General features: G+C 40.1%; 2 protein-coding genes and 2 long non-coding RNA genes across 11 annotated transcripts; 2 read left to right on the forward strand and 2 right to left on the reverse strand.

Moving 5' to 3' along the window:
* Positions 1 to 7,544: 7,544 nt before the first annotated feature.
* LOC114218214 (cyclin-dependent kinase inhibitor 2A-like) lies at positions 7,545 to 34,528 on the reverse strand. Of its 2 annotated transcripts, XM_028115192.2 has the most exons (3): positions 13,498 to 13,638; positions 9,915 to 10,222; positions 7,545 to 7,738 (listed from the first exon to the last, which is right to left on the reverse strand). In XM_028115192.2, exons 1-3 carry the CDS (start codon positions 13,621 to 13,623, stop codon positions 7,717 to 7,719), a joined length of 456 nt encoding a protein of 151 aa, XP_027970993.1. In that variant the 5' UTR covers positions 13,624 to 13,638; the 3' UTR covers positions 7,545 to 7,716. The 2 variants fall into 2 exon arrangements, with proteins under 2 accessions (XP_027970993.1, XP_027970991.1); XM_028115190.2 differs by lacking the exons at positions 7,545 to 7,738; positions 13,498 to 13,638 and adding an exon at positions 34,245 to 34,528 and having other exon boundaries at positions 9,923 to 10,222.
* Positions 34,529 to 34,901: 373 nt separating this feature from the next.
* Positions 34,902 to 238,025, forward strand: LOC114218208 (uncharacterized). Of its 5 annotated transcripts, XR_015766813.1 has the most exons (8): positions 34,902 to 35,219; positions 37,100 to 37,238; positions 44,181 to 44,875; positions 47,782 to 48,216; positions 61,686 to 61,755; positions 63,377 to 63,426; positions 98,405 to 98,531; positions 237,917 to 238,025. It is a non-coding gene; the product is annotated as an uncharacterized LOC114218208 (long non-coding RNA). The 5 variants fall into 5 exon arrangements; XR_003611148.2 differs by lacking the exon at positions 37,100 to 37,238; XR_003611152.2 differs by lacking the exons at positions 37,100 to 37,238; positions 44,181 to 44,875 and having other exon boundaries at positions 47,782 to 47,845.
* On the reverse strand, positions 38,408 to 48,445 carry CDKN2B (cyclin dependent kinase inhibitor 2B). 3 transcript variants are annotated; one of them, XR_015766812.1, is made up of 4 exons: positions 47,944 to 48,445; positions 44,146 to 45,267; positions 41,308 to 41,378; positions 38,408 to 38,704 (listed from the first exon to the last, which is right to left on the reverse strand). XR_015766812.1 is itself a non-coding variant. In XM_028115184.2 (2 exons), the coding sequence occupies exons 1-2, from the start codon at positions 48,097 to 48,099 to the stop codon at positions 45,007 to 45,009; spliced, it is 417 nt and encodes a 138-aa protein (XP_027970985.1). In that variant the 5' UTR covers positions 48,100 to 48,445; the 3' UTR covers positions 44,100 to 45,006. The 3 variants fall into 3 exon arrangements, 2 of the variants coding, with proteins under 2 accessions (XP_027970985.1, XP_027970986.1); XM_028115184.2 differs by lacking the exons at positions 38,408 to 38,704; positions 41,308 to 41,378 and having other exon boundaries at positions 44,100 to 45,267; XM_028115185.2 differs by lacking the exons at positions 38,408 to 38,704; positions 41,308 to 41,378; positions 47,944 to 48,445 and adding an exon at positions 47,826 to 47,919 and having other exon boundaries at positions 44,100 to 45,267.
* Positions 238,026 to 238,588: 563 nt separating the features above from the next.
* Positions 238,589 to 269,833, forward strand: LOC148162415 (uncharacterized). Its single transcript, XR_015766814.1, has 3 exons — positions 238,589 to 239,341; positions 240,323 to 240,485; positions 269,523 to 269,833. It is a non-coding gene; the product is annotated as an uncharacterized LOC148162415 (long non-coding RNA).
* Positions 269,834 to 288,358: the final 18,525 nt, after the last annotated feature.

A 288,358-nucleotide genomic window follows, 5' to 3' on the forward strand; every position in this document is an offset into this window, starting at 1 on the left:
ATATTATTAATTTTAGGGAAGCCTCATAATTTCATTAATCTCTCCTCATTTATGGCCAATGAAATGTTCTTATATCTTTTGTTATTACAAAACTACAGTTACTATTCTTACACATGGGCCATTTTGCACATATGTAAATGTGTCTGCAGAATAATTTCTAGAGGTGGAATTACTGAACCAAAGGGATGTCCCTTTAAATTTTTCATCAATACTGCTAATTTTTCTCTCTGGATGTTATATAAATTTATCCCCCTCAGCAATATTATCCACACTATATCTGACACTATGAAAACACTTTGCACAAGAGGAAAAGAATGAAAAGGAAAAGAAAAATTGATCTTATTTGTGTATAGACACACTTAGTTATTTTTAACCTTGCCCAGGGGTTGGTAACACAGTTGCATCAACGACCCATTTCCTGGAACCTTTCTAACTGAAACTGTGAAATCGAGTCCCTTTTCTTTAACTTTATACATGATTGATATACTTCATTTAGGATGGGCATGGAAATTATTAATTCTATTCTTCCATATAGCAGAAAACTCTGCTTTGGGGCTGACTGGCCCCTCACAACCCTGGATCACTTTCTGATTGCACTTTGCAGAAGTATCCATCTTTGGTTCAATGGTGGACCAAGGGACACCTGCCCCTTTCTGAGAGCTATTTATCTGAGGTACTTTCCCTGGCAAAAAGAGATACACTGTCTCCCCATTTCTCTCTTCCCTCCTTTCATCAATCTCATTTCAAGGATCCTTAGGAAAACATTTTATTTGATTATTGTTCAGCTTTATGCAAAGTAGTTTTCTCAGTGTCCCATCTATATAGATTCCTTGATGTGTAAGGCCAAATTTTATTTTGCCTTGCGGCTCCTATCTAAAGCTTGAGAGTATGACAACTAATAAAAACATTTTACATGTTAAAATAGTTTTAAAATCGTATAGCAATTTATCAGACTTGATTACTTAGAAATTGGTAGTTAGAAGGATCCTGAGATTTACTTCCTGGGTTGCTAACTTCATATTTCACCTGTAACAACAGTTTTCACACCCCACATCAGTCCATTAAATGATTTATAATGACAGGAACACGATTTCTCTCTTTCTCTTTTCTCATCTCCAGTAAAGAAAAAATACTGGGTGCTTGGGTGGCTCAGCCAGTTAAGTGTCTGCTTTGGGCTCAGGTCCTGATCCCAGGGGCCTGGGATCAAGTCCACATAGGGCTCCTTGCTCAGCAGGGAGCCTGCTTCTCCCTCTGCCTTCTACTCCTCCTACTTGTGCTCTTTCTCTCTCCCTGACAAATAAATAAATAAAATCTTTAAAAAAGAAAGAAAAAAAAATACTATCACTAGCTTCTTCTGGGTAGAACATGCTGATTTGTTCTCTTACTCATTAAAAATTATCTTTGGTAATCTTTACCAAATCAAGAAGGCTCGGCTTGGTTGGGGAACAGGTTATGGTTTTAGTCTGTTAATAATTTTCTCCCCTGCGATGGGGAGGAAGGACTCTTTCAGGAGGGAACTAGAACAGAACATGGGAAGAATTATGACCACCACACATATCTCCTGTTTTGGTTTTAATCTTTCTTTTGAGATGATGAGCCTTCTACTCCTATTTCCTAACACCGCGCATGGCATACAAGAAGTGTTCAATGATTATTTCTGGAATGAATCAGTGAGTGGGAAATTTACTCACAGAACTCCTCACTCTATCTCTCCTTCAGATCTCACATACATTTTTCCTAGTAAACAAGAGTGCAAGTACGATCTGGAGCAGCTACATTATCCATCTAAATGGAGACAGAAGTTAGGGATTGATTATTCTCAATATGTTCAGAAAAACTGTAAAGAAATCTCAAAGAGTAGTCCATAGACAGAAAACATGTAAGAGCGATTTTCTTTTCCTTTTTAAGATTTTATTTTATTTTATTTTTTATTTATTTGACAGAGAGAGACACAGTGAGAGAGGGAACACAAGCAGGGGGAGTGGGAGAGGGAGAAGCAGGCTTCCCGCAGAGCAGGGAGCCCGATGCGGGGCTGATCCCATGACCTGAGCCGAAGGCAGACACTTCACCGACTGAGCCACCCAGGCGCCCCAAGAGCGATTTTCTTAGACTTGTCCTTTGGCCGCAATCTCTCAAGAGAAACAGTTTTCTAAGACCAAACTATCTACAGATAGGACTGGCAACACCAAAGTATTACGTACGCTATTTGATGAAAAGACAACTGAGAATTCAGAAAACCGTTGCAGGACAATTCACTCACAGAAAAGTTTGAGTCGGAAAAAAGGTGGCTTATAATAATGTAGTCATTTAAAAATAGGTTTATTTGCTTATTTACTTGAGTGTTACTGCTTAAACCAGCTCTGTGAGACCTGAAAGGAGGTGCAAGAGCTGGGGAGCCAGCCCTTCCCACCCGGCCGCCTGGGGGTGCGCGGGGCCCAGGGAAGCTCACGGCCGCTTTAGGTCGCAGAGGCGTGGCCGCGTCCAGGACCGTTTCCCGGTTCTCAGTTTGCCTGAGCCAGGCTGCGCTCCAACCCAAGCTTTAAAACGCTGCAGTCCATCATTGCCTTTTCTATGTTTTATCTTTATTCCCTCCCACCTGCCCACTCCCCCCAGCCGTACATACCCCACGGCTTGTTGGTTCGGACATTTGGTCGGTTACCACGGGAAAGCCCCTGTCTCAGAGCTGAGCTGCGGTCCTGCAGCCGCGCCTCTCTCTCTCTTCTTCTTCTCCCTTTCTCGCACCCTCCTCTCTTTCTCCCTCTCTTCCTTTCTTAACCATGGAAGTCGACCTCGCGTTTCTCAGGCGCACCTGTGCGACCTAGGCCCACCTGCGCGACCCAGGCCCAGCCCCACGTTTCACTCCCAGGTCCCTCCGCGAAGGCGCGGGCGTGGGCGCGCGGGCGTGCGCGCGCTCGGCGTGCGGGGAGACGCGCACGTGGAGCCATCGCGAGCTCCCGGCAGCGTCGGGCCTCGGAGGGAAGCGCCGCCTGGCCTGAGGCCCCGGGGCTTCCGAGCAGGCGCCAATGCTGTTCCGGAGGCGCCCACGCTACAGCGGAGCCTGCTGGCCAAGGGTATGAGAGTGACTCTGGGGGGGAGGAGGGGGTGCGCGCGCGCTCAGGAAAGTTGAGCAAAGAAGAGTGAGCTCCTACAAACCGGAGGAGCGGGAGGAGGAGGAGGGAAGGTGGAAAACATTTGAAGGGACATAGCTTAGTATCAGAGCTAGATAAATTCAGAGAAATGGTGGGGGACAGATACCTAGATGGTGGGAAGGCCAGTAGTGGGGCACTGAATCCCAGTCAGGCGGGATGTATGGGGGAAGGAACTTGGCGCATCAGAGGCGGTTGGCCATTATACCCTAATAGAAAACAAAAAAACAGAAGTGACATCAGTGCAAATAGCAGGGTTGGAAGCTCCAAGAGCCCATCCCTAAACAGAAACACCAAAAAGATTAGCGTCAGAATTGACTTTGTGGGAACTCTAGAAAGTAGTCACAGGTTTACAGCAACCGAGTGAACTCTTGATCAAGAAAAAGATGACTTAAACACAGCATAATGGGGACATCACTAGCAACCTTAAAGGAATAAAAGGGATCGTAAGAGAAAACTATGAACAATGTATGCTAACAAACCTAAATAAAATAGACAAATTCCTTAGAAACATACAAACTACCAAAACTGACTCAAGGAAAAAAAAAAAAGGAAATGTGAACAGACTTATAACAAGTAAAGAGATTCAATCAGTCGTCAAAAACCTCCTGACAAAGTCCAGGACCAAATGGCTTCACTAGTGACTTGTATCAAATGTTTAAAAAAAATTAACACCAGTCCTTCTCTAGCTCTCCTAAGAAATAGAATATTGAACACTTCCTAACTCATTTGATGGGGCCAACATTACCCTGATACCAAAACCGGGCAAAGACATTACCAGAAAAGAAAACTATGGACCAATACCCTTGTGAATATAGATGAAAAAAAAAATCCTCAACAAAGTCTTTGCAAACCAAACCCAACAGAATGTTAAAATAATTACACACCATGATCAAATGAAATTTATCCCAGGAATGCAAGGGGTTTGACATATAAAAGTCAATCAATGTAATATATTAATAGAATGAAGGAAAAAACATACCATCATGTCAATGCAGAAAAAGAATTTGAGGAAATCCAACACTCTTTCATGATAAAAAGAAAAATCAACAAAGTAGGAATGAACAGAATTTCTTCAATCTGATTAAGGGCACTTTTGAAAAAACTATAGGCTAACATCATAATCAATGGTGAAAGAGATTTCCTGCTAATATCAGGCAGAAGAAAAGAATGCCTGCTTTTGTTTCTTCTATTCAAAGTTTTACAAGCAACATTGTCCTGAAAGTTTTAACCTGAGAAATTAGGCAAGAAAAAAAGAAATGAGACATTCAAATTGGAAAGAAATAAGTAAAACTATCCTTCTCTGCAGATATCATGATCTTATATGTAGACAATCCTAAAGAATCCACTAAAAAACAATTAGGGTTAATAAACAATTTTAGTGAAGCTGCAGGATAAAAGAACAACACTCCAAAATCAGTTGTATTTTTATACATTAACGATGAACAGTCCAAAAAAAATAAAACAATTCAGTTTTCAGTAGCATCAAAAAGAATAAAATAGGAATAAATTTAACCAAATATGTGCAATACTTGTGTGCTGAAAATATGAAACATTGCTGGAATTAAAGACTAAATGAATGGAAAGACATCCTGTGTTCATGAATTGGAAGACTTAAGGTGGCAGTAGGGCCCAAAATGATCTACATATACAATGCAGTCCCCATGAAAATCCCAGTGGCCCTTTTTTTTTTTTTTTGGTAGAAATGGGAAAGCTAATCCATAAATGCATATGGAATTGCAAGCGACCCCAGATAAAAGTTTAAAACAGATTAAAATAATTTTGAAAAAGAACAAAGTTGGAGTACTCACAGTTCTCATTTTCACAGAACATACTACAAAGCTACAGTAATCAAATAGTGTAGAACTGATGTAAAGACAGACATATATTTCATGGAATAGAACTGAGAGTCTAGAAATAAACCAGTACCTCTATAGTCAATTGATTTTTGACAAGGATCCTAGACCATTCAATTGGCAAAGAATAGCCTCTTTAACAAATGGTGCTAGGACAACTGGATATCCACATGAAAAAGAATGAAGTTAGAGTCCTACCTTATACAATAGGGTAAAACAAACTCAACCAAAATTAAAGTCTTGTGCATCAAAGGACACCATCAAGAAAGTGAAATGACAGCACATAGAATGAGAGAAAATATTTATAAATCAGATGTTTGATAAAGGTCTAATATCCATAATATACAAAGAACTCTTACAACTTAACAACAAAAAGAAAAACAACTCAATTTAAAAATGGGCAAAGGACTTGAATAGACATTTCTCCTAAGAAAATATGTAAATGACCAATAAACACATGAAAAGATGCTCAACATCTGTAGTCATTAAGAAAATGCAAAGCAAACCCACAATTAGATACTACTTTATACCCACTAGGATAGCTTCTAAAAAAAAAAAAACAAAAACAAAATAACAAGTGTTACTGAGGATGTGGAGATATTGGAACCCTTGTATATTGTTGTGGGAATATTGAATGGTGCAGCTACTGTGGAAAATAGTTTGACAGTTCCTCAAAAAGTTAAACAGAGTACTATAATATGACCCAGCTATTCCACTCTTGCATATTACAAGGACAATTGGATATCCACATGGAAAAGAATGAAGTTAGAGTCCTACCTTATACGATAGGGAAAAACAAACTCAACCAAAATTAAAGTCTTGTGCATCAAAGGACACCATCAAGAAAGTGAAATGATGGCACATAGAATGAGAGAAAATATTTATAAATCAGATGTTTGATAAAGGTCTAATATCCATAATATACAAAGAACTCTTACAACTTAACAAAAAGAAAAACAACTCAATTTAAAAATGGGCAAAGGATTTGAATGACATTTCTCCTAAGAAAATATGTGAATGACCAATAAACACACAAAAAGATGCTCAACATTTGTAGTCTTGTATAAAACAGTTTGACAGTTCCTCAAAAAGTTAGAGTACTATTACATGACCCAGCCATTCCACTCCTAGGTATATACCCCAAAGAACTGAAAACAAGTATTCAAACAAATGCTTGTATGCGAATATAGCCCTGGTCATAATACCTAAAAGGTGGAAACAACCCAAATATTCATTATGAGATGGAGTAAGTAATGGAATACTACTCAGCTATAAAAAGGAATGAAGTCCTGGTACATGCTACAACATGGATGAACAGCAAACACATTATGCTAAATGAAAGAAGCCAGACACAAAAGGCAACATATTGTCTGCATCCCCTTATATGGAATGTCCAGAGTAGGTAAATCCATAGACAAAAGAAGATTAGTGGTGGCCAGGGCCTGGGGACAGGGAGGATTTAATGGGTATGCTTACTAGGTGTAGGGTCTCCTTTGGTGGTGATCGAAATGTTTTGGAACTAAATAAATGGTGATGGCTGCACAACATTGTGAGTTTATTAAATGCCACCAAATTGTGCAGTTCAAAATTGTTAATTTTATGTTGTATGAATTGCACCTCAAAAAAAAAGTCATGAAGGTATGGTACCCATACTGCAGAGGAGGCAGCATGGCCTCTGTGTCTGCTGAAGTTGGAACCATGTTCCTCCCCCTGCTGTGGTAGAGAGGCTGGTACTGTTTTTGGTTTGGGTGGTGGTCAGTAGCTACTTCACAGCCCTCTGGAGCCACTGTGGGGGAGTTTCAGAAAGCTGGGTGGGGTGTAGTTGGGGGGTAGCTCAGTCAGGACCCCCCCAGGCTGGCTCTGTGGTTGTGGACCACGCTCTGCTGGCCCTCTCACATGCTTGCTGCGGAGCTTAGGGCAAAATATCTGAAACCTTGAGAGGCTCAGCTCCTGCCGCCAGATGAGTAATGGAAGGCCAAGCGTGAGTCTGTCAATCTGAGGTCTCCATGGAGTTTCTCTTCACCACTTTTTACCCCATTTCATCCATCTGAAGACCCAGGTCTTGACATTTTATCATCTGAAATCCATGCTGTGTACTCTTACTATGGCATGCATTTATCTTTTGGAAAAAAATACTACCTTCTTCTAGTCAATGAAATCGGTGTTAAAATTTCTAGTCATGTGTTTGTGTGTTCATGAGTTGATGTCTTTCTCCTCCCTCCCCCTGGCAAGGTGCCATAATAGGTGCTCAATAAATGTTGACTGAACAAATGAGTAAACAAAAGAACATTTTTTTTAACTGAACCTTGGCACTACCACTTGATGGCCGTATGACACAGGAAAGGCCATGTAACCCATTTAAGTTTCGTATCCTTAGTTCATTAAATGTCTGTCACAACAACAGCACTCTGGGGGGGGTGTGAGGCTGAAAAGAGGAAGTGCCCACATAGGCCTAAAGTTCCAGAAAACTCCAACCCAATAATAAAAAGGCAGAAACAGTGTTTTTTTTTTTTACCTTTTATAACAATGTATAAATGGACATACAAATGGAAATTTAGGGGAAGGTGAAGGCAGATTTATATAAAGCAGTCTACAGTGTTAAAAAGCGCTATTTGATAAATGGCAACTTAGAAGGCAGGCAAGAGTTGGGTGGGGTGGGGTAATTCACTTGTTGACTGAAGATCAAACTAGTTTGAGGTGTCTTTAGATCTCAGTCATTCTTTAAGTCCGGGCTGTCTGCAGAGGGCAGAAAGAAAAAACACATTAGCAACTAGCAATGAAGGGTGTGCGACCCATCCCTCCTTCCCCTCATAGTCTCCCACTCGGTATTCAGACACTTACGAGCAAGGTTCTCAGACGGCTTCGCTGGCCTCTTATCAATACCCCCACCCCTCAGCACAGGGTCTCTCCGTCAAGGCTGGACCCTGTCAGCAGCCCGACTCCCCAATCCCGCAGATACCGCCTGCACTACGCGGCTGGCTGCTCGGGCTCGCCGAGCTCCAGGCCCGCCAGGCGAGGGCAGGGAGGGCGCAGGCATGCCGCCGGCGGGCTTGCGACAGGAAAACCCGGGTATATAATGCGTGCTGAGGGCATGCCACACACAACGCCAGGCTCTTCGCGTATCTGCAGGCGTCTCTTGCACCTGACGCAGAGCGACTGGGTGACGCGCGTAAGCTGAGGGCACCTGAGGCGCTGGAGCGGCTGGGCGTATAGGAACGTTCGGTTCTAGGCTGTGCTGTTTCTCCCTAGGCTCTCTCTCCCAAACCCGCTAATGGCTTTCGAAAGTTTCTCGAACAAAACCCACGTTTCGACCTAGCATCCTTTCTTTGACCTTCCTCTCTGATCTCGCTGTGTGCATGCTCCAGCCGGCCTTTCTGTCCTAAACCGCCACAGTCTTTGCACTTGTACAAAGTGTACAGAGTGTTTCTGCCTCCAGTAGCTAATCTCTTTTCATCGGTCAGGCTCTCTGATCACTCTAAGCCCCTCTTCCCATTCAGACTTCACTCTTATCCTTCACATCGGTTTCACAAACTGTCTGAAAATACGCTGTTTATTGCTTAAAGTCTGTTTCCCAGAATGTAAGCTCTATGAGGGCAGGACTCCTGTTTTCTCTCATTCACTTTAAGTCCCATGTACAATGGAGCTGATTATGTAGGAGGATAAAGGGAAAGAAGGAGGGAGGGATGGAGGGGAGGAAGAAAGGAGTGGACGGACTTGTGTGCTTGGGTCAAATCTCGTAGTTTTGCTTATAAAGGGTTACTCTATTTATTTGCGGGTGGCCGGATTCAGTCATCTAATCCTTCTCTTCAGCTCCTCCCCGTTTTTGCTCCGCGCAACCCGCCGTATGATTGGTCCCTCGCCCTGCGCTGTGTCCGGATGCGAACGTCAGTTCGTGGAGAGAGAGAGGGTGGGCAGGCTAAAGGAGATCTTCGAACTTCCCACGCCGAAGGCTCAAAACTCGCTGCATCTCTGGTCTAGGGCTCAGAGCAAGCCTCTCCCCTCTGTCCTCTCATCCCCCATTAAATCCCAGAGGGTCTAGTGCCCCAATTCTGAGCCAAAATGGGATAGATCTTAGTATCTTCGAAGTCATGGTTTACCTGAAATATTCGTGTTAATTTCATATATATATATATAGTTCTCCCTTCAGAAAAAATCAGTAAAGTTGGCAGGCAGGAGTGGAAGTGGAGAAAGGGGACCGCAAGAGAAGAAGGCTTTGTGGTTGCAGAAGGAGAAGGCAAGGAGGATCACATGGCCATCTCCCTCTCTCAGCGATCTCTCTCGCAGAGAAGAAAAAGCGTAAGAGAGGGTCTCCGTTTCTCAGAGAGTGTAGTAAATCTCTGGGTGCGGACTGCCAGCGTTGGAGAGACCTCTCTCCCTTGAGCAGCTCTGGAAAACAACACCTCATAGAGCAGAGGGTCGGATTTAGTCAAAATTTGCAGTAGAGTTGGGGGTGACAGATTTCTTCCAGACGATGCCATGCTCAAATGCTTTTGGAAATAGCCGGGTTGGTCCAGCTACCTATGTATGCTAATGTGGAAACTGAGGGTAGCTGAATGGATGCTGCTGCCAGCTAGTTTGGAGGAAAGGGGCCACTAGACCTCTAGCCTCCAGGAGTCTTCGCTGTTCCACAGTCTAGGGCTTGAGCTCTGGGGAGGGTGAGTGTTTGCGGGAATAGGGGTATGGTTTGTGGGATGGGCTTTAATGTGTGGAAATCCATCTAGGCTATTTCCTGTCCGCAGCCCGAGCGAGGCGGTGCGATTGGGACAATGGGGTTGTCCTACAGGGTGGCAGTGCGAGAGCTGAGGCAAGACCCAAGACCCTGCTCTCCTGGAGCCAGCGTTCTCTTCTGAAAAAGAGTGCACTGGGCTGCAGAAGCTCTCTTGAGTTTCAACTCTTAAATCTGCCACCTCACCTGCCGGGACCTTCCGCAACTTCCGTAAGGGTGTGGCTACCACCTTCGGTGCCCCCTGAGGCTGCGCGCAGGTACCCGGCGACAGCGCGGTGGCCCCGCTCCTCAGCCAGGTCCACGGGCAGGCGGCCCCAGGCATCGCGCACGTCCAGCCGCGCGCCGGCTCGGTGCAGCACCACGAGCGTGTCCAGGAAACCCTCCCGGGCCGCGTCGTGCACAGGTCGGGTGAGGGTGGTAGGGTCGGCGCAGTTGGGCTCCGCGCCGTGGCACAGCAGCAGCTCGGCCACCCGGGTGCTGCCCATCATCATGACCTGCCGGAGAGAGCAGAGTGGTCAGGGCAGGGACGGTGGCAGGGGCAAGACTAAAGAAACTCTTTGTGAAGCCCCCACCCCGTGCAGATGCTGGTGCAAGCCACAGGTGTCTAGTTATTCTCTGTTTTCAGTTACCAACTCCCTTAGCCAGTTCTCCTATTCATTTCATTTTTCTGTACACACTGAATTCCATTATATTCTCCAAACTTTTGCGGAGTTCCAGCCACACACAGAACACTGCCAGAGGCACAGACAATAGCAAAAGGGTGAGGGACAAAATGGCTTGAACTACAGCCTGACCTCCTGTATTTCCCCCCTCATTTTGATGCAAAATTATGTAAGGCCCAGAGATTTTGTATGGTTTTCTTCTGTATATCCAAGCCCAGGAGGAGGTAATTGTTAAAAAGTGAAAATGAAAACAGCAAACCTTTAATTTTTGTAAAACTTTTAATCTACACTTAGCCTCCCAGAATGTTAAAATTCGCTTTAAGTATAAAATGAGCTTTGTCTAACCAGCCCCTAAATTCCTTCTTGTGGTAAACTAAATAATGCTCCCAAAGATGTCTACTACCTCACACTTGAAAGCTGTGAATATATTACCTTACATGGGAGGAGAGATTTGGCAGATGTGATTAAATTATTTTGAGGGAGATTAACGGGAATTGTCAGGAGGAGTCCAATGTAATCACAAGTTTCCTTATAAGAAGGTTACAGAGGAAAGATCTAAGAATGGAGGTCAGAGAGAAGATGCAGGGGCCATGAGCCAAGGAATGTTGATGGTCATTAGAAGTTGGAAAAGACAGGGAAACAGATTTTCCTCTAAAACTTCCAAAAGAAATGCAGCCCTGTGGACTCATTTTAGACTGCTGACCTCCAGAACTACAAGATAATGAATTTAGGTTGGTTTGAGACACGAAAGTTATGGTAATTTGTTACAGCAGAAATAGGAAACTAAGAAACTTCCCAAGTTTACACTCTGAGAGTTCATTAAACAGGAGATGCTCCCCTCATTTGTTTCATAAATATCTTTGAAACAAAGTCATTACCAAAGAGGAATCTTTAAATAGTATCCACAGTTACAGCAACCTTAAAATTGGAGTGTTGCATGGTGGATAGTGAAGGCAGACAATTCTTTTTTAGGGTAACCATTATTTCATTATATTAGCTAGACAACAGTGACTGTATAAGAGAAATTCCTTATTTTTCATTTCATTCTGTATTGAAGATGAATTTTTTAATTTCTCGAAACCAAGGAAACAGTAAGTTATACTATAGTGGTTGGTTCTTGTCTGGAGAAAGTGAAACTGATTTATTTTTCAAAGAGAGAGAGACTATCAGTGAACCAAATTACAGCTACAAAAATAAAAACTACTGCAGTGGATTAGAACAATTCACTGTTTTAAAAGAAAAACTGGGAAGGCTCTCCCACCTTTACTTAATTATGCAAGACTTCTAACAGAATATGGTGTCAATTTCTAGAACAAAGGGGCCACACCCAAGGATACCATAATCTTTTGGGAGCTCTACTGCAAAAGTGCCAGAGCTAGAAAACACATGTCTAAAACCCGTTCTTAGAAGAAGTCACCTTCCACATATATATATAATACAGGTGAAAATATAATAGATGAAACATTGTATTTATCCAATGAAGTACTTCATCATTTAACTGGTTTTTAAAGGTTTTCATTACATTTTGCAGTATTAAAGTATGGAAGGAAACCTAACATTTAAATATTTAATAAATATTTAAATAAATTAAATAGCAGTCCAAAGCAAAAAGAAAAAATCCATTAAATGAATATTTGTAGAGTGCTTAAATCCATTCGATAACACATTATCTTTAATTAAAATTTTCTATAAACTAGTTTTATATTAAACACAAGTTTGGTTAGGATTCTAAACCAAAATCATGCCCCCCTTTCTCTATGGTCTTACTTCCCTATTAAAAAAAAAATTGTTAAAACTAATTATTCAACTTTCTTTTTTCTTTTTGTATTTAAACAAATAAAGCCTCTTCTAACATACTCCAGAATTTCAAGGTCAAACTCACAGTCTCCGAGCAAAATTTTAGAGAAATTAGGAATCATGCATGCATTCTTTTTAAAGGACTCATGCTTTTCTTCTACCATCACACAGCCTCTCTCCTCTCAAAATCTCTTCGCACTTCAAATCCCAAATAATCTTGTTTTAAGGCATTTTTGGTTTTACTTTTATATCTGTATTTTAAAGTGTATAAAATTTATCCTATGTAGCATAGTTTCAAGAAAGGAAGACTGACTTGTGAAATCTGTGAAATGGCAGGTACAGTTACTTTCCTTTGTCTTGTTATGCTGGAATTTGTGCAGTAAGCTTTTGTTTCACATAGATTTTATTTTTCAGAATCAGAAATCACTGTGGACATTGGGAATAAAACTAGGGTGGTGACTGCCAGGAAGAAATCGTTTTTTTTAGCCTGGATTTAGGAAGTTAGTGAAGGCAAACAACAACCACAAATGCCGAACACCCCCCCACCCCCACCCCTACACACAACTGGAGTGAGGAGGGGAGAAACGACATTTTTCAACAGTGAGGAATTGAAAACTCTGCCCCAAATAAATCTATAGCAAGCAAGTTAAAAATAACAAAAATTATAAGAGATACCTTCAAAATGGTAACTAAACTGACGACATTATTTCAGGCAAGATCACACAAAATGTTTTTCTTCATATGTCTGTATTACCTAAATTCTTAGAACAAGCATATATTTTCTTTACTCGGTTAAAGTAAAAATAAACACAATATATAGTTGCTTCTGAATAATTTCAAGTGATATTTATTCAATTTACACAGACGGTTTCCACTGCAATCCCCCCCCCCCACGCCCCAGAAAGGAAGATGATCAGCTCCCTTCGGGGATCTGAGTTCCCGGCTAGTGGACCCAACAAACCTCCCATTTCTTTAAAATCTTGCTTTTTACCGCAAACTTTCGCAACCGTGTATCAGATAAAGAACATACCTCGAACTGTATGAACACGAATAGGTTCACCCCCCCCGCCCGATCTCCAACACCACTCTAGGGCTCTGCACCCCACGTGCCTCCTCATTCCTCGTGGCTTCCTAAGCCCCCAGGACGTGGACACGGGGAGGTCTCGGCTCCAAACTCCACCTGAGAACTCGCCAAGAAGTCTCCCCTTTACCGAGAATCGAAACGCTGGCCTGGTTCCGACTCCCTTACAAAGCTTGTGCTCCAAAGTCGCCCGCCACCCCCTCCTCCCGCGGCAGGCCGGCTCACCCACCTGAATCGGGCTCCGACCTTGGCGGTTCCGCGCGTTGGGCGGCACCCCAGCCGCGAGCAGCGCCCGCACCTCGTCCGCCAAGCCCTGGGCGGCTGCGGTGGCCAGCCTGTCTGCGGAGGGCTCCATGCTGCTCCCCAGCGCTTGCCCCCTGGCTCCCTCCCTCCCAACCTCCGCCGAGGTCGGGCGCCAGTGGCCCGCCCCAGCCTCTCGTGACCAGCCCGCCCCTCCTCTCTCCTCCTCCGGGGCCGGCGGAAGCCACCCCCCGACTCTGCCCCTCGACTCCTCCTGCGGGAGTCTTTCCATCCAGGAGAGCGCCGTTCTGCTGTCTTCCCGAGGAGGCGCCCTTTGCTCTGAACTCGCTGTGAACGTGACACCCCCTGAAGTCGCCCCACGCGGGGCCTCTGCTCTCACGGTTCCGCGGCTCGGGGAGCCTAACGAAGCCGTGGCAGGGAGGGAGCCCTGAGCCCCTCCGCAGCCGCCGCTCCCCCCTCCCTCCGCCTTCCTCCCGCCGCTGCGCTCCCCCCGCCCCCAACGGAGACGCTCGCGGTCTCAGAGCGAGTTCACTCGGTTGAAGCGACTTTGCTCTCCTGTTTCCTGCCTCTCCGGTACAAACCCTCGCATTTGAAAGCCGCACAGGATTCCTAACCGCCAATTTCGAACCAGGGTGTTTGATGTCGTAGGCAAAGTATTGCTTCCTCTTTTAATCAGAAGAAACAGCTAACTCTTCCTCGCAGTCAGAGCCCTGACGAGGATCGGTGTCACCTGTGCCACCACGAGGCTTACCTACTTTTAGATAACTCTCCCTCTTCCACCATTCAACACCTGGGTTCGCGTGCTGGGTCCACCATGCCAGAAATCCTTGCTCAAACATTAGTTTTGGAGAGTCTGCCCACCCGCCAGCAGTCTGTACACACACACACACACACACACACACACACACACACACACACACACACTGCCCACCCGCCAGCAGCCTGTACACACACACACACACACACACACACACAATCTGTAAAATGGATGACGAGGGCGAAGCTTTCCCAAACTTGTGCAAAGCCTGAGTGCCCTGATAAGGGCTGGCTCCGAGAAGATGAGGTCTATTTAACAGGGATGATGGAGATTTCTGCCAACGAGCAGATAGGAAACTGGCAAGAGAATCATTGGGCTGATAGACTTTGCTCTTAATAAATAATTACTCCTAGGGGCGCCTGGGTGGCTCAGTCGTTAAGCGTCTGCCTTCGGTTCAGGTCATGATTCCAGCGTCCTGGGATCGAGCGCCTCATCCGACTCCCTGCTCCTCAGGAGGCCTGCTTCCCCCTCCCACTCCCCCTGCTTGTGTTCCCTCTCTTGCTGTGTGTGTCAAACAAATAAAATCTTAAAAAAAAAATAATTACTCCTAGACTAGAAAAAAAGTGCTTAGAGCTCTAGAAAGAGTTGCTTAGTGATTCAGAGTCTATCACATTCACAGCGAGTTCAGAGCGAAGGGCGCCTCCTTGGGAAGACAGCAGAACAGCGCTCTCCTGGATGGAAAGACTCCCGCTCCTCTCCTGTCCCCATCTCTTCTTCCTACTGGAAAAGCCTCACAATTATCTTAGTTACAAAATGGGAGGCTAAGAGTGGTCCCTACTTAATAGGACTGTTGTGAGTTTTAAATGAATTGATGAACATAAGTTCATTTAGAACAGTGTGGCTCATCTTAAGCTAATACCTTAGCTCTTAAATTTTCTATTTTGAGGATTCTCTTAAAATCTTGCTGTGAGTCACAGAGAATAAAAGGCTTTGGATAGAATTATGAATATTATATGAAAGGGAAGGCCAAGAAGACCTTAATCACTGAAAAGATAAAGGACACCCTCCACCGCCCTCATATTTAATGAAAAGTTAAACAGAACTAAGGGTATAACAAGGAAAAGAAAATCCAGCATGGTTCTAATTTTACCTGTGGTTATTACTTTTTTCCTGTGGCTAATATATTTTAAAATATGTATTATTTTCAAAAAATGGATCGTTCAGGCTTTGCTCATGCCTTAAAGGACATGCTTAATCTGCCTACTAGATAATACAGCTCTACTCAAAAGTTACATTTCAATCCCTAGTTGACTTCTCTTCAAGCCCCCCAAATACTTTCAGTTGCTGTTAGTTCAGGCAAAACATGTAGTTTTAAAATGATGCCAGTTGGGGCACCTGGGTGGCTCAGTTAAGTGTCTGCCTTCAGCTCAGATCATGATCCCAGGCTCCTGGGATTGAGCCCCAAGTCCAGTCCAGTTGGGCTCCCTGCTCAGCAAGGGGTCTGCCTGTTCAGTGGGGAGTCTGCCTCTCCCTCTGCCCCTCACCCTGCTCGCTCATGCTCTCTCTCTCTTTCAAACAAATAAATAAAATCTTAAAAAAATAAAATGATGCCAGTTAAGGGCATGTAGAGCATGTGAGTGTTGATCTCTGGGTCATGAGTTTGAGCCCCACATTGGGCTTAGAGATTACTTAAAAATTAAAAAAAAAACTAAAATGATGCCAGTTAAAACTCTTATGGGATGTAAAATCTGTTGTAAAAAATGAATTGCTGTGCTTTCTATATTTTCTTCCAGGCACCTCTCTATTATCTGGGCAACAATGGTGTGGAAAATTCAAACTGTGGTTGAGAACATAAAATTCTTTAATGTAGGTATGATAGGGAAGGGGAAAATAGTGGTTGTAGTATTGGGAAGGAGGTAATAGAGTTTCTTTATAATGTGTCTTGGTTTTAGAGCAGTATCAAAATTAGCTTCCATCACTAAAATAATGGCTCTTAATCTTGGAGCAGGGGGAGTAGGGCTTTGATAATCTATTGAAAGCTATAGACCCTCTCCCCCCAAAATAAAGTATGTGATAATTTTTTAAACTAGTGTGTTCATTTGCATGTGTATTTTTTAAAAAAGATTTATATATTTATTTTAGAGAGAAAGAGCTCACTCCCTCTCCCACACAGGCAAGCGAGGGGTGGGGAGGAGCACAGGGAGAGGGAGAGAGGGAGAATCTCAAGCAGACTCCTTGCTGAGCTGCGGCGGGGAGAGGGTTGATCTCCTGAGATCATGATTTGAGCTGAAATCAAGAGTCAGATGCTTAACTGACTGAGGCACCCAGGCACCCCTATTTGCACATGTATTTCTGAATATAACTTTTAGGGAATTCAGAAATTCTTCTAAAACCAACTACGGATTCCTACTCAAGAGCTCATTAAACTCTTAGGCAATATATTGGACTACTGTTGAAGGAAATGCATGAGGGAACCATATAAAAACAACCTCTGGATGAATTACATACAGACACGGAGGTTGACTTTTTCCAAGAAGAGGTTTTAGACAGGTATATCCTAGCTCTGGCACTTTTGCAGTAGAGCTCCCAAGAGATTATGGCATCCTTGGGTGTGGCTCCTCAGGTCTAGAAATTGATCCCATACTCTATTAGAAATCTTGTATAAATAAGTAGTTAATAATAGTGTAAAACTTTCCTAGTTTTTCTTTTAAAGAAGCTACCATACTCCCGATTTACTCTTCCATATCAGATCAGACCTGAGGGCCAGTACCAAGAAGAAATAGAATATAAAGCCCAGGATCCTGGTTACTCCAGCCTCAGTTTGCCCATGTGTAAAATGGAATCATAATATATTTCACAGGTTGATTAAATAAGATGATGAAGCCAAAGAGCTCTCTGAATCCTAAACTTTGTTACATATTGTTATTATCATTCTCCAACTTAATTTTCTTCTTCCTTGAGAATGTCATGGCCTTATTTAGGTTCGTGCTGCCGTGGCAGTTTTGAAAATCTCTGCTATGAAATTTAAACTTGTCTCAATTTTGATCCATTTTTTAAGAAAAAGACTAACACTCCTTCATTCATTCGACAAACTCAGAGGCTAAGGGTGGAGCATGGTGGTGGTGGAATGTTAAACATGTGGGTTCTAGAGTAAGACTGCCTGAGTTCAAAGCTGTACTTTTCACTTAATGCTCTATAACTTTGAACAAAGTTACTTACTGCATCTAGGTTTGTTTTCCCATCTGTATATGTGAGATAATAATAGTACTTGCCTCAAAGAGTTGTTGTAGGTGTTAAACTGGCATTACATGTAACGTGTGTTGAAGAGCAAACAGAAGTAGAGGATGACACAAGAAAATGAAAAGGGAACCAAACTTCTGGTGGCTCCGGCAGAGGCTGCACGGATGCTGAAAACTGACCCAAGCCTTGGAGAGAGATGTAGGAGTATAAAGACATAAAAGGAGGAGAAAGATGTTCCAAGCAGAGGTGAGAGCAGGTGAAAAGGCAAAGAAGTTTGGGACCACTGAAAATCATTCACTGGGATGTATGGTAATAAGCTGGAGAAATAAACTCCTGGAAAAAGAGCCTTCAGAGGAGCCTGGGAAGGGCTGCTCAGATGGTCAGAAGGAAAAGCAGGCATGTATGGGATGGCAAGGACGTGGGGACACTATGTGGACTATTTTTTCCCACCTTAGCTGTGACGGTTCACAGCAATGTCGGTGATGGGAGGTAGAGGGAAGGGTGAGGAGGCCTGAGCACACACAAGGAAAGGTCCCAGGCCAAGAGAAGGACAGCTAGAAGAGAAAAAAGGGAAGTTGAGGACTCAGGCAAGGTAAGGTATTTCTAGGACCTGAGGTCCCTAAAAAGTCAGGAAAAAATGGAATACAAGGCACAGAGAGTGGTTATAAATTTGGACACAGAGATATAGCTAGATTTGAGAAAGGCGAAAAGGTCAGGGCAGGGAGGAAGTTAAAGCACTTCCTCTCATGAAGGAAGAGGCTGGCTTGTTTGCAGTGAGGATAAGATGGTGGGTTAGGAAGTGAGAGTGAATGGCACGTCTGATAAAGGGCTAGGATCCAAAATATATAAAGAATTTATCAAACTCAATACCCCCCCAAAATAATCCACTTTAAAAATGGGCAGAAGACACGAATAATAGACATTTCTCCAAAGAAGATATCCAGATGGCCAACAGACACATGAAAAGATGCTCAACATCACTCATCATCAGGGATATGCAGATCAAAACAATGAGATATCATTTCACACCTGTCAGAATGGCTAAAAATTTTTTTAAAGATTTTATTTATTTATTTGACAGAAAGGGAGCAGCAGAGGAAGAGAGAGAAGCAGACTCCCTGCTGAGCAGGGAGCCCGATGCAGGGCTCAATCCCAGGACCCCAGGATCATGAACAGACGCTTAACTGACTTGAGCCACCCAGGCACCCCAGAATGGCTAAAATTAACACAAGAAACAACATGTGTTGGTGAGGATGTGGAGAAAGGGGAACCCTCTCACACTTGGTGGGAATGCAAACTGATGTAGCTACTCTGGAAAACAGTATGGAGGTTCCTCAAAAAGTTAAAAATAGAACTACCCTGGGGTGCCTGGGTAACTCAGCTGGTTCAGTGTTGGACTCTTGATTTCAGCTCAGGTCATGATCTCAGTGTTGTGAGATTGAGCCCTACATGGGGCTCCAGAGTCTGCTTTAAGATTCTCTCTCTCCCTCTGCCTCTGCCCCTCCCCACCTCTCTCAAAAAAAAAAAAAGAAGAAAAAAAAATTACCTTATGATCCAGCAATCATACTACTAGGTATTTACCCAAAGAACACAAAAATACTAATTCGAAGGGATACAGGCACCCTCATGTTTATAGCAGTATTATCTACAATAGCCAATTATGGAAAGAGCTGAAGTGTCCAGCAACTGATGAATGGATAAAAAAGATGTGGTATACACACACATACACACACAGAGACACACACACACACACACACAGGAATATTACTCAGCCATCAAAAAGAATGAAATCTTGCCATTTGTAATGAGGTGGATGGAATTTGAGAGGATAATGCTAAGGGAAATAAGTTGGTCAGAGAAAGACAAATACCATATGATTTCACTCATATGTAGAATTTAAGAAACAAAACAAATGATCATAGGGGAAATGAAGGAGAGTCAAACCAAGAAACAGACTCAACTATAGAGAACAAACTGACGGTTACCAGGGGGAGGTGGTTGGGGAGAGGGGTGAAATGGGTGATGGGGATTAAGGAGGGCACTTGTTGTGATGAGCACCAGGTATTGTATGTAAGCAGTCATACAATTACTCAATGTACACCCAAAACTAATATTAGTGAACCACTAAATTGTACACCTGCAACTAATATTACACTGTATGTAAACTAATTGGAATTTAATAAAAATTATGTTTAAAAAGGGAAGTGAGATGGGGGGATGGGTTAGCCTGGTGATGGGTATTAAAGAGGGCACGTTCTGCGTGGAGCACTGGGTGTTATGCACAAACAATGAATCATGGAACACTACATTAAAAACTAATGATGTAATGTATGGTGATTAACATAACAATAAAAAATTTTAAAAAATAAAAATAAAAAGAAGTGAGAGTGGTGAAGATTTAGAATATGTTATGAGGAGAGAGGGATGGGCTGAGTAGGACTTAGAGAAATATTTCATCAGCCTGGAGAACCCAGCTGAGGGTAGAGATCATGACACTACAGGAGAATCTATTTTACTTAAAGAAAGCCTTACAATGGTGCTACCCTAGTAACACTACAAATCAAAGAATTTGGTGGAAAGGGTGGGGAAGTTTGGGAACACTGAAAATAATTCACTGGGATGTATGGCGAGAAGTTGGAAAATGAAATGGAAAAAGAGCCTTCAGAGGAGCCTGGGAAGGGCTGCTCAGATTGTCATTCTAGATGTGACTATTAATTTAACACATCACCAGAAAGAGATAAAAAGATATTTGAGAAGGTAGTATCTTGAAATTAGGTTCTGGTTCTGACAAGGCATTGCAGGATTGGCAAGGTATGATATGCATTGTGTGCACACATATCATATGATAATATTACTTTATTGGGAAAATAAAAGGTGTTGGAGAAGTAGCTCTGAATTGGGACCAAGTGACAGTCCTGATGTATCTAGTGAACTGCTTTTTTGAATATGAACTCCTTTGAGACTGTTTTTAGCTTCAATGTCCATATCTTTAAAGTGAGATCTATCTTGTTCTATTCTTTCTACTTCATGAGGTTATTATATCAAGTGAAAAACACACAAAAGCTGTGTTTAAAAGCATATATCTCTTTGCCATATCCAATATTAGCATTGTTACTAAACAGTTGTTCAAAATATAGTTCGAGGTTAAAAATAAAATATACATAGAATATCTCTGGAAAGATACAGAAAAGTCTGTTAACTGTGGGGGAAGGAAATGAAGAACTGGGACAGACAGGAGACTTTCTTTTTCATGTTTGAATTTTGTACTATGTGTATACATTAGCCATTCTAATTAATTAAGTGAACATGATACATTTATTAGAAAAGTAAGAGTTGCCTTTCTGAAAACCATCATTCATAACTTTGACAAAGAGTAACTGAAGACATATACTGTATGTCAGGTGCTTGGCTTTAAGCTATGGGTACAGAAAAAGAAGGGTCCTTAGTCAAGAGGGTATATTGGTAACAACCATCAACATGTTTGCTTCTCTGGAGGGGGAAGGTGGTTTTGAAATGGGATGAGCCCTTGAGGGGAGTCTACATTAACAGTACAGGAGCAGGAAAATGAATTCTGATAACTGACACTTCAGACCTGTGTTAGCAGGGAAAAGATGTTGTATTTCAGGTTCTCGAGAGGATCCCATAATTAAGAAGAGCTTCTTAGGATATAGCTTATCAGAGCAAGGTATTCTCCATGAAAGAGCTTCTGGACACAGCTGGGTTAAGTCTGAATAGAATTAAGTCTGAATAGTTAAGTCTAGGATTGAATGCTGGGTGCAACAGAATTACTTGAAGACTAAGGCAATAGGAGAATAATTTCATGCACCCCTTTAATATAGAAGAAGTTAATAATGTAAGGAAAAGAGAGCCCCAGGCCTAGCTCTACCGCTTATAACCTTGAGCAGGTCATACATTATTCTGGCTTCAATATCCCCATTTACAAAACAAGTATATTGATGACTGTGCCTCAAAATATTGTTCAGCCAAGAAACATGTTCCCCCCTTGAAGTGCCCTTGGGTAAGAATTCTGAAGGTTCAGTGTCCAATCTGGGTATTTTAAATGGGAAACAAGGACTTCCTTACATGAAAAATGGCAAAGAAAGAGTAGGTTTTCCTTTATTTATTTTTCCACAAGAAGAAAAGATACCTTTAACATGAAAGGGAGACCCCTGAGAAAACAGCAGACCTCCAACAAGTTTGCTGAGAAAAGAGGATCCCGGATTAGCTCTATGGAAAATTCAAGATGGAGGATGTTTCCTTCTCTCTTGTAATATTCTCTAATTAAATTCAATATAGCACAATTATTGAATATTTGCTATAAGTAAGGCACTCTTTAGGGACTCCATGACATCTTCGTTCACTCAGAATTACTATAATTTTTCTCTTCCTGCTCAGACAGGACTTTGGCAAGGAACACAAAACTCAAAATGACTTCACTTATTATAAACATGATGCATAATTATAGGTAGGTCACAACTTTTCAACTTTAGTTTCCAAAGTATTAACTGAGCATAGAATCTGCAGTACCTGTCATCTTCCCAAAATCATTCTGAGGACAATTTAGAAATGTATTACATGTTATATAGCAGATGTCTTTTCTAAATTGTGTGCAAAACAAATGTGATTTTAAATCTATGAAGGAGTTTTATTAAAAGTATCTATAGAGTGGGTTCTTATGAAATGAGGAATCTTTGCAGGTCATGAAAACAATCATTTCAGAATTCCCCTGTTTTGTAAATGTCTGCTTTTGCATATTGAGAAGTTTCTGAGGTGAATTACTTATGTCTATCTGTTGCTATTTGGCCAGTTGAGAAAACTAAAATATTAGCATAGTTTGTGTGTCTACGTACATCTATCTAAATATCTATCTGTAGTATGTATTTGTGTGTATGTGTATAATTTGTTTACCTGCACGGATATTGAGAATTAGCCTCATCCCGAGGAACAAAATAAGTAATAAGGCATATAATTAAAGGAGAGACAGACAGAAATAGAGACAACAGGAAGTTCATTCAAAATTGCCAAGAAAATTAGGGCGCCTGGATGGCTCAGTTGTTAAGTGTCTGCCTTCGGCTCAGGTCATGATCCCAGGGTCCTGGGATCCAGCCCCACATTGGGCTTCCTGCTTGGCAGGAAGTCGGCTTCTCCCTCTCCCACTCCCTCTGCTTGTGTTCCTTCTCTCGCTGTGTCTCTGCCAAATAAATAAAATCTTTAAAAAAAATTGCCAAGAAAATCATAATGGCTACCGTTTATTGAACTCCAACTATGTGACAAGCATTAAACAGCTTTACCTATATCATTTCTAACCCCACAGCTCAGCTGTCCTGTGGGATAGAATTATCCTTTCTTCATAGATCAGAAAAGAAGCAGCCCAGAGTGCTTAAGGAACAATGCACAAGGAGATGGAATTCGAACTCAAGGTTAACAGTTCTATCTGAGAGGTCAACACTCTCCCTGGTGTGTCTCCCTGTTGATTGATTTGTACAGTACATGGTGGACAACACTCAGCAATGCTTTCTTTTCTTTGAGAACTGTGCCCGTGAGCAGGTGGCAAATCCTGGACTAAGATGACAGGATCTCCACTTTCAGAAACTACTGTGTTTCTGAGTGATGTACTGGTGGTTAATAATACACATAATGACAGAAATTTGAATCTTCATGTCCTTTCAAAGTCACTTAACTCTATCATTTTTGAATAATGTTTTCCTGATTATAGTTCACAGGTGTAAACATTTTTTAAGAAATGAGATACATAAAGAAAATGAAAAATTACAATGCACAGAAGCAGTGACTGTTAACATTTTGAAATATTTTTTTCCTTGCTTAGTTTTTGTAGATATAGTACAATTCTGAAGTAAGCTTTTCCTCTCACTTATCATTAAAACATTTCCCTAAATTCTCTAAAATATCACTTTATAAACACCACTTTTATTTATTTATTTATTTGACAGAGAGAGAGAGACAGCGAGAGAGGGAACACAAACAGGGGGAGTGGGAGAGGGAGAAGCAGGCTCCCCGCTGAACAGGGAGCCCGATGCAGGGCTCAATCCCAGGACCCTGGGATCATCACCTGAGCCGAAGGCAGATGCTTAACCCACTGAGCCACCCAGGCGGCCCTATAAACACCACTTTTAACAGTTGCAACACATTCCACTGAGACAGTGTTATAGTTTACTTAGTGATACCCCTGTTGTCAGATATTTTAGGGGTTTCTAATTGCTACAATAAATAGTACTGCAGTTTTTCGAAAAGTATAAGGCTCTGCCACATATTGCAATTTACTTTTCAAAAAGCTACCCTCTTGATTTATAGATAAGAAAATGGAGGGGTGGTACATTGCCATGGTTGCACAGTTAATAAATATTTGTTGCAGGTCTTGAAATCAATCCTCTCTCCATAATCTTTCTGTGGCTACAGCTACTTACTCTGACTTGGAGAGATGTGGTTGGTGAGAATGTCAACCATATCCTTAACAGTCTTGGAGGAGACACAAATAAAGCATGGTAATGAGACAATCCCAGTCTCTATACCCTCATAGACCTGATCCCTCCTTTACTAGCTCTGTGGGCTTGAATAGTTATGGGAACTTTTTTAAAATTTCAATTCAATTAATAAACACAGTGTATTAGTATTTTCAGAGGTAGAGTTCAGTGATTCATCAGTTGTATATAACACCCACTGCTCATTATATCAAGAGCCTCCATCTTCCCACCTCTCAAAAGTGGGGAAAATAAAGCTTACCTCATAGGTTATTATAAAGAATAAAGAATGTCAGATATATAAAATCTAAGCACACAGTAGGCTCTTAATAAATAGAACTTCCTTTTTTTGGAGAATAGATATGACATTTACTATCATGTTGCTCATTTAGGCCATCAAAGTCAATTTCCTCTGGGGTATTTTTGTTGTTGTTGTTACTATACATTCTGGTGGGTACCTGGGGTTTGAACAAGCCAACTCCCTTCCAAAAGGTGTGATTATCTTCTTTGAATTTTAACCCCCTGAAAACAGAGCTTCTTTGTAATAAAGTTGGCTGTGTTAAAACAAAAGAACTTGCACAAAAAGCTTCATTAAATCATGGGAAGTAACAATGAAGCAAGTGAGTGTTCAGTGTTTTCTGGGCATTCTTTGCCACCCACCACCATTACTTGGTGTACAGGTCATATATCAGGTACAATGGGGAAACTATAGGCAAAATTGAGGGATTATAAAGTTTACCTTCTTTAAACCTCTATTCCCAACCTCCCTCTTTTTCCCACTCATGGAATAGATTTTCTCCTTTCAAACACATGTTGCCCTCTTAATTGCTAAGCATGAACACATAAACTATTCTATTTTTGCTTATGCTGCTGATGTATGTATGTGCTACTAGAATGCAAAGAAACTACTGAAACTCACAGAGAAAATATTCTTTTAAGTCTTCACTCTTGGGGGTGGGAGTTGACTGTTCATGGTTGATTGGATTTAACAGTGACTTAGGATATTCTAATTTCAGGGGGAATCATTTAAGTTGAAGATTTCCTCTTCAAATGGAGAACTGGTTGCCCTCTTTAAGAGTAGCCTGCCTTCTCGGGGCTCTATAGTCCTACTGTTATGTTCAAAACATTTTTTTTTTCCTGGACTTCTGAAGCCAAAATGTCACCTGATACTATAAAATATTATAAGAAATAATTCTTGTTTTGGATCGCTCTTCCTCAAGTGACATTCATCACCTAATTTGTGATTAAACTCCTCTGGAAGGAATCAATTTCATGATGATATGTATCAACTCTGAATAAATCAGGAAATGCTTCCTATTCATGTTTAGCACATTTTACTTACAGATGTAACATCTCCACTCATGTTTTCGTTTGAGTCTCTGGGTTGAAAGTACAGCTTTGGGGCACCTGGGTGGCTCAGTCGGTTGAGTGTCTGCCTTTGGCTCAGGTCATGATCCCAGGGTCCTGGGATGGAGCCCCACATCGAGCTCCCTGCTGAGCAGGGAGTCTGCTTCTCCCCCGCCTGCCCTTCCCCCTGCTTGTGCCCTCTCTCTCCCTGTGTGTGTGTGTTAAATAAATAAATAAAATCTTAAAAAAAGAGAAAGTACAGCTTTATATTTTTCTTTCTTCTGGTTAAGATGATAACTTCCATACTTCATTTTTAAAAAGGCAATGATAACAGAATACAATTTATGTTTACTCTGCACCAATTTTATACACCTAAGTCAATTTTGCCTTAAGGAAGTTTACATAATATATCTCATCTTTTTGATATCCTCCTAAATGTAAATAATAGCATGCTACCTTCCAAGGCAGAGATTCTGAAGGTTCTGGGGATGACTTTAATCTTTCTACTCCTCTTTCCTTGCATTCTCTCTCTCACACAGAATTTTTTATACTATTTTTTTTTTTTTTACAAAATTCTGTGCCAACACTATTGATTCAGATGTTTAGACTGGTGGCAACCTTCTGGAGGAATTAAGAGTCTACTACCTCAGTGCTCCCTCCAGAAATTATTATTATATTGAGTTTTTTGATAATTGAAGGCAGGTCAATAACTTTTTTCAGCTTTCTAAAAATAATTTGATTTCTTCATCTTAGAAAGCAGAGGTTCATGAATATTGTTTAATATCTACTTAATGATTAGGAATACTACAGTTCAGAGTCATACTGTAAAGACCATCATATAGGGTTTCTGTACAGGTATGGGTTAAAAAAAGTAGGCAAATTTACATTGATTTCACATGACACCTTGGAATGTGGCAGGGATTTGAATTGATAAATATATTTTTATTATGATATGTACATTTTTAAAAGTGGAGTTCAGGAATTTCCTGCTAATCTGAATAATTAAAGTTGAATTAAGTAGGCACTTACTGTAAAAGTAAACTAATGTGCTTTTAAGGACATAGTTTCATTTGGCATTTTAACAACAACTGACAAATGTATGCTAACTATAAGTTCCTAATGTATCTTTACATATACTATTATATCTAGTTTTTATTAGATGAATACTATAGGCTACTGTCTCAGGTTTACAGATGAGAAAATGGAAACACTGTGTGCTTTAAGTACTTAGTCCTAATAGTACACAACTAGTAAGTAAAGGAAACAATCTAATCCCAGGTCATGTATTTCAAGAAAGTGACTTTTCACTTCATGCTTAAGTGATTCTTATGCTTGTACATAGATTTCCCATTGATTGCTCTTAAAGTGGGGAATAAGTAATTTATACTATATATAATACTTATATTTACATAATAAAATATATATATAAATAAATATAAAAAATATTTATATAATAAAATTATAAGGTGGTAAGTGTGGGCACTTGGGGCAAGAAACACACCAGTTCAACTGTACATGAATTACTGGTGAATGACTTTTGGCAGACCATACAACGACTTATCTGAACCCCAGTCTCCAGTCTATAAAATGAGAAAATAAAATCTCTAAAACAGAAGGATAATGTGACAATTGCATGAGATGATGTGAGTTGATGTGTTCTATTACTGTTAGGCCTCTCATAATTATTTTGAAAGAATAGAGAAAGCAAACTTGATTGTAGGCTTTTGGAAGAAAGTTTCAATAAAGCTTCTTTTAAAAATCGTATGTTCCTTGAAATAGAATCAGCTTCAATTATTCAGCATGTAAACTGAACCAAGTAAAATTCCAAGTGTCCCATGTTATATGGACATTTAGCAATCATTCTGAAGTTAAAATACACTATTTGTTCTACAGGTGAGAAAGATTTGCTAGGGGGGAGTCATCGTTCTTTGGATGGCTGTTGTTTCTTTAAATTGGGTGAAAGAGTTGTACAGTTGCTGAGTCAGAGGATCTGGCAGCCTCAGAGATTCAGAGCAAGAAAATGGTGGCACTCAAAAAAAAAAAAGAAAGAAAGAAAGAAAGCAAAACATAAGCTTCCCTAATACACCAGCAAAGTAGGTATAACATGAGACAAATTGCACTTTAAAGGCAGAAAAATGATAATTTGGAAGGCATAATATTTTAGTTTTTCTTAGAATGGCTAATTATTTTTTAGCTTACACTAGTTACATATATTTCCTCTCTGGTCGTTGGGCTTTTGCAGAGACACAGAGACCTCATAATTTTTTCCACAAGTGCTTTATGCTCTTATGGCGACATTTTACGGCAATTTTGCCTTGATTAATAAATACCATTTAAACCTGTGAAACATTTCTCTGTTTTGTTTTTCCTCTCTTACATCATTTTAGATTGTCATGTTTACCAGCCTGGTTTCTGTTTGGATAATAAAATGAACTGAAAGAAACCCCTTATTATCTATCTATCTATCTGGAACTATTCATCGTATGTAAGCGGGGGTAAGTACGTATAGTGTTTTGAAAAGATAAAATTTCTAAAATATCATAAATGTTTTATGTGGAAATTTTCTGTCTGGTGCTACAAGTTTTAACAATGTAAGTATATCCTGTTACATCCTTCCCCCTCCCCAAAGTATGTTCTGATAGTAAAAATCTGGCATCTAAGAGATAATCTTCCAATTCAGATGAAGGATCACATAATAATAAAGAGTCTCCCTTATTTAGTAAAATAGCTCCTTCATTGATTACTCAGACTCTCAGTATCCTTTCTGGGACCCAAAGTGTGACTGACTGATTCTAAAATTTAAATCTTATCTAAAAGGCCAAGGCCTTGATTTAAAAATAAATAAGCAAAAATAAGGTTTTAAAAAGCAACACTGTCCATATTTGCCAAATGGTGTTGCAGAAAGGCCACCTGTAACAGAATCCCCCTCAAGCGCTTTTTAAAATGCAGATTCTTGGGACTCACAGCAAATATGCTGAATTAGATTTTCTGTGAATGGGCCCCAGAAATGTATATTCTAAACAGCAGTTCAGGTAATGATGCTGCTGATAAGCCTTGCCTTAGTTCTTCGACTTCTCACTAACCTCATGCTTAGATTGAGAAAGTAAAGGCATATTTATTTACACCACTCTGGTTGCACAATTTTATTAGTTTCAGTTTAAGAGATTACATATCTTTGTTCATATAGTTCTGAACCTCTACAAAACCTTTCTTCCTACTGGCTTTGAAACAATTTAAATTATTCTGAGCCCCCCCTTTTTTGAGGTGAAGGGAAAAACTGAGATCTTGTCAAACAAGAATTAAAAAGTCATTTGTGATAACATTTTTATATTTTCATGAACAGAGCCATTATATGACTTACAATATAAAAAATAAGGATCAACTTATTTTTTGAAGGACCTCTGAGGCACTGGAATTTTAAGTCTTGTGGTGGATGGTTTTAATTTTTTTCCCTTTTATTACTTCTTTCTGATTATGGAGGTCTGCCCTATTGCAGCAATCATTCTAGGGCTCATGAAATAAATAACTGCACTGAGAAGCAGAGATTTTCTTCAATTTTCCTTTCTCTAAAAAACAAATGCTACTGACCTTTAGTAAGTTCAACAACTGTCAATGTACGTACACATTGAAATAGCATGAATTAGGATATGGTGAATCTGTGCAGGTCCCAAGTTGGCGGGCATTTTCTAGGATGGAGGAGAGCCTTATAGAGAGGCCTTCTTTCCCCTACTGAACAAAGCCTTTATTTATTCCCAAGGTTTTCTCCATTGGTTGGCTTACTGTCATAGAAGTTGATCTTGTTTTAATACTTACTGACTTTTTTTTTTTTTAAACTGGGGAAGTTCTCAAACCTGAGGAAAGCTGCAGTATGAGAAGAAAACAGTTGAGAGAAGAATTTCAGGCAAATTCTTCATCACTGGAAATACTACGGGTCATTCTCCTTACGGTCTTGTACCGCAGACAGAGGAACGAAGAGGAGGAGGTCTTTTCAATACTCTTTGGTCACCACCTTGCTTGGAAGGGATAAGCTGCCAAGTTTTGGACACTTTCCCCACGGTGTCTCGAGTCAACCCGATCCATTCACTGATCCTCCCCTCTAGAAAAAAGGGCTAGCTAGTTCCAAGCTGGGGAGGTGACCAAGAGACGTCCTTGGTCCTACCTTGCACCTCTCTTGAATCCACGAGGCCACCTCAGCCTCTGCCTGCCCCCACTTCCTCCTCCATCTAGTGAAGCCCCATTCCCGCTCTACGTGTAACCCCTGGTCTGTTACTCTGATCAACTCTTACTTGAAGAAATAGTTGGGGTGTGGGGCGAGGCCCAGGGGCCCGCTAAAAGCTGAAGGGGTGCATTCGCGGAGTGGGGTGATCGGTGGGCCATGCCTCTCAACTCTTGCTAGAGAGTCCTACCCCAGCTGCCAATTAAATTTCCGGGATCCGCAGAGTCTCTAGGAATTGAGAGGGTGGGGAGGAGGTAGGGTCCTGGAGGCTGGCTGCAGCCGGGAGGTGGGGGAGGCGAGGTCCGAAAAGCTTCGAGTCTCGCTTCCTGCGGGGCGGGCTCTTTCTGGGGTTCTGGGGAAGCCCGTTGCAACCCTCGCCCGGCTCTGGGAGGCGGTGAGCCCCAGCTTGAAGTGGTCCGGAAAGGACTCGTGAGAGGGATTCCTAGAACGGGGCAGATTTTGTGACAGGAGGCCTAACGCCCAGGCACTTGGGGGAATTAGCACAGCTATGCATTTACCGTAAAAACGAAGTAGGTTGTGAATAGGCACGGCGTGCGTTAGTCTTAAGTCACAACTCTCTTGTGCTTTCTCCAGACTTTACAAGAACCTTCTTATATATGATACTTGCACAACTCAGTGTCCTCACTGCCTCTCCCAATCTAACGCTAAGCAGGTTCTAGTTCATCCGTAACGTAGGATCATTTCAGTCTTCGAAAATGACCTGTTTTTTACTGCTGATGGTCATCACACTTTTGGAAAACTCGAAAGTATAACGAAGAAATTAAAGATTACCAATCCCAGTCCCCCCATCCTAAGGAAAGCACTATAGATATTTTGGTACATAAACAGGGTGTGTATGTGTGTGTGTGTCCAGAGAGAGGAAAAGAGGAAAAGCAAAAATAAGAATTGTTTACTGTTTTCAATCTTGAAAAATCACCTAACTTTAATGTAATCATTTCACATTCTATTAAATATTCTTCAAAAATGATTGTCTATAATATTCCAGAGTCCAGAATATTCCAGACCATTATTCCAGAGTATAGTTTCACGTCATAATTTAACATCTTATTGCTAGAATTCAAGGCAATTTTCAATTTCTTGCTACTATTTATCTGTCTATTGATCTTTGTCATAATCTTTCTTTCGTTGAATGATGCCTACACAGAGAATAGTTGAATAAAATGTATGAATATTTTTTTCTGATTAAAAAAAATTTAAAGTAAACACTATACCCTACATGGGGCTTGAACTCAGGACCCCAAGATCAAGAGTCATGTGCTTTAGGGATTGAGTCAGCCAGGTGCCTCCAAAAATGTATGGATATTTTAAAAGTTCTTCATACCTACAATAAAAATGTCCTTGCCAGTGGCGTGTTTAAAAAGTGCATTAATCTCATTGGTCAATAAACAGACACAATATTAGTGATCATTATGTGAGAACAAGAATTTTGATATCTGTAGCTTTTTAAAAAAGCTATTCAATACAATAATTTTATATTTAGAAAGTGAAAGAATATCCATTGTTTACATAACTTAAACTGTAGAAATAAAGCACCACAAAAATTTTTTCTCAAGTTAGATTTTGCAGCAGACAGAAGGATTCTCTGGCCTAAGGTATTTAGGTATGGAGGGGGCAAGTGGGATTGTTATGTTTCTCAAAAAGGATTAAAAATTAAAAAGAATAAAAATCCTGGGTCAAATGTTTAGCCTTCCTTTAAGAAAGTATTTTTGAGATGATTTGGATCACTTTACTAATAGGAGTCATTCACATGTTGGAAAAATGGTTTAGCTTAACTCTACCATGGTAGTTACTAGTGATGAACTACCATGTAATCAAAGAGACTTATAAAATATTATGAACATAGACAAGGTTATGTCCTTCCTACCTTAGGATGACAATGGACTTTTTAAAATTCAAGAGTCCCCAAAGAAGTAAATGAATATTATGTTTTGGTTAGTGAAAGTGTCACTGTTTCTGTAGAACATAATACAACCTGGGGATCATGTACACGTTGGGAATAATGGTTTATGCTAACGTACAGTGCTTACCTTGAGAGAACGCTATGCTGTTAAAGGTGATAAAAAAACCCTAAGGGTTCCCAAATAGGAGTAAACAAATAAATACTTCATGTCATAAAAATACAACTGTTTTGTAAACACACCAAGGTAGAAGTAACAAATCAATTAATGTAATTCATCAGGCATGTGTGAAAAAGAAACTAGTAACATGGAATTTTATTATATACATTTTCCAGTCATATAAAAATAAAAAGTCATAATGCACATAGTTGTAGAAACCTTAAAAATAAAAAATAATTACATCTTATATATTTGTATTAATATTAAGTAATTCATACAAATAATTTTTTAGCATTGTGGTTAAGAAATTGAATGAGTCCCAATATAATTACCATCCTATATATTCTTAAGTCAGTATAACCATAGGCATAATATATATTTATGTGAAATATATAATCAAACATCACTTATAATTAATACTTCCATATGTCACATATGTGTATAATTTCACAAATAAAGGATAATTGCACAACTTTTTAAGACATAGTCTATTCTACTTAAGTTGTGTGTCCTGTCTTCAGATATTTACTAAAAATTGGGCCAGATATTTACTAAAAATTGGGCTTTTCAAATAGTCAATACATTTTTTTTAAAGATTTTATTTATTTATTTATTTGACAGAGAGATAGAGAGAGAGAGCACAAGTAGGCAGAGTGGCAGGCAGAGGGCGAGGGAGAAGCAGGCTCTCCACTGAGCAGGGAGCTGGACGTGGGGCTTGATCCCAGGACCCCAGGATCATGACCTGAGCCCAAGGCAGCCGCTTAACCGACTGAGCCACCCAGGCGCCCCTAGTCAATACATTTTTAAATAACTTTACATATTAGTCCTGAAAATTGATTTATACTTAAATAACAAAAAATAAATGGCTACTTTCCATGAGTCTATTATTTTTATATTTTTAACATTTCATAAAAATATAAAAACACTGTATCTAACTTAAAGTAATTACATTGTGTAGTCCTAAAATAGAAAACACATAATTATATTTACATAGATTAAAATTTTCTACTTTGTTATTAGAGATTTCCAGAAGCAACCTAATACTTTAAGTAAAATAGCTTTAAGTAGAGAGTAATAGTAACAACTCTGATATTCAAAAACATATGGTGGCTAAACATTTGCTGGTCAGAATAAAGCACCATAAAAGAAACAAACAAACACACAGGGTCTTGTTAATGTTTAAAATGAACTGAAGTTAAGTCCAGCAACATAGCATGAAATCCTTTACAAGCTCTTACTAATTCTTTTAAAAAACGGAACTTTCATAATAATATGAAAAAGAAAATGTGTATTTACCCTATAAGTTGTTTGTAAATTTTTAAAAAGATTTTATTTTTAAGTAATCTCTACACAAACGGGCTCGAACTTACAACCACGAGATCAAGAGTTGTCGGCTCTACGGACTGAGCAAGCCAGGCGCCCCTGCTTGTAAATTTTTGTAAATTGAGGCACCTAACTAAACACCCGTAGTTTTAACAGTTTACATTTACATGACAAAGGCCTATTAACGTTACAATAAAAAAATAATTCCCCTTCCCCTGGCCTTTGCTTTTTCAAAACAGCTATACCTGGGGAAAATGGATGCCCCAAGTAAGGTCACAAAAATGAAGCTTCATGAAATTGCTTTTAGATTTATATCCAAATTCTAACTAGGATTCTGCATATTGTAGCAATATATATTTTCAATTATTCTGGTCATAGGAAATTACACCGAGTAAAGATTTGTCTGATGTGAGGACAAAACTACCTAGGATTTTGTTTTTCAAGTAGGCCTCATTTTTTAGAAAGTGTTAATTGTGGCCTGAGATGATTAAAATATGATCCGTTGTGATTTCTCAGACTCATCACTGTAGTTCTGTTTTTTGCTAAACATTTTGCTAAGCATCATCCCGAGCAGTTTGAATCTGTTAGGGCTCCAAATATGAGATCTCCATCTTATTACCAAAACCCAACTCTACTGACCCGCAGAAGCAAGTGTTTGCTCCTTCGACCAGTGTTACTATTTCGGGAAGCCAAACCGTGTGTGAGCACCCACCCTGGAACATCCTCCACCTACAGAGAGGGTTGACCTGGCAGGGGAGAAAACAGGTGGCCCCCATAAAACCAAGACCGTTAGTAATACTTTCCTCCAGGGCGAAATAAAGTGCCCTAGAAATACACCTTCAGTGTGTGTGTGTGTGTGTGTGTGTGTGTGTGTGTGTGTGTGTGTGTGTGTATGTGTTGTGTGCTATGTGGGGTGTGTGTGTTATGTGGTATGTGGTGTGTGTGTGTGTGTGTGTGTGTGTGTGTGTATTTACTGACTCCTACCCAGGAAATTCAGGAGTGACTGACTTCTAAGGTGGGTTAGAATCTCCCGCTTCTCCCCGGAGTTTCACGGGACTGAGGAGGTGTGTGAAGGGGGCTCTGGGCTCAAGATATTGGGAGCACCGCACCTCTAAGTAACTGTAACCCGAATGGGGAAAGAGGGAAGAAGCTTCCACCCCTAGAAACCTCCTCCTCCTATCCTGGTCCGGAAGATGGTTTATCTGTATTAAATCATACCAAACAAAATCTTCCAAGGGCCGGACTGCGCCCGGGACTTTTCGAGGCCTTTCTTACCTGCTCTTCTAGGATGCGGCTGCTGCGGTCTGCGACGGCTCTTCACTAGCTTTAACACCAGGGCCGCAGCGGCCCGCACACCCGGCTCTGCCCACTCACCCGCGGGCCGCGTGATCCGCACCACAAAAGCCTTCACTCGCGGCGGGCCACCAGCGCGCCGAATCCGCACTGTGATCAAAAACGCGCGCACCATACTCTCGCCGCCGCCACCTCCTCTGTGCTCCGCGACCGCTGCGCCGCCTTTTGGCATCAGAGGTAGGCAGCGCCGCGCCCGCCCCCCGATCGCCGACTGGGACCCACGCACCGCCCCCCGCCCATCCCCGCCCCGCAGGCGCGCCCCCGCGTTCCCTGCGCGCGCTCGCGCGCCCCCCGACCTCCCCCCGATCTCAGAACCGTTCTGCGCCCCGCGCGCGCGGGAAAGGCCGGCGGTGAAGCCCGAGGGCTGCGCGCGCGCGGGCGGCAAGCACCCAAGGTTCCCCTCCCTCCCCCCGCCTCCTCTTTCCCGCCCGATCCGCGCTCTCCCCCACCTTCCCACCCTCCGCCCCGGCGCCCCACGCGGTGACAGCTCAAGGGCCTGTCGCCAGAAAGCATCTCCAGGCCCCCGCCCCCTCGCAACATTTGTCACCTGACACGGCCGTAAGCAGGAACCACCGCGTTGCGGCGGCTTCCAGTCCTGCTCGCGCCCCGGTTCCCCAACCCCCCTTCTTTTATTCCTCGCGCCACTTGCTAAGGGTCTTCCATCGCTCCAAACCGGATTATTTAAAAGAGAAAAAGAAAGGAAAAGCAAGGCCATCACAGCGCTGCATCAGCCATTCAGGAGGCTGGATGTCGGTTTTGAAAGAAATGGCGCTAAGCTCCACTGTTAGATTTGGGAAACGAGCGAAATTAAAGGAAACCGCTGCCTGCAGCCGACGCGACATCTGGACACTGAGTGGCGCTGGCGCCGCCGCAGCGGCGGGCCGGGCGCCCCACCAGGTAGGTGGAGCCGAACCCCAATCCCGGGGTCCCTGCTGGGTCGGGGGCACCTCTTCCACTCTCTGCTCCCCGCGTCGCCGAGGGCGCGGGGCTGGGCGGAGAAGCCGGGCAGTTTTTATTTTCGGTTTTAACCTCGGAGAAGCAGCGCAACATCTGAACGCTTCTTCCTCTTTCCTCCGCCCGCGGCACTCCCCTCCCCCATGGGCTGCTCCCCGCTTTTCCCGGTTTCCCCGCGGCAGCCTGATTCCCGGCCGGTAGCCCTCCTCCTCCTTCACCCTCCCGGCGCCCCGACACCCTTCGCTTTCGCCGCCGGACTCCTCCGCGTGGTCGCTCTCCCCGCGCCTCCCTTCCTCCTCCTGCCCCTCTTCTCTTCCACACCACTGATTCTTTATTGCTCGGCCATCCTCCCTCCTCCTCCCCCTTCCCCGCTGCGATCCACTCAGCACAGGAAAAGCGGGGGAAGGAAAGGAAGCAGCGGCATAAAGGAGGGGTGAGTCGAGGATACAGGGGCGGCCTGAGGACAAGGAGCTCAGTTCCCAGAGCGCAGCCTGGCAGGTCCCCGGCTGCGGGGCTGGATGGAGCTCGGACGCGGGCTCGCTGGCTCCACGGAGGCGGGGAGTCGAGCCCAGGACGCCGCTTTCCGGCCGGCGGCGCTGACCCGGTGCCCCAGCCTCCCCCGCCTGCAGTCAGTCGCGATCGATCTAGAGCCTCGCCGGGTGCACGCGCGGCCTGGGCCGGCCGTAGGGCAGAGGATGTGGAACTAGCTAGGCCCAGCCTTCGCGGAACCTTAAAGGTGGCCCGCCGCGCTGTGGCTTCTACTTATGCCCGGGCCTGGTGGTTTAGCTAAGGAAGAGGACCCTCAGCATGAGAGCCGACGGGGCCTTATACATCAGGTGCCAAGCTCCGCGGTACGTGGAGACAGTGAGGTTTGCGTTGCCCAAGCCACCGTACACTACCGAGAGGCCAGGTCTGGCGGCAGGCTTCTGCCGGTTCTCCATCCCTACCCTCATCGCACGACTTAGACGCGGACCAGGCCGGTGGCATGAAGTGAGGCTTATGTACCAGTCTTAAATAGCTACTCTAAATATCTAGATCTTCACAAACGCGCTTCTCCCCTCTCCTGTGGGATTCACTCAGAATTTCCCGAACACCGTGTTCCCTACTGGGGCTACTTGCCACCCCTCCGTCCAGAGTGAATCCCCTTTCTCGGTCTTCATAGGCCAGCTCTTTCTCCTTCAGATGCTTCTCAAGTTTCCCTGCTCAGAGACTCTCCCTCTTTCAGGCCGCATCTTATCACCATGGTGGGTTGTTTTTTTTTTTTCCCCCTTTCAGTATAGAATTTAGCGAACAAAGTTTTCGTATGTAATTGTTTACTTGTTTGTGGTTTGTCTCTTACAGTAGTCTGTAAACTCCATGGGAGGCAGATCCTGCTCTCTTGCATTACAGCGATGACCCTCTTCCCCCCCACCCCTCCCAAAAAAACTTCATAGAGGGGATGGATTAGTAAAAATACACACAATTATAATGAGGGGATTTCATTTTATGGCCCAGAGGAGGGGCACTTTAGGGGGTGGGTAGTTCAGAGAAAGCATCCTGGAGGAAAAAGGGAGCTGCCCGATTCCAGCATGGTATTATTGAAGGAACCTGGAGAAGTGGAAGAGTGAGGGTTTCCAGGCAGGCGATTAGCTGTGGCAGTAAACCATGGAAGAATACGTGTGTTGCACATCTCCTGAAATTATTAGTTTCCAGAGAAAAATTGGAAAATTTTTATATAAAATTTCCAGAGAAATTCTGTTTCCAAAGAAACAGAGCCAATAGGATGGGTGTGCGTGTGCCTGTGTGTATGATTTATTCTAAGGAACTAGCTTATCTGATTATAGGGGCTGGCAAGTCTGAAATCTGCAAGACAGATAGTTGAGGCTGGAGACCCAGGGAGGAGCTGATGCTGCAGTTTTGAGTCAAGCAGCCTGGAGAAAGAATTGCTTCTTTGGAAAAACTGTCTTTTCACTTAAGGCCTTGGTGAGTTCTGCACACATTATGGAGGGTAATCTGCTTTATTCAAAGTCTATGGATTTAAATGTTAATTATACTGAAAAGTACCTTCCCAGCAACATCTTGACTGGTATTTGACAAAACAGCTGGTACTGTAACCTAGGCAAGGTGACACCTAATATTAAATATCATATTATCCCATTATGTCTGGGGTCTGCTGAGTTTTCTCAGTTTTCCAGACAAGTTTAAATTCAGGAATCTGTCTGTATTGATTGGGCCCATACAACCTAACCTGTAGCCCTTTCATCTTCACCCAGACTTGTTCAGGGGATAAGGGAAGTTGCCCACTTCAGAGGAATGCCATTTGAGTAAGAGCATTAAGGTCATTATACAATAAGCTCTGTGTTCAATGAATATAAGTTTTAAAATTTAAACTTAAATTCCATCTTGGTTTTCCCCTGCTGCCCAATACCTGTGTTTTGTAAGTTGTGGCATGCAGGGGAATTCTATGCAATTTTAATAGTAGACTAAGCAAAATACAATTATGTAGATGAATCTTTAGCAAAACAACCAATTTGTGGCATTACAAAGACTTTTGGAATTCCAAATGACTTTTGGCTGTGTGCTCTTCAAAAATGTAGGATCAAGGACTGAGCATTAGTAATGTGTACACCCGTTTACTTGTATTACTTATTGTATTGTACAGTGGCCCTTTGAATTTGGGATAACTGCTTCTATTTTACGGGTGAGAAAACTGAAGCCGCAGGGGCTCAAGTCTTGGACAGTCTATGACCAGCAAGTGCTAGGGCTGGAATCATCAAGAAGGTTTTTGGACTATAAGCCTTGTGCTCTTTTTGTCGTACTAAAGGATGGAGTCAATAGGGAATGAGCCATCAGTGGGTCATTTGTGCAATTAGAGAATCATTGAATGTGATTTCTTTTCTTTGCTCTTTTCCTTTGGCCTAAAAAATTGATCTCTTAGATCTTAGTTTTTTTTTTTTACTCATAAGTTTTAAGGCATAGATCTCTCTTAGATTTTTTTTTAAAGATGTTATTTATTTATTTGACAGAGAAGGACACAGCAAGAAAGGGAACATAAGCAGGGGGAGTGGGAGAGGGAGAAGCAGGCTCCTGGCTGAGCAGGGAGCCCGATGTGGGGCTCGATCCCAGGACCCTGGGATCATGACCTGAGCTGAAGGCAGACGCTTAATGACTGAGCCACCCAGGCGCCCCCAAAAATATACTTTTTTTTTTTTAAAGAGCAGTTATGTTCACAGCCAAAGTGAGCTCTTGGCTTTTTAATGGAGGAAAATTATTTTCTATTTTGGATCAGCAAATTCATCCCACAGGCAGAGATAGAAGAGGATATTTTACTTGCTTTGTGCCACTGTCCCCCCACTCCCATAATGTCCAGGATATTAGTTCCTTCTCTCAGGTAACTCTTGATGATCAGAATTCCATGAGAAACTTCCATAATACTGCACATGTTCAAGCTGAAAACCCCAAAAGTATAAGACAAAAGTCACCATAAGCAAGATTTTAAAACTATCGTTTGAACATACAACAAAAGATTAACTTTTAAAATATATAAATACATATATGAACAAAAAGGTAAACCAGTAGAAATATGAGCAAAGAATACAACGGGTAGCTTATAGTAGAGCATATACAAATGGTCAGAAAAATATATGAAAAGATACTCAGTTTTACTCATTAGTAAAGAAAGGTAACAGAAACAATGACATATCTATGGGTGTGGCAAAAATTAAAAAAGGAGCGATAATGTTGGTAAAGTCAGGAAACACACACACTATTGTAATTTGGTGTGATTGTTTTGGAAGGCAACTTTAGAGTATTTATAAAAATTGAACATGCATATGTGTCCCTTTGACTTAGCAATTCCTCTCCTATAGCTCATATAAGTATGCAAAGATACACATACATAAATATATGCGTGGAAATATATATACCATACATGTACTGTGTGTGTATATATATATGTATGGAAAGAGATATATGCTATGCATGCATGTATTTGTGTTTATGATATTTGTATTTTTATATATACAGATATATGTTTATACACATATGTAAAGATATATGTCCCTTTAACTCAGCATTTCCACTCAATAACTCATACCAGTATGAAAAGTGTATATATATATATATATTTATGTGCATATATACACACACTCATATGTAATATTGAAGATATACAGACACACACATATATACACATGCACAAATAAGTTTGGAAAGATTTTACACAGAGACACACATATGCACACACACTTTGTGTGCATGGGTGTGTGACAGAGAGATGTATTCTTTTTTTTTGAGAGAGAGAGATATTCTTAACCCTTGAAGTTTCTCTCCTATAAATTTCTGCAGATAGTTCATATAAGAATGCAAAAAAGATTCTTTATAGCATCATATATAGTAGCAAAAAAAAAGCAAGAAAGGAAAAAGGAGATAATTTATGTGTTTGCCAATAGATTTCTTTTTTAAACTGGGTTTCATCCATAAAATACAAAATTATATAGCCATAAAAAAATGAAGTGCATCTATCTGTCCTGCTAATGGAAGTTGTCTAAGATCTATTACTAATCAAAGAAAACAAATAGTTGTGGAATAGTATGATCCCATTTATGTTTTCCAAATGTGTGTACTGTGGGAGAGGTGTTTACAATTATATGTACCTATATTTCTGGAAGGTTAGTTAAAAAAATTTAAAAAGAGTGGTTACCCCTGGGTAGTGAGAATGGGGAGGGGTAGTGAGGTTTTAGGAGATTTTTACTTAATTTTGTTTATTTTTTGTACTGCTTGAAAGTTTACCGTGAACGAAAATTCTAAAGTAACCACCACAGACATCTCAAATCTAGAGATACTAATTCTGTAGACCTGATGGTCAGTAAATCTAAATTTTAGAACATCTCTGTATGTAGGTGATTCTAATATGGAGCCAAGATTGAGAACCATGTCCCTATCTGTTGGTCTCCAATGACTGGCGGGGACAGCACTATCTTTGTAAAGATATAATAAATACCTGAGGTGAATGTAAAATGAAATGTCATTTAATTTTTCTCTAGAGAGAGGATGACATTACATTTTGTTTGTTTGTTTATGGTGATATTTAAGCAGATCAAAAGGCTCCTGCAATTCTGGATAGATCTGTATGTGATAACTCTATCGAAGGCAGTCCAGAGATTGGAGAGTAGTAGAAGATGCCCGAAAATTTTAGGCAAGGTTAATGTTTAAAACTCTAGGTGGCATGTTGGGAGGAGATACAGGGGACGACAGAGGTTTCTTCTATGCCCTAGGAGAGGTGGTAGAACCCAGCAACTCAGACCCACAGGTACTGGTACTCTAATGCCTGGGGCTTCTGAGTGGGAAAGGGATTAGCAGGTGTTTGGGGGGTCCTTTGTAAACTTCCACTATAATGTAGATGGCTGTGAGTCAGCATGTCACCTTCACACATCTCTCAGGGTTTTTTCCCCTGGCAAAACCTTTCAAACTTCAAATTAGTGAATCAGAGTTGGATGCTCAGTTTTGATGTACATGCTGATTTATATTAGTGTGCTTGGTATGTAATCCATGCTAGTTACATATTATTTCATTAGCAGCACTTGTTTCAAAGCAAATTTGTGGCAAAATTAATAAAGAAATTATAAATATATAAAATTTAAACATTTAAATTAAATTAAATTAAAACAAAAATTTAATAAATAAATATACTTAATTTGTATACATTTATAATTATGTTATACATTATACATATTATACATAGTTATCTAATTAAATATAAATGATAAATATAAATGACCTACAAAAGTTACCATTTCTAAAAGTAAAGTAATTCTTCTCCTTATGCAAGGAATGATATTAAAATCTTCTGAGGGGGGAGTCGAGAGGCAAGAAAGGAGCCATCCTATTTGTTGTAGCTGAACTTGAGAAAAGTTTTATAGAAAACCAAGGCAGTAGGGAATGAGCAGATTCTGATTATTTTAGGTCTGGGAACATTTCGCAAATCCCGTCAGTATGTAGACCATATAAGTTTGTTTTGGTTTGATTTGATTAATTCTGTTGAATTACTGACCTTGCACAAAACACCACCAAGCTGTTCCTCCTTGTATTCCTTCTGTTGCTTTCATCTCCTTCTCTGCCCTCCTGAATAGCGACAGGTACACATTTAGGTGATACAGAAGTCTTCCCTAACCAGCTGGTTTCTACTATCCCCCAGGCAAAATTTAAGGACCTAAAGTTTCAAGGAATCCAATAGAAACAAACGAGAAAGTACAGACCCCTAGAAATGGGTCTGTAAGATCCATGACTGCTGTTTACCGAGTTACTTACCTTTGAATGACTATGTATTTTAGCATTTTCTCACCTTCACACTTTGTTCTTCTGATATCCCAACCTTCTCTCTCTCTCTGTCTCTCTCCCTCCCTCCCTCTTTTTAAGTAAGCTCTACAACCCAGCGTGGGGCTTGAACTCACCACCCCAAATCAAGACTCAGAAATCAAGAATCACATGCTCTACCAACTGAGCCAGCTAGGTGCCCCAGCCCAAGCTTTTCTCTTGGTTCTAACTCCTAAACCAACCCATTCTAGGTCAGAATCCCTTGTTATATGCTCATTTTAAAACCACTTTTTCTTTCAGAACATTTATATTAGTTTGCAATGCCTACTTCAGCATTACTTTATAAATCTATTTGGTCTACTTGCTTATCTCACTTTAAGAAACTAATTCCTCTAGTGGCTTTGAGTGGCATTAAGAGAAATGCAAAAAGCAACAGGGAAAATGAGAGGTAAAACAAAATGAGAAAGACCTGAACATTTAAACTATTAATTTGCAAAGCATACTTTCTGCTCCTAGTTTTCGCAAATTTGTCTTGCAAATTTGTCTGTAATTTTTCAACTAACTGGTGGAGGTGGTGCTTAATAAAGATTTTTTTTTTCCCTTCCAGGGCTCCAGAATTTTAAAATATATCTTTCCTCTCTATTCTTCTATGTATCTTTCCTTGACTCTTAGCATGGCACAATTATTACTAATAAAATATAAGACCCCACTACATTCATATATGCCACAAATTCATAAAGGGATAAAGCTTTAGTGATGGTAGGGAACTTTGGAGTTATCTAGTCTAATTCCCACCTTTTATAGATGAGGGAAATTGAGGCTAATCAAAGTCACAGGACTCAGGTCATGTAGTTAGAGAACCAGTCCTGGGACCCAGGTCTTCCATTTTTCCAGTCAGGTCCTACCTTCTCTTTCCTTCCTTCCCTCTTTCCTTCCTTCCTTTCCTTCCCTTCCCTGGCATTATAAATAGGACAGGAGAAGATCATGGAAAGTATTATGACACAACTATTGTTGCTCCTTCAACTAATTTTTAAACTTAAAATTGTATTTTCTTACATATGTTCTACCATCTATCATCTCTATGTTCATACCTATTTGTAGTTTAGTTAAGTGAACACTGTGAAATTATACCAACCCCCAAATTATTCAAGTTTTCACAGAATGACTCAATAGGTTGTTAGTAATGAAAAACTTAGGATGTCAGAATTAGCTGCTAACATATACGTGAAAGCAGATCTTTTTTATTTTATTTTTACAATTTTATTTATTTCTTTAATCTCTGCACCCAATGTGGGGCTTGAACTCATGACCCAAGATCAAGAGTCACATGCTCTATCTACCAACTGAGCCAGTCAGGCGCCCCAGACCTCTTGTATTTAAAGTGACACTGACTTTTGCATTTTCTACATAAGGTAGTCCACAGAAGTGCTTCTCAGATGACTTCTATCATTTTTCCAGATCACTGATTCTACTTGCTCTTCTGGTAGAATCTTGAACCATGTCTTGAACATTGGAAGAATTATACCCTATTATAAAAAATAATCAACTAATATTTCTCTATCTTGTTCTCATCTGGGAAATGATGCCTATCTCTCAGGTTTAAGTATTAAATGAACAAATATATTTTAATGTATGTCCAGCACAAGTTATGTGTCAATAAGTGCTTACATATTTTTCGCAATAAGAAATGCTCTGATTCTCAACAAACTTTCCCCAGTAATGTTTTCATTTGGGTATAAAGAATTGATGGGGAAGTAAAGATTTTTTTTAATTCAATTTAAAGAAACCCCTTCTTTTGGTCTCTCAAGTTAGTTTTTTTTATGTTTCTCTCACTCTCTCACACACACCCCATAAATCTTTTCCTAGTATGTGTAGCAGTTTTTTTTTATAAATTGTTGTTGATATCATTTATCAATAATTATTATAAAGAGTGAGAGAAGTGAACCTCTTTGAGTCTTTAACATTTCTCAGGAGTTAGTGGTAAATCCATGATCATACATTTTTAAACCAAAATATCCACATCTTTGAGTCCAATCTATTGTTTTTTCTTTATTAAAGCATTGAAGTATCAGTTGTTCCAATGCTGTAAGGAATCAAGCAATGCTGGACATTAAATCCTAAAGCAGTACACCTTTAGTTTGTTCAGCAGATATGAAGACATTCCATGAGCCATCATCATATATTTTCAACAGTTTTATATTCAATTTACTCTTTCAGCAACCCTTTGGGAAATACCCCGAAATAATTTACTGGGCAAGTGCATCGGTTTTCTAAAAGATATTTGGAATATTTCATAGTTTGACCCCCTGAGACACTCTAGTGAAGGAAACGGTCAGAAAATTTAACAAAGAAATAAATAGGTTAGGGATGAATGGGTCTAAGCTTTAGCACTGTGACAGAGCTTCATTTAAAAGCTGTACTTCTTCCTCACCGAGGAGCACGAGTTACTTTGTTATTTAAAGCCAGTAAGAGTGTTACCGAAAAACAACTGAAAAGTACAAAATATCACAAAATCTTTTCACGGGGGGGGGGGTGGTTCTTTATCCTCTCGTATATAGATGAAGCAAGTCCTTACAGTTAATCGCGACAGTTGCTCTCCCTACAATCCAGCACGTCATCCTGTGCGCTGACTTCTGGAACTCCCCAAGAATCTCCTCTCGACTGAATAACAAACAGCAAGCACCTGCCCCTCTCCGGGAGCGGTTCTGTGTCATCTTGACCCAGGGATGGTAGAACCTGTGGGAAGATTCAAGGTGGCTCTCACATCCTCCTTTCCCGTCACTATCCGGTGGAAATGGGCGCAAGTCCCCAGGGCTTCGCAGGTGACTTGGGTGGCAACACACAACCTATAAAGCCTTGGGCACCTGCTGATGGCGTCTACTGTTGAACTAGTCTTCGGCATTGTGGTTGTCGTCTCCTCAGTCTTCAGAGGTTTCCTTCTAGCCTCCAGCGCCTCAAACCCAATGTAGGGGCTTCTGATGCGCTCCTTCGAGGTCAGAGGGCAAATGTGCCATCTGCCTCCTGCTCAAATGCCAATCATCGCCGCCTCCCACTCTGCTGCCAGCTTGCTTCCAGTGAAGTTTGGCAGACACCTGGGGTCGTTAGGGACTTTATAGGCCGCTTTTTGCCAGAAAACCCTGAAAAGTGAACGACACTCGGGAGCTTCACGTTCAGCTCCTAAATCTCTCTGGAAATCCATTTGTACCACCTCTGCGTTTGGCTGCACTGTGAGTGTGAGGGCGGGATCCAGGGGAAAAGAAGAAAGAAAAAAAAATGTGTTCACGGTCTGCTTCTCCTCCCCCACGGTGAGTCAAGTCTCCTGGAAGGCTTTCAGGCTTTCCGCCGCTCCACATTTGTAGCCTCCCTTGAACTAAGTTGGGGGTGGGGAACAGGGGAGAAAAGAAATGTCGTTGTGGGCGGCTGGGGGTACCTGCCATCAGTCTCCTGCAGCTGCGCGCAGGTACCCGGCGACAGCGCGGTGGCCCCGCTCCTCAGCCAGGTCCACGGGCAGGCGGCCCCAGGCATCGCGCACGTCCAGCCGCGCGCCGGCTCGGTGCAGCACCACGAGCGTGTCCAGGAAACCCTCCCGGGCCGCGTCGTGCACAGGTCGGGTGAGGGTGGTAGGGTCGGCGCAGTTGGGCTCCGCGCCATGGCACAGCAGCAGCTCGGCCACCCGGGTGCTGCCCATCATCATGACCTGCCGGAGAGAGCAGAGTGGTCAGGGCAGGGACGGTGGTCAGGGCAGCAAGATTCAGGCCTGGACCGGGACAGGTAGAACCGTTTCAAAGAAATACCTATTCATGAAGTATCCACTTAACGCAGGGGCACTTACAAGTCTCAGGAGTCTGGTTATGCTTCGTTTGCTGATGCAATCCCAACACCCTCCCCCCTCTCCCCTGTTATAACTCTTTACTCAGTCCTAACTGAGTTGCATCTTATTCTCCAAACATGCGGAGACAAGAAAGAGCTGATAATAAAGCTCTAATAGTCGTTGTGCGAAAAGGAAAATTTTGATTTCTTTTGGAACATGGGAATCTATTTCGTTAAATGATTTATGGGCAGAGTTACGTCTAAAAGCTTTTAAAGTCTTAGATTATTTCCCTTGATGTCTCTCCCATCTCAGCCATAATCCGGATCTAAAAATATTTATTAGGCAGTCAGCTGATATTTTACAGAGAGAAATGCTTTAGAGGAGAAATAATGTTTTATTTATTTATTTTTTAAGAGTTTATTTATTTGACAGAGAGAGACAGCCAGAGAGGGAACACAAGCAGGGGGAGTGGGAGAGGGAGAAGCAGGCTCCCCAAGGAGCAATCCCAGGACCCTGGGATCAAGACCTGAGGTGAAGGCAGACACTTAATGACTGAGCCACCCAGGCACCCCTGAAATAATGTTTTAAGTTGTTTAGTTTTCCTCTTAAATCCGCTGTGGGAGGCTTTTATGTTTCATTGTCGTATATGTTTGCACTCATAAACTGAATATAGTCTGACAGTTTGAGCCAAAATTGGAGATAGAGGGGAAAAAGTAATGTCACGTCTAGTCTTATAAGATGATGAAAATGAGTTATTTTTTTAACAGATGATTTACCATTTTTAGTATTTTAAGTTTACATTATAGGTAAGGGATAAAGTTTAAAGGGTAATATATTTAATGTAACATAAACACTATATTTACATTGTACAGGATTTTATAATGTAACAGGATTTTATAATGTTAGATAGTAAATTGCTATGTAAAATAGAGCTCAGATGTTAGTCACATCAGAGCAATGAATAATTTAGAAAAAAGATGTTTTGGAGCTGTAAGCCTGTAGCATCCACTTGTGTATATGTACATTATACAAACATTTACTTTCTTATTTTAACAATAAAACAGTTTTTGATAACTAAATATCCAAAATGGACTTCTTTATTCTTGTGAGTTTATGTATTTTAAAATGTACCATGTAATTGAAAGACAGTACTTTTTGTTTCATGAATATTAGAAACGTCCATTTCCTCCCTTAAAAACCATGATATGTTATCATTTCCACTAGTGATGTATGTCAGATATTTCATATATAGAGGGAAAAAAAGTGGTTCTTAGTATCTCAGAAAATGATGAATTAAAACTATAATTAAAATCTATTTTAAAAATTATTAATATCATTTGAAGTCTTTAATAACTACAATATTTTTGCAGCTTTAAACTATTCCTCATTTCTTTTTCTTTTTTTTAAAAAAGATTTTATCCCCTTATTTGAGAGCGCACGCACACATGGTGCGTGCACACACACAAGCAGGAGAGGCAGAAGAGGCAGAGGGAGAGGCAGAGGGAGAGGAAGAAGCAGACTCCCCACTGAGCAGGGAGCTGGAGGCAGGGCTTGATCTCAGGACCCTAAGATCATGACCCCAGGGGAGGGCAGATGCTTAACCGACTGAGCCGCAAGCTATCCCTCACTTCTTATAACACTTTTCTAAGAATGCAAAAGGAATGAACATATATTTCTTTAAAAATCTACACAATGAATAAGATTCCTTAATAACAGCTTGGATCTAGAACGTGACACTGAGATGAATACTAACCATTATAGTCAACAATAAAGCACAAAACATTACCTTGGATTTTAAAGGAATTTAAAAAAATCAGTACTAATTAAAGGGATTCATAAACATATTGAATAAAGGATTTTAACAATGAAGAGGCGAATTATTTATGTAGACCCTCTGCCATTTAAAAAGGACCTAAAAATTGCTGCAAGCATGCTTTTGTAATCACTGTATAATTAAACAAAAATATATGGAAGCATATTTTTTCTTATGTAACACTCAAGAGACACTGCTAATGTAAAAGGAATTAAGTTCTGTGGTCGAGGAATCCTGGCTTATCTCTTTGTATTCAGTTTGCCTCTACGAGAAAGGAACAAGAGAATTTTATATTGCAGCCTAGAAGTGCATGGTAATTTTTTTCATGCGCTATGATTCTGCATCATTCCTCAAATCTAATCCAGATTGTGTAATTTGTCATTTAATTATCTCTATCAATGAAAGTTGATCGATATTTATTGAGAGACAGACAAAAGTTTTCCTCCCCAAATAACCTCTCCTTTTCTCCCCAATTGAATTTATCCCTTCCATCTGTGATCACGAGACGGGAGAGAGTATTGACATTTTTTCCACTACTAAAAAGAAAACCAACTGAAGTAGTGGTTTCTTTCAATCCCTCTCTTTAGGATCCTTGGTGGGGGAGAACCTGCTTTACACCTGGGCTCCACACCTCAAGGAAGAGAGACACAGGTACGTTGGTGAAGATCTCGGTCCCAGCCGCGTCCCACGGAGGCCGCTCCCCTTTGTTCATGCGCCCCCTGCCGGCGAGGGCCCAGGGCCCCAGCTACCTGGATCGGCCGCCTCCCGAAGCGGTTGACTCCGTTGGGATCCGCACCGGTTTCCAGGAGCTGCCGCACGGTCTCCACTTGCCCCTGCGCCGAGGCGTTGGCCAGACCCGCGTCGTCGCCACCACCACCGAGCATGCCCTTGTCCTCCTCGCGCATTTCGCAGGCCGCAGACGCAGACTGACCGGGATAATCCACCGCTGGCCGTGAGCGTCGCCACACTCCCTTGTTCCCCACCTCGCCCTGGCGCCGTCTCCCCTCCGTGGGAAAGCTCAGGTCAGCTTCAGCCCTCTTTCGCCGTCCTTCTGTCGCCTTGGAGGTCCTTGCAATGGCCGTGCCACTCGTGGTTAAGCCGGGCTTTTCCCGGCTCGCTCCCGGGAAAAAGCGCCTCGCGTGGCCGCAGCCGAGCGCAGGGTGCCTCCGGCCGCCGAGCGCGGGCGCGTCGCAGCGTTCACTGCCAAGCCTCGCTCCGGCTAGATGGAGAGCCGGCTGGGAATGAATCCGTTTCACGCTGGGCTGCCGGGCAGGGCATTCCCCACCCCCTTAGGCTCCGCCCCCTGTCCGGCCGGCCGGCGCTGGCACTTCCCACTCCGCTGGCCCGGAGGCCTGGCCCGCAGATGACGTTACAGCCGACGAGGTAGGGGCGGGCGGGAGGGAAGCCATCCCGGAGTGCGCTGGGACGCATGCGCCAGACACTGGGCGTGCGGAGCTTGCTGTCCTGCTGGCCCAGTGTCCTGCAAGGCCTTAGCTAAGGTTTTGGAAAAGTTGAATTAAAGCACTCAGCTCCTAATCCCCTCCCTCCAGCAGGCGGAGCAGAGGATTTCTATTCCTTCAGTCCTATGCCAGCTGGTTTCGCTCTGGAGACGTTAGTCGTTCCTTGTGCAATTGAACGACTAAGAGAAAGGCATTCAAAATAACTTCGTCTCCCCTAAGATTTCTGAAAGTGACAGTTTTGCACCTGTCACGCGGGTTAAATTCATCCCCAGGGAGTACTTGAACTTCACTAGCTTCACATCTTGCATCAACCTTAGCAATTTTCTTTTGGGTGTGTCTTCTTAGTTGAATTAGTCAAAAATCAGTCACAGTGAAAAATCCTGAGAATCCTGTTTTGAATGTGTTTTTTATTCTTTTCATCTTTGAATAATGGATACACACACACACACACACACACACACCTCAAAAAAACAAACCTAGTTTGGAAATGACAGTGGCAACCTGGTATATGTGAGACTTTTAAAAAATATATATTTTAAGAATCTGAGATTCCAGTTTCATGATATTTGAATAGTATTATTTTTGTTTGCACTCTTACCTGTTTAAACCCACTTCACAAGTATTTGATTTTTATTTATCATGAGTAATAAAGGAAATTTATGCAGTAATAATGAAGCATAATAAAACAGGGGTGTGGTGCTGGGCCTGTCATTAAACAGGCTGAACCTGTCATTAAATCCTCTTCTGAAGATTTAAAGGCCAATTGCCTTTCTTCCCAATCTTCCTAGGTGAGTTTGAACTAACATATGTATTGCTTTAAAGATTTAAAAAATTGCAGCTGATGTTCGATGAAAATAGGAAGAGAACCACAAGTTATGTATCTGTTGTCTGAAAGCTTTGATGAGGAACTACATTAGATTGAGCTGCTTCTAACACGGAACAGTTATTTACAAATTAATTTCGGTTCAGAGTGCAGAGGAAGAGTGCCTAAGGAAGGGCAATTGCTTGCTTACTCATAAATGGGAGTTTGTTTCACATATTTCTTTTTTTAAAAAAATTTTTAAAGATTTTATTGATTTATTTGACAGAGAGAGACACAGCGAGAGAGGGAACACAAGCAGGGGGAGTGGGAGAGGGAGAAGCAGGCTTCCCGCCGAGCAGGGAGCCTAATGTGGGACTCGATCCCAGGACCCTGGGATCATGACCTGAGCCAAAGGCAGACACTTAATGACAGCCACCCAGGCGCCCCTCACGTGTTTCTTCTAGCATACCTTAGCTTGGACTCCCCTCCCCAATCCATTGAAGAATAAGGAAGAATTCTTCAAAGACAGGGGAACCCATAGAAGTGGTGGTTAGGGATGAAGATCTACTGACTGAGACAGAGTTGAAATCCACCTGGATAGGGAAGGGAAGGAGGCAGCATTGATAACCTTTTTTTTTTTTCGTCTCTCTTCCCCACCTCATTTCTTAGTTTTCAGCTTCTTTTTTCTTTAAAGATTTTATGTATTTATTTGACAGAGAGAGAGAGAGAGAGAGCACAAGTAGGCAGAGTGGCAGGCAGAGGGAGAGGGAGAAGCAGGCTCTCTGCTGAGCAGGGAGCCAGACGCGGGGCTCGATCCCAGGACCCCAGGATCATGACCTGAGCCGAAGGCAGTTGCTTAACCGACTGAGCCACCCAGGTGCCCCTAGTTTTCAGCTTCTTAATTTCTCTATTTTTCCCTCTTATTTGAACCTCCACTCTTATCTGAAAAAGAAAAGTCCTTTTATTTGTCGATGGTGGCTCCGTTTCTTGGTCTGGCCAGAGGAATAGAAGTCTACTTCTGGTTGAAAAGCATAGATGAGCTGTTTTTGACCAGTCTTTGGAGCTAGTCCCCACCCATGGTATACTGGAGATTACAGGTGTGTAGGCAGAATGGGAGAAGGAAGAGGAAATATAGACAGTGGGAAGCCAGAGTTTTGAAATGGATGGCATTGTTTCTTTGGCGGTCACTCTGAGGGGCTGAGTCATCAGACTGATAGTGGCGGATGTGGTGGCAAATGGACTCAGTCCAGAGTATCTTCATCAGAACAACATAGCTACCCTGAAATTTAGTGCACAGCCAAATGTAAAAAGTCAGGTTGCCTTTTAAAGGAGTATTGTTGGGATCTTTCTTCTAATGGATCCAGTAATTAAATTAGTTCAACAAAATTTAGCTCAGTATGTCCTATATTCCAGGAGTCCACAATTGAATAAGATATGGGTGCTAGCTTTTAAGAAAGTTTCCCTGGTGGCACTCAAAACTAATAAATAGAGAGTTTCAATTTAATGCAATAACTTTACTGAGGATGTATCTATAGGCTATTTTGGGAGTAAGAAGAGGGGAACTTAAATCAAGATGGAGATGCAGAGGAGTTACCAGATGAAGAGTCTCTAAAGAATGCATCAGAAAATTTTTCCTGTATTCTAGATTTGAGCTTTGGATTTCTCTGAAACTTAACAAAAAGGTCAGAAAAAGATAGCATGAACCAATTTTTGAGCTACCTTCTTAAGTGGTAAGCATGGCCAAAGTGTCTGAAAAAATGAAAACTATTTGGAGTTGATAAGGAGATGGAAGAAAATTGTTTTTAGTTGAAGGGAACATAGACAAAGAGTGGTAAGATAGAGAAAAAGCCAATTAGCCAAATGTGTGAGAATCTTCCACGAGGCAGATATGTGAGCTTCACTAAGTAAGTTGACTGGAAAAGAATTTTGGGCGGGGGAAATGTTGCTAGCGGTACGTGCGATTACTAGCACCACGGACAGCGCCTTCCTAGGAAGCGCATCTAGGTGGTCCTAACCCACTCCAGACTGAGAATTCCTGAGAAAGCTTCACACTTGATCTTCCAAACCCGCTTTCTCCCCTGAAATTCAAAGAATCACATGGAAACTCGATGGACTAATTTACAAAACATCTTTACAATGGACTGCTCAATCTGATTTCCAAATATTACTGGATTATCTAATATTCTCTGTGTAAAGAACATGAAATAGTCTCTATATTTAAGAGAGGAGAAAAACACTTAATGTCTACCCTGTTCCAAGTGATTTACAAGTATTTCATTTAACTCTCATAAAACTCCAATGCAAAATGTATCAGTTTCTCAATTTTACAGACAAGACAAAAGGATCAAGGAAATTAAGTAACTTGCATACTAGTTAAGCATTGTTGGAGGTAGGGTCTAACCTGTGTGTCTTCAGAGCCTCTACCCCTAACATTACATAGTGTTTTTAGCGGCTGTCATGGTAGGCTTCACTGGAAAAAAAAGTGCAATGAACTGGCTTATAATTATTTTCCAGCCTACATTGTGTTTTCCAGATGGTTCACCTCACAGCACATCCTTAATAGACTTCAAAGTTGACATTTCACATGTAATACAATAGCACATTTGTCTTGGACAATAGGGTGAGATAATGAAACATTTTACCTCTCCCTGAAACCCAACTGTCTCTAGGATGAAACACAACCTATTGTTAATGCTTTAAACACATTTAAGAGATGAAGTGGATGGGAACATAGCGGGCAGCTGAAACTTAGAATTGTCACAGCTATGCCATTTAATAGGGTGGATAATTTATAAGTGAGAAAAGAGAGAAAATAAATAGTAAATTGGCATAGAATTTTGGAGGTAAATAGAAGGGAATGAGTAGAGGGGTGGCTGGGTGGCTCAGTCAGTTAAGTGTCTGCCTTTGGCTCAGGTCATTATTCCAGTGTCCTGGGACTGAGCCCTATGTTGGGCTCCTTGCTTAGCAGGGAGCCTGCTTCTCCCTCTGCCTGCCATTCCCTCTGTTCATGCTCTCCCTCCCTCCCTCTCTTTCTCTCTGAAAAACAAACAAATAAATCTTAAAAAAAAAAGAAGGGAATGAGTAGAATCAGTTTCAATATTATAAATAATGCAGATTTCCAGTGATAATGTTCATATTCTAGTTGGTGAAACTATATATGAACTCACTATCAAAGTGTGAATACAAATCAATTTGTATTTGTATGACCCACCTCCCACCAGGAGACTTGATTCTCTCCATTTCATCAGTTGAGATTTATGCTTCAGGATTCATAGTATATCTCTTTCTATATTCCCATATTTATTTCTTTCCTTTTTTTAAAAGAAGATTTTATTTATTTATTTGAGAGAGCGAGGGTGCACAGCAGGGGTTAGGGGCAGAGGGAGAGGGAGAAGCAGACTCCCTGTTCAGCAGGGGAGTCCCAGGGAGGGCTTGATCCCAGGATCCCAAGATCACGACCTGAGCTGAAGGCAGATGCTCAACCAACTGAGCCACCCAGGTGCCCCTCCCATATTTATTTAAGTTTAATTGAACAGTGGACATTTTAGCATCTGTATTAGTTTTCCAAGGCTTCCATAAAACAATACCATAGACTAGTTGGCTTAAACAATAGAAATTTATTTTCTCAGCTTGGTTTCTCCTGAGGTCTCTCTCCTTGGTTTGCAGGTGGTCACATTCCTGCTGCTGCTTCTCATATTCATTCTGTGTGCATGTAAGTCCCTGGTAATCTCTTTTGTGTGTCCAAATTCCCTCTTCTCATAAGGACACTAGTCAGATTGAATTAGGACCCACTCCAACAGCCTCATTTTAACTTAATCCCTTCTCTACGTGCCCTATCTTCAAATACAGTCACATTCTGAGATACTGAAGGTCAAAGATTTAACATAGGAATTTTGGGGGGACACAATTCAGTCTATAATGGAGTCTTTCCCAATTTCTACACATATCATTTTTATTAATTTATTTATTTGAATAAGGGTGAAAATAATGTCAACACATTGAAATTTGTTGATATTGATACCAGTCTCTTGTGTCTCTTTTATATTTTATTTATTTATTTTTTAAAGATTTTATTTTTAAGTAATCTCTATACCCAATGTGGGGCTCAAACTCACAACCATGAGATCAAGACTCACTTGCTCTACTGACTGAGCCAGCCAGGCACCCCAATTTGTGTCTCTTCTAATCTATAGATTCCCTTTCCTTCCTTCCTTCTTTCTTTTTTTCTTTCTTTCTTTCTTTCTTTCTTTCTTTCTTTCTTTCTCTTTCTTTCTCTTTTTCTTTCTTTCTTTCTTTTTCTTTCTTTCTCTTTCTTTCTTTCTTTCTTTCTTTCTTTCTTTCTTTCTTTCTTTCTTTCTTTCTTTCTTTCTTTCTTCTTTCTTTCTTTCTCTTTTCAATTTATTCGTTGCAGGAATGGGATTGTTAGTTCTGGAGTTTTCTGAAGTCTGAACTTTGCAGAATGCTTCTTCATGATGACATTTAACATTTTTCTCTGTCACCTGTATTTCTTGTAATTTATTATTTAGATCTAGAGTCTGGATGTGATTCAAGTTTGATATTTTGGCAAAAATACTTTATAAGTAGTATAAACTTCTACCAAAAGGCACATAATCTGGTTGCTTCTCCATGATTATAGCAGCCATTGATAATTATTTCTTAAATCTATTATTTCCTTAGGGGTCACAAAATGGTGGCATTCTAATTCTACCATCCCTGCTTCATTTAACAGCTGAAATACTTCTATAAAGAGAAAGCTTCCTTTGCTATCTACTTGTTTGCCCTCAAGTATATGTAAGAAAGACAGGGTAAGTACTTTATTTTCAAATTTATTTATAGGTTTTAAAACTAATGACTTGAGCTTCCAGCATCTTTCAGAGGTGACTAATGATTTTTGAATTATTGTGAACTTGTGGATTTGAACATAATTGATGTGTTTTCATCCACTATAATTATCATTCCTATTGATGTTCAAGGCCTGTCTTTGGCCAGTGAGAGCCTCTGCAGGTTGGTTCCTGAGACTTTTAATGTGACTCCAGTAGTCTTTGACAGAATCCTTGATTTTTGGTATGGCAATGTATTCCAGTTTTATCTTGTATTTTTCATGTACTATATATAGAATCACCTATTTCTCCAAGGAGCATTGATTCTTTTTAGTGGAGAATGGTATTTAAAAAGTACATCGTCAGTGCTGAGGACCTTATTGCTACCCAGCAGGCCATGATATTTCAAGGCCTTTATGTTTACATATAAAACATAAATTTAGCTTCTTAGCTCAGAATATTTACACATATTTTCACTTACATGAATGTCAAGGGAATTGTTGAAAATTCAATGGTGTGGGTCTTTGGGCCTATCTTTGAGCCCAGAGGGCCCCCAAGTCATTGTTACAACAAGAAATGCCACCAAAAAATATCCAAAATACCCCATAGGGTGGCTCCCTTAGAAAAATCACTGATTTAAATGACACATGGATAGAGGGAGATGAGATCAAAGGGATGATTTCATTATAAAATAAAAAATCTTCTGCTTTATGATTTGTCTACCTCCCTTGCACACACCCCCAACTGAATCCAGACTTTGTGTGTGCTAGGAAAGTTTGAACTTCTTCAGGTGTATTCATGGAAGTATACTGCACTCAGTTCAGGCATAAAATCATTTATTTTTTCATTTTATCAAATTTTAACTTCCCATTGAAGCTTGTTCTTGAATAAAGTTTTCCTTTATTGTTTAATCATGGCAGAGACCCCACTTGAAAACATTAGGCCAATCTTGACTTGCGTACCTTATAATACCAGTAATGTACAGTTCTTGTTTGCCAGAAATTTGATGATGAAAGAGCCTTCTCAAGTTGAAGAGAACTCAGTAGGCCATCACATGCCAAGGGAGAGAGCATCAGTATCCAAGCATTACTTACTACTGAAGTGACTTTATGCTAAAGTTTGACATGTTGAATAACACAGTGATATAGGAGTCAGTAATTATTTGTGAAACTAAGTTGTGTGTATCCAGACTTCTCTCTCTCTTATTTTGGAGGTCTAGCATTAATATTAGGATCAAGGGCATCTCACAACTGTTACTATTGTAAATTGAATATTGAAGGGGGAGTGAGAGATTGAGTTAGTGGAAAACATTTTCTCAAAGTAGAGAGAGACTCTGTTAGCTTAATATCTTGAAAATATGCTGAGGGGAACCTGGGTGGCTCAATCGGTTAAGCGTCTGCCTTTGGCTCAGGTCATGATCTGGGGTCCTGGGATCTAGCCCTGTGTGTGGCTCTCTGCTCAGCAGGGAGTCAGCTTCTCCCTCTCCCTTTGCCCTTCCCCTCTGCTCATGCTCTTTCTCAAATAAAATCTTAAAAAAAGAAAATATGCTGAAAAGATCAACAAATTGAGAATTTTGCTTTATCTTAATTTTCTTGTGAAGATTGTTATTTAGCATAAGTTACACATTTAATTTGCTTTTTTTCCCCTCAGAAATGTGTTACTTCTGAACTATGTTGAGTAATCTTTTTTTTTTAAAGATTTATTTATTTATTTGAGAGAGAGAGAGAGAGCCCATGTGCGTGTGCACGTGAGTGGGAGCAGGAGGGGCAGAGGGAGAGGGAAGAAGAGAAACCTCAAGAAGACTCCCTGCTGAGAACAGAGCCAGACATGGGGCTCTATCCCAGGACCCCAAGATCGTGACCTGAACTGAAATCAAGAGTCAGCTGCTCAACCAACTGAGCCACCCAGGCACTCCTATGTTGAGTACTCTTTCATTAGAGATAATTGATACATTTCTGATAAAGTATATTTTCTTTCCAGGGCTCTTGCGTAAAACCCATCCTAAAAAATGTAGTGATTTTTTGAAACTTTTTTTTTATTTTAGGAGGCTTCTTTGTTAAGAAAAAAAAGGCACGCGCGCGCGCACACACACGCACCTATACACATATCTCAGCAGAATCAATTGGCTTGAAGATTTGGTAATCTGATATGCTATGGATCCAGTCCTGCATTCAAGCTTTCATCTTTATGAGTCATTGTGAATTGGAACCTGAATTTTTTTCTCATCTGAAATTGTTGCTTTTGTGTAGATCCAATCACACAGCACAGATCCAATAAGAAATTATCTTCTGCATGGCCCAAGAAACTGCATAATCAGATGTTAAGATCCTTGGAAGAAGAATGTTATCTCTATTTCCATTCACTCCTGAACCTTCCGTAATCTGGCTTTCACACAGAATTAGTAACCAATTTCACACAAAATCAAGTAACTAATTGCCAAGGTAACCAATGGCTTTCTTGTTGCTAGATCCAGTAATCCCAGCCTTCATCTCTTGCAGTTTCTTCTGTACAGCTTTGGATCCTGATGAACCTTTTTTTCTTGCTGTTCTTAACTTTCTTGCTTCTGATGAAGCTGTTCTCTCGTATATTACTGATCACATATGTCATGTATGTGATGTAAATAATACTAACACGTTTACATCCTTCTAAAAATATATTCTTAATCTACATTCAGTTCATCCATGTTTTTAGTAACAATGCTAAAATAAAATCTTGAATAATTAGCTAGTAAAATATTTACTTATCCATTAAAAATTGGATATTGAACCTCTCCTAAGTATCAGATATTGTCTGCTAGGTACAAATAATGAGCAAGTCAGAAACTATTAGTTACAAAACATGGTTAACTTCCATGAAATAAAAACCCTGGATGCTACTTAAATGCATAATGAGGGTCTGGTGGTCAAAGAGATGGAGGGTGTTGAGATCTGCAGGATTATATTGGTATTAACTAATCAAAGGTGTGGGTCAGTAGTTGCAAGGAGGAACATTCCAGGTTGAAGGAATTGCATGTGGCAACCTCTGGGGTGGGACAAAGCATGCGCATATTGAAGGAACTGTGGTTGGAGCACAGGGATGGAGGAGGAGAATATGGCCGGCTATAGTTGGAGACATAAGCACTGCAAAATCCTGTAGGGCTGTATAGGCCATCGGAAGCATTTTTATCTTTATCTTGCAAAAAGAAGCCTGGGGCACCTGGGTGACTCAGTCAGTTAAGCAGCCAACTCTTGATTTCAGTTCAGGTCATGATCTCAGGGTCCTGGGATCGAGTCCCTCATCTGGCTCTGCACTCAGTGGGGAGTCTGCTTGAGGATTCTCTCTCTTCCTCTCCCTTTGCCCTTACCCCACTGGCACATGTGCCCATGTGCACGTGTTCTCTCTCTCTCTCTCACTCAAATAAATAGATCTTAAAAAGAAAGAGAGAAGCCATTTATGGGTTTGAGCAGAGAAGTGATATGATCAGATTTTTAGTTAAATTAAAAAAATCACTTTCCATGCACTTTGGAGAATGGTTTGGAGGAGAAGCTAGAATGGATACTGGTGGACCAGTAGTTCAGAGGATAGATTATGGTAGTTTGGACTAAACTGTTTGCACCTAAGATGGAAAGAAGGGGAATCCTTTAAGATATATTTAAGAAATAATTTCAACAGAGTTTAGCAATAAACTTGAGATACAGATGAGGAAGAAGGTGTTAGGCAGGTTTGTACAACTGGTGAGGTTGGTAATTATGGTCACCAAAATAGGGAACACTGGATGAGAATGCAGTTTGAGGTGAAGAGGATGGGTTCAGGATCAGAGAGCTTGAACTTGAGACATGGTGATATATCCAGATGGAAATGTTTATTGTTAGAAAGATGGGTCTGTAGCTCAGAGAGGAGTGCATATTCCTAATATGGACTAATTTATACTAATAAATGAAGAAATGAAAATTTCTGGCACAAATTTTAGTATAGAAGATTAGTTTACTTTTCAATTAATTCTGAACATATTCTACCAAAAAATTTGATAATATATGATTGATATTGATATATATGATAATATATGATTGATATATTGATCCCACCTCTTCTGTCTCTCAGTTTTCTCATTCTGAAGACATTTTTCATAATCCTTTACGTTGTTAATCCTGTTTTATTTAAAAAATTGCACATTCAACATTTTCTTTGATTACTTGTATATAAGGACCAGTTCCCAGGACATAAACATAATTCAAATTCAAACTTAGAATAATCTACTGAAAAAAATTCAGAAAACTAAATGAAAGAAAAAAAAAGCCAGGAGAAAGCATTTACTACATAATGTTCCTGATAAGAGTTTCTTCTAAAATTTATCTCTCTATATTCATTCTTACCAAATGAGAGAAAAATGAGCAAAATGATATTATTAGAAAATCATCTAAAAATAACACCCTTTCTGAGTGAAGAATTTTTTCATGGTTGTTCTTTCCTATGTACAGGCTGTGTTGATTATTCCATTCATCTGTTAGCTAGTCAGCAAATATTTATTGAGCATCTGTTATGTACCAGGCATCTTCTAGACCCTTAAGATACATCAGTGACAAAACAGTAAAAGATGCCTGCAGGATCCTGGGGTGACTCATTCTCTGACCTTGTTTTGAATGCTCTGGTGTTGGTGTATTTTCCTACATTCCAGAGGAAAAAAAAATTGCAATGCGAAAATATAAAAGTGTTATTTACCAGCTGAGTGATTTTGGTCAAGTGATTTAACCTCTTTAGGCTTCAGTTTCCTTATTCATAAGCTATGATAACACAACCTTTCTCCTAGGAGATGTATTCATTGAAATAGTATATGTACATTTTAGCACACGGTAAACCCCTAATAAATTCAAATTATTATTAAAATATTGTTAGGAAAGAAAGTGCATCAGGGAACAAATGATACAAATTTTTTAAAATAATAGAGCTTAAATGCCCACCAACTGGTGAATGGATAAAGAAGATAAAGAAGCTGTGGTATGAATATATATATATGCATGCACGCGCACACACACACACACACACACACACACACACACACACACACACACAGAGGAATACTACTCAGCCATCAAAAAGAAAGAGATCATGCCATTTGCAATGATAATGTGGATGGGAGCTAGAGTGTATTATGCTAAATGAAAGAAGTCAATCAGAGAAAGACAAATACCATATGATTTCACTTATGTGGAATTTAAGAAACAAAATGATGAACATTCGGGAGGGGGAAAAGAGAGGGGGGAAACAAATCATGAGAGACTCTTAACTATGGAGAACAAATTGAGGGTTGATGGAGGGAGCTGGGTGGGGGATGGGGTAGATGGGTGATGGATATTAAGGAGGGCACTTGTTAGGAAGAGCAGTGGTATTATATGTAAATGACTAACCACTGAACTCTACTCCTGAAACCATATTGAACTGTATGTCAACTAACCAGAATTTAAATAAAAATAAATAAATGAAATAAAAAAATACAATCAAGTCAGTAAACTTTCAAAGCTTGATTAATATGTTCAAGGCACTCTGTAGGGGCACTTTAAACAATAAAATGATAAATGAGACACAGGAAAAGAAATACTAGTGGAAGGATTCTTTGTGGGCAAAACATTTAGAACTGGATTTTCAAGTGGCCATCTCTTTTACCATTGTAGTTAGATTTGCTCTGTTGGTAGCAAAGAATGTATCTAGTTTCCTTCTTAAACCAGAGTCATGGAGCATGAGTCAACGAATAAGATTGGATGTATTTGTGGAGCATTTTACATTTTATGCCATCATTTGTATATCACCATCATAATGTTTGCCCCATTCTTAGACTTATCATTACTTTCTTAATAGTTTTCGTCACATTGACTCACCTTTTTTCCAACTTGATTTAAGTCTCATTTGAGCAACATTAGCTATAAAATCATGGATTTGTTGTGCAAGTTATATTTTTCTAATGCACTCTAAAAACAAATACTTCAAAAAAGTTCCACCTGTAGTCCATATACCACCTATAGTCATCGGAAGTACCTCCAGTGCTATATTACTGTGTTTTGGAAAACATTGCCACGCATGATAGTCCTTGGTCCTTGTAATTGTTATGTGAGGTAAAACAGAGAAAACATAATTATCCCCATTTCAAAGATGAGGAAATCAGGCTCATGGATAAAATCTTATAGCCGGTAAATTTCCAGAACTGGGCCTGGTACTCATGCCTTCTTATTAACCCGCTTATCTTATTGCTTCTGCTATACTAATAACTCTTCTAAGGAGTGCAAACTTAGACCTAAAAGTAAACTTTTGTCTATTTAGACCTGACTATTTTGGAATTTTGTGGTAATCTGAATAGAGATGAGACGGGAAAAGGTTAGCAAAGAAAAAGAGAGTAGATTGCCAAGTTGTGGTAGGCAGCCTCTAAGATAGCCCCTGATTATCTCACCATCTAGTATTCATGCCTATGTAATCCCCTCCGCTTGAGAAACTGTTTTCTAGCCCAATAGAATATGGCAACTTAGAGGAGGTGTCACTTCCCTGCTTAGTTTGTAAAAGATTGTGACTTCTATCTTGCTAGAAGTCTCTCTCTCTCTGTCTCTCTCTTGCACTGATTTTGATGAAGCAAGGAATGGTGCCATAGGAATGGTGACCCAAGCACAGCAGGGAACTGAAGCCCTCAGTTCAACATTCCTCAAGGAAATGAATCCTGCCAACAATTCCATGTGATTAGTTGGGACCCAGATCCTTCCCTAGATGAGCCTTCAGATGAGACCCAGCTTTGATGGACACCTTGCCTGCAGCCTTGTGGGAGACTGTGAAGAAGAAGACCCAGTAAAGCCATCTCCAGAGCCTTGACCACAGGCATTTTAAACTCTTCATTTTTGGATATTGGGTTGGGAGAATTAATCTGTTATTCAGCAATATATAACACAAGTCTATGGGACTCATTTCCAGAAGTGATTCGGTGGAGGTAGAGCCAAGTTATCACCATTGGGCCTGGGCCCCAAGTGTTGGCAGTTCTGTTGAACTGTGATTTCTAACATTGGACACTTTTTCTTTCTCATTTTCCGATTCTTTCCTCCCTACCCTCTCTCTTTCACTCCTTCCCTTTATTCCTCCTACTCTTTCATACTTCTAATTAATGGAACAGTTGGAAACTTAAAGTCAATAGCAGCGCAAAAGAAAACTCCTCCATCTGCAAAATGTTATCATCTATACCTTTCCCCAGTGCCCTGTGCCAGGCTTTGTATGTTGGCTTCATAGTACTCATGTAGTATACACATCTAACAAAAGTTTGGCTGTTGGTGTTATTGAATCACCATGGGAGTTGAATCAATGCTATCCATTCTGTTTTGTTTTCATTTTTCTACTTATGGAAATATCTTTATTCTTCTATGGGCTTTGTGTACTCATGTTCCCTCTCTTTTTCTTTGTAGGCAATTTATAGCACTGATCTATCAGTATCTCTTGTGGACTTCATCAATGTGAAGGCGATTTTTCCTGCAGGTACTCTTTCTACGAAATTAAAAACATTAAGGGGTGCCTGGGTGGCTCAGTTGGTTAAGCATCTACTTTCGGCTCAGGTCATGGTCCCGGGTCCTGGGATGGAGTCCCGATCAGACTCCATGCTCAGCGGAGAGTCTGCTTCTCCCTCTGCCCTTCGCCCCTGCTCATGCTGTCTCTCTTTCTCTCTCACGTTCTCTCTCTCAAACAAGTAAATAAAAAATCTTAAAAAAAATGAAAAACATTGAGCATAAAGAAATGGCATTCATGCTTTTTAAATTTCCTCTAGTTTTTCCATCTACCACATTACCTGAAATATTTTTGCTTTTGAGCAGTGTTTTCTTCTATTTCACATGCAGAGAGAGAGCTAAAGGGAACTAGGCAAGGACCATTCCAAGTGAGTTTATCTGTAGAAAACCTTGAAAACAATCTGAAGCTAGCCTTGATGGATGGGGGAGGGATGAGGTATGGGAAAGGATAGAGTAGGCGGTGGGGAGGTAAATATATGGACAAATTTGAATCACAAATTTATCACTATATGCCAGGAATGTTTAATAATAGCACTCCTAAACACACACACACACACGTAAATGAGTCACACTATAAAAACTTTTAACAAGTGCTGGCAAGTCCGATGGCAGACTCACCCCGAAACCTGTCTCTCCAATAAAAACCTCATAATTAAAAACAAGGCTGTCCATAAATCATAGCATATAATAACAATTATATGCAACTGGTACAAGACTTGATTAGAAAATTAACATTTAGCTTTCTCAGGTGAAAATTCTAAATTTCCCTCAGAGTGGAAATACCTCTATAATATGTGGCCAGCATGTTATCCTCTATCCCTGAACCGGGAGATGCTTCTTTGTCCAACTGTTAATACCCATTGATCTTGGCCCAATAAAAGACTAAGGTGATGCAGTTTTACTTGTCCCTTAAGAGTAATACGAGAGTCTGCCATGTGTTGAGAAAGTGCCTACAACATGCTAGGGGTACTTTGTTTGGCACTGAATGTTTTATTTTCTCTTCTTTCCATGCAGGGAACAGTTAACTATGTTTTACTTCTATAAAACTGAGGCTTCCACTGGTTTACTGACTTTCCTAAGTTTGCACAAATAGTAAGGGACCAAAACAGGGTTTGAACCTCAACTGGCTTGATTCCCCAAAGGTGCTCTTTCAACCAAAGCTGTGGCCTTGAGAAAGGACATGAAAATAATGTATATATGGAAGCTGGTGAATAGGATACAGTTGTGGCCTTAAACCGGATCCTGCTGAATATGTGGTAGAATGGATGAGAAGCCTCTTCTCTGTTGCTAACCTGGGAGAAGTCAGTCACCCAGCTTTGCTGGATTCTTTTTTTTTTTTTTTATAAACTGAATCATCTCAATTGGTTATTATCTGATGTGCCTTCCATATTAAAATTATATTATTCTAGTCTATCAATTTATCCACTCAGGCTTTCATCGATCTGACAAGCCTAAACCAAGTAAACCCTGATATTTGTCATGTTTCCTTCAAATTTTACCTCTGACATGGGAGCAGGGTCTGAAAATGGAATGGAAGTTCCATGAAGCTATAGCAACACTTTTTCACTGTGTTCATCTCTCTCCTTTTCTCTTAGGGAGAAGCTGGAGCTGTCCTATGAGAAGCTGAGGCAAGGAGAAGCTGGAGGTAGAACTGGGGAGGGCTTGAATGAGTTGGTCCGTTAAATTTAGATCCTTGTTTTCTTTCTGTTTTCCCTTTAAATTTTTTTGTTATGTTAATCACCATACATTACATCATTAGTTTTTTTTTTTTAAAGATTTTATTTATTTATTCGACAGAGAGAGTGAGAGAGTACAAGCAGGGAGGAGTAGTAGAGGGAGAGAGAGAAGCAGGCTTCCCGCTGAGTAGGGAGCCTGACGCGGGGCTCGATCCCAAGACCCTGAGATCATGACCTGAGCCGAAGGCAGACGCTTAACCATCTGAGCCACCCAGGCGCCCCTACATCATTAGTTTTTGATGTAGTGTTCCATGATTCATTGTTTGTGCATAACATCCAGTGCTCCCCGCAGAACGTGCCCCCTTTAATACCCATCACCAGGCTAACCCATCCCCCCACCCCCATCCCTCTAGAACCCTCAGTTTGTCTTTCAGAGTCCATCGTCTCTCATGGTTCATCTCCCCCTCCGATTTCCCCCCCTTCATTCTTCCCCTCCTGCTATCTTCTTCTTCTTTTTTTTTTCTTAACATATATTGCATTATTTGTTTCAGAGGTACAGATCTGTGATTCAACAGTCTTGCACAATTCACAGCGCTCACCATAGCACATACCCTCCCCAATGTCTGTCACCCAGCCACCCCCTCCCTCCCGCCCCCCACCACTCCAGCAACCCTCAGTTTGTTTCCTGAGATTAAGAATTCCTCATATCAGTGAGGTCATATGATACATGTCTTTCTCTGATTGACTTATTTCACTCAGCATAACGCCCTCCAGTTCCATCCATGTCGTTGCAAATGGCAAGATCTCATTCCTTTTGATGGCTGCATAATATTCCATTGTGTATATATGCCACATCTTCTTTATCCATTCCTCTGTCGATGGACATCTTGGCTCTTTCCACAGTTTGGCTATTGTGGACATTGCTGCTATAAACATCGGGGTGCACGTACCCCTTCGGTAGATCCTTGTTTTCTAAAACACTCTTTCCCTGAGGTTTGAGGGGCTGGAAGAAAGCTCTACGCATGGGTAGAATGTACTAGTGTAGCTGTTCACAAAGAAATTGATTGTGGCAAACTCCCATTTGTTAGAATTTCCTAATCCTCTGATAATATTCTTTATACTCAACCTTCTAAAATTCTTAATGGCACATGGAAGAGCAGAGGTTGACAAAGTTTTTCTCTAAAGGGCCTGATAGGAAATTGTTTAGCTTCTGTGAGCCCATATGGTTTCTTTCATGGGGCTATTCAACTCTGCTGTCCGTAGCACCAAAGTTGCCACAGATAATATAGAAATGAATGAGAATGTCTGAACGCCGATGCGACTTTATTTGCGAAGACAGTCAGTGGGACAGATAAGATGCCAGGGTTCTAGTCTGCTGACCCCTGGTATGGTGGAAAAAATTCACTTGGAGCTTGATGATGGCTTTTTCACTCTAGCTGGGTATTTTGGGAGAAGATACTTATTTTAAGATTTATACAGCTTCATTATCTGTAAAATGGGAATAAAAAAACCTACTTCACGAGGCTGTTATGAAGACGAAGTTAAGGCTAACTATAGCAAACTGGCCTGCTTTTTTAAAAAGTAGATTTGTTTTTTATTGTAGAGCACACATATCACGGCAAAGTGCCGCACATACAACTGCAAATCATTTTTGGGAAAAAAGCTGTAAAAAAAAAACAAAAACAAAACAAATACCGCAACTGCTTTGGTTATGTAGCCCTGACCTGAATCCATGCTGGTAAAGGAATTCTGGCCCCTGAGAGGGGCCTCTTATGGTGGCTGCCCCAGATTTCTGCAGCCTCAGACCTGGGCCTCCGTAAGACAAGGGCCCCTGGGCTGGTGGCAGCCTGCGGACTGGGAGGACCTCTGCCCTCCGCAGGCTGGGGGTCTTGGCCCTGGCTGGCTGGCAAGGAGACATTCCTAATGAATCTAGATCATCAAAACCTTGCAGCCTTCAAGGACCTGAGTAGGTGGCAACTGCCAAAGACTTAATTGTTTTGTTCCTTTTATTATCTCTTAAAAGCCCCTTCCCCAGCTCCCATGCCCCTGAGGCAGAGAAGGCCCCAACCAAGTCTGTGGTCCTGAGCTCTGGCCTTGGATGCATGCTCCAGGCAGACAGAGGGGGTGGGTGGGTGCCTTCTTATGGGGATGACCTGGACAGAAGCTGGCCAATGTAGGAGAAAGGAAAGGGTAAGGAAAAAGCCAGGAGACCTGTAATTATTATTATCATCATTATAACATTATTACTTTAATTTCTTTTAGGGTTTTTTGGTGGTGGTGGTGGTTATTTAGTCTAGCTTATGTATTTACAGTAAACAGTAAGTGCTGTGGAGGGCAGCTGAAACTGGGTTTTGCTGTTTCACCATTGGAGATTCTTCTGCTGGAATTAGAAAATTGTTTTAGAGAGGGTTGGTGCTTATTTCATACTAATTGAGCTAATACCTTTCTCTCTTAGGCTTTGGTTTTGTACTTCAAGCCCTTTTTAAAAGAATTGTGCAGACATGGGCGCATCTGTTTGCTTTACTTCTTTATTTTCCTTGTTGGGTAATCACGCCTATGTTGGTTGGCATCAAACACAGATCTCACCTATCCCCATGGCAGTAAGCTTCCACTGACTTGAATTGAGACCAGCCCTGGTGGCCCTGTGAGTGGGAGAGTCTGGGTGTGTCTAGCTGGGCTGTGGCACCAGGAGAGGGTGGATGCACCTGTTCTACTTGAGTAAATTGGCACCAATAAAGTGGTGCTTCTCTGTGTATTTGCCTTGGTAAAAGGTCACTGGCTGATTTGAGCTGTTGGGTTGCGCCCCACATCCTCTGCGTATCACACTGACTTTTGGTGGCAATTCTGCCTCATTTCTAGAGGTGAGTTTGACTCACAGAAGGAACACTCTGGCTTTTTGTATTTCTAAATTTCCCTAGAAGTAGACAAGGCTATCACATCTGAGGGTCTTGAGTCATTGTAGAGAGCTTACCTAAAGAGAATTTTTCACTGAGGGAGAAAATTATACAATCACAATAAAGCAGAAGCCACAGGGCCTGGGTTGTTGACTTACCATAAATGTAAGGGCTACAGTTAACAGGCACCTTTCAGTTTCTGCTATTGGAAGGGGTGGTCAGTCCCTTTCTTTTATTAAGCCCCCTTTCCCTCTTCTCCTTTTCTTTTCTTTTTTTGTCCTTGTAATGAAGAGTAACGACAAATGACAACAGATCTGCCTTGGGCTGGTATGAGGATAGGATATCAACTTAATAATAGAACTTGGGTCAAAATGTACTTTTATCTCTTTGAACTGAAATTAGAGTGTGCATGGGCTAATTGGATTGAAGGCTTTAAACATGTGTTAGCTTGCAAAAGTGGCTACAGAGAAAGGGCCTAAAACAATCTAATAATATTTAGGGAAAATATTAAAAATCTTCGCACCGCGCACTTCAAGATAAAATGTGTTTTTTTGTAGGTAAAATAACAATCCAAACACCCCAAAAATTTTAAATAAAAAATCCACTTTAAATCATTATAATTCTGGGCGCCTGGGTGGCTCAGTTGGTTAAGCGACTGCCTTTGGCTCAGGTCATGATCCTGGAGTGTCTGGATCGAGTCCCGCATCGGGCTCCCTGCTCAGCAGGGAGTCTGTTTCTCCCTCTGACCCTTCCCCCCCTCATGTGCTTTCTCTCTCTCTCATTCTCTCTCTCTCAAATAAATAAATAAAATCTTTAAAAAAATAAATCATTATAATTCTGGAGGTATAACATAATAGTGATAAAGAGTGCATCAGATCTCATACTTTATTAACATATTTGTGCCATTTTCTGCTTTTACTTAACCTTTAGAAAAAGTCTTTAAATTGTATCCAATACCAAGGCAAGTTTAGAGCCTAAATTCTTTCCTCCTAGCTGTTTTCTTTCACTTCTATATGTATGGAGATGTTTCTCTCCTAGAGCTACATCATTCTTTTAAAATTGCTATCTGAGAGAGTCTATGGTTTATTTATACTTCTCTATTAATGATTATTTAGCTGGTTAAATTAGTTTACTTAGGAAGGTTTGGGGTTGCATGCTCATGACAAAGTTAGGAGTAATACGTTGATTTAATGGAGGGTGTTTTCTTCTGTAACTCCTCTGGCTTCTTGCATACTTTTGGCAATGACCTAATGAAACAAGCCCAAAATGCCATTGGAAAGGTATTTTAGGTGCTTATACCTTCCTTTCCAGGTCTATTTCCATGGCTTTAGCTGCATCAGAGACCCAGCAGTATAGGTTCAATTTGACATTCAGCAGAAACTACTGTTATGGCTGGATTCTGGTCAGACAAGTTGCCAGGAACCCAACTGTGGGATGGGATCACCCACACTCTCGCATCAACATACCCAGTTGGCCTTAACTCCTTTTTTTCTCTCCCTCTCCCTTGATTAATCTCATATAATTATGTGTGTACATGTCTGAGGGCAGGGACCATGCCTTATTCATCTTTGTATTATTCAAGGGCCTGGCCCACAGTGGTTGCTTAAGAAATGGGTGTTAGAGAAATATTTACACGTATGCTGGAAATTCTCATTCAGATTCCGGTATCTTGACAACTGGCCTTCAGCTTTCTGGATAGGATAAAACAGAATCTTTGGGCTTTAGGTACATACTATCTTTTGAGAACTGCCCTGTGAGTTCAGAATCCCCCACGATTGTCCAGTATTAACCTCACTTCTGTCAGTAGCCATGTCTCAATGCTAAGTGACTCTTAGCCTGGCATGTTTTGGCAAGAAAGAACTCTCTACCTGGTTTGCCTAATCTACACTGGCTTCTAGTTTCAACAAGAATTATTTACATGCATTTAATTTTAGCTCTTGGGCTATAACATGTCATTGTTCTAAAAACTTACCTCCTCCCCTTGCTTTTGGAATCAGGACAGGAATCTTCAATTCTTGTTGTTCCTGTTTGGTGTGCTTGTAGATGGAGTTTAGCTTTGTCCTTCAGCTCTCATGGCACTCCAAGATATTTTTGAGTCATGTTTCCTGTATAAGAAAATATAGACTATGTCATCACAAAAGGGAAATGGAGATTGGGGGGCATTATTTAAATCATTCAGGGACCTCATATCCTGGCCTGAAGGAAAATTAAAGGAATGTATTTGGATTAATTTATCTCCTTGGATTGTTCTTCTCTAGTCAACTGACAGGGTAATGCATTCAGCTCTTATTCAATTTTATCTGTCACTGTCACAGTGAATCTAGAAGAAAAAAATGTAGTTGAGACTCAGTTTTTATAAAAAGTCATTGTTAGCAGAATTACTTTTATTTTTTCCCGTATTTAGAAGAGAATGAACACCCTAGGAAAATAATAACGAGCTTTGGGCGAAACAATGTTTTGCTGAGTACACCATGAAATGGAAAGTCCTCACAGCAAGCTTGCAGAAGTGCTCTGAAAAGTCTCTTGCACAATTCTGTTTCTTTATAGTACTTACACAATCATATTTCTTAATGACTTTCTATAAACAGTTTTTTTTGACAAGAAGCATACAGTCATAAAAATCGATAACTTTGGCAGAAAAGACATTAATGATTTCTTAGTTCTAGACTGTGACAGACATAAAGTTACAGATTTCTTTAGCAGTTTTCCTGTCAATTGTGGAGAACACAGGAAATGCAACACAGGGTAGGAGGTATCAGTTCGCCACCTAGAGGAGATATGTGGAATTCCACATTTCTCCAAACAGCTTCCCTGGGATTCATTCATTCGTTTATTCATTCATTCATTCACTCATTCATTCATTCAATTATTTACTTATTTAAAAATAGTTAAGTACTTATTAGGCTTTGTTGTACCAGTGCAGACTTGATAATCTAACCAAGAGCTATGAGCTCAAAAAAGCATTAAGTGTATCTTATTTTGATTGCACAGCTGCCTTATTTATTTATTTGTAGATTTATTTATCTATTTTAGAGAGAGCAGAGTGGGAGGAGGGAGGAGAAGGAGAGGGAGAGAGAATCTTAAGCAGACTCCCCGCTGAATGTGGAGCCACACGCGGGGCTCCATCTCACAGCCCCAAGATCATAACCAGAGCCGAAATCAAGAGTCAGATGCTTAACTGACTGAGCCACCCAGGTGCCCCACAGCTGCCTCTCTTTAAAATCTTCTATTTTTAGGGCGCCTGGATGGCTCAGTCATTAAGCGTTTGCCTTTGGCTCAGGTCATGATCCCAGGGTCCTGGGATCGAGTCCCACATCTGGCTCCCTGCTCAGCGGGAAGCCTGCTTCTCCCTCTCCCACTCCCCCTGCTTGTGTTCCTTCTCTCGCTGTGTCTCTCTCTGTCAAATAAATAAATAAAATCTTTTTTAAAAAATAAAATCTCTTATTTTTAAAAGACTGTAGCTCAAATATCTGGACAATTCTAAATATCCATATTTGTGATGTCTATTACTTTTAGCTCTTGGGCTATAATAAAGCCTTATTGCTTTTTATTTGTTCCATCCCTTTGCAGTGTAGCTATTAGGGTCTTCTCTATACAAATTGGAAAATGGAGTCTCAGAGAAATTAAATAACAAGTTTCAGGTGTCACAGCTACTTCATAATAGTGCCACTGTCTGAACCCATGCCGGTCTAATACCAGAGCCATCACCCTGCTCAGTTCTGCTCTAGTCCAGATGCTCACAAACAGCCAGACTGCAGCTGGGGGTGTGGACAGTGCTTACAGGTTGAAAGGAGATCATGGCCAGTAGCAAGTTCATAAAGCAGGCTTGGGAGGAGCTTGATGAAGCCGACCAACTGGACAGTGTCTACTAAAGATGGTAGGATTGTTCATGGGTATGAATTCCTTGTACCCAGAGGAATGAATTCCACAATTTCCCTGAGTTAGTCCAGTCCTGGCAAGAATAGACAGAGGGCTGGGGGCAGTTGGTGTGCGTGAGTGCCTCCTCCTGACATCATCAACCACCACATCTCATGGGATACAGAGACGTACAATTTATAAATTAGTGCAACACAAAACTCCTGTGGTCTGATTCAGTTCGATTGTCATTTCTGTCAAGCACACAGGGCCATGAGCATGCTCCTTAGGTAGAGGAGGAAACTGAACTACTCAAGAGGTTCCCTGAATTCCAAGACCACCAGGTAATCCTTGGTGCCAGGACCAATCCCTAGATTTTCTGATTTCAATCCAGCATTGTCTCTATCATTTCTCACTGCCAGTAAGATCAGCTTTGCTTGCCGTGACATTTCTTGTCAGTCCTGTGGTTTTATACACCCCCCCAACCGTTAAGTAACTGTCTGTCAAAGCAGAAATAGCCATGAAAACAGAAAACAACTGTACCAGAGACGTTGATGGTATAGGAGATAAAAAAGAGATAAGAAGGCATGTTGCAAAGTGGTATCCTTCAATGCAAGAAAGAAGGGCTATATTTGGGGGAAAGGAAATGAGAGAAAATTAAAGGCAATCAGTCAGTGCTGAGATGGTGAGGAGAATAATTCTTACACATGTATCTGAGCTTCTTCACAAGGTGTGATCCTGAAGATTTGTCACTATGGTGGACAAAAGTGGAATGCACTGTGGAAATTGTCTAGCTGTTGGGTTCCTACTGTAAACCATTTTTTTAAAGTGAAGAAAACTCTGATCAGCCTCTAGTTTGTTTATGGAGAGGACTTTTCCCAGCTGCACCCAGAAAGCTTGAGAATTCCAGACAAGCATAACCCTGAGACAATTTTTCTCTGCCAGGAAAATTTGCTGAAAAAGGAACATTAAAATCTGTTTAATTCTACTGCATGGACATGTGATAATGTGCATGGTGACCTTCTATTGTAAACTTGAAAGACTTAACCTTTCTGCATCTATTACTGAGGGACAAAGGAGAACATTTTCTTAGAGCTTTGAACTACTTCAGTGGAAATCTGACCGAAAAAGGCAGCACCAGGGACTGTATCTTACTTATTTTGTATCTTTCTCTGCATCTATTTTTTTCGAGGATTAATAAAGGGTGCTGCTTTTTATTTAGATTCCAGATATTCAATAGATTTTAATTATTTTAAAGACATTTGGAAGAGTTTACATTACAACATTGAATCAATTTGACTTATATTTCCCCCTTGTTGAAAACTCACAGACTCCTGGGGTGCCTGCGCGGTGACTGTCAGTTAAGCATACGGCTCTTGATTTCAGCTCAGGTCATGATCTCGGGGTCGTGAGATCGAGCCCTGAGTTCAGCTCCATGCTCAGTGGGGAGTCTGCTAGAGATTCTCTCTCCTTCTCCCTCTGACTCTCCCTGCTGCTCACACAACTCTCTCTCTAAAATAAATAAATAAAATCTTTTAAAAACAAACAAAAAAAAGCTCACCGACTCCTAAGCAACTGTTTTCTTTTTGAAAAAAAAAATTCAAAAATCACCCAGAAGTAAGAGGGAGTGGCCCTGATCCTTGTGCTTTTATTTATGTGTGGTTAAAGTTCAAATTTCTCAACATACCATAATCTCAGTGTACTGGCCAAATTCCATGGTGGTTAATTAGATCGAGTTTACCGGGGCAGATTTGGATGTAGAGAGAGAGCGGTCACACTGTACTTTTGGGAATCTATGAGCCAAGTTGACTGTGTTTGACACCTGAGTGGTGGGACTCACCTCACTTGCTGACTGGCCTTGCCCAGCAGGTTCTACAGGTGAAATCACTGCTTGGCTGGCTCCTTGCTGGACCTGGTTGGCACAAGAGGCCATGAAATAAATGGCTTGATTTTGGGTCTCGAAAGTTCTCTTTCCTATTTCCTCTCCCAAAGCCCTTCTCCTGCCAACTCTCTAGGGACCAAAGCCTTCATTTATAAATTCATTCATTCAACAAATATTTACTGAAAACCTATAATGTGTCAGGCACTGACCTGGGCTCTAGAAATATAATAGTGAACTTGATGTTTTCTGCCTTCAGGGACTTATAAATGAATAATTGTAATACTCAGTGGGAAATTTTGCTATTGACAGAACTCAGTAACCCAGATCGTTATTATTTCTGTCTTTAAAGAGCAGGAAGTACAAAAATGCTCTTTGGGAAGGTATGGCATAGAAATCTATTTGTAGATTTCAACACGTAAAATGAATGAGTGAAGACCGGTGCATTTGTCATCGTGAGTTCAGAGTTAACCCCACCCTCCCTTCTGTACCTTGACCCCACCTTGTCCAATGCATTACATGCCATTACATGCACACACTACACACACACACACACACACACACACACACACACACACACACACACACACAACTTCAGTTGTCTTCAAATCTATGCAGCATTCAGTTGTCAAGCGCATATTAATATACTCACCTAGGTGGAGAAAGAATTTCCTCTCAAGGAACTTATAATTTAGAAAGTAAGACATTTGCCTCTTTCAAAATGTGACACTACTTCCCCACTCCTTAGATTGTGAAAACAGCCATTGGTGCTTTAGCTAATTGTTTCCCAAACTTCAGTTGTTCATGGACCATCTTCATAATTTTTGCTATAGTCACATACCACCTGCTGTTATGCCTCTGTAAATATACTGCAATTTTAACTTAATTAAGTCTATTTACTAGTAATATCTTTTAAATCACTAGGTTGATGTGCTAGGTATAACATTTTCAAATATACTTTAATATAACTATATGACTACTAAATTAAATATGGATCATATATTTTTAATATATATTAAATATATAAATAAAGCAAATTAATTACATAAAATAAATATAAATAATAAATGATATGATATATAATACATATAAATAAGTATAAAATAAATTAAATATATAAAATATGTGTTAATATATTCAATATACATATTTAATTTAATAGTCATATATTAGTACAAATAAGTACAAATCAGTACATATTTGGGCTAAATTAGTCATTTAGTAATACAAATATAATTATATATATGTATACACACACACACACACACACATACACACACATATATTTGTCTGTATGCATCCCCAGATCTTCCCAAGTGCTCTCAAGTATGACACATATCATATTTTGGGAGGCTTTACAAAAGTAGGGCCCACCTTTGGGCACCTGGGTGGTTAAGCGACTGCCTTCGGCTCAGGTCATGATCCTGGAGTCCCAGGATCAAGTCCCACCTCAGGGTCCCTGCTCAGCGGGACAATAGAAGGTCACCATGCACATTATCACATGTCCATGCAGTAGAATTAAACAGATTTTAATGTTCCTTTTTCAGCAAATTTTCCTGGCAAAGAAAAATTGTCTCAGGGTTATGCGTGTCTGGCATTCTCAAGCTTTCTGGGTGCAAAAAGCAGAGGATTTTATGACATGCACTTGTTTGTTTGTTTTTTTTTTTTTTTGCATGCCAGAATTTTGCTTCCAACAAATGGTGAGCTCCAAGTACAAACCATGCCTTATTTGTTTCTCACTCTGAGTTTTTAGCAGAGTGCTGTGTACTTGGTGCTGAATAATCATTTTTCAACTAACTAAATGGTACGATATACCCCATAAAACCTGCCTTTTAATGCTTCTTTGACATGAACTTTCTAGATACTTACACCTCATTTAGCATTCCATTGTTTATCTTCCCTGTAAAAATGTCGACGACAGAGTATCTGAGAGATACTTCGGTGAATAATAAAGACTTAAATAGCTGGAAGAGTATACTGTCCATTGTCCTGTTTATGTATTCTGGCCATAGATAATATATTTCAGGCCAAAACTAGAAAGATGAAACATCTAAAGGTGCTTGGACTATGTTGATTAAATATTTTCATTGGACATTTACATAAATGGTGGGAGCTGTAAGAAATAATGAATTTATCTTCAGCAATTATTATGGAACAAATTAGCTAAAGATTATAAGGTACTTCGAAAAAGATCAAAATACACTAGTTATTTCACGTAATTAAACTATCAGACAGCTACTCTGATTGTTTTTCTTTTTCCCTCATGCTTTATTGAAATATAGGTGTACAAAAACTGCACATAATTAATGCGTATAATTTGATGATTTTGGACATATGTGTTCACTTGTGTAACCATACTCTGATTATTTTTCACAATAGTCTAATTAAAGTAAAACTTTGGATTTGTTAGTATATTTGAACATGAATGTTTTAGAGGTTTTACCCCTGGCTTTCCCATGAAGGCTCATACATATTTTTTTGTTATTATCTTGTAGATAACTGAATTACAGCATAGTAATTCATTAAAAAACCACTTTGATTGTTAACACTCTTTGGTGTGAAGTATACTTTAAGAATTGTTCTATTTCCAGGGCCCTGCTTTTACTTGTGAAGGTCAGTGCTTCTTCCTTTTTAATCCTCAAGATTGGATTTTTATAGCTTGATGAGATATGACATGCTTCTCCTACCTCCCCCTCCTTCCGGGACCTTTTTCCTCCACCAGTTTTTTTTTGTTTTTTCTCTTCCGATTCCTCCTGGCATCTGGACTTCTTTTTCTGCCAGATGAGTCAGTTAGAGTGGAAATGTTGAACCCACATTTTTTCTTTATCTTGGCTGGGAAAAGAGGTTGAAGGCAAAATGTGCCTGATTATGTTTCATGAGGATTCTCACACAGCCTTCCTGACCTTCTCCTGAGAACACCACTCTGGATTCAAGGTAGAAAATGCCAAACGAGCCTCCACTGCATGTACATTTCACAAACTCAATGCTCAGAAAGTTGTTCTTTGAAGAAAGAAATAGAAAAATATTATCTATTTGTGTGTGCTTTTTTCTTAATACCTCATCTCCCTCCACAAAGGATTTAAGTGAGTTTTACAAAACAAATAATATAGTAGGGTTAAGAGTGAAAGGAAAAATATATATAGATTTTTCAAAAGGGGGAAAGAAACATGGGCGGATTTATAAAGTGAAAATGAATTGTTTGTATTCTAGCATACAGTAGTAGCTACTGTACTGAGTGTTTCTTATATACTAGGTAAAACACTAATCAAAATATCTAACCTAATTGAATGACATAAACACTGTTTGTTAGATTTTGTAGGTGTAGAAATTGAGGCTTAGAGAGTTTAATTCATTCAACTCCACTGCTAAATTAGTGGTGGGGTGGGATTTGAACCCTCTGGTAGTCTCACTGAGTCACTGCTATAAACCTCTGTAGCTTGCTTTTTGACACAAGTATTTATTATTAATGGTAATTCATAGAACTGTCTCAAAAATGTACAAATAACTTAGCTTCATTAAGTTAGTCAATTTTTTTTTCAACTGTTAATGCTTAATAAGTGGAATAGGTTTGGGGAGTGGTAGTTGTTGGATGCTGGTATGGTTTTCATGGAGGAAGTAGTAAAATACATTGGCTGTCCCTGGTCTTTGTCATAGTGCAGGTCAAAAAGTAGTTCATTTAAAGTCGCAAGTTATTCTTGGAGGTTGTATTCTATACCAAGATCTTGGTGTTAGGGGATGCCTGGGTGGCGCAGTCCGTTAAGGGTCTACCTTTGGCTCAGGTCATGATCCCACCTCCCGCTCCTTGCTCAGCAGGGGCCCTGCTTCTCCCTCTGCCTGCCACTCCCCCAGCTTGTGCTCTCTCTCAGACAAATAAATAAATAAAATATTTTTTAAAAAGATCTTGGTGTTAGATAAGCCATATAGACTTAACAATATGTTATAAAAATGAAGATACAACAGTATAAAGTTCTATCATGATGTAAATTCCTCAAAATTGTGGTTCGAGCTCTTTAAAATCTTCATAAATCATCATGCACATTCATTTAACAATATTTTATATATACATACAATAATACAATACTGTATTGTAGTATCACAAATTGGACCTAAAATGAATTTATTGGCTGTATTAAATATTTAATAGGCTGAAATTTTGTTTGCCGTGGGCTGAGAATATAAGGAAACAAATTTGGGACAACTGAAATAGCCCAGCTCTCTTGAGAAAGTTGTCAGCTTCTTTGAAGAGCGTCTTTTCTTCCAGATAAATTTCCTTGTAGCAAATAGGAGCCATCAGAATCATTCCCTAGACCTTAGAGCAACCTCAAAGTACAGTTTATTGAGCTAGATCAGAGCAATAATTCGAGAAAAATGTACTGACTCTATTATGTCTTAAGGACCATGGTAGGAACTTTATGCACATCATCTTGTTTAATTTTTTCTATTTTTTAAAATTTTAATAGCAGCTCCATGAGATATTATTCTCCCCATTTTAGGGATTGAGGAACCACAGAAAGATCAGGGGAGTAAAATAATATGCGCTTCCAAGGCCACATCAATGATGGACCTGGAATTTAAACCCAGATAGGATGTGAAAGCCCTTGTACTTAAACCCCTAGACTGCCTGCCCCCTCAAGGAACCACTAAGGTTGTCAAGGAGATTTGACTCTGTCTGGATAGTTGCTGCAAGAGGAGGAAAAATGCAGGAGGATCTGGTGCATAGGTTTCAACTAGACATCTGTGCTCAGTTAAAAGGTAGAACTATTGTATTCTATTTATCAAGTAGACGTGTATAATATTCCATGTATTTTTCCACTCCATACACTGTCCAAGGTGATAAAGGTATCTAGGAAGGGGGATTAGGATATATCTGCTGTGTTTAGGTCAAAGCCAAATCACAGGATTAACATCTGCCTCTTCTTTCTCCTACATCCAGTCTCTAATTTGATGAGAAGAATAAACCTTATTCTTGTTCAGTCATATTGACCAACGAAAAGACTTCTGTCTTCTTGGCACCAGATATATGTTATCTACACTTACAGAATTGAAAACACACATCAAAGGAGGCTTCTCTTGGGAAGAGGGCTAATGAGATACAATGAAAGAGATCGGGTATTTTTAAAATTCTAGGAACCTGGGATTAAATTCTGGGGTTGACACTTTTTATTTTATTTATTTATTTATTTATGTATGCATGTATGTATGTATGTATGTATGTATGTATGTATGTATTTATTTATTTTATGTTAGTCACCATACCTTACATCATTTGTTTTTGTTTTTTACATCATTGGTTTTTGATGTAGTGTTCCATGATTCATTGTTTGTGCATAACGCCCAGTGCTCCACGCAGAACATGCCCTCTTTAATACCCATCACCAGGCTAACCCATCCCCCCACCCCCCTCCCCTCTAGAACCCCCAGTTTGTTTCTCAGAGTCCATCATCTCTCATGGTTCGTCTCGCCTTCTGATTTCCCCCCCTTCATTTTTCCGCTCCTGCTATCTTCTTCTTCTTTTAAGATATAATATATTATTTGTTTCAGAGGTACAGGCCTGTGATTCATCAATCTTACACAATTCACAGCACTCACCATAGCACATACCCTCCCCAATGTCTATCACCCAGCCACCCCATCCCTCCCACCCCCCACCACTCCAGCAACCCTCAGTTTGTTTCCTGAGATTAAGAATTCCTTATATCACTGAGATCATATGATACTCATCTTTCTCTGATTGACTTATTTCGCTTAGCATAATACCCTCTAGTTCTATCCATGTCATTGCAAATGGCAAGATTTCATTTTTTTTGATGGCTGCTTAATATTCCATTGTATATATACACCACATCTTCTTTATCCATTCATCAGTTGATGGACATCTTGGCTCTTTCCATAGTTTGGCTATTGTGGACATTGCTGCTATAAACATTGGGGTGCATGTACCCCTTTGGATGACTACATTTGTATCTTTGGGGTAAATACCCAGTAGTGCAATTGCTGGATCGTAGGGTAGCTCTATTTTCAACTGTTTGAGGAACCTCCATACTGTTTTCCAGAGTGGTGCACCAGCTTGCATTCCCACCAACAGTGTAGGAGGGTTCTCCTTTCTCTGCATCCTTGCCAACATCTGTCATTTCCTGACTTGTTAATTTTAGCCATTCTGACTGGTGTGAGATGGTATCTCACTGAGGTTTTGATTCGGATTTCCCTGATGCCGAGTGATGTTGAGCGCTTTTTCATGTGTCTTGGTTATTTGGATGTCTTCTTTGCAGAAATGTCTGTTCATGTCTTCTGCCCATTTCTTGATTGGATTATTGGTTCTTTGGGTATTGAGTTTGATAAGTTCTTTATAGATTTTGGATACTAGCCCTTTATCTGATATGTCATTTGCAAATATCTTCTCCCATTCTGTCAGTTGTCCTTCGGTTTTGTTGACTGTTTCCTTTGCTGTGCAAAAGCTTTTTATCTTGATGAAATCCCAATAGTTCATTTTTGCCCTGGCTTCCCTTGCCTTTGGCGATGTTTCTAGGAAGAAGTTGCTGCGGCTGAGGTTGAAGAGGTTGCTGCCTGTGTTCTCCTCTAGGATTTTGATGGATTCCTGTCTCACATTTAGGTCTTTCATCCATTTTGAGTCTATTTTTGTGTGTGGTGTAAGGAAATGGTCCAGTTTCATTCTTCTGCATGTGGCCGTCCAATTTTCTCAGCACCATTTATTGAAGAGACTGTCTTTTTTTCCATTGCATATTTTTTCCTGCTTTGTCGAAGATTAGTTGACCATAGAGTTGAGGGTCCATTTCTGGGCTCTCTATTCTATTCCATTGGTTTATGTGTCTGCTTTTGTGCCAGTACCATGCTGTCTTGATGATTACAGCTTTGTAATAGAGCTGGAAGTCCGGAATTATGATGCCACCAGCTTTGCTTTTCTTTTTCAACATGGGATTGGCACTTTTTAGTAGTGTGGCCTACTCTACTATTTTGAGCACCAGTTTCTTTTTCAGGAAAATGAGGGGGATTCAGATTACCTCCAGAGTTATCATAAAGGTAAAATGCAAGTAATGCAGGTAAATTTATGACACTGATAGACAGAAAACAAACTGGACAGGAAAAGAGTCTTTTTATCTCCTGTCCTTGCCGGAGCCCCTATACCCTCCCCTTCATCTTCTCCCCTCCCCTCTCCCCCCTTCTCTTCTCTTTTCTTCTCTTTTCCTTATTTTTTTTTCCTGTACCCAGTTTTGCACAAGCTCTACTGTTATGTATATGTGTCTTATTGTAGCCACTGTGTATAAAGGAGAAACTGAGTGTTTGCTTTCATTTATATGCTGATAGAAGTATTTTATCCTCACAAGTTTTAGAAGGAAAATCTGGATGCTGGTGAACGGGTGAGAAAGAAGCAGTTATTTCTGAGATTTAACTTTGACTCAGGCATCAGAGAGACACTCTTTCACCGCTGTTGCAACTTCATGCTTCCAAGAACTGCTGAGCTGAAGCCCTTAGCACTTGTGATCGATTAGCCAAGCAGCAAGTCTGAACCCAGCAGAGCAGCCTATAATTCTGCACTGCATTACACATGCTAAAATGTATCATAACTATTATTTAATCTGATTCTTATAGCTCAAGTTCAATTGTACAAAATTCCTTATATCATTTTATGATTCTAAAGAAAATATATTGCAAAAGAGAGCTAATTTATAACAACAACAGCAATGACAAAGACACAAGGACCTACTATATAACTTCCTCCTAAATTTTTCCCTTTAAGGGGATTTTGAGATCCAGCTTTTCCGTGGTTAGATACTAGATGAACAAATATTAAATTGGAAACCCAAGGTCGATGTATACTGTCGGGTATATTTTGGATTTCATCAACAACTAGCTTGTCACTATCATCCTGCCAATGTCTTTCTGTACTAACCTCGCTGCCCCAGGTCATGGGCCTCTAAGGTTGAGGCTGGTGGGAAATCTCCCAGCGGGGGCAGGCTGTAGGAGTGAGGGAGTTGGCCAAAGGACACAACATACCAACAAAAGCTCCTCATCATATTGGCCTACCTCTTCTGATCTTGCATTTCTCAACAAAATCTCTTGTTTGCCTTCTCTGTTGTATAATTCCAGTGGAATACCTTCATTGAATTGCATGGAAAAGACTATTTATGGGGCTAGTCTGGCAGTTAGGGTTCTCCATTGGATTATTAGGTTTCACAATCCCTTGCATAATTGCATGTAGCCTTTTCTTGGAGTCAGAGTTCATTCTCAAGGCCTTTTAAGTTAAATGTCTTTAATTGCTTCTCTTAAGGTTTTACTGTTTTGGGAGGAGGCAGAGATAATGTCATGGAATATACTGAGTCAGCAATCCCTTTCAGCGAAGCAATAGGACAAATGAATGGATTTTTGGACTGCCTTGGGTGAGGAAGAAGATATTTGGGAGGACACTGGAGAAGTGGGGAGGCAGGACGGGGTGGATATGTGAAAATGTTCCATGATTCTAGCCTCCACTCTACCCTCCTTTGTCATTTTTGTGGCCATTTTGACAATGAGAAATACTGATGACAAACTTTGTCTTCTCATTTGAAAATGAGAATCATAACAGTGCTTGCCTCAGAGGGATATTGCAAAATCCAAATGAAATAACTTGCATAAGAGGGCTAGCGCTATGCTTTCCATTGTGTAAGGGCTCAACAAATGTCAGCCATTCAGATGTTATTATTACTTCCACTTTAAAAATGCTATTGTTTAAACCTTCCCAGTTGGTGTTTCTAGAAAATTTCTAATAACTAAGCTAATATGCTCTGACATTCTTCTAGGGTTAAAGCATTCTGGTGAAGCATATTGATACCTTTCCTGAGTCAGTACTGCTTTTTAGAACCAAATTTGAATGCCTATTTGGAATGTATCTAACTCCAAAGCAACCACCTGAGGTAGCAGGTGGGGATAGGAAATGTCCCCAGGAAACTGGGTCCTGTAGGTGCTTTACTTAGGAACCTTCTTTGTCTGCTTCTTTGGGAACTCTTCACGCCTCACCCCCATGTCACCCTCCAGTAACTGTCTGCTCCTACATGAGGGGCCACAGAGGGACTGACCCACCGACCAACCAGAGCACTTGGCCCAACTTGTAATGGCAAGGCAAAATGCCCAAGCCTCAAGCAGGGGAAAAAAGAGAAGCTCAGTTTCCTTCACAGAGCTAGAATGGCTCTAATTAAGATTGAGGGCCCCAAAGCCAGACAGATTTGAATTTCAATATCAGTTCAGACAATGCATTTGTTCAGAAACTTAGGCATACTGTTTAATGTTATTAAATAATACACACGTCACGGGATTGTAATTGTAATGAAGAGAAAGTGAAATAATATCTGTAAAGTGCTTCATAAATTGGCCGGTGTAAACATTAATCAGTTGCTCTTCCTGCTTTTCCCTCAAAATACTTTGTTTCTGGCCTCCTGCCGTCAGGAAAGCCAGTCTTCTGTAGATTCCATGACAGAGACTTGGAGAGAAAAATGGTCTGAAGAATTTAGACAACTGTCTTTTCCCCTAAAACTAAGGGTGGCGATTTTGTTCCAAAATATCTAGATCATCTTTATCACTTAACTTACTCAGGTACTTGGTCAATCGACACTTCTCTTTTATGCAGTTGGAAAACATTAAAAGAGTTGTATGGAAAACATTAAAAGTGTGTATGCACACACTTAAGTATTTATATATGAATATACCTTCAGTAACCTTTTGCTCATCTGCTCTCTCCTATAGCTTCAGAAGCATGTGAGGTAGGTTTTATATTTCCGATTTTATAATTAAAGGAAAAGGGACCACAGAGAAGTAATCTGGCTGAGCCAAAAAGCCTTGCAGCTGATTAGGGATAGGGCCGGGGCGTTCTGAGCCCTGGGCAGTTTTTCTTCCTCCCTACCGCTCAGATGACTGTGGAAGTGAACTGCACTAGAACTTGGCTGCCAAAGAAGTCCCAGCGGAGAGGTAACCAAAGGAAACAGCGTGGCCGGCATCCATTTAAAAGTTAAAAGCCCACCGGGCAATCTCTCCTTAATTGACGACAGGAATTGCTGTCACTGCGCAGTCTAGCCACTTTGCAAGCTGCAGGGATGTTAGCAAGCGCTCCCAGTGAACGGTGAAGGGCGCCTGCTTCCCAAGGAAGCGCTGATTGCGTTGGCCCTATTCTGCCGTGGTTGTTTTCTGAGGATGAATTGGCTGTAGTCAGACGATCAGGGGCGGTAAGCTTTTCTAATAACCACCTCAGGCTTTTGGCACCTAACGCCCTGGCACTGTCTAGGGAACCTCTTTATGCTCCTTCATGCTACTTGTCAAGTCAAGCTGCTTGTCTCGTTTTGCTGGGACATCGGCCCCTGCCCGTCAAGTCGCTCACCCCCGTGGGATCCCGCGCGTGCCCTGCAGAATGCTCAGAGAGGGTTCTGCTCATGTCTGACACGTCTGAAAAAAACGACCCCTATCCGTGGTTCCCTGTTGTTTGAAATCAGGATGTGGTCCCACGTTAATGACATAAGGAAACACTTTGATGCTTGGATTGCCTGCTTGGTTTTCTTGAACCTCACATGGACTGGCTTCATCCTGCCCCGGACTCCATAGCCCCGCATGCTGCTCTCCGCTTCCTGTGCAGGCCTTCCTCTGGTTTGTGGGCTGTGCCCGGGGTCTCATTCCTTCCAGGCGCTCGCTGAGCCGCTGCTCCGAGTGGCTTCTGCTGCTTGCTCATCATCCAGCCCCAGGCTCAGGCTCCGGGCTCTTTTCCTAGTTTTAAAACCTGAAATAGCTCTCTCCCAGTTTGTCTGTAGCTTTCCCTTTCAACTCTCCCTCCCGCCTTCATAGTGAGTAAGCAGGAACTAGGCTCCTTTTCCAAACCTTGATTTTATAATACCTACATTTCTGCGGAATGATGTTTAGAAGGCTAACAGAAGTATGTTAAATTTGGTATTGATTTGATGACTTCCTCAAGATTCCTTGCCAGGTTTTTGTTGTTGTTGTTGTTGTTTGTTTTTTTGTTGTTTGTTTTTTGTTTTCCGAAAGAGCCCGCTTAAAATCTTTGCTCATCTACTTGAATTTCCTCCTAAATGCAGTTACATATAATGCCTCTTAAAACTAATTCTCCTCATTTGCCATTTGGCAGCCTCCTCTGGCACTCTGGAGGGCTAATAAGTCCTGAAGATTAGCTCTTCCTAAGGGAAGTAAGAAAGTCCTGAAGGAGGTAAATACCACTTAAGACTCTAAATTTTGAGGAAGGTTGGAGATTTTTGTGGAGATCCTTAAAGTGCTCTCTGTTTGTCAGTTGCTACCATGAACTTTCTTCCTCTAGTTTATATTATGTTCATATTGAATCATTCCATGCATGTACCATATATGTTTCTTTTTTTTTTAAGATTTTATTTATTTGAGAGAGAGAGCATGCAAGAGTGGGGGAAGGGCAGAAGGAAAGGGAGAAGCAGACTCCCTGCTGAGCAGGGAGCCCCACGCCCAGCTGGGTCCCAGGACCCTGGGATCATGACCCGAGCTGAAGGCAGACACTTAGCTGACTGAGCCGCCCAAGTGCTCCTATATGTTTCTGATCTGGGTAGATAAGCCACATTTATAGATTTAAAGAAGATTGTATCAGCTGCTGCCAGGAAGTTTTTCCTGAGTTACTTAAGAACCTGTGAAACTTAACTCTTAAATTTCACTAGCTGCAATTTGTAATAAAATCAACTTTCATCTAGACCATGGTTATATGGTCCTATTAGCATGGTAGAAAGAAAGGGCAAGCCTTTATTCTTATTTCTGACATCCCTACGCATTTATGTTGTGACCTTAATTGAAGGACTTCTTGCCTTGCCCAAGGAAAATCATTGCAAATTTTAACACTTGCCTCCGACGAGAAATAAAATTATAGGGCTTTATTATTTTTCCAGTGCTCTTAAAGATTTCAAGTTTGGTCTGGGGCCTTCCCAAGGGCATGGACTGTGTCTGATTCATTTTATCCACAGACACTTACATGGTGCCTGGAGCACCATTCATTCATTGAACGAATGAAATTAATGAATGAATGGAAAGATAGAACCAGAGTCACATTTTAGTGGCCTACCTGTATATTTTCAGGGTAATGTAGTATTTAAAAAGGGACAGAGATAACACATTTCTAAAAGGAGATGAATGGCATATTTAACACTTCCCAAGAAGATGGAATCCAGCTTCTATCATTTAATCTAGGTCTTCGATTACAGAGGCATTGAGAATTCCCCGTGGCTGAATATGGGATGAAACTTTAAGGCAAGCTGAAGGCCCGCTTGCCCTGTGGACATTAATACTCCCATGGAGCACTTTCCAAGAAGAAAGTGTGGGCTTGCTGGTCTTTTCATCAAAACTCCTAGAATTTGGCTGAATGCCTGGTTTATCCCAGGACATTAGTCAGCCCACAAATCCCACATTTGTTTATTCAGTCCAGAGCAAGTGAATACTGCCATTCTCCCATCTCCTTTGTTAGCAAATGCTTTGTTAACCTGAATTGAGCTCTGCAACACAAAATGAAGTGACTAATCTTTCGGGGGTTTCCCTCTCCCAGATTCTTGTATGAGCAACTGAATCCATAGGCCACAAAGCCCCATACTGTCGTTTTCTCTCATGCTGCCCTTTTATTCTGATGGTTCTACATTGTATTTAAGGAAACCAATACCTTCCAGAGTGTGGTTGAAGTGGCGCCACCATTAAGAAAAGGAGGTTACGGGACTTTCTAGTCTTGTGAGAAAATGTTAGCAAGCAAAGAGAGTTTAAGTTGATTATTTATACTTAAGCAGTCTACTCCTGGGCATTGGCAATAGGTGTCACCTTGCTCACCTCACATTCTCTGAAGTTTTCCTGATTCTGAATATGTGGGTCTGAAAATGTAGGAAGTAGGAATCCTAACACAAACATCCAGTTTGGATGATCACACAGTTAATATGTGGTGGGTCTGGAATATAAACTTAAAAAGGAGGTATATCCTTAATCACTGGGCTATTTGTCTATCTGCAAAGATCTGTAAAGACCTGGGCTTTTTAGCAAAAGTATAAGGATCTGTGTTTCTGAATTGCCATTGACCATGAAAGAGTGATTAGGTTAGAAGATAGTTGAGGGGCAACATAGTGCACAATAGAAGAGGAGATAAAGGAAATCATAAGACTTGATATTCTTGCCATAAACCCCAGCCATTTCTATAGCATGTTGCACATAGCAGCTTGGCAGGTAATTCTCATTAATCATTAGGCCTGTGGAAATTCTATTTGGTTCATGAAGCTTTGACTCTGTGTTTCACATTGATAACCTGTTTTTCTCTCTCCTCTTCTTCCAACTCTTGGCCGGAGCTCCCTTCCAAATGGCTTCTTTCTACCACACTCTTCCTCCCCCATGTAAGAGAATGCAAGTACATGCTGATGTTTGAAGCAAGAACACTCAAGAATCATTGCCTGATTTCTAACCCAAGGCTTGGATTGGTATAGTCTTTTTAGCTTTTTAGTGTTAGGTTCAGGGATCACAAAGGTTGTTTCATCCATGAGACTTTTGCAAATTGTTATTTTCATACCTGAGATCTGGAGGAAACTTCAGTCAAAATGGTTTTTAAAAGTGGCACCTGCATGACTCAGTTGGTGAAGTGTCTGCCTTCGGCTTGGGTCATGATCTCGTGGTCCTGGAATCGAGCCCTACATTAGGCTCCCTGCTCAGAGGGGAGTCTGCTTCTCCCTCTCCCTCTGTTCCTCCCCCCTGCTCAGTGCCTGCTCGCTCTCTTTCTCTATCTTGTTCTCTCTCTCAAATAGATAAATAAATTAAAAAAATTTTTTTTAATAGCCATTAGCTCAGGAGATACGTTGCCAAGGACTGTGGCAAGAGCTTTGCCTGCATTACCCTGTGTTTTGGTCATACGGTCTTTTAAAAAAAGATATTTTAAATTTGTTTTTTGGGAATGATCACTCCCACTATTTTGCTATAAAGGGTCAGGAAAATGTGTAAAAAAATCCCTGGGCTTGGGTGCAGATGACACATGTGCTGGCAAACAGAAGTCTAAAGTAATAAAAGATTTTTGTCCTTTGTAGATACTTCTCCAGACTTGAGTTCTGTATTTTTGGATTTGACTCATTGAAAATCTTCATTGAGCACCTAGTGCATGCCAAACCTTCTGCTACATTATGAGGGGTTGGGGGCCTCACTATAGTCCAGTTGGGATACAGGAAGGATGAAGAGAGAATACACATACTTATAGCAGAAGGCAAAATAAAATTCAGTGTACAACGGGCTATGGGAGATTATGGTGGAAGAGGGCATATTTTATTAGTGGAGTCAGGAAATGCATTGCCAAGGTCATGGCATTCTTTTATTTCTTTAAATTTTTTATTGAAGGTCATGGCATTCTTGATGGGTCATAAGGCTAGGATCTTGGCAGGTGAGGAGGCATCCCGGTGCAAGAGAATAAGAGCAAAATCACACGGTTGTGAGAAAGGGGAAGGGAACTGCGAGTATTGCCATGCACAGTGGAGGCAGGGAAATGAAGCCCGGCTGGCTTTATATTGTGAGTACTGAGCCTCATGTGCATAGTTGACCATGCGGCCTTCCTTGAACCCTTGTTTGCTCTAGAATCATGGCACCTCCTGGCTCTTCACCAGTCTTAGCTGGCCAATGTTTCTCGGTCACCTTACCTGAGCTCTCCGTGTTGAAGGGCTTCAGCATCCAATTGTTCCTAAATTGCTATCATCTAAATATTCAGTATTTAACAGCTACATGCCTGTGGTCTCTAAATCGGTTAAGTCTCCCCATGCCCCATGCCCTGACCTCTAGGCTGTACATCATGTTTTCTACTGAACATCTCCACTTTGATGTCTAAATTTCTAGGCCCAAATTAGAACTCTTGATTCTCTGCTTCCACCAACCCCCCTCAACTTTGCTGCTGGAAATCCTCCTCTTCCACCAGTCTTCCCCATCTTAGTTAATGGGCCCGCCACCCACTTAGTTGCTTAGGCCCCCCAAACTTGGAGTTAGTCTTGACATGGCCTTTCTTTCACCCTTACCATTTAATAACAGATATTTTGAGTTCCCCTCTACCCCACCCTGAACACGCAGCTGTTGTTTTTTGTTATAAGCCTTATGGTAGTACGACTTGCCTCCAAATGCACATGAATCACTCTGATAACAATAAATATTAAGTTAAAAAAGATTAATTTTACAGAGATTGTCTCTTGATTCCTTTCCAGAAATTAACTCCTCAGTTGTCCACAAGAACCATGGGTTCCTCAGTTTGCATCTATGTTGGAATTTATTTCTCCCATGTTTCAAAAGAATCTTCGCCTTCTCTCGCCTTTCAGGCCCAGTGGTGATGGATTAGATACACAAATACATGTCCCCATGTATCTGTTATATAAGGAAAATAACAATAGTGATGCAAATGATAGTAGTACTCTTACTAGTAGTACTCATTAGCACATGTTATAAGCCCTGCCATGCCCTGCAGTAAGCACTGTCCATTCACTGATGTTTTAAACCTCACAGTGACCCTCCGGGATGGATACGTCATTGCCTTCATTTTAGACCTGCCTGAAGTCACATCGCTGGGAAGTGGCAGAGAATCAAGACATGAACTTATTCCTGCTAGACCCCAAAGCCCATGCTTTTTACCAAATGTAATTTAGAATTCTGAATCACTGAATAAAGGTAGATGCAGCTTCTAGTGCAAAGAATATTTTGGCTGACCACACTCAGAAAGACATAATGATACGGCTCTAGAAAGATGGTGTAGTAGAAAGAATAGATCCTAGTTACATCACCTTGCATAGGCTTCAGGGGGTATTCTTTATGTAATTTTCTTTTTTTAAAAGTTTTTGTTTATTTATTTGTCAAACAGAGAGAGAGAGCACCCAAGCAGGGAGAGCTGCAGGCAGGGGGAGAAGCAGGCTCCCCGCTGAGCAGGGAGTCCAGTATGGGACTTGATTCCAGGACCCTATGATCATGACCTGAGCCGAAGGCAGACACTTAATCGACTGAGCCACCCAAGCATCCCTCTTTATGTAATTTCAAGATAATTTTATTTTGGGGGCTGCCAAAAAATGGCCATTCATTTAGTTTTTTTGCCCTAATATTCATTTCTTCTGTCTCTCCAATGGATACCTTCACTGACATCAGAAGTATAAAAAGAGAAATCAGGGAGAAACATGAACCTCATAAGAAAATAAATGGAATTATTAGAAAAAATTTCCAGGAGAGAACAATACTTTGCAGCCCTTTCAATATTTCTTTCTTTTTTTAAAAGATTTTATTTATCTATTTGACAGAGAAAGACACAGCAAGAGAGGGAACACAAACAGGAGGAGTGGGAGAGGGAGAAGCAGGCCTCCTGCTGAGCAGGGAGCCCGATGCGGGGCTCGATCCCAGGACTCTGGGATCACGACCTGAGCCGAAGGCAGACGCTCAATGACTGAGCCACCCAGGTGCCCCTTTATTTCTTCTTTTTTTTTTTTTTAAGATTTTGTTTATTTATTTGAGAGAGAGAGAGAGAGAGTGTGAACAAGCACGAGCAGAGAGGGTCAGAGGCAGAGGGAGAAGCAGACTCCCTGCTGAGCAGGGAGCCCAATGTGGGACTCGATCCTATGGGATCATTACCTGAGCCAAAGGTAGACACTTAACTGACTGAGCCACCCAGGTGCCCTCAATATTTATTTCTTGTTGGATTTGATAGTGAGAGCACCACATAAGCCTGAATGAAAACAGAAAGAAAGAGATTGAATCAGTCAGGATAAGCCAGGTTATGCTATGGTAACTAGAACCTCAAAATCTCTGTGGCTTAAAAAGCAAAGGATTATTCTCATTCATGCTCATCAATGGTCACATCAATGGCTTCTTTTATTCAGCATCAATTTGTACCTCTATCTCTTCATTCTGGTCATAGGCCCATTTTTTTTGGTCTTTATGTAGAATCCTCAGGAGAACCTCTTGAACATAGAAGTTCTTTGAACTATTACTGATTTTGTTTGGGGTTTTCAGTGCTTCCCTGGACAGCTGATTACCCCTGGTGCCTTCTTTGCTTGGGTTTTGGAACATCCTGCTGTTGAAATAGTCTAATATGTATTTCTTGGAGATAGCTTTGGCTGTGAGAGTTCCTTCAAGTGAGACAGTATTCTCTAATTTCAAGCACGGCTTTGGAAGCAGATGGGAGTCTGAGGTGGCTTTACCACCTCCTAGTTGTGTGACATTGTGCAATGTCTTAAGCTCTCTCTCAGTTCTAGTTTCCTTGTTTGAACTAGGTTGTTGTTCATTATTTGAACAGGAAAAAGTGGTTGGATTTGAGGAAAGGCAGGAGATAATATTAGTAGAAATTGTTGATGAATTGGGTGAGGCAGAGGGAGGAGGCAAGGATGACTACCAGGTTTTTATCTCAAGCAACTGGGTAGTGATACTTTTTACTGAGGAGGAGATAAGAGAATCGATTTGTGTGTGGGGGGGGTGTGGGTGACAGAGAGAGAGAGAGAGAGAGCCTGCATGCATGAACGTACCATGGAGAGAGAGACACTTACAGAGAAAGAGTTGTCAATTTTGGACATGAGGATTTGAGGGGCTTTGTTGATATGTAGATAAGTGGAAATGTTGAGTTGGAGTTTTAATGGTGCATAGGAGAGAGGTCTAGACTGATAATAGAGACTAAAAAGTTCTTTGCATAAAGAAGATAACTGAAGTATAGGAGTAGATGAGATCTACTTCTGAAAATGAGAAGACAAGAGAGCCGAAGGTGAAGCTTGAGAAATTTTCTCTTTAATAGTGTCACAGAGAGGGTAGAAGATTCTTAAAAAAAAAAAAAAAAGTGTGCTCTTATGAAACGACAATTTTCCTCTTACATTTCTGGACATCATTTTTTTTTTTTTTTCAGTTAGGAAAAGATGATGTCTGCTTAGAGTAGAGGAGTGGGCTCTGGTAGGGTTCCTCAGTAGAGATGTTGAAGTTTAAAATAATGACCAAGGAAAGTAGGAAAGAGAGTTGATCAAGTGAAAGGATTGAGGAGATGTACTGAAGTCCCAAAATTAGAGACCATATGTTTGTTATGACAATAATCTGAATGGTTATAACATTTTCCTTAAGGAGTGTTCAACTTTTAGGTACCAAGATGACATTGACCCTATACTGGGAGTTTGCCTGATGAATGTAGTGTAGGAAGAGACATGCATGGATTTGAGTGTGCTGGTCGTGAGTAGTTCAGATACTCTACTACTTGTAGCTTGTTTAGAGGAAGGCTGATGTACTGTGGGGAAATGAAGAACCAGGAGCTATAGGACTCAGTGAGTTTGAGGAGCTGGTATATGTAAGGGAAGATCCTGAGAACACAGGAGGAAAGGCATCTGGGTCAGAGGACGCAATGTTTGCTGTTAAGATTTTGGGTGTGGACATGAAAAAGTACTCAACATCACTCAGCATCAGGGAAATCCAAATCAAAACCTCAATGAGATACCACCTCACACCAGTCAGAATGGCTAAAATTAACAAGTCAGGAAACGACAGATGTTGGCGGGGATGCGGAGAAAGGGGAACCCTCCTACACTGTTGGTGGGAATGCAAGCTGGTGCAACCACTCTGGAAAACAGTATGGAGGTTCCTCAAACAGTTGAAAATAGAGCTACCCTACGATCCAGCAATTGCACTACTGGGTATTTACCCCAAAGATACAAATGTAGGGATCTGAAGGGGTACGTGCAGCCCAATGTTTATAGCAGCAATGTCCACAATAGCCAAACTGTGGAAAGAGTCAAGATGTCTATCGACAGATGAATGGATAAAGAATATGTGTATATAGAATGGATAAAGAATATGTGTATATAAACACAATGGAATATTATGCAGCCATCAAAAGGAATGAGATCTTGCCATTTGCAATGACGTGGATGGAACTGGAGGGTGTTATGCTGAGTGAAATAAGTCAATCAGAGAAAGACATGTATCATATGACCTCACTGATATGAGGAATTCTTAATCTCAGGAAACAAACTGAGGGTTGCTGGAGTGGTGGGGGGTGGGTGGGATGGGGTGGCTGGGTGATAGACATTGGGGAGGGTATGTGCTATGGTGAGCACTGTGAATTGTGCAAGACTGTTGAATCACAGATCTGTACCTCTGAAACAAATAATGCAATATATGTTAAGAAAAAAAAAGAAGAAGATAGCAGGAGGGGAAGAATGAAGGGGAGTAAGTCGGAGGGGGAGACGAACCATGAGAGACGATGGACTCTGAAAAGCAAACTGAGGGTTCTAGAGGGGAGGGGGGTGGGGGGATGGGTTAGCCTGGTGATGGGTATTAAAGAGGGCACATTCTGCGTGGAGCACTGAGTGTTATGCACAAACAATGAATCATGGAATACTACATCAAAAGCTAATGATGTAATATATGGTGATTAACATAACAATAAAAAATTAAAAAAAAAGATTTTGGGTGTGGAACTGTTCTTGGTAATGACAAAGTTCAGGATGTTTTCCTTGGCAGTGTGGGGGAGTCTAAGTTGAGTGAAGGTGAGATTTCTTATTGTGTATTTGAGGTCAAGGAACAGTAGATTGAAGGTGTTGGGTGGATTGCCCACAAAGATACCAAAGTTTTCTAGATGTGGGCAGAAGTGGGGTTGAGGAGGAAAGAGGAGTGTCATGTCCTGAAGAATGTGACTGGGAGGTCAGTAGATGATAGAAACATAGAACTGTACATGGTAGGTATGACCTAATGGCATGGGTACCAGGGTGGAAGTGTGATGGTTCTAAAGTGTCATTAAGGAGCTCATGGATTGTCACCCCTACCCTTAGTTCTATGGTAGGTGAAATACACAGCATAATGCGGGGAGATGCTTATTGGTTTTTTGTTTTGTTTTGTTTACATAAAGGAAGGAGATTCCAGAAGGCTTAGTGTTTTGAAGAGAGAAGCCAGAGAGGAAGTATAGAGCATTAAGGGGTTAAGGACAGGGGACATAAATTGGCTTTCTTTTGACATTTGAGGATTATAGGAATGGAAACCTTAATTGAAATTAATTGACCACAGATATTCCAAAGATGGAGTGAGTCATTTGGTGACAAAGATGTCTGAAGATCTGAGGTGGGATCTGGCCCAGTCATGTGTGGGTGGGCTCACTGTGTGGGAACTGGGGTCATGAAGGATCTGAGCATGGGCTGTCTCCTGTGTGAAGGGTGGAGGGATCAGGCCTCTTATCCCTGGGGTGGTCTCGTGATGTGATGAGTGGCACATGCAAGATAGTTTTCATTAACATCTCACTTCTAGCCTCTCGATAAAGCTGAAAGGCGGTCACAGCAATCATGATAATAAAATATCTGCCTTTCTTCCATCCCCGAAGTTGTGAAGATTCAATGAGGTCATTTGTGGAAAAGCACTTTAAAAACTATAATCGCTGTATGTATGCTAAGTTTTGTTGTTATCCACACCTTTGATGTATTTCTCTGTGTGCTCATCTGTGTATGTGCAATGTATTCCCTAGGATAATAAGGGCTTCCCGCTGACAAAGCCAAGATTCTGTATTTATAGCACGAGGCTGGCACCTGGGCTAATTCTCTTTGGTGATTATGTAGTCTTGATGTGGACTGGCATTTTTCCCTGGAGTTTCAATATCTCCCTTAGTAGCTTCTCATGGCCAGGAGCTCCATCTCTATATCTTTCTGTTACAAAGCCCAGATTCCCTTCTAGACCACCCACCAAGTTCCTCGCTCCAGGCTTAAGGACGCCTCCAGCTCCTGGCTCACTTGCAGAGCTGAGCCGATTGGCACGCCTTAAGCCAAGATTGCCAGGTTCCCCTGGATGATCTGACAGAAGATATCCACAGGAAAGTGGTACTAGACTCTGAGAATTGCAGTTTTAAACTGTCTAAAACCTTTCAGCTTGTCGTGGAGAGAGGCAGAAATGATTCTAACCAAAAAAAAAAAAAAAAAAAAAAGACATTCCTTTATTAATACTGCCTACCTCCCTTTAAAATTTAACTGAGACTGTACTTGAGTTTTGAGATGTTAGATATTCCTGGAAGGGGAACGGAGGCTTCTGTGATGGAATAAACTTTTTTAAAGGGTAATTCCCAAGCAGGTTCATTAGCTTTGTTCTATCATCACCTTTCTACCGACAGTGATTTGTTTCCTTTCATGGCTTGGGACATGGAGACTGTTTTTCTGCAGAAACCACATGCCTCGGAGTAATGGGGTGCACCTATCTCAGTTGCTTAGTGCAATACAACACATTTGGTAAACAATTAAGAAGTGCACAGATTATTGGTAGCAAAATGTGATTTCGCCTTGGGAGAAAAAACGAGGCTGTATGTTCCCTTTACTGTCTTAGCTTACAACATCATGCGATGTATTCTGTTCAGTGTCATTTTGTACCCCTGCCTCTTCATTCTGGGCATAAGGGCCATTTTGAGTCTTCATGTAGAAATCGCCTTGGAGAATCGCCTAGAGACAGAAGTTCTTTGAACTGTCATTGATTTTGTTTGAGGCTTTGAATGCCCGCCTGTAAGGCTGATTACCTCCCAGGGCCTTCTTTGTTAGATCACTCATGTTGAATTCTCTCCAGCTCTCTCATTTTGTCCATTTGGATCTCCCCCACCCGATCTCCTTTACATCTCTAGAATTAGCACCATCTGGGTGACAAAGGTTGACATTTACTAGGTAAACATTAATTTGAGTAAGAAAATTCTTACTCAACTTACATTTTCTACCTTGGTAATGTTGCTTTCCTGGTTTCTTGAGAATTTCCAATACTCTGTGCTTATCCTTTATCACGTCACTCCAAACTCCATGGGGTGTCCCTCTCAAAGCATAGGGGTTTGGGAGAGGAAGGTTTTTGTTATAGTCTCCCTCTCCAGAATCAGCTTCTGGAAGAAAGGCCCCAGTTGCCAAGGACAAACACATTTTTTGATGAGCCTCCTTTTCTTTTTTGTAGACCAGTGAACATTTAACATGACTGTTCTTTGTAGAACTGCACAGGCTCTAAAATGCAGACAGAGACTAGCATGATTTTTCTTACCGCAAGCAAACAGATCTATAACGCATCTTTTATTTAGGACACTGGACTTAATCATTGCCATCTTCAGGACTTAGTGGTGCTGCCAAGGCTGTGTGGTCAGAATGGGGTGGGATGTCAAATAAATGATGCCCTGGAGAAACCATGAGCTGCGTTGAGTCATGTAAGCAACCATCTCAGCTTTCTCACCTAACACAGCACTGAAGTGTGGTACTGCGATCACAGAGTGCCGATTTAAAAGGAAATTGAAATGGGTAAACACACACACACAAGCATCTGTGTGTCTAGGAAGGATGTGGAGAGGTGAGATATGAAGGCAGGACAAAGCATCTGTCTCTTTTAATGTGCACAGCCTACAGTGATAGGAAGAGTGCTGGCCACATAACAAGAGTTCCGTAATGTTTGTTCATTGAATTGTTTTTTGAAAGACTACAATGATATACAGAGCAAGGAGCCTAAAATCTTAAGAAGCGGGCTTTTAGGGGCCCCTGGGTGGCTCAGTTGGTTAAGTCTCTGACTCTTGATTTCAGCTCAGGTCATGATCCCAGGGTTGTGAGATTGATTCCGACATCGAGCTCCATGCTCGGTGTGGAGTCTCCTTGAGATTCTCTCTCTCTTTCTCCTTTAACCCTTCCCCCTGCTCTCTCTCTGTCAAATAAGTAAATAAAATCTTAAAAAAAAGGAATCAGGCTTTTATATTTCATATTCGGCTATAAAACACAAGTCCAAAAGCAGGCTGTACGCTGGGGTGCAGGTGAAGAAGGTAAAAGGAGCCAATGAGGTTGGCAAGTGTTCAAAATCTGTGTTTCTGGGGCACCTGGGTGGCTCAGGCAGTTAAGTGTCCAATTCCTGGTTTCTGCTCAGGTCACGATCTCAGCGTCATGAGATGGAGTGGCTGGGCGGGCTCTGTGCTCAGCGGGGAGTGTCCTTGAGTTTCTCTCTCCCTCTGCCCCCCTTCTAAAATAAATAAATAAATCTTAAAAAAAAAAAAGAAAACAAAATCTATGTTTCCATCCTCCATTTCTTCATTCTCCCCAGATTTAATCAGACTACTCTACAGTTCTCTTTTCCCATTCACAGTTGTGACGACAGCAGGGTCCTGGCCCTTAGGACCTCACAACAGTCAGGGAAGGCAAACACTGAACAAATAATTAGAGGTGTGATAAGGATTAGGAAGGAAACATTAAGGATGCAAGAGGGTGTAGTTGAATTCAGGAGAGCACAGGAGGTATTCCTGAGGAACTGTAAGCTGAAGGAAAGTAAAATTTGATTAGATGAAATTGGGGGATCAGACGGGCAGTGGGAGAAGTGTATTCTAGGCAGATGGGACAGTATGCACAAGCCTGGATTTGAGAGTGTGGTTCATTCAAGAACCTGAAAGATGGGGTTTCCATAGCATAATTGTATGTTTTAGGGGCAAAATGGGAGTCAATAATGTTCTAGTTTGGAGGAACTGAAGTTCATTGATTCATTGATTCATTAAAATTTATCGAGCGATTGAATGATTGCTATGTTTCAGGCATTGTATTTGGCCCTGGGGATGCAATGTTGAATAAGGCATGGTTCCTGCCTTCCCAATGCCATTAATCCTCAGAGAAAAGATATGCAAACATATGAGCACTATTAAATATAACATGTATGCCGGTCGAGGTAGGCAAAAGAAGGTTTAAGTACAATCGAATGGTTAATTTCACCTAAGGGGAGGGCTGTAATCGGGGAAGATTTCCCAAGGAAAGTGATGTTCCGTTCAGTGAGTAGACATTTTTCAGAGAGATAAGGAAAAATAAAGGCATCTAAGACAGAGGGAAGAGTGTATACAAAGGTAGAGTGACACATGACAAGAGAGTACCCAGAGGAAACTGCCATGAGGCAGGACTGAAGCATGGAGTGCATGACGAAGTGACAGTTATGTGTTGTGGCAATGGGCAGAGGAATTCTAACAAATGCCCGCCTCTGGGGCACAGAGAGCTACTGAGTTTCCTCAAAACAGTTCATTTATTCTTATAACTTAGGAGAGACATTAATAGAAGCTCATGGAACCAGAAGTCAACACCTTTGTAAGTGATCTAAAAGGTATTTTGTTGAGTGTCGTTGTTGATTTTATCTGACCTAAAAGACTTGAATTTGGTAGCATATAGGTCTAGAGTAGCTGGCAGCCATCTTGTGACACATGGGGCCTGAAAGCAGAGCCAATGTATAGGAATGTAACAGAGAGATAGGAGAATATTAGATCCCACTGACATTATTCAAGCCCCTGGAATAAGCCACACCTCAGGGGCGCCTGGGTGGCTCAGTCAGTTAAGCATCTGTCTTTGGCTCACGTCATGATCTCAGGGTCATAGGATGGAGCCCTGCATCAGGCTCCCTGCTCAGCAGGGAACCTGCTTCTCCCTTTCCCTCTGCCCCTGCTCATGCTCTCGCTCTTTCAAATAAATAAATAAATAAAATCTTAAAAAAAAAAGCCACATCTGAAACGTGTATATTTCTGAATGCTTATAAGAGATAAATCAGTTTAGGGCGTCTGGGTGGCTCAGTTGGTTAAGCCACTGCCTTCGGCTCAGGTCATGATCCTGGAGTCCCGGGATCGAGTCCCGCATCGGGCTCCCTGCTCGGCAGGGAGTCTGCTTCTCCCTCTGACCTTCTCCCCTCTCATGTGCTCTCTCTCTCTCTCTCATTCTTTCTCTCAAATAAATAAAATCTTTAAAAGAAAATAAAAAAGAGATAAATCAGTTTACATTTTTTTGCTTAAGTCAGTTTGAGATACATATATTATAAAATATATGAAAATTATGTATAACATATCTAAATATATAATTTATATATAAATATATACCCTATATATAATATATATGTAATATATATTTTATTTTTTATTTTTTTTGTTGATTGTAACCTAAGAGATACCCCTGGCCTCCTCATTTACAGTTCAGGAGACTAATATCCAGTATGCCAGATAGACTCACTATCAAGTGATTCATTAAAAACTGAGACTAAAATTCAGGTCTCTTGACTCAGGGAGCAGGTTTAGGAATATCCAGAATTCTAAAAGCATCTGTATGTGAGGGCCTCAATATACATGTATCTAGAAATCTGTTTTGCGGGGACAACCTATTTGAGAGTGTGACTGAGTTTAGTTTAAAAATGACACTTCTAAGTGACAATATTGTAGAAAGAGCATTCAACCAATAATCTGTTGTTATTGGGTCTGGGCCCACTTGCCACTAATTATCATTGTGACCTTGGGTGCATCTCTCTGGGACTGAGTTGCTCATGGGATGTGATTATCTCTAATTCCTCTTCCATTTCTGTGATTTGCAGGAAAAGTACACTCAATTTTCAGTTATCCATTGTGGATCTTCCGTACTCCTACATACCCTGGGGAAATCTTCCTTTTGAATTGTTTTTTGATATTATTGGGTTCGATGCCACAAGTATTTCCTGAACAGCGATTATGGGTTAGGGGTGCAAAAGCGAATAGTTATTTCTAGTCAGTATTACTTACTCACTTTTGTATTCACAGGTGCAGTTTGATATGGTTTGTAGCCCTAAAGTATTAAACAATGCCTTCTAATCCAGGGAACGTGTGATCCCAAATAAGAGCAGGGTTAGAGAGAGGGCTAGGCTGTCACCATGCATCAGTAGGAGAAGTGAGGCTTTAGTGTCCAGCGGTCAGAGGGAGGCCCAGGGCAGAGTCCTGAGAAATGCAGGCAGATTGGGAACCAAATATGTGTACAAAAACAAATTTCTGCCCACATAGAATTGGTTTTGAATCATAAGTCTTCAGAAGATCGGCACCACAGTCGTCACTGTGGATACCTATGGGTCCTTTTGGAGCGGTTGCCTTCCTTTCGGGACAACTTGCTAACATTTTTCTTTGTATGATATTATAAGCACTTAATTGCTTGATGTACTCTTTTGGATAATTTTTTTTTTGTAATATAGCAATTAATATGATTCACCAAAGTAATTTTCTAGCTTGGATGAAGACCAGCTTTGGTCTGTTTCTTAGCCTGTCCTCAAATAGTTGTATTGGCTGGAAAGTGACCCTGGAGCTCTACCACCTCACCTGAGTCTTGAGAAGGGGGCAAAGATGCTGGCTCTGCATTTGCTAGCACCAGATTCTGTCTCCTCCCTCACCATTTTGGCCTGTGTGACTGCGTACATGACATAAGTTCTTTAAGCCTCAGCTTTATTGTCAGGAGAATGGGAATCATGCTATCTTTTGCATGGGATTGCCCAACACAGTGATTATTTAGAGCATCAACTGAATAAGTGTTACTCGACAACAGGGCTTTAGTGAGGTTTTATTTGAACAGTGTTCAATTGATGTATTAGGTTCCAAAGAAGGAAGAGGACAGGAGCAGGAGACGGTGTCACTTGTAAGGTCGCTGTGCAGAAGGCAGACCCACCACGCTTTGATCATTTCATTTGACCGGAGGAGACAAGTCCCAGGCTGTTCCAGGTAACTTACCACTTTGCTTTGTGAGCTTTGGGAGTATTCTTTAACCTCTCTAGACTTCGATATCTTCATAGCTAAATTGAGCATAATACTGCGATCTTACAGGAGATAAGGAACCTGAAAGTCTTTGTGATAGAAAACACGAGTGTGAAAGTACATGTTAATATAGTACAATTAACCTTAAAAATTAATATGATTATAGACCATTCCTTTTTTTGCACAGTCCACATTATTTTATATCCATGTGGCCTCTGCCATTTATTAAAATATTATTTTCTCTGTTCATTAATTTCTGTGCGGCTAACTAATACTGCCTTCGTACTTTATAAAGGGTCCTAGAAAAGCAATATTTTCCAGATGTTTCAGGCAAAAGAGTTAGAAGAGAACTGCTATACCACTGAAAATAGGTAACTGTTTTCAATATATTTTCCTACTAAGAAAATAATCGCTTCCTTCTAAAGAACTATTATTTTTTAGGGCAATGTTTTCACTATTTGAAAAGATTATCTGGAACATATCTCAAACCTCTACTTTCTTCTGCTAAATATTTCTAATAGCATTTGTGCAGCTAGGCTGGGAAAGTATGCAAAAATCCCCTAGCATTTTCAGATCAAGCCACGTGAATTTAATACATACCACCTCAAAGAGGAACATTACCACCCTAGCACTATGTAGTGAGGTGAAAACTGAGAGATTTCTTAGAATATATGGGTTTAATTTTCTGTTAACTGAGAGTGATTGACAGTTCGTGGAAATCTGCCTCTAAAATAACCTGTTTGCACCACCCTTAGTTTTATTTGGTATAAAGGAAATTGCTTGTTGCTTACTCCTCCAGCTATCAGAAATTCTCTTTCCTTACTATCCTAACTGCCTAAATCCCTATGGATCTATCATACAAAATCTATGTTAATCTACTTTAGTTTTTTTTTTAGCCCATTCTTTCCGTTTCAACTTGAGAATTGATTGAAATAAGATGATGTGTGTAAACCTACAATGTAGTCTAGATCTAAAGTCATTATATGCACCTAGGGGATTTTAATAAAATTTGAGGTTTTAGAATTTTAAGATCCTATTTCCAAAAGGAGAAGTTTTGTTTCATTTCACATGCATGGCCAAAGAGCAGCTATACTGTACTCTGTACTGGTAAAAATAGTAGTCCCAAGTAAGAAAGAGGACTTAGAAGAAAAAGCCAAGCCAAATTTATTTTATCTGCAGAACTTGGCTTAAGGGGGATTTTGAAACAATCGCTAAATACAGTCTTTGATGAAGGAGAGGGGGAGGGGAAAAGCACTTGAGAGACTCGTCTGGTCACTTGGGGATACACGGCACACTCTAAGGAAACTTCAGACTTCAAATACTTGTTTCTTTTTGCTCCCCTCTAAAGTTTTCACCCATCCCAAGACTCTCAACATGTTGCTCATTCAGAGGTCATTGCTGGAAGCTGGAAGCTGAGAATGAGGTGGGGTTGGGGAATGAGTTTTGGGAATTGTTTTTCTTTTCTTGGACTTGACTGAATTTCTATGCTTCCCTACTCCCCACCCCATCCTGGGCTCTGAGTCCAGAGAGGGGATCTGCATATCTGTGGACCGTGGTTCAGAGAAAGTCTTTGTCCTGAAGAAACTCTATCTGGTCTCCTAAACCATATGGATCGGTTCACCGTGAAATCTTCATAGGCTTGTGTCCACACTTTAGACTTTCATCTGGTCTGCCACTGACATTCTAGAACATCGTTCCTCCATTTCACGGGCACACTGTTGGTGGTAAAAGAGAGGATGTTAGGTGCTACATGGGTAAATATTTTATTTTGATTGTTATGTACTTTTAATGCATGTGAAAAACATTAGTTCTCCATTTCTAACAGTGATGTAAAGTTTCTTTAATTTCTTTACTTCTTCTTTACATGCATTTATTTACATTAAAAGTGTGAGTTGATTTAAAGGCAAATATTTAAAAAGTTCTGGAGGATCTCAGGTATGGCAGCAAACATGAAGGTGATGTGTGAATAGTTGAGGTTAGGGAAGTGCTGTGATAACTCTAGGCTAGCTCCTTCCTTATTCCCAGACCCACAAACTAGTTAGATTCAAGAGTCAGGATGCCTCTGCATGCTGGCCTTTGCTTGCATGTTGGCAATGATGGGGGAAAGACACCTCAGGAGGTGCTAGGAGATCTTTAACCTAGAGAGGGGTGATGAATAGGAAAGAAGGAGGCACAGGGAATGACACAAATAGAGAAAAGGACATTGTGAATTAACAGTTGGTATTTGTGAAGATTTCCCGAAAGAAAGAAGCCTTAATTGGCAGTAGCAAGAGCTCCCCGGGTGGAGAAGAGGAAAGAAATGATGCATTCTACTCTCATTTCTTAAACCACAACCCCAAGTTTTGAGCTTTTGGTTAATTTGGGGGAGGTGGGGAGAGGCCAGGCTGTAATTTCATTCCTGACACAGGCTTTCAAGTGTATGCAGCTTGGTAGTCACGGCTTCTCCGGTGAAGGACAGAAGGAACAGGGTAGTATTCTCTGTGACCAGTCCAGCCCAAGGGCAAATAGGGCAACAGCCAAATGGGGCAACCACCTGAGGGACCACCACCGGCCGGAGCAGAAAGGAGAAGGAGTTCCTTCTTGTATTTAATACGTTCCAGAAATGTCCCATTTCATTTTTTGGGAGTGTCTTTGAGCAGGGAAACTGTTTCTAAGAAAGAGGGTCTGCTTAAACCTCTGCAGTCCTTGGAGGGGTCTGGGGAGGGAGCAATGCTGGAGATCTTGCTCTTCTTGGCGGTTTTTTCCTTTCCTTCTTAAATCAGGCATGCTTGATAGAAAAGTCAACTACTGGCAGCCTCAGCTTGGAGAGGCTTGAGTTCTTTTTTGAACATGAACAAACAAAAATAATTTGCTCTTTCAGAATAACACAGAACAGGGATGTCTAATAGAAATATAAAGTGAGCCACATTTATCATTTTTAATAGACATATTACAAAAATAAAAATTAATGGGAAATTAATTTTAATGGTATATTTTAACTGATGTATAAAATATTTTAGTTAATATACAAAACACTGAAATATTTTTCATTTTTTTAATGTAAATATTTGCTATCTGGGGCATATTTTCCACTTAGAGCATGTGCTAATTAAGATGTTTAATTGTCACTGGAAATAATGTTCAGATTTTATAATATATGCAGTAGAAAAAGTAGATTCATATATCCCAAATGTTTCAAACATGCTTAAAGTTTCCAATAACCAAATTGAATGTCAGTGTATATAATTATATTTATTATTTCAATTAAGTTAGATGAAAATTAAATTTTATTTCTTCAGTTCTGCTAGCCATGTTTCAGGTGCACAGTATCATATGAGGCTAAGTGGAAAATGTATTGGATCATTAGGATAGAAGAAAAACAATAAAAATAATTTTGGGGGGGTCACTTTTAGCCCCCTTTCTTCTGTAATGATTACCAAAGTAGGAATTTCATAGGAAACTGGGTGATAAAAGCTAAGAAAACCTCATTCCAGACCGAGATCCATCATTGATCAGGTTTTCCTCTCCTGTAATTCAAGGAGAATGGTACTTGCTCCTCTACCTTGTTGGTTTTTGCAGAAGACACTTTGAAGATTCATTGTGGCCCAAGAGTAATGGACGTATGGGGTTTGAATGGTCCTCAAATACCTTAACCAATGGTTCTCAAGTGCTTGTCCACAGACCCAGCATGTGTGCTTCCCACATGACATTCCTTTATACTTTTAAGCTTTTTTCACAAAATCTTTTTGTAACTGGGTTTAACGGCTCCAATTCCTCCAAAAAAATCTGACCCCCTCCCTCACCCCAGGTCATGACTTCAATTTCACTGTCCTGGGCCCTCTTTCCTGAACATGTTCTTGTTTGTCTGTATCCTTAATTATGGTGGCTTGAACCGAACGTACTTAAGATAAGATTAAGATTAATGTACTTAATGAGCAGTGTGAGGTAGGGTAGCACAGTCATCTTCCCAATCTAGATACAGTACTTCTATGAATGTAGTCTCTAGCTTTTGTATTTGCTTGCTTTTCAGTTTTTTTTTGTAGCCACAGTCACTTGACTCATATCAAGCTTATCAGTAACTGAAACCCCCATTTTTTCTCTTCTTGTACTTGTTTAATTTGGTTGTAGTTTTTGAAATGCCTCACTTTCTTTTTTTTTTTTTTAATAAAAAAGAAAGTTGATCTAGCCTCTACACTATTTGGGGCAGTTAGACATCTTTTTACCCCATCCAACATTTTAAACCATATTGTATGCAATCGGAACAGAGGGTGTAAGGGGGTTAAGGAGTCTTAGGTATGTGCCTCTCAAACTTTAATGAACACTTTCTGCACTGTAGCTCTTGTTAAAATGCAAATTCTACCCCAGTAGATCTGGGGTAGTGTCCATGATTTTACATTTTTAGCAAGCTTCCATGGATTACATTTTGAGTAACAAATTCTTAGGGTATCTGAAAGTTTTTTTTTAAACAACCAATCCTCCTTCCACATTTTCTTCATTATCAGATGAATATACATTTTCTCACTGTAAAACAACTCTCTGGGATCCTTTTAGAATTTTGAAATTCTCAGCTCCTTAAGGGAAGAGATGCCACGTATACTCTTCTTTTGGGTTTCCTCACAGTCTGATAAAATGAAGACTGTTGATAAATAGTGTTAATTTTTACTGAGTTTGTTTGGCTTCTCCATGAGAGCTAGGGAAGGCCATAATCATGGAGGCCTCACCAAGGAGGCCATGGCAACTAACGCCAAAACAGTTGTCAATCTCTGGGAAATATTTCTTTTAAAGATTTTATTTCTTTGAGAGCGAGAGTGATTGAGAGAGAAAGAGAGAGAGAGAGAGAACACAAGCAGGGAGGGGCAGAGGGAGAGGGAGAAGCAGAATCCCCACTGAGCAGGGAGCCAGACATCATGACCTGAGCCAAAGGCAAATGCTTAACTGACTAAGCCCCCCAGGTGCCCCTGGAAAATATTTTTCCAATTGGTTTTGTATCATATTTTAACTTTATTGTCCTCAGTTCTGATTCATTTTGTTAGAATTAAAAAGAAATCAATGTAAAACATGAATACCGGAGGTTGTTTAATTTCACTGAAGGGTGGAGAGAGGAAGGCGAAGAGAGGGTGTGGTGGTATGTGTTGTAGGTGAGGAAAACAATTTGTGGAAAAGTGAATTTAGTCCTGTCGGAAGATTTGGGGCCCCTCAATGTCACTTACACCCCCGGATGCAGACCCAAAGTGAGGAAAAATTGAGGGTTTTTTTGTTTTTTTTTTTTCCCAGAATAGAAATTTGCTCCAGGTTTTTGTTTCGTTTTGTTTTTTGTTTCTAATCTAAGAATGATTTCTTTATCATTCTTAGATCTATATTCCCCTTAGATGCCCCTATCCCTCTCCACCGTTAGAGCTTTTTTTCTTCTTAAACTTCTTGGGTTCATCTGGCTTCATATTGCTGTTGGCACACTTTTTTGAAAGCCTTGTTTGTCAAAGTGTCTTTCTAGTAATGCAGATAGCCCTCAGTTGATACCTTTAATGTGGTTTTGGTATCGTCGTTGCTCTACAGAAATGAATTTGACTGAATCTGTCTATTCACCAAAGCAGGGCTGACAGAAGGTGGAAAAAACCAGGTGTGTCTCACACTTACAGGTCTGAAAGGGGCACCGTTGGAGTGTTCTGTGCTCTCCACGAAATCTCCGAGGCCGTGCTGAGTGACTAGCCACAGAAGGCAGGAGATGTGAAGGAGTCCCAGTTTGGCTGGCATTGTGCAGTCAAATGCAGCCAGCCCTGTTTGTGTGTGAAGGGACTGGGCTTTCCCCAAGCCGTTGGTCATGATGCAAGAACAGACTTTCCCCTCTCTGGATTCCTGGCATAAAATGGCTGCCAAGATATTTTAGAACAGAACTTGGAAAGTATGTTCCGACCACTGGAACACGGTAACAAGAGCCCTTTGATATTTTTGTGTTCGCTGTGATGGGGCTGGCACCTGTTTCCTCTTAGGTGAGGATTCTGAGGTAGCAGTAGTTGATGCAAGCTTATGACCCGGCTACTTCTGTTCGGAATACACTGTGTTGGCAGGGGTGGTGGGGCTATGTGAATTGGGAATCCTTCAGGAACAGCAGTTTACAGATGAGTTCTAGTGGAGCCCATCAGGGAGAAAAAGAAACCAAACACAACGGGGAATGTTTAACAATTGAAACCAGTCCTTGCTTGTGTGGTCCTGTGTTTCACCACATCACTGTGAAAACGGACTGCTGGGAGGAAAACTGAAGTGCTGATCGTTTGTGAAGCCAAAAACCTGTTGATGGCTCTTTATAAGGTATAGGAGAAAATGGCAAAACTCTCAAAACTTCAGGGAAGTTACTTCATCGGTCTGATAACCACAGGCCACCAGGCTGTTGGGTCACGGGATCACAGCTGCATGAGGACGAAAATAGGAGGGTGGGCTGATCCAGACTCAGAAACAATTCCAAAGTGCTCTAGGACTTCCCAGGAGTTCTGGAAAGTCTTTTTATATTTATTTTTAAATAAAGTGTTTTTTTTTTTTGCATTGAGAATTAACCTATGCTCATTAAAAATATAATATGCCAACAAGCAGAAAAATAAACAGTATAACCTCTGCTCCCACTGCCTAGGGTCAACCCCCCACCCCCACCGACTGTGATGCATTCTTTTTGTTGTTGTTTTGTTTCCTAAGCTTTGGACAAAAACGTAATTATATCCATATGGTAGATACAATGTTGACTCCTTTTTAAAACTTCAGCTTATACCATCAGTCTGTTTCAAAGTTGTCATGAACATTTTGTCATGTAAGTCTTAATGGCTATTTTGTAGGTTTATGCCAAAAATTACTTATTTGTCCCTGTGCTGTTGGGCTTGCTTTCTTTCTTTCTTTCTTTCTTCTTCTTCTTCTTTTGGGCTTTTTTCTTTCTTTTCTTTCTTTCTTTCTTTCTTTCTTTCTTTCTTTCTTTCTTTCTTTCTTTCTTTCTTTCTTTCTTTCTTTCTCTCTTTCTTTCTTCCTTCCTTTCTTTCTTTCTTTCTTCTTTTGGGCTTTCTTTCTTTCTTTCTTTCTTCTTCTTCTTCTTTTGGGCTGGCTTGCTGCTTCTTCTTCTTCTTCTTCTTCTTCTTCTTCTTCTTCTTCTTTTGGATTATAACTAATGAGGCCATGTTTGAATATTTTCGATTAATTCTCCAGAATTGATTCTCAAGATTATTTACTTTTATGTGATGGGCAGTCTAGTGGATTTATGAGTGAACTCTTACATGCTTTCAAAGGACAGTGTTGTCTAAACCAGTGTCTGTAACAGTTTTGCCAACTTAGAGGTGGGACCAGAGACACCCAAGTCATTCTCTGCCAGTCTCACCTGCAACCCGCAGGCTCAACCCTGTCTGGCTTGAACCAAACTCATAAGTGGAATTTAAGAAACAGAACAGACGAACACGGGGTTGGGGGAAGAGAGAGAGAGAGGGAAGCAAACCAAAAGAGACTTAACTATAAGAGAACAAACTGAGGGTTGATGGAGGAGGGGTGGGGGATGGGCTAAATGGGTGATGGGGAGTAAGAAGACTACTTGTGATGAACACTGGGTGTTATATTTCAGTGATGAATCACTGAACTGTACACTGGAAACCAATTTTACCATATGTGTTAACTAACTAGAATTTAAATAAAAACCTGAAATTAAAAAAAAGGGGGGGAATCCTAGAGATTAAAGAAACAAGCACTAATTGCTCTTCTGAGCACCGTATGCAAATTGTTTCAAAAGTGCCCCTGGGACATGCCTGTGCTCAGTGAGCTAAAGTGTCTCATTCAAGTGTTTTTATGACTGGGTTCCTGTGGGAGGTGGGGTGGGGTTGGGGGTGGGCTGTTTTACTAGTCGTGTAATCTTGGACAAGTCACTTAACTCCTCCTCTGAGGCTCAGTTTCTCCATCTGGCACTCAACCTCTCATAGGGTTGTTGTGACAGAGAAAATGTTTGTAAAAGAATTAACATAGCACCCAATCCATAGTGGATACTCAGTAAAAGTTAGCCATCATCATCACTGTTGTGTGTGTTCTACTAATCTTTCTTCCCAAGGCTTCACTCTGCCTGCCCCCTGTGCTTCAGATACCCCCAGCCACAGGCGGGGGTACTGCTTCAACCACAATGTACCTTTCTGAAATCAAGATGTTTCACCGTCGATAAAGAATGAGAGCATTCTTGCTGATCTGAGCACCAGACTCACCCATCCCCAGAAAAGGACATCTGTCCAGACTGTTCCCCTTTACCTGAGCTTTGCCTGAGCTTTTACCTTCTTTCCTTGGACCTGATCTTAAACTTTAGGTATTAGCTAAGGCAAGGATCCCCCAGAACCTTATGTTTGGAGAGGAGTGTATAATTATGTATACCATATATCTGTGGTAAATTGAGTGCTGTACAAAACATATAGAGGATTGTGCTCATGAACTTCATTTAGAGTCAGGACACTTTGCTCTGGTTAGTTGGTAGTTGGGCAAGTCAGACCTGATTAGGGGAAGACCCAAACCACACAGACTAGATATTCCCATGTGGGGGCAGGCCTCAGGTGTGAGCCATGGGAAGAAATCTGGAAAGACCCATGCAATATCATGGGATGCTCTGTGACTGGTTATAATTAGAGGCCCAGGTTGGAGAAAGGCAATTGGAATCAAGAAGTTCTAACTGTGGGATTTGCTCACTGAAAAAGAGGCTAGAAGCAGGAGGAAGGCACGAAACAGCAATTGCAGGATTAGATTTCTGTCTTGATAACAAAGACAATAATGATGATGATTCTAACAGCCCACTGTATGCCTGTACTAAGAGCTTTACAAATGATATCCCATCCAAATCTCATTTAATAGGTATTAGTGTCATCCTCATTTTCCTGGTGAGAAAATTGAATCTTAGAGAGATGAATTACTTGCTCAAGATTATAGGCTTGTTAATTAGTAATGCAAGGATTTGAATTTAGATCTGTTCTTCTCTGAAGCTTAGGTTCAGATAAATAAATCTGGCAGCACTGAGAAGGATAGATTAAATGTGGTGGGGGCCAGGAGTACTGGATGTAGGGTGACCACCAATGGAGTGATTTCAGTATTCAAGAGAGACCTGAGGGTCTGAAGTAGGAGAATTGCAGTAGGGAAATGAGGAAGGTACAGATATGAGATCTGGTGAGCATGTGCACTATAATAGTGGCTCCTAAATCTCAATGAATATCAGATTCCCTGTTCATTCATTCATTCATTCATTCATTCATTCAAGTAAACTGTACTCCGATGTGGGGCTTGAACTCACAACCCTGAGATCCAGAGTCATATGCTCTACTGACTGAGCCAGCTAGGCACCCCTGTTTATTTATTTTTGAATGCAGATTCCCACGGCATACCTCAGGCCTTCTGAATCAGAATCTCTGGGGTAAGCTTGGTATTTTTATAAAACACCCTCGTTCAGAACCCTCGTTCTCATTCAAGAACCACAGCTCTGTTGACCTTGATCTAGATGTTTGGGGTGGAACATGAGAGAGGGAGGATTTTAGGATGACAGCCAGGTTTCTGAATTTTGTGACTGAGTGAATTATGGGTACCCTTGTCTAAGTTAAGGAATAACAATAGTTTTGAAGCTCCTGTGGGGAGCTGAATATCAGAATCTATAGCTTGGAGTAGAGGTCAAAGCTGAAGATTAAGATGTGGAGATCATTTGGTATTTGGAGAGTGGTTGCTCTGTATTTTTCATGGAATTTTTAAAATACCCAAACCTTCAATTTTCTCTCAATAGTCAAATAATCACTCTATATCGTAAATGCATTTCCTTTCTGCCCCTTGACTGAGTCTATTGCTTTTTAAATTTGTTACCGTTTCTTTATAGTTCCTTAAGAATCATGAACTCTTATAACTACCTATTTGTACCATCTCATTTGAGTCAAACCAACAACTTTTTAAAATAAAATTTATTATCTTTATGTTTTAGATGAAAAGATTTAGGGAGGTTTTGTAACTTGCCCAAGGTAATGGGGAATCAAATGGTTGAGCCAGGACCTGAACCCAAGACTCTTTCTGACTCCAGGCTCAGGGTTTTTGGTCAGGCTGACAATCTTCATATCATCTTTGTATAAGAAACAATACAATCTTGTATTGTATCACGAGTAACTTTTGCATGCTAATTCCAAAGTCTGTTTAAATACTGAAAAATTCATTTAGAAAAATGAGTTCAATGCTTTTTGAGAAATGGGATGATATTTAATAAAATGAATTTATGTACACTCTCTAGACATTAGTAGGATTAGACTGATCAGAGTGTCTTTTGACCTTTGACCAATAGTGTGTGGAGTAGACTATATTTTTTTGTACTCTCCAAGAAAGGTAGGGGGAAGGGGTGTGGCCTTGGTTTTCTGTCTCTGTGAAATTCTGTTGCATGGTTTGGCCTCCTGAACTTGCTTTTCAGGGTATATCCAGCTTTGGGTTGAAATTAAATGGACTCCTGGTAAGCCCACATTGAAAATATGTCCTAGCACCAACATTGTTTTTCCTTAGGTTTGGATAAATACAGACATCTGCCAAGTCTTCTTGGTAGCACTGATAAGTATGAAAAGGGCTAATGAAAAATATGCAGGCCATTATGAAGATTGGCAGGTTAAAATTGATACACTAAAAGAAATTGTATTCTTTTCTACAGATGAGTCATACAGCTGAAACTGCATGGTATTATTTGGGCTGACAACCGTAATAAAGGTATTTAGTCTCTTTAAGTGACAGATATCTAGATAACACTGACACTCAGATGACATCTCAGGCAACAGTAGCCCCACTTTTTGTTATGTGAACAGAAGCAATGCTAAAATCTTTTTTCCAGAGGGATCTCAGATATGGTAACACTATCATAGCTTCAATAATTCCTGATAAATTTTGGTTACTAAAATTTATGATAAAAATAATTTCAACCAGTGTATAAAACATGTGAATATTTGGGCTGTGATCAAGGAGAAAAAGTGTCAGTTGATTTAAGAGTTAGGTAGCTAGACCGTGCTGCCAGATCCATAGAAGTGTAAAGTAAGGGAAATCTTACCTAGCGGTGAAAAGGCAACCTCACCATAAAGTATGTTTCCCCCAACCCCACCCTGTAAAGTACATTCCTTGTTTCCCAGGTGTGCCTGTTTAGCCCTACGTCCCAGCCACACCTACTCCCTGCTCTGGCTCCACACCAACGAACTTATAAAGAGCCCCTCCCTTTAGATCTCAGAGTATCTTGGAGTCACTGTGGGTTCTTGAGGTCCTTCCTTTCCCCCACCACATCTAGACAGGTTTTCCAGTCTCTCTTCTGTTCCATGCTTGGGACGCAGTTGGTGTTAAATATCTATTTGTTGCTTAGATTTGTTTTTGACTTTTGGTTTTCTGTTTCTCCACATCTCTTAACCTGTTCTTTTGATCCCATTTTATAACATCTTGATTTTGTCCTTTGGTATTTGGCTGCACAAGCCCTCAGGAGGCAGGATAGTTCAATGGAAAGAATATGGGATTTGGGTTCAGAAAGACCCGGGTTCAAATCTTTGTTCCACTATTTACTAGCTTTGTAAACTCCAGCAAATCACTCTCCCCTTCTTTGGTCATCAGTTTTACATCTTTAAAATTGGACAAAAGTGTCTGTATTGTGGAGTTATTGAGTCAGAATAAACACAAGGAACTTGACATCCCTTAGGTGCTCAACCAATATCTCAGTATTTGTCGAACGGTCTTTCCTGTCTCCATCCAGATCCTAATTCAACCATTTATTTGATTCCATTCATTCTGGAGTGGGAAATAAAGCCAAGAATTAAGCTTAGGAAGAATTTACAACACAAATAACCTGAAGGAGGTGAGTTGGAGGCTTATATCCTATTTCATTTACTGTCACTAAAGTTACCTGTCAGAGCAGATTAAAACATTTACGAGCTCTATGCACAGGTTAGATAAGGATACCTATTGACATATTCCACAAGTAAGTGAAATTTTTTTAAAAAATGAAAGTGTCCAACGAAGTCCAGTAATGTTCTTATTTTCCCCCATAGTAACCTATTATGAAGCTTTAAAAAAATAGATCAAATTCTTAAGAATAACAGCAATAACCACTTTATTTATTTATTTATTTTTTTTACTGCTGTGGGATTGCCCTTGCATATCTTTATCCTGTTCATAAGATCTGAGGGGCGAGGTGGGATTGGGGAGAAGAATTATCAGCCAATTAATGTTTTTTAAATCCCCGAGAGTAATATTTTCTTGAGAGTTTACTCTATCTGGACCCTGAAAAAAACTACCATATTCTGTGTGTATTTTGATGGCCCGAGTTTCTATTACTTCTTTGTGGTGCTGAAATAAGATTTTTCTCCAATGTTAATTTTTAGCCTTTTTGCACCCCTCAGACTTGTTCAAATCTTGTGTTTATGCAAGCTCATGGCAAACCATGTGGATTGTCTGCCCAACAGCCATTCCCTTCATATGTGCTGCCAACAGAACCCCAATATTGGTGCGCCTGGGTGGTTCAGTTGGTTAAGCGTCTGCCTTCGGCTCAGGTCATGATCCCAGGGTCGTGGGATCGAGCCCCGCATCGGGCTCCCTGCTCGGCGGGGAGCCTGCTTCTCCCTCTCCCACTCCCCCTGCTTGTGTTCCTGCTCTCGTTGTGTCTCTCATCAAACAAATAAATAAAATCTTAAAAAAATTAAAAAAAAGAACCCCAATATTGTTCTGTTATTAGGCCTGGTAGCTTCATTAGTCCCTCCGGTGGGTAAATGGGGATTAGGCTAAAGCAATCCTGGTAATTACTTTTTCTTGGCAATGTTTTATTTTGATACAGGCACAGGGTGGAAACTTGCTTATGAAATGTGAAAGCAAATAGGGGAAATTTTGGGGTAAGTCTCCTTTGCGCTTGAAAGGTCCAAAGGACAATGGTTCTCACTTTTCTGAATCTGGTCATTGTTGGACGAGGGGGTTGGTGTCATGGAAGCTATCTGGAGATCACGAGGGAATAAATCTGAAGACAACACTGACATTCTAAGAATGGCAGAGGAAAGTATGGCAAGAGCCTGGGTCTTTGATGATGTCACCAAGTCAGGGACTGAATCTGCTCTAAAACTACCAGGAGATAGTCCTTATTGCTTAAGGTAACTTTTAGTTGTGTTTTCTATTACAAGCATCTGAAAACATCCTAACTAACTAACTAATGTTAAAGGCATCCCTCAGATGCCTTTTTTTCAGAAATGCTTAATAGAAATTTCTGTTGTTGGTTAAAAGATTTGTCCTAACTAGACTGAATTTTCCAAAAGACAGTCAATCTAATTAAAAGCATGACTTGATTAGCAGTTGTTTAGCATTTTCCAAATTTCTATCATTTACTTTTATGTTTCTAAGTTGTCTCACCTTTTTAAAATTGAAATACATTCACTTAAAAAAATTTTCTCACTAGCTATACATTGAAAGCCAATATTATTTGCCTTAAAGAGAAGCTAATTATAAAAAGAAGTACCCTGAACAAAGAAATGTTATTAAATTCTTGCCAGATAGAGTAGCCTGTGAAGACTGAGCTTGAGGCTTGCTCTCTCTGTTGAAAAGAGAGACTAGGGAGTGCTACAGAAGTGGTAAAATAATCCTAATACCAACTGGGCCTATTTCTTTGCCATAAGCAGAAGAACTAAAGAGAAGGTGAAGGAAGACATCTGTTAACTACCTGAATTTATCTAAGTGTCATGCCTGTGCCAGCTAAAATCATCTGGTATCCCACCAGTGCTCTGATGGCCCCTGGAACCCTCCAGAGGCCCTGGCACCCTGAGCAATACATACTGGAGTGAGGCTCAAGGTAACCCTAAGGAGAGGAGAAAGGCCCAAGAATCAGCCTTTGATGTGATTATGAAGGTTCATAAGAAGCCAATATTGCAATGTTTCATTATACTTGATACTAAAGCAAAGACAAGTAATCATGTATTCTTCTCTCCATGTCAGTGTTTAACTTTTTGTAGTTATGTGCCCTATTGAGAATTCTGGAAAACTATGGGTTCTTCTACTCAGGAAAATGCATGATTACACACACACACACACACACACACACACACACACACACACAGAATTTTCACACAGGATCAGAGGGCCCAGGGAACCTAGGCTAAGAACCAGCGTTCTTTATATTTTATGTGTGTCCTCCTATAGCTTACCATGGGATTCAGTTGAGTGCAAACTGTGGTTGAGTGCAAAACATGGTTTTTTGAATATGTCTATAAATGAGTAAGAGTAGTAGGTTAATTTAAATGCACTAAACTGGAGACTTACTTTCCCCTCAACATCTACTTTGAATAGACATAGGTTACACTGATACTGCCTTCCAGGAGGCTTCAAGAGATGAAGTCAGACTCTATAAAAAGAAAATCAGCCAACCCTATAAATTCATCCTTGTAAACTTTGAAACACCACTGAATGTACCCAGTAAAATTGTCCCTGAGCAAGCAGGCTCCCAGGACTGGATGGAGTTCACAAGCGTTCCTTAGTTAGAATAAACAAAAATGACTAGGAACTTTGGATTGCCTTTGTCTGAACTTGAGTGTCTGGCTGGATCAGCAACAGCAGCCTACCACACACCTGTTTGTCAAACCAAAGAGAAACCCGATAGGCACCTGTTTTTTACATTGTCGACTGAGCAAAGATATCATGTGATTCTAATTTATGATGGCCCATTAGTCTTTAGAAACGCCCTCCAACTTTTTTACAAATAACTCTTCCCTTAAAAGGGGTAGGATAAATAGCAAGTCGAAATAGACCGTTTTAATCTCTAATTTTAAAAGATAATATTAAAAGCACTCAACTGCAGGGCTAAGACATTAAATATGCAATAAGACCCAAAATAGTTTTTGGAACAAATGTTCATGGGCTATAAAATTTTAGAAAATCATAAACAAAGGGTTTAAAAATTTTTCCTTAAATTTGGCATGAAATTGAGTCAATGGTTAATTTCAAACATGTGCAAATGGCTAAATTAAAACATTTTACTCCCAAATATTACAAGAAATGTTTGGATTAAAAGTGCTTGATCAAAATAATGTTGAAGAGGAGATCTGGAATTGGTGATATTCACCTGATATAATTCTTTGCATAACAAATGTTTGAAAAATACTGGAAAAACCTAATAAAAGGTGAGATGTTCATTATCTCCGAGTGAAGTTACTTGGTTTATATTAAGAACCACCTCTCAATTTTCTTTAGTTTTTCAGTTTACTCAAGGTTTGGCCAGAAACAACTAAAAATTACTGAATGCCTCAAAATTTGTTTTACGATCAGTAAAGATGAATTTATCTGCTTCACTGGGTTGTGAGCTTAAATTTGTCTCTGGAAGGACTTTAGATTTAACTTCTTAATAATACCATGGAAGCCATAATAATGCCCAAAAGTGAAATATGAAAATTTCATTTGTTTATCTTTAAGAGTTCTTTTTCTTTAAAGCAAACAAAGATTGGCTAAAGTCTAGCGATTTGGGCACAGAATTAGTTTGATGACAGTTCATCATGTTGACTTTGTTTGTGGCCTGTGGATATGTAAACTCTTCCCCTCAACTTCTTAATCTAGAAAGTGACACTATCCATGAGTAAATTGTCTTTACTGATACTGGAACTGTTCACTGGGTGAACTTTGTGAAATGCATTGAAACATTCTTGATGAATGTATGAGGAATAAAGTTTGAATAAAACAAAGTCGAATAAAACAAAGTTTGACAAAGACAATAAAACCCCTTCCGAGTTACAGAAAACACAAATTCATTATCCTTCTTGTAACAGTAGGTAAATATTGGACAAAACCATTCATAGGCTAGTAGGGACTGAAATTTAAGACTAGGTTGTATGAGATAATGAAAATAGACTGGAAGTTTTTTTTTTTTAAGGTTTATTTATTTCAGAGAGAGAGAGAGAGAGAATGCATGATCAGGGGAGGAGCAGGGCAGAGGGAGAGGAAGAGAGAGAATCCCGAGCAGACTCCCCACTGAGTGGGGGGCTCCACACGCGGCTTGATCTCACAATCCTGAGATCATGACCTGATCCATAATCAGGAGTTGGATGCTTAACCGACTGAGCCACCCAGGCGGACCCTACACTGGAAGTTTTTTTAAGGATACTTCAAACTGCTGAGATTAATACTCACATGTATTTAAGTACATATATATTTGTGAAAGGGATGTCTATTTATTTATTTATTTTCAAAAATTAAACCATGCCATGGTTGAACAAATTCTTTGCGTTGGTAAGCAGTGATAAATATTTCCTAATAAATAATCCCCTTAAAGCCACATGACTGTGGCTTTCTCACTAAAAGTCCCATTTAGATTCTTAGAAATAATCTTGGCTCAAGGCAATAAATATGCTGATTTAATCCCAGGGCAGTGTTTTTTAGTGTAATCCCAGGGCTACCAACACGATCACCTCAGTGAGAGCTGAGCCACATCCCTTTCCTATTGACCAGGACTTGTGGGTAGTTCCCTGTTATCTGCAATTTCAATAAATGTCCCAGATGATTTTATACACTAGAAGTTGAGACTATTGTGTTTGAGTGTAGCGACGGGGTTGGCGGGGGGGCAATTCAAATAATTTCCCTCCCTTTAGGAAGTAACAGTGACAAAATTTTCTATTTCTTACAGCCCTGGAGGGCAGATGGCAGGTTTTTTTTAGGTGGGAAGGGAGAATCAAGCTGAAAACATCATCGCCTTAATTCCTCATAATCCCCTCTCCCTTATTCCCGTCATCATTATAGATGCTGTCACTTACTGAGCACTTACCATATGCCAGGCGTTGTGCTAGTAGCCTTTCAGACATGATCCCACTTAATCTTACAATGGGTTTTATGATTGCTAGGTTACAGTAGAGGAAACAGGGGCTTCAGTTCACACAGCTGACAGCTGGTTTAGGACAGGGCTGGGAAGTAAACCGTGTGGTTCCTGAGGGCAGCTCTCAAAGGGTTGTGACAATCTAAAAATAGATAACTACTTGGGTGAAGGAGAGAAATGATTTTAAGTCAAACCAGATATTTTACATGCAGGTTTATATTTAGTACTCTCAACAAACTGTGAAGTATCTATTTCTGTCTTCACGTTATAGATATCAACACTGAGCCTCAGCAAGTTTACATATTTACCCACAGTCACTGTTAATAGTGGGAAGGCTCAGATAAATTGTCTGCTTCCCCCCTGCTTTCTGTCCAGCAAACCCCAGCTGTAGGCTGAGAGTCAGACTGCATAGGTTAAAATCTCCACTCTGCCGCATATTAGTTTAGGAATATGTGTGATGGACAAATGACTCAATTCCCTGTGCCTCTGTTTCTTCATTTATAAAATAGAGATAATAATGGTATGAATTTCATCTGGGTTTCATGGGGATTAAATGACTATATGTATGTAATATAAATCACTTAGGATAGTGCCTGACATAAATCTAGCATTCTATAAGTATTAGCTACAATACTGATAATTATTAAACCTTGAAAGCAGCAATTAGATGGCAAAATGGAAAGTGATTATTGTTAGAGAAAACTGCCAGAATCAGTTGTTTCTAGTTTTTTTTTTTTTCCATCTCTTCTAGTTGGCAGGAGTAAGTTGTACACCCTATCTTGTTGCACACAATGCTGGTAGCCAGGCTTGGAAGAAATCCTTGTGTGTAGTGGTTGGTGGCCATGATCGTAATCAGGGAAAAAGACACATGGGTGGGGGGACAACGCTGGGCTCTGAGCTCTTGCTTATGAAAAGGAGACAGAGGTTATTGCAACGTTTCTGATTTTGATTCTGATACATTTTTATTGTTATAGGATCACAAGTCTTAGGGAACATTGGGAGAGAAGTCTGGAAAAAGAGGCAGAAGTTCATGTTTATTCATTTATTCATCAGGCCTTTATCAACTACCTCCATTGTGCTAAGCGCTGCATAAGCATCAGGGACAGAAAGATGAATGACACTGGATCCCACCATCCATCAATCCATTCATTAATTCATGACTAACTGTGTGCTAGGCATTGTACCAGGATCGGGAGATATAACAATGAGAAAGCAGACATACTCCCTGCTCTCACTGAGGTTACAGTTTAGTGGGGACAGATGAATGCCTATTACAATATAGTATCGTAGGTGCCGTGGAAGCCCCACTCGAATCCATGACCTACATGCTATGAGTGACCTTCCCATGACTTTAATCTTGTTATTCTTTGTTTAAAATCCTACAGTGGCTCCCAGTATTGCCTTTCACGTTAAAATCCAAGATCTATAGCATGACCTCACAAAATCCTTCATTGGCTGGCCATCTCTCTAGCCTCATCTCGTCTCTGCCATGATGCTGGCCTTGTCTTCCTGGTATTCTGTCTCCATCACATGGAACTGTCTAGAGGTATTAAAATGCCTTGTTGTTTCCAGACTTAGAGCCTTAGATTGTGTGTCTTGTTCCCTGTGCCCTTCTCCACCTGGCCATCTCCAGCTCATTCCTCAGACTTTCCTCCTATTCTGGCTCCAGCACCAATAGTAAATATATTGTGCCAATGTCTTATGGTTTGTGGAGAAATCAGCTGCTAATGGGCTTCACCTGAATGTCCTAATCCCCCTCCCTCCTTCTATATCAGCGTGTTGGATTCGGTGCCTTCGCAGCTGGCTCCCATAACTTTGTGCACTTATTTTTCTTCGCCTGATGGATTTGCAGTGTTTGTGGTCTGTAGTGTGGAGAGCTGACCCAGGCTCCCACTTGCTGGGCTTATGGGTCAGACACAGTTCCCTCTGAGACATCAGGAGGTTTCTATCCTATTCCCACCTCATTCTTGATCTTGCTGCTAAATTCCCTGCGGTGTGCATACATGACAGACGGGGTCTGGGTGACGCGGTGTGCATACATGACAGACAAGGTCAGGGTGACGCGGTGTGCATACATGACAGACGGGGTCCGGGTGACGCGGTGTGCATACATGACAGACGGGGTCAGGGTGACGTGGTGTGCATACATGACAGACGGGGTCTGGGTGACGCGGTGTGCATACATGCCAGACGGGGTCTGGGTGACGCGGTGTGCATACATGACAGACAAGGTCAGGGTCACGCGGTGTGCATACATGACAGACGGGGTCAGGGTGACGCGGTTTACTGGGTATGAGACGGAGAATCTGTTGTCTGTGCTGACTTCTCCCAGCTAGCCTGTTTCCCTGCCCATGTGGAGAACTGCTGGAAGGACAGTGGGCAGTCAGGGATTTGGAGTGGGGAGAAGAGTGGATAAACGGGGGCCATTCGGATGAGAGTTTGGGGCTTTAGGTCACCAGTTCAGGGGATGGATGCCTGAGAAAGAAATCAGAAGGCAGGGAGGACATGGGCAACACGAGCCATAATTAAACTTGCCAGGGAAAGGAAGGTCTATTATTCTAACATCCTCATTTTGCCAAATGTTTAATATTCTTGTACTTGTAACTTTATCATTTATGTGATCAACAAAACTGAAAGAATAAGAACTATTTATAGAGCCCAAACCAGCCCCTTGTACTACCAGATCTTGGTTTCTAAACAGACAGAGACTTTATAAAAATGTGGATCTTGTTCCAAACCCGAGGCACAGCCCCCAAATGGAAACTATTTACAATTCTGAAAATAATCTTTTCTTTTCAAGATGAAGGCTCACTGGGGCGGGGGGCATATCATTTCTGTGATGAAGAACAGGTAGGAAACAGTAGGTGTTGGTGCTGTTTGCAGCATTCTTTGGGTCTCAAGGAAATAATACTAAGATCTTTGTATCCCTTTCAGCCTGGTTGCAATTTTTTTGCCCATGGCCTGATACAGCAGGCAGATAGTTTGTGGTGTTAATCATGCAGTTACTTTGTGGTTGAGGCTGTGAGTCAGGGCGTTTACCTTCTGCTTATAGTTCAGAGCTATGATGCCAGAAGCATCCCTCTTTCCACGACTTGTCTACTTGATGGGAATCCTTCAGGGCAAACTTAGAAGACCACAGACTCCCTTTAGATGTTAAGTGGAAAAAGCCATCTGCAAAACAGTATATACAGAACATGGCACATTTTGTGTAAAAAGGAGGGGAATATAATATGTATTTGTCTTACAAATAAAACACGGGAAGGGTTAAAAAAGCTGTTACAGGTGATTACCTACAGGGGTTGGGGTAATGCTCCAAGCATGAATTGGGTCCACGTGTTTTTTGGTCACCTGGATTTCTGAAACATGGTATCTATCACCTTTTCAAGTCTGTCAAGAGGCATGGCTTTTTGTTTTAAATAATATAAAATAAGAGCAGGATGACAAAGTCCATTTGGTATTATAGCATGTGTCAGTGGTGTGTTTGCTTTCAGCGTATACAAAATCATCCAACAGCGTAGGCTCTTCCAGTCAGTCATCGAAGCTGCTGTGTTTAGAGCACCAGCACCATGCCGGTGGCGTCCTTAGGGTAATCCCTTCACCTGCCCTTCTAGGCAAGTAGTACTGTTCATGGTTTCAGATGAGGAAACCAAGTCTTGGAAAAATGAACTGACCAAACTAAGACCAGCGAGCCTGCCACCGGCATCCTCTGACTTCAGATCCAGTGTACTTTCCCCTATAATAAGCTGACCACACCTCCGTGATTGCAGATGTGTTGATTACGTCCAGGAGCCAAAGTACACATCCATTCAATAAATATTTATTGAATACCTGCCATGGACGAGGTACCGTGGCAATCCTTGGTGATGTGAGAAAAATAAGAGTGGCAAAGACAGGCAAGAGAACAGAGAAGCCCGATACTGGGCAGAGAGTGCTTTGGTTGGAATCAAGCACAAGGAGGGCGGCAGGACAGAAAAGGACATTTCCTTGAACTGGGGAAGTTCGTGGCAGTTTTCCCGGAGATGAGTCTTGGAGGATAAGTGGTATTTAGCTAGGTCCTCCCAGCGAGGGTCAAGTGTATTCCAGGCAAGAGGGGACAAGATGTACCAAAGCACAGAGTTCTGAAAGGACATTACATTTTTGAGAAAGGGTCAATAGTTGGGCATGCCTACAGCACGTGGAAAGAAATAAGGCCAGCAAAGGGAAGGGTCTTGTAACACTGACAGTTGTCACACTGAGTTATTTGGACTTCATCCTGTAGCAATGGGAAGCCATAAATGATTTTTAGTAGAGGCATGAAAAGATTAAACTTGGAGCTTAGAAAAATCATTCTGGCAGGAGACGATGAATCGAAGAGGGGTCAGGGATGATGTTGGAGGACCTGTTGGGACACTGTTACCGTATTTTATTGTTTACATGTTTGTGCATATGTATGCACTTTTTAGCATTATGGTTTTTTTCCCCCTGAAATTGAGATGTATCTTACAATGAATTTTATGTCATAATTTAATAGGCAGCATTTTTTTTTCTCTCTTATGGGTTCCCAAATACCAGTGTGGCTTATATCTGATGGCATCTCAAATTAGATGAAATACAGTGGTCCAGGCAAGAGGTGCTCAGGGTCCTACCCAGTTCCTTAGCAGTGAGATGGTAAAGTGGGAAAAGATTTGAGCGATATTTAGATTCTGGTATGTTATTGATTATAAAGTAAAAAAAAAAAAAGAGAGAGAGAAATGTGTAGAACACTATGTATAATATGCTGCAAGTTGTGGGGAAAAAGGGTGTGTGTGTGTTTGTGTGTGTGTTGGGGGTAGAATACACACACATACATATTTCTAGAGATGCATAAAGTGTTTCTAGAAAGACATACAAGAAACTGATAACAATGCTTGCTTCCAAGGAGAGGCATTTGGTGGCTGAGGGAAAATAGTGGAAGAAAAATTTTTCATTGTGCTCTATTTTTACATGTTATATTTTGAACTATTATGCACTTAAAATATATAAAATGATAAAAAAATAAGAGGTATTTGGTAGGAATGATTGACAAATTTGTTGATGGATTGGTTATAGGATAAAAGAGAGAATTTTTTATGTGTCAGGTTTTCTTCTTTTAATGATTCTCTAACTTTAAAAAACAACTTTATTGAACTGTAACTTACACACCATAAATTCACCCATTTTAAGTGCACAATCTGATGACTTTTAACAAACTTACTGAGTTGTGTAACCATAACCACAATAGTTTTAGAGCATTTTCATCATCCCAGTAAGATCCCTCATGCCCATTTAGTTATTCCCCTCCTCACCCCAGCCACAGGCAACCACTAATCAATTTTCTGTTTTTATGATTTTATCTTTTTTGGACAACTCATATAAATGAAATCATGTAATATGTGGTGCTTTGTGTCTGGCTTTTTTCACTTAGTATAATGTTTTTCAGGTTTATAAAAGTTATATATATCAGTATTTCATTCTTTTTTTAAGATTTTATTTATTTATTTGACAGAGAGAGACACAGCGAGAGAGGGAACACAAGCAGGGGGAGTGGGGGAGGGAGAAGCAGGCTCCTCGCCGAGCAGAGAGTCTGATGTGGGACTCGATCCCAGGATCCTGGGATCATGACCTGAGCTGAAGGCAGACGCTTAACGACTGAGCCACCCAGGCGTCCCTACTTTATTCTTTTTTTATGGTTAGATAATATGCTATTGCATGGATATACAACATTTTGTGTATCCATTCAACAGTGAATGGACATTTCAGTTGTTCCTACTTTTTGGCTATTATTTGGCTATTATTATTGGCTGTTATAATGCTGTTATGAACATTCATGTTCAAGTTTTTGTGTGGAAATATTTTTTCATTTCTCTTCAGTATACACCTAGGAGTAGGAGTGCTATGTTGTATGGAAATTAATATTTAACTCTACAAGAAATGGTCAAACTGTTTCCCAAAGTGGCTGTATCACTGTACATCTTTATCAACAACATATGAAGGAGGGTTCCTGCTTCTCCATATCCTTACCAACACTTGTCATTGTCTATCTTTTTTTTTAAAGATTTTATTTATTTATTTGACACAGAGAGAGAGAGACAGCGAGAGAGGGAACACAAGCAAGGGGAGTGGGAGAGGGAGAAGCAGACTACCCGCGGAGCAGGGAGCCCGACGTGGGACTCGATCCCAGGACCCCGGGACCATGACCCGAGCCGAAGGCAGATGTTTAACGACTGAGCCACCCAGGCGCCCCCATTGTCTATCTTTTTGATGGACTTGATCCTAGTGGGGGTGAAGTGTTCCCTCATAATGGGTTTGGTGTGCATTTCTCTAATGACTCATGACGTTCAACACAATGTCATATGCTTATAAACCATTTATACATCTTCTTTTGTGAAATGTCTATGGAAATCTTTTTCCCATTTTAAAATTGGGTTGTCTTCTTCTTATTGAGTTGTGTCCTTAACTTTAATTTGACTAAGGAAAAATCTCCATCAGTAAGGAAACTCATTTCTCTTTCTGTCTCTGAAAATCTCTTATTTATTTGTCTATTTTTAAAGATTTTATTTATTTGACAGAGAGAGACACAGCAAGAAAGGGAACACAAGCGGGGGAGTGGGAGAGGGAGAAGCAGGCTTCCCACGGAGCAGGGAGCCCGATGTCGGGCTTGATCCCAGGACCCTGGGACCATGACCTGAGCTGAAGGCAGACGCTTAATGACTGAGCCACCCAGGCGCCCCTGAAAATCTTTTAAATTCTTATATCTTTTAGAGGGACCCTTCAAAAGTCTGTCCTATTTATTTTTAGAGTATTTCCATGAGAACACAGAGATCAATAATGAAAATCGATTATAACTTTCTTTCCTTACTAAGGACTAACCAATATAAATATATATCAGTATTTCATTCTTACAATATAAATCTTTGCATCAAATTTATTTTTGTAGCACTTTCAAAGCTCATAACTATCTTCCTAATCACATTCATAGACTGAAAAATTCAATCTAGTGAAACTATGTCTTACTTTATAATGCTCTGCAGGACACTTACTGTCTGAAATTAGAAAATAGCTCTAGAGATTTGATAAATGATCACAGAAGTAGCAACTTTTAATAAAGTAAATACAGAGACTGTGTCAATATTATGTGTCAATTTTATATCTTCAGTTTTATCTGACCTAAATTCCAATCCTTTTAGTAAAATATATTTTAATGTTTTGGGATAAAATAAGCACAGAAAAATGGCTTTTGAATTTTAATTCTCCCTGGTGAATAATTTTATTTTATTTTTCCTTCTAAAGTAATCATGCATCACACTGCAAAGTAGCTATCTGTAATATTCTTCAAAACACACACACACACACACACACACACATGACTTCTAGATTCTAAATGGTCACAGTCCAAATTAAGCTACAGAAACTAAGAGGAGAGGCCTAGAAGGAGGAAGGAGATATATTATCTCAGGGTTCAACAGAATATTTCTCTCTGCCTACACCAACGTTGAGAATGATTTTGAATATAAGTGACCTGGGCTGCCGGACCAGGTGGAGGAAGAGAACAACAAGGCCCTGTTTTTGATTTTGTCATGAACTGTTGGTGGCACATACCTTAAATACTGTTAGAAGGGTCAGTGGGCTCCCTGCAGCTGGCCACTTGTGGTCATACTTCAGCCCTCAAACACATTTGGTTGGGCCCACAGTGTGCCGTTTGCCCATTTGGTCTTTGAACCAACACTTAAAATGCACAAGATTTTGGGGCGCCTGAGTGGCTCAGTCCGTTAACCGCCTGCCTTCGGCTCAGGCCATGATCCCGGGGTCCTGCGATCGAGCCCCACGTCGGGCTACCTGCTCGGCGGAAAGCCTGTTTCTCCCTCTCCCACTCCCCCTGCTTGTGTTCCCTCCCTCGCTGTGTCTCTCTCTGTCAAATAAATAAATAAAATGCACAAGATTTAAAATAAAAATCCAATAGAAGTGGGAGGATGTGGTAATGCTGGGTTCGTGTTTTCATATGGTAACAGTTAAGTGGATCTGGGTGATAGATACTTCTTTTGGCCAGGACATTTGTTCTCACTTTGGCTAAAGACAGCTTGTACTTTCTGTTATTTCACTGCCTTTCAGAGTATCAATTTTAGTTAATGAAAAATTATATGGGATGCTAAAACCGCGATTTCCCTACCTGGACTGCTTGCTCATTTCACTACCTGTATGATCCTTATAAGGCATTTGAGTTTATAACTCAGATTGAGTTTCTATGGCTGCTTACCCAAACTCGGTTGCTTTAAAACAACCAAAATGTATTCACAATTCTGGGGGTAGGAAGTCCAAAATCAAAATGCTAGCAGGAGCTCTGCTCCCCATAGAGGCTCTAGAGGAGAATCCATTCCTTACTTCTTCTGGCTTTTGGTGGCTCCAGGAGTTCCTTGGCTTGTGACTCCACTTCTGCCTCCATCTTTATATGGTGTTGTCCTCTTCTCCCCCGTGTCTCTCCTCTGTGTTTCTTTCTTTCTTTTTTATAAGATTCATTTATTTGAGAGAGAGAGAGGGTGAGGATGGGGGAGGGCCAGAAGGAGAGAATCTTCAAGCAGACTCTGTGCTGAGCACGGAGCCCAACCCAGGGCTCAATCGCATGACCCCGAGATCAAGACCTGTGCCAAAACCAAGAACCGGAGGCTTAACTGACTAAGCCACCCGGGAACCCCATCTTCTGTGTTTCTTATAAGGATACTTGCCATTGGATTTAGGGCCCACTTGGATCATCCAGAATGATCTCATCTCCAGATCCTTAACTTTTTCCAAATAAGGTCACTTTCCCAGGTTCTGGGGGTTAGGACATGGACATATCTTTTTAGGAACCACCGTTTAGCCCACTACAGTAAGCACATTGGAGAATCCGGAAGGACATTCAAGTAGAATGGGGTGTGGAGGCTGGTGCCATCTATCAGGTTAAAGAAATGGAATGAGGGCAAGATCGCAGAGAGTGGTTTTGCCTCAACTATTAGTGTACCAAGGGAATCAAAGAGCCTTAAGCTCTGGGATCCCCACACTTTAGCAAGTGGAATTGGGCAGACTTAGTTTCTGTGATCCATCAGTTTCACTTTGGCTTAACTGCTTGCTTGATCTTAGCCACGATTACCTTAAGTGGGTATACAGTCTACTATCTGTTGACTGCTTTCAGTTGCCCCAAACCACAAGAGCCATTGAAAAAAAATGCAAAAAATATGAACATTTTAATTAACATAGGACTAAGACTCTCCTCTCTTAAAGGGGAGATGAGATGTGAAAGTAGGTCACATATAAAAATAGGTACTCATGGAACTAGGACTACCCACTGTGGGCAGACAACCCGGCTGGGTCTCATGAGTATCCTCAAGAAGTTATTCCTCTCAGAAAGCTCTTAGTTGTTTAATTTCATGCAAACATAGACCATTAGGGCAGAAAGGACCTTGGGGATAGTCCAAGCTAGGCTAGAGCTAGATCTGAGGCTTCAGTTGAGACAGGCAGAAATGTGGGGGAAACTGATATAGATCGAATACCAGGAGTACAAACAACACATAATCCATTTAGAATCTAGAAATTTTGCTAGTCCCTGTTTGCAGGTTTCTTTCTGTATATGTGCTCTTTTCCTTCTAGAGAAGACGTGTGTGTGTGTGTGTGTGTGTGTTTGTGTGTGTGTTGAAGAGGAGCACCCAGAAAACCATACCCAGTCCCCCAAATATACCCAATCCCCCAAATATCCAAACCTTAATCAGGCAATTACATCGGTATCCCCAGAGACACATAGCTGGAAAAGTTTATTGTTCCCCTGCCGAGAGGTGGCGGGGATTTTCTTTGCTGGAGCATGGTAACCAGGGCAGCAAGAAGCCCAACCAGGAGGCTGGTCAGAGGCTAACCCAAAGAGCTTTGCTTAATTCTGGGCTACTCCTGGGGGTTGGGTGGGAGGTGGCTGGCGAGAAGTGGCTGACATTCTTGCGTGCTGACATCAAGCTGCAAAGCTGCTGCCCTCTGGTGAGTCAACAGCAAAAGGCCCCTATCTTTCGAGAGCAGCGGCCCAATCAGAGAATGTGGTGCCACGCCTCAGAAATCTTCAGCTTTCAGCAGACTTCAGAATCTTTGTAACTTTCAGCAGACTTGAGAGAGTTCCTTCCGGAGAAAGAATGCAGAAATGTTTAAACTTATAAAAAGCTTAGAATCTGCAGTAATAACAACAAGACAAAGTCCACATTTGCTTTTAAAGCAATTTATGGCTATAGACAGCCAACACCCTGAATTTTACTCATTTAATAAATATTTAAACTTTCACTCATATGCCGAGGCAAGAGGGCATACTGAAGGACTCCCCGGGGCATTGGGGTTTTCTGGATATTGAAATTAAGGTGCTCCAGAATGACACTGGTATTGTGGGATAATGTTGAGTTCCAACAGCCATTGGTGGAGCTGAGCCACTATATCCACAGATTGTTAGCTGCTATAATGATACTTGTATGTATAAGTATACACATATGTAAATTCTACAGTGAAAACGAAAATTAAGGGTAGACTTCTCACCTTATTAATGTAAGCTGTGTTCCTGTTTAGTAATTTCTCTCAATTTCACTAGGTTGAGCAGGAACCAGCGGGGAGATATCACGCATGAGGCAAGAGGGACTTTTTGCTAAGTACAACATAAACCTGCTTGTCACATAAGAGCAGAGTCCCTTCTAGAGCATTGCCACCATATGGCATTGCCATATCGTAGAGTCCATAAAGGGGACTGACACTGTAAAAGATTAACTGGGTTTGACTTGGCAAGGTCAGGCATCTTGATGGCAGGCTATAAAATAGTTAGGGGAGGAAAGAGAATCTGCAGTTGGAGGCCATCTGAGATTTTGGTGTTGGTTTTCCTTATAGTCCTGGCATCTCATTTGGAGTGTCAGAAGCAAAAAGGTTCACCTGGCCAAGGGAGGGTGCTCTCTACATGGCTTTGGGTAGGAGAGAGTCTCAGAAATAATGGCTGTGGTACTACCTGCCACTAGGAAAAGAGAATTGGTCCCGACATGAAGAAGAGCACGCAGCCAGTGCCAAAACCGATTCCTATAGGGCTGGAGATCTCTTGTCATTTTACCCCTCTTTTTTTTTTTAAGATTTTAAAAGCTTATTTATTTGAGAGAGAGCACAAGCAGCGGGGAGGGGCAGAGGCAGAGGGAGAAGCAGACTCCCCGCCGAGCAGGGAGCCCGATGGGGGGCAATCCCAGGACCCTGAGATCATGACCTGAGCCGAAGGCAGATGCTTAACGACTGAGCCACCCAGGCGCCCCTCACTTTAACCCTCTTACACGCTAGATCCGAGGAATTGAAAGGAGGCCAGATTATACATATCTGTTCATTTCCTCCTTCGTTTTCTTCTTTATTCATTTATTTGTTTCTGTATTTAGCAAAAATGTTTTTGCATATCTTAGGTGCCAAGGCATTGAGCGTACACAGTTCTTGTTCAGAAGAGGAAACAACAAAAAAAAAGATAATTGCAATGCAGTATGATTAATGCTCTAATTACAGCAACATGTATTGAACTCTTATTAAATATTAGGAACTTTGCTAGGAGCTATAAATGAATCCCTGTAATACCAAGATAGGGGTTTGGTATCACTCCCTTTTGTAGAAACAGGTTTGGAGAGATTAAGTCTTACAGCTTGGAAGCAGTGAACAAAAAAAAAGTTTAAACCTAGACATTTTGACTAGAAGTTTGGGTCCTTAACCACTCACTTCCAAATTTGGGAAAGATGACTAAAACTACAACACCTACAATGACTCTTGAAAGCCAAGTCACTCTTTAAAGGATGGTGTGTGTGTGTGTGTGTGTGTGTGTGTGTGTGTGTGTGTGCGCTGGCTGGGGCATTGTGGGCTGGTGGTGATTTGTAGGCAAAAACTATCACTCGTGCAAGGGCCTTGAGAGGTGTGTTGTCAGGGGAAATGAAAGTGATTAAACAGTGTTGGAGGTTTTCGTGGCTGATCTGGTTTTCTATTAGGGCATAACGAAGCACTCCAAAACTCAGTGGCGTCAATAATCACGGCCATATCTTTAATTCACAAATCTGCGATTTGGGTATGGCTTGGTGAGAACAGCTCCTTTCTATTCCACGCAGTGACTGCTGGAGATGCTTGAAATATGGCTGGCGGCTGGGGCTCCAGCTGCTGGTAGCTGACCTTCTTAATGGCAGCTTAGGCCTCCAGAGGGGCACGCTCTAGAAGAGATTGCCAGACAGAAGCTTCATTTCTTTTTATGAGCTAGCCTCGGAAATCACATAGCTTGACTTGTGCCAGACTCAATTAGTTGAGGCAATCTACAGGTGCTGCCCCCGTTCAAAGGGAGATGACATAGATTCCACCTCTTGATGGAGAAGTGGTGAGGTTCTGGAAAAGCATGTAGGACCAGAAATACCATTTCAGCAATTTTGGGGGAAATAAGGTGAGATACACGCAGCAGAGTGTAGTCATTAAAAAACAAAAAACAAAAAACAAAAACAAACAAACAGATTTGGAGTATGATGGACTTTGATTTCAACTATGGGCTCCTGCTTCATAGCTGGGTTACTTTGGCCAAGTTGCTTAACTTTTCTTTCTTTTTTTTTTTAAGATTTATTGAATGTATTTATTTGAGAGAGAGTGCATGTGCATGCACCAGTGGGGGAGGGGCAGAGGGAGAGGGAGAGAATCTCAAGCAGACTCCATGCTGAGCATGGAGTCAAACCCCCAGGTCCATCTCATGATCCTGAGATCATGATCTGAGCCAAAATCAAGAGTCAGACACTTAACCCACTGAGCCACCCAGGCACTCCTTAACTTTTTTGAGTCTCAGTTTCCTTATCTGTAACATGAGCATGCTGGTAATGATCATGTGGAGTTGTGATTGATTAAAGAATATATGTAAATTCTTTGGCATTGGGTTCTGGCATAAAGTGGGTCCTTCAGATACAAAACCTGTGGTTACCAATGAGCTAGTAGCAAGATACATAACTGGAGAGGAGGAAGGGGCCACGGTGGGGAGGGCTATTGTAGCGAAAAGTAAGTTGGTAAAATAGCAATAGCCATGATAGCCAAAAGTCACTGAAAACTAGGCAGTGCTAAACTCTTTGAAAGGGGTATCTCATTGATCTTAACAACAAACCTATCAAGAACGACGGTTGTTACCCTATTTTACAGATGATGAAACTGAGGATCAAAGAGGTTAAGAAACTTTCCCAGATTGGTAAATAGCAATGACAGGATATGAACCAAGGGAATTGTCTTATCAGAACCTGTATGCTAGGACAGTTTGGATTTTAACCTGAAGGCTATTGGAAGCCACTAAAGAAGTTTTTAAATTGGGCGGTCTTAAACCTGTTCTTTCGAAAGCCGTATGGCATAGGGATCAGGGGCTCTAATCCAGGTGAGAAATATTGAGATATCTGATGATGTACTGCAGACACAGGTAGTGTGGGAAAGGTGGAGGAGGGCCAAAGAAGCAAGTGGCAATCGTTCTTGGTTCCTGATTGGATGTGGAGAGGAAGGGCGGGAGCTTCTACAGCCTTTAGTCAGCTCTGGTGCAGGCACTGGCATGCGCGCTATTACTCAGGGCTCCAAGTGGAGAAAGAAAACAACCCCAGGGTGTCTTCTAACTTAACGCATATTTCCTAAGCCCTTGCACTCTCAGTCTAGACTAAAAACAAACAAAACAGACTCCTCTTGAAGCTCTCAGATCTCTTACCTTGCTATTGTAGCTTTCAAATTCCGGGCTGCCCTTCCTTTCCCACACCCCAAGCCCTCGTACTGGGGATGACAATGATCATTTGTGTGTGCTCAGCGATTGTTCCTTCCACATCAGGGGCCTTGGGAGGATGATCTAAGGCTGCTTTCTGCTGTCCTTGCTTCCTCCACCCAGCACTGGAACTACACATACAGTTTGTTGGTTCTTGTAAAGGATGACCGACAGGGGCTCAGATAGGGTCTTCAGGCAGCCTGGGGAGGGAGGGTCTCCATCTGAGGTCCTTATTGACTATGTCATTTAGTTTCATGGTAAAGTTCCTTGGGGGGAGGGGCAGTATGTGCTTTAAAGGACAGAGAAAGAATGAGATGTCATGAGATACAGCATTCCATATCTCTGATTAGGCACTTGAATCTATTGCCGGGTCAAGGTCAGAGGCACCAACTGGCCCTTGATAGGAAAGTTAACTAAAACAAGCAAAACTAAACCAACAGACAACCCCCCAAACCTAGTTTTTCTGACTATGAAAATGTTTATCTTTTCAAATTATTTTGTCTAAACTGGAATAATTTCTGAGATTAAAAAAAAATGGCCGTGACCTTGTCTGATGGATGTATTTACTGTTATTTACTTGTTTGTGCTTTCTATCTCTTTCCTTTTGTTTTCTTTAGAAAAGGGTTAATTTTTGAAAAATAACTTTATTAAAAAAAGAAAAATAACTTTATTCTGATACTATATTTTGAGTAAATTTCTGCCTCTCCCAATGGACTGTGGAGGTTGACATTTGATCAAACAGCTTTTGTCCACTGACTGTTGCCTTTAGATATAGTGGGTGCTCCATTTAACTCAGTGTTTCAGACAATAAATCACTTGAGAAGAGGGTATCACTCTAGTTGTTTGAACTCTGTGCGCATTGCATGGTCATTCAGTAGACAGTCATTAACTTCACCTTTTGCTGTCAGTCTCTGAAGTTATAAGCTGGTTAAGTTATGCCAATGCATAAGGTCACTGGATGCTCACGTAGTTTGGTCACAGTGCTGTGTTAGGATCTTAGGTCTAGCTCCCTTTAATAAACAGGGAGGCTTACACTTGGCTTTGTTTACTGACTTACTCCTTTAGAGAAATTATCCACTATATTTTGATTACAATTCAAGTTTTTCATTGATAAGTAACAAAAAAGTTATTTTATAATTTAGAAATTTCCCCTAAAATGGGAATTTCCAGTGAAACTCCTTAAATTGGTGGATGGTAGTGAGTGAATAATGGATGAGGTCATACTTTCTTGTTATGAGCTGCTACAAACACTGTGGAGTGGCAACAAGTTAGGATATAAAAGTTAGAGAAGGGTCTGGTTTCTTTTTAGAGGTGTTTTTGCTTGTTCAAAAAGCTCCCAAACCATTAAACATCAGACCCTCCCCCCCCCCAAAAGGCATAGTTTGATAATCTAGGCTACATTTTCATTAATTAAACCTTGCTTTAGGGGATGAATATTTTTTTTTTCCCCAGAAGGAAACTTCTTGTTTGGGACAGCTTCAGCAATTTAGCCACATTTTCCAGCATATAGAGCAAATAAGAGGCAATCATTTGTCAGTCATAAAGATAAGCCAAGGAGTGGAAATATTTTCTGTAGGTCACGTCACCTGACAGAAACTTTGGACTGATCCTTTCCTGGTTCAAGAGTTCAGCCATAAGACCTACTTTCCCTATCAGCTGGGCTCAAGCTGATAAAGTTCCGAAGCAAGCAAAGGTTCTTTATGAGCTTTTATTTAATTGTCTTGTGACAAAAGGGTTGAGGGGCATTGTCTGTATCCAGTTACTTCTGGTTGATACGTTCTTTTTTTGAATAAGTCACCATCTCCCATGATTGGACAGGGTAAATGGAGTTTGATTAAACACTTTGCATCAAATTTCTAGACCTAGTACAGAGCCTTCATCCCCAGGAGTACTTATTGAAGGAATAATTGTGAACTTAGCCTTAGATTGGTGATTGGCTCGGGATAACCATGACTCAAGAGAAAACTAATCACGTGAGAGCAAGTATTGTATTGTAAGCTCATCAAGTGCATTAGATGCAGGTGATAGAGATGAGAATGAGCTTGAGATAGAAATTTCCCTGAAATTGCATATGAGATATTTTCTGCTATGAGAATGAACTGAGTCTATCTTCTTCCCAGGAATTTGTCCCCAGAAGAGTTCATTCAGAGGTGTTACTCAAAAAGTGGTGTGTTAGGCCTACATCCATGGAGAGCTTCAGTGGATTCCAGCTTCTCTACTCCTTTGAAAGGAAACCAGTGCTGGATTTTCCATACCTGATCTCACTCACTTTCCCTTCTAGTCCCATCTTCCCTTCTAATTGGTCTGTGAACACCCAATAGCAGGACATTTTCTGCAGCTTCCATCCCAACTTCTGTTCTAGTCCTGACTCCACCGCAAAGTCACTGTTGACCTTGAAGAGTCCAAATAGCCTCCCTGAGCTTTTCCCCCTTCAGCTGTAAACTAAATAGTTGAATGAGATGATGGCCAGGGTGCTTTATGAATTCCACAATTCTCTTATTTTGTGAATAGACCCTAGTTAGAATAGCTTGAAGCTGATACTTGATCCATTGTTTATTATTTTCTCTACTAAGATGCACATATTAATCAATTATTTTTCTTTAAATGTTGGGCTAATTATGTGATATCAGGTAACTAAACACCTTAACACCTTAGATTCATTAGTATGGCTGTTCATTGGGTGCCTGATACTAACCAAGTAAATTCTTGTCCATGGCTGCGAATCTGAGAATCTCTTCTGGTACTATCCCTTAGGTGAGTGGAGGTTGAAAACCACGAAGTTTCAATCTCTAATACGGCTGTGGTTCTAACAGATTTTCAGGCATCTTGGACTACATGGTGTACACAGACGAAGATATACTTTTTGATATTTTCTTCTTCTAAGTGGTACAGTTACCTGCATGTGATAATATTAGTGTTATGGCTCATATCATTTCTTAAGAGCTTACTATATGCTGGACCCTGTTGTTAAACATCTGTTTAATCATCTCAGAATGTGGTAGTTAGTTATTATAATTATTTTTGTTTTAAAATTATCGTATATAAGTGAATTCAATATATATGCATGGAATTAGAAAACACCCTACATAATAAACACCTCTCAGTTTAAGAAATTCAACTTTTTCAGTCCTTAGATGTCTTTGTGTGTCCTCTCCAGTCACACCCCCCCACCTCTAGAAGTAGCCACTATCCTAAATTTTGTGTAAATCATTACCTATTTTCTTTTAGTTTTGCCATCTCTGTATGTATCTCTAGATAATACATGGTTTAGTTATACTTGTATTTGAACTTGATGCAAATGGAATCTTATAGTATGAATTCTTCTAGAACTTACTGGTTTCCCAATATTTTATTTTGAGATTTATCATTGTTGACATGTTTAGCTGTAATTTATGTAGTTTATATGTAGTTTATGTAGTTTATACATTACATAGTTTATAATATTCCATTGCATGACTTTGCTATAATTTATTCTACCATTGGTAGATGTTTGGGTTGTTTCCATTTTACTTATTTTTGCTGTTATGAATAATGTGGCCTTGGGTATTTTTATACTATACAATGATAGATATTTTTTTTAAAGATTTTATTTATTTGAGAGAGAGAGAATGAGAGACAGAGAACATGAGAGGGAAGAGGGTCAGAGAGAGAAACAGACTCCCCGCTGAGCAGGGAGCCCGACGTGGGACTCGATCCCGGGACTCCAGGATCATGACCTGAGCCGAAGGCAGTCGCTTAACCAACTGAGCCACCCAGGCGCCCAATGATAGATATTTTTAAGGGAAAACAAAATAAAATTTCTCTGTTGCGTGAGTCACATCTCTGTTGGTTGCAAATGACTAAACCCATCTTGAACTAGTTTAGGTAAAACGAGAAATGCTGAACAATCAAACTATGGGAACTATAGGGGTACAGATGGACTTCCTGAAAAGCTGAAATAAGGGGTCAAAAACTCCCTCCAGGATCTCCCTCCAGTTCTTGCTTCTGCTTCCCTCTCTGCGTTGAATTTCTTCTCTTTCACTGTAGATTGGCTTCTTCTAGGTGGCAAGAAACATTGCTGTCAATATTTCCTGAGTTCTACATCAGAAAGATCTCATACAGGCCTTGGGACCTAATGTAGCATCAAATATGCAAATGAATAACTTCTGACCCGGACTATTCTCACCTCCACCCCCACCATCATAACCACTTCTGTCACAACTTATTCTCTGAAACTTCCCTTTTAAGTCTTAAACTCTTCGAACTTCTTCTTTTATCATCACCCATTACCCTTCCTCTTACTATTAGATCAAATTAGCCTAAATGCATCAAATGGCCCAATTCTTCCTGTCCCTCAAGTAGATCCCTACCTGGATCACTGTGTTAGTTCAGGTCTTCTGAGAAGCAGATGCCATGATGAGAACAGACATGCGAGAGATTTGTTGAGGAAGACCTTGTGGGAGAAAAATGGGGAGGGCGCTGGAGGAGGCTGGGAGAGCTGTCAGACCACTATGCAGGACTGATCCCTGTGAAGGAGAGAGGCAAAGAAGGCAAGGAAGAAATGCCTTAATATTTCAATTCTGGGGTCGCCTGGGTGGCTCAGTCGGTAATGCATCTGACTCTTGATTTCAGCTCAGATCATGATCTCAGGGTCGTGCTGAACAGGGACTCTGGTTGAGATTCTCTTTCTCCCTCTCTTTGTCGCCCCCCCCCCCCCGCCCCGCCGGCCCCACTCTCTCTTTCTCTAAAATAAACAAATAATATCTTTAAAAAAATTTTTTCCCTCAGATTTCAATTCTGAAGAAGTTTTGGCAAGGCTCATTTGGAGTCCTCAAACTGATGCTGCCCGTTAGAGGAGTCCTGCATCTTTCAGGAATGGGCCTGCCTTAAGTGGCCACTTGCTATGCTTAGTCATGGCTGGGAGCCGCCACAAAAAACATGGACTCAGAGCAACTGTGGTGATGGATTTCAGAGGGCAGCAACTGGGACCATTGGTCTATTCTGCTTCCCACAGTGGCCACCATAATTACTATCCCAGCAATCTTTTTTGGTACATTCATGGGATAACGGTCTTCCTTTTCATGCCTTCAAATGCCAGATCATTGAAAGGGCTGATTATTCAAATTCATGTGGCATCTCCGACTGCATACTTTCTGTTCATCACATTTTATTTTATTTTAAAATGCTTTTACTAATTAACTCAATTCACCCTTACTATCCTAGTTGTTTCTTTTGTCTTCTTCCTATAAATATTATTATTGTAATGTATGTGTGATGGCTTGGATCCTGATTCTCCAGTCCTCACTGAACAACCCATAGCAATGACCAATTCCTAACTGCAGAAATGTATTAGACAAAGAAAATGTTATTGCTAAAACCAAGGTGTGGACCCCAAATGCTTCTGTGATTTTTCTCAAAGGATCAAATGGACAACTCATCTGAGTCACAAGGACTCCTTTTTCTTGGTGGGTTGATGTTGGACTGGAAGAAGATTTACATCATGTTGTTTATGACTCCTTTAGAGTGGTTCCTGCTTTTTCTTTTAAGTGGGAGGGAGAGTGGGGAAGACATCCCTTGGAGTGACCATACACTATACAAATGGAAAGGGAGCATGAATAATACTGCCATGACAACATAGTCATAACCAGGATGGTCCCGGGAAAAGTGCGTTATATGCTCACTCTAGGCTCTCTCCTCCCAAGAGCAAGGAGGGCTTGTCCCTCTTATCTCACCAAGCACTTGGAAAGAAAGAGAGCTGTGAAATACTTTAAAAAGAGATGTCTGAAAAGAGAGGGATGCAGAAAGATATAACTTTTAGTCTATTTCCTTCTCAAAACTTGACACCCCTTAGGACTCAAGGTTCACTTTGGTGTCTTTATTCCCAAGTTCTTCCACATTGGGGTGAAGATGGGGGTGAGGATAACAAAGGATAGGTAAGGGCTGTTCTCCCTTCAAGGCTCCTCCAGAATTATTTCTAGATGATTATCAGCTTGGATCAAATGTACCTGGGGATTCTCAGTGGTTTTCCAGGGTAAATAGGAAACGTCTTCTTAGAGGGCATATTTTTTCCAACAATTTGAGGGGAAATTTCTTCTATGCTAAATCAAACCCAGATATGTGATTATTAGAATGCAAAATTCACCTGGATTTTATTTTATTTTATTTTAAAAGATTTTATTTATTTATTCATGAGAGACCGAGACAGAGAGAGGCAGAGGCAGAGGGAGAAGCAGGCTCCCTGCAGAGTAGGGAACCCGATGTAGGACTCGATCCCAGGACCCTGGGATCATGACCTGAGCTGAAGGCAGAGGTTTAACTGACTGAGCCACCCAGGTGCCCTCATCTGGATTTTAAAAACATAATGTGTGACTTCAAAGATATATTGTCCTTGGGGGCCATTTTATACTCCTGGTCTGATCCCCTTCTAAATGTTATTATTCACTGTTCAAAACTATTAGTTATATGTTGTTGGAAAAGTTTGAAAAGAACTACCCGAGAAATTAGGGTGTGTCATCAACATTCTCTTAGCTCAATTTTGTTTCCAAAATTGGTTAGAATGACATTGGACATTACCAGCTTTTTACTGTTGTGACAACTGTCTGAGAATATCATTGTAATTGATAATTCAGACTGGATTACCCAATGTGTAATAAGACTCAAGGCAACCAGAACTCCCCCTGATAAATGGAGATGAGCTTTAAGTAGGTGTGGAGACGAGCCAGGGTTTTATCCTTCAACCGTATTTATTGAGTGCCGCCCATGTGTCGAGAGCTGTTTTGGAAACTGTGATAAAGCAGTGAACAAGACAGATAAAGGCTTTCTTCTCCTGAAGTATAGCAGGCCTGACAGAAAATGAATATTGACAAAAACTGATAAATAAGGAAACAAAGCATTCCAATCGTGCTTCAACTGCTGGGGAGAACACAAAGCAGGAAAGTAGTTACAACCTGTTTGGTGTGGGAGACATTGATGGCTTCTGTGAGGAAGTGACATTTAACCTTAGAACTAAATAGGGAGAAGGAGGCAGTCAGATGAAAATGAGGGAAGACTCTTTCAGGAAGTAGCAATGGCAAGTGCAAAGAACCTGAGACAGCCTGGCCCTTTTGAGGAACAGAGAGAAAGCCAGTGTGTGGGCCACAGTGGAGGAGGGGTAGATTGGTTGGAGAGCCATAAGCCATATGGGGCTCTATAGGTCATGAAAAGGAGTTTGGCTAATATTCTAACTATAATCAGAAGTTACTAGAGGGTCTTAAGCTGGGGAATGTCCAGATTTAACCAAATAGTAAAACCATTTCTTCCTGAATAACATGGCTAAAAAGGAAATGATGGCTATGGATATGCATGGAGATTAAGCAAAACATGGAAGAAGGGCCTCAGTGAAACTTGACCTCACTTAAACATGAGAAGACAAAATGGTGGCTGTCAGTGTTAAAAGGATTTAAGGATCATGGTATCTATCTGTCTATCTATCTATCTATCTATCTATCTATCTATCTATCTATTTATTTATTTAAAGATTTTATTTATTTATTTGACAGAGAGAGACACAGCAAGAGAGGGAACACAAGCAGGGGGAGTGGGAGAGGGAGAAGCAGGCTTCCCGCTGAGCAGGGAGCCTGATGCGGGGCTCGATCCCAGGACCCTGGGATCATGACCTGAGCCGAAGGCAGACGCTTAACGACTGAGCCACCCAGGCGTCCCTAGGATCATGACTTATAATAATGAATGAAAGTTTCAATTTTTTATGAAGAAAAATGCTTTGTCTGTTATATATTCAGAAGGAATTCCCATTCAAAACAATTGAAAAAAGGGGCACCTGGGTATCTCAGTTGGTTAAGTGTCTGCCTTCAGCCCAGGTCATAATCTCCAGGTTCTGGGATCGAGTCTGCATCAGGCTTCCTGCCTAGCAGGGTGTCCGCTTCTCTCTTTCTCTCTCCCTCTGCCCCTCTCCACCACTTGTTCTTACAACAATAAGCCTTTTAAGACACATATAGGAAATTCGTATATCTAGAGCTTGATTTTTACAAAGCTCTGACTTCATTTTATATAATATGCTATGAAGTTTTGTTTTTTGACTTGAGTCAAAAAACACAAGAAGTTTAAGAAATACAAATAACATTTAAATTGACCCTTTAAGTAGTTTTAAAGTCATGTATAAGCACAGTGTTTTTTGGATATGACAACCCCTCCACCCCAGGACATTGAAATGACGGGGGGACCTCAACCTGGAATGAAAACAGCGCGATCATGTTTCCAAGGAAAGTGCAGTGAGATAGGAAAAACAAAAACAAAAATCACCAACTCATTTGGAAGCTGATGAAAGGCAGAGAAGAGTTTGTCCATCTCAGCCCGATTTGCCTTGGCATGTGAATCATTTAACAGGAAAAAACACGGGACTGACTCAGCTTGAGCAGGCTCTTGTTGTCTCTGCTGAGGTCCTCATTTGGTGTGGCCCCCGCCACTCTCCTCAGACCTTGCTTCCCTCCTCTTTTCTCACTGTAGGGAAACAGGAAGTCATGTTTATTAATAAGACTGACTGGGATCACACCCAAGGCAATGTCAAATCTTTACCTCTTCCGGGCTTGGGAAGAGGTGCAACAATCAAGGACAAGGTTCTGGTTAGAGTGAGAAGCAAGGCCAGAACTCTGAAAAATCAACCCACAACTGTCTTGACACAGGCCCCTAGAGTGACCTAGAGCATATCTGCCTGCATGAGATCTCATCAATTCCCACTGAACCCTCTGGTGAGGCTTTATCCCTTCTAAGAGTGAGGCAACTGGACCCTCAACAGGAAAAGGAGCTCGCCCAAGATTACAGGGTGAGCGGCACTGGGATCCAGACCTTCTGGCCCCTAACTAGGGCTGTGCCATTTGTCATGCCTCCTTGGCAGATGGTTCGAACACAGGGGAGCATTACCCAGGGTGGGGTCTCCTAGATGCCTTGTTATAAGCCTTTATCCCCCTTTGTCTTTCAGTTGTATCTTGTAGCCACCTACAATTAGCTCCTGTAATGGGATCCTCCCTTGTGTGACATAAATTGAGCTGCATTAAACTTGAAAATAGGCAGAGAGAGAAAAAGAGAGACAGAGAAAGAGAGAGAGAGACTCATGTTTCTCACTCCACCCTATTTCACTTCCTCTCAACAGGGAGAAAGTACCTAAAGAAGACTATTACTATGAGGGGCATAATGAGCTAAATGGGTGTTACCCAGTTTGAAAAATCTTAGCGATGTCAATAAGCCACTTGAGACAACAAGGCACCTGTTGTTCTGTCCTCATTCCTTATCGGTCCTTGGCTTTGGGAAGAGGAACTTTCTGGAAGGAGAAGGACCTTTGTGGAGTCAAAAGGAGGGGAAGGTTTATGAACTCTAGGCTCTGAAACAAAGCAGTGACAAGTTGTTCCATGGGCTGACAGTTTTCTTTTTACCTTTCCTTTCTAACAACTATTCATCTCATTGTCAGAGACTTCCGGTAAAAGTCACAGTAATAATCAAATGTAATCCCCTAAGTACACTTACCACCAGTTAGCTCCAGCCATGCCAAAAATTCTCATTGGAATTCCAACTCAAGTGTTGTGTGTGATCAATCCAACAGGTCAGCAAAGAAGTGAACCTACGGAGGAAATTCATGTGATCGCCGTGGCTGGGGTTTGCTTAGCATATGCAGATCTTGTTCATTTTCATAACAGTAACTGCTTAGTACAGGGTTGTTTAAATGGATTGGGAAATCTCATGAAAACTATTAAACTAAACAGTTCCTGTTTATGGGCAGGCACCTGAGTAACTTGCCATTTTCCAGAGGCAATCAGAAACTTGCTTTGAGAAAGCATGGGCGTTGGAGTTTGGCTGCTGGGGTGTGGATCCTCATGCTACCATTGTTTTGTTCTCTGACAATGGGAAAGTTACATAACATTTTTGTGCCTCAGCTTCCTCATTAAATATGGGTATAACTATTGTGCCTACCTCCGAGGATTATCTGTGAGGCCCAAATATAATAGTATATAGTGTACCCTGCCTGGCATCTAATAACTGTCTGTTGAAATGACAATGCAGATAATGTAGATGTGTCTTAACATATATTTGTAATTTCACTTATTTAAGCCACGTATTCTAGTTCAGTGGAGTTTGCCAAACACAGTGAAATCCTTGAGATCTCAAGACCGTGACTTCATTGCTCTCATTTTCATGCTACTTCTTCAGGCAAATCTGTTGACCGACTGGAGACTTTTTAGCAACGTATATTATGCTGACTTCACCTTCATGTGCCCTCAGGGCTAGCAGCCATCAAATCAGGGAGCAAAGAAGTGTGTTGATGGGAAATAAATGAGGAAGAACAAGAACAAAAAAGTGGCCTGAGCTCACTCAATGACAATATTTATTGTATGGAACAATGATCATGCTTCAGACGTGTTTGTTCTCTGTTATTCTGTAAATATGGAAGAAATGTCATTGCTCAATAGCTGTCTCGATCACTTACCTGATAGACTTGTGAGGTAGAGCCATCTCTGGGTGCCTTCAAAATACAGTGACATTTTTGCTTTGAAGCTTTTATGAGGAGCGCCAGATTTGGGTCAGTCATGAGTGAAAAACAGCACCACCTATAGGCTAGTTGTGTATAATAAAATACCTCATCATGTTCTTGGCACCATTTATGGAGAATTTTCCATGGGCTTGAGATTTAGTGGAGAAGTTAGAACGACAACCAACACCCCAATCCTAGTAGACTGCAAATCTCTGCGAGGCAGCATGGAACTTTAGCATGAGCTCGAGCTTCGGGCTGGGTCAGACTTCCGTCTTGGTTTTAAAGTCAGTAGCTGTGTGACCTTGGCACTCCTGTTGAACTTCTCTGAGGAAATTACCTCAGAAATATGGGTGATAAAACCTTCCACCTAGGTTGTTGTGAGGACTCCATGGGATTGACATTCTGATGACCTGGAGTGTAGTGTAGTAATAGTGTAGATGCTCCATAAATATGATTGCCTTGTTTTATTCTTTGCATGTCTCTTTCTTTCCAGTCTCTTGGTGCCATTTGGGAGTCCAGATTTACAGGCCTGAATTATTTTGCAGATAGCAAGTCAGATACTGGAGGAGGCATAAGCTATTTGAGGACTTTGGATCTTTCTGCTAAATGGTGGCCCAGGCCAGAGTCAGTATTTATGCTTTGCAGCACATCAGTCGGCTGTGCCAGCAAGTTGGATATGCTGAGAGCAGGGGATACCAGTGAGTGCTTCCCAGTGACCCGCTGCATATGGATGTGCTTTGAAAAGTGGCAAGGGCTCTAGGATCATACTGTCATCACTACCATTGTTGTCAGCATTTATCCTTTTTCCTTTTCATTTCACAGATTAGGAAACTGAGACCCGGGAAGACGAAAGTGAGTTTCCCTGAGCACATACATCAGTATCCTCCTCCTCATCATAGCAAACACAGTGCTTGCCTCGTGCCAACTACCGACCTAGGCACTTTACATGCATTACCAGTAATCACGTAATCTTCGGAACAACCTTATGAAGTGGTTTCTTTTTTTTTTTTAAAGATTTTATTTATTTATTTGAGAGAGAGAATGAGAGATAGAGAGCACGAGAGGGAAGAGGGTCAGAGGGAGAAGCAGACTCCCTGCCGAGCAGGGAGCCCGATGCGGGACTCGATCCCGGGACTCCAGGATCATGACCTGAGCCGAAGGCAGTCGCTTAACCAACTGAGCCACCCAGGCGCCCTATGAAGTGGTTTCTATTATCCCTGTTTTGCAGATGAAGACACAGAAGCTCAGAGAGAACACACACAGCTGTGAAGTGACTGGGATTTGAGCCCTAGCTCAATCCTGATTCTAGAGTAGTCACTTTGGCAACTATGCTATATACATACACAGGAAAATAAAACCGAGATCAGAAGATGAACACAGTTCTCTCTTACGTTTGATCCTTGCTCTTTTCACTTCATAACACATTTTGATCACTTTATTAGTTAGCTTTTGAGAGTGTTATAGAGATCAAAACAATGCACAGAAAATGTATTGGTTATACAAGAAGAGGAAATAGCTGCTAAAGTCAACCAAAATAATCGAAAGATAGCTTCGAGATACTCTCTTATGGGGTTGATGATGGTAGAAGTGAAGAGTGGGCAGGTGGTTTGTTCCAAAAGAAATACAAGACCTATCTTTTACAGCTGAGCTGAGGAGACATGTGAAAGTGGAATAAAGTTCAGTAGAAGCTGGGGAAGAGAGAGGCGTTTGCACTGAGAGGGTAAGGGTTTCAGGTGAGAGATGGCCCTGGGGAGGCCTCAGGGGTGGGAGAAGCCAAAGAGTTGGCAGGTGCTACAGTGAGGATGAGCAAGGGCCCAGAAGTAATGTCAGGTCAGAAATGGATAAACAAACAAGAACAAAAACACCAAAGCTGCTCAGCTTGGAGAAGAAAAGAGTCGGAGAGATATGAAGGGTTGCCATATAATATTACTTTTCATATTTTAGGGTTGCTGTATGACAAAGGGATTAGATCTATCTGTGTTGCTCTAGAGGACAGCAGGAGGGCAAACATATGCACGTAGAGGGAGGAAGATCTAAAACGAAAATGGAGAGGAACCTTCCAGCATCAAACAAAACACCAGCATTTCGGCAACAACGGAAAGGACTACATTCACAATTATGTGGCTCTTGGTCACTGCTGAGAGATATAAGCAGAGGAGGCATTACTGATAACATTGCGAAGGGAAACAAAGCAAAATGCACAACAAGAAATATTAGACTATGTTCCCACTTCATAAAACTTATATATAATATATGCATACAAAATATACCGAACAAACTCATAAACACTTGCCTTATATAGTCATTTTTCTTAATTTTTAAGGAACATATATTAAATAATTTAGGACAATCTACAGTAATTTTTTTTATTTGGAAAAGCTTAGGAAGATTAATTACCTTTTCTGAGGTCCCCACTAAAAGCCAAGATTTGAATCCATCTCTGTCTGACTTGAAGTCTAGTCTTTATTTCAGAAAACAACAATCCCACTTTATAGGGGGATTAAGAAGAGAATGAGTAAACAAAACGTGGCAGTAGTAGGCATAGAGTACTAAGTTGTAGGAGATAAGAAGCTTCTAAAGTAGCAAAGAGCAGATTTGGGGAGTATGACAGGAAAGTGCCAAAGGGCACAGTTAAGTCCGTTGGAGCTAAATGGTGACAAAGCAGGGTTGTTGAAGACGGATGACCACACCTTGGCAAGTACAGATGTGGAATCAAGATAGAGTTGCTGCCTCTCTCTTTAAAAGCCCTCTGTACCCGACAAAAATGCCCCTAAGCCAATATTATGCTTATTTCTGTCTTATAAGCTATTTTGGTTTTTTAAGTCACTTTTTATCCTTTCTCAACATTTGTTCTTTTGGGATGAAATTTCCTTTTTTATTTTCCCATGTAAGCTAGAAGTCATATTTATTCTTGGGAATAGATTCTGCGTTCCTGGCTACTTGATTACGGTGTGGAGTCTAGTCACGTTTAGGGCCAGCAGTGGTCTTAGCTGACTTAGAACCTGATAACATTATTTATACAAGTGTAGTCTGCCTCCAGGATAGAGGGAGGTGTTTTATGACCACAGGCTTTAGGAGTTGTAGCTATAAAATAATCAGTCTTTTAAAGCAAACAGAGCATAATGTCTATTTCCAAATGTGAATTGTCCTTCACAGCTGTGACCCTTGGAAACTTTTCACACGTATTGGCATAAAACATATTTAAACTTTTCAGTGGAAACATCTTTCAGACCTGGTTTATCTCTCTCTCTCACACACACACACACAATTTTAAAATTCACTTTATTTTTTAACAGAAAATACTTTATCTTGCTTGATAACCAATTTTATTTCCCAGAGGGACTGGCTGTGACTATCTCTTGGAGATCCGAAAAATCAGATCCATCATTAAAAGACAGAGTGTTACCACTGAAGAGGTAAAAAAAAAAAAAAAAAAAATGGGGTGCTGATTCTGAAGACCCTACCCAGGGAAGAATAGCAAAGTATTTGGAATACGGGCTGGGATGACTGAATGATTTGCTCATCGTTAGCCAGGAGCTGGAGAGAGGTGGACACGTGGCTCCTGGACTGACTTGAGAGATACCACGCAAGAAAAGAAGAGGAGCCCAAGAGATTTCTGCAAGTTCTGACGGATATAGCAGCTTCACTTATGTGGACACAGGCTGGGCTAAGACAGGAGGGACCCTTTCAGGATGCAGATTATGGCTGGTACTTTCACTGGTTCTTTTTGTTCTTTTTCCTGATTCTTCCTTATTCTTTTTATTATCGTTTCACTTTGGTTAGATGTTGCTTAGTAAAGCTAACTCTCAACACATATCATTCCTAAAGAATTTTGGCGAGATTTCCAAAGAGTGTCCCAGAGGTTGTTCATGTTTCATGACTTTCTGGTCTGATCTGAAGTCACCACCCATCTTGGGGTTTCAAGGGAGACGTGATGTGCAAGGTGCATGGAAAGGGGCAATCTCTAGGTAGCACTGGGCTTCCCTGTCTAATTTCTGGATCAGAGAAGCGCAAATACCCACTTTTCATGTGTATCCTGTGGAGAGCGGAGCTGACTTAAGGAGCAGATGATCTTTCTCTTTCATCTCTAATAAATAATGGTGCTTAGAGCAACGTGGAAACAAATTCCACCACTGGGTATGGTGGAAAAAGCTGAGCCCTGTGGACTGTGCAGCTTCTGCTGTTGTCCACAGCATTTCCTCTCTTGTCTCAGACGTTCCTACCTCCTCAGGCGGGAGCAGTTGCAGGTCCCAGGACATGTCTGGGTTCTCCCACTCCGAGGATGAGGCAGCGGCCATGGTGGAGCAGTCTTTCTTGCAGGGATTTCACGATGCGCAAGGTCTATCTTTACCACAGAGTAAGCTGGGGCAACCAGTCTCAGCAACTAAGTGATTTCCTTGTTGATATGAGGTGAGGAAAAGATGAACAGCTTTGGGGAAAGAAACTGTGAGGTTAGAAAGGAAGAAGAAAAACGAGTTAAGCATTGGGGAAGACATACAAGCTGGAAGAAATATCAAGGCAGACGAGTTGCTTTGTCAGTTTGACATGGAGACACAGTGAGATAATCTTTCCATCCTAAATTAGGAAAGCCCTGGTGTCTCTCCTGCCCCGGGGAGCACGAGCCATTATATTGAGCCCCTACATAAAGATAGCCCACTAACGTGCCCTAAATCCCATCTTGTGGTGAGGGGCCTGAAAATTCTAGGGACCAGAGCCAATACCTGTAGTGTACACATAAGAGGTGGTACCCTCAAATAGGATTAGGGCGTCTCACCACCTTTTGTTAAGGGTGTTTCTCTGTAAATGTGGTTTGGGATCCGACCAGTCCACTTTTTTGTTTTTTGTTTTTTTTTTTTAAACAAAACTGCAGGCCATCTTTGAGAAAAACTCAGCCTAAACAATGGAAATATATATATATATATATTCATCTGCACATTGACTTCACATAGAACAAAGCCAACACATACTATGGAGTGGTTTTGATAACCAGCAGTGGCTTGCCCTCTATTCCAAACCATTAGGATGATGATAATTATGGTCTGGCGAATGCTTGGTCTGGGTTGTTCTGTTTGTGGGTTTGTTTCTTCCTGTCCTCTGGTTTTGAGTCACCTGCTGATCTGTGTCAGTATCGGGGGCTGGGGTCACATCCTGCACTGTCCAGGTTTTACGGGTCACTTTCTTGTATCAAAGCTGATTTTCCACAGAAGAGGATTCTGTCTCCGGCAATTGTTCAAAACGTAACATCTTAAATGTAGATGCTTCAACTGTGTTTACGGGCATTGTGCAGGCTCTTACTTTTCTTAGCTTTGAATTCTTCAGATAAGGGATATGCTGGAGGTGTGATTCCTGTGTTTTTCAAGGGTGATTTGCCAATCATCTTGACCAATGTGCATGCACAAGTTGCCTGTGACTGGGGCTGCAGTGGCAAGGGCTTTAAAGACGTGTGACTTTTAATTTTTATTTATTTTTAATTTTAATTTATTTAAGTTCAATTAATTAACATACAGTGTATTATTAGTTTCCGAGGTGGAGGTCAGTGATTCATCAGTTGCATATAAACACCCAGTTCTCATCACATCACGTGCCCTCCTTATTGCCCATCACCCAGTTACCCCAGCCCCTGACCGCCCTCCCCTCCAGCAACCCTCAGGTTGTTTCCTGTAGTTAAGAGTCCCTTATGGTGTGTCTCCCTCTCTGATTTTGTCTTATTTTATTTTTCCCTCCCTTCCGCTATGATCCTCTGTTTTGTTTCTTAAATTTCACATATGAGTGAGATCATATAATTGTCTTTCTCTGATTGACTTATTTTGCTCAGCATAATATCCCCTAGTTCCACAAATCATCTTGACCAACGTCTGTGCACAATTTGCCTGTGACTGGGGCTGTGGTAGCAAGGACTTTCGATATGTCCATGGCTTTTTTTTTTTCCAAGATTTTATTTATTTATTTGACACAGAGAAAGAGAGAATGAGAGCACAAGCAGGGGGAGCAGCAGAGAGAGAGGGAGAAGCAGACTCCCCACCAAGCAAGGAGCCCAGTGCAAGACTGGAACCCAGGAACCCAGGATCATGACCTGAGCTGAAGGCGGATGCCTAACCGACTGAGCCACCCAGGTGTCTCCAAGACTTCTGTGACTTTTGATGGAAGGAAAGTTTCTTACTGAGAGTCATTTAATCCTTAAATCCGTCTAGTCTGTCCGTGAGTCCCATGTTGCCTTTATGGTTGCTCAGCTCTGTTGAATACCATCCTCTTGCTATTTAGTCAAGATTCTGCTGTTTTTTGAAACCCTATAAATGGGTCATCTCTGTGTCTCTGTCTCTCTCTGTGTCTCTGTCTCTCTCTTACACATACACATATAACAATGAGTGACTTATAAATATGAAAAGTAAAATTTTGAATTTTAACTCAGAAAAATCAACATTATTGGCAAGGAGCTGGTATCATATTTCTAAAGTGGAAATTCATGAAGAAAATAGACTTTTAAGCACTTACTAAGGCCAGGGACATTTTACCAGCATTTTCTCATTTAACTTCTGACAACTTTTAAAGACAGATTTGCCTTACTCTAGCGATGAAGCTCTTAAATGTGAACTAGCTTGCCAAGGCCGCGGTAACAGGGCCCTGCTGCCTCTGACACCTGGGGTCCCACACTGTTAATTATTCTCTATCCTGGACTTTAGCTAATTTGCCGCTCTTTATTGCATTAAATTTATAATCCTGGTTTCATCATCGTAAAAACAATAATAATCACACAACACGACTATTATTTGCAGTGGCCTCTGGCCAAGGCTGTTTGATCCAGAGTCAAAACCTCATATTTGTATAGTGCTTTTACTTTGTCAAAATCTAATAAGGGTGGTTTTCATATCTGAGGATAACCAAACCAATCTCTCTCTGTTTAGTATAGTGACATATCAAATTGTTAATTTCATATATTTGAGTCAGTTTCTAGACTTCTCATTCTCTGTGTCTTAGGAAGTTGGGAGCTTAAAAATGCTTTTGAAAAATGTCTTCTCCAAGGACAGGACATGGTTAGGTGTCCCTTTTAAAGGCAAAGCCTCTTAGTGAGAAAGTGGAGATAAGAATTCATGTTTCTAACTGAGAGTTTATTGTCCTTTTTAATAATGCCCTACAATCTGGTGTCTATTCTGTCTAAAGACATGGGATCCTTGTCTATTAATAGCCCTGCTATTAATAATGTGCAGTGACTGGCTAGGCCAAGATTTTACTGGTGTTCTGGAGAACTGGAAAGATTTCAGAGTTCTATCTTAGAAAGTCTTTGGAGTTTCTTCAACATGTTATATGATTAGCAACTGAAACTATGACAAGAAGGAAGGAGGGGCATCTGGGTGGCTCAGTTGGTTAAGTGTCTGCCTTCGGCTCAGGTCATGATCCCAGGGTCCTGGGATCGAGCCCCATGTTGGGCTCCCCCCTCGGCAGGGAGTCTGCTTCTCCCTCTCCCTATGTCCCTCCCCACCATTCATGCTCTCTCTTGCTCTCTCAAATAAATAAATAAAATCTTTAAAGAAAATAAAAATAAAATAAAATATATTAAAAAAAGAAGGAAGGAAATGAACACGCATTGAGAATCTATTATTTACCAGACATATGAGTAGGCACTTTTCCTATAATAACCTTGTGAAGCTGATATGAACGCCACTTTGCAGGGGATGAAAGGTCAGAGAAATTAGTCATTTTCCCCAAGTTAAACCCTAAGAGGGTTTGAATGTAGTCTGTGCAATGCCAAAGACTTTACCCTTTTTATTTCTTTGCTTCCATGTGGTTTGAAAAATCAAATATATAGCATTTCATGTGTGGGCCACCTCAACAAGAGAACGGCACACTCACTAAAGTAACTCACACTAAAAATAAACACCCCTCTTCCACCCACGAGCTTCCCAAGGTTGCAAAGAGGAACACTGGAGGTCTGCTGAGCATAGGAATACTTCCTACAGTAATCTGACATCAGAGGATGATCATTCAGATGATGTTTTTTTTTTTTCTTTTCGGAGTTTGTCTCTCTGATGTCATATACATTTTTGAAGTTTTTTTTATGATGGAAATTTTCAAGCACACACCAAAGTAGAGAAAACAGAATATGGAGAAACTGGGTGCCTAGACCTGGCTTCAGTAACTTCTGCCGTAATTGTATGCTCTATATCACACTGACATAAATTGCGGTGTGTCTGCATTTGGTGGTGAGTAGATAATGAACCATATGCTTTTAGGCCCTCGTTCTTACCCCAGTACAGGATGGATATTTGTTTCTCCAATACAAAGTCTTAATGGATTATCAGTAATGACGTCTCAGAAAAGCATAATGAGAGACAACAATAAATCAGCTATCAATATAAGGTACAGTAGGGATATAAATGCTTCACTTTGAAGACCAGAAGAAGAGTGTGAGGACTATGAGAATTAGGAGTGTGGGAACAAAGGGCCATTTGGAGCCATTCTATACCCGTGGGTGCACATGTGTTGATTCCATTCAATGTTGGGGAGGGCATCGAAAGGGCACAACTATCAGGAAAAGATCCCTGGATTACCCAAGAGACGCAATTGTCCTTTGTTACATGGGGTGTTTGCCTTTGGTATCATAGCTCGTTTGCCTTGAGAGAAATGGAGAGTCAAGGAAAGAAATGTGTTATGCTGTCATTTATGTCATTATCCACATAAATGTTTGGGAACAGGGGCACGGATTCTAGAAGACGATAAAAAGCATTTGTATTTGACTTTGGAGTGTATTGCCATGCTTACCTACGTTTGTCTGTGAGGTGTGTCCGTCCTGGAAATTCCCTTTTAAAGCCATAGAAGGCCATTCTGCGGTGGCCAGTCTCTGTTGGAGCTGCTTTCTTGTTCTACCAACCTGCAGCCCCACACCTCCACCGCCCCCCTCTCGGTCTGTCCGTCTCCTTCTCTGATTTGACCCAAATGGTTGCAGAAGGTCCTGGTTCTTATACTAGAAATACACATTTAAAATATTGACAAAATTGGAATTAGGCAGATGAGGTTCTCAGAGTGAAACTGGGATTTTCCAAAACAATCCAGTTAACAGGCTTGAAAGCGTTTGTCAAGTCTGTTCTCAGATACAATTACTGAAGACTTTGGACATCATAGACCTTCTGGCCCATTCTCCTTGTCAACAGGGGTTCCAGCTCTATCAGCAACTTCCTCCCAGCTCCAGTTTTCACATGATAATGTGTCTATTTCACCCGCTGGGTTCTGTCTGCTGGCCCCTCCCACCCTGGTACTAGGAAGGTTTTTTTTTTTCCTGATATTGTCCTCACAACAAATTGTCGGAAGAGAAGATAAGGTTTTCTTTAACAGCAACAACCTAGGACACTGCACAGGTGTCTCTGTTTATGCATGTCAGGCAGGGAGGGGAAAGAAAAAAAAAAAAAAAACTTGTTCTAATCTGCCTATGAATTCAGAATCCAAACCCAAACAAATTAGTCCTTTATTTCACTGTGTAGACTGAGCATGCTTTTATTTGAAGACTCAAGCTATTAAAAAAGCAAAGCACAGGACTTACGGACACAGTGATTTTCCCATCCCGAATCACCCGGGACTGTTTTTATTTCACTGCTTCTGTTTCTTTGCTGCGTGAGTGCGTGTGCTTTGCTGGATCATCTGTCCTGATTTTAGTTCAAACGTGCAGTCATCATACTTATGGGGTGATACAAAGTAATATAAAATACCTTGCTTTTGCATTGAAGAGAGTTGCCTCTGTGTGGGTGAAATAATAAATACGACAAGAATAATAAAAACCAGTATTTCTTAGGTGTTTACTCTCTACCAGCACTGTATTGAGTGCTTTACTTGCATTACCCCAGTCTCTCCTCACAATATCCCTATTAGGTAAATTCCATTATAATCCTCACTTTATAGAAAGGGGTACTGAGGCTTAATGGAGTTAGTTGACCCACCTCACAGCAGTAAGAGCAGAACTGGGGTTTGAGCACAGGGAGAATGACTCCAAAATACAAGCTCTCTCTCTTTCTTTTGCTCGCTCTCTCTCTCTCTCTCTCTCTCTCTCTCACACACACACACACACACACACACACACAGAACAGCTGCTGAACATGGACCCAAGGCAAAATAGCCTTGAGCAGAGGAACCATGCGTGAGAGTGAAGCTTGGGGATAAAAGTGGAGATAGGCATGAACCAGGCTGGTTGGGGTTGGTCAGGATGGGCTCAGGGGGCAAGATCAGTCTGAAGGAGGCAAAGGAGATAGGAAAATAGTGGTAGAGATGGGGGGGTGGTCAGTGGATAAGGTAAGTAAAGGTAGTGGAGGAGATTTTAGGTCCAAAAAAGAAGTTGGGGACATTTGGGGACAGTGGAAACATCACTAGGCTACATGTCATTTAAGAAAAAATGGTGGTCTATTGCTTTGCTTTTTAATAGCAATGTGCCTGTCATATAGACTAATGGGAAGCTATACAATCTACAGTTTTTAGAGGCTTCCATCTCCCTGATGGGTTAGAATTGGGGTCTTATTTCTTTATCTGCTGTTTTGATGTGAGACGTTTTCTTGCCACTGTACTTTTCTTCTAAACACCTGAGATTTATTGAAGGAAGTGAAGCTCGTGTATGCTTTTGAATTTGATGACTATTATTTATTGCCATATCTTACTATAAATTATTCTTTTTTTCAGTCTTATTTGAAACACATTAGGAATCTAATGTATAAAAGATAGTAACCATGCGGTGTGCCTGAGTGGCTCATTTGGTTAAGTGTCCAACCTTTGATTTTGGCTCAGGTCATGATCTCTGGGTCCTGGGATCTAGCCTTGCATCTGGCTCCATGCTCAGCTCAAAGTCCGCTTGGGATTCTCTCTCTCTCCCTCCCCCCGCTGCCCCTCCCCCCACTTGCACACACACACACACACACACACACACACACACTCTCTCTCTCTCTCTCTCTCTCTCTCTCTCTCTCTCTCAATCAATCAAATCTTTAAAAAAAGATAGTAACCTTGAAATATGAAGGTGTCCTCTATAGCGAGTCCTATGAGATTTTATGATTTAACATGTACTTGACATATTTGATCAAAGGGTTTATCTGCCATGGTTTTATTGGAGTAGATAACTTATCTTTTTTAAGGTAAATTTTACCTTGGTGCTGGGGTATTTGCTACCAAGGTAGACTGTCATAACTAAAACAATGTCTAAATAGGAAAGAATAATATTTGCATAAACAATGTGTTATATAATTATATTTAAGGTTGAATCATATTCTGAAATATATTCTATAAGATAAAAACTAACACATTTAAAAATCACTTTACCAGACTCTTTAATAATACCTGTTCCCCTTTAAAATCTTGGTCTGTTTCACTAAAGACACGTTATTATTCTTTTAATTGTTGACCCTCCTGGCCATACAAAATTTTTTTTTTCTGATCATACAGATTCTTTTCATGTTTCATTGTAGTCATGACTGTAAAATATTTTACTTCAAAGGAAAAATGCTATAAATTTACAGTGATTTCAGAATTTAAAAATCTGTTCCCTATTTTGTTGATTAAGACTGAGGACATTGATTGTGAATAAAGAATATGCTATGTTGAAAACAAAATTAAGGATCCTGATGTTTCTCTGCCAGATAGCACAAAAACTAAAAACACCACAGGAATTTTTCAACATTATTAACCTCTTGACAATGTGTGGGTCGTATAAAGGACAAATGAATGTTTTGGAGGGACTGAGAATGCCAATTTTAACAGACTGTCCAATCACTGTAGATAAATATTTGTGTTCCTGGGGATTATTTGATTTTTATCAAAGCAAATTGAATTGGAAACATGGCATGTATTAAGTCACTGGTACTTATTGTCTAATTCTTTTTCCCATAGAAGTTTCTATGCACTGAAAGAACACTAAGTCATCAGTTAGACATACCATGTAATGATTCTTATCATATCCAGACAAAATAAAAGCCTTTTAAGAAGCTACTTCACAAGACAACTGCATAGCTTTCCTCACAGGAACTTGTTAAACAAATAATGATTATTAAAGCTTTTGGGTCAATCGCTTACACCAGTTTAACGAGAACAATTCCAAGACGTCTAGCCCATTCCACATTCCATGTGACTAACTATGGTATCCAGAGCTTGGAAAATATCCAGGCAACTCACAGTAGCTTTTCTCCAATGGTTTCTGGACACTGGATTTTAAGGGAAGTGATAGAATTAGGTTTGCAGAGAGGAGTGTTCAAGGCATACCCATTGTCAAGGCTATAAACTGTATCTGAAAGTTGTCTAAAAGTACCCAAACTTGAAAACGTGGTTGGGGTCGTCCCTATCTATATTGGAGTCGGCAAATGCATTGATCCTAATTGTTGATGTGGAGATTAATTGTATTTAGTGAGACGATATACTAGCAATATTGAACAAGCCTCCAATAGAGGTTACTGTGAGTTGGAATGATTAGGTTTTAAAACCGTGTTCATAGGAACCATGCTTTTATGCTTGTCATCATGGTCTGATTGGGGTGGAAACAAAAGAAAGAAGATTTCGAGTGGAAAGATGGGCGTAAGAGAGAGGGAAGACAGGAACTGAGTCAGACAAGGAGGGCTTTCACAGGTTTGGGGTCAGTTCTGTGCTTATTAACTAAGCCAGGTAGGAGCAGCAATTATCATATTCAGCGCACAAAAGCTCGAGTGCAGGAAGAGGCAGGGAGAAGCCTAGCTGATCCTCGCGGTCCCTGTCTCTTGTAAACAGGGTCTGGAATCCAGAACTTTGGAACTAAGTCAAAAAGCCAAGATAAGGGACTTCAGAATAAAGTGTCAGTAACCCAGCACACAGAATCAGAAGCCTGGGACACCAGCACTAACAGGCTGCTAAGGCAAGTGGCCTGCGTTTCCTGCTTAGAGCTTAAGCTTGTGAAGATTTGGAGAAGGCCTGAGCCCAAAGTTTTATTTTTCTCATTTAATTTGTATTTATGAAGCACCTGTTATATGCCTGGTACTGTATGAGCAGCAGAGGTTTTACTGGACTAGGTAGACACCTTTGCTCATTTTCTAAAGGAGACATACAGTAAGCCAAGAGATCATGAAATGAACAAATAATTCTAGAAGGAAATACATGACACAAGAAATCTGAGAATCTGAAGAAGCTGTTCTAGAGAAGAGGGGTAAGCCAACCTCTCCAAAGAAGTGCTATCTGAGAATAGAGTGAAGTTTGAGAGGGGGCAGACCTTTGAGGAGCTGGAGGAAGAACCTTGTGGAATGGCCTGGAGGTAAAAAGGCCATGGGAATGTTCAAAGAACCAAAGGAAGTGGATTTTCAGAATAAGGATCAAAGGAAAGAATGGGGTGAAGCGGTGGGGGCGGGAGGGGGGGTAGAGAAATTGACAAGAGCTAGATGGTTCAGTCGGAGGGGAGAAGCATTTGGCTGGGACAAGGGAGGGGCCGAGTGGTCTCAGCCCTGATGTGAAGGGTCTCACTGTTCTTTATAGTTGTAAACCTGAAAACAGATTATGAAGGACGGAAAACTCTGCCCATACATCAAGAAAAGCTCACTTAGGAAGTTTCTGAAAGCGGAGATAAACTAGGAAGCATATCCCTGGTACCGGATATTGATGTGCAAGTTTGTTTCTGAAGAGCCCAGGGTTGAAAATTAACTTCAGGGCGAAACACCACCGTCCAGAAGAGTGGTGGTGGTAGCCAGAGGCTTTTTTCTTCGGATGACAAAACTGATGGGGCAGGATGGTGATCACCCCACGTGGGCTGCTGTGAGGCCGAGCATAATGGGGGTTAGCCTGGGAGGCGCATGAAGAGTAAAGTGGAAGAAACACAGAAAGCACCATCCATCTGGTGATTTCCTTCCTTCCACAGTCAGCTAAGTCAGGGGTCCCCTGAGGAGGCCTTTCAATTGGTTAACAATATACTATGCTCTTCCTTTGCATGTTTTAGGAAATACAAAAATTTGCTGATAATAATAGCTAAAAAATAGTAGCAACTTCTTCTGGCTTAGATTGTGTCTCCCCAAAAGATCTGTCGAGGTCCTAATCCTCAGTACCTCAGAATGTGATCTTTTTCAGAAATAGGGTCATTGCCGATGTCATTAGTTATATTAAGGAGAGGTCAGACTGGAGTAGGGTGGGCTTGTAATCCAACAGGACAACAAGTCCTTACGAGAAGAGGGAATTTGGACATAGAGCGGGGCACGGTGGGGAGATGGCCATGTGAAGGCAGAGACACACAAGGAGAATGCCGTGTGAAGGTGAAGACAGAGATTGGGGTGATGTATGTATGAGCCAAGGAATGCCAAGAATTACTGGCCCTCGCTGGAAGCCAGGACAGAGGCATGGAACAGATTCCTTTCACAGCCCTCAGAAGGAACCAACCGTGCTGATGCCCTGCCCTCAGATGGAGGACAGTAGAACAATACATTTCTGCTGTTCTGAGCCACCCAGTATCTATTTGTACAGCAGCTCTACAGAACTACTACCATCCCTTCCTGTTCCCCTGTCTTATTCTCTTCCACCACCCCCCTCACACAATATTATCCATTAAGACCAAGTCATTTTTCCTACCACGTGTCCTCATTCTGCCCAGAATATCCTCCTTCCCTTCTCTGTCTGCCGGGCACTGATTTTAAAGTAATGTATAATTTTTAATTTTTGATTATAAAATAGTTCACGCATACACATAAAAAAACATAATACCCTCCATTTTTTTCAACATCTGGACTTAGATGACAACTTTGGTTTTTGACGTATTTGTTTCAAATCTTTCCTCTTTCTAAAAAGGAAATGTTCCTGATAAAGTGAACGCCTCTTCTCTTCCTACACACTTCCACTTCCTTCTTCTCCACAATGGTTGCCCTTCCTTAATTTTAAAGTAGCTTGCAGAACATGATGAACATCACCCAGTCCAACCTCATAACTCTATCCCGTGTTCCCACAATATTTTATACACTGCTTGTGTGAAGCAATGATCGTATTTTATATTTTGAGTGTAGTCTTTTTTCCTAGGAGAAAAAGAAACTGACTTGTCATTTCCAATCGTTATCTGGTGCCAATACAATGTCTAGCTCTTGGTTAAACAATTTTAATTACATAATGTCTACATAAGAACATTTGGCCCTCAGAAGAGCCCTGTGCTTATCAGGCCTGGAATTGTCATTCTTCCCCGCCCCCCGAAATTGAAACTATGAATTTTGCTTGTCAAATGCTATAGGCGATATTATTTATCCACAATTCTCCCTTCCCTCCTCATCCTTGCTGTGGGTGCTGTGTGGAGTCTACTTCCCTGGCCCCTGCAGTTGGGCTTGGCCAGATGATTTGTTTTGGTCAATGGAATGTAGGCAGAAGTGACAGTGTGTTAGTTCCAAGCTGAGGCTTAAGAGGTGTATGTGTTTCTGCTCTCCCCTTCGTGCTTCTGCCATTCACAATGAAAACATGCTCCAAGTAGAAGCTTGTCCCAGAATAAGGAGATGTGGGGAGCCAACCTGAGTCCAACCTGAAGGCTGGGCTGGTTGTAACCAAGCCTAGTAGAGCTTCAGCAAACATGCAGACTTGTGGTGTGGGCAAAAGTAAATGCTTTCCCATGTAAGTTACTAAGATTTGGGGTAGGTGTTCACATCATGGTGGGAACCTCATTATTACACCTCACAGTTTATGATTGAGCCAGACTGGAACACACTGTCTGATTAGTAATCCAGTGTCTTTCTACTATTATTCTTTTATTCATCTATGCATTCAACAACTATTTATCATGTATTTACTATAGAAAACAGCACACACAACAAAAACTAAAAACGAGACTGTAGTCTCTGCCCTCACAAAGAGCGTATTTCTAGTAAGGGAACTAGACAAAAACAAGTAAATTTAAACCAGAATACGATGACAAACTTATAATAGCACAAAAGTCCTTCTGAGAGAGAATAATGGATGGGGTGAAGGACAGGAGAGGATGACCTTTGCGGTGCTAGTGAAGCTGAGCGAGTATATCTTTCTCTCCCTTGAATGATCTCAGAGAGTGGCTTCATTTTCTTCATTTTCCTTTATTTGCACAGTGTCATCCCAACTGTGTGCCTGTGCTCCAGGCTAACTAGTTGTCCTTGGTTTGTATCCTGTGTTTAGACACCCACTGGGGGGTTTGACTGAGAAAGGCTCCCTTTTCCCTTCTCCAGAGGGAGCCTTTACACACCCTCACTAGAACAACAAGCTGGAGTCCTTGGCTGTGAGTGCAATCTGATTTCTCTCAGGTGAGAGGTATTCTGTAGATGGAAAGTCAAAGGAAAAATGTGACTTTAGCAACGCTGTAGGGACTGTGGTCAGCACTGAGCTTATAAAGGCCTTTGTTTTTATGTTTTGATTGGCCCCGGGAAGAGCCTGGAGCAGCCCGCACACCCATCTGCATCCATGTTAGTGGGACTAAAAAGTGCTGACACAGGATTGCAGATCAGGGCCTGTGGCTTGCCAGGGTAAACTTGTGTAATGCACTGTACATCCCTCCTAACAACACTGGTTCTTTTGTCACTTAAACAGAGGCTATTAAGAACACGAGTCATTAAAAAGAGCTTGAGGGGAGCAGGCAACATTTTCCAATATTGTGGCTGCAGGCAATCCTCATAAAGTTTCAGAAGCTCTGGAAGAAGTGAAACATTTCCTGAATAACTAACAATAGATTCAGAACCATAATGTGAATTGATTAGAAGCAAGCAATATTGCAAAAGATGGCTTCTGAATGTCAAAACAAGTCCATTATTAGGGAGACTTGGATGAGGATTAACTGAAGTATTTTTTTTTTTTTTTTGAATGGATATAAGTATCACCAAAGAAGAATAGTTCCAAATCTTAAATTGGCCTGGGAATCTCTGGCTTACTGATGAAAGTACAAATGCAGAGACTGGTTTTAGGATTCCTTTTTATATTTTCAGTACACAAAAAGTGCAATGGTAAGAATAAGGAGGGGGCAAAGTTCTTATTCTACCATCCAGGGAAAAATCTGGTTGACATTTCCAAGCAGTTTGTGCTAACATTTTTCTCTACAAGTACTTCTTCCACAGTTGAGCTCATACAGCACATGTAGTTTTGTTTATGCGTTTTCTTTCACTTTTGTTATTCTGTAGAAGAGATCAGGGATTGGCAGACCTCGGGCTAAGTCTGGCCCTCTGTCTGCGTGGATCACTCACTCTTACGGGCTCATTGATAGCTGCTGCAGAGCCACAAGGGGTGGAATTGTGTCACCTCCACAGAGCCCACGTGGCCCACAGAGCCTAAAATATTTGCTCTCAGGCCTTTACAGAAACAGCTTGCCAACCCCTAGGATAGATTATTATTATTTTTTAAAGATTTTGTTTATTTATTTGTCAGAGAGAGAGAGAGAGAGAGGGAACACAAGCAGGGGGAGTGGGAGAGGGAGAAGCAGGCTCCCCGCTGAGCAGGGAGCCCGATGCGGGGCTCGATCCCAGGACCCTGGGATCATGACCTGAGCCGAAGGCAGACGCTTAGTGACTGAGCCACCCAGGTGCCCCCTTAGGGTAGATTATTAAAGTCACATGTGAACAACGTTGTAAGGCTCTTGTGAACATATACTAAAGGGTCATGCAGATAACGTTCGCCAGCATTTGTCTGATGAGACTAGCTTTTCCACCTAATGTGAGTTCCTATTGACGTTTCTGACTCCAGTCCATTACCACTTGTACCATTTTAGCCCCCCCCCTTGCTTATTGGCATCTTTCCACTTGACCAGTGTGAAAACCTTCTCCCACCATCTGCCAAGTCCAGGGTTCATGTACAGCAGTTATCAGGATTGGGAACCCTTGTTCCTGTGGAAAAAAACTTGATCAACTGGAGTCAAGTGCTTATGTACAGTACCTTTTACTGTGAGTTAGAGACTCCACTCATTTCCAAAATCATTTGGTGTCCACTGTCCACTGATTTTTAACTCTTCCTTTACTACGTTTTCTACCCAGGTTTGCTTCTTGTTCCTGGTTATCAGTTATGATGTTGACATAGTTATAAAGGGAACAGGTGGTAGACAGGAGAATTTTGAAATTCCTTGAGGTCATAAAATATGTATGTATGTGCATATATGTATGATGAAGCCTTGATCAAGCAGAAAAGCTGATATTAGGTTGCAGGTAGCAAATGGTATGAAAAATGTCTCTGTGTGATTAATCCCACCAGTATATGTAAAGGAGTAAGGTTGGGTGAAAGTTGTGGGCTTTATAATAAAATATTTCTCTCCCTTTAAGTTTGACGTTCTCAGCAAAGTAAGTGCAGCTCCTGTACCATTTATTTTCTGCCATGACTTTTGCTTATATTAAATATTATAAAGATATGTGTGGGATTTAGTCTCACAAAGCAAGTAATGCAAATGTCAGAACACAAATATTACAGATGTCTCATGCTGAGTCACCTTATAAAGTGGTCCGCAGAACTCCAATCAGCAAGCAGTTTGGTTATCAGCCTTTCTTCCTGTAGTCACCTCATTCAAAATATTAATATATTGATATTAATTAAAATATTAATAGAAAAAGTGAGCATATGTGATTTCGCTATAATACATTTCAAAATCATCCCCCGAACTTCCTGCTTTACTTTATGTTCTCTTTATTCATTATTTTTCTTCTTGCTTCTGTTTACTTTCCAGTTTTGTTGGCTGAGTGTCTGTTTGACTGCTTCAAAGTAAAATGTTATCCTCCTCATCAGATTCACAAATTTGTTTAATTTAGACGTTAAAATGGTTACCAACGCTGACCTAGAAGGTGACACATTTTGGTACTTAAATTTATAGAACATCATGGCTAAAAAAAGCTTTTTTAAAAAAACAGACAGGCCAATAAGGAAAAAAAATGCCAGTTCAGTTTATTGCATACAGATATTAGTAACTTACACTAGAGACATAATATTTTTGGTTCACAAAACACACACATATTAGACATAGAGGGCACGTAACAAATATTTATTAAATTAATAAATGCATGAATAAACGAATAATATCTATCTCAGCGCTATCCTGTATATGTAGTATTCCCCCCTCCCTTTAACAATGAGAAAATTGAGGCTCAGAAAGATTAAGTGAATTACTTGGAGTTATACTGTTAATTAAGTGCTAAAGTCAGATACAAGTCTAGGTAATTACCATCAGAAGGCTAAGTACCATGTCTACAGTATGAATGATAATATCAACAGCCCTACCACAGTGATACATTGTAGCTGCTCATTAAATATCATTGACAAAAAATAAAAAAAGAAAAGTATGGGGCTAGGTATTTGAAGGAATATATATCCCACGAAGGAAAAAAAAAGTAGCATATAATCTGATAAGTGTTCAAATAATAGCTAAAGAGATGCAGAGGATAGCACAAAGCCACATCGGAACTGATAAATCCCAAAACTAAAGGGTTTTATAGACTTATTTCTACCTTATATCACTATCTTATGAAGTGATAGACTTTGGTGCTTTCAGCATTTTGGTGGCATTTGGTTTGTTCCTGCAGGCATTCTTTTCATACATTTTTTTTTACTTCCTTTTATATTGTTTATTTAAAAAAACCCTCTTTCAATTATATAACATTAAATTTTCTGGACATAAGAGACAAGATTTTCTCTCTTTTTTTTTTGTATATATCTGTGTGTATATGGAAGAAGTTCTATTTCTTTTTTTTTAATTTTGTTTTAAAGAGTTTGTTTATTTATCTGACAGATAGAGAGACAGCGAGAGAGGGAACACAAGCAGGGGGGGTGGCAGAGGGAGAAGCAGGCTTCCCACAGAGTAGGGAGCCCGATGCGGGGCTCGATCCCAGGACCCTGGGATCATGACCTGAGCCGAAGGCAGACGCTTAATGACTGAGCCACCCAAGGCGCCCCAGTTCTATCTCTTTTTTATTTTTGATGTCTTCATTCCCCCTGCCCTTGATTCTAGAACCTAATACAGACTATTATCTCATGTTGAAAGATAAAAATTACCCAAAGATAATAATTTAGAAAATGAAAGTAAAAAATCACATCAATTTCTCCTCTACCCACCCCTTTGGAAAAAACCACAGTTAACACATGAGTTGTTTTCTCTTTTTCCTATGCACATACTATGACTGGCCTCATGATCCATTCGTTGGCCTAAGTTTGAAACCACATTGACTGTATCAACAAACTCTCCGCTCCCTACTAACTGATAGGTAATGGCTGGTTGCTGATACTTTGTTAAACTCGTATTTTTGAGCAAATTATCAGTGGGAAGCTTTTCCCAAATTTCCCTCCATCTCACGTAGCTCATTAATTCCCTCCTTCTTCCTTCTTCATGGACACTGCTCTCGTGCACAATCAACTATAGGCAGAGTCTCCAGAATGTTCTCCTGTACTTTGCCATCCCATTCTGTGCCTAATTCATCCTGCTCAGCCTCTCAAGTGTTATCTGCCTACAATACAAACCTAATTGTCAGTCTTTTTCTTAAAACTCTTTGCTATATGCTTATGTTTTACCACATTAAGTTCCAAACTCCTTGAGAAGCTCATACGGACTCTATCAGAGCCTCTGAGACCCAAAACCACATTTTCTCAGTCTCACCTCTGATTCCAACCTAGAGGCAATGGGTATTCTGGATTTGACTCATATTGCAAAAGAGTCTCATCTCAAATGAACACGATGCATCTCGAGGACTTCTCCCATGCTGCAGCTGGGAATGAGATCCTGTTGTAAAGTTCACACATGGAGCCCCCAAATTTATGAAAGTTAACTTTGAGACCAATCCTCAGTCATCCCTCAAGGGATGGGAACCTATGGATTAATGCTTTCCCCAGTCTTCCTTCTAGAGGACAGCTCTGAAATACTTTCTGTATGTTCCTTAGACACCAGAATTAAACCCTAGCGCCCAAGAGCTGTGATCTCAGAAATGCACCTTTATATAGACATTTTTCCCTTCCCCCATTTCCTCCGACCCCCCACTTGTACTCTGGGATTATCTCCTTGACTAGGGCTTTGCTTTCTGGTAGAACCCAAGCTACGATATCTAGTCCTAGACTCCAAATGGGAGTGATTTAGGAAGAGGAGACCCGGGAAAAGCCTTGGGCAATTTGAGGTGGCTAAGGCACTGACAAGGTGTGGGTCAATCATGGGCATTTCTTGCCTTTCACATGCCTGACTATAATGCTGAATGCCAATTGCAGCAAACATGGTCTGACGCCAGCAAGATAGCCAGGAGCCCAGCCTGCTCAGGAGGGATGAAGGTTGCATCACCCCACGAGGCTGGGAACCTGGACAAGTAGGAGTAGTGGCTGGAGGAGAGGGAATTTTAATACGGGTGGTGGAGGAAGAAGGTGATTAAGATGGCCAATGATAACTTCAGGACCAGTTGCAGCAACGAAGGCTGCAGATTACCGTAGTAATCTTCACCTGTGAAATGGTGTGGAGATTGAGGCTGACTTTGAAGACTTAGAGGCAGAGGTATTTCTGAGGGATACAAAGGATAGACTGTGTGAATTGCTTCTGGATTCCTGACTCACATCCTCTAAGTCCTGTCTCTGATTTCAGCGCACTAAATTCAGTGGCTAGTCTGGTTTACCTCGGGCTGACATCTTTTCTCAAGCACTGGCTGTTTTGCACTTTTGCCCCTGGGTATTTCCAAAGACCAGCTATGCTTGGTCTGGAAGTATGTAGGGGTTGATATATCCTCAAGTAAGTTTCGACTAATGTGGGATAAGAGTGGTGGATAAAAATCATCAATTCTCAGGTGAACAATTCCAAAAGGTGTTCTATATCCTCTTTAGAAAATTCTATAAAACTGACTGAACGCCAGTTGCCTACAGTGGTTACTTTAATAACGAAACTGTACGTTTGCTTTTTTCCACTTTCCTTTGTTCTTCCCTCACTTCTCCCTGTTTGCAACTTCTTGCCTCAAGCACTACTTTTGGGAAAATTCAAGCTAAGAAAAAAATCCTTACATTCCAATATATCTCTAGCTTCTATTTTCTATCCTATTTCATGCTGTCTGTCTTTGCTTCTTCCTTGGTATGTGCCAAGGAAATAAATGGAGAAATAAAAGAAATGAAACAAATAATTGAATAGAATTTCCACAAGGAATTAAGCTGCCAAGTTGAAAAGGTCCCCTAAGTAGCCCAGAAAATGGCTGAAAATAGATTATTTTGAAGTTTTTCTCCATGAAAAGTCTGTTTTTAACTCTACATCTGGTGTACAGCTGTTCTGAGATTTCTCTTTGTGATCCTTTTGTGCCAAAACGTCTATTTCTTATAACCCGTGCTTTCTTTGAGCACTTCCTCAATAGTCTTAGGATGCATAGGAGGTAATTTTGTTTGGGTCTTTGAATGTCTGAAGAAGTCTTTATTTTTGCCTTCTACATGATTGAACAGATATGGAGTTACAGGTTAGAAATAATTTCCTTCAAATATTTGAAGGCAGTATCTTCATATTTTCAGTGTAATTGAAAAATCCCCAAGCAATTTTGTTCATAATCCTTTATATGTGATTTCTTTTTCCCCTCTCTGGAAGCTTGTAGAATCTTCTTTAGTCTCCAGTGTTCTGAAGATTCAAATGAAGTGCCTTAATGAAGCTTTGTTGTTTGGTTCTGATCTCTATGTTAAAGATTTCCACAGATGTTTGGAAGGCTTTAAATTTTTCAGTTGTCTTTTAAATAAAATAAAAGAAGAAAAAAGACAGTCTTCCTATTTACTCTTACTTACCATTTCGATTGCTCTTCATTCTTTCCTATAACTCCTGAGCTTTTATCTGATGTCATTTCCTTCAACCTGAAAAACTTCTTTTAGTGCAGACCAGCGGGCTGGTAGTAAATTTTCTAGTTTCCATTCATCTCAGAAAGTCCATTTTATCTTCCTTTTCAAAGGGTATTTTCACTGGATATATAATGCTGGTTTGATACATTTTTGCTTACTTCCATATGCTCCATCTTGTTTTGTGTCCATTGTGAGTGATGAGAAGTCAGGCATGATTGGTATCCTTGTGTAATACGTTCTTTCCCCTCTAGTTGCAATCAAGATTTTCCCTTTATCTTTGGTTTTCACTAGTTCGATTTTTGATGTACTTAGGTCTAGTTTTCTTTATACTTTTCCTGCTTAAGATTCACCAAGACTCTTGGATATGTCGGTTAATATTTTATTTTATTTTATTTTTATTATTATGTTATGTTCATCACCATACATTACGTCATTAGTTTTTGATGTAGTGTTCCATGATTCATTGTTTGTGTATAACACCCTGTGCTCCATGCAGAATGTATGTCAGTTAATATTTTTAACAAATTTGCAATTTTAAGCCATTATTTCTTCAAATATTTTCTCCTGCATTTTCTTGTTCCTCTCCATGTAGGGCTCCAATTGTATGCATGTGGACCTCTTGATATTATTGGTCCATAGTCATAAAGTCTCTGAAAAATGAAGGCTAATTTTTTCAATATTTTTCCTTTTAGCAAGTCAGTCTTAAGTTTCACCCCCACCACCCCCTCCCACTTTCCCCCTGAAATCTTCGGTCTCCAGTTTTTAAGTTCATTGAGGAGTTTTCCACTTCAGATATTATATGCTAGAATTCTAGAATTTCCATTTTGTTCTTTTTTTATAGCTTTCATTCTTCTGTTGATATTCCATATCTGTTCACTCTTGAGGACCATAATTTCTCTTAAGTCTTTGAACATATTTACGATACCTGCTTTAAAGTCTTTTTTGCTAATTATGATGTCTGCATCATTTCAGAGTTTTCTTTGTCTTGACTGTTTTGTCTCTTGACAACGGTCACATTTTTCTTTTCTTCTAGTGATTTTATACATAAGGCATTGCACCTAATTTGTTGTAGAGATTTTGGGTCTTTTACCTTTGTCTGAAGAATGCTGATTTTTTTGCATGGGGCCATGGTCAGTCAACTGAAATCTCTGCTCAGTTTCTAATGGTTGCTCTCTGCTGGGCTATTTGGAGCCTCCTCCATGGATGCACAGTTCAGTAATTAGTCAAGGATTTGAAGGGAGTTTATATGGAGATTTGGGGGCTTTCTTCTCTGTCGTTCCCTCCTTTCAGTCACTTTGGCATCCCCGATGAATCCCTGATTCATTCTCTGACTCCTTCCGTCAGAAAGACAATGGCTCTCTTTATGAATTTTAGCCACCCTGAACCGCATGGATTGAGAAATGCCCTCAGAAGAAAAGCTTTCTAAAAGTAAGTCTCACCCAATGCAATTGCCTTCTGAGAAGCGTTGAATCACCTTTATCTTGGACTCCTTTTGGTTGTTCTGAAGTAACTTCAAATAATTGCTTTTTATACTGGTTTGGAGTTGATAATTGTTGTCTGTGGGAGGGTTAGTCTAATACAGGTATTTGACCATTTCTAAAACTAGACTCTTCTATTATATAGCTCTTAACTCTGTCATGTATCTCTTTAAGAAACTTCAGTGGTGGGGCACCTGGTTGGCTCAGTTGTTTAGGCATCTGCCTTCAGCTCAGGTCATGATCCCAGGGTTCTGGGATCGAGTCCCCCCATTGTGGGCTCCTTGCTTGGCGGGGAGTCTGCTTCTCCCTCTCCCTCTGCCCCTCCCCTGGCTTGTGCTCTCTCTTGCTCACTCTCTCTCAAGAAGTTAAATAAAATCTTTAAACAAAAACAAAACTTCAGTGGTTATTCCTTGTCTATAGATTAAAAACTGATTCTTTAGACTGAATACATTCCATTTTTTTGTTGTTGGTGTGTTAAAAAATTTTCCCCTTGGGGTGCCTGGTGGCTCAGTCAGTTAAGCGTCTGTCTTCGGCTCAGGTCATGATCCCAGGGTGCTGAGATTGAGCCCCGCATCGGGCTCCCTGCTCAGCAGGAAGCCTGCTTCTCCCTCTCCCACTCCCCCTGCTTGTGTTCCCTCTCTCACTGTGTCTCTCTCTGTCAAATAAATAAATAAAATCTTCTAAAAAACATTTTCCCCCACAACAGACCCTATAGTCCAGCCAAACTGAACTGTTCTCCAAACACTCTATTTTGCTATGCTCCTTTGTTCACATAATTCTTTAGAATAACATTTCTCCTAAATTTGCATGCCCCAATCCTGACTGTTCTTCAAGATCTAACACAAATGTCAACTCCTCCATGAACACTATCCTTATCTACCCAGTGTGAAGTGACTTCATTCTCTACTAAATACCTCTTTATAATGATTTCATTCATTTAATAAGCCACTCAGGTGGCAGAGTGATATGAGTTGAGTGATTGAAAGAAGAGTAAGACGTAGACCCCACCCAAGAAATCTCTGCTCCCATAATGGTAGAGAAAACAAAGTCACCAGGAAGGCAGTAAATGCTGCAGGTAGAAGTTGCTGTGGGAAGCTCTAAAGAGGAACTCAGTCTAGGGTATCAGGGACAACCTCTTGAGTCAAGTATTCCTAGATCAGAGTCTTGAACAGTGAATTATCTGGATTAGATTCACAGACCAGGAGAGGAGAAACATTCCTGAAAGAGAAAACTACAAATTTGAAGGCACAGAAGTATGAATTCCTATTAGCACCGAGCACTCTGTCCTTAGGGGATCTGACCTCCTAGCAGATGGTAGCAGGTATGACCATGTATCCATAGTTCCTGCCCCTCCCAAGCATCTGCCAGGTGACTCTCCACTCCTGGCTTCTGCAGGATCAAGCCCTCCCCTAAGGTCCAGCTCTCTCAATCAGCCTAAGTTTGCACAGTATAAGTAGATGCGGGAATCATCTACACAGGATCTTTTTCATTCTAATTAGTTGGCTGTGTGTCTTGTTATGACCTGTGTGTGGGCAAAGACAATGCTAAATGCTTTTAGTTCTTATAACCTGAAAGAGAGCTTCAGTACTATATAATCCCTCATTTAATGTTATTGACTGGAGGAGGAAATTCTTCATGAACTTTGCACCAGCTTTATTAAACTTATAACGATGAGCTAGTTCACTCAACACATGCTCTGGATTGTGAAACTGAAGGAGAAATTTTAAAACTTGGAATAAATTCAAAAAAATTACACATAACATTTACAAGGATGTTGAATGTGTGTGGAGGACGGGCGTGAGCAAAGAAAATAAAAAATAGGTTGCTTTAGTGCAGTAAAGTTACTGGCTAATTTTCATTTCCTTTGCTTTTTGTAAATATCATTTTTAAAGGATATGTGAAATGAATGTAAGGTTGAAGGAAGAAAACTTGGCAGAAAATGATAGGTGAGGAACAGGAATGATTTAAGAGCTGTGACAAAGAGTGTTAGAAATCAAGGGGCTTCTGGCTTGCGGGATTTGAGAAGAGCCTCATGCGAGAAGGCTGATCTATGAAGGATGATGACCATCTCCATCAGGGACCAGACAGGAGGCAACAGGCTTAAATTTCAGAATGAGGGATTTAGATAAGAGAGAAGGAAAAATTTTCAGACAGTGCAATTTGATAGACACAGGAATGTGTAGCTGGGGCAGCTTGTGGAATTTCCTTCTCTAGAGGTCTTTTAAAAATAGAACAGTGTTTCATCTGCCTGAAGGATGGACTCTGTTTGACCTTTCAAAGTGTCCATTGAGCCCGGAAGGTGCACCATACCTCAGAGAAGAAAGCAAATCTGAATCATCCTGGGTGGCTTGATTAATGAGAATAGGGTGCATAAATTTCATATTTGATTTGATTTACATTAAGTCACATATGTAAGTATGGCTGTTATAGTTCTTTCTTTTCCTTTTGGTTGAATGTTTTCATTTTTAAGGCTTGGAGATTAGGGTTTAAGTAAAAATATTATAGAGAAGGAGGAAGAATGCTCATCTTACTGTAGGGCATATTTTTTATAGGAACATAGGCAAGAAGAAAAGGATATTTTGGACATCTTTGATTTTGCTTTCACTTCCTATTCTAAATAAAAAAAAAACACTGCCTTTTCTGTTGGACTTGTTTTTTTGAGGGTAAAATTTTAAAAAATTAACTTAGTCTAAATGTTTCTTATGGTGTTTTTGGTATCTCAAACTGGGAGAGGTCCTCTGTATATTTAATTTCCTCTCAGGAAGTTTACCTTCAGAAGTCCAAGTGTGAGGTCAAGCTTTGGGTTGCCGGAAATGGTAATGTCCTTTACTGTCTGAGCACCCAGACAACACTTAATAAAACATCCTCCTTTGTGGACATTGGTAAGGATTAAGGTGCTTTAACCATTTCCTCTTATTTTATAATTGGTGAATTCTGTATTCAGTCTTCTAAAACTCAGAAATGAAATTATATGTAAGTAAGAGCTATATTCTCTGGATTCAGCTATAACTACAGCTTTCCAGTTATAGGTGATATCTTTTTTCCTTTCTAAAAACCAAAATGTTGTAAAGGCCAAAAGGGATGTAAGCTTTAGAACTCATTATTTACCTCAAGCAACAACAATGCCAGGGTATTCTAAACTTGATTTCTAACTGTTTCAGTTGATATGAGGACATTCACAGGATAAAGCAGTGAGTCATAATACCTCATATTCATATAGCTCTTGTCAAAATGCTTACTCATCTAATATCTAATTTGATCTTAAAAAGAGCCTCATCAGTGTCATGATCTTACAGGTGAGAAAATGGGATCTCAGTAAGGAGATGTGACTTGCCCAAGATCACAACACTAGAAGACACAGGGTTGGAACGCTCCTGATCTCAAAGCCTGTGTCTTTTTCACTGCATCATGCTATGCTGCCTGTGAGAATCTGTGATTTCCTGGTGTGTGTTTTTTTTTTTCCGCCACTGATGAGATCTTTGTCTCTGATTCATTCTGAACCAACATCATAGTAGAAACCATGACACTAATGTTACTGTCACCAAATAGAAAGTTGTGCTAGCATTCTCATGGAGTGAAACACCAAAGGTTTTAAAAAGTCCTACCATTCCACATAGGTCATGCAAATTTCTCATAGGGCAGTCCATATGGAGATTACAACTTACCCTAATTCATGCTAGCTTTTGGTTATTAAGCAACATTTTGTTTTTATGGCAAAACTTACTTTAATTCCTGTATCAGTCTCTGACAGAAATTAAATATGAACAACTCCCATAATCCCTGGCTCTCTGTCCTGGGTGTCTTTGGGGGTACAGTGGCTTTATTTCCTTTCCTAACAGTTCGGAAGTTTATTTAATACTGACTCAGAGGAAGCATTCTAGCTGAGTCCTCACATGGTTGTTTACAGCTCCGGAGTGCACATAATAGATAAGCTACCGATTTCCACAAGAACCCCCACATTTCCTGGGTGTGTGGGCGTGTGTGCTTGTGCCTGTGAATTACGATTGTGCAATCCGCCTGCTAGCTGCATCAGGTTGCAAAGCCATTTCTGATCTCTGAAATATTTCTCTCCCAAGCCTAATTTAATCAACCAAAAACCATTGTGTTCCATGGGAGCTGTGCTGGTAACTAATAATTAACGCTGAAAAGCCCATGAGTTTATAACAAGATCAAACTTGATATTGAGGCAGGGAGTAGGCAAATTTGCCTGAGGAAGTATTGTGAAATAAAGCTGCAAATGGCCATAGATGAACACTGTTCCATCTGTAGGATTTCTCTCCTTGATTGTAATTATAACTATCACTTACAGAGAGCCCAGTTAGGTCAGTATCATCTTATTTGATTGTAACTAGCTCTGAAAGATAAATATGGCTGAAGTAGTTTTATAGAAGAAAGTTGACCAGGGTGCTTGTATTACACTGATGGTAAGTGATAGAATGATGAAGGGGGCCGGGGCTGTTGGACTCCAGTGACCAACCAGGTTCCATAAATCTCTCTTTGGTTCCTTTTTTGATGTGACTTTGCATGAAACTTAATTGTAGGTTACATAAGGTATAGAATTTACTAGAACGGTCTTTGAATAGTAAGGGAATTCAGCCTACAGATGTTTGGAAGATGATGGTGGCAAGCTGAGAATAGCTCCATTAAACTCTTGAATATTTCAGGGAAGGTGATCTGAGGCAGAAATGTTACAGAGACCTCAGATCATTCTTGCCTGGAGATGGCGAATGTGTACATGACTGTGTATGTAATCTATCTTGGGTAGAGAGCTGAAATTATTAAATCTATCATGAACAAGTATTGGACACTGGAAATCCAGAAGCAGATTTTTTTGAATCAATTTTTATTTTTTATTAAAAATTTTTAAAAGTTATTTATTTATTTATTATTATTATTATTATTTTGAGAGAGAGAGCACAACATGGGGCTGGATCTCAGGTACCCGAGATCATGACCCGAGCAGAAAGCCAAGAGTCAGATGCCTAACCAATTGAGCCACCTAGGTGCCCCTTGAACCAACTTTTTGCGTCAAGACTAAGCAACCTGTATTATCTCGATTGTGCTCACCAAATTTAGGCATTCTTTGTAACTTTCATTTTTAAAAGCCATCATAATTCTTTCCCTTTGTTTTCTTTTTCCAGCTGCTGGTGCTACTGAATTTGAGGCATGCCATGTCCCACTTTTGCAGTGATAGTTTTATTTTTGCAAAGTGAATGGAATAGAGTTTGTGGGGATATAGAATGCAGGCACTGAGAAACCTAAATGAATGTGTAAGAATGACCACAAGGCACCAAACGTGGGTGTATTTATCTGCTTGTCTCATTACTAAGAGGTTTTAGTTCTAACAAATATCCGGAAGGATTTAGCTTTGGGGAAGTGGGAAGGGAGAAGGAGTGGAATAAGAGTTTTGAAATTTTAAACAATTTATTTGAGCTTCCAACTGATATACTCCATTTTCTTTACATCAGAAACAAGATTCCTTAAGGGACAGTTATATCACGAGTGTACATAGGCATTAGAAAGTTGATTTTACAATTTATTTGGTATATTAACAGGAAGACATTTCATTGCAAGAAAAATTGGAAACTGACAAGTTTAAATATTAGTTATTAAAACAGCAATTAAGACTTTTTGTAGCACAGAAATATGTCTGTCTTAGTGGCATGTGCTCTGCTCCATTTGCAAGTTAATTGTGTTGATGCAATTCTATCTGATGTTCTACTCCTTAGATAGGTCATGTGGTTTCATTGACAGAGGGTAAGTCAAGCTCCTTTTCATTTTCTTTAAAAAATTTTTAAAGTAGCCTCCATACCAGGCATGGAACCCAACATGGGTCATGACGCGAGGCCTGAACTCACAACCCTGAGATCAAGACCTGAGCTGAGATCAAGTGTCAGATGCTTAACCAACTGAGCCACCCAGGTGGCCCTCTTTTCCCCTTTCTTTCAGAAACAACATAGGACAGTGTAGATATTCCATTCTGGGGTCAGACTACTTGGGTTAAATCCAAGCTCTACCTCTATCAAATTTTATGACCTTAGGCAAGTTAGTTAACCTCTCCGTGTCTCAGTTTCTTTACCTGTAGAATGGGGATGATAATAATGTTACTTATCTCATGGGGTTATTATGAAGATTAAAATGAAAGAATTATAGTACACAAACATAGTGAGAGATCAATAAATGTAATTCTTTTTGAAATTTTCAGATAGTAATAGTCACCTTTTTTTGGCATACTGTTCTATGAGTTTTAATACATGCATAGATTATTGTAACTACCCACATACCAACACAATAGGATGCAGAATAATTTCAGAAGACTTCCCTTATGCACCTCTCTGTGGTCAGATACTAGTGCCACCCAACCCCTGGCTACCACGGATATGTTTTCTGTCCTTATAGTTTTACTTTTTTACAGAATGTCGTATAAATGGAATCATATTGTATGTAATCTTTTGAGATTAGCATCTTTCACTTAGCATTATGCCCTTGTGGTACAACCTGATTTATAAAGGAACTCCATCTGAAATTCATCTGACTTCATAGAAAAGGGATTAGATAAGATTTTTTTTTTAAGGATCATTAAAGAGAAGAAAACACACAGATTAATATTATCCAAAAGGAGACTTTGGTCTAATATGAGAAAGGAATTTTTCAGAGTTATCAAAATATCAAATATGGTGCATCTTTAAGAGGAAATTCTCTCCCTGTAAGAGTGTAGACACCGAAGCTGAAGGGCCATTTGGAAGGCCAAGTGAAGAGAATGCAAGAGTCAAATATAAAGTAACCGAGAGAAAAGTTGATAATGGTGGTATGCAGTGCTTTGTATGTGGGGGCTTGGCGTGGAACAAGGTGTTGCAAGGTCATGAATAATCCAAAATAATCTGTAAATGTAATCATATTTGCTCCATGCCTTGTGGGTGCCAGCTAACTATTGTCGGGTGCAGGGGGAGCTGGGACCCTTGTCATCTCCGCAGATGAACTGTGTACCTGGGCGGGTTAGGTAGCAGCCATTACAGAAGAGGGAGAAGAGGTCAAATCCTGACCTGGACTGGAAGAAAGTGATGGGGTGGGGTTGGCAAGATTGAAGGGAAGGGAAGGAGCTGGGCCTAGGCCGAGCAGACAGAGCTGCTACTTTGCACTGCATGCTTGATCCCAGAGACAATAATTGTCATGATATTTTACAAATATCATGTATATTCTCCTAATTTACACAGATGCACACCCATATATAATTATGTGTATTATGTATGTGAATGTATGTGTTTAACTTGATTCATCTTCATTCTGCAAATCAGTTAATTTGCTCCTAAAACCCTGAAAGTTCACTATACCAGCTTATGATTTTCTGGCTATGTCCTAGGGTAATTATGTGGTATTTGATTTAATCCTTGAGTCAAGACTCTGTGGGAGAAATTATATTTTTCACGTCTATAGATGAGGAAGCCGAGGTTCAGAGGGGCGAAGTGATTTACCCAGAGAAACAGAGATAGTAAATACAGATCCAGAGCTGCTTCTCAGAAATGCCTGTTTATCTTCAGAGTCTGGGTGTTTCTCTTCACTCCGCTTTTACATATTGATGAGAGTGGTTGGATTTTGGTCTTTTTTTCTACTTGGAAATCCATGATCCAATTTTATGTTATTTATTATTTTTTTAAAGATTTATTTATTTGAGAGAGAGAGAGAGAGAGAGAGAGAGAACGGGGGAGGGGCAGAGGGAGAGGAAGAGAGAGAATCCCAAGCAGACTCCCCGCTGAGCGCAGAGCCCGGAGTGGGGCTCGATCTCATGACCCTGAGATCATGACTTGAGCTGAAACCAACAGTTGGTCACCTAGCTGACTGCCCCACCCAGGCGCCCCTCCAATTTTAAATACAAGGGAAAACAAGCTGACATTTTAAAGTATACTCTATAATGATACTTTATGTATTTGTTGTATTATGGTGATAAAACTTTATAACCAGTTACTCACTGAATTTAGCAAGGATTTCAGGAAAGAAAAGCTAAGCTGTGGAAAGGTCTTGGAGTCAGAGGACCTGAGTTGAAATTTTAGTTCTGTTCATCATAGTTGCCTGGTCTCTCTCAGTTTTGTGTTCTTTGGTGAATTCAAAATGTAATACCACAGTTATTATGTTTTTTAATGGCAACATGGATGGGCAAATGCCTGGCTTTATTTATCATGTGGTAGGCATTTAGTAGGAATTTGAGAAATTAGGAAAGATAATTAAGAAGCACTTCTAATTTCATGACTTAAGTATGAGAAGAAGGACTATGGCTTTATTTGTTTGGACTGTAGTCAATTTGGGGTTCTGGTTTGTGCTTGGTGGTTTTATAGTAGGATGTACAGGACTATTTTGTTTACATTCAACTCAATCTTACGCACCTAAGTATGAATCTAGATTAACAGGGAATACATTGAATGAATTAAAGTATTAGATGGTATATAGATTTTCAGGATAGTTCACACCCATATATATATATAGCTTTTATGCCATTCTTCTCTTCTTTTAATCGCTCTCATATGAAGACTAGTAAATCCCTCTGGAGATTTCATTACTAAAAGTGACAGAGGCCAAGAGGGGCTGAGAAGTTATTTGAACCTGTTTCATTTTAGCATATATGCTTTTCACTTGAGCTCTTCTCTCTGATTGAAGAGTAATGCAAACGTGAGTCGTCAGGGAATCTGTTCCACTAGGATTCAAACTTCCTATCACTTATGGCTTTGGTTGCCCTAAGGCTGCATTCTTCCATTTTGAGTCTGGCCGAAATTCAGTTCTACTCATCAAGTTTATTTATTGAAAGTTTGCTCCTCCTCATGTCCCACGTGCTGGGGCTTGTTGACCTAGGGAGGAAGCCAAGACACAGCAAGTGAAGACGGTAGAAGTTGGGGAAGCCAGAGAGGAGGCAGAGCCTGGTTGGGCAGAAAAGAAAAGAGAAGCCATCATGGGGAAACCTGAGGCTTGATGATGAGGGCAGCGGGGTGCTCAGCTGTAGGTAGCCGCCATGTTGTTAAAGCATGAGGAGGGAGGGCAGGCACTCCAGATCACTGCTGGAAGCTTGGCTACTTCCCCAGGTGCCAGCTGTGTTTCAGTCCTCCCAGCTGCACCGGTGAGTGCTGGTTCCATCCTTTTAAAGGCACAGATCACGGCTGCACTGGTGAGTGCTGGTTCCATCTTTTTAAAGGCACAGATCACAGCTTCTGATATTAGAGAAGAGAGTTTAGACAAAGCTTACTTGTTGGAGGATGTTTAAGGAGGGCTGTTTGTTTTTGTCCCATTTGTTTACAACTGTGGTGGTGAGTTTTTCTCTTCTACTCTCAACTCCTCAGTGTGCAGGTGAAACCATGTTGGTAGTGGCCAAAAGGCACAAAGTAATGAGTCCATCCTACCCTTTAGTCAAGTTGATCAAATAGAGTCGAAGTTAACTGCAAAATTTTTAATTCCCTTAATGATGCCACAAGCTAAACAAGACCTTTTGTGCATTTTCTAACTCCCTTCAGCATAGCCGACACGTTACATAATGCCCATTTGTCCTAAAAGTGGACATCTTTACAGCAGAAATTATTGAAAAAGACATGGCAAACATCTCCAGCATCTTCCCAATGGATTGATGGTTCCTTTTCTTCACAGTATTCTGGGCATTATCAATTTTTGTGTTTAAAAAATTAAAAATACCAGGGTGCCTGGGGGGCTCGGTCAGCTAACGGTCCGACTCTTGATTTCCTCTCAGGTCATGAGCTCAGGGTCGGAGATCGAATCCCATGTTGAGCTCCGTGCTGGGAGTGGAGTCTGCTTGAGATTCTCTCTCTCCCTCTCCCTCTGCCCCCACCCTCCCCTTAAAAAAAATAATGAAAAATACCTCTCACCTACATTTGAACTTTATAAAAACCTCATGTTATAGATGTTATCTTTGTTTTGCAGTGAAGGATCAGAGAAGTTATTTACTTTGTCCAAGAACATATGGCTAGTAAATAAATAAAATCAGATTCTGTACACCAACTTAGGGGCTTTGCTCTCACTCCTAGAGCACACAACTTTTGTATAGTTGCTGACAAAATATTGAGTGATATAGATGATATACACTGAAATGAATCTGTTGTTCATGCTGTAATAATCTCTTGCCCTCTCCTTGTTTCTCTCATTTCCTATCTTAGTTTAACAACCCTCTTTTTAAAAAAAAAGTAATTTTTAATCATTTTTTTATTATTTTAAAAATTTTAATTCCAGTATAATTAGCATACAGTGTTATAATAGTTTTAGGTATATAATCTAGTGATTCATTGATTCTATACATTACTCAGTGCTCATCACTATAAGTGTACACTTCATCCCCTTCACTTATTTCAACCCCCCACCACCTGGTTAAGAGTCTAGTTTTTTTGTGTCTCTTTTCTTCTTTGTTTTGTTTCTTAAATTCCACATATGAGTGAAATCATGGTATTTGTCTTTCTCTGACTTATTTCACTTAGCATTATGCTCTTTAGATCCATCCATGTTGTTGCAGATGACAAGATTTTATTCTTTTTTATGGCTGACTAGTCGTGTATTAAACATATACACCACATCTTCTTTATCTATTCATTTATCAGCGGACACTGGGTTGCTTCCATCATTTGGCTATTATAAATAATGCTGCAGTAAACAGGGGTGCATATATCTTTTCAAATTAATGTTTTCATATTCTTTGGGTAAATACCCAATAGTGGAATTACTGGATCATATGATAATTCTAATTTTTATTTTTTGAGAAACCTCCATACTGTTTCCCATACTTGCATTCCCACCAAGAGTGCACGAGGGTTCCTTTTTCTCCACATCCCTCACCATCAATTGTTGTTTCTTATGTTTTTGACTTTAGCCATACTGATAGGTGTGATGTGATATCTCATTGTGGTTTTGATTTGCATTTCCCTGATGATGAGTGATGTTGAGCACCTTTTCATGTGTCTGTTGGCTATCTGGATGTTTTCTTTGGAGAAATATCTGTTCATGTCTTCTGCCCCTTTTTAAATTTGATTATTTGGGGGTTTTTGGTGTTGAGTTGTAAAGGTTTTTAAATGTATTTTGGATAGTAACCCTTTATTGGATATGTCATTTGCAAATATCTCTATTCACCAGGTGCAAAATCATAATCATATGGTGCAGGCACAAAATTCAATAGTAAGAGGGAGCTGTGTTATCAAGAAGGTCAGAAACATACAAGAGTATATGGAGAGCTTTATTATGTGACAGGAGGTATCTTAAACCTGAAAAAGGAAAAAGAAAAGAAAAAAATGATTGACTTACTATTTGAAAAAGACTAAAAATGCCCATTAACACCATAAGCCACATGCCAAGACGAAATCCAGATGGATTAAAAATGTAGAAGTAAAAAATCATTTAAAAAACTATAAGAACATGAATATTTACCTGATCTTAGGAGAGGACAGGAATTTCTAAGCATAAAGGCAGTGAAAGAAAGCACAAATATTTATAGATTTGATTACATAAAAGTTGACTTCTGAATTGTCATAAATAAAAAAAATGAAAATCAAAGAATGGATGTGAAAATATTTGACATCAGATTAAGAAGGGCTGTCATTTTTAATATAAAAAAAATTCTGGGGCACCTGGGTGGCTCAGTCGTTAAGCGTCTGCCTTCGGCTCAGGTCATGATCCCAGGGTCCTGAGATCGAGCCCCGCATGGGCCTCTCTGCTCGGCAGGAAGCCTGCTTCTCCCTCTTCTACTCCCCCTGCTTGTGTTCCCTCTCTCGCTGTCTCTCTAATAAATAAATAAAATCTTAAAAAAAAAAGTTCTTAAGGATCAAAGACAATAATCTCTAAGACTGCAATAAAAAAGCGGATAAAAGGTTTAACCAGAAAATTCAGTGAAGACAAAATATAAGAGGCTAATTTTAATTCAAAGATTTCAATTCATTTTCTAAGAAAAGCACTGATTAAAACAAGATAGGCTTTCTCTACCAAAATAGAATGAATGTTTCAAAGTATATATTCAATTTGGTAATGGTCTGGTGATGGACACATCAGTGGGGCCATAAACTGGTGTATGTACACTTTCTGGAGAGCACTTAAAATTTTTTTTGAGAACCTCAGATAAGTTTGTGCCTTTTGACCTCATAATTCTCTTTCTAGGAATATACTCTGTGGTTTTAGTAAAAATTTCAAACAAAGATAGATAAATATCACTGAAATATATCTATATATGATATATATTACAAAAAATATATATGCAAAGATTTTTATTTCAATATTTTAGGAAAGCTTTTTATTATGGAAAATTTTACACCAATATAAAAGTAGAGAGAATATTATAATCAGTCTCTATGTACCCATTACCTGGCTTCAGAAATTATTAATATTTTCCCACTCCTATTTCATCTGTTTCTGTGTGCTTTCTGTCCAGGACTATTTTAAAGCAAATGAAAGACCTCTTATTATTTTATTTGTAAATACTTCAGTATGATAAAATCTTTAAAAAGTATCCAAAGGCCATTATTAAGTCTAAGGCAATTAAACAGATTTACATTCACATTTCTTCACTGACTAAAGAATGTCTTTTGATTACTGTTTTGCTTACATTAGAATCCAAAAGAAAAGTCTGCACATTGCACATATTGTTGTTACATCTCTTAAGTTAATGTATAACGGTCCCCCCTTTCTCTTTCTCCTGTTATTTATTTGATAAATAAACTAGGTCATTTGTCCTATAGAATGTCAGACTTAGCTGATGTCTGCCTCATGGTATCATTTAATGTTTTTCTCTTTCTCTATTTTCTGTAAAATAGCACTTAGATTCAGGCTTGATTAGTCAAGCTCATTTTCAGTTTTATTTTTTGGCAAGGATACTGTATGTGTGGTGTTTTGTACTTCCTGTTGTATTATATGAGTATGCACATAATTACTGGTTGCCCCACTTTCAGCGACTCTAAGATTGATTTGTAGTTCTGATGAACCCTCTTTATCAAGGTTCCTATTCACTTTTTACATAATTGCTAGTTATAACATTTATTAATGATCATTGCCTAGAGCCACTGTTTCATTAGAACTTACAAAATGGTATTTTTCTAATTCAACCAGTCCTTTTGCATCAACTGGAAATTTTCTGTAAAGAAAAGCTCTCTCTCCAACAACTTGATTACCCTAAAAGAGTTCATGCTGGAAAGGCATGATACATGCTTGATTCTTTTCCTATTTTCAATTTTTCAGAGTAATGTGTCAATACTCTTGCTACCTTTACCTCATTGGTTATTATGGTGCAAGCTGGTAACAACATAAATAAATGTCCGACAGTAGAAGATAACCTGTCGTATATCTATGCTATAAGTACTATGCAGCTTTAAATTTCAAAGAATATTCAATAGTGTAGGAAAATATTCCAAATAAAATGTTAATTGAAAAGACCCAGAAGTGTATATATAGTGTGATATAAATATTATCTAAAATGCATGCACTGTTAAAATACTACCTCAGGCTCAGATATTAACATGACCACTGTAGGATAGTAAGTTTTAATCTTACAATTTTAATCTTTATTTTCCATAGACCCTTTTAGAAGATCAATTATTTTTATCCTTAAAAGAAAATGTAAATTTGTTTGAAGGAAATATCTCTGGGTAAGTTGTTAGACTCATGGATGCCGATTTTGGTTCCAGTTTTGACTTCTATTGTAACTTCTATTATAACTCTCTCCTACATCTAGACAAGTTTTTAGGGTGCTAACCAAACACTTGGAGTGATTTAAAATGTGCTCAATTCTGCAGATTCTGAGACATCTTTTTCATTAAACATAACACTCTCTGTTGACTCACATAATCAGTAGAACAGAATCTATTAAGTCACGCTCAACTAAATTTGACTAGTTCAGAAGACAGCTGAACTGAATTTCCTGTTGTGTGTGTGTGTGTGTGTGTGTGTGTGTGTGTGTGTGTGGCGTGTTTTATCAAGTGATTCATTGGCCCATATCAGATAAACACATGGACCATAATCTCAAGATTGCATCTTCTTGCCAGGGTCTGTTTAATATACTACATTTGTTTCTTGCTTAGTTTCAAGATAAATGAAAGGAAACCAGCACACTGGCTCTGATTTTGACAAGTTCCCCAAGTAATCCTCAATAAAGTACTTGATTCTCCAGGGACCTCCCTGAGGCCCAGTTTCTACCTCCATAAAATGAGGATCAGATGGTTTGATTCAGGGGTTGTTTCCAACACAGCGTATGTAACACTCTTGGCATAATCCCCAGCAACTCACATTTGCCCAAGAAACACTAGTTTTTTCTTCTCTCTTCCTAAACAGAAAGGGAAGCAGTCTTTTCCAGTTTTACTCTTCTAATATTAGAGAGCAGATCCTAGGGGCACATATCTAGAATCAAGTCCAGCTCCACTCCTGGTTTTGGGACCAGTGAAATAAATAAATCTTTTGTGCCTCAGTTTTCCCTACCTGAAAAATGGGGAAAATAATAGTACTTACTTATAGCCTGCTATGCATATTAAATGGGTTAGTAAATGCCTCGCACTTAGAACTTTTCCTGGCACAGAGTAGGAACTCTATGGGTGGGAGCTATTATCTTTATTATCTGCCCAGAAAAATGGTATGTCCAAGCTCAAGGTTCAAGGCACGTCCCCCTTGGATGATGCGTGAGATACACTGACCACTTCTTGCTTTACTTCTCATTTTCTAGGTCCTACACAGAACCTCTTCCTTCTGTTGATTCATTTAATACTTACGGTCACAAAATCCAGACTTTTCTTTTTATAATACTGTGATTATAATTGATTAGGATTATGTGAGACCTGTCCCTTTTCCTTGTTCCTTTTTGTTGTTGTTGTGATGGTGGTGATGGTACGGTGAGGGTGTGTGTGTGTGTGTGCGTGTGTGTGTGTGTGTGTGCGTGTGTGCACGTGTATTATAGCCTGAGATATGGTGGCATAGCCAGCGTGATGGATGTGGGTATAGCTGTAACTTTCTACAGATTCATTATATATCTAGTTTTTATTGGGAAATTTCCACAGATTTCTACTTCTGTTATGGGATATTTTATTAGCATATCTCTCAAAAAGTAAGCAGGATATCTCTCAATCATGCTTGTTGAGGGGTGGAAATGGAATAACCTCAGTTATTCCAATATTTTGACAACAGAGGGTTATTAGACATGTTTAAGAGAAGGTGCTGAATGACTCAGAGATAGGGACAAACCATATGGCCATATTATTCAAGAATGGGACAATGTAGTCAGGGCACAGGGAGCTCTAGGTCCCACAAGGGAACATTACTCTCAGATTATAGGGACTGTGTTAGAAAACATTTCTCACTCAAACTGAAGAAAATAAAAACACAGGTCCAAAGTAGATATAAGGTGGCTTCTGTGATAGTAACCTAAGAGATAATTTTGTAAATGAGCTGCTAATGAGACAAAGATGTCCTTTCTATTAATTCACAGGCTCCAGGGTGTTTCTCAGTTTCCATCAAAGTGATCAGGGTGTGTAAACAGGACAGTGTATTGCAACACACCTATGGGGATGTTGTATTGTCAAAACAGATTGAGTTATGGAAATGGGGTCTGGAGAAATGAGTGCCCATGAGGAAAGCCTTGTCATTGGCAGTTAGCAGTTCTCAGAGTAGACAGTAATCTGCATCTGAGGGCAGGCCCCTGTTGTCTGGACAGAAATACTTAGCAAGTGATAGGACAATCCAGATATTCCACTGAGACTATTAAGAGCATCTATGCCCAAGTGCTTTAATTCTGTGTTCACCAGGGACAGACTGAGACATCCTTTGTTCCGCTGATTGTCATACCCAACAGTAGGAAATGATGTCTGCGAATCTGCTCAAATGAACCTCCTATCTGGGGCAGATCACACAGGGCGTTGTGGACCATGCTAAGAATTTTGGAGGTTGGGAAACCATTTGTGGGTTTTTTAAAAGGAAGTGAGAGAAAATGTGGTGCTATTTATAGATTTATAAACTACAAAATCAGAGAAAAATCACTTACTTGAACTACTTTAAGTTTTAAAAAAGAGAGTCACTTACTTTCCATTCACAAAAACTTTGGAAACACTCTAAGATATTATATTACTCAGGATTCTCCAGGGAAACAGATCAACAGCATATATATCTGTCTCTATCCTGAAACCTCAGTCCTAGCTCTTAAGGCCTTCAACTGATTGGTTGAAACTTGCCCACATTATGGAGGGTAATCTATTTTGCTCAAAGTCTACTGACTAAATGTGAATCACATCTAAGAAATAGCTTCGCAGTATCACATCTGGATTGGTGGTTGACCAAACAACTGGACACGACACTCTAGCCAAATCGACACATTAAAATTAACCATTGCAGACAGAGAGAATTTATGATGTCACTTTTAGTTGAGAGGTGACTTTATTAGTTCAGGAAAGTCGACTGGCCATTTCTACTTGAGGCCTGCAATAGGTAAGAGAGAGGGCCACTCTCCTTATCTGCTTCACACTTGAAGGGAGGCCTGAAGTAGCACGAGCATTTTATAACCCCCTGGAAATCCAAGGTGATAAGTGCCATTATTTGAACACTTCCCTTCTTTGTCCATTATCATACAATCCTTTTATTGACAACTTTGTGATAAGGCTAAAGTCCTTTAGCTTCACTGTTGACATTGTGGAACCCTATCAATTGATCCTTTGTTGATTCACTTAAATTTTCCACCTTAGAAAAAATGAATGCCTCCATTTCTTTTATTTTTTATTAACATATAATGTGTTATTTGTTTCAGGGGTACAGGTCTGTGATTCATCAGTCTTACACAATTCACAGCGCTCACCATAGCACGTACCCTCCCCAATGTCCATCACCCAGCCACCCCATCCCTCCCACCCGGCCTCCACTCCAGCAACCCTCAGTTTGTTTCCTGAGATTAAGAATCTCATGGTTTGTCTCCCTCTCTGGTTTTGTCTTGTTTCATTTTTCCCTCCCTTCCCCTATGATCCTCTGTCTTGTTTCTCCAATTCCTCATATCAGTGAGATCATATGATAATTGTCTTTCTCTGATTGACTTATTTCACTTAGCATAATACCCTCAAGTTCCATCCATGTTGTTGCAAATGGCAAGATTTCATTTTTGATGGCTGCATAATATTCCATTATATATATATAATCTCCACATCTTCTTTATCCATTCATCTGTTGATGGACATCTAGGCTCTTTCCATAGTTTGGCTATTGTGGACATTGCTGCTATAAACATCGGGGTGCATGTGCCCCTTCGGATCACTACATTTGTATCTTTGGGGTAAATACCCAGTAGTGCAATTGCTGGGTTGTAGGGTAGCTCTATTTTCAACTTTTTGGGGAACCTCCATACTGTTTTCCAGAGTGGCTGCACCAGCTTGCATTCCCACCAACAGTGTAGGAGGGTTCCCCTTTCTCCGCATCCTCGCCAAAATCTGTCATTTCCTGACTTGTTAATTTTAGCCATTCTGACTGGTGTGAAGTGGTATCTCATTGAGGTTTTGATTTGTAGTTCCCTGATGCCGAGTGATGTTGAGTGAATGCCTCCATTTCTAATGAACAGTCTTTCTCCTTACAAGCAGTGTTTCAAAACCCCAATGACCAGGTTGAAAGGAGATGAAAAAGGATATTAGAATCGGTTCTAGCAGATTGCTAACAATCTTGTTTGATGACAGAAAAGGGAGAGTTTCCTTTCTGCTTTCTAGTTTTTAAAGTCTTTTCCTGTACATTTTGGAGCCATGATGGTAAATGCACCAACCTATATTTAGTCCCAGGCTCAGCCTGATCATCTAAGGCTGACAAGGAAAAAATTCTAGTTTCTAGAAAATTCTAGAAAAATTGACTCATCATTTAATTACATGAAAGTTAAAGGTCACCTTGTGATTATTTGAAATAACAATAATCATAACAATTTTGTATCATCTTTGTAAATTTTCATCTAAATTCTGACTCTAAAACTCATTCAGATCAGGTTTAAAAAAAAATACCACCAAGGGCAAGTCATTTATCATCAATTGCAAGTGTCATGGTCAATAAATATGAGTTGGATTCCACATGAGCCATTTAGTTTTAAGGCCCATGTTTTAGATTGTATTCCAATGTTTTAAGCTCGATCTCTAACCCTCTGAAATATATTCTTACTTACTAAGGGGAATGGTAAGAGGTATGGGAAAATCAATACACGGATATGCTCCTGTAAGAAAACAACTCAGAGTTGCAGGTTGTTGCAGTGTGGTAGTGGATAAAGTATGTCCTCGCCCTGGCATGGATGGGTGTAAAGGGCCAGCATCTTTCTGTCTGCATCACATTTGTTTTTAAGATTTTATTTATTTATTTGACAGAGAGAGAGAGAGATTGAGCATGAGCAGGGGGAGGAGAGGGAGAAGCAGGCTCTCTGCCGAGCAGGGAGCCCGATGTGGGGCTCCATCTCAGGACCCTGAGACCATGCCCCGGGGCAAAGGCAGCCACTTAACAGACTGATCCACCCAGGCGCTCCTCACATTTGTTTTTTAAGTGAAATTTTGACTTTATTTTAAAACTAACTAGGCAGGAAAATTACTGTGTCTATCAAAGTACACAATACAAGTCGTTCCTGTTGTTTACCAGAATTTTAAGATGTTTTTTCTTTCTCACTTATATTACTCACAAATTCTAGAGAATGGAATTTGAACTCTTAACTAATTTATTATTAAATTATTTATTAATTTTATTATTATTATTAACAAATTTGTTAGTTAGATTTAGCATCTAATCCTCAGTTTTACTCATCTATATGCCATATTTGTAAATGAATATTCTTCTTTTTTTTATGGGATCCAACCAATAATGATTCCATGGGGATACTAGTGTGGCAAAATAAGAACTTTCTATGAATCTAAGATTTGCTAAGATTTGCTGATTATGTGACCTCCACTAAGGACAGATATTCAAAGAAGCCCCCAGCCCTCAAGGAGTCCACATTGTCATGGGGCACCCAGGTAAAGGAACACTTGTAAAACATTTTGATCAATGGTATCAAAGAGGTTTCCTCCCACCACCCACATATCCTTTGTTGTGGACCCTATTCTTTCTACTTGCTCAGCCTTCCATACTCCTCTTCAGGGATTCCAATTTTCCCTGGTGAATCCTGCCTTCCCAGTTAAGACCTGTCATTTGAAGTTCACCAGGCTGTCATTCACAGTAACTAGACTCCTTTAACCAAGGGACGAGTACGTGACCCAACATAGGCTAACTGATTTTCTCTCTCAGGATCTTGAAACTTAGTGAGTGGCTTAAGGAGGGAAAATGGTTGGAAGCTTCATTCCTTTGGCTGTATCCTGAAGAGACTATCCAACCTGCCCTCATGACTGGTTCTTCTTTCCTGGTTGTGCAAGAAGCCTCGTTATTCAAGTTTCCTTTGATTTTGTGAGCTACTTCATCCCACATCTTTCCAATAAATTCCTTTAGAAATGTGGTTTATGTTGCTTAACATGAATGAAGCTTTGATATGGAGCATTCCCTGGCCCTCCTTATTCTGGGCCATACCTCCATCCTTTCCTTGTATAAATTTCATTCTATTTTCTGTCATTCTCTACATTTTTATGCTAGGGTACAGTGATTGCCATTTGAGGGAGGGTCTTGGCCCAACTGAGGCAGACCTGGGTTTTCCCTTTATTACGTTAATCACACTGGGTAGGAATTTGAAGAACTATCATCTGTACTATCATTTCAAACTATCATTTGAAGAACTCTCATCTACTGTACATATGTTACCTCATTTAATCATTATAGTAAGTCTACATATTAGGCATTATTATCTCCATTTTATGATTAAGGAAACAGAAGTTCAGACATGTTACATAGCAGGAATATATTAGAGCTCTAATTTGAACCAACATTTACCTAATCTCAAAACTCAATTTTTCCCTGAGTCGTCTCAGCTACTCTTCCCAGAGACATCACAATTTTTGTATCTTGAATGCATTACTTTATCACTGGGAAACTTGGTTTCCTTACCTATAAAATAGGAATATGAAAACCTTACTATGTCATAGTTGTAATTACTAAATGGGATAGTGTAGAGAAAGCCTCTGGCTTTTGTAGGTGGCCAAAAGTGAATGCTTTCTAGTTCAATGTCCAAATTTGATATGTAAATCTGGATCTTGGAGATTATGGTGAATTTAAAATCTTGACCAAATCAGTAATTTTTGATTATCCCTTAACCAACTTCTTACCAGAGGGTCTAGCAGCTGAAAAACTTTAAATTTGATTGTTCTCTCCTTTCTCCTCTCCCCCACACCTTTCCATCTCCTGGAAGAAATGCTAACAAATGATGAAACTCTTATAATAGAACATCAATGGCAAGGACCATTGTGAACTCAAACTCTGAGTAAGTGGGAGATGGTCTTCTGCACATTTGCCTCCAAGATTATGTGTTTCTTATGTCATTTTTAAAAAAGATTTTATTTATTTACTTGACAGAGAGAGGGCAAGCACAAGCAGGGGGAGCGGCAGGGAGAGGGACAGGGAGAAGCAGGCTTCCCGCCAAGCAGGGATCCCTGCTGAGCAAAGAGCATGATGCGATGCAGGGCTCAATCCCAGGACCCTGGGATCATGACCTGAGCCGAAGGCAGAGGCTTAACTGACTGAGCCACCCAGGCACCCCGTCATTTTTTAGTTTAAAAATGTTACTCATTTTTTATAACACTTTAGAATATCCCTAAACTTCTATATCTAAGGTTTTTAACTTCAGAAGGAATTTTCAGTTTAGCAGTTGAAAATAGTAACCCCTCTACTTCGTAGTGTTGCTGTCAAGGTTAAATAATATGCAACAGGGGCATGTGGGTGGCTCAGTCAGTTAAGCATCTGCCCTTGGCTCAGGTCATGATCTCAGGGTCCTGGGATCGAGCCCCATGTCAGGCTCCTTCCTCAATGGGGAGTCTGCTTCTCCCTCTCCCTCCGCCCCGCCCCCCGCTTGTGCTCTCTCTTGCTTTGCTCTCTCTCTCTCTCAAATAAATAAATAAATAAATAAAATCTTTAAAAAAATAATACATGACAATTGCCATGCCTAGCATGGACTCGGTACTCAGTAATTCTCAGCTATGATTATTATGACACATTTATATTTTTAGTATGTTGAACATAACTGATGCCTAGCAAATTTGGTTGAATTGAATAGAGTAGTCCACTGGAAAAAGATGTTTCATGGAAAAGGTGAGTAGTGGAAAAGAAAATGTTTTAAGCTATACAATGTTTGAATGCAAACTGAGGGAGAATAAATGAAACGCAAAGTTTTGACTTAATTAGTCTGGGCAATTTTTCTAGTATAAGATTGGGTTACGGTAAAATTAGAAAATACTGATTCAAACGAAGCTTTTGGTTTTAGCTTCGAGTTTAAGTGTTACTCATTTTCCTTGTGATCAGGAAGCAATATCTGCCCCGAGTGGATATGAGGGAAACTATACTTTGAAAATGCCCCAAAGTGTAAAGGCGCTTCCTTGTCCCTATGACTATAAATGAAGCCCACATCCTTTCCTTCTGGCCAAGGTGATGGTAAAAACATCCCCGCAAACACATATTATGAGCATTTATTTTACAAATCTTTGTCAAAGTGACAGTTTGTGAGAATCGCATGCTTAGGGCTGGTTGCGAGCGATATCCCAACTCTGTAGCCCTGGGAGCATCAGATACGGCTGCCCAGCGATATGGGGGTGTGGTTTGAGTGGCCAGAGGAGGAGCAGGAAAGTGGGAAAGCTAAAAAACAGAACAAAACAAAACTGGGAGGGGGGCATGGAGAATTCACTGGAACCAAGGTTAAGGCAGAGGCGAGTAACTGAAAGCATGATAAATCAATGTCTTTGGGGGGAAACTGAAGGTACAAATAGTAGGAAAAAACTTATAACATCAAGACCTCTGGTGGTACAAGTCCGGATGGAGGGTGGGTCATAAAGCCAGGTGTTCAGAGATGAGTAAGGACCATGAGGTTGTATTAGAATCACACAAGCCTGATGGCTTCACACGTCCTTGGTTTGCCTCTCACCCACGGCGGGTCCACCGCTAAAACAGACCAATTAGCTTACAACTCTGGGACAGGACAGACTGCAAACTGCCATATGTGGGCAGAAGTCTTATATCAAGTTCGAAAGTGAAGAGAGATTTTCATAAGCAAGAGGTTTCATCTCCTATAATAATATATTTCTGTACTGCCTCCCACCTCAAATCTACAGCAGGAGAAAAGAGACAAATATTGAAATAACGCAAGAGAGCTACATCATCCTCCTTCATCTTACTGGGCCTCTCAGCTTTTGCCCCCAGCTGCGGCAACAAGGGACGGCGGGGTAGGGCCAGGTTGGGGGATGGTACTTCTTTACAGTTAGACAAATAAATTTTTATTTCCACCTATAACTGATGGGACTATTGACTTATTTAAAACAATATAAATTAAATAGTATGCTTTTATTATTTATTTATTAAAAATATAAATTAGAGAATATGGTTTTAAAAAAATATGGTAAATGGCACGTAGATTATTGAGGTTTGAAAAAATGTTCACCATGGTTCTTGACCCACTTCTAGTATTCATGTAGTGGCAAACATTGTTAACAGAAAAGAGAAGAACAGGAGGTGTCAGGGGAGGGCAAGTAAGTCAAAAGCCAGTGATATTTTACAATTGAGCAAGATCAAAAGTAGTGAGGAAAATTTCTACGGCCTTAAAAGGTGTCATTCTGGGCACCTGGGTGGCTCAGTTGGTTAAGCAACTGCCTTCAGCTCAGGTCATGATCCTGGAGCCCCGGGATCTAGTCCCACATTGGACTCTCTGCTCAGCAGGGAGTCTGCTTCTCCCTCTGACCCTCCCCCTTCTCGTGCTCTTTCTCTCTCTCTCAAATAAATAAATAAAATCTTTTTTTTAAAAGGTGTCACTCTGTCAGATTTCTCTTGGATGATGTTTTCCTCTCTGAAAAATATATTTATCAGTAGCTGCCCGAACTATTCCACTGACATTTAAAAAATTTATTGTGAAAAATCCAAAGCATACACAAAAGGAGAGAAAAAAGTGTAAGTTCTCATGAACCTATCATCCAGCTTCAAGAATTATAAATATTTTTATAATCTTGTTTCATTTAGACCCTCACTTTTATGTGTGTGGAGGGGCTAGAGTATTTAAGCAAATTCTAGACATTGTGTCATTTCACCCATAAATACTTCATTATGCACGGCTAATTGAAAGAGTATGTTTTATGTGCAAACCATGTCATTATCACAATTCACAAAATTAACAATTTTAATATAGTCAATCCATATTCAAATTTACATGATTGTCTCACATATTTTAACAATATGTCCCATTTGCTATAATTATGCAAAAAGAATGTGAAAAGTCACTAGAAATCATAAAAGACACTTATTTGAAGAAGCACTTATACTAAAAATATATGATGAGGAGGAGGATAGACTTGTGATCTATTATAGTAAAAGTAAATATTGTGTCTGGGATTAAGTTGCAAAAATCCTTAGCTTTAAATTGCATAATATTTCAGAAAGTCAATATAAAAGTTTTTGCTTTTTATTTTTATAAAATTTTATTTGGTTTCGTGAGAATGTTGGATAATTTATTTTTGCTCTTTTGTATTGTTTTCCATTTTATAATATTTATTTTTCTGGTAATGAAAGTAATTCATATAAAAATGTTGAAAAATCAGTCATAATTTCATGACCCAGTGATGACCACTCAATATCCTGGAATATTTCCTGCAGTCTTCAGTGTAGCTATGTGCTTGTGACACATACAGTGTATATAATGTGTACAAACAGGCTTTCATTCATTGTAACCCACTTTTTGCAATTTACGTTTTATCTTATGCATTTCCCAAGTCATTGAACAACAATTATTATTTTCACAAATCTGTGTGAATCTATGACTACTCCATAGCATAAGTCCCTAAAATGGAAGTACTGTGTTCAGAGTATGAATACTTGTAAGCTTCTTAGTATTTATTGCTTCATGATCCGTCAGAAATTATTTTCCAATTTCCAGAAAATTAGCACTTATTTTAATTCTACTTCCTTAGCATAAAATATTAACATGCAACTTTTTGGATAAATTGATGTACGAAATATTACATCTGTCTTCTTTTTTTCATTTAACTTTTTGTGAGAATGAATTATGTTTCAGTGTTTTTTGGAAATGTTTTTTCAAATGTTTATAACTGTAATTTTTTGCCTATTAAAATGTTTGACCAACTTTCTATTTCAGGACCCATCTTACTGAGTTGTTAATATTTTGTCTATAGTAAAGATATAAAATTTTTTGTGTATTGTTGCTTATGTTGGCAAATATTTTTCTAACTTTTTCTTCTAAGTTCATTTGTTTTTTCCTAAAGAGATTTTACATTTTTATAGTCAAGCCTATCAATGGTTTTTATTATTTCTTTCAAAGATTTTACTTAGTCCTTCCATTCTCAAATAGTAAGTATATACTTAAATTTGCTTCATGTTGATTTATGATTTTTAAAAATACTTTATTCTTTATTCCTTCTGAATTAAATTTAGGAGTATGGTGTGATGAGAAGCACGGACAGGACCTTTTCCAATCATTTCATTTTCATATCATATAAGGAATAACCTTTCCTTTCCTTAATAACTTTTGGTCATAACTTTATCACACACTAAACTTTTATGTCCACTTTGGCACATTAATGATGCATTGATTTAGAATTATTTTTTCTTGGTAGATTTTTAAAAAAGATTTGTCTATTTGAGAGCAAGAGAGAGCGCAGCAATTTATTTAAATTAGAGAGAAACGGGGAACAAGAGTGGGGCAGAGAGAGAGAGAATCTTCAAGCTGACTCCCCGCTGAGCACGGATCCCACTGGGTCTCCATCCCAAGAGATCAGATCTCAGGCAAAACCAAGAGTCAGATAGATGTTCAACCAACTGAGCCACCCAGGCGCCGCCCCCCCGCCCCCCGCCCCGCCTTGGTAGATTGTTAGAAGACCCTCTTCGTAGTCTTTTTAAAAAAAATCTCCTACTTTGAACATGACAGTTAATGAAAATGTGTTGTGTAATATAAACGATTGAGTCATTAATACACCTGGGAAAGTATTAACTCTAAGATAAATAATTGTTTCGACTGTTTTAAATATTTAACTTTTGGAAAAAAAAAAAAGAGTGCTGGGCCTGATGGGTTAATGACCCCTCCATTTTATGATTCTTTCATGTAACTTTACTCAGGCACAGTCATTGCCTAATTCAGAGCACCAAGCTAGATTCTCATGTTCCCCAGAATCAAGATTAACATTGGGAGCTAAGGCTTTTTAATTCGTCATTCTTCCAAAGCAACTGTGGTGCAGGCTGGTATTTCTGAAACCTTAACAATGTGCAGACACCTTTTGCAAAAGACCTTTGAAGACTGTCTCGTCAATCCAGCCGGATATCCATATATACCAACCCATTCTGGAATATCTCAACCACATTCTCCCTAAGAATTGGCCTGTGGGGATTCTTTCTTAGCGGCCCCGCGATCCCGCGCGCCCACACACACGCACAGCGATCCTAACTCTACTGTAAACTGCAGCCCCGCAGGGACCCGATCTGCTTTTGCAACCTCCCGCCGTCCAGCATTCACTCTCCCGATGTTCGCTCCCGGAATGAGCCCGCACCTTGCTGCGCTCCCCCTCCCACGCTAGCGGCGAGTGGCGGAGCGGATCTCCAGCTTTCCGGCCGCCTCCTGCCTCCTCCCAGTCTCCTGGAGGCCCCGGCGTCTCTGGCGCTGGGCGGCCGCCTCTCTACGCCCAGCTCGGCCCCGGGCTCGCCGGCCTCGGTCCCGGATCCCCCGCCCGCCACGGTTCCGGGCAAGCGGCGCACAGGATGGATACCTCCTCCTCACCTCCTTCCCTTCCTCCTTCCCCTCTGCCTCCCTTTGCAGCAGTGTAAGAACGGATTGAGAAAGTATCTTTACTTCGTTACTTCATTAAGTAACGTCTCTGCTTCTTAGGGAAAGACCTGGGTGTCTGGTCTTCAGTTTCCGTGAAATAAAACAAGGGACTGAAGTAGACGGGGCTTTTCACGCTGAGTCCTCCGGGAAAGAAAAGGCGCCTCAGGGGGCGCTGTTTGAACCGATCTAAACAAGCAAAACCAAACCAAACACTTCTCCCCTCCCCCCCCAAAAACACAACCACAAAACACCCAACAACAACAAACCCTCGTAAAAACGTTGAAGCAGATCACCTTCCAGGACTTTTTCAGTGCTAACATGCCATGCTTTAAGAATTTTTCTTCATTTTCTTCACAATGCATCACTTGCCTTTGTTTTCATCTGTAATGATTTTCACAAATTGGTAATTTTACCTCAACAGTTTCCTTATATACATTTAATAACTTGTGTACATTTCAACCATTAGCTGATTAGAGCAGCTTACATTTAAAAAATCACACAAATTCTGTTCCAGAGAAAATTCTGGAATCTAGACCAAAGATGAGAGTTTTAGTCCTAGGTGTGCCACTGTTTTGTTTTGTCTTGAGCAATTCACTTCACCTCACTTTTGATCTCTGAAGAATGAACTAGCAGACCTGAATGGTCTCTTTCCTGTTTTGAGTTTTCAGGACACCCACGCTTCCTGACCTGCTGGCAAACTATGTAGTCAGGCTAGGTAGAATGTAGTTAAGTTTAACTGCCTAGGATGGTGGCTTGGCTCCCAATTAGGGGTTTTTACCCCTTGGGGCTTTGGCCACTCCTTTCTTCACTGACCTTATAGATAGGAAGCAGGTTGAGTCATTTGCTGTGGGGTTAGAGGGGGCTTGAAGGGCTCCTTCCAGATAGCATCTGAAAGTAGGTCCCACGTGAAACCTATGGTCCCACTTCATTACAGGAAGAAGATGAGAAGACCATATACTTTTTTTCCCTTTATGATAAGGCACTCTTCACAATCTACTGGTCTCCTAAGGCTGCTATTTTTGGTAAGGAAACTGTAAGTTTGGTGCCAAAGAGTTAAATCAAGTGCACTAGGATGCAAAACAGGACGTTGCCTGAGGTGACCAAAAGGTGTACAACTCTCCTTATATGGTTAACTTCCTTGGATTAAAAAAAAATGCTCAGTTATTCTCAAGCTTAGAGGTTAGAAGAAGCGTTAATGACAGACCTTTGATTTAACTCATAGATCACAGATCTTCCTGAATAACTACCATCTAATCTAGGAAAAGTTTGCTGAAGCAAAAGATAATGTGTTTTCCACATGAAGGCTACTCTATCTACAAGTTAATTTCCTAAACAGCTTCTTTGGTGACATAGGTATAGTCAGAGTCTTAGATCTGCTAGCATTCTGGCATTTTTGCTATCCCCAAACCCAGTAAACTCATATCAATAGCTCATTTCTGTTTCGAATTATAAGATAGGGGCCTTTAAAGATTTTAAGAAGTTATTTGCCAAGGGACTCTAGGAATTTGATTTGATGTTAAAATATTAAAGGTTGAGGGTCTTTATATACCTTTCAAAAGAACATGGAGAACATTTGGAGATCTTTAATCCTTAGTAATAACTATTCATTTTAAAAGTTAATTAAAAAGTTCCAGCCTGAGCAGTTAAATGAGGCTTGGTATCAGGGAAACTAGGATTCCTGGTTCCCTTTAGTGAGAAATGGTATTTGAGATTAAGTCTGGGCACTAGGGGTGTTCATTCCTACTATGATATTCTTTAAGCCTTTCTGTAAATAGAATCTTAATGTATACATATAGAATCTTAGTTATATTCACAGAATCTCTATGTACACACATATGCTATACATATACACATATGCACATATATAAATTACATAAATACCTGGTATATGTATACACAAAAATAAATCCCACAAATACATGTGTATGTGCCACATACACATGCATATAGAAATATGTGTATTAGAGATCTTGAGCCCATGCTGATCCTGCCAATTCAATTCTATCCTCACAGGGTTTTTGCCTTCCCTGTTCCACATTAGTTTGTCCTTCCTTCCACAGTGAGAGAACCATGGTTCCCAGCCATCTCCATACCTTAGTTTATTTGCTAAACCCTATAATAGGTATGAGATAGTTTCAAGATCTCTTTGCCCATACCGTTAAAAAACAAACCTGTTACTAAGAATTCAGAACGTGTTTGCTGTTCTCCAGCCCCTGCCTTATGCCCGGCCCACGGCTGGGAGTCAGACGCTGTGGCCCTAAGGGGGTTGGAGTAGCTCGTACTGCCATTTCATCCCTATAATATGATGGGAGTGTTGTTGTTGTTGTTGTTGTTTTGTTTTAAATAACATTGGATTCATTTGTTTCAGTTTGCTTTTAGCATTAGTTTTTTTCCTCTTGTCCCTTCTTTAGATTTTTGTTTATTCTTTGAGTATATAGAATATTAACATGATTTCAAGTCAAAACTCTAAAATATAGGCATTCTCAGGGAAGTGTCACTGCCTTGCATATTCCTTCCACTCTGTTCCCCTCACCCCATGCAGGTAACCATGTGCATGGTTTTCAGGTTTCTCATTTATTGCCCTTTTTTTTTTTTTTTGGTAAAGAGATGAAGGTATATGTATGATTCGCTACACAAAACACAGAATAATACATCTGCTGTTATGCATTGTGCTGTCAATCACTTCATGATGTCTTTGGGAAATTGCTTCACATGAAATCATCATGATCTTCCTCATTCTCTTTTATAGCTGCATGTTAGTTAGAAAGCAGCAATGAGCTAGAGATTCAGGGAGAGAAAAAGAGAGAAAGAGAGCGAGGGACACACAGAGAGAGAGGGCTACTACTGTATGATGTGGGGATTTGGGGGAAAAAGATGAGTAAGAGACGTTTTTCTTTGGAAATTTTTCTCTGGGTTGTGAGGTGTAATTCGCTGCACTTTCCAACCCCTAAGAAAACTTCAGAGAAGGCCACTTTTCTCTTACATTGGATATGTCACTTTGCTGAAGTAGATATGAAAGTGTAACAAGAGGGTTGATTTTATTTTAGTTACAGGACAAGGTCAGTGATATCATACAGTGGATCATTGAAAAGTCCTGTTTCAATGGTGGCTAATGGTACAGATCTTTCCAGGTCTGGCTGGGCTGTATGAAAAGAGGCAATAGAACAGTGTCCCAGTAGATTTGATGACATTTGTTGGCTTGAAGTCTGATTTTTTTTTCCTAATAGATTAAAGATTTCTATCTAATATTGAAAAACTGCACAAATTTGTATGGAAGAAAGCCTAGAAAAATTAAAACTATAGATTAAATAGTAATTGAAATTAATCCTAGTGCATATGATAGAGGAGGGAAAATTTTGGCGCCATTATTTCTCTCTTCATGGTGTTGGACTTAAATCAGTTGAAATGTATTTCTGTACCACAATTTAAGCTTCAATAAAAGTTTGCTTAATTCAAAAAAAAAAAAAAAAGAAAAAGAAAGAAAAGAGGCAATAGATGTCCACATCCCTGTCCCCTAGGAATTTGAAGGCTTGTCCTAGATAGGGGGATTTCTCACTCAAGGCAGTAGAAACTGCAAAATTAGTGTGGAGAGCACAGCCCCAGAGTCATCACAGCGTAAAGCTTTCAGTGACAGCCTGGAATCCAGACGGTTAGATGCTGACGTCAGAAAAGAATCCGAGAACGGGAGATGAAAGGAGGCCCAAACATCTCAAGAGTAAACAGGGAGGGACTTAGGATGATGTTCCAGCTAGAACACGTGCGGCTGTTCCCAGCTTCTTTTGAAGTTCTGGTTGGGGTGGGGTGGGTCAGCTGAGTTTACTGAACCTGAGACACAAACATGCAGAATTCCAAGGACTAAGACAGAATGTCATACAAAAGGGCCAGAGAGGGAGTTAAAGTGAGTACAAGATCAGTGGGAAGGGAACATATTTAAATTTCATTTCTACATTTTGGAAAGAGATCTAAGACAGAGTGTGATAAAGCAGCCTTGTTAGACAAGCCATGGAATACCCAAACTCAGACAAACATCTGAAAATGAAATTCTATTTTACATGCCAGGTTGTAAATTTATGTAATTTACTTCCTCAAGAGATTGAAAATATGCCTGGTAGAAATTTCTAGATGGGTGATGTGGAAATGACTAAGAACGTAGAAGTATGCAAATGATTTTTTTTTTTTGGTTTTTGTTTTTTGTTTTTGGTAAGACAGGAGGTAAGAACTTACAGCTTGATAGATTGCAAAACGTGTCTTCCACTTCTTTTTCTCTTTACTCCTTTCCTCTTTCACTATTGAATTTGTGACAAACATCTATATAAAAACTTGAAAGCCAAAACAAAAATATGCTTAATAAAATTTGTCTAAGTAACTTACAAAGATCATTTTCAGAGTTAAAAAATAAAAGGGAAATTATTTTTTTATTATGTTCAATAAGTCAACATAACATACATCATTAGTTTTTGATGTAGTGTTCAACGATTCATTAGTTGCATGTAACACTCATCACCACACGTGCCCTCCTTAATTCCCATCAACCGGTTACCCCATTCCCCCACCCCCCTCCCTTCTGTAACCCTCAGTTTGGTTTCTGGAGTCCAGAGTCCCACATGGTTTGTCTCCCTCTCTGATTTCTTCCCATTCAGTTTTCCCTCCCTTCCCCTGTGGTCCTCCATGCTATTAAAAGTAAATTAATTTAAACTTAAATTTTCAGAGTCATAACATTTTTTTCTGAGTTTGTTTTTGTGTAATATTATTCTTAATCTTTTTTGTGTCATGGACACCTGTTGTTGTCAGATGAAGTCTATGGACTTCTCTAAATAATGCTTTTTAAATGGATAAAATAAAATACACCAGACTCCAAAGAAGCCAATTATAAAAAATGAGCCAATTATCTTGAAATGTAGGTATCCAAAAATTTAAAAATCATGATCTAGTAATACGTACGTCCTAAAAATACCACTTTATAATAGGGAGGTCACTGTAGGTCTATTATAATGAGTAATATGATTCTAATGAGATTAGTATAAATAATATTTTGTGGTTATCTGAAAAATAATTATTAAATGATATAAAAATATCTGAGATTCATAATGGTGAAAAAGTCAGTTTTGTTACAGCTATTATTCTTTGTTGTTTACACTCAAAATGGAAAGAAATGCTAGATTCCACTAATGAAAATAAATATGAAATTTTTTTCCTATTCAAGTTCATAGACTCCCTGAGTTCTAAGGGTTATGGCCTCACTTAAGAACCCTCGCTCTAAGGAAATCATTATATTTTATGATATCTTCATAGAAAAGGTATGGATCACACTCCACGTTATTGTAGTATTATTTAGAATAGCCCAAAATGGAAACACCCAATGTGTCCATCAACAGGTGAATGGCTGAAGAAAATGTGGCATATACAGACAATGAAACATTATGTAGTCTTAAAAAAGAAGGAATTCAGCCAGCTGCAACAACGCAGATGAGCCTGGAGGACATTATACTAATATTAGTCACAGAAGGACAAATACTACATGATTCCACTTATATAGGGAATCTGAAATAGTCACACTCACAGAAGCAGAGAATACAATAGTAGTTTCTAGGGGCTGGGGAATGGGGAAAATGGGGAGTTATTGTTCAATGGGTATAAAGTTTCAGTTATGGGGCCGCCTGGGTAGCTCAGTCGGTTAAGCGACCAACTCTCGATTTCAGCTCAGGTCATAATCTCAGGGTCATAAGAGCAAGCCCTACGTCGGGCTCCTCGCTGAGTGTGGAGCCTGCTTGACGTTCTCCCTCTCCCTCTGCCCCTCCACTCCACTAGTGCACTCCTGCATGCTCTCTCTCTCTCAAAAGAGTTTCAGTATGTGTATACATCTTCAGCAAGATGTATAAGTTCTAGAGATCAGCTTACAACATAGTAACTATAGTTAACAATACAATACATAATAATAGTGCACTTCAAAATTTGTTGTGATGATACCACAGGTGTTTACATCTGTCTGAACTCATCAAATTGTACGTTAAATACGTGCAGTTCTTTGTATATCAATTATACCTAATAAAGCTGTTAAAAAATAAAGATGGAAAAAAAAGTATGGATCATTGATACAAGCCTATAAAAATAAACATGACCCTATATTGGCTAGACACTTCCCCTGGTGCATTTCTAATTTCAATGATTATAGTTTTCATTTCTAGGAATTGTACTTTTAAAACACCTACCTGGTAATTTTTGTAAATCTCATTCCCTTTTACATGTTTTTGCACTTATTTGTTTCTTTGTAATATTTACTGCACTTATTTAATATTTTGACTACTTGTTAGGATTTATTCTTTCTACTGATTTGCATGCCTGGTGGCTGGTTTTATTGCATGTAAACACCATGTGCCTTGCCTCCTTATCTGTGGGAGCTCTTTGAAGCCTGAGTTTAAAGAGCTTTCCTCTAGAAAGAATTTATATTTACTTCTGTCAGGTGCTGGTGGGGAAGGGGGTGGGGCACAGGGGAGAGGCATCAGCAACCCAGGAATCTTGTAAATTAAATTTTCAGCTTTGTTTTTGTTTTTAAGGTCCACACAGGTATTGAGACCAGAAGGTCCTAAAACTGGGTGAGTGCAGAATTATGGCTAGTAACTTTCTGGGTATTTTACTCTCCAACCAGATCTAAGGATGAGACACACTTTTGAGACACCTTCGAAAGTGTGATCTTGGGGTACCTGGGTAGCTCAGTCAATTAAGCGTCTGCCTTCGGTTCAGGACCTCAGATTTCGAGGTCCTGGGGTGGAGCCCCACATCAGGCTCCCTGCTCAGCGAGGAGTCTGCTTTTCTCTCTCCCTCTGCTGCTCCCTCTGCTGGTGCTCTCTCTCACTCTCAAATAAATAAAATCTTTTTTAAAAAGTGTGATGTTTGGGGAATCAAGGCTTTAGGGTTTTCCCCCCATTTTGATGGTTCCCTGATCCTGGGTCCAATGTGGGTTGACAGATGCCCACAAGACAAATGTTGTGTCAACACTTGCTTATATCTCTACCTGAGTTATTTTTCCATTGTTTCTGGTCTCTGAAAATTTCCCTTTTTTGCATATTTAGCCATGCATTACATTAAAAAAATTACTTTATATATTACGTTTGTGAGTGGAGGGGGTGGGTATTCTTTACTGGGAGGATTTCTTTGAACACCTAGAACATGGTATTGTCAGATTCAGTTCTGATTGATTTTTTTATCTTGTTTAATCTTTATAATAATACTATGAAATAGCTCATATCCCCCTTGATTAGAAATGTAGAAAAGAGAATCAGCAAGAGCACCTGCCTGCTGAACATTATATAAGCCAGGAGCAGAATTGAGATTTAAAACTGTGTCTGCCAGGCCACCACAACTCATCCTCTTTCCTTTTTGCTGTCTTGGATTTTTTTTGTGGGCCTTGATATAGCATTATATTATGTACATTATACTAGAATGTTAGGTTCATTCTGACAGATTTTGCCTGTTTTACCCCCTTATGCACACCTAGCGTAGAAAGCAGAGCTGGTACATAGGAGGTCAGTAAATACTGATCAGATCAATCAATAAGTGACTATTTATGCTGCCATATAATCTTCATAATGACAAATTTTGAGGCTGTGTACCATGCCATTTATAACATATTAAGATATTGTAACATCTCTCTTATAAGGGCAAACATTCTCAGAAACTGGTCCATCATTTTCTTTTCTTGTGCCATCTCTATCCCATGGCACCCTGATTCTTTTCAGTGTTTTTATTTTTTGTTTTGTTTTCTTTCTTTTTCTTTCTTTCTCTTTCTTTCTTTCTTTCTTTCTTTCTTTCTTTCTTTCTTTCTTTCTTTCTTTCTTTCTTTCTTTCTTTCTTTCTTTCTTCCTTCCTTCCTTCCTTCCTTCCTTCCTTCCTTCCTTCCTTCCTTCCTTTCTTTCTTTCTTTCTTTCTTTCTTTCTTTCTTTCTTTCTTTCTTTCTTTCTTTCTCTCTCTCTCTCTCTCTTTCTTTTTCTTTCTTTCTTTCTTTCTTTCTTTCTTTCTTTCTTTCTTTCTTTCTTTCTTTCTTTCTTTCTTTCTTTCTTTCTTTCTTTCTTTCTTTCTTTCTTTCTTTTCTTTCTTTCTTCTTTCTTTCTTCTTTCTTTCTTTCTGTCTGTCTCATCACAGCTGCCTGCATTTCAACTTTCCACATTGAGCTAGTGGGCTTCTTGCTTCTGATTTGGAGAGCTCTAGAGATGCTTTCCCTTTCATCTACTGCACTGTTCTTGCAGAGATTAGTCACAACAGCAACGTGATCATAGTCATTTCTTCTGCTGTGCAGCTGACCCTGAAGCAAAGTAAAAGGGCACACTATTTATAAATCAAGCGGTTACAGGTGCAGAGAATAGATAAGAGTTTAGCTTTGTCCAGGTTGGGAGACCATTCTTATTGAATTTCCTTGTTTAGGGTATTCCAGTGCAGGCTGAAATTTAGAGTCAGGTCTAGGGTTGTTTTTTGTTTTTGTTTTGTTTTGTTTTTAAGCATGTATCAGTTTTTTTTTTTTTTTAAAGCTGAACTTACTCCCACTTGAGCTGCTTGAAAATTCTGTCATTGTCAGAGTCTGTATCATTGGTTGTTTTTTTTTTTCATTCAACAACTGTTTATTAAGCACTCGCTATAAGCTAACACCATGATAGGAGGTGATAAAATGGCAAGGAAAACAACAAAATCAGTAATATGTAAGAATACTCGCTCTGGCTTCTCTGTGTGAACAGAACTATGTGAGCACCCAGGAGAGAGCTGCCCCCTCGGTGTGGGCAAGGGTGGCTCCACACCCTTGCCTTTTAGTTGACACGGCCCTTGCCTCCCCCTGTTATCCCCAATTGGTCTTGCCAGACTCACTCTTTCTCAACATTTTTCCTTCTCCGTCATTTTCCACCCAATTTGGATTTGTAGCTGTTACTTGTTAATAAATACTATTAATATTTATAATATAATATTACTAATTATTACTTACAATTAAGAGTCACTGATTTATCCGGGAAGGGAGAGGGACGGTTCTGGTTCTATCTCCTCCTCACTCCCTGGTGATGGCTTATATTAATTTAAGTCATTCTACACGCATGCGCTAGGAAACACCATTCCCAGTTTGGTCCCTGAAATTGTCTCTTTTCTATTTTGTTTGAGTCCCCTAAATTCTTGGAGGCCTACCTACTTTTATTTGCTTGTTTGTTTATGTAGGGTATTTTGTGTGTGTGCTCTTGCCCACCATAGCCTTTCTTGCCTCTTGAATTATAGAAGTATTGAATATGCTAGTTTTTGGTAAGTTAGGTTTGTTTGATCCTACCACATGTTCAGTGTTTTTATCTTGAATAACCTGGGTGTTTTTTTTTTAACAGTGTGTGTGAAACTTTCTTTCCCCAATTTATTCTTTTGAGTTCAGGGGTTAGATGTTACATCCCACCCCCCGCCCCGACACACACACCCTGTACACAGAATTGGACTTCAGAGGCTCATTTTTAGTATTAAGATGTTAATTCACACAAAAATAACACAAAGTGCTTATGCTCATGGAATAACTGTTGATTTGCCACAGGTTTAGTTTTTCCTTTTTCTTTCCCTTTTCGTTTCCTTTCTTCATTTCTTACTAATCTCACATTCGTCCATTCTTTATTTCTGTAACAAAAAATCCAAAATATGTATGTTTCTAGCACTTTGCAGGCACAGTGTGTACTCAAACGAATAGACAAGGAATCTGCCATGGTAGATGGGAAAGCATATGGTCTGAAATATCAAGAAACACGAGCTGGCTCTATGTTAGTTTTGTCCAATACATATTTCATGTTGGGTTTGACTCTTGATGTCTGTGAACCATCTATGACTTTGGGAGAATTTTGTTACCAATTTGGTTTTTCTGCCTTGGAGCCTTAAGCTCTGTGCCAGGCATGTTGAATTTTTTTAATAAAGCTTGACTAAGACACAGTATCTGTATTGAGGCTTACCACTGTGCATTTGGGAAAATTGCTTTTTCTGTAAAGAAACCACCTCCTGTCACCCTGGCCCCAGGTAATGGGTTTTCAGATGTATTTAGGAAATCTGGTCATCCCTGCTGCCTCTTATCTCTGCGAGTGACCGAATTGAGTTGGATGAATATTTATTGAGAGCCCACAGGGAGGAGCCCCCCAGCTTCTGCATTAGGTTTGATACCGAAGTGGGCAGTGATGGGGGAGGAGAGCCATCAGAAGAGACAGGAGCAAACTGAGGGTGGCAAGAGAATTCAGGAGTCTGCGGTGTCTATGGTCTTAGAAATATTTTAGGGCATCGGGACGCCTGGGTGGCTCAGTCGGTTAAGCATCTGCCTTCGGCTCAGGTCATGATCCCGGGATCCTGGGATCAAGTCCCGCATCGGGCTCCTTGCTCAGCAGGGAGCCTGCTTCTCCCTCTGCTTGTGCTCTCTCTCTCTCTCTCTCTCTCTCTCTGACAAATGAATAAATAAAAAATCTTAAAAAAAAAAAGAAATATTTTAGGGCATAGTGGGAAAGCAAGGTGAACTTTTTCTGCAAGGGCTTGGAATACTTGGCTGCAAGTGGGAAGCTACATATGACCAACACAATTAGGCCTTGGCTCTCCATCCAACAATGAGTCAGTGTCAGGTGAGGCTCTGACGCACTCAGAGTTCTGGGCCAGCAAACATGTGCAACCCTGAAGCGTCTCTGTCTGATCTTGGGTTCTGATATGACTGGGAGGGAGCAGTCTGAATCGCAGTGCTCCCTGAAGTCCCCAAGCAGAGTTCTGTTCGGCAAGTTTCCTCTGGGACGGTGTGCGAGGAGCTGTGAGGGGCCATACCTGTCCAGTCCCCCATCCCAAATCACAGAACATTCCTATTCATTTTTTTTTTATGGTGCTTCAAGAGACGTGGGGAGTACAAAGGTCACATAGATATTTTTGCTCTCATTTTTTGAAATGACGTGTATTGTGGGTAGGAAGTGTGGTTTCTCAGGTTCTTTGACTCCTTGGTTTCAACTCAGGATTGAAATCACTTGCAGAATTTCAAGACAATGCAAAAACAAAGGGTAGTCTGTTGCTTAAAAAAAAAAACAAAAAACAAATGATGAGTTGGGGAGAAGTTCTGTATCTATACCACAGTCACCTTTTTAACCTTTTGTGAAGCTGCTCTCAGTTACAGGCACATAGCTCTTGGAGGTCATCAATGGCTGTGCCTAAGTCTGTGATTTTCAAATTAGGGACGAAATGGGTGGGAGTAGGGATACAGTGGTGTCAGGGGCTGGACACAATAAATCCTAAAATCTTTAATTTATGTCTTATCCATTCTTTTAACAAATATGTCTTAAGCACCTACTATGGGTGCTAATTATTGTCAAGAGATACAGAAGCATATAGTCTTGTATGATTTTTTAATCACATGTCAAGAGGGGCAAGTTTCAAATTCTTTTTCTCTTTGGGACTTGAAGGCTTTCTCCTGTTTCTTTCCTGTACTGCTCCTTAAAATGAGAGTCTTCATGTCCTTTGAGTATATAATAAGCAAAGAAAAGGAAAGTATATTTCTGACTCTTAACTCTTGCAGAATAGTTTTTGAATAAACTAGTCAATTAAAGTGCCATAACTGTTTAAAGCATGCATATGAATAGAACATATTAAATTTATGAAACATGTCTCATACTTGTTTCCATGTAGCATTTGTAACAAGGCAGAAACTGCCCCCATTTTATAGATGGCCACTCAGAGGTTCAGCAACTTGACTCTAGTCAGAGCTTGGACTGGAAAGGGGAGTCCAGTGCTCTTCCCTTTCTCTTCCTTTTGCATATTACATTTCTTCCACAAATGTCCAGGGCAGCTGGATAGTGGCATTCCTTTCAAACTCCGATCAAAGTGACTCCTGCAATGGTGGTTGTTGTTTGAAGTATTAAGTTGTTCGTTGGTATCTTTCCTCTATAACAAAAGGGAAATATGACACATAAACATCCTTGAAGAAGACACGTACCTTGATCTGCAAAGACATCCGCAAATATTCTCATCACCTTGTAAACTGCGTCAAATATGTTTTTTTAGTTATTTATTTTTTCAGGTTTGGGTTGCTTATATGGATTTAGTTTTAAAGAGTCTGGCATTGTTAACATTTGTTTTACTCTAAAATTTGTTTTTGGTCGAACCAGAACTTCTCAATTTTGGTGTAGTAGTATTTATTGATTAGTTAGTACATGCTGTTATATGTTGCATTTTTAGGCTGTCCTAGTAACGCTGTAAGAAAAATACTGTTATTATTTTGCTATTATAGATAAGAATGTTGAGGCACAGAAAAATGAAGTGACTTGCCCAAGGTTATTACAGCTAGCAAGTAGGAAAACTGAGGCCTGAATTGGGCTGACTGTTTTTAACCACAGCATTATAATGCTCTGTCTTTGCACTGCAGTGATGGGTGTGTGACTGTTCCAAGGTCACTTAAGGGCTTTGGTCTTCAGACTCATTATTTGTGAAAAGAGATCGCACTAGATAATTTACTTAGCAGTATTCCTTATTTACGTACATTCCCTATTTAATCCTCACCCTATGGACCTAGAATCCTAACCCTAAATATAGACAGTATTATTTAACCTCCGCATTTTACATATGGGGGAAATAGGACTTAGATCAAGTACCTCCTAAAGGTGCCATAGCTGGTGTAAGAACTGAGATTCAAATCCAAGATTTTAATCAATATAAGTAACTGCCTTTCCTTTTTAAGGGCTTGTGTAGCTGTAAAATTCCATACATTGAATCCTGGCTTTTTATTTCAAAGACACAATAATAATATGTTTGTTTCATAAAGTCATGAATTTATAGTTCCTCCAAGAGATGACCTTAGTCTACAAATGGCTGCCAATGTTTGAGAACCACTGACACAGATAATGGCAGTAACAATGAAACATTGTGCTATTAATATTATTATTTTTTCGAGGAGTCACATGTGTAACAAACAGGATGTAACCGGACATGTTAGGCAAGCTGTTGCTAACTCAGAAGACTAAAGGGGATTAAATTCTCATTATTACTCACAGTTAGTCCCCAAATAACTGTGTATGTTCAGTTTCTTCAGTTTGGCAGGAAGTTTTAGAGAACCAAACAGCATGCCCTTCCGCCCCTGGCATATTCATAAGCTATTTTGGGGTGAGTCATCGGAATTCTGTGGTTTGTATATCCTGAGGGAAGAGAAGAGGCACTGTATGGTTAGCATTTATTTGAAACTGTTAGTTGGGGGGAAAATTCTTTGATAAAAGTTCAACGTTAGGTAAGAAATGCCTGCGGAAGGATCTCTCCATTGTTAGATTCGGCTCATATTCACGTATCTGGGAATATTACACAAATTTAAATCTTCAGACAGTGCATATGCTCAGCGCGTATACCCAGGTCTGGTGTTTAGTTGGGGGTAATTAACTGAGAATTCACAACCGCTGAATGACTCTTCTTCTGACCTCGGAGCCTCTGCTCCCTAATGTCAGAGTAATGTTCGAAGTTGGATAGAGTTGTAGATACATGAAAACCGAGAGACCAAGCCAAACCCCTGAGGTCCGTCGGATGTGACCAATATTGTAACTGTGGATCATGATTTTTTTTTTTTTTTGGTGTTTTAAGCCATCTTTGTTTTGTGAATTGTCTACTTTAATCATAACATCTAACTTCTGGTGGGTTCTGTAAATATTTTTGTGTATCCACCATGCAAAATATTCTCTTTAAAAAATTTGTGGATTGTGATTAAATCACTCCAACAGTAAAAAAAAAAAAAAAAAAAAAAGGGTAAGAATTAGTTTTCCTCCTTGTAACTACAAGGGAGCCTGAGGGGGAATTCCAGCCTTTAAAAAATATTTTTCTCCTCTCATCAGGAAAAGAAACTGGTTATTATTGGAAGAAGGAAGAAAATACAAGTTAGTTGGGTGCTTATGGTGTGTCAGATGCTACAATCAGAGTCCAAAAAGTCTCATAGGGGCGCTTGGCTGGCTCAGTCTGTAGAGCACGGGACTCTTGATCTCCAGGTTGTGAATTCAAGCCCCACATTGCACGTGGAGTCTGCTTTAAAAAAAAAAAAAGGCTCATAAAGACTGTATAGATCTTTTTTTTTTTTTTTTACATATAAAGAAGACTGTATAGATCTGAGGAGAGTATTACTTTCAGAATTGCAATGAGCCTGTGGTCTACAGCGTCAGTGGTCTGTAAGACAGGGTGACCAAGGAAGGGAAGTGGTAACATCTGATACCTGTGTGCAGTTATCCATGTGATTAGGACCACCTGACGGGTGACTGTAGGCAGACATAGTCATGGTGGACAACTCGGATGGTCCTCATATGGGGTGAGTTAAAATATTGCCCTGTTTTCTGTAGAATAGGGAAACTACTGTTTGATCCTTAAAATGGTTTTAGATGGAACATAATTGCGCATTACAGAGCATTGAAATACATAATGAGTACAAGTTCTCTTTAATTTCCTCTCCGTTTCCTGATTAGGTCAAATAGGAAGTTTTAGTTCTGCATTAGTAACATTTGCACTCTTCTTGGAGCAGGCCACCATCTTTCTCCCTAGACTTGAATAACAACTTATTCATAACACTTCTTTGCACAGTTACATCTCATGTATGGCAAGTGAAACTGATTTTCTACTTATGTGGGGTAGACATTTAAAAAATGGATCCATATAAAAAAGTGAGTTGGTTTAAAATAATATTAACTATATAATCATGCAAGTGATTAGCCGAATGGGCCATGGGGGCTGACCTGAAGAGGTTACTCAGCATATAAAACTTGTATAACTTTGGTGATTAAGAGGCAGATGGTTTTACAAAAGAAAATAAAAACTTAGTTTGTATTGGTCCTCCCTGCTTGTCCAGAGTAGTCCTCCTCAAAGTATTGTCCATAGACCAGTGCTGGTCTGTGAACTTCTGTCCACCTGGAAGGAGAGAAGTACAGAAGTTGCAAATAATCATTTAGACACTTTTATAGCTTATCACCATTGCTTTGACATTCAGTCACATGTAATGTCTTTCCAGTAACTTATTTTTATTGTACAGTATTTTACAAAAGCACTGGTCTGGAATGGATTAGAAAAGAAACGTGATAGTTTCAGAAGCACTGATAGTGTATGTTTAGAACAAAAATATAACTAAGGAAAGTGGCAGCCTAAGCAGTCCCAATAAAGGAATATGTGCTGATGTTAAGTACATGATCTTCGTGGAATCTAGAAGAATGAGAGTAAAGAGTACGTTTGTAAGGCCTGGGACTGTCTCAGTCTTTTCATTGTTGAATCCCCAGGATCCAGCACGGTGCCTGGCATGTAGTAAGCACTGTACACATATTTGTTGGATGAATGAATGAATGAATGAGTAAATGAATAAATGAACTATGGTGTTTGGCAGGGGGGTCTAATGCAATCACTGGAGAGTATGCTCGATTATAGTACAGTAGTAGTTCATTATGTTTTCCCGGGCATCTCACAACACTGTTCAGTTCCCTTTGTTCTGATTATATAAACAACAAGTCAACTTCTAAGTATTAATTAGGTTGTCAATGTACCTCGACTCCAAGAAGGTGGTGCCTTAATTTAAAATAATTTTTAATTCCAGGCTATATACCACAACAGGAAGGATAGGTTGGGTTATGTTTCAGTAATAAACAACCCCAATGTCTCAGCAGCTTAGCCCAAGAATCATTTCTTTCTTTCTCACACATATGCCCAACAAGGGTTGACAGAGGGCTTTGCACCTTCTGGTCATCTCTGTGCAGCCATGATAACCATAGCAGGGGATGTGGCCAATCACACCCTGCCTCTTGGAGCTTCAGCCTGGAAATGACACATTTCACTTCTATTTATATTTTCTTTGGCTAAAGCAATGAGCATGTCTAATATCAATGGGGTGGGGGAAATATAATCCTACCATGTTTTAGGAAAGTGAAAAGCAGGAAATATTTTGTGGAAAGTGTTGACATATACACTCACCTATTGTGAATTATATTAACAAGCATTAATATAAGCATTCCCTCTTTGATTGGTCTTCTGTGACTACCGTCAGCACTGAGTTTCTGCCCTTTCAGATCTCTGGACTGAATCTTGAATGTGGTGACCCCTTGAACGTAGGGCTATTTGTATCCCTTTGCCTCAACCATCAGCTCACTTACTTAAGGCCCTCTGTTCTCTGTTTTTTTCTATAGTTTCAAATAACCTCTGCCAGAGCATACCAACTCCTTTGGTTCAGATTCCTTCTCCACTGACCAGACTTTTCTGCTGAATACGTCTTTCCATAAGAAGGCAGGTGATGGGCCTTAGATCTTGGTCAGGAGATTTCTTCTAGTGAAATTTTAAAAGGACTGTGAATATAAACATAAATATTCTTACGTGGGATTGTTAGACTGAATCAGCTTCCAAGCACTAATGAATCCTGAGAAAGGCAAGCATACCACATTTCTAGATCTGCAAAACTGAGTGGTAGGTCCTAGGTCCTTAGTGATCTATAGATTCTTCTTTCCTTCCTTTTTTTCTTCCTTCACTTCCTTCCTCCCCACCTGCTTTCCTTCCTTCCTTTTTTTCTTCCTTCTTTCTTTCTTTCCATCCATCCATCCATCCATCCATCCATCCACCTATCTATCTAGTCTATCTGTGTTCTTCCAAGGCAGGATGTAATTACATTATCTAGATTGAGCTAGAAAGGTTACTTCTGAAGTGCATGAAAACTTTTACTATCTAATGGAATATAAAAGATCTTCATCCCCTTGGCTCGGTTGTTAAGCATCTGCCTTCGGCTCAGGTCATAATCTTGGGATCCTGGAATCAAGTCCCGCATCGGGCTCCTTGCTCAGCAGGGAAACTGCTTCTTTCTCAGCAGGGAAACTGCTTCTTGCTCTGCCTGTCTCTCCCCCTGCTTGTGCTCTCTCTCTCTTTCTCTCTCTCTGACAAAAAAAAAAAAAAAAAAAAAGATCTTCACCTCCTTAAGATATATTTACATAATTTGCTTGCAAATTTAGCAGGAAATAAAGGATTTTCTTTTATTTTTGTTTGTTTGTTTGTTTATTCGACAGGGGGAGAGAGAGAGAGCACACAAGCAGGGGAAGCGGCAGGCAGAGGGAGAGGGAGAAGCAGCCTCCCTGCTCAGCAGGAAGCCTGACGGGGGGCGGGGGGGGCTCCATCCCAGGACGCTGGGACCATGACCTGAGCCGAAGGCAGACGCATAACTGACTGAGCTACCCGGGCACCCCAGGATTTGATTTTAAAAAGTGGCCTTTTTGTTAGCATTATGTGGACTTCCAAAATTAGTGGAAGCCAAATCAAGATGAGTGAAATCTGACAGCATACTTGAAAAGCCCATGACTTTCATAATTATAAATCAAAATATCAATATTTGCCTCCCCTACAGACAGATGAGAGAGGGAGGTAGAGGTTTGAGACATCTAAATGTGATCAGTAGAAACAGTCAAATATTACTGAGCTTCTTTCCCCAAACCCTTTCGACCGGGCTTTTCCCCCAGCTGCCTATATTGAACACATTAACAGAATGGTTTCCAGATCTTTACAGCATTGTGCCAGTGAATACAGGCTAATTACCCAGATGAATAGTAAGGAGGGAGGGATCTTTTATTACTCCTCAGTCAGCTGTTGCACATCTAGACATGTAGCTAATAATTTATTAGCCTCTAATTTTGGAGGCTGGCTCTAGATGATAAGCCTTATAAAAAGCTAACAAGGAGATGCTTTTGATAAGGTGGTAAATCATTAAATGGAGAAATGACCAGTTGATTTATGACTTTACTGGAATACTTTAGACTGTGAAAGGTAAACCTTTCTGTTTTGCAAGTGATATCCCAGCTATCCCTTAAAAAAATTTAAATTTGGATTACACGGTGCAAAGGAGAAAACACATTCTGGCTAACTTCAGACATCTTCAGTTAGAATAAATGCTCACTACTCGGTACTGGTGTCCTATTTCCTCTCTTGACCACATAGGTAGTTGGTTCAGAAATATTTGTGCCAATGTTTCCTTGGGAGCTGATAAAAATGATAGAATTTATGAAGATAAGCACACAAGAGCAATATAATTTTTTTATAAATATGATTATAGCAGTATTTAGCTGAGAATTTCTTAGGAATATACATAACTTTGTAATAATTTAATTAGGCATACATAAAAGAAGTTCCTGTAACTATAATTATTGTTATTTTTGAAGATTTTATTTATTTATTTGACAGAGAGAGACACAGCGAGAGAGGGAACACAAGCAGGGGGAGTGGGAGAGGGAGAAGCAGGCTTCCCATGGAGCAGGGAGCCCGATGTGGGGCTGGATCCCAGGACCCTGGGATCATGACCTGAGTTTAACTATATAACCCAGGCACCCCTAACTATAATTATTATTTACACTCTTAGGCCAAGTTCTTCAGGGGTCACTTGGGGAAAGGTGTGTGGAGGACACATGTCATGACATGTGAAAGCAGGAATCATATGGAAGACACATTATATAGACATGGCACAGTTACAAATTAGTCGAGTCAGATTCCACGAATAGCTATAAAAGGCTGGGAAAGACAGCTATTCTCTCTGGTCCTCATTTGCCTAGAGAGTGGAGATATACTAAATATAATATTTCCACACTATTTAACTTGCTATGGTATATGATTCACTTTCTGAGCAAAAGCATTTTTATGTGTGTAGTTGTATCCAGGTAGAAAGAGATTGCTTCTTATTTTTTCCTTTATTTTTATAACTAACATTTTTTTCTTTTTTTAAAAACAGATTTTATGAAAATAGTTGCTTCAACCTGTTATGGTAATTATAAAAATTACATGCATTATACAATAGAATATTATTCAGCCTTTACAAAGAAGGAAATAATCAGACATATCATGCTCATGAGTGAGAAGACTCAATGTTGTAAAGTTGTGTATCTTTTAAAATTAATTTATATACTTAGTGTAATGTCAATCAGAAAATTAGTGGACCAGTGTGGACAATATGCCCATATGATCCTGAAGCTCATCTGGGAAAATAAATGGCAACAATTTCTCCTCCGTCTCCTCCTGAGGAGGTGGAGGTCTGGGCTGAGTGAGGGGTATAGATGGGAGGAAGGTGAGGAGGCAGGCTGGGTGCAGAGGACCAGTCATCACCTGGGTCATCTTGTGATCCACTTTCAAAAGGACAAGGGCAACTCTTGGACAAGACTTTGGGCATTTCCCACTGGGAAATGAGTGCATTTCCATAATCAACAAATATTCATTGAAAATCAGGCATGATTCTAGGAATCAGGGATGGAGCAGTGGACAAAACAAAATCCCACGCTTGGGGAGCTTAGGTTCTATCTGGAGAGGCAAGCAATCAACTTGAGTTTTGCTGAATGATTCTTAAGCCTTACAAGAGAGACCTGGAAACACAAACCAATATCCTAATGGAATAAATTAGTGATTCTTAAACCGTTTGTCTTGATTTTGTTTTTATTTGTCTTTATTTCCAACTCATGGCAGACAGATAGTTTTGGACATCTAGAATCTTTTGCTTAGATGTTGTGATACTACAAAAGGTTCCTACCCACTCTCAATTTTTGTCCTTATTTCACTCAGAGGTTCTTGGACCACACTGAGTAGCACTGAAGTAAAAGACCTCTGGAAACATCTTGTGGGTAGACAACAGTACTATAGACAAGCTCATTTCTAGTGCAGGTTGGCTGGAGCAGTCATTTTCCTCCATCTCACTGGTATTTCACTGTTTTTCCCCTTCATTCACACAAGAGCACTTAGATTTCTATAAGTTATGGTTCCTCTACCCTTCAAACTCAGTCTCCATGGCAGGAGCATGAAGAGTGCCAACAGTGACAGGTCAGCCTGGCAAATGAATAGGAGTCCAGCCTTTGACCTACATTGTCTTGGGTTCAAATTCTGAGTCTTTGCCTGCTAGCTCTATACCCATGGCTACTTTGAATGAGGAATGGTGTCTACTGGGAAAGAATATGGGTAATCTTCAAAAAGAGAGAAAGCCAAAAGCAGGGGATGGTCAGAACATGTTTCCCTATTCTGTAAAATGAGAAATATTAGGCATTTTCATTTTTGAAGGTCCAAAAATTAATAAGTGATCTACTTTCTTAAATTCTAATTCAGTTTTTCCTAATACCCAGGTTCCTTAGGCTCTCAGGCATGCCCAGGGCCTTGGTCAAATTATGTCAGAGGAAATTGCTGTTGACTTCAAGAAAAATTTCAGACCTCTCTGAGCAACAGTTTTCCTATCTATTAAAAATATAATAATGATACATATGGTGGTGATCCCACTGCAGTCTATAAACGTATCAAATTAACATATCATACACCTTAAACTTACACATTATATGTTAGTTATACCTCAATTAAAAAATGATATACACCTTTTAGGGTTGTTGAGAGTATTTGATTAATTAATGTTTATAGAACCCCTAACACAGAGCCAGGAGTATTTGAAGCACTTGATAAATATCAGCTATTATCTTAGAAAGAAGAGTTGAACAAGCAGTTACTGGTTTATACAGACCAGCGATTTACTGGTGATTATGCTTTACCTCTACGGCTAGGGTTTCTAAATTCAGAACTCCTCTGTGCACTTCCTGAAAAGTATTTTCTTGATTCCTTTTCCCTTCTGATTCTCATACAAAAAGAAGGGGCAAGCCAGTATAGGATTGTTTCTTGGGGTTTAGTTCACATTTAACTTTTGAATTAGACTCTGTGGACCCCACTTTCCCTTTACCTTATGGCTTGCACTCAGAATTTAGTTACAGATCCTCTTAGTTTAGGCTTTTTTAAGATTTTTATTTATTGAGAGAGATAATGATAGAGAGAGAGCATGAGATGGGGGAGAGTCAGAGGGAGAAGCAGACTCCCCGCTGAGCAGGGAGCCCGATGTGGGACTCCATCCCAGGACTCCAGGATCATGACCTGAGCCAAAGGCAGATGCTTAAACAACTGAGCCACCCAGGCGCCCTTCTTAGTTTAGGCTTTAAGGAGATAAAGACAATGTGTCCCCGAAAAGCAAACTGGGGCCACTGAGGTTCTTCAGAGGAGGGATGTTTTGAAGAGCCCGAGGCAGCTCTGCAAGCAGACAGGGTGCCCTTCCACAGAGATCTCAGTTCTTTCTGGCCCCAAATAAGGTCATCTTTGGCTCATTTCAGTTTCCCTCCCCAGGCAGAAGCAAGCCCAGTCCATGGTGGTTTATCACTTCATTTGGGAATTGTTTTTGACTCTCAGACATAACTATGTCTGAAATCAAGATTAATGTCTGTGAATCTGGTGAACAAAATGGAAATAAGGGCTGAAAATTCCCCTACCTACCTTGAAAGGCTAACCTGGAGCGAGAGATTGTTTTCTGGGTCAGGTTTATCTTTCCAGGTGTTTTGCAGAAGCCCAAGGAGCCAGTCAGTGGGTATGAGTCATCTGGCTGTGGTAAGATCAGAAATTCCTACAACATAATATAGGAGTCCAGCATTTGAGGCAGGGAAAGTGAAGGGAAGCGGCTCTCTAGGCTTGCATCACTCCCCTCCCCACCCCACCCCACCCCCCACCCCTGGTGGCCTAATTTCCGTCTTAAGTTTTGGGCAGGTGCAGATCGAGACACCTGTTTTCTAAATCTTGTTTTTCTCCTTTCCTCTTCTGTTCTTTTCTGTGCCCCGCCCCCCCGACTCTCTAAAGCCAGGGCAAGCACTTATTCAAGTTGAATGTGTGGAAGCTCATAAGCAGAAAATTGATCGTGTGCGCGCGTAAAAATGGTTAAAAGCGAGAGAAAGTGGAAAGAGGAGAGACAGAAGAGGTGGGGATGGCAAAAAGCCCTGGGAAGGAGAAGGGGACCCGCGGGCAGGCAAGGAGGGGACGCGGAGCCTGCAAAGACCAAGGGGAAGAAGTCCGTGTTTATAACTTTGCCAGCTGGGGACGTACTTGGCCAGATGGTGCTTTTCTATTTGCCCACGCCAAAACTAAAGAAAACGGAAACGATGGCACCTGATGTGTTCAGGGAAAAGCAATTGCTGCAATTCACCTAATTTAAATGTTAAGATGTTTAGACATTAGAAACCCGCCGGGAGCACAGTTCGGTACGTTCAAAATTGCTCAACAGCTCGGGCAGTGCCAGAGCCCAGGGGCCCCCAGGGGTTCTGTCCCCTGCAGCGCCCTGCAGGGAGCCAGGCAGTTTGGGTGAGAACAGCATTCGCCCGTCCCAGGCCTCCATGGTCTGTCGTCCTGAAGCCGAATGATACAAATCCTAATTGAAAATGAAAATGAGCAGCTCCGATGCCCCTTGCTTGACAGATACACCCTTTCATTCACAGAGGTCGGAGGTTCCTGTTTCACTACTCAGTACCGCTCTGTCCCTAAGAACCCGGGAGTCCAAGAACCCGGACAACTTAAGTTAGTTCTCAAAAGCGACTATGAAAAAGAAAAGTGCTCAAGTACCTTTTCTCTCATTATTTTTACTTGGAGGACACCTAGCGGCAATTTATTGGCTCTGTTCTTCAAAGGCAAACGGAAAGAAACCACGATGCAAAGCTGGTTGGGGCGAGGGGGGCGGGGCGGGGCACCTAGTTTTCTCAACGCCCGCGCGCGCGCGCGCGCGCGCGCGCAGCAGGGACTTGCCTTCAGTCTGCGGACACGTCTGCCGTGGCCCTGGGTGCCGCTGGGGCCCTTGCCAGAATCTGCCGCCAAATCCCCTCTCCCAGCCTCCACGCTTGCCAAGCGAAATTCCCGTGGCCTAATTGTTTCCCAAGTGGTTCTTAATGAGCTCATTGTTAATTTGACACCAGTGACCTCTTTTTAAGACTGCAGAATGGCCACAATCTGGTCAATCTGGTCACTTCATCAACTAATCAACAGATACGGATGGTCTGCCTTAGGCCGACATTTGGAGGGCGTTGCAAAGACAAGATAAAGATCTACCGGAACCGTTTTTTTACCCTCGTAACTTCTGGTGGCCAAGCGTGCTTTCCCAGCTGTGTCCTTAGAGTCAGTGACCTGATCTGACTTGCCTTTCCCTCATCTGTAAAGTGGAGGTGAGTGTACTCAGCTCATAAGGTGGTTGTGAAGATGACATAAAAGGTTTCAAAGCTCTGCTTCTGGCAAGACAACCCAAGACAAAATGATTCCTATTTTAACTATAATGTGAGCAAGTCTTCAGGTGAATACCAAATTTTAGAAATACCTTAATACTTCCCATAAGAGTTCACTGATAGGTAAGGCTTCGTCACATCCAGAGTAAGGACTCTGGGATTGCACGTTATTTACTGACTAAAGAACAGACTTGTATTTTGGGATTAGTTCTCAACCCACAAACTCCCAGCAAGGGTTCTCACTTGCAATTCAGATCTGGCTTGCCCCAGATCTGCCTTACAACTCTGTTCCTTGAAACCAAGGTAAAGCACGTGCAGTTAAATCTGGGGAGGCAGAGTTTCCCGTTAATATATCCAGCATCAAAACTGGATGTTTTAATAAATTCCCTGGCAGCTGTGGTTCAGGAAGGGATGACATGATCTACTCTTTGCCAGGAAGGCAAGTGATGACTAATTTTATTTATTTATTTATTTATTTATTTATTTATTTATTTATTTATTGCAGTTGGCTTAAGCTTACACAAGATGGTTTCCTTGAGCCTCACTGCATTTACTATAAACTTCAAACATTTTAATATGACCGTCAAGGAGCCGCATATCTAGTCTCTGCCCACTCCTGCAGCTTCCTCTTGCACCACTCTTGGCCTTGCTTATTATGTTCTCACTCATTAATTTTTATCCATGAACCAACTGAGCTCTCCCCCGCCCCCGTGAAATCAACACAGGAGTGTTCTTTTTGGACCCCTCGTTCACCTACTTTTCATTTGGCTAACTCCTTCCCACTTACTTTTTAGGATTCAGCATCATCTGGCTTCCCGAGCGTTCTTTCCTGATCCTAATCTAAATTTGCTCTTTTCCCCTATCCTGTCTCCTTATACTACTTCCTAGCACCTACTGTAATTTCTAGTTATGTGTTCCTGTTTGTATTTGTTGGTTTATTGTCTATGTCCCCACTAGAAATATATGCTCAGTGAAAAGAAGAAGATGCCCCTTTTGTTTGTTTCCTGTACTTAGCAAGGTGTCTGGTTCATGCAGGGTACTCATTATTGAGTGACTGAAACTAACTCTGCTAATAAAAAACGTTCCTGGATCATTTCCACACATGAACACACCCAACATTTCCCTTGACAAAGCTTTTGTTTTGTTCAGCAGCCTTCTGGGGAATCCCCTTTGCCTCAGAGATTTCTGGCTACTGATAGTTTCAAATGAACAAAAATTGGTTCCTAAGAAGAATCTTGATCTTCCTACCATTCAGAAACACAATTTTTCCCTCCTTAAAACACGAATTTCAATGAATGTTTCTTATACATCATGTATGCAGACTTATAATAGCTCAAATTCCACTGGGACAAATTCCCATCACAACACATAGCTGTGTCATGAAAAGATTTTTCACGTCCTCAGCTTGTGGGCTGAGAACTAATTCCACAATACAAGTCTGTTCTTTAGTCAGTAAATAATGCACAATTCCATAGTCTTTACTCTGCATGTGACTAAGCCTTACCTAGCAGTGAACTTTTACGGGAAATATTAAGGTATCTCTAAAATTTGGTATTCACCTTAAGACTTACTTGCTCACATTATAGTTAAAATAGGAATCGTTTTGTCTTGGGTTGTCTTCCCAGAAAGCAGAGCTTGAAACCATGTCTTGTACATAAGTAATTTATTTGGGAAGTGATTTCATGAGACAGAGAAGGAGGGAAATCCTACATGAGGGCGTATTATTGAACTTGCTGCTGTGATCAGAGGGGCTAGATTCCCCCAGATCTCTGGAGAGCCTGAAAAACTCATCTTCGGCAAGCTCTAGGTCTAGTAGACCTTTTCAATGGCTTTTATCAGAATCTGTCTTCTAGATACCTGGCTATTTAATTCAACTCTCATTTCTGTGCTATTTCTTTTTTTTATCTTTAAATTTTTATTGTTATGTTAATCACCATACATTACATCATTAGTTTTTGATGTAGTGTTCCATGATTCATTGTTTGTGCATAATACCTAGTGCTCCACGCAGAACATGCCCTCTTTAATACCCATCACCAGGCTAACCCATCCCCCCACCCCCCTCCCCTCTAGAACCCTCAGTTTGTTTTTCAGAGTCCATCATCTCTCATGGTTCGTCTCCCCCTCCTATTTCCCCCCCTTCATTCTTCCCCTCCTGCTATCTTCTTTTTTTTTTCTTAATATATATTGTCTTATTTGTTTCAGAGGTACAGGTCTGTGATTCAACAGTATTGCACAATTCACAGTGCTCACCATAGCACATACCCTCCCCAGTGTCTATCACCCAGCCAACCCCTCCCTCCCACCCCCACCACTCTAGCAACGCTCAGTTTGTTTCCTGAGATTAAGAATTCCTCATATCAGTGAGGTCATATGATACACATCTTTCTCTGATTGACTTATTTCGCTCAGCATAACACCCTCCAGTTCCATCCACGTCATTGCAAATGGCAAGATTTCATTCCTTTTGATGGCTGCATAATATTCTATTGTATATATGTACCACCTCTTCTTTATCCATTCCTCTGTCGATGGACATCTTGGCTCTTTCCATAGTTTGGCTATTGTGGACATTGCTGCTATAAACATCGGGGTCCATGTACCCCTTCGGATCGCTACATTTGTATCTTTGTGGTAAATACCCAGTAGTGCAATTGCTGGATCGTATGGTAGCTCTATTTTCAACTGTTTGAGGAACCTCCATACTGTTTTCCAGAGTGGCTGCACCAGCTTGCATTCCCACCAACAGTGGAGGAGGGTTCCCCTTTCTCTGCATCCTCGCCAACATCTGTCGTTTCCTGACTTGTTAATTGTAGCCATGTGCCTGGTGTGAGGTGATATCTCATTGAGGTTTTGATTTGGATTTCCCTGATGCCAAGCGATGTTGAGCACTTTTTTATGTGTCTGTTGGCCATTTGGATGTCTTCTTTGGAAAAACGTCTGTTCATGTCTTCTGCTAATATGTGTATTATAAAAGCATTTCAGATTCCTCCAAAGCTGAGCCATTTTTCTATTTTTATAGCTCAGCTTTGGAGGAATCTGAAATGCTTTTACAATACACATATATATTACTATTGGTGGAAAAAGTAATACATAGAAATTTGGGGGGTCAAACACAAAATTCTTAGTGTAAAAACTATTATTCTCTGGAATTTTGATCTATTCTCTTTCTCTTTCCTTCCAAGTTTTTACTCTCACCTAAGTCTGACTATTTGGTCCTATTAGGAAAAACAGTTGTTGTGTGCATGTTTTAAAGATGTCTTAAATTCTTTTAACCAGGGAGACACCTTTGTGTTCTATAATAAATTTGAGATTTATAAAGCAATCCCCGGGAGAAGTAACAAATGAACTTCATTGCATCTGTGAATGACTGTATGTATATTTCACAGCAGAGGACAGTTCCGAGCTTACAGATATTCATTGTCTGAGGATAGTGAAGATAAGCACTTAAACTCCAGCCAACATAGTGACTGCCAATAAATAATACATAAATAAGAGGCAAGATTCTCAGGAAAAAATTAGATTTCTTTATCTTTTGTTCAGGAATAATTCAAATTAACTATCGTTTCAAAAGTCAGATGTTTCCGGAACGAGTAAGTGTTGGGGTGTGTATGTGCGTTCTGCTGGGAGAGAATTATAACCCTTCTTTATCTTAATGCCAGTTGGGTTAAACACAAACACATATATCTTTTATTGTCTAGCTGAATTCAGCCATTTTATAAGAATAACCATTTTTTTAAAGATTGATTGATTGATTGATTTATCAGAGAGAGAGAGAGAGACTGAGCAAGCAGGGAGAGTGGCAGGCAGAGGGAGAAGCAGGCTCTCCACTGACCAAGGAGCCCCGTGCAGGACCCTGGGATCATGACCCAAGCCAAAGGCAGATGCTTAACCGACTGAGCCACCCAGGCGTCCCAAGAATAGCTATATTAGACAAGGTCTGGGTAGGGAGGAGGAAAGAGAATTTTGGAGCTTGGAACAGCTCAAGAGGAAGGCATGCCTGGTTGCCTTCATGCTGAGGGCCTTCAGGAAGCTGGGGGTACATATGGGGACCCTCGTGTAGGAGATGGGATAGAATCCCAGCTTCGCCACTTACCAGCTGTGTGACTCGGGTAAATCATTTAATCTTCCTGGGGCTTAGAGTGTTTTCTCATTTGTAAGGTGTGAATAATAATAGAACGGTCTCCCAGGACTGTCATGCTAATTAAATGAGATTAATACATAGAAGATGCTCAAGGCATAAGCACTCAGTAAATATTCATCTCAGTCTTCCTCCCTGTCTTCCTCCTCCTTGTTTGCCTTCTTCCTTTTCTCCTTTGACTTCTTTTCCGCCTCGGTCCCCTGGTGGGGAGAAGACAACAATGTACCCGGAAATGCAAGACACCTCAGAAAAAGGAGGCAGAGACATAGGACAGATAATGCCGATGAGTCATGGTCTTCCTCCTTTCTCTTCCATGTCTCCATCCACCCCGTCAGCCGTCCGCTGTCCTGACATGGAAAAGGCTGCACAAAGAGCTTCGCCTCATGTAACCACTGAGCCCCTGGCACCTGGGGGGGGGGTGTAGAGAGGTTTAGGCAGCACTTCTCCTACTAGGGTGGAAAGGTGAACACGATCACCTCTGAGGCACGTGGTTCTTTACACGACCCCGTCGTGTCCTTGGACAAACAAACATGGTTGTGAGCACCCCTGGGCTGGCTCCACTATGGAACATGTGTGTGGCAGGGGAGAGGAGTCTCAGCTCCCATTTGATCACAATGTCACCATGTTTGGGTCCTTTAGTGACTGTCTCCCTTTCCAGTCCCTGAGCACTGACACTCCAGCCCAAACACTCCCAGCCGAGAGCTGTTGAGCGCTCACTAGGAGCAGGTGCTCTTCTGAGTGCGTTCTGGGCATTACCTGCTTTCATTCTCAGTCTCCGAAGTGGGAGACATGGCTATTACCCCAGTTTGACAAAGGTGACACCAAGGCACAGAGAATTAAAGTAGCAGGATCAAGATGAAACCAGGCCACTCGGGCTTCAGAGCCTCCTTCTGAACCACTGACCTCTCAGGCCCCCCTGTATTCCACTCCTCATGCGTGGCCTTCCCATCTGTGCTTACAAGCCATTACAAGGCTGTGAATTCTGTGAAGGCATGCCTTTTCCCTGGATTCTTCACTGGGAGGCTTCCTGTTATTCTTAAAAGTTCATTCAGGCAATAAATGCTTATTACACTCTATTGTATTTCATCACTTATTTCTCTCTTCCACCAGACCGTTAGGCCTTGTTTCCTATCCTTAGGCAATTGCACTGGGCACGGTACAAAGGAGGTGCTCAATAAGGTCTGCGGGTGGAAAGAATGAATTGTATATGGAGTTGAATTTTTTTTTTTTTCAGGATATGAGTGTGTAGACACATCAAGCTATATATACTTGTGGTAAACCTTGAGGATCGCTGAGTTGAAACACTTCACAGCTTCTCTTTATGGTGAAAAGGCTAACAATTCCCCAGGTGGTAGCTTGCTTTTCTAAGGAAAAGAAGGAACCCTCAGTTTTACGCTAGGATTTCCATGTGTATGGTGTGAATTTTGATCGGTTGGCACTAGGTGGCGACAAGGAGCCTCGCAGGAAAGCTCAAAAGAAACGTGAACTACTGCAACCATGCTTCAGATTGTGCTGGGAAGAATTTTAAAGATGATTATTTTTTAAGATTTGCAAAGGGGTGCATTATTTGAGCCAGTTAGCTGGTGACATTTATTCTCTGATGCATTTTTTCCTCCACTAGTTATCTTATTTTTTTAAATGGAAAGATCTTATGCTTTGTTTCTTCACGTTTCCCAATAACCTAGACTGTTTTCAATATCCAGGTGAAGGCTCTATTTTGAAGATTTCTTTCTTTATTTGAGAGAGAGAGAGAGAGAGAGAGAGAGAGAGAGAATGAGCAGGAGGGGCAGAGGGAGAGAATCTCCAGCATACTGCGCACCCAGTGTGGACCCAATGCAGAGCTCAAGCTCATGACCCTGAGATCATGACCTGAGCCGAAATCAGGAGTCAGATGCATAACCCACTGAGCCACCCAGGCGCCCCTGAAGGCTCTGTTTTGTAATTGAGACTCAGCATTGTTGATCTTTCTCTGTCTCAATCCCCAACTCTCCCTCTCTTTTTTTTAGTATGGTGTGGTTACAGACACCAAAGTTCTGGCGTGTTAAAAGAAAAAAGAAAAAACAAAACCCTGGACTAGGGAGTTTTCTTTCCTTTTCTTTTTCTTTCTTTTTTTTTTTTTTCTTCCTCTCTCTGCCCCTCCCTCTCCCCCTCTTCCCACCTCCTCCTTTTTTGGGTATTTTTCTAGGTCAAAGCAGTGAATACCCGCAGTTGGTTCAGCCTAATAGTTCTGCCTCTGCCTTTGACTTGCCTTATGACCTTGGTAAGTCACCTATTCTCTTTAGGCCTTACTGTTTTCATCTGTAAAATGGCAGGAATGGGTATTTCAAGTCATACTGACTTACACAAAGACCATTTTCATTTTGATTTTTCATGATTTCAACCCCTAAATTCTCCTGTTCTGTGTCATTGACTGATTCTTTGTCTTTGCCTAGCATGTATTCTGGACTTTTATTAGCCGATGTTTAATTATGGACTTTTATTAGGTGTTTGTTAATTATGGACTACTGGAGACCTAAACTGTGCCCTGTTCATTGCCCTGAGTATCTTGTTACTTCCCTGGAATAAGTTCTTTACAGGAGGCAAACTCACAGCTAAACCTATTTAGTCCAATTACAGGAATACAATAATAGAAATTTATGTTTCATTATAGTATCAACCTAGGTTTCTCCCTTTATAATTAGTTTAGTGAGGCAGTTTATGTGGCCTCTAATCATATATGATGTTCTCCTTGCAGAAAGGCATCTTACTCTGGAAATTTTGATCTTTCATAGTAGGATTATTACACAGGGAAGTCGAACCAAAACTCAACTCTTTATAGTGTCATGCATCCTGAGTGGGATGTTGAACCATATCAATTCTAAAATAGCTTTCCCAAATTTCAGTGTTTTTAGCAATTAATAGATTTTTATACCATTTCTCTATGGTACTAAATGCTAAAAACCAGATGATGTTTCTCCTTAACCTTGTAGGTGTTTGTAAAGAAGAATAATACCCCCCGCTAGACTAATAATTCCCCCAATTAGGTTGCTTGACATGTGAATCCTGAGCCGACTTCTTAGGAAAATAATTTGATGATTAAATAGGAAACACTGCATATTACCTATGGAGTTTCACAATGAATAAATTAAAGGTTCTGAGTAGGCCAGCAGTGATCATTCTTATTTGGCTTTTAACTACCATCCCCAAATTTCTATGACTCTTTCTTCCCATAATATTGTGTAAAGCTTGGGATCCATGGAACATATCCTTATGCTTTTTTCTCTTACTAAAGTTTTCTCCAAGGCAGGTGTTTATATTAACTTCCTATAATAGACAGTATCAGTATTTAACTTCAGGACCAAGAAAGAATACTCAGAATTTAACTACTCTTTGATTTTACTTACTTAGTAGTAAATAAAAGTGAAATTACAGCTGGAAATGGTGTTTTGAAATTGTAGTTTCTTCTATTTTGAGGAAGATTTTAATGTCTGAAATTCTTGCTACTAGTGGACCAGGTAGATTTGTTTTCTACTCTAAACATGCTGGAGGAAGGCACACAATTCTGGGCCAACACCATTAAATAACTTACCCATGCTTCTCATTTCCCTGATGCAAAAACATTTTTGCTTGTATTGAATTGGTTTTTATTGTCATCTACTCTTTCTGAGTTTAAATTCTGACTCCTTGCTTTGTGGTTTTTTTTTTTTTTTCAAGTTAACTAACTTCTCTTTGCCTCATTTCCCTCCTCTGTAAAGGGATATAATGTTAGTGTCTAAATTTTGAGGTTGTTGTGAGGATCAGGTGAATGAATGCACAAAGTACAAAGCACAAAGCATTTGGAGGTCTGTCTGGAAAGCCTTCCATGGTGTGAGTTATGGTTAACACTCATGATGCTATGCTTAGGTAGTGATGGAGAGATGGTGCATCAACCTCTCCCCACACCCTCATCATCTAGATGGAACATTTTTAAGAAGTAGGTAAGTCTTAGGCTCTGTATCATTAAGGCAAAGATTTCTAGGTCGTTCTTTTTTATTTGGTCAACATTCGATTTTGCCTTCTCTTCTGTATTTTTAAGATAAATTGCTTATTCATTTATTCAGCCCATATTAATATGAATTGAGTGGCTGGTGTTTTCTGGGCACTTGTGCTAATTATTGTGGATACAGTGTTGATCATATTACCTGTGGTTTCCCTCCTGTGGACCTCAGGATTACAGAGGGATGAGCAAGGAGTACCGTGGGTGCTATGATAAGAGAAGTGGGTGGGCAAATAGGAGTTACCCAACTTGGGCAGGGAGCTTATGGGAATTTTGGGGGAGGACATGACATCAAAGTTGAGATCTTAAAGGCTAATCTGAGGTACCCACGTGGTAGGTGACAGGAACAACTTATGTGATGGTGACAGGGTGCAAGCCATATTCAAAGCACCAATAGATATTCCACAGGGCAGAAGAATAGGCTAGATGTAGTTTTTCCACATTAGTTAGGGCTTTTGTGAGCTCTATGGTAAGAGTGATCATCTGGTCAATTGTTACCTGTCATAGCTGGGTGAGAGATTCTCATCAGAAAACCTTCCAGATGGCAGGACATACCTTTTTTGAGGTAACAGTTTTGATACAGTGTTTCATAACCATGCTGCTGCCTAACATCTCTAATGGTGGAGGTTGGCTTGGAGGCTAATGTACGTAAACTGATAACCTGGAGACTCTTATCACTGGGGTTTAGCAAAGCTGGCCCCAGGATGAAGGCATTTGCGGCGGTGAGCCATAGACAGCAGCCGGCCCCATCTTAGCTCTGTGCAAAAGCTCTTAGACTATGCTCCTGTGAAGGGATCTGAAGGGAATCTGAAAGCTTTAATGTCCTAAGTGCCTTCGTAGTCAGAGAGACTATGGAGTATCACAAAATCACACCTGGTCTCCATTGGTATTTTCACTAAAGAGATGATTTGCTTTGTTATTACCCTGGGACAAGAGTTAAAAATTGCTTCAGAGTCTGAGTCTTAGCCTCTATTTATTTATTTTTTTTAAGTAATCTCTACGCCCAATGTGGGACTCAAACTCATGACCCTGAGATCAAAATTCCCCTATCAACGGTGCCAGCCAGGTGCCCCTCTTAGCCTGTGTTTACAAACAAACACACTGACTCCAATTTTAGTCACTTGCATCAGATGTCCTCCCCCACTTCCTAGTATTGTAACTGTTATGAAAGATCAATTCATAATGAAACCATGGTGTATAAATAATATGATCATGCCAGGGGAAATCTAGTCACAATGAAAGTAAAAATCTTTCTCCCTTTTTCTACAGCTGAATTGTAGATCCTCTTCACACTTATGTTGGTATCTTACTTTGAAACGTTCTTGTTTGAATCATCAAACTTAACTCCTTGCAGCAAATTCAGCCATAGCACCACGGTCAGTTTAAGTAGTGAGGCTTTACTTGTTCTATCAAAACATGGGACTTAAATTTCCTGAATGTGTCCTGCAAAACTTCTGCTGGTAAGGACAAGCTCCTGGCAATGACTTTCCATTCTCATGGTGCTGTGACCTCCCTCTCTAGGTGTCTCTTTCCTGATCTGTTCTGCATTCTTTTTATCATACAGTCATGATATGAAAGGTTTTATCCCATTTGGGGTTTTTAAAGGAAGACCGCCTTTCTGACTGAGCCTGAGTTTAAAGGCTCACTCACCTCATTGCAACACATCCACTTTATTTCCATTAAATAAAACTACTGGTTGCCGTGGCCCTGAATGATATTATAACTCCTAAATCCATTCATTTCTTTCAGTCAACATGTTTAATGAGCACTTTCTATGTGCTCGGCACTGTGGACAAAACTGACAATGATACCAGTTCTCATATGGCTTATTTTCTAAATAAGAGAAAAAGACAATACACCATAAATATAATAAATCTAAAAATTCTGCTTTAGAGGTCTAGAAGAAGGGTAAATGCAAGGATATTCTAAATTTGAAAATACAGTCCTTATATTAGGAGGTTAAAAACATGGAGTTCACAAAATTACATAAAATACTTCAGTCCCCGGAATCTGCCTAGGACTGGACTTCCGTAAATAAATTCCCTTGATTATCTTAAAATATCTCGGTTTGTCCAAATCAGGATCCAAACAAGCCACTTGCTGATTTGGTTATTTCTCTGAAGTCTTTGACAAATTTCCTTTAATCTGGAATAGTGCCTTTTCCTCACTCCCTTTTTTCTCTGATTTGGTTTCCGGTGCCCTGTAGATGATTTCACTGTGGCAGGTGCTCTGCTCACATTCCTTGGGCACTCGCTGTTCTCATACAACCTGACCCAATGGCTTCCAAAAGAAAATTACTGTGACTCTTTGGGCTTTCTTGCCTCTTCCCCCCACCAGCGATGCATGAGTTAATAATGCCACCGCCTGCCTCCAAATGACTGATGAGAGTGGATGAATGATTGCACTTTTAATCTTTGGGATAACTCCGAGATGCATTCTACTCTTTCCAAGTTCCGTAGTGAAATTGAACCCCAGTTACTTGCAGTCGTAACCTGCTCAATAATACTCCTATAGGTGGCTTCCTTTCTTTCCCTGGCTTATGTTGCCTCCTCATTTCTTTGCCAATGACATCCCACAAATAAACCATAAACCTGTCTCAAGGTCTACTTTTGGGGGAACCCAGCCTAAGATATCTACTATCTAATTTGAGTTCAATAGTTCTCATGATGTCATTTAATGTGTTTGTCTATTTCCATAGATTGGAAGTTAGAACTAAAGGTTTTCTTAGATTCAGTGTTTTTGGGGGGGGAGGGGTCAAGAATTCTTCATAGACATGCTGGGTACCTCAATATTACATCACATCAGGAACCAAATTATGTGGTTATCTCACATTTAGTGTTATCAGTAAATTGAGACGGTAAAGATGTGTTCTTCTCATCACACTTGTGCCTCATGATTTTAATATCCATTGGTGACCATTGCCTGAATCAGTTATTTCATTTGGGATTGTAAAATGATGGTTTTCTTAATTCTGTTATTTGGAGAAGAAGGCCCTAGGCAGGGAGAACAGCAAGTGCAAGGAGAGAGAGGTGAGGCCAAGTATAATAGAATTAGGGAAATAAAGTATGCTTAGTTTGCAAGGTGCATTGGTGGGTTTGGAAAGGTAGGTGACACTTTTTTTTATTATGTTAAAGACTTAGGATCTTGTACGAAAATTAATGGAGGGACACTGAGAGATTTTAAATGTGTCCATCAGCATGAACATATTTTTTGGAGTGATCACTCTGTTAATGTTGTAAAACATAGACTGGTGAGAGTAGCTAGGAAGATGTTGCCATGGTCAAAGATAGTGGGGAGGGGAAAGATAAGTTACATACTTAAGACCATAGATTAAATGGGATTGACTGACTGATTAAATGTGGGGTGAGGGAGGGGAGGAGTCTAGGATCCTTTCCCTCTGGGACAAATGGTTTGATAGTTGGTATCCTTCATAAAGATAGGGAATGTGGCAAGAATAGAAAACCTGATGAAGCAAACAACTGCGTTTGGCTCTGGACGTCTCCAGGGGATTATGGAACACACAGGTGTTAAGTGTCCAATTGACAGTTGCCATTTGTGCTGGAATTCAGGAGGAAGGTTAGGGATAGAGGTAAAGGTCTGGGAGTCATCAAAAGGCAGTTAGTGGTTGAAACCATTAGAACAGATAAGATCATTTCATAAAGTGTGCACAGAAGAGAACTGAATGAGAAAAGAAGAGGGCTAAGCACATATTCCCGAGCTACGTGAACATTTACAGGCAAAGAGTAGGGAGAGAATCTCAAAGAAGTCTCAAAGGTGGCTATCAGATGTTCATGAAAATGGTGATACAGGAGTCAGATGTTGGAAATGTTAGAAAGGTTTGTATGAGATGTTGCAGAGAGGCCAGGCATGAGAGGACTGAAAAGTTGCCAGTGAATTTGTTAATAGAGGTGGGTCATTATATATTTTTAAAAGATTTATTTATTTGAGAGAGCGAGCGTGCATGTGTGCATGTGTGTGGGGGTTGGGCAGAGGGAGAGAGTCTTAAGCAGACTCTGTGCTGAACAGGGAGTTCAACCTGGGGCTCGAACTCATGACCCTGAGATCATGACCCTGAGATCACGACCTAAGCCGAAACCAAGAGTCAGACACTTAACTGACTATGCTACCCAGGTGCCCTGAGATGGGTCATTAAATTAGTAGGGATAGTTCTGATGGTGTGGCAAGGATGGGAGCCCTAATGGAGTGAGTTGAAGGGTGAATAAGATGGGACAACATAGAAACAATGGGCGCTAACTACTCTTAAAAAAGTTTGGGTTGAAGATCTGGGAAGGCTTTTCATTCTCCCTTCTTCCTTTCTTTCCTTCTGCCCCTTTCCTCCCTCCCTCCCTCTCCCTCCCTCCCTCCCTCCCTCCCGCTCTCCCTCCTTCCCTCTCCTGTCTTTTCTCTTCTTCTTTTTCTTCTTCATCACCTTCACCACTCCTCCTCCTTGTTCTCCTTCTCATTCTCTTCCTTCTCCTCTCTCTCTCTCCCCCCTCCACCCCTTCATCTCTCCCTTCCTCCCTCTCTCTGCTAATTGGCATTAGTGGCAGAAGTATCTGAATGTGAGGGTTTCCTGAAGATGCCGGATTCAGAGCACAGGTGGACTCTGTCTCCTCCTTTGTAAAATACAGGACAGCACTAACATCACACTGTTACTATAAAAATTGAGTAGAGCTGCATGTTTGGAAAAGGATTTTCCCACAGGGAAGCCGTGCGTCAATGTTAGTCGTTGGCGCCTTTGCTACAGGAGGAACCTGTCACTCCGAAGACAAAACTAAACTGTAGAGCTACTTTTCCTTATATTTAATCTGAAAATACTTTCTCTTTAGAACTCATAGTTATGGAAATGGTTTTCAAGTTCTATGAAGTTTCATGTAGAGGCAAAGAAGGAAATGCCTCTAAAAGGGAGAACAATATTTTTCCTAATCCAAAATGACTTCATTTGCTGCAGTTCCAGAGAACTTGAACAGAGTGAAGCTGGAGCAAAGGAGACAGCTTTATTAATTGGAATCTTTCATTACAGTCATGCTTTCTTTGCTAGGGAAGCAAGGAGCTTATATTTTTAAAAAATTCATTAAAATGTCAGTATGCAACCATTAGAGAAATCATTTCAAAAATCTTTTAATCTTAAAAATGGGATGAAAAACACCTTCATATTTGGTGTGTGTATGTGTGTGTGTGTGCCCAGAAGTAAGAGCTGAGTGGAGCAATGTCATGAGTTAGAGCCCAGATTATATACACTGGTTGAAGAGCTATTACTGGCTGATTCTGTTTAATGCACACTTTGTCATCATCACTTGAAATTAAAGATCCAAGGCAACGTTTAAAAAAGTACTTAACATAAGGGAGGAGTGGCTTCTGCCAATTGTTTACCAATTTGTCCTTTACAAGATGCAAGGCATATTAAAAAATAAATAGGATTCTACAGGAGCTTTGACTGGCCTGAAATTCTCACTCTTGTTTAGCCAAAGGTAGTGGTTCTTACTACCTTTGCCTTAGTTCATCTTGAGGGCCGAATGACAGAAACAGATTCCCTCCCCAGAAAAATGCTCATATTTACAAATTTTTTATGTATGGTTTTGGAGCATTCTTGACATATTTCCTCCCCTGAAGTTCTTGGATTTCAGATGATGCACTGCGAATTTAGGCAATCGGCCCCCAGAGACAGTCATCTGAAGGACAATTTGACTTTTAATCTTGAGTTTGAACCCTGATCCTGATATCACATAAAGCTGTATTACACCTTTTTTTTTTTTTTTTTTTGAAAGGGGTCTGACTCTCAAGGGATGGTGTGATCGATACACTGGTTTTCACACTGGAATATATCCGTTCGTTCTTACATCTTCTTAGAAAACAAAGCAGTCTTTCAATTCTAACTTAGTTCAAAAAACCTAATGAATGAGAAAAAACACTCCCTAGAAAATTAAGGATTGGCATTAGAATGATGTTCAAGAAGCAGATAGCCATGGAATTGATGAAATTCATATTTCCATGAATGTCCTAGTTCCCAGTTGGATAATGAGCGCCTGAGCCCTCTGCTTGCAGAGCAAAGTGAGGGTTTTGCATTTAGAGAAGGCAGCACCGTGTTTGTTCTCGAGCACACATTCTCTGTTTCTCAGTGCACGTTCTTTAATTCAGGAATCTCTTTTCTACTTTTTGCCTCAAAATAGGTCCAGACGCTTCATGTCTTGATTTGATTTTCCAAATTCCTTCTTTAAAAAAAACCATTCCTTCTCTTCATCAAGCACAATACCATCTGAAGTTTAGCTCAGGGGACTTGAGGGTGGGTATATTCCTAAAAATGACTTGTGTGTCTGTGAGCCTTGTACTATTTTAAAGTAAATACATGTGGTCTTCTTGGAAGATACCCCTAATAGCAGCCAGTTTGCTTGCCCACATTTGAATGGCATTTAATAATTCACAAAATGCTCCCATATCTATGGTGTTATTTTTTTTTATTGTTTCATTTTTTAAAGAATTTGGAACCCAGATAAAATATAGAAAATAGTAGAGTGTTGGGTGTTATGCACAAACAATGAATCGTGGAACACTACATCAAAAACCAATGATGTAATATATGGTGATTAACATAACAATAAAAAATTTTAAAAGGTGGAAAAAAAAAAAGAAAATAGTAGAGTGAACTTCCTGTACCCAACATCAATAATCAGCAACTCATAGCCAGTCCTGCCCCATCCATTTCTCGACTTTCCTATAATATTTTATTTTATTTTTTTATTTTTTAAAGATTTTATTTATTTATTTATTTATTTATTTATTTATTTATTTATTTGACAGAGAGAGAGAGAGTGAGCAGGCACAAGCAGGGGGAGCAGGCTCCCCACCTAGCAGGGATCCCAATGCAGGGTTCGATCCCAGGACACTGGGATCATGACCTGAGCCGAAGGCAGACGCTTAACCAACTGAGCCACCTAGACACCACTTTCCTATAGTATTTTAAAGCAAACCCATTTAAAGCATGTATTTTTACCCATAAATATTTGTGTCTTTAAAGTTCAGAAATCTTTTAACCTCAATACCATTATTCTACCTTAAAAAATCAATCTTATAACATATGATCTGTATTTTGAATAAAGGACAAGTATTCCTATGTCAAACTCCTAGGTGAGGGAATGAGGCTTATAAATTGTTGAGGCTTATAGATAGTAGATGAAAGCTTAGATTCACTCTATGCTCTTGGCTTTGATTTGGGTGCCCAAGTTCTCAAATGTGCTTAAAAAATCTGTTTTGTTTCTTGATACTTATGTTGATAAATTGAATGATTATTTTAAGCATATAACTAACAATATTTGTCATTGTGATTTAATATCAAGTCCATTTGTGGTCATATTTCAGTCTTGTTAGTATTTAACCATCTATCCCTTGGGTAGATTATTTTAAAATTTTTTTATTGTTAATCACCATACATTACATCATGAGTTTTTGATGTAGTGTTCCATGATTCATTGTTTGTGCATAACACCCAGAGCTCCACGCAGAATGTGCCCTCTTTAATACCCATCACCAGGCTAACCCATCCCCCACCCCCCTCCCCTCTAGAACCCTCAGTTTGTTTCTCAGAGTCCATAGTCTCTCATGGTTCATCCCCTCTCCCATTTCCCCCCCTTCATTTTTCCCTTCCTACTACCTTCTTCTTCTTCTTCTTCTTTTTTTAAATTTTATTTTATTATGTTTTTTTTCATTTTTTATTGTTATGTTAATCACCATACATAACATCATTACTTTTTGATGTAGTGTTCCATGATTCATTGTTTGTTCATAACACCCAGTGCTCCACGCAGAATGTGCCCTCTTTAATACCCATCACCAGGCTGACCCATGCTCCCACCCTCCCTTGGGCAGATTTTAAGCCAGAACTAACCTGAATTCTACTTCCAAATCAGTTCATCTCATAAAGAAAGTAGTTCTTTTGTTTTGTACAATCTCTATATGAATTACTGCTTCTGTTTGCTGTGTTTTTCAGAAGAACAATTCATCCATGAAAGGTCATTTCACATCAGCCTTACAAAAGAATAACCTTAATTTTGTATGAGTTAGTTGTATAACGGGTTGTATGCCTCTTGCTCATACACAGCGTCCTTTCTATGTTCCTAGTGCCTCACCAGGTGCATGGCACTGTGTTTGGTTGAATATTTCAAAATGTCACAACAGAGGTCTTGTAGCAGTAAAATTTGAATCAAGAAACCAGTTCCCAAAGTTCCCAAATTTTACAGAAATCCCAGCCTCCATAAAGGAGAAAAGTCCTAAACTGGAAAAGTACTAAAACCATAGAACTATAAAACTATAAAACTTAGTTAATCCTAGTGTTGTGCATGAAACATGACTAGAAAGAAGTAGAAGGAAGCTCACCAAATGCATAAATGTGCGAGGCGCTCAGCTAGACTTTTCAATGATCATGAAAATCAAGGCCTCTCCCCATTTGTACAACTTTGCTTCTAAATGTTGACTGATTACCTTTAGATTAAATATATTTTTGTTGCTATATGTTAAAAAACAACGGAAAACTTGGAATGCTGACAGCAGAAAATGCATGCTTCCTTGCTCTTTAACAGCTTAAGCACTATGTTTCTCTCAATTTTATGTAGGTTAGAACTGTACCCTTCTTCTATATCATTAAGCACTAGTTGCCCGATTATAGTGCTTTGGGACACTGTTAAAATTGTGCCCGAGGCTTTTCAGCAAATTCAGCTTTAAAGCAAATGATCCCAGTAGTCAAAATTATTTACTAAACACAGTACAGAGTTTCTTTTAGAAAGATTGTTTAAGGCCTATTACACTTGCTAGATCCTTATATTACAAAATACTTGGGTACTTAGCAAAGCTGTTGCCTTTTCTCATGAGGCCTTTTTTTTTTTTTGTATTAAAATGTATAGAGCTATGTAAGTTATGAGGGATTTGGATGTGTCCTCAATCATCCCATTGTTTGGATAGCTTCCTTTTTAAATCTCTGTATGTAAAATGTTATCGAACCTCTTACATTATTGACATCCAACAATAACCATTGAGAACTCTGAGGCATTTTCTCATCTATTTCTTATTAGATCTCCATAGTTCTCCGCTAGCTATTTCCAACTCCATTTTGCAGAAGAGGAAATTGAGGCTTTGGATGGATAAATGGCCCTTGTAAAGTTACACTGCTGCTAAGGGGCAGGAGTGTGAATAATATGTATAGGTTAAGCTTCTGAGTTCTTGAACCCAATTTCTGTGTGTGTGGGGGGGAGGGCTCCCCCAAACAATTCTTGGATACCAGCAGGGTGTTGGAGAATCCAAATCAGTTCCTACACTACCCAGCGATAGAATCAGGGTCCACAGATTGAGGGCTTAGTGGTACAAGATGCTACCCACCCCCATTCAGAGATCAGGTGCAAGTCCAGGTTGTTACCTGTATTTCTGACCAATTGGCTATAAATTAGAGGTTCCCATGACCTCCTCCTTGGGTTTAATTAATTTGCTAGAGCAGCTCACAGAACTCAGAGAAACATTTTATTTACTAGAGTACCAGTTCATTACAAAAGAATGTAATACAGGAACAGCCAGATGGGAGAGATGCACAGGGCAACGTATGTGGGAAGGTCTCAGAGCTTCCACACCCTCTTCAAGCACACAATTCTCCCCAAATTTCCATGTGTTCACCAACCTGGGAGCTCTCCAACGCCTATTCTTTTGGGTTTTTTATGAAACTTCATTATATAGACATGACTGATTAATTCATTGGCCACTGGTGGTTGATTAAACCTCCCACTCCTTCTCCGTTGGTCAGGAGGTGGGACTAAAAGTTCCAACCCTCTAATCACATGATTGCTCCTCCTGACAGCCAGCCCCCAACCTTAGTTGGGGTCCAAAAGTCATTTTGGATGTGCTATGTGATGACATAGCAAAACCCTTTATTGCTCTCATCACTTCAAAAATTCCTAGCTTTTTGGGGGGCACCTCAGGGGCTCAGTGAGTTAAGCGTCTTACTCTTGATTTTTGGCTCAGATCATGATCTCAGGGTTGAGGAATCGAGCCCCAGCTTGGGCTCTGGCTCAGTGAGGAGTCTGTTTGAGGTTTCTCTCTCTCCTTCTCCCTCTGCCCCTCCTCCTTGCTCACGTGTGTGTGTGTGTGTGTGTGTGTGTGTGTGTGTGTGTGTGTGTGTGTGTTCTCTCTCTCTCTAAAATAAATAAACCTTTTAAAAAAGAAGAGAAAATTCCCAGAGTTTTAGGAGCTCTGTGCCAGAAAAGGGGATGAAGACCAAATATATCTACTTCTTATGATAGATAACAATACCACAGGTAAAAAAATGAAGGCAGTAACACAATTTATAATGTGTACAGAAGATAGGGTCCAAGAAGGAAATCTCTAGTACGAAAACAGAGATCTCTAAGTTATGTTGATAAAAACTTAAATAAAATATGTTTTAAAATTGGTGACATATTTTTAACGAAATATTTCAAAAGCCCTGTAGCATATTGTTCTTTAAACCACTGCCATCTAGAGTAATCTGGGTTTTCATATATCAGATTTGCTTAAGGTGGAATGCATCTGTATAATTTGGAACTATATTTATATAACACTTAAAAAGTGGCCTATCCTTTACCATAAATGAAATGCAGTTCACCACTCTTGGTCTTTATAGATAAGAGAGATCGTGGTGTCCTTTATTGTATTGACAGAATATAACGATGTTTATATCAAATATCACCTTCATAGGTGGCCTATAAAATCCTTTTATGCCTCCCCTGATCTGTATGAATGTACAGTTAAGCTCTGTGCTAACTACGTACTTCAGATGGAACATAGAAATGTTATTGATTTTTATCATAAACAGTTTCTTTTGGGGGCATTTAAAATTTTTATTTATTTTTACTTCTTAAAAATAATCTCTATGCCCAATGTGGGCCTTGGATCAAGAGTCACATACTCCACTGACTGAGCCAGCCAGGTGCCCCCTTTGGGGGCATTTTTGAAAAGTCTGTGTTACTTTTTTACTTTAGACTGTGGGAGAATGCCAAAGAAGATAATTTTACTCAAAGAATCACCTTAAATTTAGTGTCTGTATTTTTGATTCATAAGACCAAACAAAACAAATAAGCAAACAGTAATTTAAAAAATTCTCAAGGGAAAATCTCAAGGAAAAACTTATTTTGGTATAGTTTCAGACTTGCCTGGCACACAGTGGGCACATCAAAAATATTTGTTAGACTGACTTTACCTTGTGTCAAGGACGTTTCTTAGTAGCAATCCTGACACCAATGTGTGATTTGACACTGCTGCCTGTTGGATTCTCTGGGACGCAGGTTCACATAGCAATTAGTGTAGAGGAAGGTTAAGTTTCCTCAGGGAAAGAACCAAGGATGGGCAGATGGAGAAGCTGGTCTGCATTGCAGTCTCAACCAAGGCTTCAGTCCACCCCTTAGGGAGTTTTCAAGATGGGTTGGCTCTTCCAATTCCTTCTTGTTCCGAGAGGGGCCTTTTTAATCTGGTATTGACCAGTCATTAATGTGGGCTGCCTCCTTCCCTCCCAGGACAGAGAGCCTCACTTGGGGAGAGGGTTGACTGGGAAGATAGCAGTACTTCATGTGACTGGAGTAATAGGAATGAGTCCTGGTACCCCGAAGGGGCTTCTGAGAGGTGTAGCACGGTGTCCAACACAGAGACTATGGCCAGTGAGCTAAATGAAGCCAAATTGGTAGAAGGAATATTTTGACTATGCTGTGTCTTCTCCACACCCCATTCTTCAATCTCTAATTCTGTTGAAGGATGGGCATTTTTTGTTTCTTTCATGACTTTCAGCTCCCAGGTAGACTTGCGAGGTCTGACTTGGCTAATTATTCTGAAAATTTCCTATTCATTATCTCACATAGCAGGGAGCCTCTTTGGACCGTCAAGCCTGTAAATTTATGATTGCACATTAATCAGTGAAATATAATTGCTAGCTGCTGCCTTTGGGCTTGGGGCACGCTGTATATGCTGGGATAGATACAATTAGCCCCAAGGTTTGCTCAGGAGCACTCGCGCATCCAACAAGAAAATGAGCATTACGGTAATTGAAAAAATGAACATCTTGGGTCGTTTTCTTGCTGGCAGTGGTTAGAAACTCTTATCATTGAATTGCCCTGCTTTGTTTTTCATTATCTCTCAAAAGCATTGGTAGGCAAAAAACTACAGGAGTTCCCCCTTATCCACAGTGGGTATGTTCCAAGATCCCCAGTGGATGCCTGAGACTGTGGATAGTACTGAACCATATATATACTGTGTTTTTTCTATACATGCATACTGGTGATAAAGTTTAACTTACAAATTAGACACAGTGAGAGATTAACGACAATAGCTATTAATAAAACGAAACAATTATAACAATATACTGTAATAAAAGTTTTGTGAATGTGTTCTCTTTCTCTCAAAATATCTTGTACTGTACTCCCCTTTCTTCTTGTAATGATGTGAGTAATAAAATGCCTAGGGGATGAGATGAGGTGAGATGAGTGATATAGGCATTGTGATGTAGCTCTTTCATTTTTTTAAGATTTTATTTATCTATTTGACACACGTTGAGAAAGAGAGAGAGTGCACAAGTGGTGGGGAGGGGCAGAGGGAGAAGCAGGCTTCCCAAAGAGCAGGGAGCCCGATGTGGGGCTCGATCCCAGGACCCTGGGATCATGACCTGAGCGGAAGGCAGATGCGTAATGATTGAGTCACCCAGACGCCCCTGTGAGGTAGCTTTGAGCTACTACTGATGATATGTCAGAAGGGGGATCATCTGTTTCTGGGCCGTGGTTGACAGAGGGTAGCTGAAATGGCAGGTAAGGGGGGACTGTTGTATTTGACACACACAGAACTGTAGCTTGTTTGGGGTGAGGAAGATGAAGTTCAAGAGGAGGAAATACTAAGTGGTAAAGCAGCACGCATTCAGTGCTCTGACGTCTCTGTGGAATTCCACTAGGTGGAATGGGATGGTAGAACTTGACCTGGCAGTTCTGAAAGTCTTCTGAAAGTGTGTACATGATTTTAGCGGTGTATACTTGGGAACATTTCTCTTTTTTTCCCTACTGCATATCGCTGTCATTAGATGCGCAAAATGATCCACGAGACCAAAAAGTTTAGGAATCATTACACTAAAAATAAAACAAAACAAATTTCCCTCATTCAGTCTCTGATTTAAAGCTATTCTCTCTATTATCATGCTGAAACATCTATTTAGGCGCTTCACAAACTTCAACTTTTCTATAACTAATTTATCACAAGCAAGTCCTATCACTGTTTTGCCTACGTCTGTTAATAACATCACATTCACAATTATTAATTGTTCCATGTAGAAGTCTAGGCATTTGTTTTCCCCTCCCCTCTCTTGCCCACTTCTGAGATCCCTGTGATGAAGTGTCTTCTATTCTAGAAATCATTTACCTTGCCGGACTCTTGGTACACACTTGCTCAGATGCTTCATGAAGCCCTTGTTCAATGGCAAATAGTTCTGGGTCATTAAAAGGGAGGAGCAGAAAATGTTTTCTTATATCAGGATAGAAAGAAGGAGTCACTGAGGTCTAGTTAGTGAGAAAATACCTACCTAGCCTCTTGCTTTGAGGTGATGGGTGAAGGAAAGGGCCTTTCCCAGACCAGTCTGAACCTTGCTACCTTTGCATCAGGGGAGATACCTGAGCTGGAATCAAGCACTTGTGGGCTGGGTTTAAGAAGCCAATAATCTTTGAGATGACCTGGTGTGAACTCTGCTTGGTAGCAATGCCTTATACCTGGTAGGGCAAAAGGATCCACTCAAATTCACAATTTTGAAGACATACAAATGCCATTTAAGCAAAGAAAAGGCAGGTCACTCAAGCAAAATTTCTTGTCCCCAGCAAAGTTAGGCAGGTTTTCCCCGTGTCTGAAGAAGTCTGCCACACATTGTTGAGCAAGAAATTGTTCTCCTAAGACCTCCCTTTCTATTCCCCATGTATCCTTACAGTGAATTCATCCTTGTGAACAGTTTGTGTATCTCTTCCTTGGAACTCTTGAGAATGTGACTTGCTGGGCTAGAAAAACCTCTACAGCTAAAAAGAAACATTTTCCTGCTGATGATCTCACAGGTATTTTACTGATGCCTAAAATTCCAGTAACTAGATACAAAGTGTGTCATTCCATGAGGAAGGATGAGGAATAAGGGAGGAAAAGAAGGGAGTTGACTAATATTTACTGTGCATCTGTCATGGGATGGGATCGGTGCTAGGCCTTTATTCAGATGATCCGTTTGTGTACTTGATCCTACTTTCCAAAGTAGACGTGATTATCCAAGAAAAGGACATTAATGTCAGTGAGTTTATGTAACCTGCCCAAAGTCAATCACATTGTCCTTAGGGGAATTTGTCATGACTAGGCTACCAGCATTGTGCCCCAGGACAAGCTCACAGGGGCTCTCACCCCAGCCCTAGTGTGCTAACTGCATCTGTTCTGGGCTACTTCAGAGCTCCCTTTTCCATCTGTCAGGGGTCCATCGCCGGTTATAACTAATTTCCTGTACTAAAACCCTCATATTTTGAAATGTCACAGTGGTTTCTGTTTTCCTGACCAGAATCTGATTGTGTGTGTTTGTGTGTCCAAGCTTTGGAGGCGACAGACACACAGCTGAGAGTACCAAAGGCTGGAGAAAAATAGAACCATCTCTGGCAAACTGCTGGCTGCCTCAGAGGATCGTTAGAGAAGACATTGTCTTGACCAAGAAGCTCTTGGAAGAAAATGTCTGAATTTCATGTTATCCACGATAAGCACATTCCTTAATGCATGGAAGTGTGAGGTTCAGAGAGAGGCTCAAGATGATGTTTCTGTAAAGCAAATGCAAAAGGCCACACAGAGGAATCAGATTTTTATCCTGTGACCTCTTTTCACTAAGTTAGGTGCTCAAAAAAGACTCATTTGCAATTTGATTCCTTTCCCTAGAGATGCCGAAGCGGTCTGCCTTCCTGGGTCCAGTCCCTCTCTTACCTTCAGAGGGCTTGAGATTAGACGGTACACAAGATTTGAACCCCTCCTCCCAATTACCCAGTTTTTCCTTTTACTCAAATGTCAGTGAATGCTTTCAACCATTTTTTTCTTCTCTTTTAAATTTTATTTTATTATGTTTTTCAACTGTTTATTCTAAAGAAACAAATTACCTATTTATTGAAAAGAGTTAACTGTAGCTTGCTGACAACAGCATTTAATTCTCAGGAGCACCTGTCAGACTTTGAAAACATTAAAATCTCATCGAAAACATTTCAGGAAGTATAGCCAAAACCTCATAAGTGACTTTCTAAAATCTGTTCTGCTCAGATGTATTCTAGATAATTAACTGGTGTAGTAGTTTTCATATTCTGGGTAAAGGTTGTTTGTTTCTTCTTTTTTTGTATTAAGTTAATGGGCTTCAGAAGTTTTTGTGTATTTTTATATACTCATCTTAAGTTCCATAAATAGATACAACATGAAGCAACAAAGATGAAATGACCACATTACGTTGAAGACCTACAATCTGTCCAAAGGTGAGGACACCTTGTTTCATGTTGGATGGTGGCAAGTGCACATAATTGATAATTCTTCTTCTCCCACCCTGTTCTCCAAACTCGTTCTCATGTGGAGCCCTCCTGGGACGCACCAGATGGAATGATCAAAAGGCCCAGGTGGGAGAAATGAAGTCCCCTGAATGCAAAGCAGTTTAGAATGGAGTCTGAAATTCCAGCTGGATCCCCACTTTCTGGGATGTATTTCATGTAATCTTGTCCTATAATTACTCAATGAAAATAAGATTTCCACAACCAAACATACTGGGGGAATCAGGCATAAGGTGACTCCTGGAGATTTAGCCCATACATCATATGTTAAAGACTCTGAGAAGTCCTGCAGTAAAGAAACCAATCGAACTTTGTGGGAGGAAATAATTTCCACATTTATGTGACCACAAAGCATCTTTTTCCTTTTACGTTTTACATGGCACAGCAGTCCAAACTAATTTTCCTTGGAATGTGTTTTTGGGATTCTGTGTATAAATGAAAGAAAAAGGTGAGCACATTTAAAGGCTTCTTCAGCAAAAGAGTGATGCCTGGAGAAAGATTAGATTCAGTCATTTTTACTTTCTGAAAAATAGAAGGCATCTTATATCCATTAGGACTTTCTGTTGAAAAGGATAGAAAAACTTTCAACATCGTTTAAAGCAAAAAAAGTGTAGTTGGTCATTCACAATACTGCAAAGTCCAGAGTAGACTTGATCTCAGACACTGCTAAATTTCAGGATCAAGCAATGTTTTACTCCACCTCCAATCCTACCATTATTCTGAGTCCTTCTGTGGTCTCTGGAAATCCTCTGTTTGTGGCAGCTTAGTTGGTAGCTATGGAAGTTCCATTTGTGTTTTCAGGGTAGAGTTCAATGGAAAAGGGACCCCTTCTTTGGTAAGACTAGTGAGCGAACCCCTTTCCAGTGAAAGGAATTGTGAACGGAGGCAGGGAGGACCCACAAAAGAAACTGAGGATTGTTGTGAGAAGAAGAGGCAATGGGTGCTGGGAAGGCACACAAACAAAATGTCTGAAGAACAATCTAGTGCATCTCCATGATCTATTTTTCTGTTGCGGTACCAGGAAAAAACATATATCCTAAGCATATCCTTAGGATATGCTCTAGAGGTTATGTGTGCTTACTTGAGTGACAGGAGGAGGGGAGAAGCTTGGAGTGTTGGCTGGATTCCTGTACTGCGCTGGAGCAAATCGGAAAGAGATTTTGGTTCGAAGCAATCATTGACAGGGTGGAAAGAAAAGCAGTAGCTCTTTGAAGAAAAGAATGGGTATGACCATTGAACTCCCCTGGACTCAAAATGTGGCCCAAGTAGTTTGTACTAAGGAGCCCCCTGAGGCAAGGAAAGAAGAGGCCAAAGAAGACAGAGAAGGAAAAACTGAAGCCATGACCGGCCCTTGTTGAGTCTCATTGCTCTGGTCTTTAGCATTTCTCCTCGTCCACTGTCTATTTCCTTACAATTTCCCCTCACTTAGAGGGTTACCCCCAGTTCTTCACTTCGCTCGTCTTTCTTTCCCTTAGAGATCTCCAAGAATCTCCCTTTCTACAAGTGATCACACAGCACCCGACCTCTGTGGCTTGGATCTAGGAGTCTCCTTATATCTTGTGCCTGGATGAGAGGTGGGATGAAGATGGTTATTTACTGTAAGTAAGGAAGATACTTTCATTGCAATCCAAAGTGGATTCTGAGTGATTTCTCTTCCCCCTCACCCATGTCAATACTTTATGTGTATTGAAGTTCAATCTGTGTGTGTGTGTCTATTGTGGTGCTTTTATGGATTGTTGCCCAAAGAACCTCATAGGCCTGCTCCTCCCAGCCCTCCAGCTCCCTCTCTCATCACTCGCTGATGTACACCTTATGCTCCATCAATGCAGACCTCCTGCAATTCCCCATCCATTCTTAGACTGGGTGCCACTGTCCTGGGTTGGGTGTCCTAGAAACAGCCTGATGATATGTGGATCCTGTGCCAGTGATTTACTGAAGGAGTGCTCTCAGGAGAAACCTGAGACAGAGTGAGGGGAGCAGGGTAGGACCAAGAAATGTGCCAGACAAAGATGTGAATGCAGCTGATCCTATAGGGAGCTCTGGAGCACAAATTATACCACAGAGTTCTTCTGTTTTGAGGTAAGGGCACTGGCCTTTTATATCACCATACCAGTCTGTCATTGGCTGTTGGCCCCTTTCGGAAAGGGCATAGTCTCCCGGGCCTTCCCAGGTAAGTCATAAGTCACCTCCCTTAGGCTGGAACCATTCTTAGAAGAGTGCAGCGGTGAGCTGCTAACAACCAATGCTCAAAGCAGCCCAGAGATCTACTACAACTATTCTCAGGGTTTGCTCACATAATTCACTCCCTGAAAAATCATCAGCGCCTCCTCCCGCTCTACTGCCTGAAAACTTGCTTCATTGTTAAAATTCAGATTGCTAACTCCCATCCTTAGAGATGCTGAGCCAGTCACTTTGGGGTAGGGCCCAATAATTTATATTTCTAACAAGTTCCAGGGGCATGTTGATGCTGCTGGTCCAAAGCCCCCACTTTCTGAGGACCGCTGGTTTAGTAAATTCTCTCCATCCTTCATAACTCAACTGAGCTATCATTTCCTTTAGGAAAAACCTTCCTATTCATTTGTACTCCCATCACCCTTCCCCATCTTGGATGACTACCCTTTTTGCTTCACTAACACCCTATGCATTTATCACCCTGCCCTGGAATTATATATAGGAGAGTCTCTGTTCCAGGTGGCAGGTGGAGGCTATGAGGAATCCACCAGCAGAGCGAAGGATGATACGTGTTCAGACTTCCAAAGAAAAGCTTTGAATGGAATCCCCATAAAAATAAATTCTGTCTGGTTACCTTGCAAATTCTTGAGGACAGCACTCTATCTTCCTCTTCGTAATAAACCTGGCTCTTAGAACCTCACCTGATGCTTCGTAGGAGTTCAATACAGGTTTGTGGAACTATACAATATCAATCGTGGTTAGAGTTGGTTTCACGGGAAAATAGGTTTAACTTACGTAAGTTAAATACTTGCATAAATTATGTTTAACTCACTTAGGGGACATATATCAATTTGCAAATAAACTTTTGGGAAACAATTTCTTTTTCAGTTGAGGTTTGCCTTCTCTGGTACACTCCGTCTGTCCCTAAATGTGTGTCAAAAGGCATTAACCTGACTTTTCATCCACACACAAATGAGTCACTTCCAAAAATAAGCACCGTTTCTTGTCCAACACTTACTTAATTCATGAACCTGTAATTTTCTTTTGGAAAAATCATCTCATAAAATGATGATGGCTTGAGGTCGAAGGAGCCTGGCACAGAGCTAGAAGGAAAGGTAAACTTTGTGCAAAACTGCAAAGAACAAAATGCAAGCAACGTCCCCGTCAGTAGCTGCTAAATGCAAGCATTCATGTAGCAGACAGGCTTCCTTTAGAAAACATGGGCCAGTGACAGAAGGTAACAAATAGATGCCGTTCTTAGTGAAAGGATGCATGTTTTCTCCAGAAGAAACATAATAATTGGGGAAAAAATTAGCAAAAGGGGACTTGGGAAGAGTGGGTAGGGAGTATATAATGGCATGGCTGTTCAGGTATAAATCCATCAAAGCTGTTGACATAGTTCTCTTATTAGCTAATATTTAAAATGTTGTTTTAAGGAAATGTTGCATCTGTAAAGTACCAGAGGCAAGAGGGTCTGGAGTGGTTGCCATTAAACCTCTTTGCTAATTGCACACACCAGCTACTGCAACAACATCAGTCCGAGGCCTCGCCTGACAGACGAAGCAGCCTGAGCTAACAGAACATTTGGAATTAATGTGTTTACTTTAAGAAACACAAAGTCTGATTCAATTAGCAACCAAAGTGAGGGAGGCTACAGAGTTTAATGTTGGAGGTTTTTCTTTCCTTTCTTTTCTTTTTCTTTTTTACAGTTTATTCTCCAGTGTTTACAGAACTTAAATCAATGATGAGGAGATATTTGTTTTGAGGCTGAAAACATAAAAAATTGGATTAAAATTATGGAGCTATTTTGACATGATATATTAAGAGCTCTGAATGATGCCTAGGGATGTGGAAGAGGAGAAAAACACTTGAGTAAGTAAACAGAGTTTATGAGACTTGTTTATGCCAGGAGAGCAGGATGAATATTTCTGACTAAAAGTTAATTAACTATTTTGCCTCAGCGAGCCAATTTGTCGTCTTAAACTTTGATTCATTAACTGCAGACTGAGAGGGTTGCTTGTTCCTCGGTGTACTTGTGGGCTGAGTTTGTGTTAAATGGTGCTGTGAGATATTGTCTGTTCTTTCCAATTGAAACTACTCGAAAAGGCTATTATACTGAAATTAAGACTTTTTAAGTGGCAGTAAGTAGATGGGTACTCTTTCAGAGCAAAGCCAACGAACTATATGGCTTAATTGCAAAGCTAATCAACCCTTATTAAATAAAACAAGGGTAAATCCAGGATTTTCGAGTCTGCACATTTAATGGGGCATGGAAGTTGCTCAGTTGGCAATATTGAAGTCTTAAGACGTGTGAGCTTATGGGTGATGTCTGGTTTTGCCATGCGGAGACTATAACTTTAAAAAAAAAATCTGTTGTGATGAGAAAATAAATCTCCATTTGTCAAAATATAGGATTTGTTTCTAATTGTCCCATGTTTTGTGAAGGCCCATTTGCTGGATATGGAGCATCTTTGAGCTCATGACCGGGCAAATGAAAAGTAAAGCACTTAGGGGAAAAGAATCCCAGCCATCTTCCTAAGATGAAGATCTTTAACATTTTAATCACAGCTGCAGAAGATATTTGAAGAGTATGTGTTTTTTATTTTTTATTTTATTTTTATTTTTGCAGGATTTAGTTTGTTTTTTTTAAATTTTTTATTATGTTAATCACCATACATTACATCATTAGTTCTTGATGTAGTGTTCCATGATTCATTGTTTGTTCATAACACCCAGTGGTCCATGCAGAATGTGCCCTCTTTAATACCCATCACCAGGCTAACCCATCCCCCACCCGCCTCCCCTCTAGAACCCTCAGTTTGTTTTTCAGAGGCCATCGTCTCTCATGGTTCGTCTCCCCTCCGACTTACTCCCCTTCATTCTTCCCCTCCTGTTATCGTCTTCTTTTTCTTTTTTCTTAACATATGTTGCATTATTTGTTTCAGAAGTACAGATCTGTGATTCAACAGTCTTGCACAATTCACAGCGCTCACCATAGCACATACCCTCCCCAATGTCTACCACCCAGCCACCCCATCCCTCCCACCCCCACCACTCCAGCAACCCTCAGTTTGTTTCCTGAGATTAAGAATTCCTCCTATCAGTGAGGTCATATGATACACGTCTTCCTCTGATTGGCTTATTTCACTCAGCATAACACCCTCCAGTTCCATCCACGTCGTTGCAAATGGCAAGATCTCATTCGTTTTGATGGCTGCATAATATTCTATTGTGTATATACACCACATCTTCTTTATCCATTCATCTGTCAATGGACATCTTGGCTCTTTCCACAGTTTGGCTATTGTGGGCATTGCTGCTATAAACATCGGGGTGCACATACCCCTTCGGATCCCTGCATTTGTATCTTTGGGGTAAATACCCAGTAGTGCAATTGCTGGATCGTATGGTAGCTCTATTTTCAACTGTTTGAGGAACCTCCATACTGTTTTCCAGAGTGGCTGCACCAGCTTGCATTCCCACCAACAGTGTAGGAGAGTTCCCCTTTCTCCGCATCCCCGCTAACATCTGTTGTTTCCTGACTTGTTAATTTTAGCCATTCTGACTGGTGTGAGGTGGTATCTCATTGAGGTTTTGATTTGAATTCCCCTGATGCCGAGCGATGTTGAGCACTTTTTCATGTGTCTGTTGGCCATTTGGATGTCTTCTTTGGAAAAATGTCTGTTCATGTCTTCTGCCCATTTCTTGATTGGATTATTTGTTCTTTGGGTGTTGAGTTTGATAAGTTCTGTATAGATTTTGGATACAAGCCCTTTATCTGATAATGTCATTTGCAAATATCTTCTCCCATTCTGTCAGTTGTCTTTTGGTTTTGTGGACTGTTTCTTTTGCTATGCAAAAGCTTTTTATCTTGATGAAGTCCCAATAGTTCATTTTTGCCCTTGCTTCCCTTGCCTTTGGCGATGTTTCTAGGAAGAAGTTGCTGCGGCTGAGGTCTAAGAGGTTGCTGCTTGTGTTCTCAAGGATTTTGATGGACTCATGTCTCACATTTAGGTCTTTGATCCATTTGAGTCTATTTTTGTGTGTGGTGTAAGGAAATGGTCCAGTTTCATTTCTCTGCATGTGGCTGTCCAATTTTCCCAACACCATTTGTTGAAGAGCCTGTCTTTTTTCCATTAGACATTCTTTCCTGCTTTGTCACAGACTAACTGACCATAGAGTTGAGGGTCCATTTCTGGGCTCTCGATTCTGTTCCATTGATCTATGTGTCTGTTTTTGTGCCAGTATCATACTGTCTTGATGATGACGGCTTTGTAATAGAGCTGGAAGTCCGGAATTGTGATGCCGCCAGCTTTGCTTTTCTTTTTCAACATTCCTCTGGGAATTTGGGGTCTCTTCTGGTTCCATACAAATTTTAGGATTATTTGTTCCATTTCTTTGAAAAAAGTGGATGGTATTTTGATGGGGATTGCATTGAATGTGTAGATGGCTCTAGGTAGCATTGACATCTTCACAATGTTTGTTCTTCCAATCCATGAGCATGGAACGTTTTTCCATTTCTTTGTGTCTTCCTCAATTTCTTTCATGAGTATTTTATAGTTTTCTGAGTACAGATCCTTTGCCTCTTTGGTTAAATTTATTCCTCGGTATCTTATGGTTTTGGGTGCAATTGTAAATGGGATCGACTCCTTGATTTGTCTCTCTTCTGTCTTGTTGTTGGTGTATAGGAATGCCACTGATTTCTGTGCATTGATTTTATAGCCTCCTACTTTACTGAATTCCTGTATGAGTTCTAGCAGTTTTGGGGTGGAGTCTTTTGGGTTTTCTACATACAGTATCATATCATCTGCAAAGAGTGAGAGTTTGACTTCCTCTTTGCCAATTTGGATGCCTTTGATTTCTTTTTGTCGTCTGATTGCTGTGGCTAGGACTTCTAATACTATGTTGAATAGCAGTGGTGAGAGTGGACATCCCTGCCGCGTTCCTGACCTTAGGGGAAAAGCTCTCAGCTTTTCCCCATTGAGAATGATATTCGCTGTAGGTTTTTCATAGATGGCTTTTATGATATTGAGGTATGTACCCTCTATCCCTATAATCTGAAGAGTTTTGATCAAGAAAGGATGCTGTACTTTGTCAAATGCTCTTTCTGCATCTATTGAGAGGATCATATGATTCTTGTTCTTTCTTTTGTTAATGTATTGTATCATGTTGATTGATTTGTAGATGTTAAACCAGCCTTGCAGCCCAGGGGTAAATCCCACTTGGTCGTGGTGAATAATCCTTTGAATGTACTGTTGGATCCTATTGGCTAGTATTTTGGTGAGAATTTTTGCATCCATGTTCATCAAGGACATTGGTCTGTAAATCTCCTTTTTGATGGGGTCTTTGTCTGGTTTTGGGATCAAGGTAATGGTGGCCTCATAAAATGAGTTTGGAAGTTTTCCTTCCATTTCTATTTTTTGGAACAGTTTCAGGAGAATAGGTATTAATTCTTCTTTAAATGTCTGATAGAATTCCCCTGGGAAGCCATCTGGCCCTGGGCTTTTGTTTGTTGGGAGATTTTTGATGACCGCTTCAATTTCTTTAGTGGTTATAGGTCTGTTCAGGTTTTCTATTTCTTCCTGGTTCAATTTTGGTAGTTGATACATCTCTAGGAATGCACCCATTTCTTCCAGGTTATCTAATTTGCTGGCATAGAGTTGCTCATAATATGTTCTTAGAATTGTTTGTATTTCTTTGGTGTTGGTTGTGATCTCTCCTCTTTCATTCATGATTTTGTTGATTTGGGTCATTTCTCTTTTCTTTTTGATCAGTCTGGCCAGGGGTTTATCAGTCTTGTGAATTCTTTCAAAGAACCAGCTCCTAGTTTCGTTGATCTATTCTACTGTTCTTTTCGTTTCTATTTCATTGATTTCTGCTCTGATCTTTATTATTTCTCTTCTCCTGCTGGGTTTAGGCTTTATTTGCTGTTTTTTTCTCTAGCTCCTTTAGGTGTAGGGTTAGGTTGTGTATTTGAGACCTTTCTTGTTTCTTGAGAAAGGCTTGTATTGCTATATACTTTCCTCTCAGGACTGCCTTTGCTGTATCCCAAAGATTTTGAACACTTGTGTTTTCATTTTCATTGGTTTCCATGAATTTTTTTAATTCTTCTTTAATTCCCTGGTTGACCCATTCATTCTTTAGTAGGATGATCTTTAGCCTCCATGTATTTGAGTTCTTTCCGATTTTCCTCTTGTGATTGAGTTCTAGTTTCAAAGCATTGTGGTCTGAAAACATGCAGGGAATAATCCCAATCTCTTGGTACCGGTTGAGACCTGATTTGTGACCTAGGATGTGATTAATTCTGGAGAATGTTCCATGGGCACTAGAGAAGAATTTGTATTCCGTTGCTTTGGGATGGAATATTCTGAATATGTCTGTGAAGTCCATTTGGTCCAGTGTGTCATTTAAAGTCTTTATTTCCTCGTTGGTCTTTTGCTTAGATGATCTGTCCATTTCAGTCAGGGGGGGTGTTAAAGTCCCCCAGTATTATTGTATTGTTGTCAATGTGTTTCTTTGCTTTTGTTATTAATTGCCTTATAAAATTGGCTGCTCCCATATTAGGGGCATAGATATTTACCATTGTTAGATCTTTTTGTTGGATAGACCCTTTAAGTAGGATATAGTGTCCTTCCTCATCTCTTATTACAGTCTTTGTTTTAAAATCTAATTTGTCTGATAGAAGGATTGCCACCCCAGCTTTCTTTTGGTGTCCATTAGCATGGTAAATGTTTTTCCACCCCCTCACTTTCAATCTGGGGGTGTCTTTGGGTCTAAAATGAGTCTCTTGCAGACAGCATATCGATGGGTCTTGTTTTTTAATCCAATCTGATAGCCTGTGTGTTTTGATTGGGGCATTTAGCCCATTTACATTCAGGGTAACTATTGAAAGATATGAATTTAGTGCCATTGTATTGCCTGTAAGGTGACTGTTACTGTATATTGTCTGTGTTCCTTTCTGATCTATGCTGCTTTTAGGCTCTCTCTTTGCTTAGAGGACCCCTTTCAATATTTCTTGGAGGGCTGGTTTCGTGTTTGCAAATTCCTTTAGTTTTTGTCCTGGAAGCTTTTTATCTCTCCTTCAATTTTCAATGAGAGCCTAGCTGGATATAATATTCTTGGCTGCATATTTTTCTCGTTTAGTGCTCTGAAGATATCATGCCAGTCCTTTCTGGCCTGCCAGGTCTCTGTGGATAGGTCTGTTGCCAATCTAATATTTCTACCATTGTAGGTTACATATCTCTTCTCCCGAGCTGCTTTCAGGATTTTCTCTTTGTCTCTGAGACTCGTAAGTTTTACTATTAGATGTCAGGGTGTTGACCTATTTTTATTGATTTTGAGAGGGGTTCTCTGTGTCTCCTGGATTTTGATGCCTGTTTCCTTCCTCACATTAGGGAAGTTCTCTGCTATTATTTGCTCCAATATACCTTCTGCCCCTCTCTCTCTTTCTTCTTCTTCTGGGATCCCAATTATTCTAATGTTGTTTTGTCTTATGGTATCGCTTATCTCTTGAGTTCTGCCCTCGTGATCCTGTAGTTGTTTCTCTCTCTTTTTCTCAGCCTCTTTATTTTCCATCATTTGGTCTTCTATATCGCTGATTCTCTCTTCTGCCTCATTTATTCTGGTAGTTAGTGCCCCCATTTTTGATTGCACCTCATTGATAGCCTTTTTGATTTCAACTTGGTTAGATTTTAGTTCTTTTATTTCTCCAGAAAGGATGTCTCTAATAACTTCCACACTTTTTTCAAGCCCAGCTAGTATCTTTAAAGTCATGATTCTGAACTCTAGGTCTGACATCGTACTAATGTCCTTATTGAGTAGGTCCCTGGCTGACGGTACTATCTCTTGTTCTTTTTCCTGAGGTGATTTTTTTCCTCTTTGCATTTTGTCCAGAGGAGAATAGATGAATGAGAGAACAAAATGCTAACAGGTTAACAACGTCCCCAGCAAATATACTCTATACAAATCAGAAAAGACCTGAAACCAGGGGAAAAGAAAGGGAAAGAAAGAAAAAAGAAAGAGAAAAGAAAGAAAAAAAAAGAAAGAAAAAGATAAAAACAAAAATAGAACAAAACAAAAAAAAAACAGAATATGATCAAATATGATCATGCTAGTGCATAGATCAGTGCCAGACACTAGATTTTGGGTGCATTTTGGTCTGTTAGAAAAAAGTGCCTCCTAAAATTTTAAAGGAAGAAAGACTTATATATGTACAAAATAAGGGTTGATACAATGAAGGGAGGGAAGATGACTGTAAAGATGAAAATTATAAAAGATTTTATAAAAGGAATTGATAAGAAGTTGTTTGAAAAAGGAAAGAAGATTAAAAAAAAAGAAAAAAAAGGGAGAGAGTGTGATCAGGCAGGAGACTAGAACAAAGCCATACACTAGTGATTTAGGGTATATTTTGATCTGTTAGAAGAAACTATATCTCAAAATTTTAAAGAGAGAACAACTTATGTATATATATGCCAAAAATAAGGGTAACTACTATGAAGGGATAAAATATGACTCTAAAAAGAAAAATAAAATATTATTTTTAAAAAAAGGGATTGATAAGATGTTGGTTGAAAAAGGGAAAAAGAAAAATTAAAAAAACAGTTAAAAAATTAACTTTGAAAAACTAATGAATCATGGTAAAAATAGCCATGAATTCTATGTGCAGTATTCCCCTAGCGCTGGAGTTCTCCGTTCTCCTTGATCGGTAAACTTGGTCTTGGCTTGCTGGCTGTCCGTCCTGATCTTCTGGGGGAGGGGCCTGTTGCCGTGGTTCCCAAATGTCTTTGCCGGAGGCGGAATTGTCCCGCCCTTGTCGGTCTGGGCTAAGCAAGCTGCTCGGGTTTGCTCTCAGGAGCTTTTGTTCCCTGCAAGCTCTCGGTGCAGCTTTGGAGGACCAGGGTGAAAACAGTGGCCTCCCAATCTCCACTCGGAAGAGCTGAGAACTCGGGGGGCCCCGCTCCTCAGTGCGCCCCCAGAGAAAAGCAGTGAATCACTCCCGTCTCCCTGGTCTCCGGCCGCACTCCTTGCTCACCTGGCCTGTGACCGAGCTTTTCTATCTCTGGCACTTGACCCCGTGTGGAGTCTCCAAACCCAGCAGATCCCTGTGGTGCGCTCCCGCACCGCTCTTCCCGGGGGAGGGAGGGGAGTCTCCCCGGCTCTGCCGCTTGTTGGGTCCCTGCTGGAGGAGCAGTGGCCCGACTGGGCTGCAGATCACAGTTTATGGCAATCCCGAGCTGAGAGCCCGCGCCTGGGCTCCGCCTCTGCAGCGGGTTTCTCTGCTCCGATACCTGGGAGCTCTGCTGCACTCAGGCAACCCCAGTCTTTCTGTGACCCTGAGGGTCCTAAGACCACATTGTCCCGCGAGAGTTCTGCCCCCCACTTAGCCACTGGAGCGACGTCCCTCAGTGGAGCCGACTTCTAAAAGTTCCGATTTTGTGCTCCGCGGCTCTATCACTTGCCAGAAGCGGCCGACGGAGGCCCCCCCCCCCCCCCCCGCCGTCTATCCTCCCGAGTATCGCCTCGGATTCACTTTTCCGCACGTCCTACCTTCCAGTAAGTGGTAGCTTCTCTGTTCAGAGAGTTGTTGCTACTCTCTTCTTCAGTCTCCTGTTGAGTTCGTAGGTGTTCAGAATGGTTTGATTCCTATTCAGCTGAATTCCTGAGACCAGACGAAATCCAGGTTTCCTACTCCTCCACCATCTTGCTCTGCCCCTTGAGGAGTATTTTTTTTTAATTTAATTTAATTTTTAATTTTTTTATTTTTTAAAAGATTTTATTTATTTATTTGACAGAGAGAGACACAGCAAGAGAGGGAACATAAGCAGGGAGAGTGGGAGAGGGAGAAGCAGGCTTCCCGCTGAGCAGGGAGCTGGATGCGGGGCTCAATCCCAGAACCCTGGGATCATGACCTGAGCCGAAGGCAGACGCTTAACGACTGAGCCACCCAGGTGACCTGAGTATGTGTTTTTTAAAGGGAAAGTTTGGACACAACTGCACAGTCACATACATGACTAACTTTATAACATAGGACATATTTTTTTTAAAGATTTTATTTATTTGCCAGAGAGAGAGAGGTGGGGAGAGTACAAACAGGGGAAGTGGCAGGCAAAGGGAGAAGCAGGCTCCCTGCTAAGCAAGGAGCCCGATGTGGAACTCGATCCCAGGATCCTGAGATCATGACCTGAGCTGAAGGCAAACGCTTAACCATCTGAACCACCCAGGTGCCCCTAACATAGGACATATTTAAGAATATTTGTGAAAATTCACGTAACTTGGGTAGTTTGGCTCTGTAAGCCTTGACCCAAATAGAAATACGGGAAATGTTATTCTTCACAGGAGTGATTGCTTTTTTCTACGGCACAGCCTGTGGACCCTCTGTCTTGCTCTGGTTCTTTCTCTGTGAAGGAGAGAGCACTCTGTCCCTCTCTGTGGGAAGCCTTTTCATGGGTGCAGATATGAAGTCCCCTTGAATAAGGACTAGACCATAAGTTCCATAAGAGTAGGGACTTGGTATGTACATAACCCTATACCTAGCACCTGGAACAATCCTTATTGAATAAATAAAAGAATGAATGAGTGAATGAACAAATGAATGAATGCATTGGGACATTTTAAAATACACCTAGGAGGTTATAGTGTTGTTCTGGTAGAATGAATAACAGGTTAATCTGGGGTTTCCTACAAGGTTTTAGATATTGGGTTTATGGGTGGTACCACAGTGACTAAGCATAGAGTGTGTGGTCAGATGAGTTAAAAATCTTTGCTCTTCTACTTACTGTGTAACTTTGGGCAAGTTATGTAATCTCTTTAAATCTTAATTTTATCATTCATAAATTAGGGTTAATAATGATAATATCTTTTTCATATGTTTACTATGAGGAATGAAAAAGATAATGTGTAAAGTGCTTTGCTGAGTCCCTGCTACTTAGCTGGAAGAATTTATGAAGCTGCCATGTGCTATGAGGTTATTGATCTAAAATGGAATTTGTCTCAAAGAGAGTAAGAAAATATCAGTATTTACAGTTGAGGCTTTATAAGGACAGAAAAATTCAACTAATAGAACTTTACAAAATGACTTTTGCATTTCCAAAGATTCCCACTTGTGATATATACTGTTAATGACTTACATTCCTGCCTACTGTCTTGACTCAAGAAGAAACAGAGAAGTTGAGCAAGTTGGATGTGTCTCATTTTAGAAAATGAATATAGGCATGTCTGCCATTAGCACACATAGCAAGAACATCAACAAAAATGGGCCAAGGCATTATTGGGATTAACTGTCCCAAAGTTATAAAGTTATGAGCAATGTAATCACAGTGGTGAAACAGACTTTTTTCCCAAGATTCCTGAGATGTTAAACTTCAGGATAGGAGTGTGTGTGTGTGTGTGTGTGTGTGTGTGTGTGTGTGTGTGTGTGTGTGTGAGGGAGACAGAAACAAAGAGAGACAGAGAGAGAAAGGATGAGAGAGACAAAGAGAGACAGAGAGAGAAAGGATGAGAGAGAGAGACAAAGAGAGACAGAGAGACAGTCTTTTGGGTGATGGGTGCCAAAAGCTTTCTATTGGTCATACCGAAAAGAATGCAGCCTGGACCCTGGTGGAGAATATATCACCAGATAGGAATACTCTTTATTGTTTACCAAGCAGTTTCATGTGTTATCATAAGTAACAAGGCCTGCAATCACATATATGTAATTGTATATATATATATATATATATATATAGAGAGAGAGAGAGAGAGAGAGAGAGAATCTTTGTACCTTGGCACCAGGGGCTCTACCTTTGATCTCCTCTTGGTACCTGTTAAGTTCTTCTCTAAGGAGGGAGAAAGAGAGGACTGTCCTTCATTTCTTCCAGCCAGATTATCTCCATGAGTGGATTTCTTGCCCTTTCATCACCCACACTAAAGTTGTCATGACAGGCTGCTTTGTTTGGAGTAGTTGTGGCGATTGGATGCTGTGATTTACTCCCTTCTCTCAGCTAGAAGAAAACACACACACATGCACACACACGGAATGCTGAAGAAGATTCAAGCAGCCATTTTTAAAAAAAAATTAAAACACATAACATCAAATTTTCCAGCTGAGACATTTTTAATTTTTATATTTTTAAAGATTTTATTTATTTATTTGACAGAGAGAGACAGCGAGAGAGGGAACACAAGCAGGGGGTGTGGGAGAGGGAGAAGCAGGTTCCCTGCTGGGCAGGGAGCCCGATGTGGGGCTTGATCCCAGGACCCTGAGATCATGACCAGAGCCAAAGGCAGGCGCTTAACCAACTGAGCCACCCAGGCGGCCCTGAACCATTTTTTAAATGGTTAAGAACTTTAAAACAGTTTAGTCACTTAAGTACCTTCACATTATTGTTTAACAGATCTCCAGAACTTGTTCCTCTGGAAAACTCTCGACCCATTGAACAACAATTCCTCCTTTCCCTCTCCCCACCAGCCCCTGGATACCACCGTTCTCCTTTCTGTTTCAATGAATTTGACCACTTTAGATTCCTTGTATTAGTAGAGTCATATAATATTTATCTTTTCATTACTGGCATATTTCACTTAGCGTAGAGTCCTCCAGGCTCATCCATGTTGTCAAATATGACAGGATTTCTTTTTTTTTTTAAGGCCGAACAGTATTCCATCCTATGTATGTATCACATTTTCTTTCTCCATTCATTCATGGACGTTTGGCTGCTTCCACCTGTTGGCTCTTGTGAATACTGTTGTAATAAACGTGGCCAGATGCAGAAATATCTCTGGTTGCAACAGGCTCTTTCATCTTCAGTTATACCTAAATAGATAAAAAATGAACGGATGAAAAAAATGCATGACCAAATGACACCTTTTGTTGTTGGGTTTCTGTTGATCTGACTTATACATTGGATGGCTGGTGTCTAAGAAGTATGGAAAAGGGTTGTTAATCAAACAGATCTTGAATTCAAGAGTCAGTGCCCACATCCTTGTTCTGATTTTCTGTAGAACCTAGGAGCAGCCACATAAGGTGGTACATGTGTAGTTGGGATTAGGGATTGTAGCTGTACCAGGGAGGAGGTGGCCGGGCCAGTGAGCAGGGCAATGGAAGTCAGCTTAGCAGGAAAGCTCAGCTGGGCACTGTCTGCCATCACTACTGAGGGCCACAGCAGATGATAAAGGGTAACAGAGATCAAGAACAAAGTGTAAAAGACCAGAGCAACTGTATGTGAGCAGAGAGAGGTCAAAACTAAGCAAGGTGTGGGGCGCCTGGTTGGTGCAGTTGGTTAAGCGACTTGATTCTTGGTTTCGGCTCAGGCCGTGATCTCAGGGTGATGAGATTGAGCCCTGTGTGGGGATCCTCACTCAGGTGGAGTCTGCTTCAGATTCTCTCTCCCTCTGCCCCTCCCGCTTGTGCTCTCTTTCTCAAATAAATAAGCAAATCTTAAAAAAAAAACCCCAAAACTAGGCAAGACGTTTGGATACCAGGAATAAGACAAAAACAGCAAGAAATAAGGCACTACTGATGAATCACAGACCTGTACCCCTGAAACAAATAATAGATTATATGTTAATAAAAAATTGAAAAAAAAAAGAAATAGACACTTATACAGCTTGTAGATTAATAAATTAACCATACTACTAAGAATTACATTTATGGACCACTTAATCTGTGCCAGATACTAAGTACTTTCCATGAACTGAATCATTTAATCCTTATGAGGTAAGCTGTATTGTCACTTTAATTTTACATGTGAGGAAACCGAGTCTCAGAGAGGAAAAGTAACTCACTCAAGGACACAGTCAGTAGTAAGTGGAAGAGTTGGTTTTCGTACTCCCCATTGCTTTCTGGTTGTAAGTAGATGTGAACTAGACTGGGTAAATAAGGGGATAAGTAAAATGTCACTTATCTCTTTGTAATGAGCCTTGTAATGCATTTTCTGGTGCGTAACAGGTATCATTTATCATTTGATTAAGATTCAGTCAGTGACCTGGTTTGGAAAAATGAGATTTCGACGTTTCCCTCGAATTCAGTAGTTGTTTCTGCATTACCAGACATGAAAAGGATACAGGAGTGGAAACCTTACGTTCCAAATTTTCGAGAGACTGTTTTCAAAAACTTTGTCCCCAAATGCAGTCCCATGCCTACCACAGTTGTCTTAAATTCTTGTTAAAAATATTGTCACTGTGGAGAAAGATATTTGTGTTAATTGATGCACATTTTTTGGGTTAGAAACATCTGGCTTCCAAACCAGATGATTTGTTTTAATTTTGCAATTATACATTTGGCCTGAAAGTTTTGAAGAAGGAAGCATTGAGACAATGATCTGAGACTTTGAAGCCTGAGGAAGAATCGCCTTAGGAGAAGGAATGGCAAGACTGTAAAGTTGGAAGGGTAAGGATTGAGCAGGATGGAAGGAATGTTAGATTTGGTGCCAGAGATGCAGGTTCACGTTTGTCCCTGACTCCACGCCTGAAACTGAGAGTTTTACTACCACATTTTCAGTTATGACGTGGTTCACATGAAATCATGTTATGTGACTGTACTTTGTTTGGTCACAACTGAATTACCGATCTCAAGAATCAATATAAATAAACCCTTTATGAAAGTTTAAATTTTGTAATCCATAATAATGGTTCTAGGATGGATTTGAAGAGTTGAGAGAAATCCCCCAAGCAACTAAACATAGCTTGAAATGGGGATTGATGAATTGGTGAGGGTGCGACAAGGTGTCACGCCTTCTCTTGGAGGCCAGGACTTTAGAAATTCACCAACTTTTTGAGTGGCTGGAGCTTCAAGTTTTGGAAGTGATTTCTAAACCCCACGAGAGGGAGCTCATGCTCTTCTAAGGCATCGCTGGTTAGCTTTCCAGTTACCTCATTCAAAATAGACAGTAGTTTGGAAGGTGAGGTGTGATGCAGAAAATGGATCATGATAAATGAACTCCTTCAAGAAAAAAAATCTTTGGAAACTGCAAACTAAAGTTTCTTCAGTGTGTTTGAAAGTTCTTGAGAAAATTCTGGCCAGAATCCCTTTTAACCGGCTCCTTAAAGGAAAAAGAACCACTGCTATCATTTTAGATGAATCTTTCTGGCTTTACATCCATTCCAAATATTCTCTTCCTGGAAAAGAGCACTGAGAGATGAGGATCCAGTAGAAAGGATGCCCAACTCCACTTAGCCCAGGCAGCTTTGTGAGGCAACCAGGAATTCTGGCACTGGTAACCACAGCCTGTTTCAGTTAAACATTTAGGGAACAAGAAGTATACGCATACAAATTTAAAAACATGCTGATTGCCTGGAATACTTTTGTAAAGATGATCAGGAGGGGTGTGTGTGTGTGTGTACGTGTGTATGATAGAGTGCTAGGATGGGTAGAAGGCACCATGGAATGAGGACAGTGAAATCCTCGGTTTTGATGTTATTCATTTTACGATGTGGCACACTTCTCAGGGCTACAAAATGTGATCAAAGGAGAGATGTCTAAAAAGCACTAACTTCCCTGCTTGTGAAGCAGCACAGACAATGGAAGATACTAGTTTTTTGGCTCCCAGTGCCTTATTATAAATATTATATTACAATGGAAAAGTAGGTACAATTACAAATTCAGTCAATGTATTACAAGCATTAATTGTTTTGGGCGGTGCTAGTTTTCCAGAAGAGCTTCGTGTAAGTGGAATTGATATACATAAAATAGTTTTTATCCTTAAATCTTAACAATAAAATTGAAAATTATTTCACGCTACACATTTTTGGTTTAGTGCATAATAAAATTGCTAAGGCAGTGAATCTTTTAAACACAATTAAAGGAAAATAATGATTGTTTTTAACCAACGATTTAACAAGAAAGTATTTTACTATCCATTAGTAAATCAGTTAATGAAACAAACCACAAAATGCCAATTCATAGGGTTGAAGTTTAAATTGAATGAGATGTGATGGAGTCAAATTGTTACCAGCAGAGGCCAACTGGCTGCTTCCCAAAGGGGCTATGCAGGGGGTATTCGCTGTCTGCAACATCAGAAACTGGGCTGGATAACCCTTTCAAAGTGAATCCATCTTGTAGTGATTGATATGTGAATTAAAAAGACAATGAGAAATGTAACTTGCATTTTCAAATCAACATGATCAGAGAATTATTATCTAATAGGAAAAACTTAAAGGGAAGTCACATTTCATCAGAAGCTTGTTTGATTGGCATGAAGTGAGAATAAAAGGGCTGACTTGGACAGTTTGAGGGTTTTTTCAGGGAAGCTGTTTGAATTATTGTTCCATGGTGCCGGGGTAGTTTTTCCAACGGGATAGAAATGCTAAGAGTAGATAGTAAATAGGTAGCGCATTAAATGTTTTGATGAGGATGTTATGGGATCGCATAAGAAAGGGGCATTTCATCCTGTCAGGGGAAGGGGGAAGGATGAAAGAATACTTTAGAAGGAAACAACGTGAGCTAAGCTTTCCATGATCCAGAGACTTGCACAGTTAATAGTATCTGTCTTCAAGGATGTCTCAAGCCCAGTTGGCAACAACTTTTATGTTCCATGTGATTTAGGGTGTGAGCAATTAATTATTCAGCAAGTGAGGGCAGGGTCAGCTCATTTGGAATCCGCTCGATCTTTAGGGGAACATTGTTCAGTAATTCACCTCAGTGGCATTTTTTTGAAACATGGCCTCCTGAAACTTGAATGTGGTTCGCATTTCAGCTTGACTTTTTGGCTTTTGTTGAGGTGGTAGTCAGCTCACTGCACAGCCACTGCGATATTTTCCATTGTTTAGTGTGGTGTTGATAGGTATTACTAGTTTGGTTAGCCGTTTACAAAGGGAACCCATTAATCAGGAGACTAAAGATTATTAAAGAACATAAGACTGATAATGCAAAATGAAATTTTGGATTACAACAGGAACTTTTCTGCAAGGACCACATAAAACATATAGGACCGAAACTGAATCATCAATATATTTGATATTTGTCTGCAGATAGGCTCCAACAAGGGCATCATCATCATTCATTCGATTACTCAGGTCGAAATCCTAGGAGATATCCATGATTCTTCTCCTTCCTGTATCATCTATACTTAATCTCTCAGCCGATCCTGTTGGTTGCACCTCCAAGAAATATCCCCAATCCTGCCACTTCTTCTGATCTCTGTTGCTAAAACTCTAGTCCAAGCTGCTGTCAGTCCTCACCTGGATCTTTGCAAACAGTTGATATCTTTTCCTTCCATCTCCCCTCACACTTCCTTCCCTGTTCTAATCTATGTTCTTTACACTAGTCAGAATGTAAATTTCTAAATGTAAACTGGAGAACATTATCTCAGTCTATTTAGAATAAAATTCCATCCTTACCACCGCCTAACAGATCTCACCCAGATCTGGGTCCTCACTTCCCACCGTTCACAATGGCCACATTAATCTTTCTGACTTGAGAAGCCTCAGATCTTGTCTTCATCGGAGTCTTTGCTGCAGCTCTTCCCTATGCTTGGAACATTTCATCCCAGATCTCTGAGCTGGCTGCTTTTTTTTCTCAACATTTGCTCACTCTGTATTTCCAAGATTGGTCTTTCTTGGCTATCCTAGCTGAATTGGGCTTTCTTCTCTTCCCCAGTAAATCTAGCATGTAACCTTTTCTTTCACCTTCTTTATAGCATTTATTAGTGTTTATAGCTGGGCAAAATATTCTACTTTTAAAGACTTGTGTGGTTATATCTTTTGTGATTCTTTATCTTAATCACTTCTGCAAAGTCCCTTTTCTCCTTGAAGCTAACATATTTGCAGGTTCCAGGTTTTTAGGGTGTGGACATCATGGGTGTGTGGGGGGGTTCATTATTCTTCCTATCACATCCCTTTGCGGGGGGAGTCTGATCCCCTACCCCAAGTAGCTGAGCAATGTTCTTCTTCCATGAAAAGAAGCCTGTTAAATTTGTTTTTCTTCATCTGGTTACATTTTTGTAAAATTTGTATTTAAGATTTTATACTTTTATAGCAAAGTATAATAGAGATTAGGAAAGTACACAAAATATAAAAGAATATCTCAATGAATTATTAGAAAATGTTTCTAATACTGCTCAAATCAGAACATTTCCATCATCCAGAAGCCCCTTTATAACCCCTCCAGTCACAAATACCTTCCTTTTCCCAGGTTATCCAAGGTCACCAAAGCTAAGTTTTGCTAACTTCTGAAATTTACATAAGTGGAATCAATTGTATAGTATAAATTATTTGCTGCTTTCTTTCTTAACATTATGTGTGCGAGGTTTATCAATATTGTTGCACATAGCTGCAGTTCATTTATTTTCAGTGCTGAAGAGTATTCCACTGTATGAATATACCCCTCAAAAAATTTAAGCTAGTATGCTGTGGATCAGGAGTTAGTAGACTTCTTCTGTAAATGGTCAGATAGTACTTTAGGCTTGGTGGATCATATGATTTTTTAGAACTATTCAACTCTGACATTGTATCATGAAAGCAGCCATAGACAATGTGTAAATGAATGGATGTGGTTGTGTTCCAATAATTTACAAAGTAGGGAACAGGCTGGAGTTGGCCTTGTGGGCCACCCTTTAATATTTAGATTATTTCCAGCTTAGTGCTGTCATGAGTAAAGCTGTGTACATGGCTTTTGGTATTTATATGTATGTGATTCTGTTAGATACCCAGCAAGGAATGCATTGCTTTGTTCAGCTTTAGTAGTTGCTGCCCATTTTCCCAAAGTGATTTTCACAAATGGTGTAGGTATTCCTTGTGAAGAAGAAGATTCCTATCTTCTTGACAACACTTGGAATTTTCAGTTGTTGAAATTTTAGCCATTTTAGTGGGTATGTGTTGTTATTTCCCTAATGTAAGCCTTTCCTGATATGTCATCTAGGAAAATCAGTGGGCAAATTTTGTCATTGGAATACAGAAATTGCACTGATTGTTCCAAGGGTTAGTTTTATTTTTCTGAAAAATATTATCTGAAATGAAATACAAATCAGAAAATTTAATTGTTGTAGTTAAAAAAAAAACACTAGAATTTGACTTGGCATTTAGAACAATGGGGTTTTAAATTAAATAGAAGGGTGGAGAGCCTTTAAATTATTTTTTACCTGAAATATTTTTAGGCTTTCAGTGTGACTTTGGCTAGAGCAAAGAGTTCTATGCTTAGAACTAGTTCTAGATTTATGACCAGCAAGTATCAAATAGGTTATGACGATTATGAAGGAAAACAGAATATATGACCCCAAAATATGCCACTTTAGCATATGGATTATTTTGAGCAAAAGGCAATCAAGACCAAGTAGACTGAAGAAAAACGTTTACCTCTCTCTTAACTACCTAAAAGAATTTATGTAGGGAGCATGGCTCAGAGAGAGAGCTATTACCAGAAATAATTTTATCTAAATTATCTTATGGCAGGGCAAATACCTAATTACCAAACACCTGCTCTTCTTACTGTCCTGTGAATTACCCTCTGCCCCTTTGAAGCCCCAGGCCCCTATCCCATTCCTTAGCTCCGGATGGCATATAAGCCTCAATTTCCTGACTTGTCCTCAGATCTCATATTTTTGTGGAGCTCCTATATGTATGAAATTAACTTTGTTTTTCTCCTATTAATCTCTTTTATGTCAATTTAATTATTAGACCAGCTGAAGAGCCTAAAAGGATAGAAGGAAAATTTTTTCTGCCTATACTTATAAACTGTATGAACTTGAATAAGTTCCTTTAACAGCATTGTTATAAGGTAGAATTAGTAATATCTGCCCCATTGATTCCACATGAATTTTGTGAATACCAAATGTGATTATACTTGTGATAATTTAAAATATTCAGAGAGAATTAAACTTCATTAAGGTTGCCTTATTTATTTAGGACACCAAATTTTAACTATTAAGAATCTCCCAATGTCCACACAGTTCACATCCATCTATAAAAATAGTTGAAGGACTTCTTTAAGTCAGAACTCTCTGAAGATAACAAAAGGGTAAATTGAGATTAAGGGAAGTGTGATATTATGATTCATAACAAATATATATTTGGTCTTCCTCCCCCTTTCTGGCACAGAGCTCCTAAAACCCTTGGAATTTCCTAAGTGCAACAGTAAAAAAGGTGTCTTTTGTTATTTGATGAGATGTTACTTAATGAGACCTAAGGATGGGGACTGGTTGCCAGAACCAACCATGTGATTAGAGGGTTGAAACTTTTAGTCCCACCCCCTGACCTCCAGGGAGGGGAGAGGGCTGGAGGTTGAATCAATCACCAATGGCCAAAGAGTTAACAATAATATCTTTGTAATGAAGCCTCCATAAAACAAAAACAAAAAACAAAAGGAGAGGGTTTGGAGAGCTTCTGGGTTGGTGAACACGTGGGGATTTGGGGAGAATGGCATACTCAGAGAAGGTATGGAAGCACCAAGCCCTTTCCCTATCTTGTTCTATGCATCTACTTCATCTGGCAGTTACTGAATTATATCCTTTTATAACAAACCAGTGGTCTCATGAGTACATGGGTTTCCTGAGTTCTGTGAGCTGCCCTAGCAAAGTAGTCAAACCCAAGGAGGGGATCATGGGGACCTTTGATTGACATCCAGTCGATCAAAAGCACAGGCACAAACCTGGGCTTGTGACTGGCATCTAAAGTCCAAGGAGGGGGTTGTGGAACCCCCAGTCTTTAGCTGGTGGATCAGAAGTAGAAGTGATAGCCTGGTTTGTGATTGGAATCTGAAGTGCTGGGAGGAGTCAGTCTTGTAGGACTGAAGCCTTAACTTGTCTGATTTGATGTTGTCTCTGGGGAGATAGTGTCAGAATTGAGTTGAATCCTAAGAAACTTCAATGGTGTCAAGAGAATTGCTTGTTGTTGGTGTAGGAGCTCCCTCCTCCCCACAACACGCGCGCGCGCGCGCACACACACACACACGCGCACACACACACACACACAAACACACACTGAGATTGGTCTCAGAACATCAAAAGAGAAAGCCATACTGCCTAACAGGAACGTTTATATAATGACACAGCTAGCCTATACACAGATAACATTATTCCACTATGAAGTAGAATAGTAGAGTTTGGCATTTTTCTAGTTCTTTTTTAAAAAGAAGGTGAAAAAGTTGGTAAGGGAGTTCAGGGATGGAGACTAAAGGAATGCTTTTCTTTTGATTTGGGCTCATCTTCTCCCACATGCTAAGAATTCTTTCCTGTTTTCTATTTCACTGGAATGGGATGCCTCCTTGCTTCATTGGGTCATAATGCTTTTTGCAGATTATTCTTAGATTCTGCTCATGTTATTGTCCAAAGTTCAAGTCTTTATCATTTAGTTTTGATGAAGGTGTGGTTTTTCCATTAAGTTCTGCATAATAACTGACTATGCTTTTTAACAACAAATGACATTATTTCTCCTAATTTTCTTGTTTATGTTGGCTGTCCCACTTCAGTAATTGGTAAGTCCACCTATCTTACTCCTTTCAGCAAGAATAATAAACTTTTTGTTTAGGAACCAACCTGGTAATTTTTTTTTTAATCTTTCATTGGAGGAAAAATTGGATGTCATACTACTTCAATAAAAAAATTATTAAACATTTCTCAGCTCAGAGTGTGTTTGTTTTTGACTGTTTAATCCCCAACATTGCCCGACCTTCAAAAGTAGTTTGTAAAATGTAAAGTGCTATAGAAATATTAATTTATAATATTGTTTATCTTATTGAACCACGAAGGACACATTCCTTCTTATTTTGCTCCTTGCAATTCTTTGATCCTCCTGCAAAATCAAGAGAGAAAACCATGGTGATGGATCCTAGACAAACAGGAAGAAAAAAAAAGTTATGTTGTCTATTTCTATTATTTCCAGATTTTTCCGATGTGAATACCATAAAGTAAATCCATCTTTCAAAGTTTCTTTTTTTTAAACAGGTTTTTGGAGGTATCATTGATACACAGAGAAATGAACATTTTATGCACACAATTTGATGAATTTAGAGATAAGCATACACCTGTGAAACCATCACCAGAATCTTGCTTTCCTTGCATCTACTAATTCTATATGTCCTTGGAGCACAAAGGAGTTTGAGTCATGAGGTTTCTAATCTTGTTACATTTTAGCTCATTCTTGATGAAGCATTCTAAGTTTGTACAGTCAGGCTATAGGCTCCCAGAACTCTGGACATAAAGTCTAACTTGGTCTCAATATATAAAATTTTCTTTTCCCCCTTCTACCTCCTTCCAACCCTAGTATCTTATTTCCCCCCTTATAATTCACACTCAGATTATGCTTTAATTTGTTTCGATTTTCAGAGTCTAATATGGGATCATCAAAGTAACAAGTCTCAACTGCACAACTTGGCATCCCTTTGGCACTTGCACTACGACATGATTTGGGTGATTTGAGTTAATGTGGGTGTCAGCAAGGTGGTGGAGGTGGGGTATAGAGTCACATTTTGCTGGCATTTAACATGTTACTTTAAGGAAAATAGTAGTTACATTTTCTGTGCACAGTAGATGATCATGAATGTAATAGAATCTCTAGGTATAGCAATTTAAATGAATTACTGTGTAAATACTTCTGAAATTCAAGTTAAAACATGTCTGACACCAATATAATAGAGCACAATATAATTTGATGGAGAGTTGCCATGTTTTGGCATATTTATTACAAAAGTAACTGTGATTTAATCAAGTTCATTACCTGCAGATATAGATACAGTATTTATAGTTATTACTTTTCTATAGTCTCTGCAAAAGCTCAAGTTCTTTCTTTAGGCCTAAAGTTCAGATATTTTGACAGCCACATAATTTAAACAAGTTTACTGAACGAACCATATATTTATTTGAGATATGCCTTGTTTTGTGGAAGAAGAGAAGAATGGGAAATCCTTGTATTGCTCATTTAAAAAATTTAGCTTAGATTAACGAAAAATCTAAGTCTGAAGGTGCTTTTATTTTAACTTATTCATAAATACTTTTTTCATATTCATAAATACTGAAATACACTGAACTCTATAGCCTGAGGTGACCATATGGTAGAATTACAGGATTTGGAACTCAGAGGGACTCAGGTCGTGTAATTCAACATCTTAACTTTGCCAAGGTGAAAACTAAGCCTCAGAGCTGGGGCTTCTTTTTTTTTTTTAAAGATTTTATTTGTTTGACAGAGAGAGACACAGCGAGAGAGGGAACACAAGCAGGGGAAGTGGCAGGCCGAGGGAGAAGCAGGCTTCCCGCGGAGCAGGGAGCCAGATGTGGGGCTCAATCCCAGGACCCTGGGATCATGACCTGAGCCGAAGGCAGACGCTTAATGACTGAGCCACCCAGGTGCCCAGGGCTTCTGTTTTTCAAACAGCAGTTTCTTCCCTTATAAAATAAGAGAGCTTTCAGACAGACAAATTAGTCTGTGATGACTAGATGGAGACAACTGATTTGCTCATGACACTGTATTTAACATTCTAAACAAATGAAAGTAAAACCCAGAGGAAGAGTTATGATACAAAATGCATTAAGGCTTCCCTGTCACAAGTCAGGCAGTGACTGCTGGAGGTAGGGATTCCCAATTCCCAGAACAAGAAGTGTCATTTCCTAACTAACTATAATTGGTTTTCAAACTGAGACCTAGAATCTTCAGGTGTGTATTCTGCAGAGCAGTACACACCACCGTGGATAAAAGTTACCCTCCTCCACCATGGTTTCTCATCTTTCTGTTTCACTGCCTTACCTGCTTAAAAGCTAGATAATCTCTTCTCTTAAGCTTTTGTACGCTGTAAGCTTACTTTTTAACACCTTTTTTTTTGATACAGCCTTGTTTTCATAAGAATATGTAACAGAATTTTAAAGTCATGCTTAACTTGATCACGATGTTGCTTTATTTTTCTATATTTCGTATAGAAGTTACTCCCATGGATGGGTCATGGCATGGGGAAGAAGAAAAATAGACAAATACTACATGATGTCCTGAGTTCTTGAAGCTTAATTCATGTAGTATTTGGCAATATGGAAACAGAAAGGAAAAATGTAAGAACATATAAAGGTTCTTGCAGATTGTTATCACTTGGATAAAGTAAAAAAGTGTTAAGAGTAATCATTTGATTTTTGTTTTTCTTTCAATTCCTTTAAATTTGCAGTTATTTTTTGTTTTCCTAGTGTTATAAACAGTATTTTTTCATTATGAGAGAGTCTCAAAAGTATAGGCTACTTAATCAAATATATGTTCTATAATTATAAATATCAAGACTAAAATCCCATTTAGTGATGTCTTGAATTATGATGAAAATCTTGACATGTAATAATTTCACCCCTTTCTTCTTTACCCTCTCAATTTTGTTTGTTGTTATTAATATACAGACACGTCTTCCCATTAGGATCTAAACATTTTAAAGGCAGGTAGTATGACTTGTTCAGTCTTACATCCTTCACTTCTAGCAAAATGCCTGAGTCACAGAAGGTACTTGTATGATTAAATGAAGCAATCCCATAAGCACTCTGCTCAAGAAAGTCAGTAAATCATGTTGAAATGCTGAGTATGGAATGGTGTGCTTTGTTTGTTAAGTCACCTGGGAAAACATCTCAATAAACAAATCCAACTATTGCAACCAATTATTGATCTACTCTTTAATGGATCAACTCTGGAGATGGGAAGTCTCACAGCTTCATATCTTTCCTACATCTTTCAGAAGCCTCCAACCTCTTAGAGTAAACATTTATATTATAATCAATATGGAGTTTTAATTTTTTTAATTTATCGTTTGACAGAAAGAGACAGCGAGAGAGGGAACACAAGCAGGGGGAGTGGGAGAGGGAGAAGCAGGCTTCCTGCTGAGTAGGGAGCCCGATGCGGGACTCGATCCCAGGACCCTGAGACCATGACCTGAGCCGAAGGCAGACACTTAACCGACTGAGCCACCCAGGCGCCCCGGAATTTTAATTTTAGTGAGTAGTAATTTTGAATATACATACACATATATCTATATGTAATGAAATTAAATCTCTAATACAATGCTTTACATTGGAGTGGCATATTGGACTAAGGAATCTGACTGACCTTTCATTCGAATCCCACATTCAGTATTTACTGGTTGCATGGCAGTAGGTAATGCTTGAACCTCTCTGACCTTGAGTTGTTTCATTTAGTTTTTAAATTTGTAAATGAGAAGAATCATGATCAATACATGGGATGACTCTGAAGCTTTCCTTCCCCTTAAACCTATGTAAATATGTAGGAAAAGTATAGCCTCCCTTCATATTAATTTTGTTAGGAATTTATACTTGAAAATAAATAAATTTAATATGATAAAATTAGAGAGATAACAGTCAAATCTTAAATTTGACTTAGGCTTTTATGGTAGTGGGAAGAGCAATCAACACATATTCTACCTACGATGTATATACATAGTATTCAAAGTTTATTAGTCACTAAATATTTATTGGTGAGGTTTCAATGGCCTGTCCACTTGGCACATCTTTTTTGGTACTAATAATGGAAATAACAGCTACCTTGTTTCATAACTTTACAGTTTGCAAACTTTCACGCACATTTAATCCTTTGTCGCCAGCTGGTAATGAAATGCTTTCTAATTATTATGCATCATTGGACAGGGTAAGCCTGAAGGCCAAAAGCAGTTAACAGGTATTAATTATAGCCATTTACTTTCCCCTGAACTTTAATTGACATTCTCTCAGGTTAAAATCCTTAAGTATTCTATACGTTTGCTTCCTTTGGTCTCTCCTCTATTCATTTGTCTTTTAAACATATCATGTATTGGCCAATTTATAAAATTTTGTGGCTCAATCTAGGGTGTCTCCTACTGCAATGATTAAAGCAGGTTGCTAAGATTTCCTTGTTTTTTATTGAGCATATAGTAATCTGTGCTGGGAACAGAATAAATAAATTCCAAAGATGGTTATTGAAACTGAAAACAGTTAAGAAAGACTATTTTTACCCAGTCCAGTCATGCAGATATAGTATGGTTGGCTAATATTACATTGATTTGGAAATCATAAAACATGTAGATCATTGTGATTTGGGAACCTATTAGAAATTGAACACCAAAGAGCTTTGCAGGGCTTTGTGAGGGCATTGAGTTCAGTGGCTCTGAGCCTTCCTCATCTTACAGACTCAATCATACTGTCAAAGAAATTGAGTCTCATCATCATGGGAACAAAAACTCTTTTCTCCTTAAGAAGATGATTGATATTTACAGGTAATCTTTAAATACATATAGTAAATTATATATAATTATATGTAGTAAATTATAATGACATGAAGTTGAAGGGGAGTAGTATTGGGATCAGTTTTATTTCTATGATTTAAAACACAAATTGAGGGGCACCTGGGTGGCTCAGTCCGTTAAGTGGCCAACTCTTGGTTTCAGCTCAGGTGATGATCTCAGGGTCCCGGGATCAAGCTCTGCAACAGGCTCTGCCCTCAGTGGGGAGTCTGCTTATGGATTTTCTCTGTCCTTCTACCTCTGCCCCTCCCCCCACTCATGCGCATGCTCTCTCTCTCTTTCTCTCAAAATAAATAAATAAATAAATCTTAAAAAAACCCCACAAATTGACAAAAATGGCTATCCCATTTGTGGTTGAAGACTAGAATAAGAATGCACAATATAAATTTCTTCATAAATTATATGAAGTATAAAACGAAAGTATAAAACGAAAAGACGATATAAGCTGTCATACATGGTATTTGAAAAACAACAGAAAACAGGATGACGTAGAGAATAAATTCTTTACAAATGCCATAAAAACCCTATCTAATTGGTAGTATACATATACCCTGCTTTAATATTTACATTTCCTATTTCTTGTAGTACCTTGCATATTTGTCCCAAACCTTGACCTTTACTCTTCCCTGTGTATAAGCGCTTTGTACATGACTATGGTTCTTCCTGTTAGAGAACATATTTCTCTGGCCCTTGACTTAGATTCATCCACGTGACATGCTTTAGTTAATAGAATAAGGAAGGAGTAACGGTATGCCAGCTCTAGGCTGGGCTTTAAGTGAGCTGGCATGATGACTCAACCACACCCAGCCCAGATCAGCTGACTTCCAGTGGACCCACAGATGCATGAGCGAACCAAGCTTAGATATACTGGTTACCTTACACTGGTTACCTAGCTGTTTTCTGTCTGACTCTATTTCTCTCTCTATTGATCTATCAATCTTTTGATGTATCAGTTTATCCTATCTATCTATCTATCTATCTATCTATCTATCTATCTATCTATCTAATGCCATACTCTGTTGTGGATTAAAGTTTAAACTATTTATGGATCTAGATTAAAGTTTGAAATATTTATGAATTTCAGATTTCTTGTTTCAGGGAAGTGAGATATTATTTGTCCAACACTCTCTTGTGGACTATGGGTAGAAAGAGGGCAGAAAAGTGCTGCAATATGACATAAGTATGCACCTTCCTCTATCAAGATTATTTGTTCTAATTTCAAAGTAACAAAGACTAGAGGCAAGAATTTTTTTTTAATGTTTCAGAGTTTTGATGTGCTTCATGGTATGGAAAAGAATCTGGAAAAGCCCGTTAGTTCTCAGAACTAATTAAGTCAATATTTACTGATCACCTACTGTGGGCCACAATGTACTGGAGATACTGAATATGCAGTAGTAAGCAAGAGACACATGATCCCTGCTGCCCTGGTCTGGTGGAGAAGACTGATATTATTAGTCCACATCGCACTAGTAGCTACATAATGACTAATTATGACAAGTAACATGAAGGAAAAACACAAGATGCTGTGGGAGCACATAGTAAGGAGTTCTTATCATAGACTCTAGGGTCAAAGATGGCTTGTTATGTGGCATTTCAGCCAAATGTGAAAGATAAGTAGAAGTGAATCAGGATAAAAGAAGTAAGGTTCAGAGAAAAGCATTGCATTCTGAGGAGTAATCTGGGCAAAGATTCAAAAAAGGAAGGCATGTGGTATATTCTTAAAAAAAAAAAAAAAGCCAGTGTGACTTGGGAGTGAGCAAGAGAGGCCTGTGAGGAGGCTGGACACAAGGCAGGGAATATACTACATAGGGCCCTGTAGGCTTTTTAAAAATTGGGGGCTTTATCCCACGTTCAATGAGAAGATATCCAAAGACTTTTAAACAGAATTAGATTCAAATTTGCATTTTAAAAGATCATTCTGGATGTAGTAGGGCAAAAAATGAGGGAGAGGAAAATGGAGGCAGGGAGGCCAACACGGTGGTGGCCATGGGTCAGATGCAAGATGAAAGTGGGTTAGATTGGGACTGTAAGGGAATTTCGTTGTTTGTTTGTTTGTTTTTTTAAAGATTTTATTTATTTGACAGAGAGAGACACAGTGAGAGGGAACACAAGCAGGGGGAGTGGGAGAGGGAGAAGCAGGCTTCCCGCTAAGCAGGGAGCCCGATGCGGGGCTCGATCCCAGGACCCTGGGATCATGACCCGAGCCGAAGGCAGATAGATGCTTAACGACTGAGCCACCCAGGCGCCCCTGTAAGGGAATTTTGAAAGTAAACTTCAGAATGTTACGGGGCACTGGATATTGAAAGTATTTAGATTAGCCATTAATGTATGATAAGTATCCCCAAATCTCAATGACATACAACAATAGCATTTGCTTAGCTCATACACCTGTGGGTGGGTTATCTATGCTGGGCCTTTAGGCAGCTGTGCCCTGGGCCTTCTCGATCCTGGTCCCATACACACTTTCGTGTGCTGGCTCTTTATTGTTTTTTCATAGTGTGATCCTCCCTTTTCACTTGACTAGATTGTAGCTTCTTGAGAATATGCATTATTGTTCACACTTTAGAAATATTCTCCAAAATATAGTTAAGGGTATGACTGCATAAATGGTAGAATCTTAATAAGTGTTGGCTTAGCTACCAATTTGTATAAAGCCAGGCTAATTGCTCAGAATTTGGAAGGGGTATATTGAATCACTTTCTAATTGATTGATTGATTGATGCAATAATGTATTAATTTTCGCAGCCCTTTATTTAACAGTCAGTGTACTAGGACCTGAGGATTCAGAAAATTCCAAAACCTTATCCCTATTCTCTTGGAATTCAGTCTAGTAGGATTGAGAGACCTATAAAGGAAAATAATTTGTGCCTTTCAGTCTACATTATCATTGAATACCATTACCGGACCATTAAAAAAAATCACCTGTAAAAAATATGTTCTTGCAAAATAACCATGAAAATTTCAGACTGATAAGTCTGAACTATGTAGTCTGAATGCAGTGAACTCTGTCCATATCCTTGCAAAGATCAGTTAGCCTCATTCCAAACTCCAAAGTGTAGCTTAGTTTAACTAAAACAATCTTCCCACTTCTACCTTCCACACACAAACCTGACTAATATTCAGTGAGTAATGTTGAAATGAATTTTATCCTTCACAAGGAGCTCAAAAATCTAAATGTAAGAAGAGAAATAATTTGACAAATTCTATTTAAGCTCCCACATGTCTCCTAATTCCAGACATTATATGAGCATTGTGGAGATCCTTAAAGCTAATACACACAAACAAAAAGAGGATTTTATGGCTTCTGGTTAGAATTAAAGAAAAACAATCTTTCTCTTGAAGAGATTTTATAAAGGAAGAGAAGGACATTCTCTGCTGTTTTGCTCCCAGTTATTATTTAGCAACTGAGTGCTGATACGGAAACCACAGAAGAGCTTATTTTAAACTATTTTTAGTTCTGAAGACTTACAACAAAATAAAGAGATTACTCCGTTTTTAATTTTTTTTAAAGATTATTTATTTATTTGACAGAGAGAGAGATAGCGAGAGCAGGAACACAAGCAGGGGGAGTGGGAGAGGGAGAAGCAGGCTTTCCGCGGAGCAGGGAGCCTGACATGGGGCTCGATCCCAGGACCCTGGGATCATGACCTGAGCTGAAGGCAGATGCTTAATTGACTGAGCCACCCAAGCACCCCTCCATCTTTAATTTTTTAAAGAAAACTGTAAGACTCCCCCATCTTTAATATTATTTTATAACACTGGTGAATAGATCATCTCTACAGACAAGTGTCAAATGCATCAGCTAGCTATATATTAGATTATGTTAGGAAATCTTGCCAAATATGAACATGATGGTTTTCTCAGCCAAGATAGAAAGTCTACAGTAATTATTTTTGTTATTCATACTTCAAATTCACTTGGTCTCAAATATCCAAGTAACTGAAGCAAAATTAGAAATTTTATCCATGGAATGAGTGCTAAAATGATTTAAGGTCTAGTACAAAGCTGTGGTTAAACTGAAAAAGAGACATTTCCAGAGTTGTTTTTAGAGTCTTTTTTTCCTTCTACACCAATGTTTACTTTTTTATTTAAATATTTTGCTCTCTTGGTTTGAAAGTAGAAAATAAAAAAGTGATTCCACATAATTGAATTACTAGTCGAACTGCAGATGTTACGTTTTAAACAAAATTATTGATCACCTAGGTGTAAAAATGTCGTAATTTCTGGGGCACCTGGGTGGCTCAGTTAAGTGTCTGACTCTTGATTTTGGCTCAGGTCATGATCTCAGGGTCCTGAGATCAAGCCCCTTATTGGGCTCCATCCTCAGTGTGGAGTCTGCTTGTCCCTTTCCCTCTGCTTTTCCCCAACTCACTCTTTCTGTCTCTCAAAAATAAATAAAATCTTGCAAAAAATGTTGCAATTTCTTTTTATGAAATTTCTATGAGAAATAGGGAGAGAGAAATTTTTTTGCTAGGTGAAGCCTATAAAATTTGAGAATTTTTATTAGCTGATATTCAAAGGCAAATTTAGGCCTGTTGGACAAAGCTTGTATACCTTAATTTATAATAATACACAGAGAGATGATACGTAAAATTTTGCTGCATGCCTTATAACAGATATTTCCCTTCTCAAATCCAGCCATTTACTACCATCAAAAACTTAATTCAAAATAGTCCACTGTCTCTGACATTTATACACACACTCCTTTTTATACATTATATACACATGTACATGTTTTGTTTTTTTTTTTTTTTTAGAGACAGAGAGTGCACCGATGGAGAGAGGGAGAGAGAGAATCTTAAGCAGGCTCCACGCTCAGTATGAAGCACGCTGTGGGGCTAGATCTCAGGACCCGAGCTGAAATCAAGAGTTGGATGCTTAACTGACTGAGCCACCCAGGACCTCCTCATGTACATACATTTTTAAAAATTTAACGAGATCTTACCACAAACATTTACACATTATGAGATGGATTATTGTTTTAAGAGTTTGTCTTGGTGACTCTTTAGTGTCATTGTATATAGATATACAACATTATTCATAAGTGCAATGTATTCCCTAAAACTGACATGCCATGACTTACTTAATTATCCTGACAGCAATTTGATTGATTTGGTTTATTTGCTTTAGAAGAATACAACAATGAACTTTCTTACACATGAATCTTTTAACAAATATGAATTCTATAGGCTAAATATATAGAAGTAAAATTCATGCATGTGGCTTACAGAAATGTTAAGTTTTGATAGATATTGACAAAAATACCCTCTGAAAATGGTTAGTGACTTCAAATTCTCACCAGTGGGTTATGAAAGTGCCTGTTCTTTCATATCCTCCCCAAAATAAATACTGTCAAGCTTCAAAAGTTTATATAACCTGAGGAGTAAAAACTATAGTGATATTGTTTGTTTCAATTCCCCTCATTGCTACTAAGGTTTAGCATAATTTCATATATATGTAGAAGGCAGTTTTTCTTTCTGTGAATTCTTGTATCTTTTGTCTAATTTTTTAAAGATTTACTTATTTATTTGAGAGAGGGGAGGGGCCACAGGAGAGGGTGAGAGAGTATCTTCAAGCAGACTCCCCACTGAGCATGGAGCCCAATGTGGAGCTCAGCCCCACAACCCAGGAGATCATGACCAGAGCTGAAACCAAGAGTCGGTCGTTCAACTGACTGAGCCACCCGGGCACCCCTTTTATCTAATTTCTTATAAGACCATTGCCTCTTTTCCTAGTTGAGTGGGAGATCTCTCTGTACAATGGTCATTACTACTTGTTTCTTAAACTTTTTTGCAAATATTTTCTCTCAGTATTGTCTTTTATTATTGCTATTGTTATTATGATCTTCGCCAAAAAGAAATTTGAAGATTTTTATATAGTTTATCTGTTAATTATTTTCTTTAGTTTGTGGGAGGCCCTTTCTCATTACTCAAGATTAAAAAACCATTATTCTATTTAAAAATTTTTTTTTAAAGATTTTATTTATTTATTTGAAAGAGAGAGAGAGGGAGGGAGAGCACAGAAGGAGAGGGAGGAGCAGACTCCCCGCAGAGCAGGGAGCCCGGATGCGGGGCTCCATCCCAGGACCCTGGGATCACGACCTGAGCCGAAGGCAGACGCCTAACCGACTGAGCCACCCAGGCGCCCCTAAAAATTTTTTTAAATGCTACTTACATTCACATTTTAATCATTTGGTAATTTATGTATGGTGTTCAGTAGGGTTCTACTATAATCTTAAAGGGCTAGTTGCACCTTTTAAATAATCCAACTTTTTCCTGCTAATTTAAATTTCCATTTTCTCTCACATATTAATACACACACAAATGTGCACACACGCACATTTGCCTCTTCTGGACTCTCCGGTTTGTTCCCTTCATCTCCTTGTCTATTCTATTCCTGTGCCAATTAACTGCTTGCATCCTCATAGCTTCACAGTAGGTTTTGACGTTTGTTATGGCAAGTCACCCCAGTTGTCCCTCCCAGATAGCCTTGTCTAGCTCCATAGAAGTCCTATTATGAATGTGACTGAGATCATATCGAATGTATAATTATTTGATGGAGTATTATGGTCTCTTCAGTGTTGAGTGTAGTGATTCTTAGTCATGCGGTCATCGTGATATTTGGGATTTCCCCTTTCCCTGTCTATGGATGATATTTCTATTTAGGTTGCTTCCAGATTGTGGGCAAGCTATGGAACACACTGCAGGATTTACCCCTAGCTCCCTTCTGGGCACTCACCTGCTGCTTTATTCAGGACCAACTGTGACGTCCTGCATCTATTGATTCTGGCTCTGAAGATCTTCCAACCACATCTAGCTCTGCAGCATTTCTCACCTCTATGTGTTTTCTGGTTTTGATTTTCTGAGACACAATCCCATGGACTTTCTATCATGTAGGAATGTCTCCCATTTCTTGTTTCTCAACAATGCTTTGGATTAAAACATAGTCTGCCACAGTTTTGGTAATTTTCAATTGAATGGTGATTACCCACTCGTCACATTTTCAGCAAGTTCTTGAAAATATTTTCTGGGAGAAAGAAATTAACAAGGCCCCCGTTGAGATTCTGTTTCTGTATTTGTAAGGCCAAGGTGATGAAACCCTCTTTTACAGGGCTGTTTGGGAGTTTTAAATGAGACACACATGAATCTTAAACTCCTACCATAAAATACATTCAATAAATATCAAAGAACCTCCCTTTTCTTTCATGTTAACAAAAACTCACCTCATTAAAAAAAAAAAAATTCTGACTTAAGTGTTTTGGAAATGTTACTGGTGTAAAACAGAACCATCATGCGCTAGCATCTACAGCATCTGAAATTTCTCAGATACACACTGCCTCCGGCACCACCGCGGGCAGAATGGTAGGAACTGGAATGTGGGGAGCATTCTGGATGTGTCTGGCCCGATGACCAGAATGTGATAGCAGCCGGAACACTCGGTGAGGAAAATGATATCGGGGTATTCCCAAGAAATGACAGTGACGCCATTTGCCCTGTCGAGCTTCTTAGCTGTTGTGCAGCTGCTGCAGTGGCAATTCATTTCCTCCGCGACATCTCAGCGAAGGTAGATCCCAGAGCAGCAACATCATGGAAAAGGTGACCTCATTGTGCTAATGTCATCGTAGCAGCTTTCCAAGCGCTGACGGCTGGTTGCTCTAATTAGAATGTTGTTTTAAAAAGCGATCAGCTGTCCTGTTTGTAATTATAAGCAATTATTGCGTGCGCTCTGTCAAAATCAAGGTGAAAAATTTAAAAGTACCTGTGAAATACTAAGCTTTTGCTTATTTGTTCTTTTTTTGTTTGTTTTTAACTCGTACTTGAATGCCTGTAAAAAAGTAGAGGCTGGTAGCAGGTATTAATAGGGCCATCACCGATGAGAAATAGAAAAGGTGAGTGATGGTCTCTGAATAATATGCCGTAAGTCAGGGTAAAGCACGGATCTATGATGGATTTTTCTGGCATTTAGACTAGTGTTTTCCTCTCGGGTCTGTAATGCTGCTTTTCTTTTCCCTTTTGATATACGTGAAGGGCATTTGCTCTGATGCTAAATTTTGCTCTTTCACAGCAGGGTTGGCATCCAAATCAAAACATAAATAAATAAACAAAAAAAAAAGAAGTACTGTACGTGTCTGGAAGCATCTACAGTGAATTTGAAATTTCAAGGACAACTTGGAGGTACCAGTGATTCATGAAGCAGGAATGTTAGCCAAGCCTGATGTAATATTTTATATGAAGGGCTTTTCACTCACAAAGGGCTCAGTATTTAACAAAACTAAATATCCAAAGGCATCCATTTCATCCTACACAGACTAATGATGTGCAAATCGGATTGGATGGACCTGAGAAGTCATTTAACATACAGCAAGTGTTTATAGCAACTGAGCTAAGCGGATAAAAAGACCCTGTTCTTTTGAAACTACAGGGGAAGGCTCTAAGCAGGAGGCCCCAGGCATGTAGCTAAGCTGACTCTGTCCAGGTCTCCAGGCTGTGGGGACATGACCATGGGCCAGCTATATTTGCTAACCACACATTAAAAGTTATGAAATGTTTATTTTTGGCTTCTCGGGCTAGGGAAAGTTAAAGATCATATCTGTAACCAAATAAGCTTATGAGCCCTCTATACTTCAGGCCTTCTCTGTAACCTTAGTCTGTGCAAACAAACTCAGATTTATCCCTTTTATAAGGGAGAAGAGATTATCATTCCTTATCGGTGAGCTACCACAAGTCCTGAATTATATACAGCTGCTAACATCAGAATTATTTTGAGCCTTATGCTTTTGTGAGATTAATGTTGTGAAGACCAGCACCACCATCTGTCTGCCTCTTGGAGACCATGATCTTACTTGTTTCTGCTGGAACTGTTCTTTCTCCTAGGAAAAACAGCAGGCGAGTACCATACAAGAAACTCCTGGTGTCAAGTTTTTAAATTGTTTTGAGGAAGCCACTCTGTTACAACCCATCCCATGTCCGTATAGTGTGGGACATAGGTAAGCTATACAACTTGTTCATATAGTCCATCTGGTCCTGAAAAAAGATTTGGACGTTTGCAATGAACACTTTCTTCCTAGAAATATTTAACACATTGGCTTTTAGAGCTCTTAGCTCTATTCTGGATTCTATTCCTAAGGCCAGATTAAGTTGGAATATACATATGATAAAATATCATTGGCCTGAGTTTATGGAAAAGGGGGGGGCAAGAATGTCACTGGGAAGTATAGATTATTTTAGGTGAAAATAATGGTGAAAGTACATTTGACGACTAGAGTCAGGCTAACAGCATTTGCCTATGCATGCTTTGATAAATGAATAAGAATACACTGCTATTTCCTCATAATTCTGTGCTTTTGATACCCTGGCAAAAGTTATGGTAGCACACAAAATTTAGCCTAGAGTTTCCTGACAGCTAAGACAAGTGAAAACTGTTGGCATTTGTGGTGCTATTTGTCAGATAAGAGGAAACACACAATTTTCTGAACAGGGATAACATTTTTACTGACACTGAACTGAAGGTAAAATTATTGCTCCTTATATAGTTACTAGTCCAAAGTAGTTAACCGATTTTCTTCTTTTGTTGAGCACCTACTAGCAGACACTGCTAGGTATTGAAGTTTATAGACAAATAAGACAAAGTCCCTGTACCCGAAAGGGCTAACAGTCTATATACATAAAATGATGCATAATGATTTTACAAAAGTGTAACTTTATTCAAATCATTGTATTTTTCTTTTTCTTTCATAAACAGGGGGGCATATTATTAAATCTTAATTGATGCATGCTATCCCTTGGACAGTGCTTTCAGGACCACTCACTTAACACAGACCAGAGAGAATTTGAGAACATGTCCCTTGCACTTTCTCAAATCTCACATGTATGAAATGAGCCTTTGGCATATTTTGGGTCATAGGCTCTTCGTGACTCATTTCTGAGTTAAGAGTCTTGGGTCTTAAATACTCTGTGTTGTTGATTGAAGAATTTAGAGGCTAGACATTTAGGACACAGACTTTTAATTTTCTTGTGAAACTTTTAAGCATCCAATTAGAGTTTTGTTGTTGTTATTTTTGTTTGGCAGGTATTTGGCCAGTCACCGTCTGCTCTTCCTGGAAATCGTGGAGGCCAGCAGAAAGGACCAATATTTTCGTCCAAGAAGATCTCTGAAACTATTTGAGCCCTTAGGCAGGCACTTGGCTGAATCCCAGAAATCTGTGCCATCTAGCACAGTGAAGGTGATTTGGGATAACTCGTGATATATCTGCTTCTTGAGGGCAGGAATCTATAGCCTATTCACAATGCGAATTACATATTATTATCAAATAGCATATTGCCAGGCATGCAGTGCTCAACAAGCGGTTGTTGAACTAAAATAAAACCAAAAGTAGAAATTAGTACGGTATGGGAATTACCACATTGAATGTTCAAGTAACTCAATTGTTTTAGTCACTAGGTTACAGAGATCAATACCCATAGATCCTACTCACAAGGAATTTACAATACTTTTTGGGAGGCGAACGTTAATCACCACCAGATGCTGGAGAAGAACAGAAGAAAGTAATTGATTTTGCCTCAGCAGATTGGGGAAGTCTTTGTACTCTTAAATGAGATAACCTTTGAGTTGTTGTATCTTTAGGAATGAGAAGAAATTAATCAGGCAGAAAAAGATGGAAAGGCATTTCATACTGTTTCAGGTATTGCCACATAACAAAACACCCCCAAACTCAGCTTGGAACAACAATAATGGTTGATTTTGCTCATGACTCTGAAATTTGAGCAGGGCTTGACAGGGACAGCTTATTTCTCTTCAGTGTGGCTTCAGCTGGGTGGCTTGGCAATTTTTTGTCCATTTGTTGGTTGGTAGACCAATCAGGGCTGCCAGCTAAAGTCCTTTCAGCACACCTGCTTGGGCTTTCTGACAGCATGGCCACTGCGTTTCAAAAGCCTGTGTTCCAAGAGACGGGAAGTGGAAGTCTCTTAGGTCCTGAGCGTAGAGATTGGCACAACATCACTTTTGCTGCCTGCTTCAAAGTTCAAGGAGAGGGGAAGTAGACTCCCAGAAATTTTGTATCCCTTCTTAGTCCGCCACATCTACAGATAACCTACCACCAGCAATGGCATACTGAATGCACGATTTGGTAACATAGATAAACCAATTGTGACAAAGGAATATAAGGTGACAATCAGGGGAATGGGCGGATGATGGTAGAAGGGGGGCATTGAAGCAGATAGCAGAGAGCCTTTTATACTGTGCTTTTGGGTTTTACAATCTTCTGTCCCCAAAATTGGCCTGATCATTTCTGTGTTTAGGAAGATCAGTTGGCTAGCTCTGTGAAAGCCTGACTAGAAGCAAATGGCATTGCAAACAGCATAACCGGGCAGAAACTCTTGTGATAGTTTACGAGAAAGTTGGTGAACTCAGACATAAGTGGGAGTAGGGAACCAGAAAAAGAGCTGCATTTCAGTGAATTTTCAGTTACAGATTTCGAAGAAACTGGTTCCTAAATGGATGTATAATTAAGAGTTAATGAATCAGGGTGGCCTTCAAGTTTCTAGCTTGAACAGTGGGAGAGACTATAGGACATAAAAAGAGAATCACATTTGGGGAAAGAGAGAGAAGATGGTGGGTTTAATTTTTTAGGACATGCTTGATTTGAGATACAGCTGGCGTTATTAGGCTAAGAAGTTTGATCAGCAAGTGGTTATACGAATAAAGAACTTAAAAGGAGGTTAGGTGTGAAACATCTAAATTTGTAGTTATAAAGCTTGACGTGCTAGTTGAAACTAGAGGAACACATGAGATAAAAAAAGAAAAAAAACAACACTATTTTTTGAGAAAAGAAGAAAACTGAAGGCAGAATCTGGAGGACAGAACCAAGTGAAAGGATAACAAGACCGAAAGAAATGGAAAGGCAATAGAGGTAGAGTAAATGCTTTCTTGATCTTACAAATCAGAATGAGCAAATATTCTCAGATCTGCATCACAAAGCAAGTTGGGAAACATTATTTCCCAAACTGATTTTCATGATCCATATATTTTGTTCAAGGACACGCAAATGAGAACGTAGACATACAATTTGTCTTTTATTTACCAACAACATACATTTGTAGCAATTTTACAGAAGGTGGGGCTCTCTTTTTCTTTCTCTCTCTCTCTCTCTCCTTTTTTTTTTTTTGAGAGAGCAAGTGAGTGTGTAAGCGGGGGTGTGGAGAGGCAGAGGGAAAGAGAAAGAGATCATCTTAAGCAGGCTCCAAGCGCAACGTGCACAGGGCTCGATCTGACAACCCTGAGATCATGACTTGAGTCGAAACCAAGATTCGGACGCTTAACCAACTGAGCCACCCAGGCGCCCCAGAAGCTTTCTTTTTTTTTTAATTATAAAACTATAAAAGCATTCAAAAAGATTAGAAAATAGATTCTTTCTTCATATAGAATATGTGTGGTCTAGCCCTTCTAGAATAGTCATCTTTCTTAAATAGCTCCTTTCATCTCTAGTTATCAGTGTCATTTACTTGGTTATGAAGTCACTGATTCATCTAATACCTACTATCCTAACACAGCAGGGTAAGTAAAATGTACCTAGCTGGAAATTTGGGAAAGAATGTCATCACTTAAGTTGGTTAAGGGCTTTCTCTAAACTGCCGTAATTCTTGGGTCATAAACTATTAGAAATTTGAATGTTTACTTTGAATATTAATAATGAAGGCAACTCAAGATCTCTTTTAGTTTTTACTTGCATATCTCTTGTGGGGCCATTGGGAAGACATAATTTACACTTGATCCCCTGTGATCCACAGGAAAGTCTACTGATAAACTCCCCAGAAAAATGTGAACAACTTTTGTCTGTACCTCTAGGTCCTATAGTGCAACCACTGAGAGCTAGCTTTACTATGTATAGAGCCAATGGAAGCCAGAGGTAGTGGATCTTTGCCCTCCTAAGGGGAAGGCCTAGAAGAGACTTGGCATAGTTCTCAAAAGATGGTGTTACATAGACTCATTTCCCTGACCCAACCTTAGAAAGCTATGTAGCTGGGATGCCTGGGTGGCTCAGTCGGTTAAGTGTCTGCCTTCAGCTCAGGTCATGATCCCAGGGTCCTGGGATCGAGTCCCGCCTTGGGCTCCTTGCTTAGCGTGGAGGCTGCTTCTCCCTCTTCCTGCAGCTCTCCCTGCTTGTGCTCTCTCTCTCTGATAAATAAAATAAAATCTTAAAAAAAAAAGAAAGCTATATAGCAACAACAAATATATACAGCAAATATCTCATTGTAGCTTTGATTTGTACTTCCCTGATAATTAATGGTGTTGAGCATCTTTTTATATATTTGGTCATTTGTAAGTCTTCTTCAGAGAAATGTCTATTCAAATCCTTTGTCCATTTTTTAAGTGTTTTGTTGTCGTTGTTGTTTGGTTTTGGAGGTTTTTTGCTATTGAGTTGTGGATGTTCCTTATATATTTTGGAAATTAATTCCTTGTCAGATATGTGGTTTGCAAATATTTTCTCCCATTCCATGGGACGCATTTTCGTTCTCTCTCGATTGTTTTCTTTGCCTTGAAGAAGGTTGTCAGTTACTATTCATCTATTAAGAGGGGTGCTTTAGTTTCTAAGTCAAGGGGATTGCCCAACATCATGGCAATTACCCTTGTGTAAGTTTAAGTGGCAGTGTTCAGACGTAGCATGTTCTCTAAAGTTGTGTTATCTAGCAGATGGTACTGACTTTATATTAAAGGCATGAGAGTAACGAAATGATGAAAAATTGAAAACAACGATAACCACAAATCCATGCTCCCTGGGAAAGGCTTTATTTTAATAAAGGAAGAGGGTGTAAATCTCTGCAAAATGTGGGGAGAGGTACTCTTTCGCCAGAGTACTTCCTGGTAGAAGATATACCAGCAAACTAACACTCTGAAGTCCAAGTTGTCAAGAAGACTGTGTCCCTTGTAAAGTGGGAAGAAACCACTCCACAATTCTACTATTCTCTAAGCTTAATGAAATGCTAGCAGGCTGCCCTGCTGTTCCCCGAATCTTATATTTCCAGGCCTTACCACCTGTGCAACAAAAGCAAGCAATCTATTTAGAAGAGTGTTTTTCATTCTCTTAACTCTGAAGGTCTTTATTCTCAGCATGAGATTATTGCAACAACTTAACAAGCCGTGTTTTCTCCCCCTATTTTCCTTTCTTTTCTTTTTGCACCTATGTCCTTTTAAGTCCATTCAGGCCTTAGGGAAACATTTAGTACTTAAGCTTTGGTTTTTCAAACTCAATCGGGTAGAAAATCTAACACAGAATGTGTGCACAAACGATAGCTCTGTACAATAGAGATGAACAAATAGCACAAAGAGGAAAGAAGAATATGAGTGTTCAGGGAGCAGGGCTGCACTTGAATTCAATTTCCCAACAGCAGACCTGATGCTTGCTCCCAAGATTCCCAGGTTTCAAATTGGTCATATACTGAGGGCCAGTTACCTGGACAATGGAAGGAAATGGCAGCCAGTCATTATGATCTTGGTTTCTAGGTTGTTAGGAGACTAATATTAATCCTGAAATTGTATGAGGAATGTGTTCATTTGGCCATAATTGTATAGTCTTCTTGAAAGCATTTACCAGCAATGCTAATTTAACGCAAATCACCCCAGGGGAGTATTTCTGAGCTAGAAAATTGCCAATTTATTGGTTAACTCAGGATAGTTTCTCCAGATCAGAAAAAGCAACAGGAAACTCACAAAAAGATACAGGTATATATTTTCATTTTCTATCAGATGAATAAGTCAGTATAAAGATTATCAGAGCACACATTGTTCTTTGAAAAACCAAGTGCCTGTGTTGGCCGGCTGTCAAAGGATCACGAATGTGACTGAGTTACATGCAATTAAAAGCATCGTAAGATATTAACACCAGGAGATAATAATGCTGTTTTCAGAAAACACTTCAATTTGAATAAATACATCAGAATGTTGTCTTTCACAGGGAAATATCTATGTAAAATAATTATTCATTCTATACTCTTGATCTCCCTCCAAATTAAAGCATAGATTATAGGTGGTTTATTTGTGTTTGTTTTTGTTTTGTGAGAGAAAAGAAGAGTGAAAATCCCAAGAAGATTCCGAAAGTGTTACATCTTTAGAAGCAAGACAAAAGAACCATAAGCATTTGCTTAAGCTTGTTTTTTAGAATTATTTTTACTGTCGGTAAAATTTTTACTGTTTTTCATTCCTCCTTTTGATGTTCTTCAGTCATTTGCTTATTCCCTCATAGTTGTGTGATAGAAAAAGCCACATTTCCAAATTCTTGGAAGTGAACTTCCAAGGTTTCATTTTTGAGACAGTGTATTTTTAAGCTTTATAGAGAACGGTGTGATGGTCGGTGATTTCATGGATCCCTGGGCCAATTCTGTTGAGCATGATTGGTTAAAGGAATAATTTCTTACAAATGTTAGAGAGCTTAGGTTGGAGGTGCAGACTTTTTTTTTTCCCCCTCAAAAAAGAGGTTGCTTTCTCTACTGACATGATTATGATATTCAGTTTGTCTTTACCACTGATGGCAAAGATTTGGCATCTTAACATTAAGTAAACGCCAGGAATAATGGGGATAAAATATTAACACAACCATTAAAAAATAATTCACAATTTTAAGACTTAAAAAAAAGACTTTTCCTTCAATGAGTTGTTTTAAATGTTAATATATAGTAATACATATTAATATATATTATTAAAGTTGTCAAAACAATTTTTATATGTAGAGAGCTGAAATGTTGTATAGCAGGTTTGCTTGAAGAGAGTTGGGTAAGATTTCAATAGTTGTCCTGGGATGTATAATTTCCACAAGTGTGCGTACATACTTGGGAAGATAGAACTGATCCAGTCTCTTAGATGTGGTTCATTTATGCTATAGTTGGACCCTATTCTGAACAATTTGGTGTTTCTAGAAGGCTACAAAGTTGTAGTCACATGTGACTTTGTTATTAAATAAGTCAACATACTTCTTATGGTCAATGATTTGAATTTCAATTTTAAGAAGTTAGATATTGAATTGTATGAATTCCTTATATATTTTGTATATTAACCACTTATCAGGTATATGATTTGCAAATATGTTTTCCCATTCCTTAGGATTGCTATCGGTTGCCTTTTCATTTTGTTTGTTTTTTGCCATGCAGAAGCTTTTTAGTTCAATGTAGTCCCACTTGTTTGTTTTTGCTTTTGTTGTCTTTTGTGCATTTGGTGTTTATCCAAAAAAATTATTGCTAAGACCAATGTGAAGGAGCTTTTCCCCTATGTTAAGGTGTGTTCCCTTCATACTCTGTTGAGTTTTTATCACGAGAGGATGCTGTTATTTTGTCAAATGCTTTTTTTGCATCTATTGAGATGATCAGATGATTTTTATCTTTCATTCCAATAATGTGATGTGTCACATTTATTGATTTGTGAATGAATTACATTCCAAAGGTCAAACTCACTCGAACATAGTGTATGATCTTTTAATGTGCTATTGAATTCAATTTGCTAGTATTTTGTTGAGAGCTTTTGCATCTATATTCATCAGGGATACTGGTAGGTACTTTTCTTTATCTGACTTTGGTATCAGGGCAATGCTGGCCTTGTAGAATGAGTTTGGGAGTGTTCCCCTAAGACAGTTAATTCCTAAGTGTTCTTGCCACACACAAAAGAAATTCATAACTAAGTGAAGTCATAGGCATGTTAATTAGCTGATTGTTATAATCATTTCACAGTGTTTACATACAGCAAAACTTCGCATTGTACATCTTAAATATATATAGCTTTATTTGTCAAGTATACCTCAATAAAGTTGGGAAAGATAAATAATTAAATGAAAACAATTTATGCAACATTAAACAAAAAATCAATCATTATCATGTTTAAAACTTGAAAATACATTATTGTGACATTGCCAGATTTAGCAGACCTAAAATTAAATAGTTTGTTTTCTTTAAAAAACAATGGAGATTGCAGTTTGAATCTATATCTGTAATAACAGACAAAGCTATCATAATAATTGAATACAATTACCACTCACGTTCTCCTTCCTGGCTTGCTCAAACTGTGTTTCACATGTCAGTGTCGATCATTCATTCACCTGGTCATAAGTTCTAGAAATCTAACAATTATATCAGACTACTTCCTACCCCCGGGCCACTACTCCTGGTTTGCCATCTGATTCTAATTTATTTTTTTATTATGTTATGTTAATCACCATACATTACATCATTGGTTTTTGATGTAGTGTTCCATGATCCATTGTTTGCGTATAACACCCAGTGCTCCATGCAGTACATGCCCTCTTTAATAAGCATCACCGGGCTAACCCATCCCCCCACCCCCCTCCCCTCTAGAACCCTCAGTTCGTTTCTCAGAGACCATAGTCTCTCATGGTTCGTCTCCCCCTCCGATGTCCCCCCCTTCATTTTTCCCTTCCTGCTATCTTCTTCTTCTTCTTCTTCTTTTTTTTAACATATAATGTATTGTTTGTTTCAGAGGTACAGGTCTGTCATTCAACAGTCTTACACAATTCACAGCTTACCATAGCACATACCCTCCCCAATGTCCATCACCCAGCCACCCCATCCCTCCCACCCCTCACCACTCCAGCAATCCTCAGTTTGTTTCCTGAGATTAAGAATTCCTCATATCAGTGAGATCATATGATACACGTCCTTCTCTGATTGACTTATTTCGCTCAGCATAACACCCTCCAGTTCCATCCACGTCATTGCAAATGGCAAGATTTCCTTTTGATGGCTGCATAATATTCCATTGTGTGTGTGTGTGTGTGTGTGTGTGTGTGTGTGTGTGTGTGTGTGTGTGTATACCACCTTTTCTTTATCCATTCCTCTGTCAATGGACATCTTGGCTCTTTCCATAGTTTGGCTATTGTGGACATTGCTGCTATAAACATCGGGGTCCATGTACCCCTTCGGATCGCTACATTTGTATCTTTGGGGTAAATACCCAGTGGTGCAATTGCTGGGTCATAGGGTAGCTCTATTTTCAACTGTTTGAGGAACCTCCATACTGTTTTCCAGAGTGGCTGCACCAGCTTGCATTCCCACCAACAGTGTAGGAGGGTTCCCCTTTCTCCGCATCCCCGACAACATCTGTCATTTCCTGACTTGTTAATTGTAGCCATTCTGACGGGTGTGAGGTGGTATCTCATTGAGGTTTTGATTTGGATTTCCCTGATGCCGAGCGATGTTGAGCACTTTTTCATGTGTCTGTTGGCCATTTGGATGTCTTCTTTGGAAAAATGTCTGTTCATGTCTTCTGCCCATTTCTTGACTGGATCATTTGTTCTTTGGGTGTTGAGTTTGATAAGTTCTTTATAGATTTTGGATACAAGCCCTTTATCTGATATGTCATTTGCAAATATCTTCTTCCATTCTGTCGGTTGTCTTTTGGTTTTGTTGACTGTTTCTTTTTTTTTTTTTTTAATTCAAAGTTTCTTATATCAGCTTCTGGTCTCTTCTGCTCCCACTTACTCTGGCATAGTTGAGTGTCTTGTCCCAATGGCCTTTTCACCAGCCTTCCTCTCTCAACTTTATTCAACCCCATTCTAAGTCAACACTGCTTCTAGAATAGCCTTTCTGAAATACAAAATTTATTTCCTTGGTCATCAACCTTGATGACTGTCCATTGCACATAGAATCACGTCCAAATCTGAATGGACACCAAGCTCCTGAGTTGGGACTGAGCCTGCCCCCTTGTGATCATCAACCACCATGCCCTTCTATGGACCTTACACTTCATTGTATTTCTCTGAAGATACTTTGTAATTTCTTATCTGTAGGCCTCAGATTTGCCTGTTATTTTTCCTGCCTTGACATTTTCTCCTTCATTTAGGGAATTCAGATTCATCCTTCAGAGTTCTGTAAAACATTACCTTCATACAGATTGTCTTTCTGATTCCTTCAGACAAAAGAAGCAATCTACTGATCTGGATTTAGGGCATATAATTTTATTATAAGTTTTATTTTCTTTTAATGTTTGCTACATCATAAGAATGAGCTCCTTGAGAGAAAGAACCAGATTTCATTCATTTTTATGTCCTATTATCTAACATAGCACCTGAGACATGGTGAATGCTCAGTGAGCATTTGTTGGTTGGATGAATGGGTGAATGAAAACTGATCAGAATTGTTCACTACCAGATAAAATTATAAAGTGAACAGCAGCCTTGCTGGTTATCCACATAGGGATTTTATGCTGCCTTTCAACCACTCATGGTATTACTCAAGTCTCTCCTTCTTGGTGAAGAACTCAAGAGTCCAGGACTTTGATACCTCTTTTTTTTTTTCCTCCAAACTTATTTGGCAGTAAGAGGTAGTAGCTAAAAGCATGGTTTTTAGGATCGAACTACCTGCAACCAGATCCTGCCCCCTTATTTACAGGCTGTGTAAATCTGTTCAAGTCACTAACATCTTTGTGCCTTAGTTTACTATAAAATATTTAATTATTGAACCCATCTCATAGCATTTTGGTGGAGATTAAGTGAGTTAATGCATGTGAAGTGACCAGAATTATTCTGGGTTTCGGTTACCTAGGGCTTTGTTGATCAGTAACTATTGGGCCTGACAAATGCACCCCTACTGAGGACTTAATGATGTGAGCGTAGTATGTGGTTCTCTACTTCATCATGGAAATGTTTGGTCTCAAATAGCCTTAATGAAAAATGCCAAAGAAATGGTTAATGTGTGGGAATTTTGAGCTCCATGAAGGTTTTTAGGTGAAGTTACTGAATTGCTCTTTTGCCATCAAATCACAATTTCCAGCCTGGCATTTAATGACGATTCTCTCTGCCCCATATGATGCTACTCGCATACTGAAGGTTACTAGGGCAGAATAAAAGAAAAAGATAAGAATTTAATAAACAGACAATTTTTTAACCTAAGGAACATTATATATTTTTGTGCAATATTGGACTTCAAATGTAAAAACTCAGAAAGCGCATATACTAGGTTGGGGATAATCACTAAAAGCTTCTTGGCGGTTAAGAGAGAACCATGATTGATAGCTAGATTTGGATGGGAGGATAAGAAACAGAAAAGAAAAGGCACAGTGTCGATTTGAGAGAATACTTGTCTATTAAATGTATGCGCATTGCTGCCAATAGAATCTCTTGGGGTACATTTGGGTTCCTGTTTCTCCGTCACAAGTCTCAAGATGAAATACCAGTTCTTACTCACATATTGCCTTCAAGTATCAAATGTTGTTACTGCAGTGGGACTGCAGAGGGTGGAAAGCCTCATGTAAAGAATAGTGTACAGAAGATGGATTCATGGTTTATTTGTGGTGGATAGAGTGAGTAGGAGGGAAGAGATAAATATTGGATAATTTGTCTTCAGAGACACCTTCAAACTCTGAAGCGATGAGTCTGATAATGAAGGTTAGTTTGCAGAACTATACGTTGATTTTTTTCTGGACATATATTGCATTTTTGCCTATCATTCAAAAGAATCTTCATGTGTTCATCGTGAGAGCTTTTATCTTCCTTATCCCCTAAGGATAATCTATCAGGTCAAAATGACTCTGGAATTGAGCATTTATTTCTGAAAGATAACTGAGGAACTGGGGTGGATGGTCCTTTGTATGTCTATAGCTTCTGGAAGGCCTTCAATCATTAGGGAACGCCCAATGTCTCCATAATTATTGCTGAAAAAAAATTGATTTTCAGGATATATTAATAGGTGAAAAAAATCACCTCCGTCTTCCATAATTTTGACCACATATATCATTCAGTTTTTATGTTGGCAGTTTCTCTCATCAACAGAGGGAATGTCTTTTATGGTGTAAAGGCAAAATCACATTGGATCATATTCTTCCGTTCAAATGATGTTCTGATTAGCTTTGAACATTCTTATTAACTTGGGAGTTAGCATAAGCTGGTAGCCTTATATTAGGCACCTGAAAAAATCTATTGCTGTCCCTCTGAAACAAATAATACATTATATGTTAAAAAAAAAAAAGGAAGAAGAAGAAGAAGATAGCAGGAAGGGAAAAATGAAGGGGGGGATATCAGAGGGGGAGATGAACCATGAGAGACTGTCGACTCTGAGAAACAAACTGAGGGTTCTAGAGGGGAGGGGGGTGGGGGGATGGGTTAGCCCCGTGATGGGTATTAAAGAGGGCACGTACTGCATGGAGCACTGGGTGTTATACGCAAACAGTGGATCATGGAACACTACACCAAAAACTAATGATGTAATGTATGGTGATTAACATAACATAATAATAAAAAAGTCTATTGCAGCATGAGTATCAGCAGGTCGATCAAACAGGACATGAAAAGATTTCTGTCACTTTATAGAATCTCTAAATTAAAAGAAGTATAAATGCTTTCCAGTTCTCTGTACTCAGATATGAGCTCTGAGCTTTTTTTTGTATGATTATATATTTGGTAGAAAACTGTTTAGGGAACAGACTTGCAAGTCATAGCTCTGAGTCTGAATCCTCTTTCCACTCATACTGAGCCATAGTCTCTCAGTTTTTTCATCTGCAAAATAGGATTAAATAAGCCAGTGCATATAAAGCACTAGTAAACAGGACTTGTTTGATCCTCAGGGCCTGAGACTCTATGAATAAAATGGAAATGCTACAGGCAAAACTCTGGTACAAAGACCTAACTGTGGACTCTATCAGGGTGTTCCCATTTGGGGTGTCTTCACCATGCCAACAGGAGAGACATACGTATTTTCATTATTTGATGTACCCTTATTATTACCATGTACCATGTGGTCAAAAGCCTCATGGAAGTGGGTTTCTAGTTATTAGAATTCAATGACCTTTGGAACGTGATTAATCTTTCCTTTATGTCCCTGCCAGTAAAATTAAAATAATATTTACCACCTACTGCAGCATGGGCATAAGGATAAAATGAAATGATATTAGTTATCACAAACACAGAATGCTTACTCTGTGCGTTACTGCTCTGAGCATTCTACGTACATTAACTCATCTCTTCTTCTAAAATCCTTTGAAGGTGGGCACTACTATGTATTTTACCAGGACAGTTGCAACAGCTTTCTTTTCTAATTTGTCTTATATATTCCAACCAAGAATCTACACATTTAGCCGTGTATACACAAAAGTCATGCAACTTAATGATAAGCGCAGGGATATGGTTTGAGGCAGTCTGGCTCCACACAACGTCAACATCTCAGAGATTTTGACAGCACTTTACCAACAGTAAATGACAAAGGTCTGGAAGGATCATGTATACTTTGGCTTTCTACCTGTGGGTAAGAGGAGTCTCAGTGGATTGGGAATCCCCACTCGGAACCCAGGGAGGGAAAGAACCAAAAGCTGGTTTCATTTTGTAATAAGTTGTTTGAGGAAGTCTGTGAAATATAGTCAGCCTGAGAATAAGATGCAAGGAAGGTGGAATTGAAAACCAAATTTTATATGCAGCAGAACCAGAAACAGGGGGCCATTTATACATTCATCCATCCACTCAGTATCTGGCATTATGCTAACAGTAAAACAGATAAAAGAGACACAGTTGTTGTTGTTGTTGTTTGTTTGTTTGTTTTAATATGCCCACTGTCTAGCGGGGAAGACAGCACTTGGCTGTCATTCTGCCATCTACTGTCATGAGCTTGAGTGAGTCACTCAGTTGCTTTGATCTACTCTTCCGTCATTTGCAAATGAGGATACACTCTCCTACACTGCAAGGTTTCTGGGGGATATTAGAAATGGGCTGTATCAACAGTCTGCAGCCAGTCATCACTGAAAAATAGCTGCTAAGGTCACAAAGGTGGAGCATGGAGAGAGCTGAAGTTGGAGAACCAAACTGCACATTCTAGTAACGGTCACACAGAGGATATTTAGCAGGGACACGGGATGGTCAGTTTTTCATATTACCAAAGTCCCCTTGGTAGCAGGATGGAGGCTGCGCTGCACAGGGACTAAATTGAAGAACAGAACATCCTTTAGGAAAGTATTAAAAAACAGAGAATGAAGGCCTACAAGGTAAAGAGAGGTTGTGGATTTGGAACAGAGACAAGAGAAATTTTGGAGATAGATAGATTTTCCTACCTCTTAAATAGGGCTATTTTGTGGGGTTTAAAAATGGAATCTTAGGAAGGAGCAAACATGAGAATGTTTGTTTTTTTTTTTTCCAGACAAATCCTATTTAGAACATTTCTCTTGATTTTGAGGCAGATGAAAGATAGGTATTTGGGGTGTTAGTTTTCTGTCTCTGAGCTCTCCCCATCTCCCCTTCCAAAGGGTCAGCAGGGATCGCTTTATTTTGGGCTTTTGGCACCCTTTGACAACAACTTTCTAGAACATACCTCACCACATTGCACTTATTTTTTATGATGTCTCCCCCAGTAGATGGAAAACTCAGTGAATGGAGAGTGTCTTTTTTTCCAAATGCCCAATATTTAGAAGATGTGTGGCACAGAGCAGGTATTCAGTAAATGTTTGTTGAATACATGAATGAGTGAGCAAATGAGAGCATAGCAGTTAAGCATAAGATCCCTGAAGTAGGACTGATAGGTTTTGAATGCTGATTCCACCACCAGTTACTAGCAGAACAACAACCTTCTAAACCTGTTTTCTCATCTATGAAATGGAAATTACAATATCATAGTGTTTC

Source organism: Eumetopias jubatus, unplaced genomic scaffold (assembly GCF_037043125.1).
Source record: "Eumetopias jubatus isolate StellerSeaLion01/CBP00866 unplaced genomic scaffold, mEumJub1_p1.0 scaffold_15, whole genome shotgun sequence".
Taxonomy (NCBI): Eukaryota; Metazoa; Chordata; class Mammalia; order Carnivora; family Otariidae; genus Eumetopias; species Eumetopias jubatus.

What these genes read in the sequence shown, in the direction of transcription:
- CDKN2B (XM_028115184.2), bottom strand. Translation starts at nt 48,099, where the DNA reads ATGCGCGAGGAGGACAAGGGCATGCTCGGTGGTGGTGGCGACGACGCG. An exon ending in TCGGGAGGCGGCCGATCCAG is followed by an intron (nt 45,268 to 47,943) that starts GTAGCTGGGGCC and finishes TCTCTCCGGCAG; the next exon opens with GTCATGATGATGGGCAGCAC.
- LOC114218214 (XM_028115192.2), bottom strand. Translation starts at nt 13,623, where the DNA reads ATGGAGCCCTCCGCAGACAGGCTGGCCACCGCAGCCGCCCAGGGCTTG. An exon ending in AAGGTCGGAGCCCGATTCAG is followed by an intron (nt 10,223 to 13,497) that starts GTGGGTGAGCCG and finishes TCTCTCCGGCAG; the next exon opens with GTCATGATGATGGGCAGCAC. An exon ending in GTTGCGGAAGGTCCCGGCAG is followed by an intron (nt 7,739 to 9,914) that starts GTGAGGTGGCAG and finishes TGCCCTCTGCAG; the next exon opens with ACAGCCCGGACTTAAAGAAT.